We start from the raw sequence: 280,105 nt of genomic DNA on the forward strand, positions 1-280,105 counted from the left end.
GAGGCGGCTTTCTGGTGCTGGGTAATCTTCAAATCTCATCCCTAATGCTCGCTCACACCCAAACACCCGTCAGAAAAGCTCCGAAATACGCGTCTGGCCGGCCGCCTGCACGGCGGCCTAATTGACTGGGTGAGTGGAATCGATGTCGTGAACTGGATGCGCTTTTGACACCACACTGCAGTGGGAGTTCAGCGTCCCACACAGAATTTATGTGCGTCTCGACGGATGAGAGTCACAGAATCGCAGCCGTTCGCCGTGAATTCACCAGTAAGGTCGACTTAGTGACGCGTTACTCTACAAGCGCCTACAGCGTTCGTATCTGCAGCCGTGGACATATGTGCAGCGTGTATAGCTTGCCTTCCATTTATAAATTATTAATGATGCAAAGCAAATCCATTCCACCCATTTCAAGCCCAAACAGCCCATATATAAACATGTTATACCAGCAGCCCCCTGTGATTCAGCAGGTTTCTTTATTTGAAAACCGTATCGCGTTTCAGTGGGATTTTGTTTCTCTTCATATGCAACGCGCACACACACACACACACACACACACACACACACACACACACACACACACACACACACACACACACACACACACACACACACACACACACACACACACGCTACATTATGTTGCGTCCAGGGCACAAAGTTGAAATCAGTCCCCAGGAAAATTGGATCAATTCCACAGTTTAAATTCCATAAACTTTGAGGCCTGCAGTTGCTTAGCAACAGCCGAGCTGCATCCCTCCTCTCTGACATCCATTTTGGTTTAGTTTCTGCTTATTCCAGCTTTGACTCGGGCCTAACTTAGAGGTCTGAAACAATTCTACTCAGTGTAAATACACTTCAGAAGCATTAGACAAGATGTAGAAAATAAACAACCTCAAATTAAACAACTTCTACGTTGATTTGTCACGTTTTTTATTTATAAATACAATTTGGAAATATTTACACTAAATGCTTTAACGTGTAGATGAAAAGGAAGGGTCAACATCCCAACTTAGAGTTACTGCAGCAAAAAAGCAGCTTAAGTGTAAACAAATTATAACATTAAGATTGGGGAAATATTTATCTTTACAATTACACAAATGCCTCCAAACAGCATATTATGACATTTGTTTAAATCACTACACAAACAAATTAATCATCGGTTTGTGTGAACTGAGTCTTTGTGTTCATGTAACATTAAAGGTGTCTTTTGCTTCTTTGTGTGTGTGTGTGTGTGTGTGTGTGTGTGTGTGTGTGTGTGTGTGTGTGTGTGTGTGTGTGTGTGTGTGTGTGTGTGTGTGTGTGTGTTCCACCTCATCTCACTAATCTCACCATGTCTGCGTCTGCTCTTTAACTTTTAATGCTCCGGGTCTCAGAAGTCATTGACTTCAGGCTGTTGTTTACAACCAGCAGCACTAACACACGGCTTCACTTACTACATCAGTGTTTGTGTCTGGTACAAGTGCATTTCATCTACACAGGCTTGTCTGTTTTCTGTCTCTCCCTTTTTTCTCACCGCTGCCTCCAGGTTAGAAAACACCAGCTTCATGCGCCCATAAAAGCCGAGCCAGGCTTATTTGGATCATCTGTTCATCTTTCTGGTCCTGGTCAAGAAGCTCGTAGGACTGTACCGACGTACATGACGTTCAGAATACATGAATGCTAATAAATGTTTGTCAGTCTCCACTTAGAATCTGCACCTCTATTTGTGCTGAGAGACCGGCCTTGGTGACATTTGTTCTGACTTAATGTTTTGAAGACCTGTTTGCAGCAGAAGACGCGACAGATCGCGCTCAGCCAAAGGAAAACACTGTTTTCAAGGACAAGTGTGTTGTCAGGACGTTTTACTATTTCCTTCTTTCCCATGACTTGACTGAAGCTGCTTTAAAACAATACCCTGCGACTAAAGCTTTTCTGCTCAGTGGGGCCGCACCCACAGACTTCAGCCTCGGTCTTAGAAACCACTTGAAGTTATAGAAGTGTACAGTAACTTGGAACTATGTCTATGCCCATGATGTGCTCAGCCACAACTCAAACCTGAAACGTCTTTATTGCAGATTTCATACTATGGCTTCACACTTTTTTATGGCATTATTTGATACAGCCTGGCGGCTCAATAGGTGGAGCATAGGACTGGAAACAGAGGCTCCCCAGTTCCATCCCTGTCTCTGACCCCTGGACGCTCACATGTGGCTGCCTTAATCAACCAACTTTTAATTAATTAGGTATGTTTTGATATTTTTGATGACGATAACACTTTTTTCCATTACATACTACTCTCTTCAGTGAGACCATACTCACATCAGTCAGGCAGCAGTTCTAGACAGCTATATCTTTAGAGGATTTTTTAAATGACAATAACAATAATACATAACAATAACAATACAATAACTTAAAATTAAATACAATAAAATAAAAATAATAAATTATGGAATAAATTCCTTAAATACCCAGCAAAACACAAGCCTTGACTTTTCTCCATGTACCTGCAGCATGAAACTTTATTTACTACAGACAAAGTTTGTGCGTGTTACTGTTTCAGTTTTGTATTTTCTTAACTTCTTCTTCTTCTAATTCTTATCTTTTTTATCCAACAAACATCTTCTCTGTAACGCGAGATGAAAAACCCTTTCTCCGGCCCTTTGCAGACAAAGACCTACACATCATCGGGCGCAGAGAGCTTGTCAGCACGCTTCTCTCTCGTTCTGTGATTGTCCTCAATAACCCCGTTGGCCGTGATGAATGATGGCGGGTACTGGATGAAAGCCGGCATCTGCTTCACCTCAGCTGAAAGTCTCCGTGCGGCGCTTCATTCAGGACCATTCAATATCAGGCATCGCTGCACAAACCCGAGTGAGACGCGGAACAGAGGGAGAAACTGTTTAAGATGAAGGAGCACCTGGCTGATCATGAGCTCTATTACATGTGACAGAGTGGGATCTGGAGTGAGGTGTTTGTCTGAAAAACAGCATAAAAACAATTATTCAATTATTAATTCAAATTATTATTTCAATTAATGACGTGCGTGTTTTTCTAATGACATAACATATTTCTATTTCCAGTCTGTGGGCAGCGGGATCTTATCTTCCTCCGGCATCGTTCGCCTCCGTGGACATTGTTTCCCCGCTATCTTGGATTTCTTTGTGCCATCGCGTCTCCGCGTGTTTGTGCGGCGAGCGCCGTTTTGCCCCGGAGCGACGCGGAAGTACGTCAGCGCCGCTGGCTCCCGCTTAGAAAAAGGCCAACAGGAAAAGAGCACTCAGAGCGAGAGGAGACAGGAGGGGAGGAGAGCGGAGTCGCAGCAGAAGTGCAGACGGGAGGAGGTGAAGGACGCTGATAACCACTTACTCATCACTGTCTCACCGGGCCCATGCATCCAATTTGCAGGAAATCTGCATTAGCCTGAATTTGACATGTCTTTTGTTTATAAAGATTCTTTCTGGATGTGCGTTAAGTGTTGGGGACGCAGTGTGAGTGTGTGAGCGCGGCCCCGTCGCAGGAAGCCCCAATGCCAAAGCAATCAGCTCTTCCTGTTTTATTTAAACCTCGGGCGGTAAACAGACTCTGTTTCAGCTTCCGCTGGAATCACGACGCTCAAAACAGCCTCCTGTCTGTTTGTTGCTGAACTTTCCCAGAGCGTATTTACTTTCGCCCGCCGCGGAGCCGGCCCGCGTCTGCGGCGCTCCGCAGGGGGGCTCCCTGTTGCACGTCCTGCTTTTCTCTACAATGGAGAGCCCGCAGACTCTATGGGAGTGTTTCCAACCAAATTCATATCGAGCGAGGCCTGTGGATCGTCTGGGACTCGGGTTCTGGAAGGAATCTGGCCTTTGAAGTACCTTAAAACCTTAAAACGTTAATCGCCATGGCTGTGAAATCCACAGGAGAAAATCCATTTGACTCCATGGCAGCATAATGGATGTGGAGGCCTGAAAACCAAGACTCCCTCCATCCTGGCAAAGCATAAAAGTAAACTGGTATTTTTGGTTGATCCCAGGCTGATTGATGAGCAGAATTTATCCGTACTCTCAGTCAAGAGTGTTAAAGAGGAGCAGACAGCGGCGTCTCTGCTTCCTGGGTTCTTCTGCTACTGAGACAGGAAGCAATTAGAATAAAAGCGGAAGTTGCACTTGTCTCTAAATTCGTCCCAGGATGTTCATTCTTTATCTTTCTGTGACTCTTTTCCTCCTAACTACTGGATTAGCACCACTGCTTTGATCTGACTCCGCGTGCACGTGTGTGCTCATACTCCAAATACATGTCGATCGTCTTCCTGCTTGTGTCAGACACTCACCCCCGTGGTTCCGCCTTCATTAGTCGAGTCTATTAGTGATGCCGCCTGTTTTTTTTTCTAGCTCCAGTCTCTGGATTCTAATTTGTATGAAAGTGGGATCTGCATATTAATATTATATTAATAAATGTAATCATTAAACTAGGACACAACCGGCAATAAATGTGCTTTTTAATGCAACATAGAAAACTATTAAGCTAAAGTTGATCTTTCATATGTCATCATATGTCAAATTTTATAAAATCCCAATTTGTTGTTTAAACAAAAACTGTGTGAGGTAAGTCTCCTCCTAACATCAGTGCAACCACATATGATTTGAAGGCTGCTGTAGTGAGGGTGGGAGTGTGGACACACTAAAGGGGGGTGGAGGTCCCAGCCAAAGCGTCTCCTGCAGGAGGTGGCGTGTCGGCGTGGAGGGATTCCCGCTCCTCTGAAGTCTGGCAGACAGTATCTGGTTACTCCTGTAGGTCTGCCATGATTACCCTCCACTCACATTCCACAGCCCTCATTTACTCCAGTCCACACAGGAATCCAACCAAGTCAGCAGCACGGGCAGCGCAAGCAGGGCCAGACACACATAAACACAGGCCCCAACAAACCCAGAAGGGCTCCAGTCAGAGAGGCTCTAACAGGCCTTAACTCCAAGCATCCATCTCAGTGACCACAGTCATCGCCCCGGATTTTTGCAAACGTCTCCCTTCCTCCTCTGTGTCAGTAGCGAGTGGAGACGTGGACGTTGAGTGTGTCAGGGGTTCGCGTTTGCCGCTGTGGTGCTAACCGGTTGTAAAATGCCAGAAATGCTGTAATCCACGTGGAGACGTTTGTCGTCTCACACCAAACTGTGAGGGGCAGCGGCGGTAACGTGTGTGTGTGTGTGTGTGTGTGTGCGTGTGTGTGTGTGTGTGTGTGTGTGTGTGTGTGTGTGTGTGTGTGTGTGTGCGTGTGTGTGTGTGTGTGTGTGTGTGTGTGTGTGTCAAGCCAGCGCTCTGTCGCCTCGATGAGTCTCCTCCAGCTTGTCTCATATTCCTTCAGGTGCGATTATTGTGCTGTGTTCTGTTTGGTTGTGAGGGTTGAGTATCGGAAACAAATATCAGTTTCTCTCCACACAACTTTAATTAAAACACAGATTTATTCCCTTTCATCTGTGCAAGGCATATTTACTCAAAGTTGAGAAGAAATTGCAGAGTCGCGGGAGATTGTTTACTTACTGATGCTTCGGTAAAAACACGATTTCAGCGGCTCCACACTTCAAAGTCAATATTGTAAAGAGCGATTGGGGCCAGAGAGATGTTGCTTAAGTAACAATGAAATGTTAAAATTGACGTCTCGTCCTGAGGTGGTTGTGATAAACATTTAACATTTGATGAAGGCAGAGAGAGAGAGAGAGAGAGAGAGAGACTTGTTTCTTTCAGAAGAGAAATGAGTTTTAGCAGCCAGAATATGAGCCAGCAGTGATTATATGCACTGATTAGGTAGCTGATTAACGTGCTCATCTACATGTTTTCTCCCCTCCTCTAACTGGCATCTACATCGACTACATCGAGTTTAGAAAGTTGCCGTAGAAACGTCACAAAGCTCATCCGTCCGCTCAGACGTGGCGCTACCCGCCGTTGGCATGGAGATGAATGAGTCCCGGCGTCTGAACTCCAAGACTGGAGCTGCGACTGCAATCAGCGAACACAGAGGCGGCGTGCGTGCGTGCGTGCGTGCGTGCGTGCGTGCGTGCGTGCGTGCGTCTTCCCAGCAACCGATCGATACTGGCTCCCGATCTATCACGCAGAAAGGGCGCAGAATGTTTCTAATGACGCTCAACAAGCTGAATTCCCAGTCAGCTGATCTTGGGTTCGGTGGAGGCTGCAGTGCCGCGGTGCAGCCACATAAGCATGAGGACGGCAGAAGTGGGCGCTCCCTTCTCCAGACGACGCGTCGGGCTATTAGATATGGCTAGACGTCTCCCCACACCAGCACCAGCATCACCCCCCACCCCCACCAGCAGCTCCCACCCCCCGCTGGGAGCAGGCACGTAGACAGACCGTCTTATCCGCCTCAGGGGAGAAGGATGGGGGGGGGGGGGGGGGTGCTGGCTTTATGTCTAGGCAAGGCTGATACAGGTCCTTTCATATTGTAGAGCGCATGAATCACGTTACACCCAAAGAGCATTATTCAGTTGATCGCCACTCAAGAGGACGCTCACTTCAGGTGACCGTCGCCAAAGGTCAACTTACATTCACACTCAACACGAAGCGGCTCCTGTCTGTCTGTCGGGCTCTGGAGGCTCCGCCCCCTCAGGCCGCGACCCCGTCCTTCGACCCGTCCTCCAGGTCTGAAGATGTCAGGTTGTTCATTGGAAAAACTGTAAATAAGCAGCCACTATTCACTGACAGTGAGCAGACACCTGAGGAGCCAACGAATGCACACTGCATGGAATCTGACCGTGTGCCACGCTCTTTAACCAACGGCCGCCATCTTTACCTGTCTTCAGCGGCCACGACCTGTGCCCGGCCTTTTGGGGTGTCATACCCTTTTTCACCACACTGGTCGTCTAACACGCATCAGCCGCTGCGACCCAGAGGGGCGCTGTTTCACCAACATCACCAAGGACAAGAACAATTTAAAAAGATCATCAAAAAAGTAATTAGTAAAGGACATATTATAAATGTAAGAAATACAATGAAAATATTAATTTAAAGAATAACTAAAAATTAAGATTGTATTATTCATGTGTTCATTGTACAATGTGTTTTTTGCTGGTGTAGGTGAATCTAATTTAAGCCACTTGATTAACACTAACAATTTTATCTTCTTGATTTTCCATCATAAAAGTATAACAAGGGTCTCAAAGGGTCTTGATTTCCTTTTCCATCATATCTTGAGGATACTGGAACCATCCTATTTCTTCGAAGCCGCTCATATGAACAGCTTACATGTGTAACAGGCCGCACATGAACATGCTGCTGAAGTCTGTAATAGTTTTAATGGCATTACTGCTGTGCAGAATCGGGGTCACCCTGTCTGAGGGAAGTCATGAATAGAAGGCCATTCCTCTCTCTCACGCACACACAAAGCTCCGATTAACAGACTCGGGATTATTGTTGAGGGCACACGTACAGACACAGGCTTGAAGCGCAATGTGTCAAAGAGCAGATTGCAAACATAATTGAAATAACAAAAATTGGCCCTATAATTAATATGATAGAGGGTATGAAATATTATGGTGAAAGTAAACTGTGGCTGTTCCAAAAGTTTAATTCCTCTCTGGGTAAACTCAGGGAAACAGGGAGGAAAACGGAGTGTGACACGCTCCGCTTTCATCCCTGAGTCACTGAACATGTTGTTTTGTTCTGAATCAAATCGGAGCGTTAACAGAGACGGGAATGGGGGCTGGAAAGCGTGAAAAGTGGGTCTTGTGAATGTAGGTCTTTGAGACAGTGTGTGTGGGTAAAGCAGGCTTACAGTAGTAATCCTCTTCACAGACATCCATCTGACTAGCAACAGGACGAGGCCCAGACAGACACACGCAAACACAGGCACACACGCAGGGAATGGGTTTGTTAGAAGGAAATCCATTTCGCTTTGCCTTGTTTTCGGAAATACAATAGGTCGTAAATAGGCCATCGTCCCTAATCACATATTTCAGTCCAATCCTCTCATATCTAAGATGTCTACGTGAAGTCGTAATCTTCTAGTGTTCATTTCCCCAAAGCAGCGCCACAAATCCTTTATGCATTTGTCATTGCCTCATTAAAAACGAGGAACCACCTCCAGGAAGTCAGATCCTCTCTGGACGTATCGGTGCCTAAGACTTGTCACCGCTGCTTCCTGGCTGTGATGTCACGAGTCGGTTAATGACCGAAAGGAAGAAGAACATTTGTCCCGAAATACATCAGGAAAAGCGTTTTAAAAGGCGTAATGAGCCTGTAAGAACGGGCACGAGACAGTCTGACTCATGGGAAACGCTTTTATGATCCACATCAAGTCCTACCGTGACCCAGAGCCAGCGCTTAAACAACATTAAGAGGTTTTTAGGAATTGAGATGTTGATCCAGTTTGTATTATATACCGTAGAAGTTTAACTTGAATGAATATACCTGGATGAAAACATTATTTGTAATTTTTTTTTATTTTGGCATTTCTTTGTTTTGCATTTATATTAAGCAAAGTGCATCTTATTTTCTTTTTTCATCAACACATTGCACAATACATAAATAATGATGCATATAAAATGTCTTCATATTTACAATTAATAATATATTTATATATAACAAATACATTTTTCGCCTCTTATTTTAATTAAATCTTAGTCATTTATTAAACAAAGTCCATCAGAATCGTATAGTTTCTCCTTTTAAAACAGTCTTTTCTTTCCGCTGAACCTCTGGAACCGAAAGGGGGGAGGGTGGGCGTAGTCTGTGAGGGGAGGGTGAGGAGGGTGAGGAGGAGGAAGGCCGCTGCTATCGCGTGTTGAAGATGACTTCCAGCCAGCACGGGCAGCTACTGATGAACTGTCTGGTGTAGCACTGCCCCCAGCCCTTCACGAAGCTTATCTGCACCGTGAAGCCCGTGCGCGGCTGCTGCGTGAACTCGTGGTCGTTGGGCCTCTGCAGGGTGCCGGCCTTGTCATAGTCAAAGGCCTTGATGGAGAAGCCGGGGAACACCTTGTGCACCAGCAGCGTGCGCGAGTCCGGGTTGTCCAGTGTGGCCGACTTGATGAAGATGGGGTAGCAGCTGCGGTTGTAGACCCACACGCCGTCCGGCTCGCGCGTCAGCTGGATGCCGTAGCCGATCTTGGCCCGCACCATCTGCACCAGCTGGGACTTGTTGTCGGAGCAGAGCTGGCCCAGGCAGAAGCCGTTCCCCTGAGGTAGATCGTAGAAAATGTCCAGAGACGGCTCCTGGACCGAGTAGAGGCGCCCCACGCGTGTCTTCTCCTCCCAGTACGCCACCACGCACCAGTGGGCCCGTTCGCCAGACTCCTGCAGCGCCAGGGAATCTGGGGGAAAGGGGAGAAGGAGCTGGTCAGAGCCGAGCGAAGGGTTAACGAGCGTCGAAATGTAAAAAGAGACAGAGGAGAGGGAAGAGGTGAGTGAATGCGAATGAAGCCTGATGAGAAGAATCTAAAGCCACACCAAAGTACTCAAAGACTGCGCCTTGTGCCCCACTCCTTCCTTATTCCTGTTAAGGGAAATGGGGAATTTGCTTTAGTCCGGAGCCAAAACTACACTGTCATCCTTAATTTGTGCCACACAGGAAAACCACGCTGGAATTCCTGGACTTCGCACAAGAGGAGCAGCTCAGGCGCGGGCGGGCGGGCAAGCGTCCACACGCAGCGCGGCGTTTGTTTGAGCGTTAGATGCTTATCGTCAGTCTGTCTGTCTGTGTGCGGCGCTCTGACGTCAGCAGACTGTCCCCGTCTCCTCCCGGTAGGAACCTGCCGGTGGAACTCGCGGCCCGTCACCGTGGAAACGGATCGGGGACCGCTTGGAGTCCGGCCCGTTACCTCACAAACCTCCCCAGTCTAAGGTTTCCCCTGAGCGTGGAGCAAAAAACAGGCCTAGCGTTGGCCACGCTCCAGTTTCCAGACCCCCCCCCCCCTCTCCCCCCTCCCTCCCGCCACCTCTCCTGTCTCCCTTCAGTGTGCCTCCTGCGCCGGCTCGCTCCCACTTCATATCTCTATTCCACAGAAATCTGGCTCCAAGCTACTTCCAGCTAGAAAAGTGGGAGCCAGTCAGGCGCGAGGGAAATAGAGGGAGGCGAAGAGAGAGGGCGAGAGAGCGAGAGAGTGAGAGAGAGAGAGAAGAAGAAGAAGAAGACGAAAGAGGGGGCGGGGCCGAGGAATGCTTTCCACACATATTTCCACTGTTACTTTTGCGACTTTTCTTCCTGTCCTGATTTTTAAGTGTCTCCTGTGCCTTTAAGGTCATCATCTAATTGCCCCCCCCCCCCAACGATATGTCACAGTCACTCACACACACTCCAATCCAGGCCGGAGAAAGACACCTTTAAGAGTTAAAAAAGCTTAAAGACAGGAAATATATGTGAGGGGGGGTAAAATGAACAGAGCCCCCTCTCAGGGCCATTTCAATTGCCCCCGTCGGTTCCCATCTGACCCCGAGCCGCCCGCCCCCTCCCAGCCCCGTTTCATCCTGCGGTGGCCGCGAAGGCAACCAGTAATTTGGAAGGTCCCGTCTGAGACGCGCTGCAGCGTTAATGTGGCAGGATCTCCGTCGGGCCGAGCGGACTCACCGCGGCCTGTCATTAGCCTTCATTAGACGCGGGGGGAGGAAAAAAAAAAGACAACGCTGGCAGGAGAGAGACAGGAGCGGGAGGGGTGAGGAGGGGGAGAAAAACTGAAAGCATGCCTTCCATAAAACAAGAGGGGTTGTGTTCTTTGAAGTTGGCCAGAGCCGGGCTTCGGGGAGTTTATCGTAAATCCGCGCTCACGGGGTGCGGGGGGGTGGGAGCGGGGGAAGGGGGGGGGGGGGGGGGGGGGGGGGGGGGGGGGGTAGCTATCTCCCACTAAACGAAGGAAAGCAGCATTTATCTCGGAGATAAAGAGGAAAAATGTGTCTTTTGTGTCTCCCGACGCTTGGCTCTCTCGTGCGCGTAGGTGCAGGAGGGGGTGCGCTGCAGCGGGTGATGGTGGGCCTGGTGGCGGAGCTCACCTGTGGGGCCTCGCGTGTGCGCGTGTGCACGTGCACGTGCGTGCGTTTGTTATTGCTGAGAGAGACAGCGCCTGGCGTCAGAGGTCATTAGAGCGGCTGCCTGTCTGAGCCTGTCATTGCAGCTTGAAAACACCCTGCTATTCAGGACTACACTAACTGCCCGGCCCTCCCCTCCCCTCGCCTCCCTCCCTCCCTCCCTCCCTCCCTCCCCCCACGAACTCAGAGTGGTAGTAAGTGAGAACCGCAGAGGGAAGGAGAGGCAGCGCGATGAGCAACAGTGAAGCAGTCGCGTTCTAGTCCCTTAATGGAAATAGAGACTAAACTATTTACATTAGATCGGTTTCAAACACACGTTCTGCTGTACTGTACCCGACGGGGCCGAGAACGTTACACAAGCGCCTTCAGCCTGAGGCCTCGCGTCTCCGACGGCGGCGTCTTAGCGTTAAGACGTTTAACCACGTCACCGTCGCAAAGGGAACAATGGCGCGACATTAAATATAGCTGCAGACGCCTGTCCGGCCCGAAGCGGCCCGGGGCTCAGCCCGGCCCGGCCCGTCCCTGTTCTGCTCCGACTCCTCCACCTGCGGGCCGTGTTCACAGCCTGTCCCGACAGCAGATGAGCTTACGCCTCATGAGCACGCACGCATCCACACACCTTGTTGCGAGTGCGAGGCTCGTTTAACTGAATTTAAATTTTTTAACACGCTGCTGTGTGTGTGTGTGTGTGTGTGTGTGTGTGTGTGTGTGTGTGTGTGTGTGTGTGTGTGTGTGTGCGCTCCTCGCGTTACAGCCTGACTATTTCTATTGCAGCTGCCTGATGATGTCGTTACAGCGTCTGTGGCCAGGCGCTCTGTCCTCAGAGAGTTTTTCCAGCACTGTCCCAGTCTGTCTGTCTGTCTGTCTGTCTGTCTGTCTGTCTGCCTGCCTGCCTGTCTGCCTGCCTGCCTGCCTGCCTGCCTGCCTGCCTGCTCTCCCCTCCAGCCCGGGCGTCTCGGGCCTCTCCTCGCTGCAGATAAGCCCGGGGCCATCTGTCACGCCGGCCCTTTCTGCATGTCTGCTTCTGCTCTCTCCTATTCTGGCTCATGCCCCTGTGGCTGACACATAACCTACACCTCCCCCCACCCCCCAAAAAAATTAATAAAAGGCAGACAGACAGGAGCGCAGCAGTCCCAGGTTTGTTTGTCGTACGATAACGGGCCTTGTTAAAGGAATCTTTACGATACAAGAAGCCGTAGAAGCAGCTGGTGCTAGTCGCATGGACGTCAGCCATTACCAGCGCTGTGCAAACAAAAACAGCATATTGCCACGTCCCCTATGCGTTTAATGGATGGATCAGCTGATGCACAAACAGGGACGCTCATCAGAGGCATACTGTGAATATTTACGGGCAAAATATTTTATCCATAGCATAAGGATTTGGCAGACACACACACATGCTGCGGGCTTCCCCATGGATTTTAATGGTCCATGATAGGACGCTACGCTAGCCGAGACAAATGGTAGAAGGGAGGAGGGACAGCCGGGATGGGGGTGGTGGAGGTGGTGGGGGTGGGGTGACGGCAACGCACTGGGTGTTTCTCTCAGGGGCCAGAAACACAGTCTGGAAAGGTTAATCATTACCTCTGCCTGACTCCACAGACACTGGGTCACTACTATTCTTAGTCAACACAGTCAGAATAACACACACACACACACACACACACACACACACACACACACACACACACACACACACACACACACACACACACACACACACACACACACGACTCTATCGCTATTGATAAATGGTGAGGAGATTGGAGACCTGCCTCGTATCGGCGCCTCAGAGCTCAGTCTCTGGTTTGAATGTGTGAGGACGGAGACGTCGCGGGGCTGAACGGAGGAACGGGGGAGATGAAGGGAGCAAGTTGAGGGAGGGGAGGAAGGAAGGACTGTTCACAGGGCCGCATTTTCTAAGTCAACACCCGCTCTCTCGCCGGGAAAAGTCTATTCCAAAGGTCGAGGGTCACCGAAGGCATTCCTTTTGTTCCCTCTGCCCGCGTTAGCTGTAACATTTAGCCCGCTTGACTTTGCGAGTTAATCCAAGTTCGAGGAGCCGGCGGCCGACCTGTTGTCTGTAGCGCTTCCCCCCCCTGTATTCCTCAACAGCGAGAAAAGGCCTCGCGAGAAAGAGAAAGGTCAGAAGATCTGTGTCATTATGTGACTGATCAGCTGGACAGCCAAAGCTACAGCAGCCTATGGGTGTAGGCTAACAGCCTAGCTGCCAGCTACAGAGGCCAGTGAACTCCTGTTTATGATTCATAATGAACAGGGCTGTATTTTAGTAGCTGACACAGGAAGTGCCTCCTCAGGTGACAGGTTATAAAAGAAGACGTGTCTTCGCCCCCCCCGAGCCAGGAAACGTAAATGAGCCCTGGTGGCAGGAAAACCACACAGGGGAGTGGCACCGTCTCGCTATCTAGCGATCTGACTCCTCTCAGAAGCACAGACACAGGGAACGAGCTGCAGACACGCTAACGCTAACATGAAGCATCCGGCCCGCGACCAGGAAGGAGATAAGGGGAAGAAACGCTGCGCGTTTGCCTAATGCCTCCATCTGCGGTGTAATTTTCTCTGAGTGGACGCTTCTGCTATAATTACACGACTCGTGTGTCTGCATGTTGTTTTTCTGAGCCCGAGATGAAATACAAGGTTTTCATCATTAAAAATGCATCTTTCCTTTTGGGTAATCACAGGACTCAACAAAGGACATTTTGTTCCCCTCTAGCACCTCTGTCCTTCTGCTTAGTTATTACTATGCTGACCCACACACACACACACACACACACACACACACACACACACACACACACACGGTGCCAGGCAGGCGGCGTGATGTCATCGTCTCACTGACCCGCGGGCTCGGTCTCCCGGAGCCGTTTACACACACACACGATCAGACGTGCGGCGCTATGGGCCGATGGACAGACAAGCCAAACAATCATCCGCATTGTCACGGCGGCGAAAATACCGTGGGAACTAAATAGAGACATCACAGACGGCGACAGACAACCAGCAGAGCCAGTTGTGTGTGTGGCCGGCGCTTTTGTTTAGTTGCTGCTTTGTTATTAATAATTACGCGCCGCTGTATGTGTGTGTGTGGGTGTGTGTGTGTTCATGTGGTCTGTTACAGAGATGTGACTGCGAACAGACAGAGTGAGACACACACACACACACACACACACACACACACCTGCAGTCTGAGTATGCAAGAGACGAGCTGCCTACATGAATGAGCAGGCACGAGGGTGGAGACACACACACACACACACACACACACACACACACACACAGGAATGTGTCTCCATTTATCCCCCTCTGCTCCTTCATCCTTCTAAACAGGGCTTCTCTCCCTCTCCCCCTCCCTCCCTCTCTCCCCTTCACACGCTCTCGTTCGTATCTTCATGCACTGAGCTAATGTCAAAATCCACTTCCACACGGCGACTGCAAAACCAAAACAATGTTTATCTTGTTCTGGGCGTCCCTCCAGCTCCGGTTCAGGCCTAACTCTGCGCAGCCGATCTTTCAATCAGGGGAACTACGCGACGGCGAGCTCACGTTTTTCACCAGAAACGCTATCTGGATGCTGCGCTACGACGGCGCGGCTCCACTTCCTCCGCCTGCTCTCGTCTTCTCGCCCCTCTCCACATCCTCCGCCGCCGCGCGCTGCTTTTTCGATTTGCGCAGCATAATGACACAGGGCGGGGAAGCGGAGGGGCGGCCAAAACCAAAATTAAATCCCTTGCCAAGTGGCGGCTTGGCTGCCGTGCAAGGAGAGGAAGTGGGGAGTAATGAGAGATCCTGGCCCGGCTCGGAGCGGCCCGGCTCCGCTCGCTGGCGAACACGCAACCTCCAAATTACAGAGAACAGGGCTGAGCTGCTGGCCGTCGCGCTTCCCCACCCAAAGCCGCCATCTTCTCTCCCTTTTCATTCCTCCCTCTTAATGTTTGAGCAGGCGACCATTAAAAAGAAGACTCACGCGATAAGGGAGGATTATTAGGCCTCTACATTTAAACCCATTCTTTCCTTCCTCCCTGTTTTCTTTCTGCTTGGTGGACTTCGGTGTTTGCTTTCCGTCAAGACGAGGCCTCGGCTGCCTCCCTGTCCGCTCGCCTTTTCCTCAAAGACATGAGGTCACATCCTGCGCAGCCCTTTCCTCTCCACGCTAACCCAAACAAGGCAGGAATGCCGGCAGCCGGCGCGGACTGAGGCCGCTCTGTTCCTCAGCGCCTCCGATCTCCGAGGACGCCGAAAAGGATCGCTTCCTCTGGGCCGACGGCGGCGCGGGTCCGCCCGGCCCGAAGCGCGCTTCCTGTAAACAACAAACAGCGCGCGGGGCCTATTCTGTCCCCCGGACCCAGAACGGGTTGGATTTAATGGGCCGGGATGCCGCGGCTAAATTTAATCCCTGTCACAGTGTGTGATGAAGGTTATAACTGCAGCCAATTCGCTGGATGACTAATTGACTGGGTGAAGGACTGGCCCGACTGTCTGTCCGGCGAGGGGACTGGCTGCTGGTATAAGAATACGACGCAGCCTAAATTTAACTGGCACTGGGAGGAAGCTCCTGTGTGACAGTCGGCCGTGCGCCAGGACTCGCACCAGGTCATTCTATCCGCGTGTGTGTGTGTGTGTGTGTGTGTGTGTGTGTGTGTGTGTGGACTGGATCCGTTTACACGTGGGCCCTCGGGGTCAGTCCCCCCTGGCACCAGCAGGCATGCCAGCGACACACACAGACCCAGCGCCAGGACCTCGTGCATCCACTAAAGCTCGGTTCTGACCCGGCGGGCCGGCACCACCACCACTCCACAAACCGCCAGTTCCCCAAAATCCCTCTGTTCGCTTCCTGGGCGACCCTTCACCCCCCCCCCCCCCCCCCCCCCCCCCCCCAGGCCCGGCCCTCGACCCGCGTCACCCCGAGATCAACACCCTGACACCCGGCTCCAGGCCTGCAGCCACGGGCCCCCTCCTCCCCCCTCCTCCCCCGCTCTGTTCCAGGCTGATGACGTGAGCCAGCACGAGAAGCTTTGGAGCTGGCAGCCTGGCAGGCAGCCTAGTTTGCATTTGCTCTTGTCGCTGTCGCAGCTCACTTAACTCCTTCCAGCCCGGTTGGCGGAGGAGAATGTGTACTTTTACCAGAGGAATTAGGGAAATGCCCATGTCTAATTCATAGCATAGACACAGCTCATTTACTAATCTACTATAGTTCCTTCCTAAAGCCAAAAAGCATCTAATTATTTTATTGCAATGCAGAGAAAGTGGAGCACAACTCTTCTCAGTCGTCTTCCCTTAAAGCCACACTCCTCTTTCTTTAGTCCTCCTCTCAGCAAATACGTCTGAGGACGTAAAAAGGCGAGGGTGAGTGAATTAGAAGGTCAGCGGCAGGCCTCTGGGAGAGCCATGTTTCTTTTGTCGGGGCCCCAGGGGGAGGGAGGAGAGGAGGGATGGAGCCAAAGAGGGCCTGTGTGGGGAGCGAAGGAGGAACGGAGCAGCCTGTTTGTCTGTTCTGGCCCGGCTTTGCCAGGGAAATCATGGGGGCAGAGCGCTTGGGCCATCGCGCCCTGGCCTTTTTACCCCGGCGGCGTTTTCTGAGGAGGCCCATTCAGCGGCCGCGCCGGCCACCGCTGCTATGTCATCCTCGCCAGGAAGAAAAACAGGGGAGGAGGACGGGGGAGGAGGGGGGCGGCGGCGTGCGCGCCTCGGCGAGGGGGGGAAGCGCAGGGGCGCCTGTAAAGACGCCAGTTCTTGGGTTTCACCGTTTGAACTGGGCCTGAAATGTGTCTTTAGTTAATGCACGGAGGGAGGGAGGGGGGGGAGGGAGGGAGGGGGGAGGAGAGGAGAGGAGACGCTGATTTGGTTCTGCTGCTCTTGTAAGCAACCTCCCCTAATCTCTCCCCCCATCTAGGGACACGCAGGCATATATATACGCGGGCAGCCCCCCCCCTCCTCCCCCCACCACCAAACAAAGGAGGGGGAAAATGGGCAGCGAACACCAACTGACATAAAACAGGCTTTAAAGGCCCGGTAATGAGAACCATCTGAGGCGGAGGGGAGCGGGGAACAGGACGGGCCGATCCGACGGCGGCCCGAGAACAAGCTCTCCCTCTCATGAGCGCCGCCTCGGCCCCGTAGCCTGCGGACAGGGCGCTGAGTAAGGAAAGCGCCGCTGCCAAGGGGGATTATGGGAGAAAAGCCGAGGAAGCCCGAAACACATACTGCATGCGAGCAGGGGGGAAGAAAGGCTCCCGTGTCTCGCTCTTCACCCACACACAGAGCCCGGAGGAGCGCGAGGCGTCCACAAAGCGTCCCCTGTGCGCACAAACACACCCAAACAAACAGTCGCATGTCGGTCGGAGCCCTGCTTTTACGGCCCTCGCCCCCCCCCTCGCCGCCGCCGCCGCACGCACACGGCGCATTCTTCTCCAAACAACGGCTTGTCGTGTTTGTCTTCCATTACAACGCGACACGGAACGGGGATGAGAGGGAGAGGAAGGGGAGAAGAAGAGAGGCGCGTTGTTCAAAGAGCCAGGAGGGAGGAATTCGTGGGGATGTGGGAGAAACACACCGAGCCTCTTTCACTGGCTTTTTATTACAGAGGGGAAGCAGGGGCCCCCACAATCACGGCCTCATCATCACAAGCACGGAGGGAGGCGCGCGTGTGTGTGTGTGTGTGTGTGTGTGTGTGTGTGTGTGATGGGAGGAATGCATGAGAGAAGGAAACGAAAGGGGTAGAACAGGAAAATGAAGGAAAACACTGGTGTTTACCTGAAAGCCCCACGGGGGCCGAGTACGTCGTTCCCCCAGTATCACTGGATGAAGGTCCAGAGTCTGGAGAATCTGAGGGAGAGAGAAAGAGAGACTTTGGATTAGTGAAGTGTGTGTGTGTGTGTGTGTGTGAATGGAGACGGCAAAGCAGCAGCTGTGAGGCCATCAATCACTCCAGTGAAATCAATGCCTAATGAAGACGCTGACGATGAAGCTCACATGCACGCGCGCACACACACACACACACACACATACACACACACACACACACACACACACACACACACACACACACACACACACACACACACACACACACACACGATAATCCCCCATAATCCACTGCTTCAGGAGGAACGCTAGCAACACAGCTCTTCGTAGACGCGCTGCTGATCTGGAAAGATGCTTCGGGATCGGGACTCTGATCCCTGCTCAATATTCAAACACGGATCCGATATTAGAAGACGCTTCGCGCTCGGGGCCTCCCATTTTAATTGAGATACTGCTCTGATAATTGAGCCTCCCGTTACTCAGCTTCCCTCAACCAAAAGTCAGAGCAGTTCCACCGACAGCGAAGTCGGCCATGTTTTTGTTTGCTCCCTCGTGTGTGTGTGTGTGTGTGTGTGTCCTTAAATCACACACGCATGAGGCCTTTGCGTCTGAACGCCCCTCAACTAGTTTCAACATGACGCAGAATTGGAGCTTGAACCAAAGGACGGCTGCCTTTAGCGTTCAGTACCCGTACATTCCTTTCCCTCAACGTCAACCCAGGGTCCATTCATGCGCGGCGCCAAGCGAGGGGTCGGCTCCGCTCGGACTCATCGAGCGTCGTCCACGTGGACGGCGGTGCTGGAGATCCTCTGGGCGGAGCGGCAGCAGCGATGAAGTAATAGAGAGAGAGGCCCGAGGCCCGGATCGGCCCGGCCCGTTACCTGGCCCGCTTTCATTGGCCGCCAGCAGCCTTGCCCCGGTCTCCCGGGCAACGCTTCACAGCCGACCACAGGACTGAAGGGGCATCAGAGAGAAAGCGCTGAACAGACTGTGATTCATGTCGGCCCGCAGCTGGAACAAGGCGGCGCTTCACGTCCAGGCCGCTTTTCATACTGACCGCTGCCGCCGGAGCGGAGCGGACCGGACCGGCACCCCGACGCGAACGACCCCGCTTCCTGCTCGCCGACATCATAAAACCATCATGAAATCCACCGCAGGCAGATGTACACAACATCTGAAGCCGCCTGAAATGCAACTATGCGTGTTTCTGAACACGGTGGCGCTTTAACGCAGCCTTATATAAAACACATACAAGCAATAGGGGAGAAAATTGTAATAGCCTACAGTAATGAGAAGCAGTTGATGACTGACAGCCCCCTGAGGCACTTGGGAAAAACCTGTCTTTCTGCATAATCTATCCAGTGTGTGTGTGTGTGTGTGTGTGTGCAGCCTGCTCCATTGTCCTATTAATATATGTTGTCTTTCACCCCCACCGTCTCCAATATTGAGACACACAGACAGACAGAGTCTCCTTTGATTAACCACAGCTGCAGCTGCATTGACTGAATGCAACTAAACAAGGAAATGGAGGAGCAGGTGAGGCGACGACTAAAGTTACGACAACACAAGGCTTTAAAGAAGTATTTTAAGACTCCACTCGGAGGAAGACAAGGGCCCCTGATGATATTTTCCTCGTGTGCCGCTGTCGTTGGCCGCGTTTATTTCCCACATCCAGTTCGAGCACGTTTTTTTTTTTTTTTTTCAGTTCACTCGAGGAGGGGAAACGGGGGGGTGGTGGTGACATGTGTTGTGTAATCACTTCCTTTGTCTGCATCCAGCGTGCATTTCCTATTTACCTTTGTTTCCCCCCCAACAGTGGAAAGTCTCCGAACGAGGCGCCCGCACCAGCGGCAGACATCAGATCGGCATAAAGCACGCGTCACTCAACGGTTTGGATCCATTCTGCCTCGTGTTTGAGGCTTCGGAGACGCTTTTCAGGTAAAACAATATCACTGACGCCTGGTAAATAAAGATGACAAAGGCGGAGGGAGAGGGGGGTTGGGGGGGGGGGGGGGGGTGAAGAGCCACAGCTGCAGCTGCTATGACTTCCTATTGTTTCCACTCACTGAAAGCCACTTTCTCCTTCTCCACTAACTGGCCGACTGGCCATTGTTTGACTGCGTGCTCTTCCTGCGCTGACAGACGACGTTTATACCCGACACGAAGCGGGGGCGCCTCTGATTATGGCCTGAAATGTGGCACGCTTTAAAGCGGACTTAACGGCGCGACCCGGCGGCGAAGTCGCACGCGAAAAACAACCGGGGGCGAAGCTTGTTATAAAAAAGACGGATGAGATCCCGGCCGCCTTCGACCGGTCCATAAAACAAACCCAAACAAGAGGCGCGCGGTGGTGAAGGCCTAATCTGATGATTAATTCAGCTGATAAAGACAGACTGGCACCACTGTCTGTCTGTCTGAGTCTTTCACAATAGATAGATGGACACACAAACAAACAGCCATGCAACTCCCCCACCCTCCCACACACACACACACACACACACACACACTGCCCCTGGTGACGTGCCAGTCAGTCAGTCAGTCAGTCTATAGCTGGTATCTCAACTTTGTGCTGCTTTGTCCTGGCTGCCAGCCATGCTAGAGCTGCCCAGCCAGCCAGGCGTGCCACTCCACCGCTATCATAAATCACAACACAACATTTCCTACACACACACACACACACACACACACACACACACACACACACACACACACACACACACGCACTCTCCAATGAACTGCAGGAGCCCCGGGTAAGACTATATGCATGTGTAATGTCAGACACATAAGACGGCACATGGATGTGTGTGTGTGCGTGTGTTTGCGCGTGTCTGTTTTGCGAATATAAGACAACACATGCATTGATGTTTTCCACGTAGGTCGAACTCACCTGGTGGTTTAAGGTAGTCCATGGGATAGCGCGAATACGGAGGAGGAGGGGACTCTGCCGAGAGAGAGAGAGAGAGAGAGAAGAGCATGAGAAAAAAAAGCAAGTGAGAGATCTGAACTTTATGATAAGTGTTGTCATTCTTCGGGGCGAAAAGGGGGGTTTGTGTCTGTCAGCTCAGCCCGGAGAGGCAGTGAGCGAGCGTGGCCGGGCGGCTATTGCCTTTCATTGGCAGGCAGATAAACAGGGGGCCGCCTGGCGCCAGGAGGGCCACTATCAGCGTCTAGGACAAACTGAGATACGGGCCCCGCTCGCTTTTTTTTGCCCAGGACGCCAAGTAAGCGCGCGCGCGCGCGCACGCACACGCGCGCGCACACACGCAAACACTCACAGAGCGTGGAAACTTCACCGCGGAAAGACCGTAAAGCCCTGCCCGGGTTGGAAATGCCTGCCGTGATCTCTGCTAAGAAATCACAACTCGGCGTCCGCTTTTTAACGCGACGCCATAATAAAAGTTTATGACGACGCGGTGACGGAAACACGAGGACGGCGCGTTTCCCACACAGGTCGAGCTCGACCCTACGGAAACTTAAGACACGTGTGCCAACAGAGGTGATGTCACTCGAATTAGTCTAATTAGAAGCGAGCAGTCCGATAAGAAACTGACACTGAACATGCACCAAACGCCGTTCAACAGCATCATTATCATTATCATTAGAACCCAGCTCACCTAGTTCACAAAGCCTGCTCATGTGGTGCGGGTTGCAGCAAACGAGCTCCGGGTTGATTTTCCCGTAGGATTCACAGCAAGACAGCCTCTTCAGCTCCGAGGAATGCCTGAGGTCCGGCCACCTGAACACTTTGTAGAGCAGCATGGGGAGAGAGTAAGACTGTTGACCCACTTTGGCGTCCACTTTGCTGGGCAGGAGCAAGCAGGGGCTCCTGGCGCCCCCCTTGGACTCCACCGCCTGCAAAAGCACCTCTAATTGTTTTTCTTTGATCTTTTTCAGGATCGAGTGGGTCAACGCTTTCAATTCAGCCTCGGACCCGGCGTTGGACTTGGCCACCTTTGTCGCTTTGCCCATGCAGCAGCCCTCCGAGCCATGCGTCCCTCTATCCACCTCCCCGTCGCCCTCCACGGGCGCACGGCTCCTCCAGAGTCGCCGGACGAGCCCCGATCGTTTGGTCCTAAACATGCGGGACGAAAAGAGGGTTTCCCGGCTAAAGAACGAGCATGGTGTCCGCAAATCATGAAGATTCCGGGATCTGAGTCCAGGCAAAGACAAGCAGCCTGAGAGAACGCGGCGGAGAAACGGGGAGCCGGACGCGCAGAGGGATTCTGTAGCATACGCCAGTCTCCGTTCCGTCTGCGGACCGGATGACCCAAATCAGTCGAGGTTCGCGGGACAGTCAGCGTTCGCTCCGGGGATAAAGAAGCATCACCTCCGGACGATCCTCCGGGAATGAGCCGAGCAGCGCGTCCACCTCTCCAGCGGCAGGGGGTCGGCTAAAACAGCGGCATGTGGACGGAACGTGCTGCAGCTACTCAGTGGGCGATGAGCCGCCTGGCGCCGCGGTCTGACCCCGTTAAACACACGCGGCGTCGATTTTCAGCACGGAGCGTCAAAGCGTGTTGCTGCCAGTGCGCATCGGCGGTGCTGGAAATCCGACGAACTGGGGCCTAATGAAGCCGAGAGCTACCACAGTTATCCCATGAAACGCGAAGCCCGTCGCCGCGTCTTCAAGAGCATTAATCCGGGAAAAAAAAACCCTTGATCCGACTGCACAAAGTGGGTTCTGTCCGCCGGGCTTCACGAGGCGTTTTATCCTTTAACGTCCGAATGTGCCACCGGTGCGCAGAGGATGCGGTCCGCCGCCTGTTAGAAGCCAGGGAGCGGATCCGGGAGCTCTAACCCGAGTCGAAAGCCAGAAAGGAGGGGGAAAAAAACGCCAGAACAGACCCTCGGGTTCCGTCCAGGCGCCGAGCCTCGTAGCCTATTTTACCAGCCGACGGCCGCCGAGCAGCGGAATAATCCAGCCTCGTATCGCACGCGAAGTTTCCGCGTCCTGTGTGGAAGAAAGCGAGCCGACGAGTGATCTCGAGGGGGGTGAACGGCTCCGAGTCTGCGAATGAGGCGGATGGTTTGGGTGCCCTTGCTCCGTCTCCAGTCTCCAGTGCGCATTGACGCGCCCGGTCACGTGTGCGTCTAGACACCCTGTCGCTTAAAAGAAATGTGATTGTGTTGCGCAAACAACAGATCAAGTGGAGCCCACAGAACGCGCGCACGGACGCACGCAGACGCGCGCGCGCGCGCGCGCACGGACACGGACGCACGCGCGCGCACACACACACAAAAGTTAAAACGATTTCTCAGAAAAAAAGTTGCCAAAGAATAAAGTTGAGAAAACGAGAATGAGGTCGGGAAACTATAGTAGTTAAGACAAATGGTAAAATCTATCTATTAAATGATTTGTGTAAAACACTTAAACATTAAATAAATTATAAAGCTGAGATGAGTGATTATTTCAAACACTGTGAGAAACATTTTGTACCTGTAATGAGGAAACCTGATGTGCCTGTGTTTTTTTATTCAAGACATTGTTTATATTAAAGCACATATATACGTAAAGACAAAGTCAGTACAACACTGCTCTTAATGTTTTGTTCTGTCGTCATTTTGACCCGCGTTACTCTCATTTGGTTCAATGCTGAGGTGTTTCCTCCTCAACTGAGCCCCTCGGCCCGTGAAGTTCTACTAATCAAATAAATGCTCATCTTTAATCCGCAGATGCACAAAATCGAGAGTTGGGGATTATAATTGGACCCTCCACGCCGGTGGAGTGGGTGCGATGCGGGGGGGGCGTTGGTGCCTGCCAGACTGAGCGTAGGGAGAGAAAGACCCACTTTCAAGCTGTCCGAAGCGCAGATGGAGCGCGCTGCTGCCGCCCTCTGGACGCCTGTTCTTTCCCGATTACAGCAGGACGCGCGTGTCCGCTGCGTTTGCCCGTCCGTTAACGGCACAACTGTTTCCACCTATTTGTCCATCAGCCGAGGACCAGTTTGCTCCCGCGTTGGTTGAAGGTGCGCGGAACCAAACTGAAATGAACACATGGGGAGACGGGAACGTACGGAGGAACCGCCGATACTTTCCGTCTTTCAAACTGCGCTTCATTGCAAAGTGCCGGACAAATGAACTTTCTCCCCAGTATGTATGAGAGTGCGTCTCCTCAGTAGTCCCAATTGTCCTCCCTAGACAGACAGTAGGAGGAGGGGAGCCGCAGCAGTATGTTAATGTGCCAGTAAGCCAGTATAGCTGCAGGGCAGGGGGGTGGGTGGCTGATAATGATGATAGGAGAGATGTGCGGGGGTTGGCGGTGTGTGTGTGTGCGTGCGTGCGTGCGTGCGCGTGGATGGGGGTAGTCAATAGCTCATCCCCGCATTGTCCCAGGATCCCCCATTGGCGCCGCGCAGGAGCGCAAAGGCCCAAAGGGCGCAGGCGACTGCGCCACCGCTTTTTAAGGTAGCCTGGAAGCAATCAGTCAAGGGAAAAGGTCTGTCAGAGGAACTGTGGAAGTGGCTGCAGACGTACATTATCCCCTCCCCTCTCTCTCTCACTCTGCATCTCTTTTGTGTGCGACTGCTCTCCAGGCTCCAGGAAGTAGTCAATTTTATCTAACCGTTTTCCATTCCAGTCTGGTTGGAGGAGTCTGCAGAAAGGTGCAGCGCAGGGTTTGAGTTAACCTCTTGCAGCCACGTTCGAGCGACTGCGTGTCCTATAATAACGAACAATACAGTTTTAATCTCTATCTAACGCAACGCCACCTTATTTATTCGTTTCTTACCCAGATCTTCTAATGTGCATCTCCAGTGTTTAAGCCTGGGCTGGAAAGGGCCAACTGTATGAAACACTGTACAAAAAAGTAAAAAAAACTGCGGTCTTCTGAGCATCTCTGCTTTTAAGTCTTGTGAGTAAATTATTATTATTATAATTTTTGATTTGAAAAAAGCTGAGGAGACCCTTTGACATTAGTATGGACTTATGGCATGCAGTGGGGTAAAACGGTATTATGGAGGAAGATGGATGATTAATATTCTGTATAGCAGTCCTGGCCTTTACTCTAATTTATTGACACAGTGACTGCTTCCAGACAAGGGGTCATACATATGCAATTAAAGAGATTTATACTGTCTGAAGCCGAGCAGCGAACGTGGCGAGGAAGATGCACGGGAAGCTCATCATCGCTGAGATAAGAATGATAAAAATAAGACAACTTTAATTAAAAAGAGAGGGGGAGACTTTTTTCCACCACTTACAAATCTGATATCTTCTGAGGAAATAGCAAGAAAAAAAAACAAAAAACGCCCACACTGGTAAATGTCATCGCGTAATTAAAGAAAGAATCCGGGGAGGAACACCGGAAGCTGGAGATGCTGCCAGCCAGTCTCTCAGCTTGTGGTTCCATAATCAACGTGTGAGACGGGGGAGGCTCCGCTGAGATGCGCTGTCCCCAGACACGCGTCCCAGCCGACCGGTGACTCAGGTGCTGTTCAGGAAACGGAAATCTCATCCAACTAGTTCCAGTCAACAAAAACTTAAATGAGCTGAATGTCAGTGGTTAATATTTGACAGATATCATAACTGTGGCCTCATAATAAAGATATAGTAGAATGATCACATTTCTGACAGCTTCAGCTTCTAAGCATGAAATTATTACATATATAGCAAATAAACCTCATAGAGGCTATATTTCATACTCTTACGTATTTGATAAAGAGTAATATGCAGGTAAATACCTCAGATTCTTCTACGGTGCAGAAAAGTGGCTGGTTTGAGAAAATATTCTACAATCGAAGAAATTCATGGCTCCCTTTTTACAAGGACATTTATTTTTCTAGTTTGTGTGTGATTTTTTTTCTCCTATAATAGGTTTTCTTTAAACCTCTTTTCAGCGAATTCACGTCCAAAAGCTGTTGATGGATAAAAGTTTCGCAGTCTTTACCCAGCGGAGGATGTTGTATGGAGAAGGTCACTTTGCATTCACATTCCTTCAGTCGGGTTTTGTTCAGGGATTCAATTTGTGACATTTTATCAAAGTAGCTGCCGGCCCGAGCGACCCACTTCCCTTTATAGGCCATTAGAGCGAGGCAGTTTGAATATATGTGAAAAAGCGCTGAGCGTACGGGAGGCCAAGGCCAAGCGGTGGAGGCACCGCAGGTGAGTCTGCTTTGTCCCGGACACACTGGATTAAACCCGGCAACGCAACTGTCGAGAAATGTGAACAGTTTGTAGGAAAATGCTAATCAGGCGTCTGTATTTTCATTTCACAACCAGCACGATGAAGCTACGGTGGAAGCAAATGTGTGACGAGACACTGAGAGCTGGTAAAGGTACAGGAGGAACCTGCAAATCAGAGCGGCAGAACTTAATACAAATACAATAGGAAACTAATACCACATTATTTCATCAGACATTTCTTGAACAGTGCCTCTGACCCTGGTGACCGGAGGTCGTCTGCTTCCTGTGACAGTGTCCTGCAGACAGTCCGTCTGTCTCCCGGTCACAGACGCTGCTGATGAAGCTCCAGCTGTTTGAAGATTTGGGAGCGAGGGCGGGCGAAGCCGACGAATCGTTCCACCGTCGGCGTGCTTTTATTTCTCACTACTGCCGTGACCCCGTCTTAAAAAGGGGTCTTCCATCGGTACCGCGGCAGTCGGTCACATTAATGACCTCAGTGTCACTAGGGGCAACCAGTACTTAGCACAGAGCATCTTCAGCAAACTGGTCTCCAGCGCTCCGCTTTCCCCATCAGGGTTTATGCTGATCTGGGTATAACCTCCGCATGTGAAATTAAACGGCAATGCAATCTCACCTAGACCTTGAAGAAAACATACCAGGCTCTGGAAAAACTAATAATAAACTACCCATCCCAGAATCCCCTGCTTCATCCATCTTCCTGCTGTCACCTGAAATGGGAGCCCATGGTAAGGTGACCTCCGCACCATAAAGGAACAAGGAGGCCATGTCACTTTGTGAAAACGTCCGCTCAACCATCTGGCACCGCGATAATAGAGCTGGAAGCAGGTGAGAGTCGGTGCGGAGAGACAGAGTGCTTCAGTCTCCTGGAGCGTGCAGCCTTACTGTAACCTAGCAGTGACCCCCGCGCTGCAAATGGGCCATTCTTTACATCAAATTGCATCCATTATATTGTCCTTGAGAATAAGACAATTTCAGGCATGAAAATCAATACAATGGAGACGAGAGGCATGAAATTCTCCCGGGGAAGTGGGAGCTGCGGCGACACTGGGCGCCATTGTGCTGTAAACTTTTCCCCCCTGAAGTGGTGTCATGCCTGCGTTGGTGCTGCCTCTGCAGCCGCGACCACGACAGGCAACGAGACGACGAGGGGCACATCCAGCGCTGCTTTATTAGGATTCTGGGACCTGAATATGACAGTTTGGAAAAATATTAAATGTTGTATGAACGATATATGAACAAAATCAATGTTGATCTGTGCTCCACTTTAAAGATAGTTTATTCTGAACCAACTGTGACTTCATTATGACTATCCAGATGAGTGGCATTGAGAAGATGCAGACATACGGTCAACAGAAACCCTTAGTTGCCAACAGTGTAAACTAATGGGATCCAGTGACTCCTGTACTAAAGAATGGAAATTACCTCAGTATTTCACATTGCTTAATAAACAAGTACGAGTGCTCGCTTCAACATTTTTATTCAAACGCCTACTTTCAAAGTAATATTTACCACAAAATGACAGCTGTTGTCATTTTATAAGAAATAATATAAAGCCCGTTTTCCACATGGGAAAAGTCCAAGTACCAGCAGTTTTCCTTTCATTAGTAGCAGTCATGTCAACACAGCACAGTTTACATTTAGGGGCTGAATATATATAAAAACAATATACATGAAAATAAATAATTTAATACAAAGTCTATTGAAACATGCAAATAAGGTCACAAATTAAGAAGACAACTGTAATTATGAACAATAGGACGGGGTCTAATGACTTGTCCTAATTTAAGTACTTGCCTTAGGTGAACATCAGGAAAAATGGAAACGACAAAGACGGGGTAAAGTCAAACAAATGGGCTGGAAGCAACGATGGCATCACATGAATCAGAGTAATGTGGCCCACTGATATTATACATGGAGTGAAATTAGGCATTAATTAATCTGTAATTCAATGTGAGTTAAAAGCTGAAAGGACCCTACACTCTACAACAACAGCACACGGTCTGTGGGAGATGATATCTGCCTCTGTGGCCTGGTCTATATGAATGCATGTATATATGGATGTATGGATGTATATATGGATGGATGCATTGAGTGACCTGTGCAAGGTCAGAATAAAACATTTATTTATGAGATAATCACATATTTAAAGGATGTCCCGAGACAAACGGCCTGTCTTGAGCATCAGGCCGTCCGTATTTATCACTCAGCAGTAAATGGTTGGGTTCAGTGTAACTCTGCATATGTTTGAATTGACCTTCTCTTAGTTAGCAGGAAAACAAACGCAGGATTATCCGCCGCCAGTGGCCCGAGCTCCTCAGGCTTTCCAGGGGAAGTAACCGGACGTGGGCTGTGGAACCACGGGAAGCTGCTCTGATGTTAAATAGGTTCTCACTGCATTGTGCACTAACTGTACATGAGTGGGTGCTACTGTGTGAACCGCTAACCTGCACGGATGAAGCTTCACAGTGTAGAAGCAGAGGAATTATTATGATACAAGGGGAAAAAAGTGGTTGAGCTGCATAAAAATGGGGGGGTGGGGGGTGAAACGAACAGCAACCACACCATTCTGCTCAAGGTCGAGGCACTTTCAAAGCAGCGTGCGCGTACTGTAAAGGGTAACGCGCACACAACCACGCCAAACGCACACACACACACACGCATGCCGTCAGTCTGTGTTTTCCAGAGAGAACAGACATGGGGAGAGGCTTCAGCCGGAGTCCATGCTGAAGAGCTCGATGCCGTGGGGGCTCCAGTGGAGGCCGACGCCCGAGTTGAAGACCAGGGACCAGACGTAGGGGATGAAGAAATCCTCCGGCTGGTCCTCCTCCACGTATTTGAACTTCAGCTCGGGAAACTTCTATTCACACACAAACGGGACGAGAAACACCAGAGGGAACGTGGGAATGACCGAACAGAAGCTCGACATCTGTTAAGAACAGAACAACAGTGTTTTGCTTTTCGCCCACCGACCAAACCCTTCGCGTGACGGCCCAGCTCACAGCCGGCAGGTAGCAAAGAGGAGCATTAATAATACAATGATGAGCCATTATGAGCGCCTGTCTACACGTGCATGTATGTGTGCAGTGAAAGACACATGCTGACGTCCTTTGTGCGCTGGCCCCGGTCTTGTCTATTGAGTCCTGGTTGGCTCCATTCACAGCCCACTATCAGTATCATAATGACAGACAGAGGGGCTGCGGGGTCACAGGCCATATGCCACACACACACACACACACACACACACACACACACACACACACACACACACACACACACACACACACACACACACACACACACACACACACACACACACACACCATTGTGAAGGCCAGACACAATGCAGGAGCTGTATTATCTGGCTGGTGTGTGTATGTGTATGTGTGTGTATGTGTGTGTGTGTGTATGTGTAGGTGAATAAACTCAGCAGGAGTTCATGTGATGCTGACGCTCACCGTTAATCAGCCCATGCTCACTTTTACTCATGGGCCTCATGGGCCAGATTTTCACCACATAGAGCTGCAAATGACTTTCACAACATTGCACTCGTTTCGTCCGGTTTTGCAAATTTGGACCTTGGACTTTGTCGGCTTGTGAGGATCTATTTTTTCATGTCCAGCCCCGTATTTCCAGCTGGATTTGTGTCTTCGCTCTGACTCAGCTACTCCACAACATTACCGCTGTTGTTTGGAGACGGCTTGTGCGCAGCTCCGGCTGTGGTGCTTGGGGTCATTGTCTCGCTGGAAAACAAATCTCACAGTCCTCTTACGAAACGCATCAGGTTTTCCTCCAGGATTTCCTTCTATATTGTTGCGTTTATTTTGCAGCAGAGCATCAAATCTAGTCGCAATTTCTGTTTCTATGCACGTTGGCTGCAACGGTGACGCTTGGATGTGTTGTGAACTTGACATTACAAAATTATGATTCTTCAACAGAAACTATAAAGGCTTCAAACCACAGTGGCTGGTGCACAAATATGTGTTCCGTTCAGTTCTCTAACAACTAATCAGATCATCTACATAAGGTCTAGCAGTGTCTGTGCTGTATTGTCTTTAAGTTATTGTTTTCATAAAATAGATATGAGCCATAGTGGCAATATTATGCTGCACATAAAGGGCTTACGCTATGAAAAGACATTAAAGCTTATGCTATAACTGGGTTGCAAGGAAATATGAGAAGCTCTACATCATGACCTCTGAACGCAGCGCTACCACAGGAACAAGTGAAACAAATCACAGACCCGCATATATTTGCATGCTTTACACTTAAAATACAAGTGTTATTGGAATAACATCAGCACTAAATACATAGCGTGGCTTTTACTTCATGCATTATTCAAGGGCTTCTCTTAAAATCATAGGTTACTTCCTTTTGCAGGTCTTCTTGGGGATTTGTGCTTTTACTGCAGGTAGAGACAAAGAACTGTTCTGTTATAATTAATCCAACTATTCACGCCAGTGAAGTCCCGCCTGCCTTTATGCATCCTGTCCAGCGTCGGAACGCGCAGGTTCACTCACAACCAAACATGAATGGCTGTGGGAGAGGAAATTACGACGCTCTTTAACGGAAACGAAGTCTCCAGTGCATATGAGACCAATTCACTGGATCCTGAACACGACCCCCCTCCCCTCCCTGTTTCTGCAGCGGGGACATAACCACCAAGGGATTTGGTGCTACGTGAAGTCTTGCATTTCAGCACATGCCTCAGAGCCATAATGTCCCTTCCAGGCTCCAGTGGTTTATGGGAAAAGAAAAATCGCTCCAGCATCTCCAGACTGCCACATCCCAGCACTAACGTTGTATCTGCTCCTTATTCTGTCTACATTGGAGCTTCCTCTCTCTCCCTCTCTCCCTCCACCCCTCCTCTGTTTTGTTCTCTGTCTGGCAGCTGTCTGGGTCCACTTGGCCTGAGCTCATATCAGTTAGTTATGGGTCCTGGCGGGTCAGGCCCTCGCCCCTGAACACAGACTGACTGGCTGGCTGGCTTCATATCTTTGCTCAGGACTCCGTGTTCCCTTCCCTCCTCTCGCAATATGCTGTGCCGTCGTAGCCAGACGGGGAAGAATGCGTCTAGGTAGGGGCGCGCGCACAAGCGCTGCACGGCTGCGTTTCAAAAGGCAACATGGTAATCGCGGTCACACTGGGCATTCTGTCATTTGAAATACTTTATTCTTGGAAATAAGTGGGTTGCAAGTGATACTAATAATAACTAGTGATTTCAGTAACGCATAAAAAATGTTTCCACGAATGTTGTCACACAGGTTCATTACAGTTCATTATCCTCGTTTCTCGTCTAGACGGTCACTGCAGCAAGACCATTTATTTATTAAGTAACAATTGTGGTTATTTAAGTCATTCATCCCATATATTACACTCCAGCCACGTACAGTTTTCTGATTTGTCCTAATGCAGATTTTTGGCATTTGTACCTTGTGCAGTGTTTGCTAGTGGTTAGATGGATGGGACACAGATTCATGGTGCCCACAGGATGAACCCTGATTACCTGGTGAATCCCTGGCCTTCCTCTAGCACCACCAGCAGGTCAACATGGTCAAAGTGAACTGATTAATACAATCCTTCCCCTCAGGGTAAATTCCTACAATTAACGTATATAGTACATATTACAAACATGTCCACTCTGTTGATCTGCTGTTGTACTAGTGAAATCTCCAACCTGTTGCCATCTTTTTCCCGACATCCAGGTTCTTTTAGAAGTTTTGAGCATCTTTGACACGTTCGTGGTCACTTCCTGATGCACGGTTATTATACACGGTACGGTACGTCACAGCTCTATCACTGCACTGCTGCACCGGCTTTATGTCAATAAAGCAGAGATGGTGCAGCTCAAGCGGTTGATTACTCAGCGGCTGTAAAGACTGTGGGCACCCTCCATCACGGACACTCTCAACATAATTTAAAAGTGAGGATAACAGATAGATGATGACATTGTTGCACTAAATTATTAAATTAAGTTATTAATAAGAAATGACACCAGACATTAAGCTGGCCAGTCGGATTGTGAACTGGGACAGCAGATTGTTGGTTCTGGAAAGTCCAAAGCACTCGGTAACCATGAATACACAGCTGCTAGTTGTAGTAGTACTGACCAGCCGACAGAGCTCCGGGCTATGGGGCTAGGTACTACCAGCGACCCCCCACCGCCCACCCCACCCCCTCCTCTCATGAGGAGCCAGAAAGTCTGTGGCCCATCGTGGCTCAATAAGGCAGATTTCGGCTGGCCGGGCTAAACAACACATTCCACAGGCACTGCCCATGAGAGCCACTCACGCCTCACACACCCTGAAACAACACACACACACACAAACAATGAGGGAGACGGTTGAGTGACGAGGCACTGAGGGTCGTCGCGAGGGTATTAGCCGCCTCCTTTTAACTCATGCTTTCAGCTGGGGCCTAATTTGCATGCTCTTGTCTTGTGTGAATGCTTTAAAGTTCCTTGAGTAAACAGACTTTTTTTTTTTTTTTTTTAGTCAGCATGCAACGTTTGCCTCACCTCGCACAACCTCCGTCTGTTTTGTCAGTTACAAAAAGGAAAAAAAAATATTTACTTTACAACTGTTAGTCGCCTCAACAAACCGATTTCGAGGGAGTAAATTTCCTGGTGGGTGACGCTAAAACTGCTTTGCATGGGTCAACACTCAACTCCAGGTACTTTTTCAAGGCGTTTCTGACACACTGAGATGTGGATGAAGAATCTATTGAAACGGTTCAATTTAAAAGCGGCCATAGGACAAAGTCATTTTACTAATGAATAACATGCTCAGAGTTGACGTCATTAGAGAGGAACGAGCAACCTGACATGTCTTTAACAACTTTTTCTGTGCACACTCAACAGATTGGGAAACTAATACTGCTAAAAGCTTTTACTGAATAATTACCAACTTAGCAATGATTCTTCATAACCTCCACCCAACCTATGGATTTTTGAGTTGTGGGCTAAATAGCGGGATGAGCTCATATGATGAAGGTTAGGCAGAGGTAGAGAGACAGCTGTTTGTTTGAGCGATGGCATCATCACACGGCTGGAACTCCTCCCCGAGGAGACATTGCCATCGCTTCGCGTCGCCCCGTGGAGCCGGGGAGCAGTCGCATGGTGGAGACTCGACGCGACTCCTGCACGGGAGCAACGGCCGGTGCACGTGTCTGAGTGCAGGTGTGTGCGCCACAGGTTCACCGCCCTCCCTGAAGGACGCGGCAGGGTTATCCATATGGCTCCGCGTATAATTCTATGGCTCTATGGTCGATAGCTACATTAAGGCGTCGAGGTTTCTGTCGAAGAGCGAGACAGAGGGAGCACATGGGCTCACGGCCATGCGCCATCCCTCTTCCGCGCCGGCTAGTGAGACAAATGCCTTGCAGCCAGCCGCCAAGTATAGAACATGAAACACATGATGAAACATGCAATTAGGAGCTTATGTGCCGGCGAGGAGCAGAGTGGGGGGACCGCTGGTTACATATTTCCTGACTGATTAATGGACGAGCAGCGGGCGGGGCGGGGGTTAGTGAACCCGCTAGAGTGTTGGGTAACGAGCCATGGTGGCAGATTTATGTCCCGGCCCACCCCCTCCTCGCAATCTTATGTGTCCATGACAAAGTGCCCCACAGGCCCCCAGCCCATCTCCTTGAAATGTCATTACATGTTCGCATGTATCAGGCCAGAAGAGATGGAATGAAGATGGCCATTAATGCTAATGAGAAGTGGGCTTTGGTCTTTTTTTCTCAGGTCCCCTTGGCTCTTTCCATCCTTTCCTTGCCCCACTGCATATCCCTAACCCATACCTCTGCCAGTGTCTCACCTGTCACCATCATCAAGTCAGCCATACCTCGCAGCCTGTATAACCCACTGCAGCCTCCATCGGAGTATCTTGGTGTCCAATATGTGCTCATATCATTACTCCTCACCTCTAGGCTCTCCTTTTCCACCCACCCTCCTGCTGTGTCTCTGATTTACCTTCAGTCTGTCCTTGGGCAGGGCCTGGGCTCCTTTCATGATGACCTCCTGGACCCTCTCAACTGACAGGTCAGTTCCAGCCTGCTCCAGGCGCTGACTGAAGAAGCCAATCACCTAAAGGCCAAGTAAGAGGTAACAGTCAATCACAACCTGAACCCAGAGATGCAGACAACAAGATGCACACGGTTTGCAATGGACTGAAGTGTAAACAAGACTCTGAAACCGTCTTGGGCTACGGCAGCAGTTTGACATGTTGGATTTCTCGCCAAGAGTAAGATAAGAAGACAGACATCAATCTGTCTGTTATATCAGACAGGTGACAAGGCAGTGTATCTTCCCAACATTTGGCTTTGCACAAATATCTAACAACATAACATGATGTTGGGAACAAACTAAGTCAGTAACCAAGTGAAGTTAAATTCATGCAGCCAACTTATTTTGATCAGTTTGATCCGAGACATCATCTTACCTGCATCAGCAGCAATTAAGTTTTCTCGTGCTCAGTTTCCTAGCAACAGTGAGATGCTGCATAAATCAATCTATACCATGCAAGCACACATATCCACATAGAGTCTAATTAATATGTCAGTTATATTGAACCACTAATAGAGGATTATAATTAATCTAAGTTTCTAAAACTTGACGAATTGTATGAATTCTGATTTAGAGAACTGAAAATATGCCGTGAACTCAGGCTCAGCTAATATGCCTATTAGCACATCAGCTAATTTTCATCAAAAAAAACAACTAGGTTCTGTATAACTGATTTTCCATAATGCTCTATTTTGAGGAACCAATTGTGAACATGGGTCTATAGGCGACGTTTTCTCCGCTCTGTGTTCATGAAACAAAACAAACCAGAGACCTAGCGCATGTGCATGTGTCTACATCTATCGGATACTAATCTTCTCATTTAGTCGGGGGACCTCTCATATGGGGTTGATTTAGAGAAGCAACACAGCCGGCCCCTGATCCTGCATCTCAGGCTCACACACAGATTTGCAGGGACAGGAAACCCTTCAGAGAAAAGCCTTAGGGAGACAGATTTAGCTGAGGGACTGTAGCTACCACGCTTCCCTCACGCTTAAGGATAGCACCAACCCAGCCTTCAAACATACATACTCTCAGACACTGAAGCTTTCCATCTTCTTCGTCATGACTAATGCAGTCATCGATGACAGCTTTCTTTTGCCCTGTCTCTAACTCCCCCCCTACGCTAAACATTATCAATAAATATTTGACATGCCGCCTCTTGACACAGGGGGACTGATGAAATCATCAATACTACTTAAGCTCACAAAGCCCAGAATGTCATATAGTCCCCTTGCACACTATGCTGTCGCTGTAAACCAAGAGGACATGCAGCTTGTGTATAGACATGATTTATGGAATAATGACTAAAGATCAGCAAACACCGTGAGCTAAAGTGCTTCCTCTGCCAAGGCAAAGCAGACTGACCATGTCCAAGTTCTGCATGATGTCCTGGAAGGATGGGTGCGTCCTGAACTGCTCAAAGAGCTCCCTCTTGTAGAGCAGCGCGTACACCAGGTTGGGGTTGTGGTGTAGGGAGTTGCACAGGCAGGAGTTGATGATCTCCAGCATCATGCGGATCACCTCCTCAATCACATTTAGGTCCTGGGCCTGAGGGAGAGGGAGGATGTAAAGGTTAATTGGTTTCCCACTACACTGGTTTCACTTATAATAGTGTTTTAAAAATGATTGCCTCCTGATAAATTGATCAGCAGGGGGTAACAGAAAGGTGGAGGCGATGGGGGGGGGGGGGGGGGGGGGGGGGGGGGGGTGGGGGGGGGGGGGGGGGGTGGGGGGTGGGTGGTGGGTGGGGGGGGTTGGAAAATGCTGGTGGAGGAATGAACAATGCTGGTGCATCGTCAGCCAAGGTCTTCGTGAGGGACAGAGAGACGACCTTGCTAGTCACAAATCAAGTCATGTCACAGTGCGTTTCACCAGTGCCACTATAGGAAGAGAGGTGTTGGAAGACTATATGCAAAGAATATGGAGTTTAGAGACTTGGTAAATCGAAGTATGAAAAGCTGTGAATTTGAATTCATTGTCATTCTGAACAAAAACAAAACAAAACAAGTGAACTGTGTTGATGTTGACCTTTAACCCACTAAGAAGTAACTATAGTGAGTTTCTGTGCGTCACCCTTATCATTAACACAGAAGATATTAAAGAAACCAACCAAAACAGATTGTATCATGCATTGTTCTTTAGTTGCTGTGTTCACGGACATTGTGTCAACACAGACAGACAGAGACACACCACTCTGAGGAGATAACGTTTCTCATGGTGGCAGCCGGAGTAGACTGTGGGAAAATGAATCATCTTCAAAAGGAGATAAAAAGAAACTAGGTGGCGAAGCAATGGCGAATACAGTCAAAAGATAAAGTCGGATGTTCTTGTGGTGTGACGTGCGCGGGCACGAATCCGTCATGTGGTCGTGACGGTATCGATAAGATCCCTGGGTGACGCCGTCCTTTTCCGAACCAATCTAAATATACAGAACAATGAATAGCAGCACATGAAAAACAAACATTGTGAGCACACACCAGTACCCAGACATCAGTGATAAGCTTATATTGGCTGCTCTGCTCTATGTAATGCACATAAGGAAAACAAACCGACCCATAAATCAGGGAATCGGACAACATTTCTTCTGTGCCCTTGCGCTGCATTGGTATTTTCTACATGAGTGTATAAGTGAAGTTGATGGTCGACACGTCTGCCTATCCACCGTTCATCAGCTGCACCACAATACACTCACAAATGGACTGAATACTAATGTGGGACACAACAATAGGTAAGTTCCTCCAGTGCGCAATTGACCAATTCAACCAGTTGATCCAAAAACTTTAATCATAGAGTTGTTGCTTGCTTATTTTGCAAAGTCGCTTAATGATAAAACCTCTACACCAAAACAACAGCCATAAAAGAAATATGAGAACGAATATTTGTTCCCCGTGGCCAGACGCCATCTTGATAATTCATTTTCATGACAAACATTATTCTGATGATGACCTGCTTCGATAAGAATATCCTAATAATAGATTAGACCCGTCTCCGAGCGGCAGCCCTGCAACACTGCAGCCGCAGGTGATCAGGAGCCGAGATACCCCTCCAATCTGGGCTAGCCATCTGGAAGGAAACTGCATGCGCTAGCATTTCTCATCCCATCTCCGCTGCCCTGCTTTGGAAACAACTACTTATCTAATAAATAACTTTGCTTTCTGTGTGGCCATCTTTTGTGCTGCAGCCACACAGAAGCTTGTGAACCCACACACACACATAATAAGCCCCTGAAAGCAGGCAGGGGGATTATGAAGACTGTAAAAAAATAAATGCATGAATAAAAGGCACTGTGTTGTGGGTTGACCACGACGCGGGTCTGACCAGATGCAATAACGCGCCGACTTCCACGCGCTGGCAGATAAAGGTGCGTGGAGCTTTAACAGGCACATGTGAAGGCTGTAATGAGGATTGATTGTGCGTCTGGAGGCAGAGGTGGCTCTCTGGGCTAGACTCCACTGCCTGGCTAGATCTACTCCGCTCCGCTCTGTTCTGCTGTGGCAGGCCATAATTAGACAGAAAGCAGCGACAGATATAGGAGACAAGTGAGTGGGAGGAAGAGGAGGCAGAGGAAAGAAGACGGGAACAAAAATGGAAGCAGAGGGAGGGGGAAAAAAAAAGGACGGGGGGAGTTTGACAAAGAAAGTGAACGATGAAGAGGAGACAAAAGGAGGCAGAGGAAGGCAGAGTAGGAGTGAGGGATGCCTGTCGTGTTTGTGCTCTAGCTCTTCACCCAGCCTAATGAGATTAGCCTGGCAGGAAAAAAAAATGCCACACTGGGGAATTCAGGTCACATGAAAATAGGCTAGCTAGACGTCTGCCTGGCCCTCTGTATTTGTTTGTCAAGTGGATGAGATTAAGAGGTCCACAGTCTACTTGAAACCCAGACAGGATTTAAATGTCTTGGCTCCTCCTCCTCCAGTTCTCCCCCCCCAAAACGATGGACGCACCTGAGATGTTTGTGTGACTGCGTGAAGACCATCACCGCCTTCCCCCCCCCCTCTCATTTTTTTTTTCCATTTCCTCCCCTCCTCATTTATGTCCCTTCTCCTCCTGTCATGTGCTATTTTCCACCCTCCTGCATTGTCATTTAGTCACCACCGCTCATGCTGCTATTTTATGTCTTGTCTCCGCCCAGGAAAATACAGGCCTCAGACATGAGATATATCATTAGTCTCCGTGATACTGCCCTGTTTTACTATTCGCTCAAACCTTGCAGGAAAACTGTGAATGTGTGTGTTTGGTAGCTTTTTCATCTGTCTGCTGCTGATTCACCGGCGCACAACTGCGTTAAATCTGCAGGTGTGTTTGGCCTTTGATTTCCGTCTGACAGGCTAAATTATAGAGTTCAGTTTTCAAAAGTAATATGTGGCTAGGACGGACGCTGCTGACATTACACAGACTCTCGGGTGTCGGGCTGTCCTATCATACCAATACATGTTTTTATGCAAGTGTTTTTGTGTGTAGACAGGGTGTTTAGAGACACAGACATGTAAATCCCCATAAAGTAGGAGCTGGCATCATTAAACCAATAGCTTAGTGATTCCCTGGCTGGCCCTGCTGCTCACTACAGGCTGTTGCAGGGCAGATAAACCAGACGTATTAAGAGACAGTACTGACAAAGACAAGGGCATTAAGATAAACACAGACAAGACACAGAGAGAGAAAAACAGGAGGAGCCAAACGCCCCACCTAAACAGGCCGCCTGAAATCTGTTTCACTGCATCAGAATGCGAACCATTCCACAGACAAACACTGGCATCCATGTCCCCACCAAATATAGAGACACTTACTGAGTAGCAGTTTCTAGTAAAATGCACTGAAGGAAAACTGTAATTTAAAAAAGATGGAGGGTTTGAAAAGGAAAATTAGACTAGGGAAGAAAAAAAAAGCTCTACGTGGACAGACTGAGGGTCAGACTGGCTGAGTAGCTGCAACCTGCTCTGTCTGTTGGGACTTTTTAAATGGGTCATTGTCTGACCTGCATTATGGTACCACAGCCATGTCATAATCGCGCCATTTTGTAGAGAATGGTGCCCAGGTCAGCTTCTTATTACCCCACAGACTCACAAAACGTCCTTTGTTGCACACATGAAATGAGGCAATTGCACCCCGACCGCAGGACAGTCTGGGTTTAAAATCGGTTTAGGAAAGACTGTGTTGGACAATCGCTGCATCACTGTCTGTGCGGACGGGGAAGTCCAGCATATTTGCAGACAGACAGCTTATTAGCCGTTTAAATAAGCGCACTGCCGCTCCGGAGTGAACAGTGGGAAGCCGGGGGCCTAAACAGCAGAGATGCAGGCGATGAGGCGAGTGATAATGACCAGAGAGATGAGGCCAACAGCTGCAACAGCGCCGTGGCGGATAGGTGGGCAGCGCTAATTGATCCGCTGCGAGCTGTGCTCGCCTTTGCCGCGTCTCAATCAGGAGAAGACCAGGACACAGCAGGGCCGCGCTAATTATCATTTGGAAGCAGACAATCGTCAGGACCCCAGAGCACCTGCTGTCTTGCAGGGGTGGCACTCCTACTGCCTGAGACAAATACACAGAGCGACGCAGCGAGAGGGGAGATGAGAGGCCCACAGGAAGAAAGAGATACGGGATAACGAGTACACAACACGGTCCGACGTCGTTTTCACTAGGCAGGTGAGGAGAGAACATGAGAAGCTGGTCTGGCCCGTCCTCACGGTTGGAGGCCGCCTTAATGACAGGAACACAAGGAGACAGCCCTTTGTTTGGGACCAGAAGATGACATAATGAGCCACATAAAACGGGGGACTAGATCTGAGAGGGTACTAATAATTACTAAAACGCCACCTCATTACACATCATTTTATTGAGTGTTGACTTTTCTAATCAAGACTACAGAGAATTGACCTTGAGTTGGGTTCGTTTGGTGCAGCGGTTTGATCAAACCCCATACAGTGACTAACAATGACAAAAAAACACAGCAGAATTTCACAAAAGAATCTGCTGTATGCTCCTGCACATCTCGGAGGTGGCCAACACATTCACACTGCACCACTCTGTAGAGGTCAAAAGCCTTTTGAATGCTTTAACCAGGCTAATAATCCCCACGCTGGTCTGGACCCTTTTATTATTTTAATAAAATAATATTTATTTTAGTATTAATTTCATAATCTCTGTTTGTTCGTATCATCTCTGTCCCTGAAAATGGAGGAGATTGTATGTTATGTATCAATCCTGCAAGAAGACTGGCAATACATCAAATCCTTAACACAGCCTGTATTATTCACACTTCAATTACCAACCGATAAATAGAAGATAGACAGAAGTGAACGCAACCTTTTAAAATGTAAAGTTAATTCACTTGACTGTTTTCCCCGGTGGAGAGAACATGTAGAAACAGTATGGCGTTTAAATAAATGGCTAATTACTGTTTGGAAAAATATAATACCACTATAAACATACAGTAGCTGAAATAAGCTTTAGTCAGCAAATATACTGGTAGAATTATTAGTTTGATTATTTGTATGTGGACATATTAGTTCGGAATGTGCATGAAAACGCTTTAATACTACAACAACCAAAACTGGTTGATTATAAAATGTCCATTAAATATAATTTATATAAAGTGTTTGAAATTTCAAATTTCAAGTCATCTCACGGCTGTAAATGTGTTGGGAAAACTGAATTTGGCAAATTCCTGGAAGATTCCAGAAAATAAACTGAAGGCATAATGTTTATTATCTGTTGATACATCCTCCGGCTCTGCTTTTACCCTAAACAAGAGGAAGGGTGCTGCAAAGTTAATGCATGTGTCTGCAGCGGCTATTAAAACAAGATCACAGATTGTGACTCAACCAGCACATATAAACACATAGACAGGGTGGTCCAACGTGCTCCTGGCTGTGTGTGTGTGTGTGTGTGTGTGTGTGTGTGTGTGTGTGTGTGTGTGTGTGCTTCCCAGAAATGTGCAACAGTAAACAGACTAAAAGGCAGAGAAGTAACATTACCACTGCCGCTGGCCGGGAGCATAAACAGTGACATACAACACAACACAGCACGTATCCACTTCGTTTTATGTTTGTTTGTATGTACGGGCACATAATGCATGTCATTGCACAAATCTCAAAGGGCAAAATGAAAAAAAAAAAAAAAGCAATCAGCAGTGCAGAAGCCATGGAGAGCAACCATACCACCCCCTCCCACCTCCATGGTTGGACTGGGAGCCCCTGGCAGTACCTGGGGGCTTAAGAGGCCCTAATCCTTCACTCTTTCTTCCCTGAGACTAAACAGACACAGCAGCACAAACACATTCTGGGATAGGGGCGGTGTATACATGAGAGAGACCGAGACCAAGAGGCACAGAGAGAGGAGGAGACAGTAAGAGAGACGTTAACACATAAGCAGGACGGGCCCAGATTTAACCCGCAGCTTAGAGCGTTTGACAGCATTTTTTTTCATATCCGCCTCCCAGTTTCTCCCTCGTAAAGAGAGCAATTACATGTCCAAGACAATCCCACATTAAACAAACATTAGTTCTCTCTCCAGAGCCAGACTCGGCCAAATTACATTGTTTCCAGATGCCTGTCACAAAAACACACTTAAGTGCCTCGGCCACATCCAGGAGAGGGTCAGAGATGGAGGAGAGGCACATTAGCCAGCGTGTGCGGCCATTAAAACTGGTCAGATAAGAAGTGCTCAGCACGGAGTTTTATGTAAACACCAGTCTGAAATTGATACCGACGTCCAAGAAGGTAGGAGCTCGCACCTACGCCCTTCAAAAAACGGATCGCCTACTCTAAAACGTCACCGCATGAGAGTCACTGCAGCAGAATCGGTCGGTTCCGCCTGGTGCCTTTTGGCCGCGACCCGCCGGGCTGACGGTCTGCCGCTCTAGTTTTTGTGGCGTGTCCTGCACCTTTGGCACCGGCCAGAACCCCGTCAGCAGCTTTTCAGCCCATTCAGCATGTTGAATTAATGGCAGACTCATCGGTGAGAGAGACCCGCTCCCGTTTTCTGTTCAGCCTGGCAAATCACAACGTGAGACCCGGCCCCAGTACCGCTTCTTATCAGACATATCAGCAGCCTGTGCAAGAAAATAGAGCACGAAGGGATGACTTGTTCATGTTTAATGTTCAGTATCTGCAGCCCAACCGCTGCCACTTGTTCATATAAAGTTTTCCACCTTTTAGCCCAGAATCAGGTAATTACAGGTAGGCCAATTTTATTAGCAACGCTGCTGATGCTGTGGTGAGATCAACATTTTAAGCCTTCGGGGTGTCACGCTTGATTTACAAAGGAAGATTTCACCCTGGGTGACAAGTTAGTCACAACCAGTGTGATCAAGGAAGGATTAAAAGCCTAATTCAAGGCCTGGCCGGAAAAACCCTTCACATCTGAATAGCACAACACAACTTATCAAAGCTGCCAAAAAAAAAACAACCTCTACCACAAAAGATGCTCACCACTTCTGTGTTTGTGCAACTCGACTAGAGTCGAGACAAAATTAACTGACTTCATATCTCTAGGTGGGTTTGTGTGTGTGCATACTCAAAAGGCAAACAACACAGTATGTTCCTTTCATTTAGCGATGCCAGTAAAGTTATATGCAGACCTTTAAATGCGGATAGTAAACAAGGGAACCATGGTAGACATGGGAACCAATGCCACAATGAGTTAGTATAGTCTAAGCTCAAGGATAACTGCAGTATCAGAAAAGTTGACCAACTCTGTCTTATAAGTCTATGACCCAGACTGGATGTCAGACACTGTTCTGAGAAAACAACCCTCATTGTAAGTTTCCCATGAAATAATCACTCTGGAAATCTGTCTTGTGCCCTTGAGCAACACACTGAATGTCTTGCAAAAGCATGAGATGAGAGTTGTTCACACTTTTGACCTCTCACCATGTTTTTGTGTTTGTCTTATTATATTTATCACTGCGACCATCTTCACTCTGACTGGAACAACGGAGTGATTTCATAAGGTTATCAAAGACGATGTAATCCTCATCATCCATCACATCAAGGGGATGTTTACGCATATATACACACACACTACATAAATAACAATATACATGTTTGTCAGAGGCCAACAGTCACAATATGGCTAAAGAGTTGATGCAGGCTGCCGTTTGACAGCAGGCTGCCACAGCACATTTTCAGATTTGATGTTTTCCAGCAACGGCTTCAAACTACGAGTTCCGTCCTCAGACAAACCCCAAACAAATGCATTTCTAAACCCATGATGGAAAAATGCTTCGAGGCAGACCACAAATTCAGTTTTCCTTGTTTACTTTAGTATAATAGGAATATTAACACTAAATAAGAAACAACTTCCATTGTGTTAGTTTATACAAGCATAAACACGGGAAAAGGGACAAACTGGTTTTGGACTTGGGGAACGAAAATGACCAGCACCTGTAAAGCTCACTGGTTATAAGGTATTCAGTGATTTGCTGTGTGTGTGTGCGTGCGTGCGTGTGTGTGTGTGTCACTTACATAGTCGGGCAGAGCTGTGTTATCCGGCTGCCTGCCTCTCAGACTCTGCGTTGCCTGCTCCAAAACCTTGTTGTGCTTTTTGGAAAGCAATGCAAACAAACTACAAGAGAAGCACAGACAGGGGCAAAAACAAGTGAGAGCAGCAAGTGGATGATTCACAGCGAAGAACAAATCAACATCAACATCAAAGTCTCAACATGCAGTAGTCACACAGCTGGCGTTGAATGGCGAATGAAGGCTGATGTGCTCAAATCACTTACACTCAGATTATTAAAGAATAATATGACATTTGTATGTTATATTATAAAAATAGACATATTTAAATGAGTTCTCATTTATGTAAGGTTTATAATACATTGTTGTAACAAGTGTTGGTATAATTAATAAAAATCAGCTAAACAATATTTGAATGTGCTCTTTATGCCAACACATTTCAATGAAAGCAAGGACTAGGGATCCTCATATGCACAAAACCAGTCAGAGCTCCACCTGTCCATCTGTCAGCACACATACAAAAGCTCTCAGCATTATTTATCCAGGCTAATCTGCCAAATTGCAGCTGGAGGGAGATATCTGAGAAGCTACAGTACGAGGTGGTTTAGGTCTTATCTACAGAAGTAATGTCAAAGATGTCATTACCTGTGACTACATAATGGGACCTGTTATAATATCTAGTCAGGTTTCGCCATTTCAAATAGGAGACCACCATGGAGGTTCCACCTGGGTCTGGTGGCCACAATAATGCACTGTGACTAGTCGCTCTGTCACGTCCCTCATTCATGCTGAGGCAATGATGGACACGACTCAGGAAACAGGGACACAGAAGCATTTCCACACTGCTGGCCTGATCCCAAAAATCAGTTAGAAGGCGGAGGTAATGACAGACAGGGTCCACCCCAGGCATTAATGATGTAAAGGTGCTCTGTCTTCGACAATCAAAAGGTTTCACTTATATCTGGACACACACGGTGCTCCGCTTGAAATATGCATTCAGACATTAGCCAGGGTTAAGATATGTTTGAAGCTTGAACCAGACCTTTCTTGCAAGTTGTCAAGTCTTTCTTGTAAAATTTATATTTGTAGAAAAGTCTTTTAAAATTACCATTCCTTTTGAATAGTTATTTGGCTTCTGGCCAGACACAGAAAGTCACTTTATGGCGTCACCATGGACTCTGGGAACATTACGATCATTCAAAAACCATTCATCAAAAATTCAAAAGGGGCGATTACAAGCTTTAAACAGTAACGAGTTGTTGCAGGCCTACAAACAAACACAGTCAAGTGTGCTGAAACCAGAAAAAGAAGCGTTAGCACATCATGTGTGCTGGCAGCTGACACTGCGGACATGGTCCGAGGGGAATCCTAGTAAAATGAAATGATGAACGTAACTATAAGTTATCGTCTATGAAGGCAAGTTCTCTGTGCTGAAGGCAAACCAACCCACCACTGCCTGGAAATAAACAACACCAGCTGCAAGTCAATTAAGATCTACCGTTTAACAGTGTCTGGATGACATTTGGAAATTCCTGCCAGGAAAGTCCCTTTATCTAACAGCCAGCCAGATCAGCCCAGCCCAGGACATCATAATCATCATCATTATCATTATTATCAGGCAGAGTCAGTCGCTCTGCATCAGCACAAGACAGACATGCAGACGTCCACAGACAGAGTTCCTCTCTGGCTTAAAACACCAGCGAGTCAAAGATATGGAGGCAGACACAGGCAGACAGATAAGCGGATCCTTGAATGAGCGTGAACGTGTGCAGGTCTCCGGGGGAAGGAAACATTCCTTCCCGTGTGCCGAGAGTTCACAAACATCTGCGTGGAAATATGCATAGTTTTATGTAGATGTTTGGACAAATGTTACTACAGTACAATTATTATGAGTTGCAGACTTGGCTCGTGTGTTTGTGTAGGTGTCGGTTTGTGAGGTTTTCAGCTCGTCCTCAGTCTCACGGATCCAACCAGTTTCCTCGACTCCCTCCTGCTGCATAATGCGCCCCTCTACACACCCTCTAAAGTGTTAAGTCTTCGTCTCCTCCTCTGCTGCCGCCACTGTCGAGTTACCAGAACATACCAGGATATTTTGCACTGATTCAGCGTGAGTCATTAAAATGAATGAGTGCGTTTGAATTTGTTTCCATTCCGGTCTCTGCCTGACTCACACAGGCTTGTATGCAAATCTGACGTGGATGACTCTTCCAAAAGCTCACAACTCATGTAAAGCAGCAATTAATAAATGTGTAACGGAAGTTGTTTTTAAATCATAACGCTAAAGACAAAAAAATGAAAAAGGTCAAGAATCGGCTTTTTATTAAAACTACAAATAATAACGCATTTAAATGTCAAACAGGAAACCTAGGAAAAAACCTGGTCCTAGCTTTTTAACAGTGTTTTAATAAATGCCAACATTTACATGTATTGGCATTAAAACAGCTGAATAGAAGACTAAAGACGAGAAGGCAGCTGGTTCTTACCTGATGATGCGCTGGGCAGCATACTGGTGCAGACATCGAAACTGAGCCGACATGTTGGCAAGCGCGGCCAGACAGTTAGTGTGAAGGTACTTATCCTAAAGAGATCAACAGTTTCAAAAGGTGATCATATTGGTCTAACATGTGTCTAAGAGCCAATAGGCTTGTGATTGCTCTTATTGCACGCAAGTGTGAAAAACGTGCCAGCGAGCGTTCATCTTACCCTTGTCCGGGTCATGTTGAACTGGATCGTGCGGATGACAACTAAGATGAGCAAACTACCAAGGGAAATCTCTGTCAAAGACCTCTCTGTGTACCAGGAGATGTTCTTTAACATCTGAAATAAGGAGAGGACGGAAAGCACGAGGAGGGATTTATGATTATCCAGTAATTGGAGGTAATGGGGTTCGCAGCGGTGGTACCCGAAAGGTGAACGATGCATGTAAAACGACTTACCACCTCATGGATGGAACGATTAAAGGCGTCGTCCTCTGTAAGGATGAGGAGAATGATGAGGGCCATGTAGACATGATGAGAATTTCTTTCCTCGACGTGGTAAAGGATCTCAAGAATAGGCAATACCTGAGGGAGAGAGTGGAGGAGTATGAGGTGGGCCTAAGCATCTGTGCAGGCGCTCATAAACGTCCATAATAAGAGTAATGTTAATAACGTGAATCCTGAACTGATGCCACTTCATAACTAAACAATAATAAAACGTATAACTTGTTATTCTAACTTCGCTGGTTGGCAAGGAGAACAGCAGAATTTCACAGCTAGGTGAGGACACCAGTATCTGGAACACATGGCACAAGTGTTGTGCGTGCAAAAGATTAAATTCTCACACTTAATCGTAATACCATAATGTGAGCAGCAGACACACAGAGCTGCAGCGTTTCATTGTTGCGCAGGAGAAAGTGACCCGAGTCGGTAGCAGCCCACCTACATAATAAGTTCAGCATACGCTGCACGGTGGATCTGCTGGTGTTGGGATTTTACCACGCTGTATCAGCCATAAATATGGAATAAGCCAGAAAGGTCAAACAGAAAACAAACAAAAAGGTATTTATCAGACCTACACGTTATAAATACGAACGAGGTCATTTCCTGCCAATGTTCGGTCAGAATTTTTTGTTCACTGGTTTTACTGTTTATCTACTGAAAGAAATACGAATAAAAACTCTGCATTTGAAGTCCTACTATAGAAAAAATGTCTCAGTCTCCGTGGCTTTACTCGCGCTATGCGACACCATCTGATATGTTGAGCCAAAGACTGCCTCGGAGCGCTCGCCCCGCTTTAAGGAAGAACTGGCACAGTCCCACATAAACAGAATAGCAGCAGCTGCAACGGCATACATCTGATCCTTTGCACTGGGGCTGGATAAATAACGTTTCCTCACCATGTGTGAGTGAGGCAGAACAGCATAATGATTTTTGTTGAGGATTATCCCAACCCACTTTGCATTATCCTAAACGCTCAGATTCAAATGGAGGCGAGGAATGCGCATGGATGTGTGAGCCACGTCGCCAAGGACCCACCAGATTGTCCATGTCAGTTCTGGAGAGCATGTACGTCCTCATGTTGGCGTTCTGGTGCAGCAGGGTGTACAGTAGTAGGGTGGCCTGGTCAGAGCGCTGCTGTTCACACAGAGCTGTGTACAGGCTGTTGAAATTGATCTGGAACGTGTGAGGCTGCTCCACAGGCAGCGATGATGTGTCTACAGGTGCAGGGGAAAAGAAAAGTCATGCTCGGCTCTTTCATTCAACCCTGCGACATTGTTACAGCAACAAGCGCCTGGAAATGGGCAGGGTTCGGCGTCCCGTCACCTTGTGTGTTTCTGAAACACGTAATAGCTTGCCGGTAGGGGTTGGGCCAGTCGGGGCCGTCTGTTAGATTGGCTAGAACCAGCAGTAACAGAAGGCTCTGATTAGATAAGGGCAAGGGGTTGTGTTCCTGGTCTAACCCGGCTTTGCTGGCAGCTCCGCCCAACGTAAAGACAGTCCACAGACCACCTGGGGACAAACACAGGTAACAAACACGTTAGAGCCATGACATCCGTCCTGATGTGTTTCTGCATGTTATCTGATCCCAAGTCTTCTACACTATGTTTTTTCTAAAGATAAATATTTTGTTTAATAACGGGCTTATTATATGCGCTTACACACATGGCGTGGTTGGATTTTAGCACAAGGCTGACCTGGCCTTGTAACGCATTTACACTACACGGAGAAGAGAAATGCAAAACAGCATGTGCATTCAGGCCATAAACACACAATAGAGTCAAGCAAACAGGTCGCGGCACCTGATATTTGAAACAACACGGACGGCGCCACGGAACAAAGAGAAACTGGAACTACTGGCCGGCCGGAGTGGGGTGCGCTTATCTCGCTGGGGGATGAGAGACAGAGCTGAATGTCTTCCAGGGAGAGTGAGGTGTCGGTGCTTTCAGGCGTCACCAGAAGCAGGAGGACCCCGGCACACAGACGATAGTCTGTGGCTCCGGCGCGTCTGGCCACAGAGAATACATGAAGCGAACTCTTGAGAGAGGCAGGGAGAGTGTGGTGGCTCCTCAATGATTAAGCTACTGGACGAGCAGTCAAGTAGCTTTGTTGCCATCTAGTGGCGGAGGTCGGAAGAGCAGCGACTCTTCTCAGGCTGGAGACGCTGGAGTAAACTAAACTTTATGTAGACAGACCTCCTACTATGTCACAGGATTAATTAAAGACCACAAGGCGGGACGCATGCAGGCGTCTCATCCTTGTACGGCTTGGAAAGAAAGAAGGCAGAACGTAGAAGCTTTGATGGAGGTAATGCTCGAAGCTGAAACCAGTAAAAGGTTTCAGATCCACATGCATGACAAAACACATGCTTTTCTTCTGGAACAACTTATAACTGTTTACGATATCAGTAATGTCGCCAGTTTATCTGTGCGATTGCCTCTAAAGTCACTAATGGCCAGTAAAGCGTTACTCAAACACTCAGCCTGTCTGTGTATAAACGTGTACTCCAGCGGAGCGGGATTGGAATTTGTTTATATCTGAGTGAGAGGACATCAACAAACTGAGCTGCCTTCCCAATAAAAAAAAAAAACCCAGGAGAGATATTACATCATTCGCACAGTCTGTTGCTCTTTCTCCACACACGATAGTCTCCGTTCTGTCTACTGGACGGAAAGCGAAGCGAGCGTGAGAGAAAACAAGATCCAGGGAGAGAGCGCCAAGTAGTGACGGAGCCATGTTCATCTCATCACTGGCACCACGGCGACTGGGCCGACAGTGTCAGAGCCCGGTCTGACGGCCACACTTCCTGCACGCACACACAGCTCTATTTTACCTTAGTGGGTGCTGTTTGTTATCTGCCTGGCTCGCTTCCCTCAGCCTGTCTGCCTGCCCACTACATAAACCCAATAATGCTACGCTGCTCAGCCGGCTCCGGCTCTGGCCAGCCGCCCAGTGGAAAAAGAGGAGGAGGAGGAGGAGGAGGAGGAGGAGGAAGGGGAAAGTGAGGAAAAGAGAAGGTCAGACGCAGACAGAAGCTGGCACGCCAAAGTCGGAATCTGGGCCTCGGAACTCGGGGGGGCACAGGAGACATGCAACACAAGTTCGCTCACAAAGTCTTACTTCACTCGCGTGAACATGAGCGTGCGTCCACTACGACCTTTGAAGTGGAATTTCTTTACTCTCCTTTGAAAACTCCTATATATACACACACACACAGCAGGCATTTATAATAATCCACGCAGCACGCTCAAAAAACAGAGGAACTAAATGTGAGCTTTTGATTATTAACCGAGCCTTGGCTTAAGAACTAAAGGCTGCGTTATCCAAATTGCAGCCGTTACATAAGGAACACCAGCCTGACTCGCATTGCTGGGGTTTTTAAGATGCAGAAGCTGAATACGACGCAGGCTGAAAGCCCATCACACATCTAGTTCCTGACATCTTCCTCAAGACCCTGACCTCTTATCAGTTCTGAATTTGCATCATGTATATTATCATAAACACACCATCAGCGGTGAAGCACTTAATGACACTGCTGCTAGTAGACTGTGGGAGTTAGGACGAATCCTCCGCGCCTTGAATCCGACAGCTAAATTTATCTGGCCTTATTTTCATATAGATGACCTCCAGAAGCACAGATGCATCTAGATGGATTTCATAAATATTAAACTGCTAGAACAGGAATAACATCAAATTATGAGTACAATATATTGCTGTCATTTTGCTTTGCCTACTAGGAGGAAGAACAGCAAAGCAAGTGATGCTCACCATCTTCATCATCAGCATCATACTGTAGCAAGTTGGCAGCTACAATTTGCTAATTAGCACTGAACAAGTCCAAATGAGGCAGAGGGGAAAGTCATTATTTCTTCAAGCACTCTGAAATTTTGGCCCAATGACAACACTATAAAAAATTAAGCAATAACCCTTGTTATTACAGCACATTATGAGAAATGAATGAATGAATGTGTCCAAACAATAGCTGTTGAAGTATTTCATCCACAGACGAAACCGAAACCCAACGCCATAGGAACAACCTCTGCACCTTTAATGGAAACCTCGCCATTAAAACCTGAACAATCTCTGCACAAATCAACAGCATTTCAAAGTGAGATGGTTCATGCATCATATGCCACCTGCGACATTCCTCCAGCGGCCTGTGGAGACACCAGGGGCGTGAGCTGGGGTGGGAAATTATTCCCCACGCAGTAGTTACAGCGGGCAACATATGCTGCAGCGTGGACGCTTGGAGCTGGCGGGCCGATACAGAATGTACTTTTCTGGAGGAACAGCAAATTAAATATGACATCACGGCTTCAGGCCACTCAAGATACACACAGACATGTCAAATTTGTGAGGACAATCCAAAAATGTTGTATAGAGAAAAAAAAAAGATATTGAAATATGTACTCAAAGCACTTCTAGCACATCTCATGAGAACAAATATGCCTAAAACAAACTATTCACTATTTCTGTCCACAATAAGGAAGATTTGAACATAGATAGCATTGATTGACATATTTGCATGTATAGTGCATCTTAAAATGGCTCTCTTATTATTCTAACATGCTAAACTACAATGATAAGTCTGATCCATAATATACTAGAAAACTCTTAATAGGCTCCTTTCAACTCTCTTGTTATGCTAGAAACAATTCAGGTGTGAAGTTAAAATTAACATCTAACCACCAAAGGAAGGCTGTGAGTGGAGACTCCTGTAGAGTCTTGTTTTCCCCTTTCAAGTTTAAGGTGCTAGAGGATGACACCTACATTAAAAAAAACACACACAGAAGAAAGAAGAGGAGAGGAGAGGAGCCAAAAAGTTCTGAGCTGCCAGTCTGGGTGATAATCCCTCTGCAGACGTTTGCTCAGACCCAGACAGCAGACTGTGCAAAAGAGACATCCTATCTCTCCAGACATTGAAATGGCGACAGAAATCAAAGGCCGATTTGCTTTGCCAATGACCAGTGTTTGGTTTCGGGGAAGAAAAAAAAATCCCGGCCCATCTGTGAATGTAAATGCAGAGGCATGTGACTTTACATGATATCACGACTACACATTTCACAATAAAACCGTGGGAGGATAAAAGGTCTATCTAGTCCAAATTGAGTTGGCAGGTTTGAAGATGCAATTTTCTGCATTAAATTCTATGCAACATAGGAACGATGAGAAAAAAAAAATCAGAGGTTGCAGTGGCTGGTACAGTATTTTCATAAAGGACCAAATAAAAATATAAGAGATTTAGTTCCTTTGCGAAACTCATCTCATATTGTCAGTGGCTACAGAACAACCCCCCCCCCCCTTCTTGCATACATCAACGCCTCCATTCAAATAAAACATACTAGTTTGTGTACTCTGTCGATCCCAAATGACTGTAAGCAAATGACTGTCCGAGACAGGGAGACAGAGAAAGAAAACAAGCGTTGTTTCTGAGCGGAGTATAAGAGAGCTTGTGTCTTTGTTGGTCTGTGCGTGTGTGTATAAGGGAGGCGGCTGCAGACAGACAGGCTCTAGGGGATTACGGAACAGGACAGGGCACCATAACTCATCAGGCTGATCACTGGCCACAGACAGACAGGCTGGGCCGAATGCTGATCGCTCCCTGATAGGAATCCGCCACCAAAAACCGACAAAGAGCATTCGTCTACGGGGGAAAACCAGCTCGATTCTCACACTCCAGCACACACACACTGTCATGACTTTCATCTGTGCCATCACATCTGGCATCGCGTCTTGCACCTTCGTGTCTCACATTAATCGTGTTTCTCACTCTACGATGCCAAGAACAATGGAAATACAGTAACTGACGATCTCAACTCGTGTTTTCACAGTCGAGCTGCAGCTTTATGTAATTTGTCTGTTCCACCAATTCTATCAGTTATGAGAACACTTTTTACACACAAGCTTTAAAGGTGATGTGTGGGTTGTGGCCACATCTCTATAACAAAGAGGTGAGCAAAACGAGTCATTGAATGATATCACCAAGTGCAAGCAATCCACCAGCACTCACCAGTACGCAGAAAGCCACAAGATGAAGGATATATGTTTATCACACATTAAAGTTAGGTTAGTTTTTTTACATTTCCTTTACGTTGCATACGTCCATTCAATAACAATATTCAATAACCTGTGTTAACATCTGTGTCATTTCACCATCGCTATCATACTGTATTTTGTGTCAAAACCATAAAAGCTTGTAAAACCAAAATCTAAAAAGTATAAATTGGGGAGAAAATACAAAGCAGCTGTGTCCGACATGCAAAATGATGCTCAGGCCAAAACCAAGCTACACATAATCTAAGACTTGACAGTCAAATAACCTTTTACAGACAGGAAATCTAAGTAAGCCCTTTGTTGTTGATGTGCTGTTTTAGTTGTGTGTACACCTACTTGCCACTCCTGACGCTAGGCCGTAAAGCAGGCCGCCTTCAGCTTTGGGCTCGAAGATGTGTGTCGCTGGAGGCGGACACTTCTCCTGCCTGATAAAGTTGTAGAGCAGGGTCTTCACTAGGCGACTGGTTAAGGGCAAACTGGGGGAAAAGGGGACAACAAAAACATGCATTACTATGCTTGAAACCTACAGACGTACAGAATAGTACAGTGTAAATGAACCTGAAGCAGTGCTCTGCTAGCTCGACACATCCTTACTTTCTTGACAGGTGAAATGGCAAAATTATTTCAGATCGACTTACAATCTGTTTCGCCAACATCAGCTACTTGAAAGCTTTTTTTTCAGCTCTGTGGCAATTAATCCAAATTGCTCTCATTTGACTCTTAGGCTTTGAGAACCCTAAAAGAAAATGACTTCCATTCTCTGCCCACCTCATTAAAATGCACTAGTAGACTTTAAAAAGCATTTTGTTTCACTACATTGATCAGCATATATTCATATTCAAGATAAGAATAAAGAATGTACATTAAAATGTAGAGTTGTTAAAATGGTGCTGAAGGGTTACATTTGTGTTTTTCATTTCTTTTGATATAAATTATAAAACAAGAAATGAATCCTTTGTGTGGAACATGAAGAGACTGTCCTGAAGTACAGGGAGAGATTCTAATCTAGTAATAGTGAGACTGGAGAGGAGAACAGAACAACAGAAGGCTGGAGCAGACAGTGTCACATTGGATTGGAGAGGGTCCAAAATGGTCTGGGCTTGCGTTCAAAAAGGCCGTCAACATATTGCGGATGACCCAGTAAGTAGGGCATGTGAGACGGTCCAACAGCAGTCCCATTAAGGTTGAGTGAATAGGTCTAAGGTGAAAGGTTAACGTTAGCTATATTAATGACAACTAGTGTTTGGTGCACTGCAGCAGGGTGGGACGTGACGGCGTAGTCTTTCCTCACCATCTCCCCTTCATGATGTGCTGGTAGATTATTCCATCCCGGAGGATGTCTTTGTGGAAGAGCTGATAGGAGAAGAGCACCAGCAGCGTGGTCACTGCTTCAAACAGGATGCTATAGGTGATGTCTCTGCAGAGACAGATGGGTTGAGATGAAGAGTTAATACATGATCATCTCGTTATCGCAACGATGTTGTAGATATGTTCACAATCACAGACGTATGTTCACTTTTTATTACACACTTCATTCTATATGGATATTTAATTCAACCATACACAAAAACATTTTCATCCTGTATAGAAATGTCTTTTTCCATTAACTTAACTTCTAAATTGAATTAGTACTAATTGTATTGAGTGTTGACAATATTAAGAACTATTGATTTTTATGTGAAATTAAACCACAGTTGGTGCAGAGGTCTGTGGCTGCTTTAGGAAAACCAAATCAAAAGGATCTAAACTAACAGCATGTACAGAGGAAATGGGCTGAAAGCCACAAAGTGGTGAAGGGAAGACAAACAGGGAGCGTCTTGGAAGCTAAGAACAATGAATAATGTTGGAAGGGTGAATACATTTACACGAGAGCCTCGGTTTGATGTCCAGGGACAACAGAGAAGAAGAAAGAGGAACTCAGATAAAGCAGATGAAGCTGCTAGACAGTGAGAGGAGGACGTCAAGAATAATACAACACGGACAAAAGGAAACAGGAAAGGTGGAAGATGCTGCCTTAAGGAAACACCTATTGTCAGTGTGTGAAGGCGTTGGGCTGAGTTTACGTTAGCGCACACATTAGCCAGCGAGAGCAAAGCTCGATACCATATAATCCGTTTACTGTATGTTGCTTCTGCTCCCACTCTATGGCAGAGATCCGAACCAACTTTCACCGTCCACTTTCAATGCTTTCTCCTTCTTCATATCTCACTAACTCGTGTCTCCTCTTTATTTTTTTTATTTCGTCTCACTGCTCATAATGTCGCCAGCTCAGAGTTTAATCCCACCAGTCTGGTATGTTACATAATGGACTACACCTTCTTTTGGTTAGTGAATCAAAGAGCAAATGAGCAAGTGTAGCACGCAAGCAGAGTTACACATACAGGCAAAAGTGCTTTTCCTTAACTTTTCAGTGACTCACATCCTTTATAATCAACAATGAATAACATGAACAAGGACAAGCGCTGTAAACTAAATCATGAACTGGTACTAAATCTGCCTACTACAAATTTCTTAGCATAATCATTTATTCTGGGTTAATAATGTAACATATGCCTTTGAATAAATGCAGCATGAACCCACTATGTTGCTCCAGTAATGACTGTTCAGATACTTACAGCAGGGGCACGTCAACGATCAGGTGAACTAGGTTGGTGAGCAGCTCCTCCAGGAGGTCCTCGCTGCCTGTTTCACATGGGACATATCAAATACTGAATACTGCATACGAGCCATTCAATCCTACTAGAGAGATGAGAGATTTGAGCTAATTGGAACTGCAAGGTTTCTAAAATTATACTCAGCACTAACACAATAAAATTTGATTATTTTCTACTTTCAAGAAATTGATATTAGCGGTGTGTCATTTTGCATTGAAAACTGACACAGCAACAACCATGGAAAATGATTAAATAGAGAATAAGCTGAAAATATATGCTTGTATTAAATTTTCGATTTCACTGTCTCACCGCACCAACCGGTTCAGACAGCTCACGTGCAGTTAGAGGCTTCTTAAGAACACGATTTCTCAGAAACAGCTGATCCGATTCAGTAGCCAGCTGTGTGTCTGCAAAATGTGATGTTAATGTCTGTGACTACATTATAATGACTCATATGATCTATTAAAGGAATAACACTCTCAAATATGTTATTTAACATTTCTGGAGCGTTTCATATGCAGGTTTTTTTTTATTATGCCTTCCTTTAACAATGTAACTAATGGTTAAAATGTATTAATTCAGAATCCACTGCTGAAGCTAAAACCTGTGCTCCACGGTCCACGCTGTGACTGAGCTCACCTCCATAGGAGCCTGGTGCCCTCTCTTGGTAGGAGAACTGCAGGTGCAGCTCCTCTTCGCTCAGCTCCCTGATGAACACCTTGAGCAGGCAACGAATCATGAACAGTGCATTGTGGGCCTGCCAGATAAACAGCTGACTGTGGAAGAGAAACAAAACAAGGCCATCGCGTTCAAGGTCAAAGAAAGAAGTGTGATTGAAGGCACATTCTGCAGAGATAGCATAACAAGCTATGTGCTGCTGGTTTTGTTTACCACAGCATATTTTTAGTATATACTGTAATTGCAAATACATGAATAATTTTTAGACCTCAGTGAACAAAGAAGAAATAAATTCATTTTCTTATGGTTCTTATGGTAATTTATGAAATGCATTTTGCTTTGTGTTCAGCATTCCTGAAAGAGGAGCTCCTCTAGTGCTTCAGAGTATGGTGCTACCCGTGACCATTGAACTTGGAGTAGAATCTTTTACCCTCTGTAAAATATCAACCAAAGCACAGGCTCGGGTTGGCTGTTAGGGTAATGGGTTACTGTTTTTTCCTTGTAAAATCTGCAACAGTTTGTGGCAACTGCACCTCAAGCTTCACTTTGACAAACAAGGGCGGTGCAAGCATAGCGACTGTCACCATAATTTTAAATGATACTGCACGAAGGACTAAGACGACGCTGGAAATAAACTGGTGAGAAGGAAAAATAGGAAATCAACAAAACCATTCAGCGCCAGCCACAGTTTCACAACCACCAACTCATAGATGTCTAATTAGTTCCTCAAATTAACACGTTGCATATGGCAAATGTGATACACCCAGAAAACGTAGGTTTGTTTTAGGGGCAAATGAAAAGTAGTAAAGAGTGGAGCAGTGCCTCCAGCCTCTAATAATGGTCGAAACAGAATAAATAGTTGCCACACAACAAAATGGTAAATAGTCAGGGTGAAGTCAGATGAAGTTGAGCAATGGGAACTGAATAATCACACATGTGTTGATGGTTTTACCCAGTACTTTTCTCATGGGAAACAACATTCACTTCACTGTTTTTCTACTTTAGGAAATGGGGATACCCTGTACGTTTGTGGTCAAACAATAACGCTCCTGCCGAGGATCTGTCATTACCAGCACAATTTGTTCTCACGGAACGTCTCATACTCACTCTTGGCATTCTGTAGAAATCTTCAGCTCTTTGGTTCTTCCCAGGAAAATTCTCACAAGAGCACCAAAGTTCCCCGTTCTGGGATTGTTTTCAACTTGGAAACAAATACAAAAAAGGAGGAGAAAAATTACACAAGCATTACACAAGCTCCAGAATTATCATCATTATTATGTCAACAGCAAGAAGAAGCACATTGGCATTGGCCTTAAATTCGAGAAAAGTTTATATTTACTGGGACATCTCATTCCCAGCTTAAATACAATAAATACACCCATCCACAAATAATATTTATATTGTAGTTAACTTACTGAGTGCTTTGGCCAGTGGGATGACAGCTTCTTCCAGTAACTTGGTGTCTCCACTGTTAAAAAAAAACAAAACAACAAGCGCAAGAATGAAAACATGTGAATGGTATAAAAGTGAAAACGGACGAAGAACCGAAGTGCTTGTACCATCTGCCCTCTGCTGTCATCTATTCATGTCTAACCATCGTGTGTTTTTAATTTAACCCATTTTGAAATCGAACAATCAGCTGGAGTTAGAGCATTTGCACTGCAACTCAGAATGGTTGCATTCATTCGTTTGTTTACCTGCTGGTGGGACTGATGAAAGTGAAGGAGATGAGCTGGTTCCAGAAAGGGTCATTCTCCGACATGGACTCTGAGCCCACCAGAGCCTTGAGGCTGCTGTTATCAGACAGGTCACTGACCTGGCTGGTGTTGGCTCCCATCTCTACTGGCTCTGCTAAGCCAGGTTCAGCACTCTTCACTGTGTTTCACCGTGCATATGCTGAATCCTAGGGAAAAGACAATGGATTTTGTCTTTGGTGAACAGAATGTGATGCTTCAATCTGCTGCGTGTCTTTACAGTCCTCCTGCTTAAAAAATGCATGAATCAACACTTAATTTGGAAGCCTAACTTGCTCTAATGCATAATGCTTCAATGTAAACATAACTCAGAATAAACATTAAATCTACATTTTACTAGTTCACTGCAGTGATGTATCACAGGTATGTGCATATATACCATATAAATAAATGTAAGCACCTGAACCTTCCACTGAAACTAATCAAGAGGATTTTCTCTCCTCCTAAGTTTAAATGAGAAAATATAAGTGGAGAATAAAGTGTCATCCTCACCAAGTGCAGTAAAGCCATTATGTGACTTCACAACAGGATGACACACAAAGAAACAGGACGGTGCCGTGTTTTTCGTACAGGACACACCTTTGGCATACGGGTGTAGCCGCACAGGCAACGTTTGTTTAAGTGAACTTGAGCACAGTATGCGCACACAATAGTGACAAACCACAGAGAGGGATAGTTTGTGCCTTCAATTTGTTGATTGCAACAACAGGAAAAAGTGCATGTTTGAGCTACTGCAAGCAAGAGTTATACTGTAAATGCATCTATGCTGTTTTCAAATAACGGAAATAATCTCTGCTCCAGCTCTAATACGACCCCAGTGGTACCTTAAGATTAGCATGACGTTAGCTAGCTTAACCTGATTGGACTGCAGGAAATAGTCCGCGCCGAGGTATTTCTGACACCATATACGGAAAGCAGCACATTAGCATCAAATGCTAGATAAATAAACTGCCGGGTCAATGGCATGTCCAGTCAAGCACCACTGGCAAGGATGCAGCTAAACGTTCAGTGTTTGCTTGCAATCAGCTGACCGCTAGGCTCACCTGTCAGAAACGCTTCTCCCAGTCTCCGTATCGCTTCCAGCTCCCTGTTCAGTCAACGTGTACCGGCGTTTGGCAAATAACTGTGTCCAGTTTGCTTATCACGTGTCGTTTACAAAGCGAAACGCCTGAAATATTGAGAAATGTGAGGCAGTTAAGTTTACTCTACACACTCCTTTTCCTCCATGTTTTCCACGTCGCCACCCCCTGCGTGGTGACGTCATGGCGGCGTCGAATCGCATATGACGATGCAGAAAGCTCCCTGCGCATCTGGTGTGGAAGCCTGTCCTACATCCCATAGACCAGGCTTAACCTACTCACACACAGTCTGAACAACTTAATACTAACGTCAGTTGAGATACTGGCAGCAAGTTGTAGCTCATCTCTAACTATATGCATTTATGTAAAATGAATGTTGCTTTTGTGCGCATGTCAGTTTATGGCAGTGTAAACTTGATACCAGATTGAAGAAACACATACTGTTTTATAATGATTTGCATAAATACAGTATATATATATTAATTATTTTCTAGTTATATGGGCATTCTATTTGATTTGATGATTGATTTTTTTATCATTATGAGCAAATATTTTGTTTTATATGCTACAAATTAATGTTTCATCTCAAATCACACATTACAACACATTACAATATGAAACAAAATAAACAGTTGAAGTAAAAGCAGAGTAACACAAATGTACAAAAAAAACGTATTCTGAAGGTATTCATTTATTAAACTACATGTTCAACATGACTTAGAAAAAATTTCAATTGAAACTAAATAATATAGAATATTAATCTATAAATTCATAATTAATGGCTAAAATATATTGACAACAATGTATTGTATACACATGAAAAAATAACAGGTTTCAGACAATTCTAAGGCTTACAAACCACTCCATCCAAACAAGCCAATAATTCATAATTTCTCTATTTTATATTACTGGTCTCTATACACAGTTATAAGAATTTAGTCTTGTCAGTCTGTCTTCTTATCTGCTTCTCCAGTAGATCCACTGGCAGTGACTTCGCCGTTGGCTTCAGGCTGAAACATGAAAAATTATTTTATTATGCTGCAATCTACAAGATCCAGTCAAAAAAAGAGACTGGAATATGCAAACACTAGCACACGGCACAATTAGTTAAACAATTGCTTAATCCAGACTAACTTTAAAACATAGATTTTCCCATTAAGTTACCTTGTAAGTCCCATTATTCTGAACTTTTTGGTCACTCGTGCTAGTGTCCTGGACTGGCTTTTTGGTCCAGAATGTATTAATTATAGGTGAAATGAAAGGGTAGAGGATAGGCTCCAGGAACCTTTTGTAGACCCACAACAGGACAGGAATCACAATACAGGGAATGCACACCATGGCTGGGCGAAACTGGCGTCCAAAACAAAAAAAAAAACCTGAAACAGAAAGATCCGTTATCTTTGGGAATCTTTCACAGTGTATTCACAAATATTTATATTTAACTGTCTACGAGGTGTGAAGTAGATAAGTCGTTTATCCTTAGCGTCCGATGGTCTGTGAACGTAGGTTTTCTATGAGTCTTGTTAATCAGCCATAGCGTCATGTTTTGGGGGCTGCTAGTGTAGCTAACGTTAGCTTGCTTCTGCCGTCAACGTACGAAGTGTAGGTACATTTGTTATCAACCTGTAAGATAAGCGGCATTTTACTAGTAACTATATTTAGTAAACATTTCTTACCTCTAATTACTGTTCGCCGGTGCTGTAAAGAACTGTCACACTGAAGCGACTAAGCAATTTCGCGTCGATTACGTTACTATGCAGTCTCTGGAATCTGGTTACACATGCGCAGAGGGTACTTCCGTATGAGGCGGAAGCGGAAGTAGCTGCACTATACTGGAGCGCCTTTCTTCAAAACATTCTGAACGAGTTGGTGAATTACACATTTGGTGTTATCTTAAGTGTTTTACATCTAATAAGCTGAATGGTACGAAGTTTATCTGTGACATTTGCCTTGGTGTTACGTTGTTAATAATCGATACGCTTATAACGTTAAGTACATGTGAGTTAACGGTCTTTAAAGTTGCAGCTGAAATGTGTGTCTGTATTTGTGCAACACCAACATTCTCTTGTTTGTATATGTCTCTGTTTCAGTGCCAGAATGCCTCTGTCCACCCAGTCTCAGGCGGATGATGAACAGTACGTTTTAGTGGCCAGTCTCGACAATGCTCGCAATCTCTCCAACATACTGAAAGCTATCACGTTCAAAGACCACGCCATCTTCAGCGCCACACCCAACGGCCTGAAGGTGACAGTGGAGGAGTCCAAATGTCTACAGGCCAACGCCTTCATCCAGGTGTGCTTACTATAAAACAAAAGAATTATAACAGTGATAATTATATTAGAATTATCACTATTGATTGCCATATTAAAACAGCAAATTTATTTTAATTGCAGGCTGAGATCTTTCAAGAGTACACAATTCAGGAAGATCTGGTGGGTTTTCAGGTCAATCTTACTGTTCTGTTGGACTGCCTCAATATCTTTGGAGGAAGCACAGTTCCAGGTAAATACAAAAAGACCAAATTATTTTTTAAGATATGCTGCTCTAGGTTATGTTTCATTGTCTTTCTCTTATTATGTTGCAGGAGTATCAACAGCTCTGCGGATGTGTTACAAGGGGTACGGTTACCCTCTCACTTTGTTTCTGGAGGAGGGTGGTGTTGTGACTGTTTGCAAGATCAACACACAAGAACCAGAAGAACCAATTGACTTTGAGTTCTGCAGCACCAATGTCACAAACAAGGTGAAGTCTGGCTATTATATATTATTATGCTGTAATAAATAGGTAAATTATAGGCTAATATAAAAAACAGATTCCTAGTGATAATACACATAAATAAAATAATAACAGTTTTTATTTCTTGTAATGGTCAATTTGATGTTAGAATGGTTAAGGAAATACACAGTTACTAGTACTTTACCCTAATTCTTTTTACAGGTGATTCTGCAGTCAGAGAGTCTAAAAGAAGCCTTCTCTGAACTGGATATGACCAGTGAGGTTCTACAGATTACCATGTCTCCTAACCAGCCATACTTTAGGTGTGTTGTTTAAAATTCACAATCTTGAATAAATATTTAGTCGGGCACTATTTTGTTTTGGAAAAAACACATTGATATTTAGTAGTTATATTTTTTTAAGCTAGAAACTGAAAGTACTTTTTCCTTTCTTGCATCTAAAGGACAGTGCAGCTATTACTTTCACCTGCTGGGGGTTCACATCATTCAAATGCTGGCTATGTTGTTCAGATAGTACCACCACTACTTAAATAAGCAAATATTCTGTTTTATAGTTTTGATTAACGTGTTTTTTTATTCTTCCATTCAGGTTGTCAACATTTGGAAACTCTGGAAATGCTCATTATGATTATCCCAAAGACTCGGATATGATGGAGCTCTTCAAATGTAACACTACACAAACCAACAGGTCATGAAAAGCCCACTGCAACTTCAATACAATGTCATATAAACACCCAGAGGTGGTGTACTATTAAAACACTCAGTGCTAATTGCTTCCACTTGATTTCTATTCAATCATTACTTATTCATTATGTAATCGCCTTTCCTTCTGTTCAACCTCTGACAGGTACAAGATGTCCCTGCTAAAGCCGTCAACCAAAGCCCTGGCTCTATCCTGTAAGGTTTCTGTGAGGACCGATAGTAGAGGCATCCTCTCTTTGCAGTACATGGTCAGGAATGACGACGGACAGATCTGCTTTGTGGAATATTACTGTTGTCCTGACCAGGAAGGGGAGGAGGAGTAACAGCGGCCCAGCATCTGAAACCCTTTTGTAAAAGCACTTTACTTTCCCATTGTTTGCTGCTAGGGAGATTTGTTTGTGTGGTTTAGTTTGTGTCCAAGTGGTTTAAATAACTATACCCGAGACGTGTGTACATACAGTGATGATCTTGTGGCAGAAACCAGTCAAATGAATGGATACATTTTTTTTACATGTGTTAAGTCTACTGTTGTCTAATTTCCTTCTGACTGTTTTAATAACCACTTAGCCACTGAACTGTCCATACTTATTCACACTTTTCAGTAAAAGTAGAAAGACTCATGAGTAACTGTTCAAACTCTTTATTTTCCACAACACAGACAGTATTTTTCAATCACACTGGTGGAATTTTACTTGTATCAAAAGAGAGGGACAAATTATTATACAAGAGTTGTTTGGCCACTTAGAATCCGTTTATCCACTGACACTTAGCGCAACCTTCGTATGCTAAAACGTTGTGATGTGACTATAAAGTGACACCATATCGAGTATTATTACAACCTGCAAAAGTTCAAATAATACTCGACTTTAGACTCAAATGCTGTGTTGCTGCCTCATTTTTGCCACTACAGCCTTGTGGGATCCAGTAAGTCATTCACTCCTTTATCCACTCAACCTAATTACCTGCGCGCCTTCTGCATCCTTTGTCTTTTGAAAGCTTTGTGCTTGTTCTTCTTGGCAACTTTTGGCTCAGGTGCCTCTGTCTCAATGTGAACTGGTTTCTCTTCTGCTGGTGTTAGGAAGACGTCAGCGGTAACATCCTTTGTCAAGTCCTCCTTCCCGTCGCTCTTCTTCATTTTATGCATTTCCTTCACCATTTGCTTTTCACGTACTTTGGCTGCTGCCGTCAGTCGTAGCTCTCGCCGGTGCTGGAGGAGTGGAAAGAGAAAAAGGTCAGTTTCTAAAACAGGACCACCTGACAAGACACAACTGCCTCATTTTACAGACGCTGGTTTACTGTTTGCAGAAAAGACTGGAATCATTTTCTAAGATGCGTTTACTGGACTGAGATGAATCATGTTTATAAACATGGACAGAAATAAAAGCTTGCATTAGACTTTACCAGGTTAGGAGAACGGAAGTGTGGGTTTTCATGCAACGTAACACCCCCAAAGCTCCCCCCAAAGATCTTGATTAGGTTGAGAACAAATCGAGGCCCGATCTCCACCAGAGAGGCATCCTCCTCAATTATCTGGAAATGAAAGAAAAAAAAAATAAGAAAAAAGTTGTTAACATTTTTAAAACACTAACCCACAATTAGCACATTTTAAGATCCACATTTTAAGCTGTCAAAATGCTGATGTAGGCTTAATGAGCCTCAGTGAGTATTTAAATCTTACCTGGTAGTTTCGAAACCATATTCTGTTGTCCACGATGGTGAATGTGAAGACGTGGTCCACAAAAGGTTGACTCTTTGGGTGGTAGTGTGGTGTGGCAAATGTCTACAACACAAAGATGTGATTCTTTGGGTTTAAAACAGTACAGACTTAAGGCATTCTTGAAATCTTCTGAAATCTATCCTGTCTACAAACCTGTATGAAAAGCTCCTTCAGTAAAGCATACTGTGGCTCTTTGTCAAATTTCTGTAGAGGAGATTAGAATCATTAGCAGATGCAGATTTTTGTATTTAATAAACATCTATGTATGTCAGGATCAAATGAATCAAACTCAATGTGCACATTAATGTAACGACTGCCTTTTATGTGTTTTCCTACTTTATTAAATTATTACTACAATTACTGACAGCATGTCTCCCAGAGCTACTCACAGGATCGAATGAGAGCAGTGGTCTGGATCCTTTGAGGCAATTTCCTGTCATTTTAAGTTCAGCCAGTGTGTGAACTGTGAAGGAAACAATCATTCATTAGTTATGTCCCAGCTCATGACATTTGTAGCATCCAGTGTGTACAGGTTACATCACAATAAGGTAAACTGTCACTCACTGTTCTCAACCAGAAACTTTGCAGAAGGTCCGTGTGGGGAATTTGAAATCCTGTCATTTAAGAAAATGTTAATTAACCATAAACTAGAGTTTTAGGCTTATATAATGTAATTAATACCAAATACATACCACATATAAAGGTCTTGCTTTTTCTTTGCCTCAAAAAAGAGGCATTTGTTGCAGTTTTTGATTTCACACACCTGTAAGACATCAATCTTTAGTTACTTTGCAACATATGAGATTGTGCGAGCGTGTCCAACATATGAACAAAATACTTACCTCATTAACAACAAACAGCTTGTCTTTCCTGTCCATTTTTGTATCTAAGAAGCACAATAACAAAGTAGTACAACTGTCATTACCCATGCTAAAGAAGAACAAGTGTAAAGCGTGGTAATAATATAATGGAATAACACAAACCTGCTTTTGAATGAGGCATTATATTCCTCAAGTCTTGCATTAAATGTCTTGTCCTGAAGTTGATGCCTCTGGAGGAGAAGATTAGAACTCGTTCCTTGTTGGTCCATTTACCCTGATGTAGAAAGATCATCACAGAACATAAAGCAAGAGTCTTCAAACGTTTTTTTTTTTTTTTTTTTTTGACTTGATCACAGTTTAACCTTAAATGAGCTTCTGGGGCATGAAATACCAGACTTGTGCTAGTGAACTGGACTAAACAATAGTTAGATTGTGCTTTTAGCGTCATCTATGTATATCATTAGATATTGAAGGCATTTAACACTATTTTGACTGAAGCTACAGGCCAATTGTAACTTCACTGTAAATGAAACATGTGCAGATATGATGCGTGAGCACAGCTAGCGTTAACTAGCGCACCCACTTTAAAGGCTAATAAGTGAGCTCAGTATTTACCTTTGAGACTGGGCCTATGACTACATCTTCGTTTTTCGTCTCCTCTTCGGTTTTAACCGGTGCTTCATTTTTGTCCGCAACAATTTTTGCCTTTTTTGCCTTCTTGTTAGCAGGACCCTGTCCTCCACGTTTTCTCTTGAATGCCGACATGTTTGGTGTGTATGCCGACACGAAGTCTCGCGAAGCAGGAGATTCAACTCAACCACACGTGTGATGTGTTTTCGCCCCTGGCGGAAGGGAGGTGGTACTTCATATACTTGCAGTAAATGTTGCTTTGGTGGTATTTTGAGTTTAGTAATATTTCAAGTTATATTATGTGCTACAAAAAGTCGCTCATCAACCCGTCACCACAAGAGAGCATTACTGGATCAACAAGTGGAGTAATATGTGATTTGAGGGTTACTTGTTTATAATCAGATGGCTGTATGTTCATCAGGAAAAAGCGCTAGAGGGCAGCAAGACGCCTTTCTAGCTCAAAATACCCGAAATTATGAAAGCCGAGGAAGAAGATATCGCGAGATTTAGAGGCACCGGTCGTGTCTGTGGATATAGTCCAGCCGTAAAGTAACCTCGTAAAAATGAGCTGCTTTTATCGATAATTAGCATTGATATTTGATTATGTACCTGTCAAATAATATAACATTGCTGCCATGATTGAATAAATCTGCGTTGTGTAAGCGAAGTAGTAGAGATGATCTCAGACGTTAGCATGCTGGGTTAGCTAAAGGCTAATGTTAGCATTCTTGGGAACAACGTGAACAGTTGATCTTGTGTGTTTATCCGAGTCGAGTCTTAACGTTTAGATGAAAATGAAGTGTCACTATGAAGTGCTGGGCGTTAAACGAGACGCAGGAGATGATGATTTGAAAAAAGCCTACAGAAAACTTGCGTTGAAATGGCACCCAGGTAAGTTGTTTGAAAAATCTCAAGAATAAGGGTCATACGTCATAAAGTGTCTTGTTGTAATAATTTTTAGATTACATACTGTTTGTTAGATGACATAGTGATTGCAGCCTTATTTGTCTGCCCCACGTATTAAGAAGCTTATTACTAAGAATGTTCTCATTTCAATCCTCTTCCTCTGCTGCATCAATGTGCCTTAGGAACTCACCTAGATAGTAATTATTAAGATATTCAATATATCTGTTAGCTTTCACAAAATGTAGGGTTTCTGTTCCATTTTCTTTCCAGACAAAAATCTAGACAATGCTGAGGAGGCAGCTGAGCAGTTCAAATTGATTCAGGCAGCTTATGATGTTCTGAGTGATCCCCAGGAGCGAGCTTGGTGTGTATTCTCAGGCACATTCTCATTTTGTTATGTTATTGTTTTTACAAGGTTCTCTGACTCACAGTGTTTTCATTCTGTTATGTACAAACCATGTGCGTATAGTGCTTCTTAGATCGATGTGTCTGTCTCCCCGTGTGTTTGGCAGGTATGACAATCACAGGGAGGCCTTGTTGAAAGGAGGACTGAGTGGAGATTATGAGGATGACAGCATTGACCTGCTGCAGTACTTCACAGTTACATGCTACTCAGGTTATGGAGACAATGAGAAGGTTTGTGTTTTTCACTGTCCTGTTGCACAGTCAACAGTATGCAATATCAACCAGGTCTCAAGACCACTAAACTCTATTGTAGTCTCTTATGCAGCATAAATCTGAGAGCACTGTTGCAGCACCAGCAGCTTGATTTCTATTTTAGAGTTAGGCTGGCTTCAGACATCTCTAATCACTACTGCTGCTGTACTACTGATGCTGGTAGTAACACCCTTTTTCCTTTGGTACTTTAGAGTTATTTATTGTGTCTTTGTTTTTATCCACTCTAGGGTTTTTATACAGTTTACAGGAGCCTCTTTGAGTCAATTGTTAAGGAGGAGATGGAACACAGCAGGGGGGAAGATGAGGAAGAGGAGCAGGAGTTTCCTACTTTTGGATGTTCTGAAAGCGACTACGATACGGTAGGTCAGCAACACATTAAAGGCACTTCTTGAGGTTTTCTAGCGTATTTACTATTTTTATATTGCAGGTCGTGCATGTGTTCTATGGCTACTGGCAGAGCTTCTGTACACGTAAAAACTTTGCCTGGAAGGAGGAGTATGATACACGACAAGCCTCCAACCGCTGGGAGAAAAGAGCCATGGAAAAGGAGAATAAGAAGACTAGAGAGAAAGCACGAAAGGAACGCAACGAGCTGGTGCGACAGCTAGTGGCGTTTGTTCGTAAGCGTGACCGCCGTGTTCAGGCCCACAGGAAGTTGGTGGAGGAGCAGAACGCTGAGAAGCTCAAAAAGGTGGAGGAGCTGAGAAGGCAGCAAAAGCTCAGCCAGGCCAAGTAAGTAATGTAAAATAGTGAATGAAAAAGGTTTTCTGTTTGTTTCTTAATTTGTATTACACTTTACTGTTTATGTATTTAAGACTGGCAGAGGAGTATAAGGAGCAGAGCTGGGCGGCAATGTCTGAACTTGAAAAAGAGCTGCAGCAGATAGAGGCTCAATATGGGAAGCAGTTTGGAGATGCATCAGAAAGTGAGGAAGAAGAGCAGATTATGGACACATCTGAAAAGAACAGTATGCAGAGAGAAGGTCAGTGACATAATTTGGGATTATTCAGTGTTTAAAGTCATTAACACAAGGAAGCTGCTAGCTGCTCAGTAATGCTAAAAACAAGTCCTTTCTCCAAAACCTTCTGTATGTCTGTGTACATTTTTATATCAATGCATGAATCTTTAACAGATGGAGATCAACCTGAGGGAGATGATATAACAGCTGACCTTTATGAAGATCTCTACTGTCCAGCATGTGACAAATCATTCAAATCAGATAAAGCGTGTGTATATTTTCCTTTTTTACTCTACAGTTGTTGCACTATTAAGAAAAATTGCATCATTTGAAATCATTCACTGTCTTCCAAATTTGTTATTTTTCATTGAGGAATTATTTTGTGATGATGATGCAGATCTTGCTCATCACTTCATTGTTTTCCCTTTCCAGAATGAAAAACCATGAGAAGTCCAAAAAGCACCGGGAGATGGTGGCGTTGCTACGGCAACAGCTACAGGAAGAAGAGGAATCACTTAGTTCGAACCTGGAGGAAAAGGAGGAATTAGAAGAGGAAATTGGACAAGAGGAGGTGGAGGTGGAGGAGGGGGAGGAGGAAGAAGAAGAAAGGCCAAGGCAGAAGTATGTAGCTCCTGCTTCATTTAAAATGATTGTCAGAAGAGTTATGTGGCTAATTTGTCTACATATCATATAATAAATGTTTTCGTTTTACTGATTCTTTCCACCTACACAGGCTGTCTAAAAAGCAAAAGAGGAAAAAGAAACAGCAGAAAGTTCCACAAGTGAGGATTCTTGTTTCTTCCTTTTAGTGACTGTGTTGGGTTCAATACCTCAGCGTCCATTAAGTTATTGTTTTTTTTCAACTCGTTTCTTCTCCTTCAATTGCAGGGTGCTCCAGAGGAGGTGGAGAAACCAACAGTGACCGCCCGTGAGGAGGATGCTCCTGAGACGGCAGCTGAACCCACAGAGCCTGAGGAGCAAAGTGATCTCCCTCCCCCAGAAATCAAGAGGTATATGAGAGATTAGGAATAGAAGATTTTGTCTTGTTTTTTATTGGTTTTATTCTTTTTTTCTTATTAATCTGTCATTTTAATGGTGCTTCAGCAGCTCTGTGAAGACTAAAGGAAAGAAAGGAGGGAAAGACAAACCGAAAAATGTCAAGTCGAACACAGGGGGAGAACAATTTGCTGAGGTTTGTACAATGACATCCAGAGTGTGTTGAAGTACAGTTAAATCAATCAAATGATCTGTACTTGTTTAATGAAATCTAATATCTCTGTTTGACCACCAGAAGGAAGCAAACCTGCGCTGTGTGACCTGTAACAATGAGTTCCCCACAAGAAACAAGCTGTTCGACCATCTAAAGACCAGCGGACACGCCACCGCGCTGTCCTCAAACGCTCCACAAAGCTCTGTGGCCAGGAGCAAAAAAGAAAAGAAGAAGAACAGATAACACATCCTCTTCTGGGGTCATGACTCAGCAGGGACTCTACTCCAAAACTACACTCTGAGAAGCCTCTTTCAATGGAAGGAGAACTAAAACAGTGGATTTTAATGGATGCCCCAGCATCTGTTGCCTTATAAAAGCTCAAGTCTTCCAGATTGGAATGAAACTTGCCGAGCTGTAATTTAGTTATTTAACAGGACATATTGCTGCCTCCATATCAAAGAAGCATTTCCCCTAGTTTGTTTCAGTATGTCTGTCACTACATCCTAACAATAAAGGTGATGCCACGTGTTGGTAAATGTCACCTGTCAAATAACTATGGGATTATGGTGTTGTGTGTGCTGTTTTAGTGAAGAGGTGCAAAAAATGAGACATTAAAGCAAATATAATACTTCCAGAAATTGTAACTTAACCTGACCTAAGGATGAAAAAGAAGAGATGAAGAGATGAGGCCGCATGCGCTGTAGTCACCTGCACACTCAAGTATCTAATAATATGGACATCTGCCTGTGTATGAGACACAAACCACTTAGTATTGGCAAGTTATTGGCTCCAGTTACACCTAGGAAAGAATGGGCAAAAAAGTAAATACCTGCTTAAAGTGTTTGCAAAAGAAAGATTCAGGCAAAAAAGAGTCAACGAGCAAAAGGCAAGCAGTTCGAACAAGTCATCAGAAAAGAGGATTCTTTTTCAGGGTTAATAAGTTACTCATGGTATTGATGAAAAATACATTTTTCAAATTGACATTGAATGATCACAGCATGTTCTGTCCGTATAAAGGTCATTTAAGCCTAAACTAATGCACGCAGTGTCTGTGCCTGCACTTTGACCTCGCTGGGGAGACCTTCTGTTCTCTGGCCCTGCTGAATGTCCAGGTCCAGCTAACGTGAAGGTACAGTGGTCAAAATAAAACCCGACCCCACACTCTGACACAGCAGGTGAACCAGGACACTTTCCCAACCTGCAACACCAAACGGAGGTTTGAAATGTGAAAACAGCAGCTAAACAGTGACTTTAGATCGCTGGTTCTTTGTCCAAAACGTTATCGGTCAGAATCAACAGAAGGAGCTTCAGTCAGATCAAACTACGCAGCTAAGATGTGTCCTCGACGGCTCCTGCTAATGGTTAACTGGAACACCGCTGAACCGTGAACCCCAGGAGGCACACGTGCACGTGATGAGGGGTGTCACGACCACCACAGCGTGTCTCCGCATGTTTCCAGATTGATCAACGAGCATTTTTAAGCTGCTCTATGGGAAAGGGAGCAAGAAGCATCGTCTAGTTTATTATATTATGTTATATTATTATATTATGCAACTACAGTGTAAAGTGTATCAGACTGAACATATGACGTTAGTTTGCTGTGGGAATATTGTAATGTTCTCTGCAGTGGCTTCCTCCCCACAGACCAACACTTCTGGGTGTATGTTATGTTTAGTGGGTCCCAGTAAACACAGCTTCCTCCCCATGGAGCTCTGGGCACACCTGGGTGCATGGCCTCTTTAGCAGTCTGTGTGCAACATACTGTACTGTATGTAATAGTACAAGAGGTCACGAGAGCAATGCCTGAGATTCTGCTGACCTCTGTTGACTCTGTCGGAGTGTTTAAAATGTTTACTGCTCAAACAAGACTTTAACATTCTGAGAAACATTATTATTGGGGTAATAAAATTATAATAAAGAATTCACAATAAATGTCAATTCTCTTAAGAATCAAAGTACATTTCCTGCACAAGTTCCTGGTATTTTATTTTCCCAGAAACTAAAGTCCAGGAACCTTCTCTGAGGGTAAAAGTCCTACGTGGTCGCTGTGATTTGCATTTCCACAGCAGGGAGATTAAGCATATTTGCTATTGTTGCAGCGTAACCATGGCAAACGTTGCAGGGATGCTGCAGCAAACCTGCGTCTTGTTTACACGGGAGAGGAGCTTTCAGCCACCTGCAGATTGGAATTACTGGTTAATGTTCTCCAGGCTCAAGATTCTTTGTTCCTGGATTTGATTAGTTTCATTACTGTCTGATATTCTTCCCACCACTTACAAAGGGAAGATACTGAGGAGAACTGTATCCTATTATGAAATAAACCATTAAAACGCTAATAGGTAGCGACAGCAATTAGCTATGCAGGTATTCAGCTTAACGCCAGCGCTACAGGTTTAAGGAATTTTAATACTATGTAAAGAGAACAAGGATTTGATTAATTCAGTTTTATTTATTTAGCACCAAAAATCATCGAATGCACTTACAAATCGGAGCTAGTCTGTCTCACAAGGTTGAAATGGTTAATCACATTCATAATTATGCTTTACTATTATGCTGCTTTAAAGCACTGAGCACCCGGGCCTCCATTTGACCTTTATCTTCTGTCCATGTAGTTGTGGATGGACCGGTCAAATACAGCCACGAAGAAATCTGCATCTTCCTTTGTTATGCACATGGGGGGTTTGATGCGGAAAGTCTATGAGAAAACAGAGAATAAAAAAACCTGATGGTAAATCAGACCTAAGAAAAGCTGTATTTAAATGTTGGTGAACATGAGTGAGCTGCTACCTGTCCGTACACTCCGCCTTTCCCTATCAGGACTCCCATGTCCTTGATGTCCTCAAAGATCTCATTCATTGCCTCGGGAGACAGCGGCTCCTTACTGACCTGCCGATAAAAAAAAAGTTAATCAGTAATTCAAGTCACGCACAGCAACAGCGGCCCGTACGCAATAATTGGAGGGTTGTAACTCAAGCACCCGACCGCTCATTCATAATCAGCGGGGCCACTTGTGCAAGCAGTTTCCACAATTAGTGGCTAATTACTGTGAGTCAAAGGAGTGAGCAGATCTTTCAGTGAACAGATGTGTACAAGATGCGTGGGTTTGTAATACAGGTGTTTTTTAGTATGGTAATAATCATATTCAGTATCAGGCACCGAGTCAAATGCACTATCTGTGACTGTGATCGGAATGAAACACAGCTAGTGGCTGAGACTGGTCTGATTACTCGTTAAGTGGGCTGCACACCCTGACCGTGGCCCCATGAGGCACAGCGCAGGTGAGCGTCATCACGTTACCTTGTCCTTGACCATTTCCACCCCGATCATCAGGCCTTTGCCGCGCACGTCCCCGACGACCTCGTACTTGTCCCTGAGTTGGGCCAGACGGGTCAGCAGATAGGTGCCGACCCGGAGGCTGATCTGCTGCGTGCCGTCCTCCCGGATGCTCTGTCAATTAGCAGGTGGCAGAGTGAAAGGAAGCGCGACCATCAAAAAGTGACTCGGTGATCACATGCATGTGTCTGAGAAGGATCCCCGCTCACGTCTAACACAGATGATCCGATCGCACAGGCCAAAGGATTCCCTCCGAAGGTGTTGAAGTGCACCCCTGTGGCAAAGGAGGCTGCGATTTCTGGAAAACATACACATAACAGCCTCAAGCCTCCAGTTTCCGTACTCAATTATCATTTACTTTCGTCTTTTAGCTTGATTTCTGGAACATTATTATTATTATTATTATTATTATTATTATTATTATTATTATTATTATTATTATTATTATTATTATTATTATTATTATTATTATTATTATTATTATTATTATTATTGCTGACGTCTCCTTCCTTTTCCTATCACACGCTCATTGATGTGTACATCTGCCCGGTGATTGACTGATTGAATGAACGGTCGGAACAGCGTTCCCACATGTTCCCACGAGCCACCAGCATCAGCGCCACCGTAATTACTCCATTCACCACGCACGACGTCTGAATGATGTAAAAATGTAAACGGCGCAGGAAGGGAGCGCGTCTGTAAGCTGATTACCAACAAATAGCTGTGGTAGCCGTCTCCTGCAGCAAATGACACATGAACAACACGGAGTCACACGCTCAGTCGGAAATAGATGCGAGCACAGGAGACGCTCTTCGTTCCTGTGATTTGCTGTATTATCGGAGCTTCGGCAGCAAATAAAATTATGGGACTCCCTAATTGTTTGCTTCCCACTTTGTGGAAGCCCAAGAACCCACAGGTGGTCATGAATGAGTTTGGTTTTATTGTTCATTCCTAAATATTTAATAAATTTCCCAGTTTTCCGTGAATGAAATAAAATTCAGTCCAGTCAGACCAGAAAACCCATCCTCATCACGACTTCTCGCCAGGAAACGAGACCGAAGTCTCATCTCCACCATTAACGACATACGCTTTGCTACAGCGACGTCTCACCTGGTGTCGTAACAACGGCTCCCATTGGGAATCCATTACCGATGCCCTTCGCCATCGTGACTATGTCGGGCATCACATCGTGGCCTTGGAAACCCCAGAAGTGGCTTCCTGTTCGGCCAAAGCCCGTCTGGACCTGAAACAGTTATTAATTGATAATAATAAACTCAATAATAAACTCTCCTTTATTTTTACACCTGTAAGACACACAGTCTGTCTAAAACAAATCAAATCTGACCTCATCAGCAATGCAGACGCCCCCTCGCTCTCTCACAAGCTGAAAAGCCTCCTTGAGGTAGTTGTTAGGATACTGCACGGCTCCTCCGACGCCCTGTGGAGACACGCAGGTTCACCTCCCTCAGTTCCAAAGCACACGGCGCCATCGGACCGGTACCACCTCGTTCTACCGGTACCTGAATAGGTTCTCCAAAGAAAGCCGCGATCCGTCTGGGGACACTGGTGTCAAATGTCTCTTTGAGCTGACCAATGTAGTGCTCATTCGCCACACAGTGACCTATGGGAGGAGAGCGTTACACATATCAGTATCTGAGAGCAAACAGGAAACGTATTAATCGCACTGATTCATCAAACATCTCTGAAACTGTCGAATAAAATAACCACAGTATAAATAAGACTAATGTTACATGTTATATCATGGTACCTATATGATGTATATGCTCGTAGAGCACCATGTCTGAGACACAGGCACGCAGTTAACATTCCTGCTAAAGTTTAACAGGTTGATCATCAACTGTGAGAGACTTTGAACTTTAGAAAGTCAGTTCAACACTTTCACCACGTTTAGCTCATGATTGAAGCTAGACGAGTATAAATCGCCCAACAGATTATTATTGACCAAAGCAAGACCCTAAAAAGTCGGGGATTGACTCTGTGTCCTATAATCTGTGCTGTACTTCAATTAAAAGCCATTTCAATCACGCGGATGGTGACGACTCATAACGCTGCTGAGAAGAGTGTGATTGTGGACCTGGGGCACAGCTACAGTCTCTGGTGGTCTGCACAGGAGAGTCCCTGCAGTGGCTTCCTCCCCATGGGCCCCTGAACACATCTGGACACATGGTCTGTTGTTGAGCACGGACCCAGTTAGTAGATTCAAGCTCAATTCAAACAGCAGACGTTCATTGACATAGACGTACGTTGGTGCAGCCGAAGCCGTTGGCGATGGGGTATTTATATGCTGCGTTGGATGTGAGGCCCAAAGTCTGCGGGCCGCCACCGTGATAGGATCCTCTGGGGGAGCGAGCGAGAACACATCACAGGAGCAATTAGACAGCGATGTGGCAGTGATGGAAGCCGGCGGCGCCGTGTGGTGACTGTCGTGCCTCAGAGTGATGACGTCAAAGTTGCCCGTGTGCAGCCGCGCCATGAGCATCGCCAGGTCGTTGGCCTCGGAGCCGCTGTTGGTCAGGTACACCGCCTGGAAGGCAGCGGAGTCACAACCAGCCGCAGGGCGGCGCTAACGCGGCGCGGGGGGCGTTACCTGCAGTGGCTCGGGCAGGTGCGACGCCAACTTCTCGCAGTACTCGTGGAGCGGCGCGTGCGGGTAGATGCTGGTCGTGTGCCACAGCCGCTTCGCCTGCTGCTCCGCGGCGGCCGCCACCTTCCTGAAAGACTGAGCGTCTCAGCACATGCGACGTTTAACCACCACTGAAGTGACTGAGTGAAGGCAAAGGCTTTACGGGTGGCAGTGGCCCACGCTGACCGTGGCGACGCCAGCGAACAGGTCCAGGTAGCGCCTCCCGTCCACGTCCCACAGCCACTGCATGTGCCCCTGGTGCACGAACACCGGCTTCTTGTAGTGGGTGACCTTCGTGGTCATGGGGTTGCAGGCGCGCGTGCGGATCGCGAGCATCTGCTCCTTGGACATGCCCTGGACAGAGACGCGGTCACACATGGGGAGTCAGCGTGAAGCCCACAGCCCCACCTGTGCACGTGACGCTGCTCTCACCCTGTACTCCTCCGGTGTGAAGCCGCACGGCGGCATCTGCGGCACATCTGGGCTCCTCTGGCTCAGAGCCCCTGTGAGATACGTGCGGGTAAGGGGGGGGGGGAAAGTCGGCGGTGCGTTCAGTGGGTCCGCGCCTTAACTCACCGCCGGCCGAGTGGAGTCCGGCCACGCCGGGCCCGTTGAAACGCGCAGCCAGTCGCGTCGCCGCTCGCATCATGGTGAGCAGCTCCAGGAGATCCGCGCCGCGCCGTCGCCTCCTGCTCCGCGCGCACACCCCTTAAAGCGGCGCCGGCGGAAGCGATCCCACTTGTTGCGTGACGCGTCGTCCCGGTGACTGTTTCCGGATCCAAAATCCGAGGGGCCCCGCGAGTGATCGCCCGCACGGCCAAAGTCCGGGCGGTCACGTCTGAGTGAAGACGAAGCGAAGCGAAGTGCAGCTGTTTACGCAGACCACGGATAACTGAAGTCCTCTATGGGCCAAGGAAAAATACTGACTTACTAAAGAGTAACCCAGGACAGAGCTGGTTTAAAATCCTCACCACCTGTTTGTTCAGTCAACGCAAACAAATTATATATTATTATATTGACTGAAAGGGACTTTATATATAAAGAAAACATTGCGCTCAAAAAGCTGAATTAATTAAATTGACGAGGGCTCATAGATTATAATCGTTTAATGACACACGCAAAAAGTGAGCACTTTGTAATGTACACCTGAGATTTCACGTTGACGGCCCTTTTTTAAGCCAACATACTTGAAGTCATTCCTTGTCTGGTAAAAGTTCTGTTATTCGCAAAATAATAATTTTACCAGCAGAGGCTTTTATTTTGAAAGTTTTACACAATGCAAACCAGATGTTTTTCCCGTAGGAGAAACTGTCTAATCTGAGGGATGACGATCACTGGAACAGAGGGTGAAACTGTTTGTGAGCTGCAAATGAGGATTTTATGATCCTTTTGGATTATTTCAGTTATTGGTAATACAAAGGCCTAGAATGTAAAATCAAAAATTATTGATTGTTTTTGAATGATGATAACTTGTTGTTAATTAACATGTTTGCTGCATTTCTGTGCAGCAAACAAACCCGCAGTTTGTTATTTGAACAAACCCGCAGTTTGTTATTTGAGAATTTCGTTTAACACACTAGAGAAACACGTGGCATTACAGCAGCCTGTAAATTTATTACAAGAGTGATAAGAGTGGCAAGTTGTCCAAAAAGATGTCGGTGCCGCCTCCAGGCGCACCGTGTGAATGAGTATACATAGATATATACAGTACATATATACACGCAGGAGAAAAGTGTTAGACAACAGACCTGGAGTCATTTAAGGTTAGTGTTGAAGCGTGGCCAACAGTTAAAGCATCGTCACACTGTTTTCCATCCAAAAAAGCTAAACGTCTTTATAGAAAGAACCTTTTTCCAAAACGTGTCACTTTTCTAATAAAGCATTGAAAGTTTACGTACACAAAATATTCTCTGAATGAAAAATAGAGCATTTATCAAAGCTACTGGTTCCAGCTCTCACTCATTATTATCCACAACAATGTGTCCATGCATCATTTAAACAATCAATCAAACGGTCCATACAGAAGAATGACAACTATTCAGATTGCTGTTGATTCTGCAGTTCAATCAGTGGAAAGACACATCTTTTTCGAAGAGCAGATGCCAAATAAATAGGAGTAACTATAGTGCTCGCTGCAAGAAGTCGCCCAGTGTTAGACCTTTTCCGTTCGTGGAGCCACTAGCAACTGGGGAGCACAAACATGGCGGTGTCCACGTAGCCGGAGGCCGCGGGCGCGGCCCGGCCCGGCGCTGGCAGGCCGCCGTGGCTGCAGGCCGTGGGTTTGTGGGCGGCGCCCTTCGTCTCCAGCTCCTCGCACGCGCGCCCGTCGGCCTCTTCTTCCGTCTGGAGCAGCAGCACGTTGTGGCCGCGCACGCCCTTCACCCTGCTATAGTCCTCCCCCGGGCGCGCCGGGGGGCCCGGGCCCGGGCCCACGGGCTGGAGGAGCACCATGTCCTCCTCGCTGACCCGCTGGACCTCCACGTACTCGGTGGGCCGGGGAGCGGGCGACTGCTGGCGAGCGGCCGCCCGCTCGGGGCCGATGTCTGAAACGTTGACGTCACTGCGGGTCTGGGTCAGATGGGGCTGCATGCTGCTGAAGCAGAACTCCCAGTAGTTTAGTCCGAGGTCCTGGGCGCTGCAGGGGGAGGTGGAGCCCGGGGGATAGACGCTGTCCGAGAGGCAGTGCTGCTTGGCGCCGGGTTGGTCCGTTGGACCTGAGCTGTACGGGGTCAATGGAGAAAAGACTGAAGGCCAGGTCTTCACCCTCCCGCTGGACATGTCAGGGCTGACGTCTTCACGGGCGTAGGTCAGCGCCTCCGCCCCCGGCCGACTCCTCTCCTGATCTGTCCGTCTGTCCGTCTCCTTGGCCTCGCCGCTGTTGTCCATCAGCAGGGTGTGGCTGTTGCAGCTGCCCAGGCCGGAGTCACTGTCAGACGCGAAGCCCTCCGATTTGAGGAAGCCGTCTTGGAGATGCTTGCTCTCCTCCCGCATCAGCTCCCGCTCCTCGGGAATGTACACCTCCAGGTACTCCACCAGCAGGTCCTCGCAGCGGGGGGGCGTGGTCGGAGGGAAGTCGGACGCCACCAGGGCGTTGAAGACGTCCCCGGACTTCCCACTCTGCACCCAGAGGAAGACATATGCTCAGCGACAAAAGCAGCTTAGTTTGTAACTGTTTAAATGTGGCTAAATTAAAAAAAACATATCCCAGATTCTAATGCAGTGATTATTGCTTTACCTTGAGAAGCTGCTTATCAAACCCTTTGATTTTAGGGCCGGGGACCGGTGGCAGAATACAGTGCTTCAAACTTCACATGTGCAAATAAAAGCAGGTAATCCATGTCAGAACATAGGCAGCAAATGCAAATAATAAATATGATATTACTTAAACTGCTGTATACTGAATAGCCAAAACCCTCTTGACTTTTTCTGAAGAGGTTTCTTTTACCTGTGCCTGTTCATATGTATCATCCACGAGACGATGAGGAAGATGAAAGCAGTGAAGGTCGTGATCAGGATCCACACCGAGTTTTCCCGATGGAAATCTGCAACGCACAAATGTTTATTGAGGATGCGAATGCGTCAGTGTTATGCATCTGCGGTCAGTGAGAAACCGTAGGAAACCCAATAAGGTCTTCTTTTGCATGCGGGAGTTTCCGATTCACAGGCTGCTGTGAGCACCCCCGACCACAAGGTCGCGCCAGAGCCAAAACATAGCAAAGGCTATGAAGGCTGGAACTCAAGGCAGGGCTGAGCTGTTTAACCCATTTAAACACATGAAATAGGAGACATGTTGACGGATGTCTTACAGTTGGGGACTTTGACGTAGGTCGAGGAACTCCATTCGCTCCAGAAGCCGTGGTCGGGCTTGCAGCGCACCTGGACAATGTATGTGCCCCCGGAGAGCAGGCTGAAGATGTTAAAGACCCTCTGCTGGCCTGCAAGGTGCACCTGGAGTTCAAGCACGGGGGAATTTATAGCACACAAATAAAGACTTTGCATTCATTACATTACATTCATTAGCAAATTAATTAGAAAGACCCCCCTACATGATCATATTCACAGAGGCTGAGGTTAACTGCTTTACAGGACGCTGGGTTTTCAGCGAATGGGCCGCTGACATTTGTGCTAGTTCACTGACACGAGGCTCGGGTTTCAATAGAAAGACATTTCACATACATTTCAGCCAGCGACTTGCAGCCACTCCCCCTGCACCAGCGGAGCTACACACCTCCCAGTCGTCCTTCTCCTCCAGCTTGATGCGGACCTCGTAGACGAGAGTGATCCACCCGGAGCGGGTGTCGGCCTTCTGCGGCGGTTCCCATGACACCCGCAGGAAGGGCCAGTCCTTGTCCTCCAGGACGCTAACCAGCACCTTCTCTGGAGGATGAGGCATGACTGGGAGGAGAGAGAGAGCGAGAGCAGTGTCACTGGAGGTCACTATTCAGGATGGAGATAAATCTTCATATTTGGGCTTTAAGTCAGCATCTTGGAGACAACTGGGATTTAGGATAATAAAATGGAAACAGATAAGCAGCTTCAAGGGCAAAGCAGACACTGGGGTAATTGAACTATGTCATACAAAAAACAAGTAACAAACAAGAACTCACCAATGTACATGACGTCTATATCCACGGGGTCGGACATGGTGCTGCCCAGCTCGTTGGTGGCCACCACCGTGATGTTGTAGTTGACCCAGATGGACGTGTTGTTCTTGCTGAAGAAGCAGGAGTTCTCGCCGGCCGTCAGGTAATCGGGACACTCGTACACGGTCTCGATGCTGCAGGGGAGAAGCAGGTTAACAGAAACTTCACGAGCGTGTGTGTGTGTGTGTGTGTGTGTGTGTGTGTGTGTGTGTGTGTGTGTGTGTGTGGGACAAGAGATGATAGACAGGAAGCTGTTAAACGATAAAACAGCTTCATGTATTTCTGAACGGCAGCCAGAAATAGGAGAAGCTCAGGAAAAAAAGCTATTAGCGATAACAAGACAGATAAATGGATGACGACTTAAAGGAAGTGACATTTTTCTATTTTCTTTCACTAATCATTTTATGCAGTCCTTGGGTTAGTATCTTCCTTTGCGTTCATTTAAACTCTGAGAGACAAGAAAACAAGACAATATGGAAATATGACAAGCTGATGTTAAAGTTTTTCAATAATACACAAAGAATGTCAGACATGTAATAATAAAAACAAGCCATAAGCTTGTGGTGAGGATGATTCATGCACAGCCCACACAGTTCAATACGCTGGAAACCAACATTTACTATACGCCACCTTTCCTCCCCCACGTTGTTGCTTGTTATCCAATCTTTGCTTTAAGTGTCAACTGAGCTTCATGTGATGGCGGTTACTTGATCTTTATGTAACGTCCCCGCTTCATCTTTTAAAGGAAAATACTCACACTCAACAACAGAGCCGTCTCATTTACACATTAGGTCCTGCCCTGTGGTTTTCAGCCTTAGTGCTGTCGTCACTCTAGCTTTCATTCGTGCTGAACGAGTCCTTGAATGAAAGGACCTCGTATGAAAATCATTAGGAAAACGCAGGAGAAGCCAGTTGCAAACAACAATTTAATATGATAATATACTGTATACCACAGCCAGGGATGTGATGTAACGAGCCCTGCGTTCACAGATGGGGAATATTAATAAGCAAAGACCTGTGACCTTTCATAAACACCAGGTTATGAGATGTGAGATACTGATGCTGAACCTCGTTTCATAGACACGTGTCCATCAAGTTTCCATCAGCCTCCTCGACTATGTGCAACCCAGGCCACTAACTGAACGCGTGCCTTCCTCCTCTTTCTAGTCTCCTTCTCAGCGTCTGTCATCCTTGCACGGGCGCGAGCGGAGCCTTTATCCTCTTACATTCGCCTGCTGCCCTCCACGCTTCGTGCCACGCGGTTAGGCCTCTGCGCTGCCCTTTGGATGAACTGTAAAGCCCACGGTGGCTGCTCCTTTCACCGCGATCAGCCTGTGACGTGCTCCTGAAACTGGGAGTGGCTTACTTTTCCTTGAGGTAGAACAGGCGGTACGTCGTGGGGAGCCCCCCGTCGGAGCCGGGTTCCCACCAGCAGGTGAAGGTCTCTTTTTCAGGCGAACGGCAGCTCGTCAGCGTGGGCTTCCCTGGTGGGCTGAAGCCTGACGACACAGACGCAATGCACCTTTAGGACGGGGCGTGTAAACCCGTTCGAACGAGCCCATTGGGCCCCACTGTCTCTCGCCTCTGAGGCGGGAGGATAAAAGCAGGCATCCCCGTCTGTGTGACGGCCACTTCCAGTAATTTGTTTAACCATCGGCTTTGACTTCACCCACAAACTGATGCATATCTAAACTCTTTGATGTCACTTTGTGAACCATTCCAGCTTCATGCAAATCAAGATTTCTCGATGTGCCGGTTTTTAAAAAGTCCAGTTAGCTGCTGCTGTTGTTGTTATTAGCCTAGAGCTTCAAAATCCCTTTCCATATCATACTGTGACTATCTAATAGATATATTATGAATTAGGAAAATGACATACATGCCTTTAAATCTTACTTCTTACCTTGTTACTGTGCAGCCCTGGCTCCTGTGTCAACTACCAGATACTTAACAAACTACTGAGACTCTTTAGACACTTACCGGCCCCGTTTGCATGCGGCATGAGGGATAACAGCAGCACCCCCACCACCACCATATTCTTCATCACGGCCAAAGGCTTCAGCTGTTGGAAGGAGAGCAAAACGAAGGCAGGTGAGAACAAGAGCCGATCCGATCTCAGTTGACACAAACCACAGTGTCTTATGTCCACGTTTGAGAGCGAGGTTGAATTTAACGCCAATAAATAAACAGTTTTAATATTATTAAGTTGTAAGTAGAAGTAAAACTTAAGTTGTATGAGAAGAACGCTGATTCCTGTTGTTTAACGTGGAAACCCATCCTGAACACATGACAAACACAACAGAATGCGACGGGTTCACTGAGGATTAAAAGACGTCCTCTGCTGCGTCTACTCCACCAGCTGGCACACGCAGCCGGTTGCATAACCTAAGTTGTGGTGTGAACATCAGCACATCAGGAGTCGGACCCGTGCAGATGTTCTGACTTCATCGCTAAGCCCAGTGTGGCGAATAGAAAGCGGTTCTTTTAGGGTTAAATGAAGGAGAAGCCAATGTTGCCACGGTCAAAAAAAGTCAAACGCTGCTGTTCGTCTCGTGACTGCGTCTATTGGTGGCTGTCAGTTCGGAATTTGACATGTTGAGCACAGAAACCAGTTGTTGCACAAAACACATATTTGACTGCTCAAATGCAAAATATTTATTTGATTATTTGAATAAAATCTAATGTTTTTTAAAGTAAAGTTAAAGTAGTATACAAACAGCCATCCGTGAAGGACTGAACACTGAAATATAAAAAGACATTTGACAGAATGTGTGTGTTTTGTGTTTATTATTACCATAACACACACCGCTTGTAGCAAAACTATGACTTGTGTATTAAACACAGCTATTTTTATTATTGTGCTCCACCTGAAGCGCTTCCTAATAGCACGCCATTGCGTGACACCGGCGCTGCTCTTTACGCAGGCACCTTGTTTCGAGCACCAACAGTGAGCCCGGGCGGAGACATGGGGGACGCTGGATTTCTAGGAATCTCCGCGCGGCACTTGACAAACACAGGTTTCGGCACGCAAGCCACGCTCGTTCACCAACTGCCTGTAAAAGGCTGCCAACGGCCGGCGGCGCGAGATCCATTTCGCAAAATGAATTGCGCCCGCAGGTGAAGTCTTCGTACAGTAAATAGAGCTGCTGCAGCTCTGGCGGGTGCGGCTGCGTGGACCAGGTGCTGCCATGACATGTTGGGCCCACTCACATGCTACAGTAACTCCACTTTGACTTACGCAACGGCCCCGTCACTGCGAGTCACGATTACATTACAGAGGCCTCTGCAGGTTTACCTAAAGCTGTCACACATCCTAAATATCATAAAGATCTGCAGGTCACTATGTTTAGCTCTTCTTTATGGCGTCTTCATTTCAATAACATCACCATGATCTGATAATTGGCATTAAGGTCAAGGTTCGGGATTAGCCTCCTGCTGCATATAGCGCTCTTATGTAACCGCTAGACCAAACTGAATAAGCTGCTAAGCTGGGAAAGTGCTGTCCAACCGCGCAAAGCTCCATCGCTGACAATGATGATTTGAACGTTACATTCACACGATGATGTGGATTCTCGGCGAGGCAGGTCCCGCTGTGAGTGCTTCTCCCTCGTTTTAACATCCACTGCCTTCACTTGTTAATTTTGCCGCGTAACTCTTTTCACGTCCAGCTGCTGGCCCAGCACCCCACAGCTGGAATCACGCTTACAAGAACATGCAACCAGCATTTAAGGTAATTATTTAAACATGACTCATGTCTTAGAGCTGAACTTTACAACAGGCGGATTATGACCATAGGTGCACCTGCGTGATCTATAAATAAGTAACTAAAGTCAGACTTTCCATTGAGTGAGAAACAGAGCATTATGGGAAAAAAAAGCAGCTACGAGTCATTTAGGTGGCGAAAACCTAAACTCACACAAGCGACTTTGTGCATGCGTGAATTTGTGCATCCTCGTGGAGGTCGATGTTCTGAGTTGCCCACCGTCGCCTGGGTTATTATAATATTATTATAAGGCCGGGCTCCTCCTCACGCAGGGTCACAGCATTGCCAGGAAGCCTGACCGACACAGCTGAGCGACACGGCGGCGGAGCCACAGATTCTCAGAAGCTCGCTTCTGGAAGACTGACGAGTACACAATGTACGCAACAATGATTTACGGCACGCCGCCTAGTTTAGGTTCATATTAACTTACTTTTTACGTGCAGGGCAAACAAAATAAGCCAATCGAGTGAGTTTGCATAATAAATCATAGGATCTTGAAAAGGTGCTAAGTACATTTTTATTATGTCTCCCATGGACTAGATTTTGCTATTCCTAGGCTTGGCCTGCTGACTTCCTAATTAACACTATAGAAAATACTATCATATATAAAATTATTGGATTTAAAGACAAGACAAAAAGAGAATACAGCTGTGTGATGCTAACATGGGTAATGGGTCAAAAGTAATAGGTTTTGGTCCACGAGCAGCAGATTCACCTCATCTCCATCGCCTCACCAAATGGAAACGCTGGGCAAAATTGTGGGCCGCGATTGTACAACGGGAGAGTGACTATGTTTGACGTTCAGCTGACAACATCAGCAAACGCATTAGCAGCTAATTGGCGCATAAAGTCAGCCGTGGTCAGAAGCTCGTGAGGAGAATTTATTGCTGTGAGTCACCACATTTTGGGCCGACGGGTGTCACAGCAACAGCTGCCGCCTGAGCCTCGGCCACAGCATTGGAAATGACAATACACTGTCAACACGGCCTTTGTCTAAAGCCAGCGCTACCTGTGATAAGGTATGGTCACATGGGCCGAGTCTCACAACCTGCACGTTTAGAGAAGCCTTGTATGCTTTTTGATATATTGAATGAGGTTCTTGTAAAACAGCAGGTGGAACAGAAGGCCGAAGCCACGGTGGCTCAAAAGTTATTATTGTTGATAGGGCAGCATTTCATAAAGGGACAAGAAACAAATACTTTCGAAAGACTGAACCAGAAATCATCTTTATGCTTGAATGGGATGTACTGTACTAAATGCTGCTGTAGGCCAGCACTGGCTATATAAAGCCCTAGCGCAGGGCTAACAGTGGAAAGAGTCCATAAGCTGCAGGCTGTGTAATCTAGTATTGAGTTGATCAGCTTGGTGCTATAATGGCCAGTAACCTCTTCCACCCCTTGCCTCTCAGACTCCCAGCAAACAGGCGTGCGGAGGTGGAACAGATCATGACCATGGAAATCCCATTAAACGTCCGACACCAGAACATCATCATCCTCCCGCGCCCAGGGAAATAACCCTCCAATGACAGAACGGCATCCCATGGAAAACAAAAGACAATTACTGGACTGGCACTAAGCTGTGGGAGTGATTGAAGCGCTCATGTGTGCTGTCACTCACCATGAGCAAGGCATTAATACAAGTAGATGTGTGCTTCATCATGGGTAACTTTTCCTGAATAGTTCCAAAAACAGGTACCAAATCAAAGCCTGAATCACTTTACTGGCGTAGCCTGAAATAATAATTGATCAGCTGTTCTCACTGCATGGATCTTTGTCTGAGTCGCGCACGCACGCACGCACGCACGCACAGCATGTTTACGCACAGGAGCAGTGGGAATTAAACCATAAAGCCACCGTTCTTGCCTTCAGAACTTGTTTGCAGGTATAATTAACAGATTTGTGTTTTGTATGACCGAATGTGTGTATCCGAATGCTTTAAAGTGTTTTTTCTGACTCTCTAAAGCCAGTTTTCGTGAATGGACCAAAGACATCCTCAACTCTACGTGAACCCGGACCCAGGGCTCACTCAGCCCGGTCCTGATGACACCGCCGGTACCGAGAGCTGAACTGGAGACTCACCGGCAGCTGGCAGGAGTCGTGGGTCTCTCCCTCTGCGCCTCGGCCGCGGCGACTGCACCGACGGCTCCAGGAACCGCGCAGCGACTGGTCCGACCGGTTTACGAGCGGATGACGGCGAAGGCGCGCGTGCCTCACACACAGCTCGGCCGCACGGACGGCGAAGGAATCGCATCATCCGCCGAGTTCGCCCCTGCCTTGCTCATAAGTGACGAGGGTTGGGCACGGGAGCCCAGCCTCCGCGTTGACTCCGCCCACGGTTGAACCCGCCGCACACTGCTTTGATTCCCGGCGGGGACGCGAGTTGCCGGACGGGTTTGACATCCTGTAGTAGTCAGCTCAAGAGCCCAACAATAGAGAGCAAAGTGGAGGATTGCTGGTGTCATTAGACTGTCTGGATTTACGCCTCCTAGATTGTTTTAAATAAACCAAACCTAAGCCTCGGGTCCTCCTCCTTGAGTGTGTGCGCGTGAAAGTGGTTTTCAGTGGTTTTGAGATCAGCACTGCAGAAAATCAATTACAGTCAATGCAAAATTAATATTATTATTATTACTAAGTTACTGTATGTAAGTGTGTATGTATGACAGAGATGTTAGAAAACGTCAGCTAATACAGTGGAGACACACTGTGCCCTCATATTCATGCTGAGTAGAAAAAGACACAATGTGGGATCCTGGTTCCTGCAAAACAATAAACGTCTCATCTCCACCTGTTTGCTGCTGCCAGTGACTTTGCCTCACTCAGCGTAAGAACAAATATTGTAAAAGTTATTGTGACAATCAGAAAGCTGCTCCCTGCTAAACAGTGTTTGTCGTGGCACTGGTTCCTCTTACTGGGAGCTGTAAACATAGTAAGGTCTCCAAGTTGACGTCCCTGTTTCCCCAGTCCCCTCCACTATCTGGTTGTTCTGTCTCTGACTCACTGGCCTGCTTTGATATCCGTGAATACGTCTCCTTAAACTGACAGATAAATGTATATCTCAATCAAACCACAGAAAATGGGTCATATCACGGTGACATTATGATACAAAAAAACACAATGTCCCTTAAGGTAAAGATGTATTTGATAACAAAATGTTACAGTGCCCGTGACATTTCCACTGGGTCTCTAAATGGCAAAAAGGAACGTCAGCTTTGAAGAAATGCAATTTGCATATACTGCAGATTAAGATCTACACAAATCTGTAAATTATGAAGTGCATGTTAATATCAATAAAACTCAGACAGGGAACACAGAGGTCATCTAACAGGCTTAAATGTAAAAACATGCTTTAAAGACAGTGTTGGTATTTTCAGAACTGATTCAGCAATATGTCTGATAGATATTTCCATAATGCCTGTAATAAATGTAGATATTTAGGAGTGCACTTCTCTGTAAAAAAAGCTTTAGGTTGAAGTAGATGATGCCCTGGTCACAAGTGAGGCTTGGGAAATATCTGTCCCTCCCCTTTTCAGTTCTGCTTAGAAGCAATAATGTTATATAATATGGCCATCTGCTCTTAACATTGATTTAAAAGAGTCATTGTGAATGCCAGTGAACAACTGCAATGAGGACTGGTTTGATAGATGCCCTCAATAGATACCTTCACAAGTACAAGATTTACGATCTTTTAAATTATGATGCATCTGTTGTTCACGGTAGACATTCTCGCGGTGGGGCTGGGATGCCGGGGTGAGCTGCAGATGTTTGTGCAGTTTGTCAGCGTGCATGCCTCTGCTTGTTCGGTTGTGCTGAAGATGATGCAAAAGACGAGGGGAGAGGGAGAGATAAGGACGGAAGTCCACCTGTTTCTCAGTGGAAGCAGTCCCCCGCGTGTCACGTGGACGCGCGTCCGTCTGACCTTTGCTCTCTCTTAATCACTGGATTTATGGAGTCATAGCCAACAGAGACGCAGATGTGGGATTTCACGACTATTTAGTGACATCTAGCGGCGGTTTTGTGAACTATAAAACATTTTAATGATACTAACAGGTCTCTTCCTCCGCGTTTTCTGTTAAAGGTTTTTCTTTAGTTGTATGAGTGTTCACAGTCAAAGACAAAGTGTGTTGTTGTTGGACGTGATGTAAGTTTTGGATCAATTAAATATATGGTAGTGCTTTGCATTTCACAAGTGTGGCATATGTCCAGGCAGCTGTGGTGTTTGTGTTTGTGGCATGGACAGTAAATGAAAAACTGTTTCTGCATCGACAATTTGTGACTGCAAGCTTTTGAATCTTTTTGGTCAAATAGCTGAGAAATGGTTTACTGATAAATGAAGACTTTATATCCTATGCACAGACTAAACTGTGGAAATATTGTTCTTCATGGCTCCTTATTTCCTGGGAGCACATTAGTGGTAACTGCAAATAGTTGTTTGTGATGAGGAAACAAGCCATGTGGGGGTTTGGCATTACGAAGTGAATGACCCATCAAAAAACATAAACTTCATAGGTATTATTTAGAAATGGAAATGACAGTAATAGGAACATCTAAACTGATGGAACTTTAGAACATTTTTATTTATTATATGTACAATTTTATTTTTAAATAAATAATAATTAGGTATTTTTCACTATTTTTTTCACTATTTAACATAATTAAATATTATTATGCTTGTTTCACCCAAATAGCGGTACAGGCGATTTATTTTCCCACGCTGAGTCCTGTAGCTGCATCGACCTAAATCGGTGATGCGGATCAGTAATCTGGTTTTTCTATATGTACCCTGTGATTGGCTACCTGTCACAAGCCCCGCCCCTGCCTCGTATGCTACAAAACAGAGTCAGAAATCTGCTTCATCAGACTCGTTAGTTAGTTATGTTTTAAATACTGGGTGGATAGCTTAACATCTTGACATCGTTAAACTTCACTGCTAACGAGTCGCGGCCTCACACGCCACGAGTATTGGGGGACAGACACACACGAACTTACACTCACACATACACACACACACGCTCCACGCCCTCTGTACGTTTCATTGACCATTTGATTGGTTGATGTTCAGCGCAATCACGCCTCGTCGCCACGTGATTGGCTGAGCTCTTAGGAGGAAGTCAAGTGTCAGCGCTGCGAGGGATAAACTCGGAGTTGACAAAAGCGATTTGTCTCAGTCGAAACATTTTGGATACTGTTTACTGCATTCTCAAGTTGTGTCCCTAACGGACCACGCTGGCGGAGATTACGTTATCCGGCCGTGAACCTACCCCGCGGAGCCGTGGCAAGGATTTGGTCTTACCGTGGACTTGACCACCACCACACGGCAGACAGTGGAAAGTGGGACTTTATTGTTCAGGGCTAGTTAGCTAGCTTTGCCAGGCGGCTTGTTTTTTGTGTGTATAGCGACCGCAGGCTATATGGCTGCGAATTACGAGCCAATATATGGGCTTTCAGAAGACGAGGTAAGAGTCTATCCCAACTACGCTCCGTTGGGGCAGTCGTGCATCGGTGCCTAAAGGGAGGTTCAACCGGAGACAGCTAACACTATCGTTAGCAGGAGCTAGCAAGCCCTCACCCATGGTTTCATCCCATAGTAATGTCCAGGCAGCTGTCAGTATCCTCCTCCTCACTGTCCGCCTGTCCGGTTGTTTGCTCGCCTTAGTTTCAACCTCATCCTCAGTGTTTAATTGTTCAAGAGGCATCTTATTTTTAATTGCAAATAAGACAGACTTGTAGATCGACTTGCACCTCACAGTGTTGCGTTAAAGCCCAGATGTGGATACTCGGGATGGCATTACAGGCTAATCATGCCGCCTGACCGAGACACCATCACTTGTGAGTAATCAAAACATCTGATCGGAGCTGACCACTTAACGCGCTGGACACTAATGCTTGTACATCTTGTTTACGGATATTGATATCCACTTATGTGGTGAACTGTGCCACCGGTGGCGTTTACGCTTAGGTCGAATTGAAGCTTGCAGCGATACCAAAACAGCACTTTACGTGGCAGCGGGATAATCATACATGAGGACATTCCTCGGTGACAAATTAATCTGCTAACTGAGGAGTTGTCATGGCAGCCAGAGACCTATTACACATTACCAGAGCCATCGGCGCAGGGGACGCTCCAGGTGTTTTGGATGATACGGGTCGTTGACTAAAATAGTTTTCCTATATTTATTTACGGAGGAGAACAGAGGCTTAGTGTGGTAGCATTTGGCGCAGACTACATCAGTCACTGTGTTAACCCGATGTGGGAGATTTGCATGGCGCTTTTTCCTATTAATACTGAACATACTGTAGGTCTTGGCAGGCGCACTGTACGCTGACACAGTCAGTATCTGACTAGACATTCTCAAACTCTTCAAATCTGTGATGTTTTTGATTCACTAAGGTGACAAAAGGTAATGATGAACTTTATTACACAGTCTCTTGTGGCCTGCTTCTTTCACTGTGTGTCTCTAGCACTTGTCATATTATACTTGCTATCACTTTTTCAGGCCTGATGTAAATGTTGGTCTACTGGGACAATACGACTAGCCAGTTGTTTTCTCAGCAACATTTTGCTGTAATTAACATTGTCTTGTCAGCTTTAAATGATTGAGTGAAACAGAACCCGAAAGCACTTCTTATTCATCTCATTTAATTTATAGGTCTGGGCTATTGACTTTTAAAGGAAAGATTGAATTGGATTGACTAAGAGGTTATGAGGTCATTTCCCACCAGTTTGATTGATTGCTTAATTGACTGATTTATTCTTTCTTTCTTCTGTAGCATGAAACGAGAGTGCTGCGAGTTAAGGTCATTGCAGGAATTGATCTGGCCAAGAAGGATATCATTGGAGCCAGGTAAGCGTCATGGAGTAGTTGCATTGTGGGTAGCAGGCCTCATTTTTCACTCTAAAGGATCTCCTTTAGTTTGTCTTTTTCACTTAGGAGCAACTGTGTCATTCACCTTAACTACTTTTTTTTTTTATACAAAGACCTTGAGTCCCTGGTGTTAATCAAAGACTCACCTATCCTACGAATAACCTGCGTTCTATTACAACTTTCCCTGATAATAGCTTTTGATTATTAATTATACATAGCACGTTTTCTCCCTGTGGGAAGAAAGACATAGATCTAAGCTTTTTGAAGCTTCCTATTCATGAAGTGGCCTTTGATTTATTGCTCCTGACCTTCCTGTAGTGAAGTATAACACACGCTTATCTCACCCATTATGTAACATTGCGTTGCAATGCCCATTGACATCTTGACTCTCACCCTGAATTTAAATTACCTAAATTATTGCACTTTAAAGAATGCAATGATCAATTAAAAAAGAAACACTAATAATATACAGACTAATCGCAAGTCACTGCACAACCTTGTTTTGGCTACAGCAGATCGTAGGTTATTGTTTTCATATTAAACTGCCTACCCATTATACTAGGCTGATGACGAAGGTGGCATGGGTTTCATATTCAAGCAGATAGATCAAATTTCAGGTACATACAGTTGTTTGTAATTAGTCACATATCCTTTTCTGCAGCAGTGTTGCTTTTCATTTCGATTGTCATGTCATTGGATGTAAGTACCTGATTGTGTCTGTACACGCCGTCTTCGATCACCACCCTTAAGGAAGGGCTGATCAGGAAATGATCAGGCTACTTCACTGAATGGTTCAGACGTATCACCATCCATTTAGAGCAAGGCTTCACAGAGGGATATACTGTATGAGTTATTGTTGTCTGACTGAAAGCACAGTGGGACTATGGTAAACCTCATCTAAATTTGAAAACCACCACTTATGCTGCTGTTTGAATCTGATCTGTGAGGAAGCAGCCATGGTCTCAGAAAATGCCTGGCATGTTCAGCACTGTGTGATTGCTATGCACATGCCAGAGTGCATGTGTTAGCATCTTGATGCCCTGTTGGCAGCACTGCTCGCTCCGGCTCAGAAGAAAACTGAACTGTAATGAAGAAACGCTGAATGAGGTCTCGATGTGTGGCTAGCTACCACAGGAGACAGTGCTGACTTGGCAGTCTGTCACCTCATAAGATGCTCAAACAGTGCTGGCTTGTTCTTTCGCCCTTTTTGCTCCAAAAGTGTTTCTGTTGCTGCTTTGTCCTGTTGTGTTCAGCTCTCCCGAAGGTTTTGTTTTTGGCTGTGTAGTTTTGAGGTGTTGATAGAAACTCGAGGAGCTCGACACAACAAGTGAACTGAAGTAACGTTAGAATCCGGCATCCTATGTTCGCTTTCATCTCCCCGTGATGCCCTGAAGTAGCCCGTCTGGCTCCCGCAGCAGGAGAGTGGTTGATAAAGGGAGCGAGACAAGAAGAAGTCTCAGTCAGTCGAGACACAGTAGGCCCATTGTTGTTGTTTAGTCCCAGCACATCATCGACTCACACAAACATACAATTAGAGGCTGTGGGGCTCTTGGAGACATTAATTAGCAATCAAGCAACAGTAGTTTTTCTCTGGGTGTTTTTGCAGTTCATTTTTAAATACTTTTTAATCTTTCTGCCCTTTTTCCTTCCTATATTTGAGACTGCTGTCCAACCAGCAGGCTGAATCTCAATTGAGATATTTCCATGCAAGCGATTGCTCATATCAACTTGGAATTGATTAGGGCAAATCATCATATAGATGTCCTAAAATCAGTATTAAATTGATTATTTGGCCCTGTGTGCAAAGTCTAGCCTCTGAAATCAAAAGGCTATTCATGTAGCACATAACACTTTTTCACCCAAAGCATGAGGAACAGACATATTTTCACTTTCTTAGTTTCATTTGCCTGAATTCACTGTACCACAACTACAACACATGCAAGATGCAGCCTGAAGATTTTTATTTTACATCCACATTGGAGGAACACACCATCTGTTGTATTGTGTGTGTGTGTTTATGCAGAGCAGTGGAGGAAATAAGCAGAGAGATGAGCAGAGAAGGACAGAGGAATTAGGCTTCATAGCCAAACTCTGACCTCTTTGAAGTGGATGACTGATTATTCAATTAATTCAAGTTATTCTGAATGAAAAAGCTTTTACGCCGACGTTGTACATCATGTTGCCTGTTGGGACTGAGATCAGCGGACTAATTGGCCTGCCGGGTGAACGTCTCAACCCAGAACTACCTGGAGATTTCCACCCTGTCAGCATCTTCAAATAAACCAGAGGGTTATTTTTAAAAAGCATAGTCACCAGCATTCTGCTTACTACTGTATTTACGCTGCTCACCACCAAAATGTTGTGCAGGGTCTATTTTTAGAGCTCTGCTCTGTCAATAAGACATTATAGCCTTATCTCCCAATCCCTGAAAGCAGGCAGTTTTTCAGCACTGGCCTGTTCCTGTCAGACTCAGGTTTCATGTCTAGAAACAGTGTCAGAATGCAGCCTGGCAATCTGGGCACTGAAACCTGTGATCGCGATTAATATGATGCTGGCTGAAAGACTGACTCGACTTAAACACGTTGTACAACTGGTTTGAAAATGAATTTTTGTCTGGTTTGTTTCTGCAGCGACCCCTACGTCAAGCTTTCCCTCTACGTCGCGGATGAAAACAAAGAGCTCGCCTTAGTGCAAACAAAGACCATTAAAAAGGTAAGTCCCAAGGTACAAATTAGTTTTATTACTGTAACATACTCTCTTCCTGCATTCTGGACATTGCCTTCAGCTCTGACGTACTGACCTTTTCATTGTATAACAGTCCTTTCCTTTACATAATCAGATGAAGCTTTAATTGCTCCTCCTTTGAAAGTCACTGATTGAGGTCTCAAGATCATCCCAGTCACCTCCCAACCTCTACCATCACCTTTTCTTCAGATCAAGGGAATAGTATCATCTAGAAAAAGGGTAAACACAGGAAGCTTTCCTTCCTGTTCCGTGGAGAGTTCACTATTAGACATAAATGGAAGTTTCTTTCGTTCTTCCCCTGTTAGCTTGTTTGGGGGAGTAAACCTATTCACAGCAGGGGGAGCTATTACTTCCTATTTTAGTGTGGTCTTGATTTAAATAAAATGTCCACATGCAATGTAAACAATGTAAAATATTCTAAATTGAAGTTCAGAGTTCTATACTGGATGAACAGTGGACAAAACAATTTCTGCTTGCAGCGTTCATGTAGCCCGACTCTGCTGGTGGCTTCTTATTCCTCTGTAAATTTCGTTAGCTGCTCGTGGCTGCCAGACAACCCTCTGCTTGAGTCAGGCAGCTCAGGCTTCCATGCAGGCAGACATATGCTGCCAGTGGCCATGCTTGCCTTATAGGATATAAATAGCTGACAATGCACTGCTATGTGGAGCAGAAAAAGAAGCATCGCTGCTCGGCTCTTCTGTGAGCTCTATCTGTCTTTAAGTGGGACACCTTTGATGCCATTTTTGTTAGCTATGAGTTGGGCTTGTGGCAAGATGACAGGAACAAGAGGCGACCGGGGAGAAGCATCACCGATGTTACCCTGAGCGTTTACTGAAAGTTGATGTTTAACATGCTGTTGCATATATATGAAGTTAGTCCAAGGAAAATTTGAGAAATATTTTGTCACTGTGTTCATCAGTAGTTTTGGTATCTCAACAGCTGTTTAACGCAGATGTTTAGTTCATTGCTGTCGTAAAGTGTTTATTAATCAGTCACTTTTGAAATGAAGGTTTCATTGACATTCAGGTGTTTAAGCTATTTCAATTACCAAAGGAATTTTAAGGAGAAGCGTCACATACTTCTCAGTCCAATAAAATATCAAATGTGTGAGGCAAAAAGAAGGAGTCAGTGCCTCCACACACTGAGCTGATCCATCCAGAAAGTGGGTGAAAATCCACATGGCTGTTAATCTAGGGCCTAATGCCAGTCACTAGGACATGCTGTTAGCTACAAACTTCTTCTAACAACATAAGAGGATCATTGACGCACAAGAGTGAGCCTAATTTCTCACTTTGGCTCTCTTCACACTTTGAGTTGGAAAGGTTTCATACATCTGTTCTATTTTCTGTGTAAATCAGTGATGATGTTCTCTGTGTCTTTGTGCATATACACTGTTTTTAATTTGTAATCTAACCACATGTGTTTCAGACCCTAAACCCCAAATGGAACGAGGAATTTTACTTTAGGGTGAGTTCACATTTTCAAACTCATGTTTCAAACCTCTGCTTTCTTCCCAGCATCATTAATGGTGGTGTCTGTTATTGCATTTGTTTATTCTAGTGCAGTTACGTTAGAGCTGTTAATCTTTGGTTGCAGTTTAACTCTGAGCCGAGTCTCACTTCCTCCACCACTGTTTTCAAACAGACCGTACTGGAATTTACAAGCTTAGATGCATTTTATTGGTTGCTTATCATTGGTAATTTATAGTTCAGTCCGACAATGTACAATATGACTGTAACTAACGATTATGCTGGCAATTAATTGATAAATAGGATATAAAATAAAATTCATTCGTTCATAAAATATGAACAATTCTGTTAAATGTTTTTGCTTATTATAATTGTATTAAGCCTCTCCTAATTCTAAAATTCTAGTAAAATTCTAGTAACTATCTTTAATTTAAACTCTTAAATAAATACGCAACTTTGTTCAGTTTATGACCAATAAAACATCTTGCAATATACCAAATGAACATATTAACTGGATTTTTGCCATAACAGAATTTTGTTTCTGACACAGGTGTGTCCCCAGAATCACAGGCTACTGTTTGAGGTGTTTGATGAAAATAGACTGGTAAGATTCACGCTTACACAAGATTCGTCTGTTACCACAGACATTATTTTTATTTCTCTCCATCACCAGCTGATTTGTTGACTCGCACCCCCTGTGGTACTCATCAATCTTTCAATCTACATTGTGATTTATTTCAATTTATTTAGTTTGATTTCAACAAATGTTGAACAAATGTTTATACATTTCATTATCTCGATACCACATAATACTGTTTTATGTTCTGATAATAATAATAACAGTAACTACCCGTTTGTGCTTTTGCTAATGATGTAGTCTAAATTATGCTAATATAACAGCATGTGCCACCATGGAAATTTTGACGAACGTAAGACTGATGTTGCTGTATGTTATCGTCGGTCAATTACTGGGAATAGTTTTGCTTTTATTTCACCACAGGGACCACCAGCATCCTGGAGCTTTGTCTGCACTCTTGTACTGTATCATCGCAATGTTTTGTGAACTCTTGAGTACATTGCCCGACTTTTATATCGCAGCATTTCAGCTGTAGGCTCCATCAGGAGAGTTCAAGAAAGCACCCCGCTGCGGTGCACAGAGGTGGTGGGCAGCTTGTTTATCAGAAAGTTCAAATGTTCAGCTTTTAAAACCGTAGTTCACTAACAACTTCTACATTCCTTTGATGTCAGTTTTCTCCAATTTTCCCCACAGATGAGTTTACTTGACTTGTGAAATCGTTCCTCTGGTAGGCCCTCTGTTGCCATGGCGACTAGATGTAATATCTGCACAGTGTCAAGTATTGCAGCAATTAAAAACAGCACAAGCATGTCTTGATAATGAATTCATTAATTTACACTTGCATACATCTTCACCTTGGCAAACTGTCTCACAGCAGAATTGGTTGTGGACATATTGAAGACCTTGTTCTGCAATAACCACAAAGTTGGAACTGTTTGGTATTTGTTTGTTATTTCTTCATCATAACTCTTGGATGTGGACCTGGAGTTTAATGTTTGATAAAACAAACAGTGGATGAAGCCCAATATAGTGTGAGTGTTCTGGCCGCATAAGGCACATTCCGTCTGGGCAGCGTCTCAGGGTTGCTTCCTTTTGTGATGGAGGATCTGCGTAGGAGTCTGACAGATTGGTAATGGCCTCGTCTGTAGGTTTCCTTGTCTTTTGATCAAGAGAGAGGTAGAATTTATGATTGAATCTCACCGATTACCTTTTATGACCAATGAAATGCACTAATGTGCATCTTGAGTGCGCATATACTGTAGCACGTGCTGCTGCTGTGGGGAAGAGCTCGTCCTGTTAAGAAAAGGGCAGCTCTGATTTTTCCTTCAGTATAGTTTGAGCTCTCTGTCGTAAGGCAGGGGAAGAAGACACAAGACAGCCTCAGGCCCAGTCCTCTCCTTATAAGTCTTAAGAGGGGCTTTTCTGTCTGTGTAGGTGCATGCCAAGGCAGCTCCTCCACCGCAGACCAGTTATTCTTTGAAAGGAGCTGCTTGTTCTTTTGTATCTGGTAATTTATTCTTTATTTGTCAGACGAGTTACTAACTAGTGAGGAAGCTTGTAGCGTGTGTTACAGATAGTAGGTTCCACACCTGACCTTTCAGAAACAATAATGCTTTAGGTGCATTTCATGTCAGCGCCTACAGAATATAGCAGAACGAGATATGACACGGTTCACATGAAATGTAAAGCAAGGCGTTGAATCGCTGTACAGCACAGTGTTGCGCTTTGTTTGAAGCAGGCATGTTATGTCATTTGGCAGGCTGGGCTCGCTGCCATTAGACCACACACTGGCATTTTGTTTCTTTTGTGCAGAACATTCTCTGTAATGTTTCATACACACATTTATTGACTGTGCCCAACACTGTAGGCAGTGTATCATCGCAGTGTACCCGGTTGCCAAGCCACGACTATATCTTGCATTGAAGTCTCTTTCCTTTTGGGTTTTTTTCCGTCTCCGGTCACTATCGCTTGCCTCATTCACGTCCCCATGTCAACATTGAGAGTCTTTTATCATTTTTTTTCTGTTATTGTGTTTGTTCTTGCCCTTTCCTTACTGTGGTACACCATCAGTAGCTTTGCTTTGTCATCTCGGGTTTTGATACAGATTAGGTGACACTCTGTGGGAAAAACCGAGGGTTGAACTAGTCTTAGAAGTTGGAACAAGCTGTTCAGGCAGGCAGGCGAATCCTCCGCTTACTGTGGCCTCAGGGCAAAGTAACCTAAAACTCTGCCTTTCACATGCTGATACACATTGGTGAGTCACTTTCCTGTTTTTCTGATGGGTGTAATGAAATGTCTGTCTGAATTTTACCCTTTACTGTAGCCAAAGTGAGATGAAGTGCTGAAGCGTCACCACGTCAGCGCTGCAGACTAGAATCAGAGAGGAGTCGTATTCTGGGTGTTTTTCTTAACAGTGGCCTATAAAACCACCGGACAGTTAAATCTTTGCTAGTGAAAGAGAGCTAGAGCACATGTCTATTCTGTTTGAAGAAGACTTAGATATCTTTCCCAAGAGAGGGCTATGCTGTTTGTCTTATCAAAGCTGTGGTCTGTCAGATATTCTGCTCTTCACTCGACTGCTGCCTTTCACAGCTCCATTTTTAGAAACAACTTCCTCAGTCTTTCAAAGGGGCTGAATTTGTCCTTTTATTCCTAAAAACCTATAACAGCAAATCATAGAGACCTAATAATATTTACCAGGTGGTATCATTATGTGAATGATGTTGATTGTTTTTAATTATAAGGACATAGATTGCAGCCATTTAATGTCAGTTACTTGGATAGTAGTTTTAGAATAAACTAAGAAGCTTCAGATAATGTTAACAATAATGTTGCACTGTGTCAATCAAATGAGGTTGACATCAATGTAAAGTGTGTGTAGGTGTTGGAAGATGTATGGATGGAGAGGCTGTTTGTGGGGACCAGTCGGCACTTGAGGGCAGCATGGTCTTGTATCAGTAAGTTGTGGGGCCATGCGTTAGTAGTATTAGTGACAGGCAACCCACTGTCACCTCGGAAACCAGGAGCGCTGGCCGCTCTTATCCAATCATGTTAGGAATGCTGGCCGTCACTTGGCCCAGGCTATTTCTGCTGTCTGTCGCTAGTGCTTGGTTGTGCTAAAAGTACATGGATCCTTAGTTCCCCCCCACACCCTCTATTTAAGCCTTCACCCTGCCACTCCTTTGAGAGCGTAGTGTAAAGTTGTTAGCACGTTTGCCGAGGCTATTTAGTTTTTGTGGTGTGACTACTTTCCTCCGAGTACTTTACTGTGGGAAGGAAAGTTGTGGAAGAGACTTGGAAGGGGTGGGAGTGGGGGGAGTGGAAGAAAAAGGGGATCAGTCATCTAGCCAGCGAGCGAGAAGTGGGCGACACTAAGAGACAGGAGCCAGAGGAGAGAACCAGTCAGAGAGGAAGACGGAGGGAACGGGAGCTGTGGGACGTGAGGTGGAAATGGCACAACGTTTGCGTTTGTACTTTGGCTCAGGCCGCAGTAACACAGCTCCGGAGATACTAGAGGGAGACTCAGAGGAGCAGCAGGCAGACAGTGGCGTGGTCGCGGGAATACATATGCAGCCACTTTTGTTATCTGGGCCTTCTGAGGAGCCGGCTGCGTCACACGTCCCTCCAAGGCCTTCGGGGTTGCGTTCGGAGCCTTCGCTCAAACGTAGCTCCTCCATGTTTATACCCCAGCTCGCCGCTTATGCTGATCCGCGGCCCACCAAGAGCTCCTCCATGCGCATCTCTCTACAGCGTGCCAATGGATCAAGTAATGGAGATTTCAGTGGCCTCGCTGACGATGTCCCGCCACCCTGTTATACTCCCCCGGGACCTGCGCCTGCCTACTCTGAACCACTGATTCAAGCAGACGTTCCCAGATATTCGCCTCCTCCATCCTATAACCCTGATTTTTTAAACTCTCAGACTTTTCTGCTTGAGCCAAACATGCCCAAGCGAAGGGTCTTCAGTATTGGATCTAATGGACATATTTTGTATAGCACAGGCCAACCTGGCATCAGTGTTGGTGGTATTTGTGTGCAGAGGAGGTCTCCTGATGGCTCAGACGTCCAGCATTTCAGAATTCTACCCCATGGCGGTGGCGGCTGGTCTGTCCAGCAGCAAAACTTGGACCAGCGCTCTCGTGTGAACGGTGGAACACAGAGACTAGTGTTTCAGCTGCAGCAAAATCAGAACCAGGATCAGAACCAGGGAAGGCAACAGGCAGCTGCACCCCAGGAAGAATGCACAGAAGTTGACTTTTCCACTTCAAGGGGTGGCCGTATAGTTCGCTACCCCAAAATTCACTTGGGGAGAAGTATGTCCCATCAGAGGCTTTTGTTGGAGAATCAGACCCAAAATGCTGGCGCAGCAAACGAAGTTGCAGAGGACACCGAAACCAACACGGAGACCCAGAGAATGGATGCAAGAAACAGATCTAATGGTTGCACTTTTAAAATTAGTGGGGACAGTCCTGGACGACAGCCTCGTTTCAAGATATATTTTACTCCGGGTGGAGCTGAAGATAAGGATGTAAGCCTAGGCAATGACTTAATGAGGACTAATCCCAAGGTAAAGACTATTAAGAAGTTCATAATACTAGTGTATGTTGAGAAATAGGTTGGTTATATTTGAGTTTGTGATATGCGTGGCAGCGTAATGAAAGGCAAACGGAATGGAATCGAGTAACATTCAGATTGCGTAACCGTTCCGTCTGCATTTCTGTTGCTAGCTGCTACTGTTTTCACATATTTCTCCCACTGAATCTGGTCCAGATGAGGAGAGATCCATGTGGTGCAGGAAGAGGGTGGTGATATTCTGGGAAGGGAAAAGCGCAGACGTGGTTTCACATGCACTGGCTTCCTCTCACTGCGTGGCCACTGGCATTCGACAGCGCACAGGCATCAGCCAGTTCAGTCCAAGGAGCAAAGCAGAAACAGGCTTTCGATGAATGAATAATTTCTCCCTGTGCACTTGTTGCCTTCCCTTTAACAGAAATGTGACACTTAGGTTTGGTAATACCCCTAACTGGCAGCGGTGCTCTTTGAGTTGGCTGTTTCTATCTATAGACGCTTCGAGCGTGGTTGTTGAGCGGACAGGCGGCATGTCATGTTCAGCTCTAGGCTGGTATGGATCAGTATCCCCGCAGCTGCTCTGCAAGTGATTAAGAACTAAGACATCATAACGGCTCAAATGGTAATCGAGGCTTTACACAAACAGAATTAATTACTTTTTACATGTGATTACTGTGGATTTTTAAATTATGTAGTCACTGACAATTGTATTGGTATTTTATTCCGCCAGGAGTCTTTAGACTCTCAAGAAAAAAAAAACTCAAGGTATGATTAGATGTATGATTTGACAGCTCTAGTCTATTAGAGCCTTTACTATCCTCTCATAGTTTTATTCTTGGTATTTTTTGGCTTCACTTAGGTCATACTCTCCTTTCACTTCTATTATCCCATCACATTGTGTGGCGTTATCCCGGGGCATCCTGTTTCTCATGCAACAAGGGGATCCTCATTTAGACAACAATGTCAGGTCTTTCCCGGCTCATAGCCTGCAGTTGGATTGGATTGCCCCCTTTTTAAAGCCCCGCATGGTAAAACACGTGTGTCTCTCTGTATGTGTGTGCCAGCTAGACCTGCTGCAGACGAGGATGCCACAGCGTCATGCCATTGTTACGGGCTTGCCTCAACGCCCTGCCATTCCCAAAGAACTCTTCCAGGCCACTGGGTTGGCTATATTTACCTGAAACACAGTTGTGCATGGATGGAGTGGGGAGCTGCCTTTTCATGTCGGTCCGGTAGAATGTGAGAGGGATTCAAATTGCTCTTCTGTCAGGTCGCATCCCTGAGGTACACGGCATTGTAATACAGTTGTCAGCATGAAGACTGTCGAGTTGGTGAGACAACCTTTTCACACCTCAGTGGCAGCCTGGACTTGTTCCAGGTTATCCTACATCTCTGTACTAACGGTTTCATAGCGGTCTTTTTATTTTTTTGTGGAAGACGCCAGTGCTTCATGAGTTGCTTTACCTGACCTTTGAGTGCCTTTTGCTCTGTTTTTGAGCGAGCTAGACAATATGCCCAGTTTGCCTCACAGCCTTTCACTCTTTACTCAGGGTTAAAGGCTGTTCCTTCCTCTCCCAGTGTAACCTTGCCTTTGGGGGCAGCTGCAGGCTCAACAGTGGCCCTTTGATGACTCCGCAATCAAATCTCTCTGCAGTCACACAATCACAGCCTAAAATTCTTGTTATGGCGACGGCCAAAACGAAGCGGCCACGTGTCAGAGGAGTCGATGTGTCCCTCTGTAGGCACGGTCAGTTTCAGATAATCTCTGTTTTATAGCTGTTAAGCTGTGGTTCCTAATGAGAGTAAAGGCTCGTAGTGACCCATCAGTGCCTTCTCCTAGTGAATTGTAATCCTTTTTTCACTTTCATATATGAATTATTTTTGAAAACAAAGTGGCAGCATATGCTCATTCACATTACAGGATAGTGTTGTGAATAAACACATATGAGAGTGTAACATTATGCTCCTGTACTCGTGTTACTCTCCGTTACTGTTTTGGGAGTTATGCAAGCGGTAAATGATTCCTCTGTTTGGTTTGGGAAATGGAAGCAGTTACGGTGGGTAGTGCACACAGCAATGACTCGGGCTTTCCAGGAAGAAATACGGTAGTTTAAACTATGTAAATGTAGGTGAGTACACGAATGTACAGTGTATGAGTGTCTGTTTATTTGCCTGTGTATTAATAATTCACAGTTTGTAAACTTTCACCTCTGAATTCCAGGTTTCGTAAATGGTGCGAATCCTCCCCCCACAGTTAGAACTAACCAGTGTGACCTCTGCATGCTTTGACCTTGTAGGAGTGTGAATTACTCTATTACCAGCTTAACTAAGTGCCAACAATATTAAAGTAAACTATATTAAATAAGTTTTTGAAGCCCCAGCCAATAATGCAGTAGTTTTTAGCAGTGGTATTCTTCAAATTCATTCATATTTCAATTGGAATTTGTTCCATAATTTCCAAATTATTTTTGTTGCTCTTGGGTAGGTCCTTATTTGAGAACAGTACTTTATTGTTGTTATTATTAAGAAGTGAGGCCCAGAGTGTCAGAACGCAGGCCCAGAGACCCTGGAGTAATCAAAATATAGCACATTGTTTCAACTTACCACTTCCTGTCAAAGCAAAATATACAAATAGATTCTTTTTAGTCTATGCCTTCTATCTAAATAAGTTGTGTCCCACACACAGGCTATCTCCAAGAATGGGCTTTTCCATCTCGGACAGGTAATCACAGCTCCCAGTGGGATCTGCTGCAGTGAAGTGATCATCTCTGAATCTCCCTCTTTTCCTTTTGCTCTTCATTTATTATGGCAGAAGGATGGAGAAATCCACAGGCGCCCTAAATTGAAGCACAAGCCTTCCCTGGTTCTTCCCTGTTGTCACATCCATCCCTCACCCACTCTGTCTAGCTTATCTGGCTTCAAATGGTGGCAGTTGATGTTATTTTTCCTTGCTGGGTTCACGGGTTCTTCTCCTGTGAATTGCTACCAGAGGCCTGTCCATAAATAAAACCGTTCACTGAGCCTTTTGCTTAGACACCTGTGTGAATCTGTGCTATCGCCTTATTAATCAAAGCAAACTAAAACAAGTACATATTCTCACATTTCACATTAATTGGTAAACCTTTGTGGCACCATACGGGTTTGGAACCATTTGGGTTCTCCACAGGTGTTCAGAAATAAGGCTAGACGTTATTTCTGGATAGTGCTCAATGAACAGCCATCATTTTGACTGTGTGTGATAATCACAAATCTATACAGTAAATTCTGATTTGTTTGGTAAGTCATCTCAGCGTTGTGTTTCCCGATCTCCCCCCTTTCTGAAATATTTGGTGTGTCTCAGACAGAAGCTCAGGAAGCTGTTATTTCCTAAAATAAACCCCCTGAATGTGACTTTCTTTCTTGTTTTTTTTTCTCCTAGACTAGAGATGATTTCCTGGGTCAAGTCGATGTTCCTCTCAGTCATTTGCCGGTAAGTATTTTGTGTGTACAAACGGCCATTGTAACCCGTGTTTTGAGTACTCATCTGTTTCTTATCTGCAGTTGTATGTTGCCTGAACAACCTTTAGAAAGGTCAGGCCCGCTCTGTTGTTGTGTGGGTCTTTCACAAGTGTGTGAAAGTGATAGCTGCACGAGCAGCATTTTGTTGTGATCAAACCGCACATGGCTGGAAACCAGGCCGTCTGGAATGTAAACAGAGGTGTTTGTCCTAAGGGTAGGAGCAGTGGAAAAAGCTACACTCAGATACTCACCCTCACATGACTTGCCCTGGAAACTGGGGAGTGCTGAGAGATAACAGCTTTGAAAAATAATCACATGTGGTTTCCGAGTTTTCGCAGTTTGCATGTAGGCTTGATGTAAATAAACATGACCCAAAACTTAAGTCATTCTGAAACAGCGCCTCCTGTTAGGCTGAGGACGCTCTTGTCAGTGTGGCTCTCTGAAGTTGCAAGTCTTAAAAGCATATCAGTAAAAGGTGTTGGGGTTAATTATTAATGCCCTATTTGGCTCCCAGAGGCCCAGGGAATGAACAGCTTACAAAAGCTACAGCTGAGTCATGTTGCGAGGCGAACCCATTGGGCAGCACAGAAAACAGTGGGGAAATTCACATCTTATCCATCAAACAAATTGTCTGACTGTGAGCAAGGGACTGCTGTGCCTGGATAGATGCTGTGATTGACACGCTTTATGTGCTTGATTCCCATGCACGACTTTATGACTGTTTAGGAATTTACCGTAAGTCTTGTTCATACTTACTGGACACAACTTTAGTCACCAATGTTCTCTAGAATGACGTCTCCTGGATAAGTTTTACTTTTCATGAATCAGGCCAGCTGGACTGAGTCATCTGAAATAGTCTAGTATCTACATTTGCTAAGTGGCGTCAGGAGCCACTTAAGCTGTTTCCAAACACAGTATAATGCACCGTACAGCATAAACCCCTGTAACAACTCACTTAGTTAGTCCTAATTTGCACGAGTCACAGGTGGGATAGGACGCGTTGCTCTTGGCTTTAACCAGCAATGTTCTAATGATGCTGATATTTTGATAGTGTCTCAAGTTTTAGTATTTGTATGTATGTTGCAGACAGAGGACCCTGCTATGGAGCGCCCCTACACATTCAAAGACTTCCTCTTGCGGCCCAGAAGGTCAGTTTTTACTGGAGGTAACAAGGAATCGGATAAACTTAGAGTAGATTCTCGTAGAAAGTGTTACTAGCATAGTATGTTGTGTTGTTGTGTCTGGTTTGATCCTATAACACATGAACTAGACTGTGCAGTCTGGTCTCATATGTCCAGACAGCTGTAAGTTCATGTGATAGTCAGTTATCCTTCAATTACATTGAAAGAGAAAGATCTGATGGGCCGGTTGGAAATTCCCCAGAATTCCCAAGCATCAGCCCACTAGGGCCTCTGAGGGTGGACTCCCACCTGTTTTCAAGTGTGTCTGTTATTTCTGATTTCATCTTTCCAGCCACAAGTCCAGGGTGAAGGGTTACCTGCGTCTCAAGATGGCTTATCTTCCAAAACAAGGAGGACATGAGGAGGAGGCTGGAGAGATGAGGGAAGAGGCTGAGGTAAGGTGCTGGCCACTGTTGTCATGTAAATCTAGCCTTCGATGCTGGCTAAGCATTACCTGATGTGTTGTTTTTGACTTGTTTAAACCAGCTTCTAGTTTTATTCCCTCCTCCAACACAAAGAAAACACGTCTCTAAGCGTAATGACGAGAGTACGTGTGGACAAATAGAAATATGGGTGTTTTTTTTCCCAGAGACTGAGAACGAACGGTTCTTCCAGCAGCATCTTGCTGCCAGGATCTGGAGAAAGCCTTTTCCGTGTCAGGGTCTGGAAAACCCATTTAAAAGAAAATAGGAGCTGCTTCTTAAGCAGTTCTTGCCTGCTCTTCCATTTGTATGTGTTGATTTCTTAAGCATATTGAGAGAGTGCTGGAGAGCAACACACAGACGGCACAGACTGTGTTGTAAAACTTTACCAATGTGTAAATGCACCTCTCATAGCAACATTCTTTAACATATCCGGTTCTTGAAGAGTCAAAATGTGTCAACCCTGGCTGTAACACAGATGCACCATCATTAGCTCAGCGCTACGTCCTGTAGTATGAGACACCCCAGCCAGCTGCCATCTTATAAGATACTGAAACACCACATTTGCTTTGTGGCCATAAGCTAATAATCATATATTAAAAGTTAGTTACTGGCTTATCTCACATCAGAACTTCCTCCTACAGGGATGGGATGAATCTGCGGACTCGGGCTCCCAGCGGCCGCAACAGCTGCAGCCCCCATTGCCCCCAGGCTGGGAGGAGAAAGTGGATAACCTGGGACGCACTTACTATGTCAACCACAACAACCGCTCTACACAGTGGAAACGACCTTCCAACGTGTATGTCTAATCTCTCTGCTGAAGATAGATTATACAATATATACGTAGACCATAGTAATAAACTCGTAATGACCTTTGTACAGTTATTTATGTTTTTACAGATCAGTGCCATTGATGCAATGACACCAGAATAGGGAAAAACACCCTTATTTTTTGGTTTGTTTACACATTATCACAGGGTGTTTCACCTTGGAGCTCATCCTTAGGCCACGTCACTTTTAAATATATTTGTGATTTGTACCTGTGTGCTTTTACCTGAAACCAGACCCAAAACCACACCGACCACACAACAGCTGTGGTAACCTGACATTGAGAATCTTATGGCTTTTTCAAGTGACTGGGAAAAAAAAGCAAAAATTGAAATTCATACTAGCAGTGAAAGCTCGAGGTCCGTAGCTACAGTAATGTCTAACGTTAGCAGCAGTATGTGCCTGTTTTCCATGATTCCTTCGTAACCAGTTTATTATAATTGTGCTTCTCGTTCATTTGCTTGTGCCATCTTTTTTTTCAGGGATGTGATTTCAGAGACGGAGAGTGACAATCAGCAGCGGCAGATTCATCAAGAAGCACACCGTGTCTTCCGTTCGAGGCGCCATATAAGTGAAGACCTAGAGAATGAGCATCTGGAGCCCAGGGATATGGACAACGTGAGAGCGAGGAGCATAGGCGTACTGTATGCAGTGAACCAAAGTTGTCTTGTGTAAAATGTTCTAGTTCTGTCATTGTCTCCTTGTCGCAGTCCTGGGAGCTCATCACAGAGGAAGATCCCAATGACAGCATGGCCCAGTCTCTGCCTGGCCCTTCCTCTGTGTTAACGCCCCAACACCTGCCGCCACCCGCCACCCAGGAGATTTCACAGGATTTGAATTTGAGGCTGTCGCTCACTCCCGAGAGCAACGGCGAGGTGCCGGGGCCCAGCTCTGCTCTGGTGAGACGTGAACCCTTTTTTTCTGGTTTTCTGGAATCAGAACTCGAAATACTTCACATTAAATGGCTTTATAGTTCAAAGGTATGCGGGCACAGTGGTTACACTTTTTTATTTATTTTTTCCCAGACCCAGCTGTCAAACCGACTTCGATCTTCCAGTATGACGGATGGTGTCAGTGATCAGGCCCAGGCTCCTCCTCTTATGGTACCTAATACTGTTGGTCACATTTTCTTTTATCCTCAGTTTCTCTTTTGTTCCCTTCTTTGTTATTTTTAGTAACAATCCCATTGTTTGTCCTCTGAATGTCCAAAGCAGGTTTGTACAGTTCAGTGTGTTTCAGTGTGTTTTCAAGCTGTACTGTAGGTGCACCACACTTTAACATAACCTTGTTTTCTCTGGCTTAATTTAAAATCTTCACTTTCATGCATTCAGCAGATGTTTTCACTTTTCCTTCCCGCCCCCCTTGAATCCACAGTCTCACTGATTCTTGTGGTCTCGCTAAGATCACAACACATCTTCCTCCCAGTCTTCTTTCCATACCATACTCTTTGTGATTCATTCACTGCTTTATTTGATGTCTTTTAGAAGCATTGGCTCGATAGTTCTGTCTACACAATAACTGTATGAATGAAAACGAAGGAAGTAGGATTAAGGACGGCACCACATTCCCCAGAGATTCCTGAGTCATACATTTGTTGAGCTGAATCTCCACTGATGCCGAGCTCTGAATCACATGTTTGTCACAAAGCTGAGTCATAGGTTGTCATGTCACGGAACAATACAGGTGCTGATGTCAGTCCTTAACAAGTGGATAACAGGCTCATTAGGAAACCATCAGAGGAAAAAAAACTGTTTACTGGGTGTCATCTTGATGTTGTGTTAGAATATTCTATCAGTGTATTATTGAAGCTGTTCCATAATCATATCAAATGTGTAGACTGTCTTTTATAAAACAAACAGCTGGAATTTACCAATTAACTAAGTAATATGTTTTTACTAATGTTTAAACTAATTCTATGGATCTGACAGCTGCATTATTCACAACTAATTCCTGTGCTTACATTTGCCCCATTGATGTGACGCTGTTCTTTATCCAGCATGTCCAATATTGGTTGGCCTCAGCTGTGATAAATGTCAGTCGCAGGTAATAGAAAAGCAAAGTGTTTGATGTGGTTTGATCTGGAGAAATTAGGTCATTATGCTTAACGGAAGAGTCTTTCTGAAAGGGCACGGGTGGTAGGTTAACACTATGGAGACCACCTCGTGTGTGTGTGTGTGTGTGTGTGTGTGTGTGTGTGTGTGTGTGTGTGTGTGTGTGTGTGTGTGTGTGTGTGTGTGTGTGTGTGTGTGTGTGTGTGTGTGTGTGTGTGTGTGTGTGTGTGTGTGTGTGTGTGTGTGTGTGTGTGTGTGTGTGTGTGTGTGTGTGTGTGTGTCAGTTGCAGCTAAATGCAGACCTGAACTCATGTTTTCCTACATGGCTTTTTCTAATGCTTTAACCTTCAGTAATATTAATTGAAGTCATGCTTTACTCCAGCTAAACTTATAGGTTGTAGTGGTATCAGATTGCTAAGTGTCTTCCAGGATGTAGTAGTGAACAGAACAACTTCTTTGGATGATAGGACATAGGTAGGATAATTTATATTTATTTGTACAACTAGTGTGTTGTTCATAGACTGATATTTGAATTTGCAGCGTTTCCACTTTGGTTGACGAGGTGTTTTTTTTTTTTTGACTGGGAAAATCATCTGTCTTCTATCCATCTGGGAAATTTAAAACTAATCATATCTGCAGGTCAGACCTTTGCCTTCTTGTCGCTCTAATCAAAATCTGTCTTGAGGTACTATGCAAATCTACCTTTATGGGCCAGCCAATCAGAATCCTGCTAGGGATGTCGTCCTCCTTCCTGCTGCACCTGAGTCTTACAGCCAGCACGCTTTCCCCACTCATTCGTCACACCTCCTTTACCTTTGAAATCAAGTTTCCTACCAAATTCCCTGTTGTCCATGCAGTTTCAGTTCACTAAACCTCCACTCTCCCCTGCCTCGTGTCTTTCACTCAAAGAAAGCACAAAGTAGTGTGAACTAAAGTGTCTTCCCCTGTTGTCTACCACCAGCAGAGATCCCAGACCAGAAGAACGAGAGCTCAAACAGTCTCAGGTGGTGAGGAGCCCATGGTAATATCTCAGTTTATACACAGTCAAATCCCTCACTTGTGTGCCTCGAGTTCCCAGACGCCACTTAGTCTGAACTAAATGTGACCCCAATTAGTTTTGTGACTCACTTTCATTAGAGGTGCTGTGATGGATTGCTTTAGTTTGTAATGTGGTCCCTGAAGTGGCAATGCAAACACATTCTACTTACTATTCTCCTCCTCTAGTTTCACATATTGACTTATTTCTTTATGCTGGAGTTAGTGGCACTGGTGTCTGTGTGTATTTTGTGTGTCCTCTCTTGGCCGTGTGGTAAAATGCTCTGTTCAAGATATGTCGATGGCGCTGTCTTTGGAGAAAAACACTTACTGTAATAGTAAAAATGTGTTAATAGATCATTCATTACCTTTCCCATGTTGTGCTTGGTCTGGTATTTAATTTCCCTTAAGGATAAAACTTCTTTTCTCAAATGTTATTTTTTTCTACAGCTTGAAACGAGAAAATAGTCAAAAGCCTTTTGAGGAAAAGACACTTGCTTTGTTTAAGTAGCTTAACTTTCTAAAAAATCCCCCCTTGTATAGATTTGTGGCCTAAATTGTCTTCCCCTTATTTATGCGTTGAAACATTTCCTCCAATCATGTCCTCACACCCGTCGCGCTGTACTGATGAGGTGTCTTTGCTTTGCTCTCTCTTCACTCGGCCAGTCCCCCTCGGCAACTGCTTACGCCTTGACCACCCCTGGCCTGCCCCCTGGATGGGAGGAGAGGAAGGATGCCAAGGGAAGGACTTATTACGTCAACCATAACAACCGCACCACAACCTGGACTAGGCCAATAGTGCAGGTACAGCAGGCTGGCTGGACTCTCCCTGTGCATGAGACGTGGACCTTTCCTTGGCCCCTGTCATGGCCGCGCCTCCTCCTCCTTTGTTCACGAAGTCTCCTCTTCTGTCTTTCTCTGTGTCCGGCTTCATTGTGTCCAGCTTTGTTGTGTGTCTCTTCTCTTGGATCTGCATGGGTAACATCTTTTCAAACCACCCTATGGAACTACAACCACAACTCTTTCCCTCCCTTTTCCTATCTACCCTGTTTTTCCACTTGGCTCTCGCTGTCTGTCTGCGCACGAGGCAGCTACGTGTAGTCTGAGTCGGAGGAGACACATCTTACTGGGACTGTGTGTACACTGTAAAGCTCCCATCGCCTTTAAAAACCACCCTTTCATTTCTGCTTTTACTAGAGCACAGCCATTTATAATATACCTGTTTGTCTGTGGTCGTCATCACATAGTCCTCCCAATCTTGGATTTTCATCTGTTTTTGTACTTACGAAGAGGAAAATGCCAAACGGTTTAGATGACATCATCATACCAGTGCATTCATAGCACATGAATGTGTGTTTACTGATGCTAGGTTTGAAAAAGCACTCACTGTCCTGTTTTATAGTCAAAAGCAATAGTCCTTGATGTTGTTAGTAACATAAACTTATAGGAGGTGAAAGAGAAGCTTGCTTTTGCAGTCGCCATCCCTTGCCTCATTCCGAACCTCCTTTAACCTCAAAAGTGCTCTTCTCACTGACAGCTGACTGAAGATGGAGCCAGCACCTCAACAGCAGCAGCCTCAGGAGGAGCCTCGGCCCTGCTACCCGCATCCACCCCTTCTTCCTCTTCCAATGTCTCCAACAACCACCTCCATGAGCCCCAAGTCCGACGACCTCGTAGCCTCAGCTCCCCTACTGTCACCCTTTCCACCCCCTTGGAGGTGAGAATTAGCCCCCTGCTCCTTCCTGCTCCACCATACCCATCTTTTCCTCTTTCATTGCCTGAATAGTGCTCGCTGTCTTTTTTCACTCCTTCTCATGAAAGTCTTCACATCATAGTTGTGTTCTCATCTTTTAGAAGATGACCAATCAGAATACTCAGCCATCTGCACTAGTTGAAGCTCCATTCCCTTCTTTAATCCTGCTTCATGTTATATCTCCTCCTTTCAGGTTACCGCTATCTTCTCATTTTTGCTATAAGGACATTTTTAATCTCATCATTTAATCAGTCTTTTCTCCTCATATGTTCCACCCTTCATCAGCGATTTCCTTCCTTCGTGTTGCTCTGTCCTTTTTATATTCAGCCTTTTAATGAGCTGATGATTGTGTTAAAGTGTTAAACAATGGTCCAAACTTTGTTTACCATTATGATGAACTTGTTTTATTGTTGTAGCACAACAGTACTGTTGTTTAAATCCATTTCAGGTTTAAAATGACAATACAGCCACCACAAATCCCACAAATTCCTCCAGTTCTTAATTAATTAATTAATTGTGTCATTATAAGTGATCTACATTGATGATGATAGTAGTGTAGAATCTGTAGCTCAACAACTTTAACAGAGTCGAGTCTCTTTGTCAGTCCAGTGCGTTAGTGTCTGTCACCTCCATGTATGTAGCTGCCCCAGCAATGTTGTACAGTTTCGTTGTAAACTAACACAACCTCCACCTCCAGTGTTTAGAGAAAGGAGTCCACTGCCACGGATTCCTTCCTCCAACAAGTCTATGTGAAACTAGTCATTGAACTAAGTAGTAAAAATGCTATTACTGCATTGAAACTAAGGGTCTAAATTTAATTACTAATCTTTTCATGGGACATTAGCATTTATGTCCTATTGGCTGTGTTTTCACAACATGTGTCCCTTACACATTTACTAGTTTAATCATCACACAAGCCGGAGGGTTTATGTTTAGTTTCTGAAGTCTACAGGTCATACGTTCAACAGTTGGTGTTTGTTTTTACTAGACACAGAAGATTCTTTTTATAACTGTAAGTTACTGGTGCTACAGAGTTTTGACTTGGACTCCATTCAATCCAGATTGCTTGTTCTCATAGCTTCATGCATAATGTGCACTTGAACCTGAGACTCCACCTGAAAGCAGTTCAGCGTCTGTCATTTTAGAAAACCTGCGAAATGTTATTGTCCTGTGCTCATGTATGATGTATGCAAAACTAATCCTGCCTCACATTCTGCAATGTAGCTACACTTTAAGGGCACAACACACCTTTGTCCTAGTAAGAGCCACTCACCGTTTCTAAAAATAGGATGTTTTTGACATTCCAGTGCTTTTAATGGAGATGAAGATCCTTTGTTAGCACCAAGGGAACAGACCTGGAGGAGACTTAATTAAAGTGTGTGTGTGGGCTTGTGTCTATGTGTTAACAAGGTCCTGGTGAAGTAGAGGGAAGGGAAAACTCACAGCAGATTTTGTAATTACAAGTTTTAGTAAAGGTGGGGGGTCTGAGGCTTAATTAGTGTTGGCGTGTTCCGAGTTGTCTTTGATAATTACTGCTAAAAGAACAATCTAACGCAGGGAAATCTATCGTGCTCAGCATTTTGTCATTTCAGAATATTTACAGAGACAACAAAACATTTAATTACACATTATTCTGTAATGAAATGAATAGATTACTAGAAAATGGAAAAAAAAAACAATGAGTTAGTTTTTATATCTCCTATTCTTAATATCATCCAGGGAATCACTGCAGAGCGAACATAAAAAAAACAATTATTATATCATTAAACCTCCAAAGGCTTATCAAGAGAATTTGTAAAAGCGGAATTCTATGAAGCGTGTGAAGCACTGAGTCACTTTTCTGTTGACATTTTGACTGACAACTTGACAGACTGGTGGAGTACACAGTATGGGTGTTGATTAATTCACTCCTCTTTTTCATGGGAATGAACAAAATGTTCCCCCCGGAATCACACGTATTGTGAAGACAAGCCATTGTTTCTTCTCTGTATTTATTAACCTTCTTTCAATTGGTTTTAATTGCTATTGTGTTTCAGAGGATCAGGTACTCTCATGCTGTCAGCCATGCATGTTCTTTTTCAGTATTATTCATTTTGTAGTGTAATAAGACTTCTGATGGTACTGTACAGTCTTTTTGTTTGTTTTTTTTTTAAGCTTGCTTTTCTGTTTCTAGGGAGCCAACAACATCCAGGTGCGGAGAGCCGTAAAGGACACCTTCTCCAACCCGCAGTCTCCCCAGCCTTCCCCGTACAGCTCCCCCAAGTCACAGCACAAGACACAGCAGAGCTTCCTGCCCCCCGGCTGGGAGATGAGGATAGCCCCCAATGGGCGGCCCTTCTTCATCGACCACAACAGCAGAACAACCACCTGGGTGAGCGAGCGTGATGCCAGATGTTCGGTTATAAGTGAAATCATTGACATTATGGTTTCATAACAGTTTGCCTCAACGAATACGTTACAAAACCATGGCAGTGTTTTGAGTTGATCTCACTGGAGCTGATAGTGACACCTAGTGGTGTGAAATACGCTACAGCAGCTTCCATTAATTTGGGCTTTTCTCCTCTCTGACAACCAGGAGGATCCCAGGTTGAAATATCCAGTTCACATGAGGAATAAAAACTCAATGGAGCCTGGTGAACTCGGGCCTCTTCCTGTAAGTACAGCCACAATTAGACCAACTACGTTTGTAACCTTTGCCTCACAAAACACAATAATAACAACTTCACAGAGTCCATAGTTTTTAGACGTGATGATTTGATTTCTTACATTTAACCAGGTTGTTAAGGTATTTATTCAACTTTTTACACTATCTGATCTTATGTCCTGATTTTTGTCGGCTTGATTAACCTGATTTAGTGTTTGGCTTATGCTCTGATACAACGTTTGTGATTGAAGTAAGCTAAGCAGGAAAAGATGACTCTGTATGGGGCATTTCCTCACTAGTCCTGTTAAAAACATAGTAAGTGGGAGAATGTACCTGGTGAGAACGAGAAGCATCTGGGGGCTAATCTCTAATTAGGTGTCTCTTATCTGAACTATTATCGCTGTGACAAACTTTCAACTGAGACTAACCTGCTGAACAATCAAAGCGTCATGGGTTTGCACAGCTCACGGGCTGGTGTGTGCTATGTGCATGTGTGTGTGTGTTTTCTCTCTCTCCCTCTTTCTCCTTTCTCTCCATTCTGGTGGATCTAATCTATGCTACTTCTTCTACACCTGACCATGTCTGTTTGGCAGAACCTACCAGAGGAGGTTGGTTGGTGCCTCCCTCCCTCTGCCTGCCTACTTTACCTGTCTGGTCCGGTCCGGTCTGGTGGAATGCCTGCAGACAGCCTTGTGCTATTTGTTTTTTTTTTGGTTTTCCTCTCTCTTTCTCTCTTTTCTCTTTCTCTCTCACGACCGGCATGAATGGACTCTACTGCTCCCTCTCTCTTCATCAGTATTTTTTACCCCACTTCCTCTCTGTGCGCGCCCTCCCTGCACCACCACCACCCACTTCTCTTGAAGATTAACATTCGAAGCTCCCTGTCATTCTCCTGGGATCCCTCAGACTGTGTACATTTTAATTTCTGTCTGAGACACAGACGACTTGGGGAAAGTGGAACGAGGTGAGATGCAACCGACATTTGGTGGAGAGAGAGAAAGAGAACGAACGAGGACAGATCGAAAGAGGAAAATGGGGCGAATTAGGGGCAGAGGGAGGGTTGGAGGTTCTTAGGAGAAACCAAAGCAGCTGTGTGTTGGAGGAAGGGAACTGGCTGCGAGCTGCATGTGTCATTGGCTGTTCAATCGGGTCTCTACTCCTGCAGTTGCAGCATACTTGGTAACACAAACCACACATACTGTATGCCCTGACAGATCGTCAGACTCGATCCCTTTCCCTACCCCTTTACTCTGGAACTGTCATTTTTTTGAATGGCCTGATTGCTGGTGCCGTACGAGTGTCTGTGGCCTGTGACACTGTCCTGGGCAGTCACGGTGTCAGTGGTGGTGTACTGGTTTGAACTGGTAGTGGTGATTAACCTTTTATGTTGTGGTAGTTTCCCTGCCTGATGTCCCAGACCTGACTCAAATCGGAGGCAAAATCCTTTCAGTTCCTTTGTGGTGTTTGATTGAGCTTGCCTTGCAGTGCTGCGCTGTCAGTGTTTGGACCATGTACGGGTCGGCCAAGTGCAATCAAACATAAACTGAAAAAGGACCAAAGTGGATGGATTGACATGACTATTTGAGCATGGCCTGTTAATTAGATGAGAGGTGCTAGCGTGCTCGTCTTCATTCAGTGTCTCTTTTGGCTCTTTTTCAGCCTGGATGGGAAGAACGGATTCACACAGACGGACGCACCTTTTACATTGACCACAGTAAGACCACTTTCTGTATTTATCCTCTTCATATTTCCTGAAATACATTTCTTATCGGCTCTTGTTTGTATTTTTTATGTCCTCCAAGTCACTTTTACAGTATAGACTGTAGCAATTGCAGGTCAGGGACAGCATTTACTGAGCTCAGACGGTAGTGCAACAGTGTCATTAACTGAAGAAGCAGAAGAGTAGGACCAGTAATAAGAGATTCAAGAGATTCAGATACGGGAGCATCAACATGAACATGCTTTTGAGTCCTCTGTCTTCTGTATTTGACATGTTGAAAGCTGCCTAATAAATGGCAAACTGACATTGTGTTTGCATTAGGTTTTCTATTAGATTGGCATGTTGTGTTGTTTGTGTGTTTCATCCAGATACAAAGAACACTCAGTGGGAGGACCCTCGTCTGCAGAGCCCGGCTATCACCGGACCCGTGAGTAGTTTCCACTTGCTGCCCTTTAGTTCTAGCACTGCTGTGACAGTGTTGTACACTACAGTATGTTCTCTTTGCCCAGAGATGAATCGCTTTGTCATTGTAGTGGCCACTTTACATGAGACCATGTACAGCTACAGTACATATATTCTTGTATAGAGTCTCCTGTCACCAGGCCATGCTTATTACTGACAAACACTGATAGGTTTGCAACTGCTCCCTGATTCCGATGTGTTGTTTTTCCAGGCTGTTCCATACTCAAGAGAGTTTAAGCAGAAGTATGATTACTTCAGGAAGAAGTTGAAGAAGCCGGTAAGCAGCTGTTTTTCAGATGCAGCACTAAGCTGAATGTGTTGCTCGTTGATGACGTGCTCAGGCGCTCGCACCAGAGCAAAGCTAAATGTGGGAATCTACTGTTTTGATTGTATTTGATTGCAGTGCTTGGTTTGACATGTTTATTGCACATTGAATATTCATTGCAATCATTTAATTCTTTTTTCTTTTGTACACGTATGGCTCATATTTTTATGCCTAGAAGCTATAAACTGAGTTGATAAATTATGAAGTGTGATTGGTGCATTTGCACTGTTCCAATTGTGATTGTTTGTAGGAGTCTTTATGTTTTGATTTAAATGGCACAACTCCGTCCTCAGAACCATCATAGCTCATGCCATAAAGCAATTTATATTAATACTGTCTATTTGTGAGACGTTCCAGGGTGACATCCCCAACCGGTTCGAGATGAAACTGCACAGGAACAACATCTTTGAAGAGTCGTACCGTCGAATCATGTCCCTGAAGAGGCCGGATGTTCTGAAGGCGCGACTGTGGATCGAGTTTGAATCGGAGAAAGGGCTGGACTACGGTGGTGTGGCCAGAGAGTGGTTCTTCCTTTTATCCAAGGAGATGTTTAATCCTTACTACGGCCTGTTTGAATACTCTGCCACGTAAGACTCTATGACTTACAAGCTGTGTAGAGGGGACCTAAACTTTGTGCTGATCACCACTGTAACAAGCTTTGTTGTCTGCTGTGTCTGTTCAGGGACAACTACACATTGCAAATCAATCCCAACTCGGGCCTTTGCAACGAGGACCACCTCTCCTATTTCAAGTTCATCGGACGTGTGGCAGGAATGGCTGTGTTTCACGGAAAGCTGCTAGATGGTAAACTGCTGGATATTGTCTATTGTCCTGTCTGTCACACATGTTTACACACACACACACACACACACACACTTACTGTATAGCAACATTGTCCTCTTTTCTCAGGTTTTTTCATCCGGCCCTTCTACAAGATGATGCTGGGAAAACAAATCTCTCTTAAGGACATGGAGTCTGTGGTAAGATTATGTTTCTACAAAAATAATAGCTAATTAATTATTTAAGGTTTCTAGACTTGTATAATAAGTGTGGAACTGTGATGCAAATAGAAATAATGCATCAGTAAATATGCTTTAAGTTTCATGGCTAAGCAAATGTTTTTACTCATGTTTTCTTTAACAATTGTAGAATGAATCAATCCATTGAGCTCAGGGTTGGTTGTTTGAGTTGCTTAGTTAAGGGTGATTTTAATCACAAATAATAAAAGTGTTCTCTGCCCTGCAGGACAGTGAATACTACAACTCTCTGAAGTGGATCCTGGAAAACGACCCTACTGAGCTGGACCTCAGGTTTTGTATTGATGAGGACAACTTTGGGCAGGTGCGCATGTCTGAGAAGTTAAAATCCTCATGTTAAGTTGAAATGTAGGAATCAAAGTTAACTAACAGGAGTCGTTATCTCTTTCTGTATCAGACGTACCAGGTCGACCTTAAGCCCAGTGGTTCAGACATGGTGGTGACCAATGAGAACAAGAAGGAATACATAGAGTAATATACAGAAATATATTTTTACCCATCTTCTTTTTGTGCAGTCTAAACACTAATATATTAACTATTTAAGTTAATTTTAATAAACGTCTCTTGTCTCAGCCTGGTCATCCAGTGGAGGTTTGTCAACCGGGTCCAGAAACAGATGAACGCCTTCTTGGAGGTATTTATACACAAACTCTCCACTAGAGGGCGGTGGGGTGACCTGATGTTTACTGCTGGACTTGTAGCTTTGTTTGTTTTTTATTTGCAGGGCTTCACAGAGCTCATTCTCATTGACCTGATCAAAATCTTTGACGAAAACGAACTGGAGGTACCCACAGCTTACTAGTAATTGACCATTCATGTCACCGAATACGATAAACCAATTCCTCATCTCTCTTCTCCCTTGTCCCCGTGCAGCTGCTCATGTGTGGCTTGGGCGACGTCGACGTCAACGACTGGAGACAGCACACTGTTTACAAGAACGGCTACTGCCCCAACCATCCTGTTATACAGTGGTTCTGGAAGGTTGGTCCATGCAGTTGAATTTGGCGAGCACGTAACCTGGAGATCATGGAGAGAGCCTGGCTTTGCTTCTCGGGCTTTGCTTTTGAAGATCAAAGTCTTTTTGGGAGAACGGCCTTGTTTGCGCTGATGAAAGAGCCTGAAGTAGTACCTGCCCGTGTTATCTCATTGACTGGATCTGAGCTTCAACACACACACACACACACACACACACACACACACACACACACACACACACACACACACACACACACCACACACACACATAAATATTCAGACTGCAAGCTTCACACGCGCCTTAATTTATACATGTATTCTTAATTGCACACTTAGGCTAGATTGATTATTATGCTAAATCATTTCAATATCCCTTAAGTGATGCAGCTGTAGCAACGATTTGAGTTTTACAATCAGTTATGTGATAAATCAACGGTATTTATATTTCCTTGCTTGGCAGGTCGTCCTGTTGATGGATGCTGAAAAGAGGATTCGGCTCCTCCAGTTTGTTACGGGAACATCCAGGGTGCCAATGAACGGCTTTGCCGAGCTTTATGGTAGGTGTTCTCTCCCTTAAGAACCCGCCATTATCTGTTATGACTACAGGGCCCGAACCATGCAACCGCTAGTGATGTGAGAATTGTGACCACCCTTTTTATATTAATAATACTGTTTATACAACAGAATTAGTTTAAGCATGTTACTTCATGTCCATGTTGTTGTCATTTTTCTGCCAGGTTCTAATGGACCTCAGCTGTTCACCATTGAGCAGTGGGGGACACCAGATAAGTTGCCAAGAGCTCACACATGGTATGTCACCACACACACACACACACACACACACACACACACACACACACACACACACACACACACACACACACACACACACACACACACACACACACACTAATGCTAGCAGCTTTGTGGCTAAACTCATTCACAGCTGCACTAAATCCAGACTTTACAGCAAAGTGACTTCACACATCCCACTGACAATGCTAATATGCTAATTCTAAGCAGCTGTAATGGTGGTTATAATCACCATCTTAGTTCATAGTTTTGGCTTTCTGACATTTGTGTCTTGTATTTTTGCACTCATTGTGCCTATTTAACGTGGTCCTTGTATGTTTTCCCTCAGTTTTAACCGTTTGGATCTTCCCACCTACGAATCATTTGAGGACCTGAGAGAGAAACTCCTCATGGCTGTGGAGAACGCGCAGGGCTTCGAGGGGGTCGACTAAAGACGGCGTCGCCTGACTGCATCCAACTAACAAGAAGAAAAAAAAATAACCATGAAAACAAAAAAGCCACAGTTCTGTGCAAGCATGTTGTACTGTAATGCCTGACTGCGAGCCACCAACACAGCACGGTGGTTTGAGACTGTACAGAGACTTGTCGAGCCAATATGCCTACGTCTTTATATCTTATCAGTATGGGTAGGTTACCCCTTCAAAGGTGCTGGGGAAAGAAAGGGGAGTGTTGAATGGTGAAGTCTATCATCCACAGGCATGAGCAGTGAATGACTAAAGCCGGCCCCGATCTGCTGTTTTGTTCCCCTCTCCCCCTCTGTCCTGTGAAAATCTACAGTGCTGGAAAACACTTAATACATTTCAATAGCTCCTTCACACACAAACACACTATACCACAGTTTTCAAGCACCCTTCAGTGGAAGGGGGTTAGCATGGCCTTAGTCTGGCTCCTACATGCACTATTTCTCGACGAACCCACAATGGCACTATGAGCACTAGAAGTCTTTCAAACCCTTAGACCAACACCAGATTACCTTAGGAATGCTAGCCAATCACACGTCAGGAAATTGGCCACACCCCTCCGTAGAGCCTTGTCTATGTCGTGTGATCCGACGTCGCACTTCAGCCTTTTTGTAGTAATAACGTTGTTTTTGTTAGTTTTTTTTTTAAACCACTGGTAAAGATTCGACGATGGGGGGTGACACAACCCCCAGTTTTGTTTTATAATTTTGACATCACTAATATTTTTTAATAATTGCTACAATTCTTGCAGGAAAACACACCCAACATGTTTGTACTGATGAACAATGTTGTTTACTCTTTTGACAGTTCTATATGACGCCGTGTATGAAGTGTAAATCTGGCTAATCTGGGAAATTAATAGTCCATATCATTTGTTAAGGTGATAGCAAATGTGGTTTTACTGTAGTGCTATGAAAGCAGCATGAACCTGTATGTTGTGTTTGCTTTGACTACATAGTAATTTGGACGTCTGGGGGGGAAAAACTAAAACTGGCGTTATTTTCTCTCCGACACATCTTAATTCTATTAATATTGTCATGCCTGTTGCTGTTCATAATGCTGTAAATTGTTCTGAAAACAATTTAAGTTCTTTCATGATATATAAATATATGTATGTATTACATTTAACAGAAGTATTACTGATCATGACTAAAATGAAGCTGTGTGTGTGCGGGTGTTTGAGAGAAAAGCTGTGATTGGGACTGAATATAAAGCAGCACGTTTCTTACAAAGACAAAGATTTATTTGTTTTTCTTTTTATGTTTTTCCTTTTTTTTTGTTTCTCTCACCTTTTCTAACACCTTTTAACCTAAAGGGCACTTTATAGATCACTCTGAGGTCATGTCGCCTATTGTCTGTGTATTTGTTCCATCATTAACTCGAATGTGATTCTGTTTTCTTCCATTCAAAGCACTCACCTGGTGCAATATAAATAGTCTGTAAATCTGGGCTGCTGCTAAGGTAGAACAAGTGAATAAAAGTGAAGCTGAGGCTTCGCATCCTTTAATGTTTCCACCTTTTCCACCTTTACCTCTTCTTTTGTCCCTTCTCTCCTCCTTTACCTCCCTTGTGTCCCCTCCTGTGATTTTGCCACTCAAACTGACTCTGTGAAGTTTAAAAATATTATTTTTTTTTTAGAGGGTTTTCCTTTTTTTTAATGAATGACAGGAAATATCAATTTTGTTGCAGATTCCACCACTCTCTGCAACTCTTTGTGGTTTAACTTCAGTCGAATAAAAACAGAAACTTCTTAGTGTGTTGTTTGAGTTCCCTGGTTCTGGATCTTTTTCCCTTTTTTATGTGGTTTGGAAGAATAAAGAAATATTTCAAAGTAGTATTAGTAGTAGTACTGAAGAAGTACTAAAGCCTTCAGTGAACTTCCATATACTTGAATTTAATTGAATTAGTGTTTTTAAACCATCAGAGCTTAGTAGTAGTAACTTCCAGGGCAAACTGCATGTTTAGCAACTGTTTATGTTTTAATGAGCTTTTGAACCATGTGATTCACTTTTGCTGGTGCTTCCTTGTGTCTTCGTGCGTGTGTTCGAACGTGGCGTGGTGAAGGGACCCCAGTTCATTCACACGGGCGGTCTCCAGTTATCAGGTCCAAGGACAAGCAAATAGAGGCCACCCCGCCGGGCCGGGGACATTTTATCAAGCCCTCCTAACCTCCATCTGGTCACAAACAAAGTGAGCGCCCGTTCTTCTCTAGATCCACCGTCTGAAGCACTCCAGCATCAGAGTGGGTGTGCAGCGATCTTCAGCTCCTGTTGAGCTCAAGGCGAGGCCTCGCAGTTTGACCTTTGGCGTGACCTCCCAGGCCTGTTTCTGTGTTTGGTCACAGCCCCTTCTCACAAGAAGTTTAGCATTGAGCTGATACAAAGCGGATGACACATTAAACAAGGTTAAATTCCTGTGTAAATAGTTTTTAGCTGACCGCAGGTTGTAATTTAAAATCAAATGAAACAAGTCGAAATAAAGTGTGAAACGCTGACATCGGTTTCGGAGCTTCTTACTGAGTGTACACACGGCGGAATCGATATGTGTGCAACACTTTCTGCTTATTTTAGTGACATTGAGCAACGTCGGAACATAATCGCTAACTTACATCTTAATAAACTTTGCCCTCCGATGTAAACACACAGTTCAACTTCAAATCAGATCAGGTTTCAACCAAATGATGACCATTTTCATATAATAATAATAAATGAATAAAGGTGATAAAACACCTCCCTGGTGGTTGTGGTGGGGGTGAAGCTGGGTCAGCGTGTGGAGGCTATGATCACACACGTGTCTGCGGTCACGGTGTCCACGCTGACCTCTGAGCAGCACTGGCTAAACACCATGTGTTTAATCTGTGATGCTGGAGATTATAACTCGTATGAGACAAAGTGTGAACATGTGGAGTCAACACTCAACACGTTAGACTTTCTGCATCTTAATAGTTCGACCCCCGCTGCTCTTCTTCTTTGCTCCATATGTGTCAGTCATTCTCTTCTGTCTTTCATTGTGACCCATCACAGACTTGCTGGGACCTTGGTGTTCGGTCCCTCTTGCTTCACCACCGCAGCTTTTGGTCGTCCCCCCCCCCCCCCCCCCCCCCCAACCCCCCACCTCTGGTCAGGGTCGATCAATACTTCCGCTGTAGCTTATCACTAATGTGGAACCGGGCTGTTTGTCCAAACCTTGCTCTGTCTACATAAAGACTTGGACGGGACGGCACCAAAGGGATCACGGCATCAACGCGCAGCTGAAACCCAGCGTTCGGAGACGCCGCTCCGAGACGAATGTGAAAGGGAGTGAGTGAGAACACGGAGGAGCTCGGAGCGGCAGGACGCTGAGCGTTGGGTAAGTACGGATCCGTCCAGGAAAAGGATTCACTTTATGAACCTGACGTTTGTAAAATCGATCAGTTATGGAACTCTTTATGCGTTTTTGGCTTTTTACACACGCCCAACTTTATTTGATGTAATGCAAGGAAAATGCTTGAAACACAGAAAAGGTTATCGCACAGGTGCTGCTCTCTCACACATGTGCACACAGCTGCTCTCATCCCCACAGTCAGTAGAAAACCTGGACTGAACCTTGGACATTTTGGATAAACTGTGTGTGTTTGTTCTTGTTTTTAACCCATCCTTTGAATTGAATGCAACCCCACCACAAAGCGAGCCTAATCCATTTCTCTTTGCTGATTCCAGATGTGCGTTTTCCTCCAGATGCCGCTTTGTGACCACAGGCGCTCCGTCCACGCTTCTGCAGCGAGCGTTGTCCTCCAGAGCTGTGGAGTGTGACAATGGTGTTTGTGTCCTCCGTATCAAACGCCATTATCACACTAAATAGCTACAGTGTGAAAAGGACCTCATGTGTTCATCTGTGCTCATATTGGAAAGGGTTTGCTTCTCTACACGTTGCAGCTGTTGAGTCTTTCCGGCTGTGAGGCACTTTTCAGTCTGATGCTTCATCCACAAACATTCATATAAATAAAAAGTTATATATTTTTTTTGTTGCCCGCGTGTGAGCCTCTGTCTCCATCTTGACCTTTACTACTAAGTACAGTATCTTGCTAGTAGCTCCTTGTGAGCAGACATTTGCTCATAGACACAGGTTAAGGTCATACTGTATTGAAGCAAAGGTAAAATGACCAAAGAGAAAGCATCAAATCAGTTTAATAGCGTCGATGTGCAGTTTGTTTATACACACTGGTTGTAGCTCCGGCCCGAGAGCCAAAGATTCTGAGTCAAACTTGTGAGCTTAACATGACTGAACCAGTGCAGCACAGTCTACAGTATGTAGTATGTCCCAGATAAATCTAAAATACTTCCTCTGAGTACATTTAAACAGATACTTTACATCATATTTATGTGTAAATCAGTAGCTTCATTAAATACAAACATTCTAATGACATTAAATAAATATAATCACCTCACAATCAAACTCAAATGACCCATTCACACTGTCCGAGCCGAGTCGCTGCAACCTCTCACACAACCTACTTTAGACATTTTCTCCAATCAATTAACAAGTTCGTTAATTTAACGAACTAATAGTTTGAAAACATCACAGTAGAAAAAACAAGTATTTGATCAAAACTAATCATGATTCAGTAACAAAGTGAGCTAAGACATCACAGTTCGATGGTGTAGACAAACTCAAGTGTTCATTGCGTCTCTCACAGCAGCTCCCTCTCCTACTTTCACCATCTCACATCACATCTCATCAAGCTTGGTTGTCTCCACTCTCCCAGCTGGGCTCCTTCAGTCCCAGACCCCCTGCTGTTATGTCTTGCCTCTGACCGTGGGCCCAGGCACTTTCTTCTTGGGGGCAGCACACGCTTGGACTTTGGGTTTCGGCGCTGACGCGGGCTTTTTGGCTTTGGGCTGCAGGGACGTGAGCTCCAGGATCTCACAGTAGCGGTTGCACTGGTGCAAGGCTTTGAATTGGTCAATGAAGGAAGTGGCACAGTTTCCTTTAAACCCCTTGTACCTGAGAAGGAAACAGGCATTAATGCTTTGGTCTACAGTTTGCATTGGGCTCAACGCAGACAAACAAACGTACCCTTTCTTACAGGTGGCTATTCCCACGTCAGTGAGCCTCATCCCCACCCCTGAAACACACAGCGGAGCCAATGAATACCCGCGCACAGCGCTGGTAATGGAGGCATGCAGCTCCTCCACCAACCCTGCATATCAGTGACCAGCAGGTTCCCTTCCGTCGTCTCGTAGACCCAGTGCTGAAAGGCGCAACACTTCTGCCCGGCCTCGGAGTCGCGCCGCATCAGGTTGATCTCTTTGCCGTCCTTGACCGAGTACTTGACGAAGTCGCCGATGAGCTCCTCCTCCAGCGTGGCGTACGGGATGTCGTTGGCCGGGCGGTGGACCAGGTAGATGGGGATGATCCTGGAGGAAGACGCGCCGTTAGACGCCAGACGATTGTGCGTCGCGTGTTGCGTGTTCGCCGCTCACTCACTCTGGGACGTCTCCGAAGGCGCCGGTGGACTGGGCCACAGCATTGTAGGCCCGGATGTACTCCCTCGCCGTGTTCTGCACCTGACACTCCTGCATTATGCGGGAGAGTCGCACGGTCACCGACCTCATCAAGCCACTGCAGCCGCTCATTGGCGCCGCTCTCACCTCCACAGCCAGGGAGAAGTTCTTCCGGACGAGCTCGTCGTTGTTCTTGGTCCCGTAGCTGATGGAGTTGTGCACTTTGAGCACGCACGAGTGCCCCGGCACCAGCCGCGGGATCCGACCCGCCCGCAGCGTGGTCCGGAACGCGCGCCGGTGCATGCCTTCGCCGAAGTGGGCCTTCTCCGTGACGATGCTGACCGGGCGGTTCTCGCCGAAGTACTGGTCGGACAGGAAGTCGTTGTTGAACATCAGGCTGGAGCAGTGGACGTCCTCCTCCTCGCTCCCCGCCGGCGCCAGAGTGGCTGAAAACAGAGGAGATGCTTTTTAACAGCGCGCGTGCAAAGACGCGGACGTGCTTCGGAGACAGGGACTCACATGTGATGGTTTTGGGAGACGGAGGAACGACAATTTCACTGAGCACTGTAAAAAAGAACAAGGATTTCTCATTAGTAAGCTGCGTTTTGGTCCTGGTGCTGTTGCCTTTTGCAGCTGTGGGGGGTTGTACCTTCATACGTCAGCAGGAAGTCCAGGCTGGTGGACCCACGCGGGCTGCTGAGGCTGCAGTGGTACCTGCCCAGGTCCTTGTGAGAGGCGTTGGAGATGGTGAGCGACGCCCGGCTCTCGTCCCCTGCACTTCAGCGACAGGAACCGCGTCACAACCACCCCTCGACCCCACCTCCCCCGCCGCCCCCCCATCTCATGCACGGTGGAGCCCCAGTACCTTCTCCGGACCTCCGCCAGGACGGCGCCCTCCCGGCTCCAGGTCACAGTGTGGTCGCAGGAGGCGCGGGCGAACTGGCACCACAGGCGCAGGCTCTGGGCGTCGCCGCTCACGGCCGCGGCCTGGATCGGCTGCACGACCGTGGGCTCTGGAACGAGACTGTTAATATGAGGGGAATGGTGGATACGACAGAGTCCTGGCCCAGGAGTCGGGCGCGTACCTTCCGGAGGCGGGGCTTTCTGTTTCACCACGTCGCTGTAGGCTTTCCTACGAGTGGCTCCGGCCTCCGGCTCGGCTTCGTCTCCCTCCGCCTTCACACAAACCCCCGTCTCCGGCGCCTTCGGCTCCAGGACGCTGACGATCTTCCCGAACTTGTCCCCGGACAAGCGGCGCCTCTTGACCACGTCGTCCTGCAGGGCGGCGCCGCAGCTCTTGGGCGGCGCGTCTTTCGGATCCCTGCAGTCGGGAGGGGGCTGTCCCCGCGCAGCCTTGTCCTCTGTCTGCTGGGACTTCCTCCCAGTACCGTCTGCTCGATCGCGCTCCTTCCCAGCTCTCCCAGCGGCCGCTCCCAGCTTGGCTTCAAACATCTCAATCCGTCCTTTGGCGCTCTTGGGTGTCTCCACGTCGGCCGGCGCCGGACTCCGCGCTGCCGCGCTCTGGCCTTGTTTCTTTTTCTTTTTGGCCTGTGGTTTGCTTGGAGCCGCCTCAGCGGCCGCGTGCGGCTCGGGCGCCTCATTCTCCCTGTCTTCGGGCCCTGGAGGCGCGTGATCGTCCCTGGCGTGAGGACGGGCGTCCTGCTTGTTGCTGGAGTGTTGGGCAGAACCGTGCGGAGCCTCGGGCTTCTTTGACACCTGAGGCCCATGGTGATGTCCGCCCGCTTTGTCCTTTTTGGAGCGGGCTTTGCTCTCCGCGCTCTTGTGGGTTTTGTGAGGCATCTCTTCTACCGTTTCCCGATCAACCTCAAATTGGAGATCTGTCCTTCGAGGTTTAGGCGTCCAGAAGAAAAATGGATCATTTAACTCTAAAGTAATAAAGGCAACATGGTTCTCCTCTGAGATGATAAAATGATCTGCAGGCACTGGTGCCAGGTTTGACAGCTCTCTGCTCAGTTCGTGAATATCCTCGATTGCTATTTTTTGCTCAGTGGGGAGAAACAAAGACGCGTCCGCTCTGCGTTTGCATTGTCCCTCTGGCGAGGACTCGACTGCGTTTTCCTTTTTGTGAATAAGCTCCTCGTCACCTTCCGCAGATGCTCTGTCAGTAATTCCATCTGAGGCTGGCCACGGAGCGGAGGGTTGTACGTGATCACAACCGAGGTCCCCGTTGTCAGTGCGAAGCCTCTCGGGCCGAGGTCGGTCTCCTTCCGAGTCGTCGGCTGCCTGACGGATGAGAGAAGAGCCGAAACTCAGAGGACCTAAGGGTGTAATAAACCCAGGACCCCCGCTTTGTGGCTCCAGCTGACGTGCTCCGTCAAGGTTGGCTAACGTGTCAGCCGTCGCATGGATATGCAGGGAGGCTTGTAGGTCCACGCACGGCAGAGTCAGAGCGTCTGCGGTGAGGAAAAGAAGCTCCGGTGAGGATTGGGCTCCAGCTTCAACCTGCTCGGCACCAGAACCCTGCTGACAGACACTGTGCCCATGTGTTACTTCACAACGTCCATCTTCAAGCAGCTGATAATAAAAATAGAAAAATAGGTATTTTAGATTTTGCAGCCCAATCCTGCATTAATTAAAACATTTAGCTTTAACAGACAGTAAACCTTAAGAATAACATGCTGTTTTAGAGCTTTTTATTCGTCAACATACCTCTTTGTAGATCCGCTAATCAATCGTTTATGAAATCCCACATCCCATACCTTGTTGTCGTTTGTACCTCCCAACATGCAATGGAAATCTGCAGCATTGCTGTCATGGACCAGTGACCCGTCTGCGCTCGGATCCTGGCTTTTTAAAGGAGATGTGGAGGGAATGGGTGTGTGCAACAAGAGTGTGAGAGCAAAGAAGGCTCGGGTTTCGCTCCTCAGCTGCGCTCTCCTCTCACCCCTCCATCCTGACATGCCACGGCTGCATGCTATTATCATCGGACCCTCCGTCTATTATTAGATGCCATTTCTGGCCGTCCAAAGTTCTCCTCTCATGCACCCTCGCTTCCTTCGGCACACGCAGCTGCCGGTTTGTGCGGCGGGAGCCAAAGGACTAATCCAATCATCTCTACGTCCTGCGCGGCTGCCGGTGCAGTAAGTATGGAAACAGTGACAAGGGCAAGAGCGAGAATGTCTCTTAATGTTCTGGCTGCCATTTCAAAACACATGACTGACGGACCTGTTCGCCAGCGCGGCCGATGTGAAGGCGGCTGCTGGGATTCATCATGAAGGAAGACTTGGCCCTCTAAATGAACGTACATGCAGAATTATGTAAAATCTTACCTCTCTGTTTGGTGCATTTTGTGCCTCCAAATCTGTATCTTCTACAATGTTCAAAATTACTGCACCTGCACCATTGCTGAGGAAAATGTCTGTGTCCAAGTATTCAACATATCCATCAAACGGAGGAATGCTCTGATTTACGGGGGACGTAGATCCAGGGCTCAGTGTAGGAGTCACATCTGCACCATAACTTTCAGAACCTTCAGCCGGACCCATGCTTCTGCGCTGGTCCGTGGAGCGGTGAGAGGACGTCGGGCCGCTCTGGGTTTCCTCCAGCGTCTGCGACTGCGCCTTCACTGCTGCCTCTGCACCTGCGGGTGAGTCAGCCTCTGCTAGCGCCTGCGTTAGCGCCTCTATCTCCGCACCTATCTCCGTGCAGGCCGCCGTGACGTCCTCCGGCGCAGCGCTGATGATCTCGGCCCAGTCTGAGAGCGCGCTCGCCCAGCTGTCCACCGACGACCACCTCTCCACAGGGGGTCTTCTGGTCTTTTCGCTGGGCCAGCCAATCCAGTCGCCAGCTTCAGGGTTGTAAACTGACACTTGTGTCTTTCCCGGGTGAAACGTTAAGTCGCTGGTGGCGGAGAGTCCTCCTTGCGTCACAGCGAGAACCCTCTTGTCCAGAACGTCCTGATCCTTCACATCCTCTCCTGACAGATACTGGCACGCGTCCTGCCACACCTCAGACGGGCTGTCGCTTCTCCCGGGGTGCGGACTCAGACCTGTGACCTCTGCTTTTCTTTGACTCGCATCACTTCCCAACATCAAGCCCACGTCACAGGCACCCACAGCAGGTGGTCCAAGCCCCGTGTACTGACTCATGCCTGATTCATCACCGGGCTTTCTTTGCTTAACAGAGTCATGTCGATGCGGTGTCACCGCGTCAGGTGAATCACACGTTGAGGCATTTTTACTAGAGTGACCACCTGCTTCTTCCCCCGCTGTTTGTGAAACAGCTTGGTATTCGGGACATTTGATCTCCTGGGGAGCTACACTGGCCTTCGGGATAAAGCCTTGTGTGTCACTTTCAAAGATAATCAGTTCTGACACAGGCCCTGTAAGTGAGCCTTCTGACTGAAGTGATAATGGACATGTTAGCAAGGTGGGTGGACTGTGTTCAGAGCTGGAGCTGTGGTTGAAGAGAAGCTCAGTGATGGATGACTCCATCAAACCCTCAGAAATGAATGATGTCGCCCCAGGAGAGTGTGATGTATCAGTGCTTCCAGTGTAGGGCTCAGAGAAACATTCAGGTCTGAGGGAAACGAGGTTCTGGGTTAGATGAGGTAAAAGATGCAATGAGCCCAAACAACCACAGACCCGGAAATCATTCTCTAGTGTGGAAGGACACACAGACATATTACAGCTCATGGCTGAAGGCTTTAAACAGTCTGAGTCTGTGCTGTTGTGAGGTTTGGAGACATCATGAAACGCATCAGGAGCCTTTAAAACATTTGATAAGACTTTTGTTCCTGTCGTGTGAGCACAGAGCATGTCTTCATCAGGACTGTCCAACAGAGAAAGCCTTGAATCCCCAGTCCGGCTGTCCTCGGGGGCCGGGGACGTCTGGGTCTGGCTGTGTTTGGGGAGGAGTGAACGATCCATCGGGACGTCTTGCTGCACTGCTCAAACAGCAACTCCAGATATTGAGCTTCAGGATGACGATCAATGTCCAGTGACACTTTTCATTTCCCGTTTCATTTCCCCTCTGGCTCGAAACGTTCCCTCAAGTTTTGATGTTCGAAATCTGCAAAAAGTAGAAACTGATCAGAAAATAAACAAAGGCAGCTCGCATCTCCTCAGTCTAACATAAGCAGGTCCACTATCTCCTAGCTGCCAGGTTTGTGTGACATGCTTATCTTCTCCCTGGCTGTAAATGGCCTCATGTGTCTATTTTAGAAGCTTTAAAATCCCACTCGACCGACCTTAACCACAGAAATCCTTCCCTCCTCCCCTAATGAACCCACTGTTTATATTGTTACCTGCTGCAGCATCAGTGTTGATGTGAGATGAGTGCAAATGATGAAACTGGGAATAAAGGTATTGTCTATGATGGAAAAATACCAGCGCACGCTCAGTATTGTCAACAGTGGAAGCGCTGAAGGGTGAAAGGCTTCAAAACACACGCATGGATACACAAGACTGCAGCAGCAGAGCGTGTGGCACAGACGCTGGAAAAATACCATCTCTCCACCCATGACCTGCATTTGTCACATTCCTGCAGCAGCCAAGGACACTTGACATGTTTACTATGAAATGCAGACCCAGACTGTAGTGACCAACACACTGCAAAAAAATGCAAACAAAAACTCTCTGCAAAACATGTTTTCATTAACATCAAAGACATTTTTTCTATTAAAGGTAATAATAGTCAGTTCATTACATCCTGCACTTTGTGGTGAGTACACTGACTCAATATTTAGATCAAATGTTTGCACATTGCATCTGTCATCGTCCACTTTTAGGTCTACAAGGAGATTTAGTAATGGAAGATTAGTGCATTTGATATAGGACTTGATCTGCACTGACATTTAAATAAAAACAATAAAGCTGTCAGCACCAGGACAATTTCATCATGGCTGTCCCTGCCAAAACTGACTCCCAACACTCAAGGATCTGTGGAATCTTTAGATTTTCAATTACTAATGGTAAATCAATTAAAAAATGAATCACAACTAATATCATAATAGAATTACACGCTGCTTCACAACATCAACATTGACAGTCAACATCGTTCTGACAGCTGCAAATCAGCTGGAAGGTGAACAGACAGAACAGTGTTGTGTGTATCAGGCAACGCAGCGAGCAGTGTTGTGACAGAGGCGAAGTGTAATTAATGTTTAAAAAAAAGCCACAAGCAAAATATCTAATGAGCTAACTCAGTGCTCAGTAACGCGCTGTAACCTATTATTATTACTGGAGGCATTAAAACAGTTGTCTAGCCAGCGATGGGGACTTCCAGCCATGCAGTCGTACGTACCCTTTTCATCGTTGTAGGCTTGGGGATATAGAGCGATGATGTAGGACTTCAGTATGCACTCAGGCTGAGCTGAGTCTCGGGGTGAGTCTATTTTTAAGTGCTGTCGCCCACAAGTACAAAGTCAGGCAGCTACCTGATAGTGCAGACGTGCCAATCACTTATCACTTGATACCTATATTCACAGTGATGACCCACTTTACGCGGACTCACTTCAGCTGGTATTTTTCAGTCAATAATAAGTTTGAAATTTTCATATATCATAATTAATAGTTAGTAATAACTTTCATTTCATTCCAATATGACAAACATTAATCAACAAGATAATAGAAGGAAGTATTCATCTCTACAGTCATTACCACACCTGGTTGTTACGGCGACCATGGGTGGCTGATGGAAAAGATGCAGGGGTTTTTTTTGGCTGGTACACACACACACACACACACACACACACACACACACACACACACACACACACACACACACACACACACACACACACACACACACACACACAGGGTTGCATGTAAACACTCAAAGTGATGTCATGTCTTTCTAGTCTTTGTGTCATAACGTGACACTTGTGTCTGCACAGCTGTTCCTCTGCTGCCTTGTAAACCTACCAAGCAACAGAGGGAATATTACTGCAGTAATATTTGACAGTAAGGAGAAGGCTTTGACATTTTTGAGATGTTGAAAAACTGAAACATTGGGCAACAAACCTGTAGTGAAAAATAACATATCTCATATATAAATGTGACATTACGCAATATAAAGCAAGCACAGCAGGAATATTGCTTGTATCTGACTTAATGTTTACTGCAAATATCCTAAATGGAATGTCTAAACAGCTTGTACAATGAAAAATGGCTGCTGGAAAATGCTCTGATGTGTTACACAATCTGCAGCTCATCGTAGGTTTTTTGGACTGAGACATGGACCCGCGGACTTGTGTAGTCATGGAGAGTTAGGTATCATCTTTCTGAAGCCATATATATTTGTACACCGTGTTGTTACACGCTCTCACCCAGCCTAGTGACTGGCCCCTCGTCCTTAAAGTCTCCAGACAGGTGGAGAATGGTGTTGCGCATGGAAGAAACGTGCGTCACGGACACAGTTTGTTTGTACTTGTGTGTCGACTAAAGGATGCTTAAAATGTTATGTAGAACATAGTAAAGCACAAAACGACCAGAGTGGCAAAGATAAACAGCAGTAAAGGGTTCGAGGTATTTCTTTGAGGTGGTTGATTGAGCTTTACGTGGTTTGATACAACACACAACAGAGCACATGTGCTGAATAACTTAAGTGCTGCATGGAAACATAGCTGTGTGTTGTTGCGTCAGAAGAAACTTAAAAACCTGTGTTAACATTTGACTCACTGTCAAGAAAAGAGCAGGGGAAAAATAATTTGTGTTGTGTTATACCGGAACCATTTGAAAAATTCAAGGAGAAAAGAAAACAGATAATAATTTTTTTTTAATTTATTTGTCCCAAAGTACTGTAGGTTTCTTAGTGCTGGAGCGGTTTCTAATGTGGTGACACAAATATGGGAAAATATTTAATTTTAAAAAGTAATTAATAAATACGCTTTAAACTATTAACCAAGTCTCACTCAATAAAAATATTTTAATGAACTTTTACATTTGCAAAAAAACAAAAATACTGAATAATAATTAAACTAGAAGCAATAAATTTATGTTGACCTTTATAACATCACAAAAGGACTGTCGTCATCATTAAATTTGCAGAGGATAAAAGTTACGAATTGAGCAGAAATGTTACTGTAGCTTTAAGAGAATTAGGTAAAAAGGGGCGGGGCCTAGAGCAGGTGCCGAACATAACGTTTGTTAGTGCGGCCAGGTTCATGGAGTGTCGCAAGGTAAGTTAGTGGGTGTGTTTTATGAAATGAGGCAACTGATACTGGACTAGAGGCTGCTAGCATTAGCCAGCATGAGCTAGCATAACCCTGTGTAGCATAAGCACAGGTGGTGCTGAGCATGCACGTGCTGATACCCTATATATGCAGGCTGCTTCAGCGATGACCTACTTTACACACGGGCTCTCTTTAAACCAGCGGCTATTTTCAGTGGTTGTTACAAAACGTTTCATGTTCAGATAACATCCTACAAAGCTGTTGTTTGATAACACGAGGGTTTGTTGGCTTACAGTATGTTCTACAGAGGTCTCTAGGAAGATGTGTTGCTTGTTTGATGTCAGAGCATCTGATGTGGTGGTGCTTATAACTTATTCTAACTCATTCACGTTTGCAACTTGAACTACAAAACTGTTGTAGTTTTATGTAGGACATTTTGTACATTTTGTAGGTTTAAACTGCTCATTATACAGTGGAGTCATAATAATTTGAACTCTCCCATTCTGAATTGCGTCTATGGACTGGTGCATTTTAACAGAAGATAGGGCTTCTCAATCAGAACAGTCAACACGTAGCCCATCAACAGAGTCAACACCAGGTGACCGAGGAACATGTACATCTAAAGAAGAGACAAGAGACAGGAAGGCATTATAATAGGTTACAACTGTGGTGGTGAATGTGAAATGCCTCTGTAGAGGCTTTGATGTAAGTTTTTCTTAAATCACTTACATAGTTGAGGTCTGTGTAGTGGATTGGGGTCTCTTGCAAACCAATATAGAGGATGATGATGATGGGATGTATCAGATAGCAAGCAAAGCTAATGTTGGAAAGTGGAACCCAGACCGCCAATGATAAGAAGCTCTTAATAAAACCTGGACAAGAGGAAAAATCCAAGTAAACAAACAAAAGCATCACTAAATACAGTTTAACACTCTATATTAAACTGAATATTGCATCCGCGTCCTTGTTGCTGACTTGCCTCCATATCCCTCCTCACAGGCGACTATGATCCAGGTCAAAGCCAGAGCCCACAGCGATCGGTGCATTCCCTGGTAGAGAGCATGCGGCACTGATGGGTAGGCCGGAGTCTCCTTGAGAACGTAGGCCAGTCCAACCACCGCAGCCATGAGTGAAAGACAGCAAAACCAACCAAGTGCTGCCTGCCACTGAAACAGTAGCAAGACACAAGAAGAACACGGTAGTAGTAAGTAGAATATATATGTGCTTGATAACATCATAATCACACTAAAGAAGTGTGTATTAAGTCTAACAAAGATTCTTTTACCTTATTCTTTAAGAGCTGATTGCTCCTTGTTGTCAAGTAAATTCCAGTCAATATCCCAATTAAGAATGGGCCATATCTTGTGTGAGGTTTTACATAATAAAATAAACTGTAATTTTCAGAAAGCCTGCAAAAAGCAAAGCAAATTTAAACATTTTCAGAAGTAGTGCATAGTTAGGCATTGGTGTTTTAAATGTCTCTTACATTGTGTACGGCTGAAAGACTGGCAGCTGCAGGAGTGCAGTCGTAACAGTGCCAGCAGCAATGGTCAGCAGGAGCAGGGCTGCTGCCACAACTGCAAACACAGCTTTCCTTCTAGAGAATGAAATGTAGAACTGATGGGGTTACATACTGGTTTCATCAATTCTAATGTAATTTAGAAAAAAGCATCATGCGAATGGAAAGTAGACATACAATCTGTAGAAATACAGCAAAAGGGGAGTAGTGGCGTAGCACTGGAAGTCTAGAGACAAGTACCACGTCCAAGGCAAACACTGGAGGGAGATCAATAAACTGACTGTTAACGAATGCTGCAGATCTGCTGGGGCAGAAAAGATTCATGTCATATCTAAAATCAGTGTGACTTACTATCTCATTTACTGGAATCAGATTACTGATCAATAACACGTTAGCCCACCAGTACCTCTTGCAGTCAGTAAACGCCTCTAGAAATGGGAACCAGTAGGGTCCCCACTGGACCACAGAGACGATGCTAATGGTTAGACACACCACGAAAAGATGGAGGGGCTGAATCCTGTGGTGGAGGGAGAGGAAAAGCAGAATCAGACCCTTATAACAAAGGGCTTCTACTGTGAGTTTAAATGCTTTGCTTAAGGAACCTTTTAATTCTCCTGAACAGGTAATTGGCCACCACACTGGGGCTCAGTCTGCCCTCAGCTCTGTTGATGGAGCCCAGCAGAGACCTTGCACTGAGCAGGCCCCTAAAATGCGTTCATGTAAAAAAAAAAGTATGTTAATGTTAAATCTACTCTTCGTGTGGTTTTACCTGGTTTTCACAGTCTCACCCCAGCAGTAAAAAGGTGTCTACAGCCAGAAAGGCAGGTCCACCAATGGTAAACACATGCAGAGGGCTGCTTGCTGCTGCTTGCCGGAAGTCTTTGCCGTTATCTACAATAGAGTATATTCAGCTTTCATTTCATTACACCTTGAAGCATTAAACAGCACAGAACATAAACTTTTTTTATCAGATGACCTTAAAGGAAACCTTCACAGATTTTTAATGGGGGCTGACCCAAATTATGGCGGGTAGTATTTAAGAATGACGGGACACTCTGATTCCTCCATATTTTCTATGCAGATTTTCGCAATTTTCATTTATTCCTCTGCAAAAGTCCCCTAAGACATCTCAGAGTCAGAGTGCAATGCATTCCGGGTGTTGTAGGATCTGACCATCTTTTGGACATCATCATCATTTCAGCTGTGAAGTATCACTTTATTGTTGTTTTAAAGGTCCCAATAAATATAACAATACATTTTAGTTATAGCTTTCATAGTACTTAAGGCCACAGCACAGATAAAAGCAAAATATAGAAATTACAAAAAAAGACCATAGTTAAACTAATGAAACTTGATAGACTGATATGAATAAAACATGTCATACCCAAGTTGGTTATTGCAGGGAACTGTGCAGAGTGGCCACTTATGATCCATAACAGGCTAAGGGCGCGGATGCCATTCAGGGAGGAATAGCCTCTGCCTGGGATGAATGAGGAGGAGCTCAGGACACCTTGGCTGGTTGTTTGTAGAGAGAACGCCTGCAGGCATTGATATGAACAGCTCCAGGGAAAACGCCTGGCACCGTCTGAAAGACAATTATTTACCCATTGCAGCAGTTAAATTCTTACAGTAATATTTTTTAGTAATTTTTTTAGTATTAGAGTTTTTGGTGACCTAACAATGGCTTCTAATGTTTGCTTTGTTGATGATCAGGGTAAAGCTTGATAACTGTGGATCATTCTTGGGCAACAGGCACAAATGCATATTGTACTGTACTCACTGTTTTCCTCTGAAGAACTTTCACTGCTGAAGGAAACGCTGGTCTTCACAGTCCCATAAAGGCTGAGACCAGTGTTTAAACCAGAATCTACCTCGCTGCTCCTCTTCCATTTTAGTATAGCTGTCAACAAGGTAGCTGCAAGAGGAACTGCTACCATCAAGCTACATGCAAACCTGCAGAGGAAAGGGAAATTCTGCACATTTTAATTTTATTGAAAAGTTACTGTAGAAGTGCACATACATTAAGGAAAAGGGAAAAATAATGAGGATTTACTGACATGCAGGTGACATCTGATGCATCGGGAGCAAAGTTGTTGTCCAAACAGTTAGCCAGGCACACCTCCTGAGTGGACTGATTGACCAGGATGGCAGGTAGAGGTGGAATGAGGGATGTTTGACCAAAGTTAAGTCTCCCTTTGGCAAAAGTCACAATAAAACAAAATACAGTAAGTCTAAACCAATTATACTTCAGCGACTCCAGAAGGAAGATATTTTATAATCTCTTACCAGACAGTGCTAGCGTTTCCACATCCTGTTCATCACAGGAGTCGGGAACACAAAGGCCGACGAAGTATTGGACGGTTCCCTATGAAAACGAAAATACTTTACGGTCATCCTTTACAGGATGATGTTATTGCATGTTAATACAGCCGTTCTTTTTACCTGCCTGATGAACACCTGGCAGTACTTTCCAGAAAAGCTGGAGCCGCGGGCAGAGCGACACTGCTGTAGCAAGCCAGGCTGGTTAACGTTACCTCCTTCAACGTTGCTGCCCATCTTCCCAAAGGCATCATACACTGGGAACACATACACACATTGATGGAGTTTAGTAAGAAAAGGAAAATCACCCATTTTGGGCCAAATTGACAAGAGACCCTTCAAATGTGCCTTTACAGTATGTGATACGCTTTCAAAGGTCTGAAGCACTTACTGGAAACTGCGTATTCCTTTGGGCTGTTCTGGTTAATGTCCCCGAGGAAAGTGTTGGTGTCCTCTTCACATCTTTGAGATGTAGTTAGGGCTTGTGTGTTTTCCATAGCTACGCTACACTCGACAAACAGAAAGACCAACATACAGCAAAGGGCCATTTCAAAAAAATTAAATTGGGGTGAGATTTTTCCTTCACGTATGCAATGCACAAATGTGAGAAATAGTTTATGAGCACTAATGCAAGGCACCCTGGGCTCCCAAGGTGGGAAAGGTAAATGTTGGTTCCACACTGGGAGCTTTTTATGGATACGCCTCCAACTCCCCACCCCCTCCTCTTTTGCTTTCTCTGTGTTTGAGGGCAGATCCACATCAGCAATGGGAAAGGAGAATGAGATGAAAGATGTTTCATATTGCTTTAAAACTGCAGCCAGAGCTTAAAGTGAAATAATAATAATAATAATAATAATAATAATAATAATAATAATTATTATTATTATTTAAATAAATAAATAAATAAATAAATAAGTTGCAGCCAAAGCTACCCCTAATGATACATAAAATGTAGGTATAGTAAAACATTTTTCAGATATTACTGTTGATGACCATGAAGGACTTATTTGTATATATTTTTTAAAACTGAAAATGCAACAAGAATTAAATAATTTGTGCAATTTGAATAAAAATACTAAACTCCCTTTTGCATAATTAGTTTTTGAAACCCATTCGTGGCACCAACACGTCAGCATGAAAAGCTGCTTTCACCACCGTGTCCAGTTTTTCCATATTAGGTGTGATTAGGGTTTGGTTACATGAAAGCTTCAGGCTTTGTTACTACGTCCCCGTACCAAATCCATGTAAAGGTGCAGGTGGAGCTATGATGGCTACAAGTATAGAGTCAGTACTATATCAGTGTGCTGCCTCTGAAATTTAAATATAGAATTAATATAAAGTTATGGAATTAAATTTAAATATAGCAACAGTAAAACCAGTTCATGACCTGTAATAAACTAACTGGCCACTAGATGGAGCCCCTGTTCTGTACTTTACAGGCAAAGAACCTAAACAAATCTCTATCACAACCATTAAAGTAATTGTAGTTTATTAAGCTTAAGATTGGAATATATACAGAGGTTTGGTTCAAAATGTTCTGACCACTTATATTTCTCACTTTATCATAAATTAATTAGTCGTTTTACTCCAGTGTCTCTGCAATTGTAAAATAGCTTTTTCACTGCTGGAACATTTTAATGTGCCTAATAAAGCTCTGAAAACGACATTGTGTTCTACCTCAGGTCAAATACTGACATTTTCAGTATTTGATTAAACACAGTTAGTTTTTACCTTAGATGACTTACCAGAATAAAATATGCTGTTTTTCTGCTACATTTCTGTTTGTGGCAACTCAGTGTAAGAGGACATTTCTTTCAAATCTGTCTTCCAAATCAATGTTTTTATTGATTAAGTCTTGATTGTGACATTTAAAATCACAAAACTCTGTTATTAACCACTGCAGGACAATTCAATTCCCAATAGCTTGTCTGCATATCTGATAGTAAAGACACAAACAGCACTAAGCAGGATTCAAAAGGTGCATTCGACATCAGCCCTTGCCTCTCACAGGTTTCATAATTTATTGACAGTGAAGAAGAGACAAGCAGCAGGACAACAACAACAGCAGCAGCAGCAGCAGGACACATCCTAATTAATAAACTATTCACAGACTGATTCTTACATGCAGTTACTGTCAGAGTAGAAACTGAGCAAGGGCGAATTGTTGAAAAACTGTTGAGATGGAGATGCTGTTCTCACAAGTCATTTAATCAAACATGTTATACTGTAGATATTGTCGTTTCACAGCCACAGTTACATAAACAGAGGTTTTTCTTTAGATAGTTTTATCATTTCACTTCAGTACACATTCATTATGATTTCACAGTAAGGAGGGAAAGAAGTATTTAATTTGAAATTCCTAGTTCGTCTGATATTACAGCTAATATCAGATAAACTAGGCAGTTGAAAGAGAACATTGAGTCTTTTATGCAAATGAATCAGTTAAAAATAAGTAACCTGTAATCACAGAACTGCTACAGTATTTATAGGATCTAAATGGGAAGTTTCCTAATCTTACAAAATGTTTCTCAAAAGCTAATTCAAATGTAGTAATTGATAAGTTGTACAACATGATTAAATAGGTTGTAAACATGAAACTGAGCTTGCTTTCATACAGTGGCCTAGCATGGTATGAAGATAGCTGAAATTAGAGTTAACTGACTGATTGTCCTAAATTCTTTTCATGTTTGTTTCAGGTTGTATTAAAAGCAGTTTTATTGTTTGAGTGGGGTCAGGTTCAGGTCACCGATTAAAGCAAAGAAGTTCTGATGCAACTTCCACTAAGCTCTTGTGTTAAAACTGCAGACAGAATGAACTAAAAACGAGAGAAACCTGAAGCTACGTTTAATATGCTATCTAGCAGACATTCATTGGACATTAGCAGCACTGAAAATTCTGAATACTGCTAAATGTACAGTATGAGGATAAATACAATAATATATCCATACATTGTCAAGTTCTAATGAGAACACAATGTAACCAGTTTAAAATAAAATACTCTTCTATAAAAAGATCTATTTAAGGACTATAGAAACATCTATGTGTACAAAAAGCTATCTTCTTCCTTTTACTTAAAGACCTACTGTAAAGTGACATGTATTACATAGCTTAGTGTGTATGGTAGTATGTACATTGGGTATCTACAGCTTAACTGCAGCTACTGTAAGTTGTCTACAACAGTTTAGCAAACTGTATAGGCTTGGTATCAAAAAGTCTTCACTTCTCTACTGCGTTCAGTCGCTTTGACTTTATAAATGCCATCCCATGCGTCCTCATGTGAGTGTTTAGATGTCCCTCTGTTTCAAACATCTTCCCGCATACTTTGCACTTGGTGCTTGGTGTCCCGTCGTCGTTTTCATCCGTGATGTCCATCTGGTTCTCTCTTTGACTCTCGTCATCATCCTTCCCCCGTCCCCCGTTATATCGGGCGAGGCCTTGTGGTTCCTTGAGTCTGTGGACAATAAAGAGGTGTCTGGCCAGCGAGCGGTGGGATGTGTAGCAGAGGCCACACTCTTGACACTGGTAGGATGAGCCGTCAGTCCTGTGTTGGGGAATGTGTTTGTGGAAGGCAGTGATATCCTCAGTGGTGAAGCCGCAGACAGCACACTTGTGAACTTTGAGGATGTTCACTTTGAGCCTCTTCAAAGGCTGTGCGTCTGAGCCCCTGGGGTTCAGGGTGGGAGACCCCTCCTCCTCCTCAGCCTTTCTTTTCAGTCTTGGATTCTGGAGGGGAGATTGAGGGTGATTAAGGTAAACTGACAAAGTTCAAGTAGATTCAGAAGGAGTTACGAGAATTGCTGCCACTGTACCGTTTCCTTGTCAGGTTCATCCTCTGTTTGATCACCGTGGCCAGTCACTTCTGGGTGTGTGACTCCATGCATCAGCTCAATGTGCTGATCCAGCAGCACTCGTTTAGTGAATGGCTGACTGAGAGGTGGACAGTGCCTGCCATAGTGTAATAACAGAACAACTGTAACTTTGTAATTGCTTGCATGCCTTTTTCATTCATCATTAGTAGGACTGCACTGTGTACTCACGGGCAGGTGTAGACCTTGCGCAGCCCCTTGTGTTTGAGACGGTTGTGTCGACAAAGACTGTGGGTAGAACTGAAGGACTTGTCACACTGTCGACATGGGTGCCTCTTCAGTATCTGCAGCATGAGAAGGGAGAAGTGCGACGGAATAGCGTGAGTAAAGTCTTTCTGTGGCAGGTTTAAAATGAATTTTAAGACCCCTTGGGACAAAGTGGGAGTATCTATGTCGGTGGTTTAAAATCTTTACCTTGCCGTGTTCGCGCCGCACGTGTGCCACGTAGGTCTCCCTGGAGCTGAAGAGGCCGTTGCAGTCTCCACATGTATAACCTGAGCTGGGAGCATTCTTAAGATCCTCTGAGCTGCTACTGCTGCTTTTCTTTAGCAGTGATGGCGGAGGCTTCTTTTCTATGTTGTCTTGACTGTTTGCATTTCCTCTGTCTTTGATGTTATTGCCGGTGCTGATGCTGTTACTATTGTTAGAGTTGGTGGGCTTGGTGCTGAGAGGAAGGTTACTCCCCACGTTGGGTGGACCCACAGTGGACTTCAGGGTTCCATGCATTGACTAGAATCAGATTGAATTAATAAGACTATGTCAGTCATATTGATACACCAAGGCACAGCATAAGGTTTGATTTCAGTGTTAGTGGGACAGCCTTTGATGCCTACCTTGATATGGTCCAGCATTAGCTGTTTCTGTGCGTAGTGCATGGAGCAGTCAGGACATTTGAACATTGAAACATTATGATTGGTGACATGTTGGTCGAAGTGTGTGTAGAGCAGGGACTGCAGAGTGAACACAGTGTCACACATGGAGCATTTGTAGATCATCCTGAAAAAAAAGTATTTTATAAACTTAGTTTTAGTTTTACATACCTAATACTCACTATCACTATGAATTAAAAAAAACATACCAAAAGTGGTTCAGTACATTGATTTTGTTTGAAATCAGACATTTATTCAGCTTCAGGTGATGTTACCACTACTCCAAACACCTGCTCCTAAACGCATGCTGAGGATAGGCATAAAGTCGGTGCAAGGTTGCCATGCAGAAAACATAAGTCACATTAAGCCACCAAGTCTAATGGCATTAAATCCTGCTAATCATTTTCCTCAGAAAATTGGACATGGGCATTCGGTTACAATGTGGGTGTTGTGTTGTGAAAGCAACGGTGTGGCGATGATTGTGTGTTAGTAGTTTTGAAGGAAAATGCATTTGCGTATATATTAACCTAATCATTTATTGTCAGTTTGACTCTTTATGCAAGTCACATGTGTCCATGTTGTTTTCATTTGCAGGTACAGTATTCAAAGACCTACTTGGGCTCTCCCGCTTTCATTCCTGGATGCTGAGTGTACACATGAGAGTGCATTCCAGGCGCTGACTTGAAGGCCATAGGACAGAGAGGACATTTATAGAAGACCTCACAGTGAGTACTTTGGATGTGCGATTTCAGAGTTGCAAGGTCTGCGAAGATCACGCTACAGTGGATACAGCTGGGGGAGGAATAGAAGTAAATTAAAGCATCGTGAATCTTAAAAACAACATACTGTCTCATACATGTATGAGAAATGCAAAGTTCAACTTCATTAGGTTTAAGTGCACTTGTTAGATTTTCTAATTTGTTTTTTGTCATTATTGAATTGATGTGTAATTGCTTGTGTCCTTGGTGACTTCACATGAAATTGTCACAATCTTATTTTGTCACAAATGACTAATTTCCTCTCTATATTTGATTGTGAATAATATCACTTTCCACGATGTGACATTGTTAAACTGTCGATGATGTAATAAGTGTAATTAGCAACGACAACAAAAGTGGCACTTTCAAAAGAAATAGACATCTAAGTCAGAACATGACTAATTATCAAAGAAGAACATTGCATGTTTTTGTTTTTTTATTTGACTATAGGTTATGGTCTTTATATGGATAATACTTGAGACAAGTCAAGACATACCGATACCCAACTCTGCGAGTGTAATGCAGGCAGTTCTTGGTGACATGTGATTGGAAATGGACAGATCGGCAGCTAGCGCCACATTCTGGGCAGATGTAAGGAGACTTGTGCTGGTGGATTCGCTGGTGTGACAGAAAACTGCACTGGTTTGGGAGGAGCATTTGGCAAATAGTGCACGTTTTCTATAGACATAGAAGAGACAGAGGAAGAACTTATAAAATGTAAGTCCAGACAGGTTCACCTATCTTACGTACGTAAAAGGTCGTATGTTCATAAACGAATGAATCAAACTGAAGTATGTCATGTAACAGATCAGACCACATACCTGCCCGCTGGACTCTAGTGCCTCTTGGTAGTGCATGGCTAGTGAGCTGTCATCCTGGAACATTTCATCACACTCAGAGCATTTTGGGCAATGCCTGGAGAGCTTTGAGCCATCATCCTCTAAAGGCATGGCTGCCACAAGAGGGGCACTGCATGGAGCGGAAGTCACTGCAGCTTGGGAACTGCCACCAACCACCTTTCCTGTAATTTGACTTGTGGGTGCCTGGGTTTGAGAGGCGGTGGTGGCATTGGTGAGGCTAGGTGGACCTGATAACAGCGATGCGCTTATCATCTGATCTGCAGGAATGGGTTTTAGGATTAGATGTGAGCACTGCATCACCACCCCCTTGTCCTTGTGGCCCCTGGCATGAGACAACAGGCTGCATTTGTTGTAGAACACTAGACCTTTGGAACAGTGGTTGCAAGTAACCTCAATTCTCACACTTCGACGGTCGTAGTGCTGCGTCAGACTCTTCTCAAGAGCAAATGAATCTCCACACTCCAGGCACTTGTAGCCACGTGATGGTAGAGAGATACAGGCTGAGGTTGGAGGAGAGAGGTTAGGGATGTAAAGAGGGACAGGATTTATGCTACTCAGAACTTTATTGAAGGCATCCACCACAGAACTTTGCGAGCTAGTGAACACTTGAACCTTTGAGACTTTCTTTGAGGCCTGGCCAGTGACAATTGTCTGTTGTTTTACTTGACGCCGTGATTGTTGGAGCTGTTTTGCGGAACACAGGGCCTGTTGGAGGTCACAGGCAGCAGAGGTGGCCGTCTGAGGCAGAAGATTGATGTTACTCAGATGGACTGTCTTTGGCACAAGTTTGGCATTTGTCAAGCTGCAAGCAGGTACCACCACAGCCTGTTGCTGGATGGCATTAGCAGCTTTCAAGATGGCGCTGCTGGCACTTTGCACTGATGCAGCAGGGATGACTGTTGCTTTGACTGTGGTATTGTTGGCCAGCTTAAGGTTGATGACTTGAGAACCAGCTGTTTTGACGGCGGAGATTGGCAGGAAAGCAGTTGCCACAGGTTTAATTGTCATTTGCTTTGTTATTTCAATTGAAGGGCCTCCAGTAGTGGCTACCACAGTGGTTGGCAAAGACATCCTTGCAGGAGATGAGAAAATTGCACTGCCGGACAAGCTACTGTCTCCTTTTTGTAGACTCTCCAGATCAAACTCCGGGAGGACACGGGTGACTGTACGCTTGATCTGCCCAGATGACGTCTTGATTGTTTTGATCCTGACCTTTGGGATGACATGGTCTGTGCTTGAGGCAGAGGTTTTGCTGCTACCCTCACTGGTGACGCTTGAGGGGCTCTCTGGTGGTCTTGTTGACAGCCTTTTTGCAGACTCTGGGCCTGACCCCTGCTCCTGTGTTTTCTCTGCAGTGCTGTGATTTTCACTTGTATGGATGGATTCTTTCTGCGTTGCCAGTTGATCCAAAATCCCCATGTCTGCAGTGCTGGTCTTTTTGGCACTCAGAGCTGCTATGGCAGCTATACAAGAAGACAGTTTGGCAGAGGGCTTTGCTTTTACCCTGACCTTGTTTTCCTCCTCACCTTGAGTCCTGAGGACAGTTGCCTTGAGTTCCTCAACTAGTAACTTTGACCGAGGACTTTTTTTAGACTTGGAAACACCAGTGCCATTGTTGTTGTTTTGATCAGGTTTTTGGTCTCTGTTTACCTTAGACTTTGATATTTTTTCCACTGATACTATTGATTTACAAATTTGGTCTTTCCTCTTAACAATGGACCTAAACAATGGACCAGCGTCTTTGTCCATGAGGTCCTCTACCTCATTTTTATCATCGTCATCAAACTCTTCAGCGCTGGAGATGGGGCTGAACTGATTGCAGGTAGACGATGTTTTGCTAGTAGGCAGTGCTTGCTCTTGTGCAGCTTTTCGTCCAGTCTTGGTGGAACGAGTAGGTGGTATGCTGGGCAAGAGTCCATTATGGGGTTTTCTGTTGGTGGGCACAGAATGTGTTTGATGGTTCAGATGGAAATTCTCATCCCTCTCTGATATGGTTCCGCCAGGCTCTCTGGGGTCTGTATTTCTAATGTTTTTGACAATGACACTAACGCCCACATCTTGTCCCAGTGAGATGTTGTGGGTCTCCTCATCATTTAAAGTCCCTCCACCACTGGGTTGTTTGAGTTGTCCATCATGGTGGTGGTCAGATCCAATGGTGACTTTAGGATCCATCATGTCTGGGATGTCAAAGGCAGCCAGCAGATCATCAAAATCTGGAGTCTTCATATCTCCCATGGTTCTGCTCCTATACTGATGACGAGTTTACCTGGTGAATAGAAAAAGGGGGGGGAGGTAATTGTGTCAGTAACTGGGTAAGCTACAATTACAATTACTTGTGTCTCCACTGTAGGAGATATCCTGGTCAAGACTTCATACAGTATCTTTTGATATGAAGTCAGACTCTTTATTATCTTAATATGTGTTTTACAGTATGTGCTTTTATTTTGTTCTTGATTTGAGGACAAGAAAACATGTTAACACTGTGCATCAAAATGAAGCAAAGTTCTCATGAAAAAGTGGGACCACCCTATACACAGTAAATTATACACAGCTGGCACCATTTATTGACCTTAGATTAAGAAGAATCTCTGTTAACCCCGTGTTTATAATTGTTAAAACATAGGCCTTCAATGTTATTATCAGATTTAGAAACAGACCAACCTTTATTATTTAACAGTGAGCACTGGAAATAAGAGCTGATGGAACATGCATTTGTGTGTGTGTGTGTGTGTGTGTGTGTGTGTGTGTGTGTGTGTGTGTGTGTGTGTGTGTGTGTGTGTGTGTGTGTGTGTGTGTGTGTGTGTGTGTGTGTGTGTGTGTGTGTGTGCGTGTGTGTGCGTGTGTGTGTGTGCGTGTGTGTGTGTGTGTGTGCGTTGGGGGCAGGAAGCTTAGCTGGAAGCTGCTTTGCTTCCTAAATCAGTTCTTCTCTTTGAACCTTTTTTTGTCTGTACAAACCTCAACTCAACTTGTTTAAAAAAAGCAGCTCTTCCTAATCCGCAAGATGGGGAATGTATTGTGATCAAGTAATGATACGAATGTGACAGAGAGGATAGAAATGTTATGGCAAGAAAGGCAGTGAAGGGAAATGGCAGCTGAGCCGTGTGACGCTGCAGCAGAGAGAGAGGCTTGGTGGAGAAAGAGCTAGTCTGACGTGGAGCATACGAGAGACGTAAATATAGTCAAATATTAATAAACTCACGACACACAAGTCCTCCCAGCAACAGTAGTTTAATACACATGCATTGTTAACACATACACTGTGTAGAAGACCACTACAATCTCACAGTCACAGGAAAAATAACAATGGTGGAAACATGCAAGTGAATCCGCCACTCCTCACCCTCTCGCCTCGTCCCTGTCCAGCCACTAGCCAAGCCTTCATTCCTTCCTTCCTTCCATCCTGCAACAAACACAGTCACAACACTACTAACCCACAGAAATCCATTCACCCCACCCTTCCGGGGGGGGGGGGGGTCCTGTTCTTTCCCAACCAGGCAAAGGCCCAGAATACAGGGTCAGGTTACATCCAGGGATCTGGTGAGTGGTGATGGTCGTGGTGAGGATCCTCTAGGGTTACTCTGCACCACTAGCAGCACGGAGACATGAAACCAGACAGATCATATGTTCATCTGTGTGTGTGTGTGTGTGTAGCAGGACGTGTAGGCTGCAGATACAGACCCCCAGGCAGCCATGTCCCCCTGCCCTCTTCCCTTCCCATATCCCCCTGCTCCCTTTGCCGCGGAGCTCAGCGCACAGCCCCCGACATCCAGCCAGCAGCAGCAGCGTTTGTGCCTCTTGTCGCTGGGCTGAGGTGCTGCCATGGAGTAGCCCCGGCTAGCTCTAGCGTAGCACAGAGGCGGCATTGTTCCCGTCAGCCCTTCGTCTGCCTCAAACCGGTTTTAACTGGTTCTGGTCACCCGACATAAAGCTCTGCGCTGCAGCACGGCCTCAGAAACACACAGGAAGCAGCAGCGTGCCCACCTCGGAGGAATCACTGCAATACGTCTCAGCAAACTGCACCATGCTGGGGTTTATATTTAGCTAAATAAAATGTTGAAAGGCAGATGTGGACATTAAGAGGAGCTCCTTTAGAGTTTGAGCACAAAAACCTTGACAATAGCAACAACACCCTGATGTCTGGTACCCTGGCCTGTTCTTCAAGCACCTATACACACTAGTGGTGGGTCTCACGTGCTGGCAGCATCGCGCTCAAAATCCAACTGTGACAATCGGACGTAGGCAAACACAGGCCGTTCATGCACATCCCTCCCCAGGCTGCCATCACACACATGCCCTCCTGTATGGTGCCACATAGACACACAGAAACATGCACATCCATGCATATATAGAAGGAAATGTGGCATACCCTTGTGAGTTTATTTTCCCACTCTGAGATAATCAGGAAAAAAGGGTCTTCCTGTAGAGGCCTCAGCACCTGCCTTCACTCAGTAACCATTCCAGCCCCCATCCTCATCCTCATCCTCCCCTCCCCCTCTCTCTCTCCTCGCTCTCCTTCACTGGGTCAGTCCTAGATGTTAGTCCTAGTCCAGGCCTCGTTTTCTCCTGGAAAAAAAACCCCGCCGCCACCACGGCAGTGCATGAAGGGACGGATGGAGAGAGGGGGCAGTGTTCAGCAGACGAATCAGGCCTTTTGTCTCTGTCTGTGCAGGGGGGTGAGGGGACTCTCCACTCTGGATCCGGAGCAGCAGTAGCAGCAGCTGGTGCAGAGAAAGGAGAGAGAGGGAGAAAGAGAGAGAGAGAGGAGGATAGAGGCAAAGGAAGGTGGGGGAGATGGAGAGGAAGAAAAGGAAACAAAGAGGATAGAAGCCTTATGAAGGCTTGAATTTGCAGTAGTAACCAAAATCAAAATTTAAGTGTAATCGTTCATGTTCAACCCAATTCTGCTGACGAACTAGTGTGTCTTGATCTTGCATCTTGCATCTTTCATCAGAGCTATTTAAAAATCACGGGATTTACATTTGTCTAAGGCCCCTGGGTAGGCCCGGCTGTCACCTGCATTACAATCCAGCACAAAAGTCATGCAACAGAAGATGGCTCTGATAGAAGTAAATCATCCTGCAGCTTTACAACTGTTTCATTATTCAGGGCGTTACATATATGCAGTCGGAGCAGTGTACAGAGAGATTACACTATAATAATAAGGTCCACAAACATCACTTTACAGTATATGACATAGATGATTTGATAAGCAGAACATGATTAAAACTGGCATTTTATAACCTACCTGAGAAAGGCTTTCAGCAGAATAAGGCTGTCTGTCTTTGGCCTGATACCAGTCCTTGATACCTCTTACAGACCTTTCAAAGGCAGACATGAATGCCGCAGGACACACTAATTAGCCGTAATTATGTCAAGAACGTTTATTCATCAGACAGCACAAACAGACTTCAGACACTGCGAGGCAGATGGATCTGTGCATGTATGTGACGAAAGGCCCTCGTGGTGACTCCTGCCTCTCTCCAGTGTGACAGATTCAGTGCAGGGAAGCAGGCTGAGGTTGCCGTTCAGCCCTCCCCTGGCAGACTCGCCGTCACGTGACGTCACACTGCCTCCATTCATCTGGGCTTCGAGCCGCAAAGCTTGGCATCCTGTTATCCAGACAAGCATGTTTGGTTGCATCACTTCAAAATGTAAGCCTAGCACTCAGCGCTCTGGATTTCTTATATTGTCCACTTAATTGTATTGCCATAGTCTTTAACCTTACAAGGGGCCTTTCTTGGTTCATTTTAAGAAAATTAGTATATTTTATGCAACCATAACCCGGTTGTCTATAGGGTTAAAATATTTAACTAACAGAGCTTTGATTAAGAACCATGACAGATAGTTCATCTATTTTAGGGGTTGCACCTTTTAAATATGCTTAAAACACACACTAGGTTGTTTTATCTGGCTAATAAAAACACCAAAGCATTAATGAATAAAAAGAGCCCAGTTATAATGATAATTAATGTTAGATACACAAAACTTTCTTATCTTCTTGTTATGCAACGTTGTGGCACCAGGATTGTCTCATGGCCTGCGAATGGGTAGCTGCCAGGTCAAAACTGTGACATGAGAAGACCTCGTAATGGTAAAGTGATCATTTTAATGGACACTTTGTACTGAAAGCCCTCCCTTAAATGGCTCATTTGTACTTTTCATAATGTCACTGTTATTACATTCATGACACCACCATCAGTTAATGTCTCACGTGACATTTGAAGGGAGTAATTGGTATGAATAGAAAATAGGCAGAACATTATGTTCACCGCTGAAATATTAGGGATTTTCATCATGAGATTTTGTCCACTCATAACATATCTAGAAGAAGCCATAACCTGAAAAATGTTTTTTGCAGTAATACATTTTATTAGTGATTTTATGCACCAATAAAGGTAGCAGTCGTTTTATATTTATGAATATATATATATTATATGTATAGCCTCTTTTTACAAAACATGTCTCGTCATGAAATGAAACGGAGTGCTCCCAAATGTCACCCCACAGCGCCACCTGCTGTCTGTAACCTAAAACTATGCCCTAACTCATAAGTGTCATGCACCACTTTTCCTTTTATTCTTATCCTAGATCTTCCTGTTAATGACTGATGACAAACAGGCCTTGAGCTAATCCAGAAAACACAGTCTGCACCCAGAGATCATTCTACTGTCTGAGAAACAGACTATAGAATTTTTTTTTCTATAGGTTATAAAAGCTCACTTTATTCTGACATTTAATTGTAATATATATAATTTCATTCCTGGGATTAAACTACCACCTCAATATCTGAAATCATACTCATAGGAACGTTTATATTAATTAGGTTTAATTGCTTGGCCAGAAATGATTTCATTGTTCACTAATGCTGGTGATAATAAGATAATAATAAGAGCAGGCACATGTGTCATGTATGAGACATGAGTGGGTGAACGATTAAAAGCTACTGGCCTCTCAGTCAGCTCAAATATTCATTCTGTAACTTTTTTTAAATGATAAAATGTCACAGGAGACCTTGCTGTAAATATGACACAATATAAATGAAAGTAATAAATGTGTTTATTAGGACTTTTATCATTTATTTTATAAGGAACAACTCAACAATAATCTCATGTGGTGCATTTATATGCTAGGAGTTTAGAGAGTTTTCAAGGTATTTTCTTGGTAAACTATCCTAAGCTGGATCCTGTTCCCTCCCATAAAAGTAAAGCAACAAATATTACAGGTGACACTTCTCTGCGTCCATTCAACCATATGTGACTCATCCTCTATTGTTAAGGTCAAGCTTGGACGGAGAAATGATGCGTTATGAGCCGGAGAAACGGGCTAATATCCTGCTCTGATGTGCGTGGGGTTGTGACCTGGAAACTTTCAACCTTTTCAACAGAAAATGTTACTTAGCTGCAAACACACACGGACTAATACATTGTCTTCTTATCTATACTTACTGACTCTCTTCCTCCTATAATCTGTGTGTCAATACCGTCATGAAAGGGATCAGTCAGGTATGAGTCTTTCACACATTAGCATGCGCGGACACTTGTATTGGTTTGGGGACCAAAGATATAAACACATTTATAATAACCTGCAACAGTAAATGATGTTGATTGTCCACAGTAAATTGACACATGCTGCATTGTTGAGTTCCAGTAACTGAGCTGGTTCACTGACGTTCGTCTCATTAAGTTTGACCTGTGTTTTTATTGCAATGCACTTTTCAAACAAGGCAACAACCTCTGTTTTGAAATCAAGACACAACTTCAAAACCATCTATTGTTTAACGTGGACCTATGACTACAAGTTAGGTTAACAACCTAATGTGTGCTTTGATTCTGGCAATTTTTTAACATTAAATCTTTTTAATGTTCTCTCTCTTAATGATCTCTTAAGAAATGTGCTTGTGTTAAATTAAACGTTAAACGTGATTGTAGACTTAATGCTGCTACTTGCTTGACATGCTTTAATCTTCGCCATGTGCATTGTGGGAAATGTAGTCAACATGGTATATTTTTGACAGGGACTGCGTTTGAGGATGACAGACTTTGTTTAGTAGCTTAACTTTTGTACAGACTTCTTCCTCTTCAACTCAACTTCACTGCATCTCAGGCTTCAACTGTGGATGAACATTTCACTACAAACAGTTCAAATGGGGCCAATTCAACCACCAAAATGCTGCTTACGTGTTACAGCCACAAAAACACTAACACCAAAGTAGCATATGGCGTATGGCTCTGTAATGAGCACTTATGACATCGTTTACTGACTTCACACCGCCCGAAATAAAAGACTTGTCAAACTTGAGGATTGAGGCGTTTTTCATCACTGGCTGTTGACGTTTCCCTCCACATGTTTGTTAACTGGACATCGGTGACTCAGGCGACCTGTCCATCATCGTTTAATGACGTTCACACCTCCCGCAGTCCCTGTGCAATGTCTGCATGACAAACATTGGCGAGCTGTGATAATTAGATATAGATGATAATTATCATGATGGTTTTTTTTATCCCGGCACCGGCGCCGCGTACTTTGAAAAGCGCCGCTGACGCACAGCTGGATCAGGAGGAGCTTTTAACTTCGCGCACTGGCCGCTTCCACCCAGTCAAACTCCAGCCGTTCCGCATCTGGACGTCGTTTCCCCGCCGCGACTTTGTCTCCCTGGAAATCGACTATGGTGGAGATTTTCTAATTTAAAGTCCAGCTGAATAACTCCGTCCACGGATTAACATTGTGCTCTTTAGCGCCGATACTTGCTGATAACATGGGCGGAGTGTGCGTGCGTTACCCACGGACTTGCAGACCAGTGTGGCCACTTGTTATGTTACTGGCTACTTTCCCTTTGATGTTGCACTGCCTGGAGACTCCGGCAGCGGTTGTTGGGAAAATGTATCCACGCGGAAACCACTGGGCAGTGGGTAAGACGGAACTCAAGCGTTTTATGTAGAGTCTGATTAAAATAGCTTTAACCTTTTATGTGGAATAATAACGACAGAGACAGTTTATTCTGTATGATATCCAGCCCTGAATATTGAACCATATTGTTAGTGTTTTGCGCAAATTTGTGCGCAATAATTGTGCAAAATTGTTAAAGGTTATTATTATTATTGTGTTTATTATTATTATTATTATTATTATTATTATTATTATTATTATTATTATTATCATTATTATTATTATTATTATTATTATCATCAGGACATTTGATGGGAAAGAAGAGCATCGAGAGCCTGCCTGAAGCGCAGCAGACAGATCGTGCCAGTGTCGACCTCACTCCCCCAGAAACAGCCGGTGTCACAGAGCTGGACCTCTACCAGCGGCTGGTGCAGCACAATAACCCAAGACAGTTGAAGCCACAAACTGCACAGAGGCTGGCTGGTCTGGGCAGCAGCTGGAGAGAGGAGACCAGAGACAAATACCTGAGAGAGGTCAGTCAGGATTAATGTCTTGTTTCTCAGCGGTACCTCAGTGATTTTGTAGGTTTTTGTTTTATTTTGGTTTCACCACTGTTTTGTAGATGTCAGACCTGCTGCTTCTGGCCACCGAACTGCAAGACAGTGACTCCACCTGAAAGCATCAGTGTCGACTTACCACGTGTCCAGTAAAAAGACATCCACACGCCACAGTTTTCCTCGCTGAAGAAAAACAGCTGCTAAGTAATTTGGAAATATTCAACGTTATTCTAATATATGTAATGACTTCACAGACTGAGCTGATGGCACTGTGTTACACCAGATGAAAAATCCATGAATAAATAAATTTACCAAGGTGCTAACTGCGTCGTAGATGTCTAATCATTCTTTATTTTAAATATCACTACACCCAGCGGTGTGTTATGGTAATCATATTTACGCCCATTCACATGCAGTAACCACTTTAGACCACCAGATGGTGCAAAACTAATAATTTTAGGAACTCTTGCATTTTAAGAAATTCATCAGTCATAGCAACATGTAAAATTACAGTGTCAAAGCAGTTAATAGTTAATGTAAGGAGTGTTGAAAGAAAAAGATCTGCTACACTCAGACACATACACACCCCAGTAATAATGGCATCTATTATCAGCTGACAGGAGCAGTTGTTGATATAACAGATCACAGTCTGACACCGTTTACACTCGTTTCTCTTTTAGCCAAAGGGAAGTTCGCTGTGCTGTTCGCTTAACACGTTTGCCACGGATGATCGGTGAACAAAAGAGGTACAAGCCACTTTCACCTCGTCATTATGAGTCTAATGCCAGCAGTGAATGGGATAAAGTCTAGCAGAGTTAATGAGGGGGAAATAAGTGGGTTGACAAACACAGAACAACAGGAGGAGGAAGTGGAGGACGACAACTCTGTGTCCTGTGACGCCAGCAGAGCGTTTGTGACATCGCAAATGCTGCACACAGTCAATAAAAATAAGTCATTATTAATGCTGGATTTTACAGTTTATTGTATAGAGAAAATAGTCACATTTGATAAATCTTTGATGCAAACGAGGGAAGAAGGAACTAAAAAGAGGAGCCACCCCATTTACAACTACAACAGGAGAAAATAATACTGATACGGGTTCTTTTTTTGTCACAACAGTAACACAACACTGGATCAGACTTCACAGTATAAACAAGTAGCAGAGAAGAACACTGTGTATCAGTACTTCCGTGTTTTACAGTGGTTTCACAGCTTCCGTCACAGATCAGCGATGTCTCTAGTCCTGAATGTCAGATTTCATCCTTTATCAAAATCTTTGAAAATGTTGCAGTCCATCAGCCTGAAGCACAGCGTTCACTCGTTAGTCCAACTCTCCGCATCACCACGTCTTCCCAATAGACTGAATGTGTTCCTTGGCTCTCATCCGCAGTGAGGCAATACTGGAGTTCCTTGGATCAGCTGAGCACTGGTACGCAGTGGGCGGGGGGCACATAGAGCCAATGTGGGGCAGGTGAGGGCTGGGTCCCAGGGCCGGGGAGCTCAGGAAGGAGGCCGGCAGAGACGACGGCATGGAGGGGGGGGGGGAGGGCGCGTAAGCGCCCGAGAGGCCCTGCGAGCCGCCGATGAAGCCGGGCAGCGACTGCAGGGAGGTGGAGGCGGCGAGCGGCGTGGAGAGCCAGGAGTCCAGCTGCAGGCCGGGGGCCAGGCCGCTGGTGGGGGAGCGGCTGAAGGAGAGCAGGGAGGAGGAGGTGTCCTGGAGCTTGATGGAGCTCACCTCCAGCTTCTCCTGCCGACGCCACTTCGCTCGTCTGTTTTGAAACCACACCTGGCGGGGAAAAAGAGAGGGAACTCGGCTCAGTTTTAATCGTCGTGTGCAAAGGGAAACAGGGTTTAGCAGGTCAGCCAGTGCTAAAAGCTAAAGACAGTCAGAGGTGGTGGCCTGTTACAATGAAAGTCTCCAAACAGTGACACTATGACACAATTCTGCTCATTTCTGCTTCACAACTGTACATTATTTCAATTAAGGAGTAGATCTTTAAAAAGATATTTTCTGTGAAGTACAACGCTGTTCAAACACTCCAAACATTCCTGTGTTAAATCTGCAAAGGAACGATTTCAAAAAATGTAAAAATATTTTTTTAATTATATGTGAATAAAAAAAACTCTATGAAAGGTAGTTTTAGGAAACATTGACAAAAGTAAATATTTACACAAATTAATGAAATTATTTAAATATGTTGCTAAATATATTTTATTACCCTTCCTTACCTCTTCCCCTGTCTTATTTTAAGTTTAACGATTTTTTTTTAATATTACGTAATGTTTTATTTATTGCTGATACCAGCAGATATTTGTGTCACAAGGCCGGAGTTGCAGATCTATTGGCCTGATATCTGGAGCCCTGCTCTTACTGTACCTGCACTCGGACCTCGGGCAGGTTGACCTTCAGCGCCAGCTCCTCTCTGCTGTACACGTCCGGATAATGGGACTTCTCGAAAGCTCTTTCCAGTTCGTGTAACTGGAAGGTGGTGAACGTGGTGCGGTTCCGGCGGTGTTTCTTTTTGGGGTTTTCGTCGTCGGACAGTTTCCCGTCCGCGTCCGGCGAGTCCGGGCACAGCGACGCTTCAGCGACACCTGCAAAGAAACCATTGAGCTTCTTATAATAAAGTTGTTTCGTTCAGATACATTTAAAATATTAAAAACTATTTTTTTTAATAATTAATATTATTGATAAATGCTGACAAATACGAATTTTAAAATATGATTGGTTGATTTTCTGTAGAAAAAAATAAAAACCTGAAACTTTATAAACTCAGGAATTAAATTATGTTCTTATCTACTTACTGTCAAAACTTTCTGAGTAGTGACTTTTCTTCGCCGGCGTTACAATTACATTCCCGTTGCGTTCAGGGTCTTTGACTTTTTCCGTCATGCTGTAAGCGGCTGATTTGTGGAAGATGGTGTCCTCCTTAAATCCCAGTATCGCGTCTATGCTGTGGACTGTGGACGGGTTGTTTCCCGGACTCTGCACAGAGCGCGTGGAGGGAGACAGGCGCTCGTCCATCATCATCACTTGGGAGGGTGATCCAAGAAGCCACATTGGTCGATGAAGTTAAAAAAAAAACAGTTCAAATCAAACACACGCACTCCCGAGTTCTTTTCAGAATTTCCTGCAAAGTTTATATTACAGCCCGGTGTCTGGGAAAGTTGCGCGCAATGGTCACGCACCAGTTGCGCCCGTGTTGCGCTCAGTGGTCGTGGAGCGTCCTCAGTGGGGGCTTTTAAAGCAGCGCCGGCCAGAAGTCCCCCCCTGCTCCTGCGGCACCCCCCGCCTCACGTCAGAGAGGGGACGTCCTGCTGGATTCAGGGGTAACTAACTGGTCGCCCACGCGGACACAAGCGCAACACGGCTCGTGACTCCGCCCCATCTCAAGTGCATCGGTCAGTGCTGGCTCTAAACCTACTTACATAAATCTTAAAACCATCTTTCCACTCCTCCAGATGTCATGTTCATGTTAGTCTGTGAAAAAAAGAGGAAGATTAGTCCCACAGATTAAGTTACAGCAAAATCATAATTGCGGGATTTCTGCTGAGGACATGGATTGCAAGATGACAGCTTAATATTTAATCAAAGCGTCAATATATTGTTGCCACAAATGAATAGATCTTTTATTAGAATAACTTGTTTTATTAAATAAACCGAGATGACCAAAATAAAAAAAATGTTGCACCTACATGGTGAATTAAAGCAATTATAGACATTAATGGGCTTATTATGATTTATGAACCATTCACACTTTCTCCAGCCTGTTTCTTACAGGCGCTGAGCCAAAGAAGGCGACAAAGCCCAAACAATAACAATTTTGGAACATAACCACTTAACAGCAAACAAAGATTGACAACAGTGTGGTAATCCTGCTTAAGGGGATTACATTATTTTACTCAAAAGAGTTAAAACCCCTAAAACTATTTAGCTTTTCCTAATTACAGAAGGTGACCTTATCCTTTGTTTGGCTAAGAGGAGAGAGGGCACAGGGAGAGAAAGAGAGATGCTAACTGAGCACTGTCTTCATCTGCGCCCAAAAGCCACTGAAGTGTTATTTATACAACACAACTTTTCTAACTTCCTGTCGCTTTACAAAGCTGGGGGTGCCGACATCTGTTCTGCGCTGGGCTTCATTCAGCCGGTGTGTTTTATGAGAGCAGGGGATCATGAGGACGGCGTCTCTGCAGACAGACGCTAAAGGCCTCTGACTTCAGGCCCTCCAGGTTAAAAGACTCAGGAAATCCTATTATTGTTATTTTTCTTTACTCTGTTTCAGTTGTTGAACTGATTTAAAACCACGCCAATTAACTGTATTTTGAGGTTGTTAACAATACACGGACTCTGACCATATCAATAACTACGAGTGAACAGCATTTCCTTCATTTATCCTGTCCTTTACTTTTGGCTAACCATCCCCATCTGCTCTGCTCATACAGAGAGAACCAGGCCTGGCAAACTTGGCTCTACTGATCCTATTAGTCTGTAATCTCCAGACTTTACAAATCCACGGCCATTTAAACTTGGGTTGCTGTGAAACTCCAAATGTAGAGGATTCGTTCCTCCCTCCGCTCTGTTTTGCTTAATCGTCCCCAACAAGTGTTTGGATAATGCCCAATTAAATTAAGACCCATTTCGTTATTCGCTGCATCAACACTGACTGTAAATGGGATTAATCAGATGATTAAGCTTTATATGTTTAATGGTTTTAACAGAGTATCGACCACTTTATAACGCACAAGGATTTGATATTAAACATAAGGAAACATTTAATAATATCAAGATAATTACATAACAGTGTAATTTTACATAAATTAACATTTATTCGGTATTTTTTGTTTATTTGAGACATATATTTATTTATCACTTTAAAGTACAATTACATAACAGTGTTTATGTACAATGATTTTATTTTATGGAATAAGCAATCAGTATTTTAAAGTCATGATTTGTGCAAATGTGCAAATGTTCGGACAGGCCGGACAGTTTCTATGATAAATAAAGTCTGGATGAGGACAAGTCAGCAGGTCAAAATATTAAAGGTTACTTGTCTGGTAACAACATCAAAAGAAAAGCTAAATGTTATAATTAACCCAAACACACATACAAAAAAGAAAAGAAATCTAGATAATCCGACACTTTAAACAGAGGATTGGTTCTTAACTTGGTTAAGGTGGAACTCTTGGTGGATTATGTAAGTGCATCAGAGACAAAACTATCTCAGATTAGAGCACAAATAATCAGCAGTTTAATGTTTACTGTGGCTCGGGACCACGTGAAAAAGGTGTAAATATGAACACTGGAGTTTTCAGGGAAAATTACTTTTCTACATCATTAGTTTGAACAGTTATTAGGGGACACAGGTTCCTGGACATCATTTTAAACCGTTTCTGGTCATTGTGTGAGCAGCTGTATATTTTTTACCAACAAGCTGTTGGGTAACATTTTACAATACTGTTTTCCCTTCAGTAGGTTTTTTATGATAAGTCATTTTTATTTAAAAATTTGTAATATAATGGACTTCGTGGTGTGTAGATTCTCAGAAGGTGTTGAAATGCTGTTCTTTCCGTTCTCCCTTTGTCTCCTTCTCCATCATTCAAAGCGTTCACATGACGGAGCACTTCTCCTCCGCTTTGCTCTTCAGCTCGGTGACGGTGGCCGAGGCCTTCTCCTTCAGCTGGTCCATGTCCATGTTCTGCAAGTTTTGAATCTGGCCCATGATGGAGTCCTTGCCCTCCTCCTCCGTGGCGTCCTCGTCCACCATCTTCAGCAGCTCCTCCGGCACGTCCACGTCGTCGCCGGCTATCTCGATCATGTTCTCATCCTGCTCGCTCTGCGGACGGCGACATCGCGACAGAAACCAGGTCAGAATCCTGAACTTTCTCAAAGCTTAGTCTTAAAAAGTCACACGTTCGTCTGTTTTAGATAGTTTCATGTAAATACACAGTTTGTTGAACGACAATAAAGCATTATTTGCTGAAGTAAACAACTTAAAAGCTCACAGGAGAGCTTTTTGTGGGATTAGCATGCTGTTTCTCTGCCCAGGTTTCCAAAACATACTGTACACGTGTCTTCTCACGAATGTGCTTCTATTGTAATGTAAGACAACTGTCCAAACAACACAGACTAATGAATATGTCCTAATCCAACTAAGACATTCCAGGATATACAAATATCTGCATAGCCTACAATTTCTTTTTGTGGCATAATCTACAGTATCATAGAAAAATCTAAAATGGTTTTCCAACCAGTTACACTAAATATCTAGGGTAGTTGTGCCATATACGGCCACCGTCTTCTGCCAATCTGGGGGATTATCTCAAACCTGCCGTGGCCTTTGCTCTCTGACTCCCAACGTCCGTCTACTCACATCTTCTCACACATTCTATGACCTGAAAAGCACCGACTTCCTGTCTCTACCCAAACTGGAATTCTAAATCTCACTTTAAATCATGTACGTGTGCCAGAGGACATCTTGTAGAATAGAATTAATAATTAAATACTTGAATTCAGCAAAGTCCCAACGTTCCGTTTTTGCTCCCTCCATTACAGATCTTTCTCTAAGTGTGTTCTCGTGCACTTGCTTAGTTTACATCCACAGAAGAAGCTCTTTCTTAAAGCCTTGTCCTCCCTAATGAGCCTGGGACACCTGCTCGCTGGCATGTGGCTTTGTAAGACTCTAGGTGCAATATGGCACACAGAGGCCAGTGTCTCGAGGACGTCGGTTGAATGTCGTCCTCCGCTAATCCGCTGGCACCGATTCTGTTGTCTGCAGCTGCCAAGTGCTGCCGTCAGATGTGGAGCACCTCAGCTAAGCGTGAAGCAGCGTTTTGACGGTCTACCTGGGTGCATGAGACACTTTGTCCTGCTTTGTCCAGTGAAGCGTAAAGTCTAAAATATAACACATAAGTGTACGTGGATGCATGCATTGAGGATAGTGACTTTAATCCCTATTGTTTAGCATTTGAAAGCAAACATGTAATAAATGGTTCATCTTCTTCCTGACCTGCAGCACTAATGGACCCAGCTGGTGCTTAACGGCTACATAAAACTCATCATTGTATCATAGGGGATGTAGTCAGTGTTGACAAACATGTCATCTTACAACTATAAACCTCTTACCGTCAATATATATCTCTCTCTCTATATATATATTAATATAAATGGAGTCAAAGTATTGCACCCGAATGACTGTTTGAAATGGGATTGACACTGATTCGTGTTTGTTTACCTTTGGCAGCCTGTATTTCTCTCTGAGGCACACCCTGAGGGTTGCCCTCTCCGCCTTCTTATGCAAGAAATCTGCATCTCTCGCCATCCTGTAATAGAAAAAACAATAAGCCTCAATACATACAATACAAACAAAAGCCTCAATACAGCCAACCTACTGTAGGTTAAAGTAAAATCTTTGTCTAGCGATAACAATGGGAAAAATAGTTTAGTTAAATTCTTTAACCTTTCATTTATATATATATTTGTAAGCTTTTGTGTCATTGTTGCATTGGAGCAGTGTTTATAAATTATTTTAATAAGCATAATCCTCATACTTTTGTAATGAGTCTTTCCTCCTTGCTTTTTCTTCATCAGAAGGTTTACAATAAAATGACATTTACTGCATGATAACATGACCCACAAATACTGTGTTGTTCACCTGAATTGTCATTTGCACCAACGTATAACTTTAGTGTTAAACATTACAGTTGAATTATAGTGATTTTGTATAAGCCAGATAAAATATTTGCAACTTTTGGAAGTTTTATTTTGCAGCATACAACATTGCAGGATATGCAAATCTACTTAATGCATAGTTCCTGGTCGTGTAATTATTGGTGCTTTCTTAGTTGGGGCTTTAATTACTCTACGTGTGACGACTCTCCTCCTCAGAACCACTCTCGAGTGAGAACCTGTGCTTCCTGAATTTTCAGGACTAGACTTACACCCTTCCCCTCAGCCAATTAAAGGTGGTATTATTAGGCCAGACTGAGGCAAGCAGATTTGAAATCAAGCCAAGAAGCCGCAACAACAAGACTGTGGGCAGTGCTTCTTATCAAGCCACTACTTCTGCCAGGCTGAATGTGTACAGTTTACTTTATGTGGTCACGGTCACTTTATGCTGCATGTTAAAACACAGGTTCATTCCCCTGAGAGAGAGCACAGATGATGGATTAATCTTCTTATGTAATACTGACTTGCTGGGTCTGTCTGAAGCTGAAACGTTGACTCTGGTTATCAAAAGCCCGAATAATAGAAACTATTGTTTACATTACAACATTTATTGGCTTTTTCTGGTTTAATTGCGAAATGTGCTTCCCCTTGAGTCCATAGTGTAGACCCACTGTTTTCAGTCACTCATTGGATGGTGGCTGAAACTATCTTTGAAGCAGAAGCAGATGACAGATCATGAGAGATTATTGATCCAGGTCCAGCGTGACCTTTAACCTCAGTGGATTATTATGTAGAAAATGCACTGAACTCTGCAGTCGCTGCTGCTTTGACCTTCAACATAAATCTGAAATAATGCAATGTATTGGCATGAAAATGGGAATAAGTTCAGTGCAGTCACATTGAGTCAGGTTTGCATATGAATGACACTGTAGCGTGGTCGTAAAAATGGACAAAGCAGATAGCTGTTTGTCAAGGTCACGTCATATTCAGCAGCCATGTTGTTTTCCTGGACCATTGGCATGTATTGACAGAAGAGCTCTATCTGAGTCGCTACTTACTTCTCCTCCACCAACTGCTTTTGGTACTCTTCATACTCCTCGCGTGTCATTCCTGCTGCCTTGGCTGGATCGGAGGGGGTGGCCTCCTCTTCTTTGTCACCTCCACCGCCAAGACCCATTCCTGACAGGGGGTTTCCAATCATGCTCTTGATCAAGAAAGCCATCTGGAGCTACGGGGCCGTGTGCTCTGCGACGAAGAGGTTCCTCTGCTCCCAGTTACGGCGTCCTCCGCTTTGTCTTCCTATAGCCGTCAAATCCAGTGGTTAACTCTCTAGCTAACCTGCTGCTTGTCTATGGAGCCAAGGACACACTGACGGCAAGCAACAGACACGTACGCGAGCATTTGCACACACACATGCACGCGTTTTTTGCCCCGGCCATAATCTGGATTTAATCCTCCCTGCTCCACTATACTAAGAGGCAGATGGCCTGTTTTCGCTCTATTTTTAAATCATGCAGACCTTTGTCGATGTTCGTTCCTTTTTAATTTGAATTGTTCTTTAGTAGAAGCAGGGCCATCGCTTATCGAACATGGGTTTTGATAGGGGTGTCCTCAGTTTGTTGCTGCACATATGCTACTTGTGTCCACTGGTACTTAATCATATTAGTAAAGTATGGGCCGGCCCGTGTGCAGCTTATAGCCTACTGCAGAAATCAAGCAGAGCAGAGAGGGGCAGGATTACAGCCTTGTTTATCCCAACTGGAGCCTTCCTTCATGCCGTGCTATTGTTTAGTGGGAGGATGATTGACACGAGGACGAGGAGGGGTGGAGACGGCTCTGATTGATTTCTGATTTCCAGCCCATCGCTCCATCATCGAGTTTCTGATTCTGAATCAGTCAAAACAGACTTTTTCTTCTTGAGATTTTTAATTATCAGCATTATTTTATACAAAATTGCACAGTTCAAAACACAGGTTTGTTTTGTTTTCAGTTCAGTTTCATGTGGCAGATTGTAGCTTTTGAAAACAAAATCTGAGGATCTGACCAAACAAAAATACTGTAAAGATCATGATACATCATCAGATCCAGAGCAATACTATTTAATACATCATTCATACATACCAACTTACCAATCAAATTAATAAAAATCTGCAATTAATTAAAACAAACCTTTTCAACAAAACCAAATTTTTCAAGTACAATAACTTACAATCTGATCATAATCAAATAAAAAGTTGCCGAAAGGAACATTTACTCAAAAGAACCATCAAAAGAATTTCTTTGCAGCTGCTTCCTGTTGACTTCTGCAAGAAGAGGAGACGCTAAGCATTAGAGTCACTCCACAGGCACATATACACTAACTCAGGATTTTTCAGTTTTACAGTTATCCAATATTTTGTACAAATACCTTTTGAACTAAAAAACTACAACTCCCAAAACTCTACAGAAACCTAGCAGTTTTTCTAATTATTACTCTGGTTCTGACTATGTTTCTTGGACTGCTTTTATAATAATCAGTGGAATTAAAAAACAAACATTGATGTCTTACTTGTACATGACGTAGCAGAGAAACAGAACTGACTGTATGACAATGAAGACTGCAAAGTGAACAGTGGATAAGCATGAAGGCATAGGAGGCACCTCGGGGCACTTCACAGCCTTCTCACCAGGATTCTGGGACAACACACAGAGATAGAATTACATCCTGATCTGCTTTATAGGCGTCGCTCAGAGGGAAAACCCACTTGGATCAATACCTGAACATTTCGCTGCACCAGGTGCTCCACGTCTCTTCTGACTGTGTGCAGATGCTCCTTGATGTCATTGAAATGCTGAATGGTCTCATATGTCCCCATACCTCCTGGATTTCCCTGGTGCTGGACCGAACCAATCTGTTTCAGTGACTCGAAAAAGGAATTTCTGCAAAGACAAAGAGATGAGATGACACAGTCAGAGAGCGGTTCCAGGCCAGAGGGCCACCAGAGCCTGTAAGGCTTGTCCCATAAACATTAATAAAGCAACTGTTCCCCCAAAGGACTGTCATAAAGAAGTTCAACAGCCTTTTAATACCACATAAATATTGCAGCCAAATAGTCCAAATGTTTCTTTCTCACCGTGCGATACACGTATTGAGTGAATTCATGTTGGGGAAACATGACGTACAGTGAATATGCTTCATGGCATCGTATGTTTACACTAGTACAAATTGTTCAAAATTAATCTTTTAATCCCTATTCACCGGAGGCTACATATTCTCAAGTTTGAAAAACAGAAAATTACCATCTGATAAAAGAGGTCATGATTGCTAAATTAATCCCTTATAAAAACATGTTCTTACAACAGATTACAAGTCCTGTGGGTTAAGAAACGGATCACAGAGGAACAGGATCTGGCAAATGCAATCCTGAGTTCAGACATGATGCCAAAGATGAAATAAAAACTGTGATTGAAAACAAAAAAGCAAAACTGCTGGTGACTCTAAGGGTGAGGGACTGTGTGCGCAGCCTGTAGATTCAGTTCTACAGGCTGCGTGTAGAGGATTCTACACGATTCAGTTCTACAGGCTCATTCAGTACAGTTCAATATCTCAGTATCTCTCAAGCCATTAGAAAGGTGATAATGCTACTGTATGTTTATTATTGCTCCTTTCTGTTGGCTTCAGCTTATAAAGTCTATAAACAAGACATACAGGTGAACCCAACAGTGGCTATGAGGCTGAATGGATTCAAGAGAAGATGTTCCTCAATGTTGAATTATTCGTTTAAGTATGAGTAAGAGAACGGCAAAAACTGTGTAAAGGGATAAAAGCCATCACCAATATCTGCTAATGCGATACAGAAATCCAATTATATGTTTAGAGTAATACTGTCACACCAAGTCCGCGACACTTAGTCTAAGAAATAGATATGTTTATATCCTGGATTGTCATTTTCTATAGTTCCAGCTAAAGTTAGAAATTTACATTTCCCTAAAGTAAAGCAACAAAAAACTGGCTGTGAAAGTGAAGCGTCAATCCGCACTTTCAATTTCTCCAGTAAACCATGGCCAGAAGATAATAAAGACGTCTAAGCCTGGATCATATTTCTAAACAAAATGTAATTTTTTAAATTTGATTACTTCCAGCGAGGAAGCAATAAGTTTCTTTTATCGTCTTAAACACGTCTAAGACGATTATGAGGAAAGAAGGGACGGGACAAATGAAAGGAATTCCAGCAGCATTAGGGTAAAGGCTCTAAGGGGGGACTGTGACAAGAAATCAATTGGAGGGAAACCATGTTTTGCCCGTTTATATGGTCAAAACTGTGCTAAGACGTGGCCTTTTCTTGCTCAGCCACATGGCTGCGGTCACTTAGGACGGCCCAGATGAAATATAAACAAAATCTAATTTGTTTCGCCAAAAGGGAAAAAAATCTCCCTTGAGAAAGTAAATGAGCATTTATTAAAGCCTACGTCTAATCTTCATCTCCTCCAAGTGACCCATTTATGAGTAGAAACCCCTCTCTGGATATCCAGAGAGTCCCATCACAAACTCTGCGTTTAAAAGACGAGTCAAGATAAACGGAGCCCTTAATCTACATGTACAGAGTAATACAGATTAGCACATTAGTGGGGGCAGCTGCAGCCTTTTGCAAGCCTGAACTGATTTATGGTGTCAATCAGCTTATTCCTGCGTCACCTCATCTTAAACTTTCCTCTGTGCGATACGTTTTAATACAGTTTAATACAATTACAGCAACTTCTTTCCCTGCCATTTATTCACTTACTGACTGACCTCAGTAAAAAAGAAAAGTACATGACGCATTTAAAAGACTGAATAGGTCCAAGGGCAGTTATAGGTCAAGATTACAATGAAGAACATCATTTATGCAAAATCAATTGAGGATGAATGTCTTGTTGGATTTAGGGCATATCAACAGCTTGGTTCTTTTATGATACACGAGACTAAAAGATTAATGTTACCTACCGCAAAATCTTTAATATTCTGTTACTCTGATTAATTCTTCATACAGATGGTGTGTTGAAATTAAGACCGTCAGATATGTCAGCAGAACCAGTGACATTACTGAGAAATTAGACCCAGTTTCTTCAATTGCAACAAATAAGTAATGAAATAGGTTAACGTGAAGTAAATTCTGACAAATAATAACTTAAAGATTAAGTATAAATTAGCACAGTACCTGGATTTTTTATAACTAACTATTTGGGACAACACTTGGTGAAAAAACTTGGTAATCACTGACTCATTTAAAGGTTTTAAAGAAGAGTTAAAAATACAGCTTTAACCAAAAAGTCATGAGTCCTTTGAGCCACAGAGAACACACCATCCATTAACTCTCTGAGCTGCACCATGTTAGCATTAGCATCTTTATGCACTAATAAAGTAGATGCAACAAAGAACTGAAAAGCTAAGATGGGAGCAGTGTGACGATCATCCCGTGTGCATGCGCCTGCATATGCAGCTGGAAGCCGTAACTGCAGCTGGATTATCAGGATTGCAGACACCTGTGATGTTGCAGCCCCTGCATCCTGGGATTAAATCCGATTTCAGGGATTTGACCAACAGGATTTCCCTTGTTTTTCTGTCTTTGTACTTCTGCTTCAAAAACAAGAGCTAATTTCTAAGAGTGACCACAGTCAACCACTGGCACTAGCTTACCTCAGCTCATTCAGGTTCCTTAGGACTTCTTGCTGGGTGGCTATGACAGAGCCAATCTGATGCCCGGCAGAATCCAACTGAAAGAGGAACAATGCACAGTCATATCAAGGTTGATAAAGGTGTGAGGTTATTATTTATCTTTTTTTATCATTTTTAGCATCATTTCTTTCCCATGTTTCTCTGATCAATATTGTTTGGCTCCTTGCAATTTTGTTGATGTGAAATAGCAATTTCTAAATGACTCTAAGTGATTCAGCAGCTCGTGACCCGCCTACCTGTCCTGACTCAGCAACCGTCCCTTTCTTGGCAATCTCATCGGTAATAACAGACACATATCGGCGTTGCTCATCCAGGATCATGGCGAGCTGCCGGTGGAGCTGTTTGATCTCCATATGGATCCTGTTCTGGCCTTCGAACACCTGACGGATCTCCCTTTCGTTCACGCTCTCGTAAAAGTCTTCAACTGAAAAGATAAAAATCCAAGGTTATGAGCAGTAGCAAGAAAATCAGCTCTCTTTAAAGTCTCAGTGTGGGATCCATTTTTCTAAATAATTTAAACTCTGCAGTACAAAACACAAAACTATTTATTATTTCATTCATTTTTGTATTTTACACAATGAATTAGGTTTTAGCAAACTAACTTGGCTCTGCTTGGACGTCTGGGTGCTCTTTCTGAAACTCCTCTTTCTTTTTGTCAAGCTCTTGCTGGAAGTTCTGAAATTCCTCCTGGTACTTGTCCTTCTCTTCCTTAGGAATCTCAGATTCAGGTGGGGGCTTCAATGGAAAAGACAAAAAAAAAACCTCTCTGAGCTCAATAGAGGCCATGCTTCTACCGGGCACATGCATGCACGTGTGCACAGACACACACTGCTTCAGAGAGAGTATGGAGCGCACACACACGCACACACAGGACTGTGAACATATTAGAAGATGTAGGAAAATATAGTTACCGGTTGCTGGCCTGGTTCTGTGAGTCTGAATAACAAGAAGGACAAAACATCATGGTCATCTGATGGAGCAAAGAAAGTCTGAATTAGATAATGGTAGAGAGGCACTTTACAGTGGCACAAGAAATACCACCATCACTACAGAGCAATCACAATGAGAAAGTCCATTTTCTGTGATAGTATTAATAGGAATAACGTTAAATATTTATTGGTAAACTTAAATGATTTGTATACTTATCTTTCAGTAGTAACAAAAAAGCTACAAAACTTTGTTTTTCACCAGGATTTGGACTTAACTGTTTAGCTGAAACTAAGACGCCTACAGGGAGAAACTGTGTTTTTTTTAAAAGGGCACACAGTTCCTTAAACGGTAAATGAATACCTGCTAAACCACCAGTGGCAGCTGAAACTCCAAAGAAGCCCTCACTGGGAATGATCATATTGTCGACCTTTGTGCAGAACTCATAGTCCTCTTTGTCTGGAGTGAAACCGTTGTTAATCAAGACCTGGTGAGAAACCACAAATACAGCAGAAAATGTAAAGTGTTAAATGTCACTTCATATAAACCTGCACACATCATTTTTTGTTACACGTGTTGTTTATGCTCAGCTCTTGCGTTTGTATGTGAGCGTTCATGTTGCCTCCTACCGTTAACGTCTTCTTGTAGTAGGTTATTTTGGCTCGGACGGGATAGGGTTTGTTGCGAAAGTCTCGTAAACACGTGCCGAGGGCTTGTGTGCTGCCGTCGCTGGATGGAAACAACATTTGGAGAGAACAATACGACTTTGAAGAACTGAGCTACACAATGCATATGCACAGAAATGCCAAACATGATCACTAGAAAGGTGCCGACCGCTGATGCCCCTGTATGTTTTTGTAAACATTTTAATGGTATAGAAAAAACTATAAACTCTAAGATGACAGAGGAATGGCATTGAAAAAGTGATTTAAAGCTTTCACGGGCCCAGAGGAGATTAGAAAAGACAAAGGATTATTTACTTTCCAAGCAAATACAATCATATTTCCTAATCTTCTTTAAGTTGCTAAAATGTGAGTTGGTGATGACATCGCAGCAGCACAAAAGAACTGTTTACTTACTTTTGATGGTCATAAACAAGTTTGCCATTGTTTCCCACAACAATTATAGCTGGGTTATTTTTCTGGAATGAGGATGAGAAAAAAAAACAAAGAAGAAAACACATTAATCCGTGTTTTATCTGAAGACCTGAGGTGGCTTTGTGTTGAGGTAATCTTATATTTAGATATTAATACCATACCTGAGCACAAATAAAATATATTCAGTAGTGAATATTATGGGCTTGTTTTTCAATCCATAAACAGACAAAATATTTTTGCTTAAAAAAAAACAAATGATGTAATACAGTATAGAAAGAGATTACCACACAGTGATATTTGTTTTTTCACTACACTTCCTCCATTACTTCACCTGTGAAAAACAGCAAAACAGTAGCTGCTGGTTGTCTGTGTAGCAGATAATCCAGTTGTATGAGGGAGTAACACGGGAGTCTTTTTAACACGGCCCATTTTAAAACCTCCCAATATTTTAGGATCATACGTACTGTATTGTTTGTATTGTGAGGTAATTTTGGGAAAATGCCCATTTGACACCAACCTTTCCGTCATTGTCAAAAGAGTCAAAGAAGATTCCAATTCCGTTCCACTGGTCGGCCGCTCCGTACACGGGGCCGTCCAGGCCTTGTGCAGATGTGAACCACACGGCCTGTCAGACGATCAAAGCACAACTAATGGTTTATACAGACATGTGACAGACACTCTGTAAGAATTAGTGTGAGTATGAGAATCGTGTGGCTGGTGGCTTCCCAGCTCCTCACCAGACCATCAGCTCCCATCCTGCCTCTCCCAGACACTCTGAAGGTCACCTCCGCCTCCCAGTGCTCAAAGCGGACTTTATTTTTCGTCCACGCGGAGCCTCTCTGGCTCCTGAGGGAGGGCGTGATGCGTATCTGGTCTGCGCTGGGAATAGCATCTGATGTGGAGGAGAGAGCAGTCACACAAGATCATGTTCAGATTGATGTTCTCCGAAAATATAATACCCCAAATTGCCGCATGGCTAATTATGTTACAAGCTCCAGCAGCATATGTGGTCCTATAAGAAGCTCTTCATACAACTGTAATGCAGAGTGAGTGTGTTCCCTTCAGTGTTATCATGGTGTGTGTTCTCTCGTCTCTAAACTAGATTCTGAAACAGCAAAACTGCCACAGGTTGATGGTGAAATTACTTTATGAATGAAAACCAGTCATTGAGTTGAACTGGGTGTTTGATGGTGACACCCGAACTGTGATCAGCTGTGTAATTGATCCCGCCAGCGCTCCGAACAGTTTGCTGTGTAATCTCACGCAACACCCACCGACTGCCGGCAGTGATGCAAGACTCCAGAGGCCCGTTTCTGAAGGAGGAAAGTTCAAACACTTTTGCACACACTTGTGCAGCAGTCTGGACCTTCGCCTCACCGTTTCCCGGCTCATAACGAGCCGCCGACACTCATAAAGCGGAGATGCCGGCCCATTTTACTCCCTCGTGCGCTTCTGGATGCGCACACACAAAACTACTGCGGCCACGTCTGAGCGCTGGCGCAGAACGGAAACGCGCAGTCACCGGCGTCAGGCACGCGGACCCACGAGTGTCACGTTGAAACAAGCACGGAACCCGCCGCGGTGATGCTGATCGCCGGGTGCGAACTTACTGCCGCTGTGGACCCAGAAGGGGATACTGCCATCGGACTGAGCCAGGTGCGGTCCTTTGAAGCTGTACTTGTACTCGAACCGGCGGTGGGGAAGCGCCTGTGTCGTCGAGGCTCCCGCGGCGACGTCGGCCGCGCCGCCGTGAAACGTTAGCGCTGTGAGAAAAGTTAAAAGCAGCGCACGAGCCGCGGCAGCCCGACGCTGCGCTGTGGACACCGCCATGTTTCGGTATCACTGCTGACGTAGCGCTGACTCCACGAGCATGCCGGGATGTCTGTAGGGCCAACAGGGCGGTTTCTCATTGGACGAGTCTTCTGTACCCCCCCCCCCCCCCCACACACACGCACGCACGCACGCACACACACACACACCTCGCGCGCGCTCTCTCTCTCCTCTGTGTTTTTGCAGCTGAGACTGACAACTAGGGTCTGCAGCGCAGGGGCGTAGAAACGAGGGGGTACATGAACCGGGTGCCCAGGGCCCATAAAAGATTTATAGTTTCGATTTATAGGTGGAATGTTGTTTTATTTTTTAGTAGGTTTCAGATTTATTTAAATAATGTAACCCATATAGGATGACTCAACTTTTCAGACTACATCCTGTGTCGCTTGCACTCAAAGACCCCATGGAAGTATGTAACTTTGAATGAATTTGCTACAGTGGTAATAAATACTACTTGTTTTACTTTACTTTTTTATTTATTTTAAACACCTTGTGTTGTTCTGGTTTAACTCAGAGGCATAAGGTCAATGAGGTGGTGGAAGCATTAGCTGCAGGGGGGTTCACTGCTATATGAAAGCATCAGTGGGAGTTGGGAGATTACACAATGATGTGGCCCTCACTTTCAACCAGCTTCCTGCCAGTACTTCAGGAGGTGTAGCATCACTTTCTGTGAGGGTCTATGATTACAGGTTCAGGAATGAAGTCCAGTTCAAAACAGGCTATTGTGGTGACACTAATTTAGGGATTTTGACTACTTGGAAAAAGATCAGCGAATGGTAATCACTTATGTGCAGCTGATATATACAAATACATTGCCAAACAACAGTTTGTTTCGTAGTCATTTCACATGCAAAACGATACGTATTCTTTGGCATTGTATTAGAACAGTGATGGTTAGTTACTGTTTGAAAGTTTTGCTTTGTATGTTTTGACCACTAAATGTAATCTTCGCCTTAACAAATGCACAGTAGCAACTGCAGTAGGTTTTGTTTTTGCATATTTTATAGTTATTTTATTCAGAATTGTTGCCACAGACATTTCAGCCAAACTACAGTCTGCTGCCTTGTGCCTCTGTGTTTAATTATGTATATGGTTCAGATTTCTTGGCCTTATAGACTCACTGTGTCTTTTCAACTATGCAGCAATATTTAATGTATAAGCAATATAACTTTTCTGTGTTTAAATGAAGATAATGATAGCTGAAGCTGACTTTGGGGAACACAATAGTAAAAATATTATATAGCAGACGAGGATGCTGCTCCCCATCAGACAAATAGCACAGCACAGAAACACTTGAGCTGTTCATAAGTGGACAAGCTTCAACACTTCACATATACATCTATATCTACTGTATACACAGTAGATTTAGAGGATTTAGGAATTAATACTCATGTAACATTCAAAACTCAAGCAAACTAACAGGTTCTACTGGATTTAGGGAGCAGAGAAAATAGAGGCCTCCGTCCTTTGTCCGAGGGAGGCCTCATTAGAGAGTTAAACCACACTCTTTGTTAGGAAATACAGATTTAAATAACAACAGCAATGCTAATGGCTTCATTTAGAAGTGGACAATGGAAACCGGCAGGGTGTTAATGGGTCACTGAGACAGTGAATAGCCTATCACATGAGTCAGCACAAATATTTGGTCAGTGAATTACACGGTGTAGGAAATGCATTCTGTCTTCGAAGTGGCAGCAGGTCAACACGAGTTTGCAGTGTACAGTATTTACTAGATTCTAAATAAGTAGCACTTTACATGTGTTTAAATTACTACATTACCATGCTGTAGTGAGATGCTGTTGGGATATAGTCCATAGATTTTTGTTTATACTACAGCATGAGTCTGCAGAATACTAGTTAAGTCCTCAATTTCAAAGATTTGATCCTGATTTATATTTTATGAAATGCTTATATTATTATTTTCCACCTCAAACATCTGCTTTGCGTGCTATTAACCATTATTTGAACAAGTCAAGATTTAGGGGCCCTAATCTGGGCTTCTCAGATAAACAAATACTATTTGTGTTGTGCATGGGGCTACGTGTCCCCAGAGGATGTGGCCATCTAAAGATGTTTGTATTACCCATGTCACATGTAGGGAAAAGGGAGAGTGTCTTGTCACCTCCCGATGTGACACCATGGCTTAGTTAAATGAAGCCTGTTGCTTCAGCGTGTTTATTCATACCTGAAAAGCACAAAGCAGCCTATTATCATGTAAACTGAATGTCTGCTGTGATGACAGCATGCTAAGGAAATCTCCCATGGTTGAGCCAACTGTGCTCTTTAGTTTACGACTATGTTGCAAATCTCCCATTGGACAACTAGACAACGTGGTTTTTAAGTCAATAGACCAACTCATGACGTGGGATTTACTCTAACACAAATGTGATATTGAACAACAGACACACAAGCCTCATTTCTAAAGGCAAGGTCTAGATTTTGAAATGATTTCATGGCACTTTAAAACCACCATCTCCAAAGGATTTAGGATTTTGCAGTAATGTAAGGACTGGCTTGGCTGCTGTATTATTTGTTGGCTCATTTCTGCACATGGGCCACATACTCACGCTCAACAATAAAGAAGTTCTAAACCTTTATTTCAGATTGTTTCAACATGGCCCAGTGTGGTCCACAGAGGAGAGGGCACTTGTTGTCCGCTAAGGACTTTGCCACATTCATTTGAGGAGCAGCCCTTTCTCATTATTAACAGACACACTAAACGACGGGCCCCAAACAATACAGAACAGATCCCTTTATGCACACAAGTACCCAACGTTTCAGCAACCAATGTGTGCCCTCCACCACTCCCTCTTCTTTTCAGATACCTGCACATAAGTGAAAGATGTAGAGGACACAAAAGATATCCTCAACTTTCCTTTTCTCCCATTCTGTGAAACTGGCCCATTTTAAAGCTTTTATTTGTGCAAAGCCTCTCATTAACTCCACTCATGCTGCCTCCCTCAGCTTGCCATTGCTTAAGTACTGGGTGTTGTAAAAAAGCTACCAATTAGTCCCTCATCAGCTCCAATTAGGAGAGACAAAGCCTGAGTAAAGATAACTCAATAGGAGGGAGAGGTGGAAGGGTGAAGGCTGCATGTGTGTTTCTGTGTGTGCCCACACGTAGGTGTGTGCTAGTGTTTATGGACATGTGTGGAGCCTGAGCCGGCACAACATAGTTTGTAATCATTGAAGAAGTTGCGCCATTCAGGTTGACCCGCTGCGGCACAGGCCCATTCACTCTCCAGGCTCCTCAGCGGACCCCTTTCTCAGGGCCAAGTGTTGTTGTGCTGGGAAGACAGGCCCCCCAGGAGTCCCAGAAAGAGAGCTTTTCAGTCCCCTCTACCTGTTTGCAGCATATAAAGCACTTAAAGCCAAGCCAATCTCTCATTATTGTCTCCTTCACTTTCAATACTTCCTTAAACACAGGCCTTAGCAAGAGCAAGCCCTTTTAGAAGGGGAAATAGGGGATGTGTGTTAAGGGGGTGCCTTTCACCTCATTAGAATTGTGAATTTGCACTGTCTTGTAATTATGTTGGAGGGCAACAATGTATTTTTTCATCATAATCTTCACTCAATGGAGATTTCTGGGGCAGTTAATTCACTGCCCACACTAGTGCATTAATTAATGAATTGGGTAACACTAATTTTCTCTATGCTGCCTCTCTCTGTCTCCTCCATCTGTTTATAGCAGTTCTGGGCAGTTGTACTAATAAAATTACCTCATTAAGGTCTTCAGTGCAGCACAGTAACTCAGTCATTCATTTGCTATTAAACATTTTCTTTGCGAGGGGGCTGGGTGTGTGACAGCTACCATTCAGCGTTGCATCTTTTTGTGGCCAGTTCTAAATAATGAGGGGGACAAGCAGGGAGATATAATTAGGAACAAGGGGGCACTTCAGCAAATATTTGAAATCTTTTAAGACTGGCCCTTGCATGATGGTGATTAATTGCTTCCAGGAGGGAGTTTGGGGAAATGTATTGCCAAGTTTTTTCTTTTTCTGGATGCGACAACCTCGTTTAGACGATGTGCACAGGACTTTAACTTCGGCCCATCTTTGATCAAACACAACTCACGACATGGGCCGGTCTCTAAAAATGGGCTCATAATGAAACAAACACACAACATGTAAACAGTGATGTAGTGTTTAATGAAGGTGGCATCTGACTGCTTTGAAGGACACCATGTGTTATAAATGAACAACTCTCTTTTTGTTGTGGATGTTAATAGCAACTATAATTATCATGATGCTATGGTCAGTTTATTTTAGTTGACAACAAAGTCTGTAAATATAATTTGATTATTTCATGCAATTTTAAATATGAAGGGACAGGCCAGTGATTCAGACATCAAACTAAAAGGAAAGAAGACCCAAGCCTAACCATATTTATGAGTGCAATTTGATCATATTCATGTGCTTTTCAAGAAACTGAACTGTAAAGTTTAATGAGTTCATTGGACACCGAGTGTTGTGCATAGTTCCCAGTTGTGTGATTACACTTATTTCTGCCCCCTAGTGGACATTTAGGGACACAGAATGATTTATGGGACTCGTGTTTGGCAAAGTTATGATTTTCTTTATTAAAACATTGATTACATTTTCCAAAACCTTTCTTGAGGTACATGGTAGACATTTCCTAGGGGAATCGACCCCTGGTTAGCAGGAATAGTGGACATGGTTTGTTTATATGAAGCGTCCTAACAACCATAGAGGTAATTCTGGTGGCATGTTTCCTATATTCAGACTAACTGTCTTTTTGCTAAAATGCTGTAGAAGAATCTACACCACTATATATGTATAGTAATAAATATAAATAAATAAATTGTGGTTTAAGGACAGCGAAGGTTTATTGCAAGGGCATGAAATTGAATTATGTGGTCTTGTCATTAGTGAAAACAAAGATAACGTCAGCTTGTTTTGTTCAAGCTCCATTAAATATAAATCTATCTATGCAAGTGGTGAAAAAAGGCCCCAAAAAGTTTATGATTTCATAACATGTCCCAATCCCAGCATCAAAACCATTTAACAGCTATTTAAACTGTTAAGCTAGTTAAAGATATGACTTTACAGGCATATAATGTAATGTGGTATAGATGTAGCAGAGTATAAGAAGTGAATAGTGTCATAAAGATAATAATAAATCACAGAAGATGTTTGAATTGTTGGAAATTTTCTGCATTAAAGCGTGTTTATTATACCATCAGCAGTGTGTGATCAAAACCATGTTATCTTTGTGAGGGAATGGTTGTAAACTTTATACCTGTTTCTTTGTATCTTTGTCTTTGAGAAAGTCGCCCTCTAGTGGAAAACACAATCAACAGACTCACGGTCCACCGCAGTCTGACCCCCACAGACATCTCCTGCCGGCTATGAAATAGATAGTCAACGTTTTCTTCCCCAGATCCTAAAATAAATGTACACATGTTTCACATTTGTCTGTGTTAGTTCAGACAGCTCTCAGTTGGAAGCGGCACCACCCTGTACAATTATAAAATCCCTGAATGACTATTTCCTGGCAATAATTCCGCTCCTTACATATTGTCAACATTCCATATCTGCAAAATGAATTTGTTCAAACAAAGTGCATAATTGCACTTTTAATGGGGTCATTTGTTTGCACCTCTTTTTGATTTGTACTTTGTTGCCATAGCAACTGAACACTACATGATGATGCCCTACAGATAACATCTGGTGTTACAGTGCAGTGCTTTCAAAACATTCATGCAGCTTTAATCCCCCCTGCGAGTTTAAGCACAATTATACTGATCGATTTATAGTTTAGCGAATAAATCACTTTACATAAAGTAATGAGGGAAAAGTGCTTTGATGAGAGACTCATTTAATGTGCTGTGAAGGGACCATATGCGTCTGAAATATAGAACATAAACAGAGACATGCATTTGCACAGTCTACTCATTTAGTTAAAAAATAGTCACACACAATCTCATATATCATACAAAAATAAACATCTGTGTTCAGGGTGCGTATAGTACATTCTAATAAAAAGTTAAATAAAAAGCAATAACAATATGTACACCTGACATAAAGTTTATAACATCCACTCTTTAAATATTCCAGTCAAAGTCTGTTCTGTCTTGCACTGGTTTCCTCTTCTTGTTCCTCTTGGACCCCCCTCCCGTCCGAGGGGGAGCTTCCCTGTAGTCCTCCCCTGACCCTGTGTCCAGGCTCTCCCTGGACGTGTCCCTCCAGCTGTCCGGCACGGCAGGAAAGTCCTCGCCGGGAGAGAGTATCGCTCGCCCGTACACCTTGCTCTGTAGGTCGGCGATGTCGTTGCGGATGTCTGCCATCAGCAGGAGCAGGAAGTCGAAGGAGCCTGGAGGGCCCTGGTGGTCAGAACACCAGAAGGATTCATTAAGAACATCTTTTTATGAATTTACTGTTACATTTGGGTAAATAAACTACATTTACATCTAGGACACGTAAGTTGTTACTGAGATTTTCCCAGGATTTCTCAGTGTTTATCTAAGGCGATAATGATCACTCTGTAGCAAATGTTATTTACCTTAAGTTTCACGGTGTCATTAATTGTGTCATATAAAGCCAGTAGTCTGTTTTCCACGCAGGCTTTGGCGGAACTATAATGTTGTGGATAACAGTAACAGTAACACGTCGCAATAGTGTGGTATCAATATAGATAGAGTCTTACTGGTGGTCCGACGGGCCCAGGAGCTCCTCTATCCCCCTGGGGAATCAAAACAAATATTTAGCTTAGATGAATTACAGTGGGAAAAAAGCATGAGAATCCATAACACTCGCTGGTTAGGGCAATTTTCAAAGAGGAAGCGGAATTGAGGGAAAACTAAGATGAGGATGGGAGTAAATACCAAAAACATTTAGAGGAGGCATAAGTGAGTAAGTAATCATACAGTGTACAACAGTGATTGCATTACATGCATTTCAGTGGTTTTCATTTGTTGTTTTAGTGGTTTATGCAGAGGTTTAAGCCGCGACTTGTCACTCCATCCCTCTGTTCGTGCTCTTCCCTTTACACTGTAAAGGCGTGCGTCGCGGCAGCCTGTTGACTTACGGTAGCGTCCACGCGTTGACCTGACTACCGTGGTTGTTAGCCGGCCTCAGGGTCACACCGGGGCTGTCAGTGTTTTGGCAGATGGCTTGGATTTGTAACTCGGTGAGACAGATTACCATCGCCCTCCGATCTATCCACACAAACATCCCAGCTGTGCTCAAAGAACGCAGAGGTTCTGTGTCGATAAGTCAGATGCACCTTAAGTTGTTCCATACGTCTAAAATCTAAGCAAACAGTGTGATGGGTACATCCGATATTCAAGAGTCTGCCCAGCTGCTTCACCTCATGTTTCTCAGTCAGCGTGACGTTGGGCATTTTTATTAAAAAAGCACTAATCCTAAAATAAAACAACCATGGAAGAAGTTGGCTATAACAAGGCACAGGTTGCTAATCTCACTCCTAAAAGATACTCTCCAGTCTGACAACATCAGCTGACTCAACCACCCCCACTGGTTTCTTTCAGCCAGAATTGACTCTGACATGCAGCTGCATCCCAGAGTCAGCACGAGAACCCTCGCTCTCACTGAAGTACTATGTATACATCATCCCTCCCTTTTCAATACATGTGTGTTGTGTGGCTGATCTTTCATCAGTGATGATGATAATCCAGCGCGAGAGGATTCAAAATAGGACGCAATTGCACTAAAGACCTTTAAAGGCTAAAATCATCATTACGTGCAAACTCCAGAGACGATGTTACGTTTTCGTGACCTCAGCTTTTCTCTGTGAGCATCACATATGAAAGAGAGGATGTGGGAGAAACTGGCTCAATGCACAATAATTTTTGCGCCGAACCACCTGCGGGAGCTTCCTTTCGACCTTTGCTCAAGGCTTACAACAAAAGAAGAGCCAGGTTAGACATTCCAGTTGGGCTCATAACAAACGATTAGCCCTTCCTGTTAGCAAATATTGCAGACAACCACAAAAGCCAAGAGACAGGCGCCGGTGGTTACGGAGCTGCCACCTAAACACACTAGCCTCAGCTCCTTCACATGCAGGCGAGAGCATCGTGATCCGGAGTGAACTTATGGGAATGTGCAGTCCTAGCCTGGTCTTGCACCACTTTTGAACCCAAACATAGTGAGAGGAGACCAAGTAATAGTGTTCTTTCTCTGTTTATATTGGATATCAATTAAATATGGAATTGTGCAAGCTACTGTTTGGCCCACTGATTCTGCCTTTCCCAGCCTGTAGACACACGCTCTCAATTGATCCCGTGCCCCTCGAGGGGTAAACTCTGCCTGTGAGCGTTGAAGAGGATCCTGGCACCTGCCTTGTGCTTTTCACCATGAAGGAATCTGGAAAAGTTGGGAAACTGTTTGGCTGTTGGGAAATGTTTTCTGACCGACAGGTGTTGGCAGCTGAGCCAAATCTGTGCGGTCGGTACGTTTGCACTTCCTTTGAGATTTAAAATCGGGTTTGACTGTGCTGCCAGCAAGATTGAGTCCTCTGCCCGACGGTCAACACGCTGTGGCTGACAGGAAAGTCTCCCCTAGAATAGTTCCCTCCTACTGACCATTCATTTTGAAATAACCACATAAGTTTGTATGATGTCATGAGATAAAATAACCTTTGACCTCACCTTCAGGCCGTCTTTTCCTGCTGCTCCTGGAGGCCCCTGTCAAATAAAGATGCAGCTCAGTTTAGTCTCATCATGTTCACACTGACAACCTGACTACTTCTCACCACCTTACACCCAAACTGAAAGTTTTGTTTTTGCCCAAAAAACATAGGTTATAAAATCATTTTTAACAGAAACCAGATTTTTTCATTATGCTCCACCAAACGAGATTATGTAAGATTAACTTAACTCTGTCTCCAGGCCATTTCTGTGTGACACAACGCTACAGAGAGCTTTGATCTGCTTTGAATCCTGGGATAATCATCATTAAAGGCGTTTAAATGGCCAATACTGAGCTCAGTGCCACAGCTGCGATTCTCACTCTATCCCCGAAACAAAATGCCAAGATGTATACGATAACTGGGTTCAGAATTCAATACAGGTTTTGTGAACTCCCTCTTATTCAGACTGAATGAATAAATGTATTAACAGCTCATATGATGTAAAGACAAGGTTATGAGACAGAATCACACGCACACTCCAAATGTTTTGCTTTGGCATCGAGCAGTCTGGGAAATGACGGCTCGCGTGTGATGACAGTTAGATTTATTAAGAAACAGATTGTACAAATACGAGGGCCTTAAAAGTAAAAATACACTAAGTGTCAATGGCCACATCCTGCACATTCTTGATCCCGATCCCACACTTCCACACAGCAGGTTTACACTCACAGACAAGACTAAGCACTGCACAAACGCACAGCGAGCCAAAGATAACAAGGGAAGCTTGAAACGGATTCGCTCTTCTGTTTTGTTATTACCATCACAATATTTCGTCTTTTTTCACCCCGTAAAAATCAGGACGCATGCTGGAAAAGTTTTAACTAGCAGATGTGATTCAAAGTATATATAATGATATAGTTATGTGCGCCTGTGAACGCACCACGGGTCCTCGCGGGCCACGTTTGATGTGGTACAGGTCAGGTGTAGGTCCAATTGGTCCCATCAAACCCCTGGGTCCAGGAGGCCCCGGAGGCCCCAGTAGTCCTGCAGATCCTGGAGGGCCCATCGGTCCTGGATCTCCTACAATAATAGACTGAATGAGTCAACTTTCATTATGGTTGTTATCCTTTTAATTTGTCTAGTGCCAGCTTCCTTACGCACATACTGACACTGTTTTACCTGAAGGTCCAGGGAGACCAGGAGGCCCTGGCAAAAATATGGGCGACGTCAAAATTTTCTCACTCGTCATTTGCTCAGGGACATCAGCAATGTTTGACAGCACGGCCATCTAAAAGAAGGATGCGAGAACCAATGAATGACTGGGTTATATATTTACTTGAATGTAGCATCAACATTCACAATGTAACTGCCTGTTTTTGTCATTTGGTTGTCTTTCCTAAAATCCTTTTACTTGACAATGAATCATAAATGTCAGGACTGTCACACGGGACGAGGAAATTACACACTGTAGCGCAGACTTCAAGTCAAATTGTGTTAAAATTATATACCCTGCGAAAGATGAAAGCTGATCCCCCATCTGCACCGCGATACAAGCTTTAACCCACACAGCTGCAGGGGCCAGTCCACCCCGCTGCATTATTCAGCATGACCAGGAGAGTTCCTGCTCTCTATGACATCCTGGGGAAAAGCCATCTTTGATCTCTGCAGAACGTCATGCGGGTTGGGGGGGGGGGGGGGGGGGGGGGGGGGGGGGGGGATCCCAGAGGGGAACGCGTGGAAAAAAGGAGCCCGCTACGCTGCAGGTGCCGGCGAATCAGAATTCACGCGCACGGACGCAGGAGCGCATGCGAGGGTGGGGTTCACCTGTCGAACCACAAGCTTTACAAAGCAGCTGCCTGTGGCCTAAGGCACAGGTGTTTGAAAGCAGCAGTGTCCATTTATAATATAAAATATATTAGATAGATAACAGCATGTAGTATTTTTACATTGATTTCTATACAGTGACTTTAAGCACCTAGACCACACAGCTGGAAGCAATAGATCATTTTCTACTGTAGGTGCCACTGCTGATAGTGATTCCAGGGAAACATTATACTGCTGTGTTACCACAAAGTGTCCATCAATTCAGACTTCACACCTTAACGATAAAGGAACTAATATAAGCAAATGTGCTAGAATGCATTTTATGATTTTTGATTCTAGTGTTTTGTTATTTACCCTTTACCTTTTGCTTGAGCTGCAGAACAGACATCTTGATTTGGTAGAAATCGTCACAGGTGGCGGAGCAGGTCCCAGCATTCATCACGTTGCCAGATTTCTCAAAGAGATGGACTGCTGGGAGAAGAAGAACGTGTTAGTTACAGAAGTGATCAGAAGAAAGAAATCCTTAATTTGACTCTAGTCAATCAGCTTAGGAACATATGTGATGTTTAAATGTGTGAGTGGAAGAAAATCGCAAGATGCACGGGTTTGTCTCTGTCTTGTTCTCCACACATGTACACAGTGGCTGCTTCAAAGGGTCTGGATAATGCAAGACTTCCTCAAGGAAACCATACATTAACAGGGGACGTGTCTGTACAGTATATACAGTAGATTCCCAGTCTCCTGAAATATTACAGGAAGAAGCGAAAGCCAGCAAACCCCAGCGAAGTCACGGGGCATCTGTGTATCTGAGAGACATGGACAAGGAGCTGGGCCGTCTAATGATTACCAGGTGTCCACACACACACACACACACACACACACACACACACACACACACACACACACACACACACAATCACACACACACACACACACACACACACACACACACACACACACACACACACACACACACACACACACACACAGAGTCAGATGTTCCCTCGCAGAAGGAGAAAATGTCAAAGTTAAAACAATATTCTCACCTCTCTCCCCCTTGGTGCACGTTCTTCCATCCTCTTCCAGGAAATAGCCTTTCTCACACTCACACCTGTAGCTCCCCGCGGAGTTGATGCAGATCTGAGAGCACGCAGTCGTGTTTTTGTTTGCACATTCGTCAATGTCTAATTGTTGTAGAGACGGCAGGAAAACAGAAGAAAAATATATAAAGGAAATAATAACTAATTAGAATTATTTCACTTCGCATATGGGATCAACCTACATTCAAGTCACAAGGACCTTAGAGAATTGAAAGCAGGTGTGTTCTCACCCAGACAGTAGGGCTTGTCTCGGTTTCTGTGGCGTTCGCGGTCGTAGCGGTAGCCGGCGTAACAGGTGCAGACCACTCGACCAAAATGGTCCGTGCACTGCTGCTCACAGGGGGCGCCAGCGCACACGTCATAGTCTGCAGCAATAAAGGAGGCATTCCATCAGCGTAAACACGGGGAAAGAACACATCCATCCGCGGGCTTTTCTCAGTTTATACACAGTCTGTGCCGTTCCAAGCGTCAGGCAGCCGGCCTGCCACAGCTCATTAGCGGCCGGTGAGCTGTAAACAGGGGAATGTTACATTAACCAAATCAAAGGCAGACAGTGTGGGACATGAGGGGAGAGAATCCAAAACAGCCACACACACACGGAGGAGGACGGAGCGCTTCCCTACCTTCAGGAATGCACTGACCCAGGACGAACTTGAACCCCCTGCAACATTTCTTTCTGTAAAAGAGCAAACAACAGAGCAAATAAGAAAAAAACAAGCGTTTACACATTATATATCACATGCGTAATGACTTCAGTAAGTGATTCTGGCTGTTTGGAAGTTGTGTTTGTCCATGTGGGAAACGTGGCGGAGCCGATCGGAGACTGCACACAAACAGGCAGCTCTGTGCAGGTCTCGCTGCAGTGACTGCCTGCTGCTGCATGTCTCCTAATAACTGATGACAACGGTGTCTGATGTCTGAATTACTGCTGAAATCACCTTCTCCAAACTCAGTATGTTTGTGAAATGCCTCATTCCTGGCAAAGTACACGTCCTGAACTATTTCTTTCTGATTGTGTTCCACATTATTCTCCATCCGATCCGTTCGACAATTGTATTTCAAAGCAGTAATTATTATGGGAACTGGGTTTTACCCCAAAGACTGAGCCTGTGTGTGTGTAGGTGACAGCTAGATGAGATAAAGTAGGAAACTAATGAGCTACATCTTCTCCGTTGCATCATTTGTTCCCACATCTGTGCTAGGTTTCACCAATGCCATCTTCATGATAACATACCGCCGCAATATTTTATTAGTGCGAGTCACGTCACCCTCAGGGAATATTCATGCCTCTCTTAGACTCGCCTCTAAGTGCTACCAGGTGTCGCTTTCAAACAAGAGGTGATAAAAACCCAATTACACCGTGAAATCGAGGCAATACAGTACAGTCGCGCTCACTTTCAAAGAGGTACTAAAAAATAAAAGTACTGCTTTAAAGCAGCAGAAAGCAGCGGTTGGGATTATAAAAGCCGATCATTTTATATAATCATAGCTCACCAGCATTTAATTTAATTTATGGAATACGGCTCATTTACACTTAAGAGGGCCATTCCTATGTAACAGGCCAGTGGGCCTGTGAGGCTGACGGTAACCACGACAACACGCCCATCATTTGCACATGCATTATGCACGCTAGAGTTTATGATGGCATCACATTTTTAATGCATATGCTACAAGTCTGGGTAAGAGATGCACGCAAGAAGATACATGAGGAGTGAATATTCTGTGAGAGTTAAACACGGTGTTATTTTAAGGCTTTAACACCGACAGGCTGCTGATTGATTTCTGAGATCTCTCTTTTGAATGGTCCATTAGTAACTTGGAACAGAATGAAGGCATATTCATTACATACGAATATATTTTAAACCCAGGATCTATTAGTTGCCGTTTTTCGACTTACATGTCATGATTTTTCCATCGCTTGTGTCCGGATTCATGTTGAAATGAAATGAGTCGTATAAAAGGTTGTGATTTTTGCAAAAACATCATTAGAGAAATATAATCCTGGTAAAACAATGTAAGTCAACAATGTAGTACTACTACCTTATTATACAATGATGTGATGGCTACAGGACATGCAGGACAGTCAAATACGTATTCTTTTATGCAAATTGGGCACTTTGTAGAATTGGTGACTCATATTCCAGGTCCAAGAGTTTTTGATCTTGACTCTGTCACTTCTTGACATCATCCAGACATATTGTGGACAAGTCTACTCAGACACCCCCCAGCAAGTGGATGTAAGGACGGCTTCCTCTGTGGAATAATAGTTTATGTCAGCGTCCCAGTGAGGACAGAGGGCACTTATAGAAAATAACCAGCTTAGCAAAACAACCAGGGTTCACTGAACAGTCTCGAGAAAATAAACAACTTCGTAAGATCGCGAAAGAGCGGAAACTAAATCCACATCCGTGTTAAAGTTCATTCGAGGATATGAATCGGATCAGAGTTAACAAAACTGATATTTGGTTCTACCGCAGATACTAAAACCCAAAGAAATTACAGTTTTTTTTCTAGTATTTTCCACCTGATTTAATTTGACATATCAGATTTGTGATCTTGTCCCTTTCTTAACCTTTTACTTATTGACACATGCTGGCAAAAAAGCTGGCAGACAGCGGGAGAAGTGAGATGGTAATGATACGAGCCGTCTGCAAGTCTAAACATCGCGATATGTATCCACACAGTGATGGATACGGAGATGAAGGTCAGTGCAACAAAGCAATAAAATTTGCTCGCACCAGCTCCGTGACTTGTGTCCTGGGAGCAGGAAATCTAGCTTAAGTCTAAACCAACATTCACCGAAACAGAGGCACTGTTGTCACATTATTGCCCACTTCAGAATAATTATGTTGTGGCAGTTGCTAAAGCTGTGAACCGTTGAAGTGAACCGTTGAGTCACCTCAGGTAAAATATTCATGTTTCCCATCGTGAGGGCCAAGGTAGTTGTAACTCTTTATTTAGAAACGCTGTCTTAGCGGAGATTTGGCGCTGATTGTCCAAAAGCTATTTAGCAGCCACCTCGGCTCCTGTTACGTGTGGAGCTCAGATCTAACCCACCATTCATAGTGACGCGTTAGTGGACGGGCCCAGAGCGCCATATGAATGTTCCTCTGTTGTTAATATATAATAATGACCCCCATAATGAGGGATGAAGCTCTTTGTTACGTCTGAACACAGAACAGGATCCTGCTGGGCCCACGCGTCTTCCATAACAACTAAGAACACAATCCTTTACAAGCTTGTTAGTTGCTCTTGTGCTTCATGCAAATCAGGCAGAAACTCAAAACACATGTGGATTGTCATTCATATTCATGAGCCAGAGAACAAGGAGAAGGAGGGGGGGGGGGGTCCACCACAAGCATTCACAAACGCTTTCCGTAAGAGCAGCGTTCCCATGCACGCGGAGCCGGCTTGACTGACGTTCAGCTGCACCCTGAACCCTGCACTTGTTTAGCGATGGGAGCATCACACATGTTTTGCCACCTGCGCCTTTTCTCACCTCGAGGTTATTTCATTTTGCCACTGATCCGTATCATTTTACTGGGCCCCCTTGAAACGGAGACATAGATTAGTCTGACCTCAGCTGCCCTGCTTGGACCGTAAGCGCTCTAATTACCTTATAAACAGAGGACCTCCCCTGGACCGGCCTTGTAAAGAAACACGCTAGTTTACACCGACAGCTGAGGTAAAGTCGGGAGAGAGGAAGACGCAGACACACGGGGGGGGGGGTCCTCTTCGTCGCATCCCAGCGTGCTCTGCTCCCACAACCAACTGCTATCGCACGCGTAAACACGCACAGCTGTGAGACAACACACGCAGTCTGCCCAGTGGAGGCGTTGCTATACAAAACATCTCTGCATTCCACACAAGGGAAGTTGTCGGGAAGGACACAGGACACGCTCACACTGATTGGCCTCAATGGAATGTGACATGAACGTATTCACCAGTTAGATTATTAGTTTTTAAAATTTCTAATCAAATTCCCTTTTTTCAAATTTATTTTTTGTAAATGTTTTTTGAGTTTTGGACCAATAAAATAACATGACAAGGAATTTGTGACCTTCATCTTTCAATAGTGAACATAACTGAAAACATCATTGAACATCATTGAATGAATATACTGAAATGGTCAGAAACCTCCACCCAAAGCTGCTGATCTGCTCCTCATTCTAATTACAATCAACTGACTTACATTTCTTAATAATCAGTGTCTCAGGCCTCTGATCATGTGCCCAGTACCTCTGTAATCCGTCCTCTGGACTCTGCTACAGCTCAGATGTTCAATCCAATTCAATTCAGTTCAATTCAATGGACCAATGGAACGTTGGTCCATTGAATTGGAGCAACATGTTTATTCTCTCACTTCGCATCACAGTTTGACCCTGATATTAAATTCCACAGCTTTATTCCAGTCACATTCAGCTTTTCTCTCCTGCTCTGAACTTGCATCATTTGTGCATCACACATCATTGTCATTAATACCTAAGAGGCTTTGTCATGAACACTGTAACCACTACAACATGTCTTCATTGACATCACCACGGTGGAGTGGACACAACTCTGACTGCCAACATTCTTCATGACTTTAGTGAACTGACTGTTGCAATGCAGCGAAGCCATTCATTACTTTTGCACAAAAACATCTGGTGAATCAGACGTTTCATCATCAGCGACGACTCTGCCTAAATTCTTTTACGAGCTCCGTCCTTGTCTGGACAACAGGCCTTATCTTCCAGCCAGGCTGCAGAGTTTTCAGCTTGTTTTTTAAACCGTTAAGGTCAATACTCGACTCTCCCTCAGCACCACGGAGCAGAAAAAGACCTCAGCCACAGATTTTTTTTTTACTTATCAGCAATTTTCCTCATATAGTGGCACAGTAGTTGAATGAATCCAGACCCAAAAACATAGTTATCAGTAAATTACAGTCTCTTATCTAGAGAAGATCATGACCTTGAGTTTGTTATTATGTAATTGTGCTAAAATAATCATCAGATTACAGATATAATTCAGCATCATGCTGGTTGACCCTTAACTTGCCGTCAGTTTCATATTACTATTAACAGAATGTACATCATTTTAGTGAAAATAGACTAGCTAAAGTCCACTTCTATAAAAATGTGAAACTATGCCAAAGTCAGTTTTTAACACAACTACACAACCATTAACAAAGAGATTCACAGGCTATTTAACATGTGTGTTATCAACAGCTGTATCTCAAATTTATATAAACCCTCTCAATCACACACACACACACACACACACACACACACACACACACACACACACACACACACACACACACACACACACACACACACACACACACACACACTAATATAACAAGTGGTCCACGGTGCACTGCTGTTCGTCAGGTCTGGATGTTTGCATAGATTCACATTAAGCCATTTAGAAGTAAAATTCCTGCGAGTCAAAGTGTGCACACACTGGCTGTCATCACATGCAGGGGATGAAGTTAAACACAATAGCCACTTTAGAGCGAGACAAAATTACATTTATTAGGAAGGACACTTATTTCTGCCAATGCTGCGTCCAAAGAGAGAAGAAAAACACCCTGAGGAGAACAGTTAATAGGAGCACGTTAAAACCCTGCACAATGAAGCAGAGAACGTCGTCAGAAAGCCTGCATGCCTTTGTGTTTTCCAGACCTCAGTCTGGAACTGAAACACTTACTAAGGTCACGCTTTTTGCTAAATACGTGAAAAGTGGGAAACATACACAGCATCGTTCCACTGTGGCAGGACTTCACTGGTGGCTCCTGACGTATTAACATTCCTCCATCAAACGTGTTAGGCTCTATTAGGCCCCATTACCGTGAGCAGTTACAGGCGATTGCTGAGAGATGCCATAAAAGGCCTGCCTGCCTGTCTGTCTGTCTGCCTGTCTGTCTGTCTGTCTGTCTGTCTGTCTGTCTGCCTGCCTGCCTGCCTGCCTGCCTGCCTGCCTGTCTGTCTGTCTGTCTGTCTGTCTGTCTGTCTGTCTGTCTGTCTGTAGCAGCAGCAGCAGCATTAAAGCATTTAGCATTTGATAGATCTACACATGACATGACAGAATTACAGTGATCAGACCACTAAACTTGGTACAATAACCTTTATTAAGGCCCCTCATTTAAAACAAAAATCTGTCACTACTTTTAACTTTGGCCCTTTTTATTTTTTCTAATGCGACACAGCAGTGATGGAAGGACTTGGCGAATACAAACGGAGCTGGAAAATGCCGTCAGAGCACTTAGCAATACAATATAGTCTGACACCGTCGTTATTAAAGTCTATTTAGTGAACGCATAAGTGTTTGCATCTGTGTAGAAAAGGACACGAAGAAGCCATCCATCATTCTCTTGTCTGGATGTTCAGAGATGAAACGTCATGAAGCATCACATGTGCTGCTGTGCGGATCTACATTAGACTAAATGTAATTTCGAGGCACCAAACGGTGCTGCTGCAGAGCATGTAGGTGCTTTGGCCGGTGGATGAGATGGAGCCTATTTCATTCCGACTCAAATAAATACAGTCACATGCAGCTGTTTCACTTTAACACTGAAATATGCAGAACCTGAGCCGCACGGGGCAGATGTGGTTATTCCTACACGAGTGGCCTGGATAAACAGTGCCTCCGAAGCTCACAGATCACAAACACAAACCCGTCAATGGCGCTAAGCAAAGCTAATCGTGCAGTGGCTGCGTCCGTGTACCAGCTCTGGTTCTGTTTGGGCCCGACCATCACAGAACAGCGATCCAGAACTCCGAGTCCCGCTCGTCTGAGCAGCCAGATGCAGAATGCATTATTTGGTGATACACACCAATGGAACAATGGCTGTTTTTTTAAAATGAATGATCAATCTTTGCAGCTGCATCGGCCGCATTGGCAACTCTGCTGTGCTGGCATCCAACAATCCCACAGCCCGTTAGTGTTTCCAGCATAACTCACGGCAGCAAAACCCGCTGCTCCGCTCGGGTTTGTTTTAGCTGTAGCTATAGTGAGACGACCGCAGGAGCGGGCCAAGCCTCCGCCTCGCTTTGCTTTTCATCGTTAGCGCTGCGGCTAATGAGGTTCGACTTTGGCCACATGAAACCAGATTTATGTCACCGTTTGAGTTGAGAAACGCGAATTTTCATTTATATTCACTTTCATTCAAAGAGCTGAGGACAAGTGCAGGGCTGTGTGTGCTGGCTACAGCTGTGCGAGTACTGACACCTCAGGAAATTATACAGTGCACCGCCGTCTGTGGTCTGTTACAATAAACCATCATCAGCCCTCCCATGTGCTTCTAACTCAAACCATTCTACTGGCCACAAGCCAGATATTACCAATCCCCTCCAACACGGAGGTCCTATGAAAGCGTGCAACTTCCACTCTCTTTCTTTGTTAATAATTAAATTCTTCTGCAATTACGCACAGATTTTACAGCTCATTTCAGCAATAAACAATAAACACTGCGATGTGAACATCTGTGCAATGCAAGTGATGCAAAGAATAAAACTGTATAGTCATGATAACTTTCAGCACTCGCTTATAATAGTTCTTTTGCCTTTAAAATGTGCTTCATCCTTTTCTAATGTGCATTAATTGCAACAGTAGTCCAACATTGGAGGCACATGCATGGTCCCCCTGGGATGAACCATTGGTCCTGCTGTGGAAATGCAAATCCCAGTTCCTCCGAGGCCCGTTCTCACAGGGGAGGGAGGACAGTTTGCTGAGCCACGGTGATGGTCTATGTCCACACGTTAGCGCTGTCATCGTGAGCCTGTGAGCTCAAAGCCCTGCGGCGCCTGGGCACAGCCTGACGGCCCCCTCTGTTTCTTTAGGCATCTGTTACCAGCTGTGCCTCCAGCGCAGGAAATGCGATAGCAATGTAGTTTTAGTTGGCTGCGCGTCTTGACGTCTGATGTCTAGATGTAAGGTACTTCCTGCCGTATAGTTCTGCTCTGGTGTCATGACAAACAGTGTGGGAAGCTTTTGTGGTTTTCATGTTATTCCACCGTTCGCCTCTAGTGAAACTGAATAGTCTGTCCATTGAATTCATTCACCATCGTCACAGAACCTAATTAATATGACCTTCATGGGTGGATGATATCGTTTTAATTCATGTAGAGCCTTGTTTGTCTCTACCTCGGTCATAGAGCAGCGTTGACAGGCGGCCAAAGGCAGCTACGGCGGTGGTGATCGGTTGTGCTTGGCTCACAAACATTTCAATCCTGCATCATGCAGGCAAGAAGTCTCACAGGAAGGGGCAACATCTGTGCTGCCAAAAACCACCTAACACAAGCCTTTTTTTTCCAGGATGTATTATTCCAGCAGCTGTTTACAATTTATAAATGCCTGGTATTCAGCGGCGTGTTCGCCGGTGCAGAGGAGCATTTGCTCCAGCGAGCTGCTGTCCTGCAGGACTGATAAATTAGCAGTTGCACCGGGACAATAAATGAATGCTTCAAGTGGCCCCGTAATGAACAAATGCACGCTGGGCCATAATGTAATGTAATACATCTTTAGCAAGTCGTACATGCAGAGCAGAGGCCTGTGGTTTCAGTTTAACCATTGAAAAATTGAAGCGTGACCAAGTGACCGGGGAGTAAGAAAAAAATTTAAATATCAGGGTGGAACAGAAACTTATGAATATGAATATATGTAAACCAGCCTATAAGGAGATGCCAGGTTCATCACATTAACTTTTAGATGTATTGAACTTCTATTTATGTAATTGTTCAGTGAGGCCAGGTTTCAGTAGCTTTAAATTTGATTTATTACTATTTATTTTCACCTTCATCCATTATTACCGTGTTGACATTGAGCTGAGGATGCAGAGGTGCCAAATGGCCTGTTTCAATAAACAACCTGTCCTCCATGCCAGGTGCTTTAAAACTACTGTTTGAGGTCCTGAAGTCTGGTCAATAGGTCAGAATCATCCAAACAAGCTTGTGGAGTTCTTCAATAGAAAATAAATCCAGACTCTAGGACAGATTATGAAGCATTTGAACGCTCAAAGTCAGGGTGTTTCCGGCGCAGGCATGTTCTGCGTTAGAGTCCTCTTTCTAGTGGAAACAGATGGTAAAATGCAAAGGAACTAAATGAAATCAGACTGTGTCCATTAACAGTGAAACGAACAGGCCAGATTAGAATCTGAAAAACTGGCGTTTCTAATTACTGAGAGACGGGGAAAATCGAAGGAAGCCTGGTGAGACGGGACGTTCGCTGCTGCTTGCGCTGAGGAATGCTCCTTAACACCAACACGTCCTCCCCTGCTCTCACTGTGACAGCTCACACTCCACTCTATCTGCCCCAGCGCTTTATAGGGATGAGACGGAGATTCGTCCTTTTATCGGGTCGGCCAATGACATGACTGTGGTTCACCCGTCCCGTCTCGATCACCGTCACAAAGACACGTGTGCGACGCAAAACATCACCCCCTGTGGGAGCGACGGCGAATGACGAATGCAAGTCAAACATGAAAAATCCTTCCTCCGACTCCCACACAGTTTAACTTACAACAGTGACACTCACATTTTACCAGCAGGACTTTCAGAGACTGCTCAGCCAGCTGGCTCCACTTCTATAACAATATTATTCAAAATACGGTTCAAAGAGCAGCGGCTTCACAGTGACACACACTAACGGCTCATTCTAAGGCATATGTGGTATGAATTATCAACATAATCAACATTAATAATGTTTGTATGAGACATAAACAGTCTCCGGTAATGGGTGTAATTATGAATAATCATAAATAAAGTTGAAGTACGAAAACAGTACTTTCCGCTTACGTAACCACAGCTTGGTTCTTTGGACAAATGCTCTTAAACCCCACTCATGCATTGTAAAGTACATGAAACAGTAGCATAAATCAAACCAAGGCCTTCAGTTACAGTACGTCGTTCTCTTTGAATCATCACAGACGAGCAGTTAATGTAACCACAGCAAACCTGAACCTCCACTCGGAGGAAGAAGCTGCTATGATGCTTCTCCATTGAGGCCTAGAGGCCCAGGACTGCACGCGCAGGTGCCAGCGCTCGCACCTGTGTGGCATGTTCAGGAAAGTGGGGCAAACTGCAAGCGAGCACAGGCAAAGAACTAACGGCGGCACACGGTAACCTGATTATGACCTGCTGGTTGCAGGTAGAGTGAGAGTCAAAGCCTCAGGTCCGCTCGTCCCTGTCAGGGTGCACTCGTTTGCACACCTCCGACGGCTGAGGTGAAGGAGAGGTGAGGGATAAAGAGCAATAAATACAGCGGATGTAATGTTGTTGGAAGATGAACGGCCGTAGCCCGTGACTCTGTGCCATCTTGGGTCAAATGCCAGGGTTCATTCAACCGATCGGACAAACTACGTGTAAATACGCTGAGCTCAGCAGATTTCATCCATTCATTCGCATCGCTGCCACGTTCTCCTGTGAGAAGTAACAAAGTGGCAGACGGATCGAACCCGAGTGCGCGCTCGTAAAAGTAGATCTGTTTTACAACAACAGTTTGTAACCGTGCTGGAAGACACCAGCGCCGTCCTGCCAATGAAGGCGCCGGATCGCCGTGCATCAATCTCCATGTGCAGCAACGAGCGACGCGCTGCGTTCTGAGCACTTTCTGGAAGAGATGACAGGAAAAAGTGAACACTCCGCCTCCTCTGACTTCCCATAATTTGTCATTCCTCGACTCGTTAGGGAGGATTCTTTCATATAAACAGACAGCAATGGCACCCCGCGGTGCCGCAGCGACGACGTCTCCGCCGGTTCCTCCAATAAATAAACGCCGTGTCAGCATTTCCCTGCTGAGCTTTGCTTAATGCGCGTCACGCAGGCCGCGCGATGATTAGCGGCCGACCTCCGACTGAAGCCTTTAAATCCCTCAGACTTTGAGCCGTGTGGGAGCTGTCGATAAAGAGCAACACCAAATGTTCACGGCGGCCTCTTAAAGCCGCGCCACACAGAGCAGCTCTGCAACGCAGCCGTCTACATCAGTTAACAGGCTTCATATCCGTTTTCTGAATATTGATAGAAAACAGATGTTGATGTCTTTCTCTGACAGGACGTTATGCATCATTTCAGGGATTTGGGCTATGATGACTTATGAGATTTATGTGACTGCAGTCTTGTGGTGGGGCCAGTTATTTAGCATATGTAACGTGTAATAATACTTTTTTTTATTTTAATAACAGAGATTTGTGTGTAATGTGCTGTAATGTGATATATTATACTGTACACTAGTTCATTTCTTACTGTGATGAGAATCAGCGCCAGGCACCGTAAATCGTTCGGGGGCCTTTTTTGATTGGCATGATTTCCCTGTTATCTCCTCGTTTATCTACTGGGGTTAATTCCGGTGAAGTGAGTCTCACTCTGAGGGCTGTTGAGAAACACCTTGGACTGGGTCCATGTTCCTTCCCGGGACAACTTATTTACTGTATCGTGATGGATTTCTGTCTTTTCCAAACGGCACAAGCTAAAAATAATTTGCAGGTCAAACCCATTTTTGCTAATAATTCCAATGTGGTTTTAATAAATCTGCACTGCTGAGCTCTGTGGTTCTGGACGTTCTTAAGAGAAGCCCCAAAGACCATTTTCTTTATGGCAGAGCAACAGCAAGTTTATTGGTTTGCTCTAATTCTTTAGTGCTATCTTCCAAAGACTCAAAAACTTTGCTCTATAAATAAGTGGACAGGACATGACAAGTGCTCATATGGAGCCTACTAACCGGCTCTGTGATGCACATCCAGCTGCATGCGGTGGCTGGTTACGTTAGTGAGTCCTAAAAACACATTCATACAACATGTCGGAGGTGAAGGGTAATCATTTTAAATTGCCCGATATTTTCCTGCTCCCTCACGTGCAGTCATCAACGAGTCATTGCTCTCTGAGGGCTTCACTGTACGCGTTTTTGTTATTTCACCTCCATCCTCAGCACGAGCAGATGAAAAAACGGCAAAAATGTAAAGGTCGACGCATATTTAAAGTCAAATAACTAGTGGAGAGGCGTGGATGCGTGACCTTGGAAGAGTTGGCGTTGGTTCTGTAACATTATGAGCCTTTGTTTTACTAAAAAAACACAGACCTAAGTGTGGTCTGCTGAACTCCTTAAGCCGTGCCACAATATATCCGTCATGGAGATACAATCACTGGAGGGATGACAATATGGCAACTAAGAAACCCCAAGTGTATTCCCGGTGTTGAAAGTTATTTGATTCGAGAAAGGGAACGGGAATCCAGCTGAGAGGAGTATTCCAAAGTGCAGAATTTAAATGTGATACGAAAAACAGATCTAAAAACCAAGGAAGCAAGGGAGACTTTGAGCGTCATGGCCAAGTTGAATCAGACCGGACTGATGGTCTCACTGGAACGGAGCGCTGTCCCACTGCGCTTGAACCTACGGCGAGGTATAAATCACTTAGTGTGCTGTACACGGATTCACTAGATTTCATGTATGAAAGTGACATTCCCAGATTAAAACAAGGCACCTCTTTGGAATTAGGCGATGAGGCCTGTTCCAGGACGTGGTCTGACTCCGTACTGAGGAGATTGGAATTTCAGTTAAATTCCAAAGCTGAAGAGGAGGGAGCGGGGGAGAAAAGGAGGGGGGGGGGGACAACAAAATGCCTCGTACCACCAGAATTATTTGGAAAAATAACAAAGCAGCAATTACACAAGCCGCACATCCATTAAGTGTAACTGTTACAGCTGCAGAGTGGAAGGGCTCGCTGGGCCTGTGTTCTGCTTCTCCTCCAGAGCAGCGTTTCCTTTGTAGAGCGGGTGAAGCCGACATCAACCACACAATGAATTAGGGCCGGTTAACCGCAGCGTCGTGTTCCGTCTTGTCAGCTGAGCAAAGCAAAGAAACCTTAATGTGTCTCTATCCGATAATGGTTAACATCATCTTGGCTCTCATCTTGGATTTTCAAACAATGTTGCTTTATCTGTGCCTGAGTAAACTTTACAAATCGTATAAACTAAAAAAAAAAAAAACGGGATAAAATATTCAGTCTTTCGTGCATAAGCAGTGTTTTTACAGTCTCAACTGAAAAATGATAAAGTGAGTGATGAAATGAGTTTTCCCCAGGGGTCTGTCCCACCGAGCAGGATTATGAAGTAAAACCAGCAAAACAATAGTTCAATAGACCTGAAACAAACATCAGAAAATAAATTACCTGGACACAGAAAGTTATGAGTTTATGTTTAGAGCAGTAGCAACTGTGGTTTGGAAAAACCCTGTGTTGGGCCAACAACGGTCCCCGAGCGAAGCAACGGTGGCGATCCAGCAACAAATAACTCTCGCTGACGTGCACAAGTGTTACAAACGGTCCTCTGGGAGCCACATCACACAGTAACAACTGCACCGACTGGGCTCTGAAGCTGCTGCGGAACGTCAACAAACTCATCAGCCGAGGCCTTTGTCCTTGTGAAGCTCGCGTGGGGCCCGGAGCCCGTCGTCGCTGTCGTTTGGGCGCGAGGCAGGGTCCGACCCGGACAGGCCCGGTCCGGCACCGGGCCGAGCTGAACCTGAACCAGCCGGAGAAGCAGAACCCGGCTGCGTTGAGGCCTTTCTACCTCTCCTGTGCCGTGACACACGCTCTGCGGGTCACTGCTAGCGGCCCCCGTGCTGTTTCACAATATGATAAATGCTCAGAGGGCGAGTGTCAAACTGCGCACGCGGTGCCGGGCCAAAGTTTCGGGGTCCTCTCCCACTCAGCATGGACGTAGATCTGAGGAAAGCAACCACGAAGCCCTGCTTCAGAGTACAGTTCCAGGGTTAGCGAAACAACAGGCTTGGAGCAAACCCAGCCAGCGGTGGATGAAGCCAGCCTAGACCTGCAGCCACGTCCACCTACACACACCTACACACACTCCAACTAACGCGTTAGGTCTTGTTTGTGTAATCTGAACTGTAATCGAAGCGCAAAACCTCAATGACTGATCGTGAGTGGGTTCTGTTCTATGTTCCTCCCATGACCGAGCGCTGTTCAGTTTTACTGATTGCTGTCCAGTACAAATGAGAGAAAACGCGGGGCCCCGGTTACGGCATCAGGCTACTGGAGCACAACCTGCAAGAACACACACACAACGTATTCGACACGCACGGCTTCTATGGCAGAGTTTTAGAAATGTTTATGACAGCAGCACAACCACACGTGGAGGCCGACTGATGCATAATGAGCCTTTCCTCTGGCACTCACTCGTGCCAAGGTGTAATTACACGCCTGCAATAATCTGTGATGGTAAAAAAAGAGAAGTCTACTATCATATCAGTTCCCGACTGTTAATGTGATGTCTTGGTGCTACGACAACACTCCTCCCCTGATCCGCTCACACTGTGCAGGTGAACCGCGTGCACCCGCGACGCATCGTCTTGGCTCTCGGCTCGTGCTTCTCTAAATAAACACCGTGGGAAACAAGCGTGGCTGCAGCCAATAACCATAAACCAACATGATTATGTTAAGAGCGTGTTTGAGATTTCAGGATCAAACAGGATGTCACTGTGTGCTTGGCCTGCAGCGTGTCACGTGATGAGAGGGGAGACCTTAAAAAGTCTGAGATGAGACATTCGACAATTTCGGATGCACTTTCCCAGAAAAGCACATAGAAATTTAGATATGCAGTAAATCGTGATCTTTGGCAACATTTTTAAATATTTCCAAGCATAAGCTGCGGGGTTTTTATCCAAATATCAACCTGATGCACAACAGTCTTAGAAAAAAAAACCCTACTACATCCACATTGTGAGGTTTTTGAATTTATCAGATGCCGGAGTTTAAGCGAAACAATTCCCATGAGTTTCTCTTCAAAGCGCAGCCTTAAGAGCAGTGGAGCGTCCCATCCATCTTTCTTGTTTTAATACAGCGCTTCCACTCTCTGCTAGAGTTAGTTGCATCCTTCAAAGTGATTGCAGACATCTGCTGCCGCCCAGAAGACACAGCACATCCGAGTATTTAAAGTTTCTGATTAAAATACATCCTAAAGCAACCAAACCAAATTCATAACTGTCATAATTGAAACGGACGATAGTGTTTAATCGCTGCGATGAAAATCTTTTCAATCTAGCACTAATAGCTTTCAAATGTATGTGGTGATGTGATCAATTTCTGTCTTCGAGGGAAGCAGACGTTTCACAACTCAACATTTCGCCAACATTAAAAAACCACATGCATGCTATAAATTAGGTGGTAAACAGCTTATTGATTTTTTGCTTCAAGTTGTCAGCAGCGACGTGATTTCATGTGGTTTTCACTTACATTTGTCTTATTGCCTCATAGGGCACAACTCTACTCAGTGTCAGGCTCCGAACTATTCTCCAATTTCACAAACGTTTCCAGATCACAGCCTGAACATTATTGCTCTGTTCAATAAATGACTTGTTATAAACGAGATTAACCAGCATCCCTCCACCTACAGTACGTCAGGCTACTGTACCTGTAACACGTGGTTACCTCTCCTGTGGACTTGACGCACGGGTACTTAGTTGTAGAAATATTATTTTCAGAGCACTCTTCACTGTGAACGACACACACACAAAAAAAAAAAATCAACGTCAGTCTCTCCTCTCATGTCACGTAACAGGTCCCACTGGGTTTCCCACGGCTTTACCCGCCACCGGCATCCTCTTCCTGGAAGGACCACAGCAAACCTCCGGAGAAGCACATGCAGGTGACGGTGAGCAGAAGCGGACTCCTGCTGCGTCTCGCGACCATCTCGCCGGCCGAGCCAGTCACCTGGGTCCCGCTCGGCAAACGCGCACGTGCGGCGATGAGCTCCTCGCGACAGCTCGGCGGAGGGAAGTGGAGCAGGAGCGGAGCCTCCCACTCAGCGGGAGGTCCCGCGCTGCTGGTGAGCGAGCGGACTTTAATCCACGCGTTGGCACCCGCGACCGCGGAGCTGCGTCCCTCCTCCGTCGGACAGGTAGCGTCGAGAAACCGAAGGGAAACACTTTAATCCCTAAATTATGAAGTTCACAGGTGCTTTTTGAAAGATTTGTCTTCGTTTAAACTTTGCCATGTGACATTGATAAAGTAATGCGTAACTTTGCGCGTTGGTCCGGCGCGCATTGGGCGACACATACTACATCTTTGCTACCACCTTGCGGACGTTAATGGAGACGCAATCAGTCAACGATGCAGCCCTGAACAGGCTTCAACATTAAGGGAAAGGGGTTTCTCCCGAAAGATCAGGGGAATGTGTAACGGTGAAGGGGGATTTTGTACAATCTGGCAACCCAGAAGCCTTTTCCGTTTATGGCTCATAATTATACATTTAGGTGGCGTCTTAAGATACATAGAATTTATACTTTTTATATATTTATTTAAATAGACGGGACACAGAAAATGACATTAGCAAATGACATAATAAATATAATAAATATATTAAATATAACAATAAGCAGTAGGAAGATATTAGGAGCCTGTGATTTGACTGAGCACATGTAAAGGAGACAGGCTATGATGATCTGTAGCCTGGGGCCCAGTGGCACCGCAGGCCTTCATTATATCATGGCTCCTTTCCGATTGTGTCTGAAACCAAATCAACAGCTGTAACTCATCTGAGTGGTGGCAGCTTCACTCCTTCCTTTATCGTATTAATTAGATACACCAGCTACACCAATATTCATTTAAACCCCTGTGGTTCACATCTGGGACGTACGTGTAAATTAATGGGATCCAACTTCCCTCTGATCCCTCTATTGAAATAGCCCCAAACTAGAAAAAACTGAAAATCTGTGAAATTACCCTTTAAGCAGGGATCTTATCAGTGCAATGAACACGGGCGGGAGCCGAGTTGTAATGTTCATGCTCTGTTAAGTCAGACTCACATCGCTATCTTGCTCATTCTTTGGGTCAAACGAGCAAAATGTGCTGATGAGAAATCACCCCCGAGTCCTCGACCGAGAACGAACGCCGTTCCCCCGCGGAACCCAGGAGGTCTTCAGTTTCCCTGGAATGCAGTGTGACTAAGAGTTGGTGGTGGATGCTGTAATACCTCAGTGACACCAGAGCAGCGCGGTGTCACCTAACACCCACATGAGGATGTTTAAGTATGATTTAACTTCATTCTGAATGTATAAAAAAACACTAATACATGAGCCATTATATCGTTTCTCTTTTATTGCACATTGTCCAGTATCATTTAGCAGAAAGTAACCTAGTACCTGCTTGAAAGGGCCCGTTCAAGCGTGACCCTGTGTGTTTCATGCTCTGCTTGCTTCATTACAGCCTCTACAGCTGTATTACGCTGCAGTTCACCTTCCGGCCACTTGATGGCCCTTTCAACCAAGAGATCCATCCCCCCCTCCTTCCTCTTCCTCTCCACCTCCCCACCTCCCCCTCCGCCGCCGTCGTCATCATTGCCCACAAAATGGATGACAGCTTTTAGAAATACCAGGGTGCGTCACGACTCTGAGGTGCGCATGCTGTGCCATTTATGTTCCACCTGTTTTGATGCCTCAGCAGCTCGAGAGGCAGAGAAGGATCACGGCCACAGCAGCACGAGAAGCCAATTAATGTTGCAGGCTGACACTTTATCAAACCCACAGGGCTAAAACCCTCATTCACAACTCATTATTCCCCAGAGAGGTAAAATAATGATCGTTTTTTTTTTTTTAGATGCCGTGTCATTGATTTCCAGAAAGCAACACAGAACAACAAACACAGTGTTTTACTCTGATTTACTTCACTTGGTTTAATCATGCGGCTTGTTAACAGGAGCTGCTGGCGCGCTCGTTTTAACCACAGCTCCCAGTTTGTGCGTATGTGTCCATCTCGCCGCCGCGCTCCAGACTGAAGGAGAAGCCGAGCCAAGGCACTGAGTGATCGCACCATCCATTTCCTGTTCCCACTGTTCAGCCAAATCACTATCGCTGCTGTGGATCCGAGCACACAGGGCTCTGCTCGGAGCACAGCTGGGCGCCTTTTGCCTTTTGCCTCTTGCCTCTTGCTTTTGCACTTGACGGTGCCGCAAGAAGCGAGACGTCATCTGCGCCGTCACGACGACCAAACGGACCCGAAGTGAGATCAGATGGAACAACAAGTGACGGACCTGAGAGTAATGGGCCCTGGCTGCTTGTCTTGATTAAAGGCTCGTCTCTGTGAGCAGCTGCCTAAGTTAAACTGGAGAGTGTATTAATTAAGCAGTATGGTGTCAATAGGGGCTGTATCACCCCTCCGCTTTATCATATGGTGTCATGGAAACTAATTACAGACATTCAGCGGCGTTTGGTGCTAAATTAGCGGTTCACGTTGCTGCAGCGCCGGTCTCAGCACAGACGCGGCCCTCGCTGCTCCACGCGTTCTCTCAGGGAGCGTCGCACCTCGCCGTCAGACTCGTGTCTCCCTCTCCCTCTCTTCAACGCGCGGCGCAGCACTGCAGTGCATCTCTGCACATGCCCAGACAGACCGGGGGAGAGAGAGGGAGAGCGAGAGAGAGAGAGAGAGAGAGAGAGACGGCAAGTTTGAGCTCCCCGTTCGCACTCTGCATCGCAGACATAGTCATTAACTCCCTGCAAAGCTGTGTTCACGTCACGGACCAAATTCTGATTCAAGGTGGGATGAAAAAAAAACAGACTTCCTCCATGATAGTTTTAAAGCTCAATGCACCAGAATCAAATCTGGGCCTTTTTTTTTCTGCGGGGCTTTTCTTTTCTCTCAAGGTCACTGCGCCTCCCACAACCTGTTCATTGAAGCATGAACACAGTCAGTGTAGCTTTGCAACACGGCATCACACCTGTCTTTGGTCCAAATTTTCACTTTTATTTATTAGAGCTTTTATTTTTATTTTTATCCAAACCTTAAACTCAGAATCCAGTTAGTATTACATACATTAAATATACTGTGATAAAAGAATATATGCTTAACTTCATTCTCCCTCTTTGCTGTGGTAGATTTAGTACATTTTGCTCTTTGCAAAGACGCAACACAATATGATTCATAACTCACCCAAAGGAATTAAAGTAGTGATGACATCAGCAGAGCTGAGATGATTAAAGGCTGAACTCTCAGAAGATGCACATCGGCGTGTGTTGGTAGCCATAAATAAAGAAACAAGCTAGTAACACAAGCCCCTCTGCTCATGCTGAGTGCAATACACCAAATGTGCATCACGACAATCACGACGCAACACAAGAAATGTTGTGTCTACAAATGCGTCACATTCAGATGGGTCCATTATTTGTTGGTTTCCTGACGTTTTTTCGGCAGCCGAGGGCAAACGAAGCCCAACCGTCAGCGCCTTGGCTCAGACGCCTCCACTGTTGTGGCAGCAGGTTAATAGAGTTTTTCTCTCTGTCATCTCGGTGAGAACGCCCCCCCTCACACACACACACACACACACACACACACACACACACACACACACACACACACACACACACACACGTCAGCTTGGCTTCTCCCTCGCTCGCCAGCTGTTCAGAGGTCCAAGCCGTGAGTCACGGCAGGTGGAAGGAGATGAATACGCGCCGTGTCCCCGGATGAACGAGCAGCCCTTTAGTATCATCTGAAGTCCCGCAGGTTCAATCACACATGACTCAGGAAGCAATCAAAAATCGGGATTTATCAGATTTAAAGCGTTTCCTCAGCTTTCATTATTACACACGGAAAGAAAAACGGTAACATTGACTCTGACGCAGGAATTCACTCTGAGCACATGTCACAGCTCGTGTCCCCTCAATGTTGCTGCGATCAATAAACATCATCTCAGTGCAGTGTCCTTGTGAAGGCCACATCGCAGCCCCTCCCTGATATTATGTCTCACCCCCATCCCCTTGATCTGCTGCCTCTTTTTTTTCCCATACACACATGCACGCACACATGTACAGTGCACTGCGTCGCCCTTGACTTCATCCCTCGTCTTTCATCCTCCTCTCAGAGGCTGAGACTCGTAGCCGCGTGTGACCGCGTGTGCGGCGGCGGTGGTGGATGGGAGAAGCGAGCAGCTTGTGGAATTGGAGCAAGTTATGAAATAAGTTACGAGTGAACTGCAACTCGCTCGTTAAGCTCTAGCTAAACGTCTGACGGGACGGTCGAGCAGCTCCTTCATCACACGGATGCTTTAATTCCTTTAGACGTGGAGAGTCTGCCGCGCGTTCCTTGATCTGGACGGAATGAAACGCAGCCAGCGAGCAGATGGTTGGACCGGGGCGACGCCCATGCGGGGGAAATGCGAGTAACCAGGCATATTTTGGCCATTCGCATAACGAGACATTTCCCAGGTCCTAATAGAGCTGCAGGATTTTACCAGCTACGCGAAACTTTGAAGAACTCCATCCACATTCGTCTGCAGTTAGCAGTTCTTCCGCTCTTTTCTGTTCTGGTTGTGCTCCTGGGAGCAGCGGGGTCTGCTAATATGGCTCATCATCATATTAGTTCTGAAGCATTAGACAGAAATGGGCCCGAGTATCAGTGTATTTATGACCAGGCTGTGGCCACATGCACCGATTGAACGCAGCTACTGCGTCACGGTGGATTGCGTGGGTTTCAGAGCAGGTACAGGTTGGGATTGTTCTGCAAACACTAAGGTGACGATACTGCCCTTCAGTCATTTTCCTGTGTGTGTTTATCTTTCACCAGACACATTCAAATCACCACATTTACTTCAGCTGGAGCTGTTTGCGTTGTTGTGTTATTCTAGGCTTATTTAGAGCTGTTTGCTTTGTTGCTGCCTTCCTCTAATGTTATTGTCCCATTTGTCTGTCAGCCCGCTTTACTTCACTCACTAATGGGTGTGTGAATGCTGGCCAACAACTTTGTGTTGCAGATTTAAGAACCACTTCCCATTCGTCTAAACTGTACGGACACTGACTCTGTGACATTAACTAAGCAACAACAACGTTTGTCTTGAAGGGTATAATTAATCGTAACCTCCCCTGTTCCATTGTTCCGCTTGTTTGTGAAGGTTCTACCTGCACACACACACACACACACACACACACACACACACACACACACACACACACACACACACACACACACACACACACGCACACACACACACACACACACACACACACACACACACACACACACACACGCACACACACACACACACACACACACACACACACACACACACACACACACACACACACACACACACAACCTCTCAGCCAGCTGCAGCCTCAGCTCTCTGGCTTCTGCCCCACAGAAGATTTCACCTGATATTTCAGAACTACTTCACCACAGCCCCGTCTTGATCAGTTGTGACACTCGGCCCCCGATGCCGCTTTACAACTCACTGTCATCCTAGCTGAGAAATTAAATGAAAACAAAAAGCCAAATTGCTTCCACCCACACTAATTTCTTTCATTAAAATCAATTAAAGTTATTTTCCGTTTGAGTGGTTCAATTCTTCATCATCGTTCTGTGGCAAGTTTTCAGGAAAATTGTTCTAACATGTGGAAGCAAATGGCTTTCTGAGAACAACAGTAGCTTTTAAAACTTGCTCTGAAATGCAAATGCAGCAAAAGATTGACTTTAAAACCAAAATCTCCCATATTCTCGCTTTTTTTTACAAGAGAGAGGTTTACCTTAAGGAAAGAGGCTTCGTGCCCTGAATGATAATGCCCATAATTAAATAACAGCGAGCGTAGTGCCGGAACATCAAAGGTTATCTGTTGGATTTCCCGTTGCAATGTCAGCGAGGTGCCCCGGCCCCAGAGCTTCACAGGGTCCTGCGTCAGAAGTGTTAGAAGCAAGCGCTTCATCCACTATTCTATTCAAATAGGTTGATACAGTAGGTTCTTTATTTGGTGAAATGAATTGTCCAGTCTCCTGTAGTTTGATGGCTCCACAAACACTCCGAATGAGCTCACATATCAGAAACGACATCGACACATGGAGTATATGCGGCCTTATGCAAAACACTAACGTCTACAACACGCAAACTAATTACAGTGGAGTCGAGCGCAGCTGTTTGAGCCTTAGGAACATTAGTATTTACTTTATGTGCACAGGCGAGGGTCTAAAAGCGTTTACAGCGTCTCGGTGCCATACGTGCTGTTACAGCTAAGTGCTCTCCCTCCCAGCATTCTGCCGCGCTGCTTAATGAGCACCTTCAGGAAGCGGCGGCGCTAACGAGACGGCGGCCGCGTGTTCAAACATATGCATTTACTGCCGCTGAAGCGTAAACATCAGACCCTCCCCGTTCTCTATATAACGTGGCGAACACTTGAGGCCCCTCCAGCCTGTTCAATAATACATTAAACAGTGGGTTTCAGGTCAGTGGTGGTTAATACGGCATCGGCGTGGATGGGTTTTGCACAGAATCGTCTAACGCGCTCCTCTTTTCACCCACATGGTCAACACACACACACACACACACACACACACACACGCACACACACACACACACACACACACACACACACATTGTACAGACAGAAACAAAACAGACACACATGCACACACCGGCAGGCCGTGATTGCATAACACTGACGCTCACAGCTGCTGGTTTATCATTTATTAACGCGTCTTGCACTGGTGTAATTTTCTGTGCTCTGTGGAGGACAGTAATAATTCAGGTGATACGCTGAAAAAGCGGCGCGGTCCAGGAAATGGACCCTGCTGAAGTCTGGAGCGGCTGTCTTTGCTCCGCTTCACAACAGAGAGTCGCTGAAAGTGCGGCTCTACAAACGCATGGGTCACGGTCACGTCCATGAGGTGCTGTTTACCTGCACTGACAGACCCTCCACCACATGCAGCCTCTGGTTAACGAACACCACCGATCGAACAGACGCTACCGTAACTTCTGTAATATATGAACTGGCTCAAGTACCTGCACATTTCATCCTGTTCATTTAATTACCAGAACTGAAGGGCAGACGATGGCGGTGACGAACTTGGAATTCAGAGCATGTAAGAAAGCAATGAATACAAGGGCACAACCGACATGTGAGCAACTTCACTATGGCAACGGTACAGACACAGTTTATGTGATGTGAATGAATGGTCATTTAGAGGTCAGCAAGAAACAAGTTAAATGTGATGCTTTATTCCTTAAACCACTGTGAGTTTGAAGCCGTCCCCAAAAAAATAACAGTAAAAGGACAAAATATAATAAAACAAAAAAAAACCCAACATTTTTACTGTAGACTTCTAGATGGACAGAGGGCCATTATGTACTCACAAGCTCGACACCAAGATTAAAGAAGGGACAAAGGAGATCATGAATTACTGTAAGTTTTTTGCGAAAGTAACTTTAAACCTTTTCGCCTCTGGGATTTTAACTGATTACTCACACAGAAAATCAGACATCATAACAAATGCAGAAAATAGTTTTTGCAAATTAGCTGCAAAACATGTTTTTATTTACCAGGCCTCAGAGATTAGCACTTTATTTAAGATTCACATTATTATGATGAGATGTAAATTTCTTCTTGACGTGCCTTTCTGTGTTGTTCATGCTCCGACGCAGCATAAAGAATTTTCTCGTGTGCGACAATAAGGATCTGGACTGATGTATAAATAGTGCAGGTGCCTTTTTCTAATAGAGCGAATGGACTGAGAGGCAGAATGAATCAGTGGGTGTCAGCGGTGAGTATGGTCCTGTTTGATAGGAGCAGTAGTCACACAATAACCATTGTGTCACAAATGAAACAGCTGTAACAACCAATAGGATCAAACCAGCAGCAAAATGAGGACGTCGTCCAAAGGTCGGGTCCCAGGATGACGCGCACAGCGACAACAACCACTAAAAGCCGGACCGGCGCGCTGCCTTAAGCTCGGCTGAATGAAAGAATAATAAAAACCGAGGCCTGTCCACCGGCGCATTCAAAACAGCCCCGTTGTTTCCTTCAAACCTCTGCGATGCTACATCAGAGGCCCCTCGTCCAAAAATAGCGCTGCTCCTCCAGTGACAGAACGACAAAGGGAAACTTTGTGGAGTAGCGCAGAACGCATGCATAAACGAGCTGAGCGAGCGAGCGAGAGAGAGAGAGAGAGAGAGTTCACCTGGCTCCTTTGTTATGTAAATGGATGAGTCAATATGAGTGTATAGGAACGGAACTACAAGGCTTTTCACCCTCGGCAGGATTCATCCTCGCTGCTCAAAAGCACAAGGGCAAATCCTCAGACCGGCCGCGGAGGGCGGCAGCACTTGGAAGCGCTGACTCGGGGTTTCGGGGCGCTTGAAGCGGTGAAACCAGAGGCGCCGCCACATGGCCGCCCGCTCTCGCTGCGGGCCGACCATCGGTGCCTCGCTGGCCGCTGCTCCATCACATCTGCACGCGGCCGCTCGCTCTGTGATGTAACAGCTCGTCCCGTGGAGGCGGGAAGTCGTCTCACTATCACCGAGCTTCTGTCGCAGCGACGCGGCCGGACGTCAGGCCGCGCAGATGGGCTTTTTTGGGGCGCGTTAATTCCCCCTGCCTGGAGACACAGGCCGTGCAATTCACATTTGTCACATTTCATTTGTTAGCATAGTGCGTTACTCTCTCTCTTTTTAATCTTTTATGGCAGTTTTTATTCGGTCGCTTCATAAACGACAAACGCACGACTTAATGAAACATAGGTAAACCTCTGTGAAGCGAGGTCACAAAGCTTCACTCATCCTCACAAACATGATTGTAGAGTTTCCCTAACAATAGTTCAACGTACGTAGCGGCTGGATTAGAGGTCACTTCAGGCCACCTGAGAAATTCGGACACAAATCTGCATCATAGCGTCCCATCTATGAATCTGGGGCTTGCATGCAAAAGACACAACAACTGTCCGCTTAAAGCGACGGCAACAGCACGGGATTGGGAGGCAGAAATAAAAAAAGTGAAGATTTTCCATTGTCTCCACTGAGCCAACCTTAATGCCAGATTATGGCAGGATTACATTGGGCATCTGTCACGCAAGGAGCTGAGTAAGCGACACAATATGACTCGTGAGTGTCGCAGATAAGAAAAATAATCCGTTGACCCAAGAAATGGGCAGAGAGGCCGATAGATGTTTAACATGGGCGCTGATGATGTTGATGGGGTAGTGAGCAGAATGGAACTGACAAATATTAAAACCCAAATGTCGCACTGACGAATTGCTACGTGCGTGTTGACGTTGGACATGAACAGCAGGCCTCAGCTGATCGTGCCCGACCTGCTTTTGTGCAAAGCGTGACGTGAACCTGCAGCAGCTGACCCGTCAGTTCCGTCGTACCTTTAGAGTTTTATTGCACATTTATGCCGATGAAATCGCGGTAAAAACCCCACAAGTGTTTGTGGCAGCTTCCAGCAGCAGCAGCAGCAGCGGCACCGTAATGCAATTACATCAGAGGCCCTTCATATTTTATTTGGGCTGAAAAGAGAAAAGCTTATGTCGCCGAGCAGATGGCGCAGCGCTCCACACCTTAGACTGGCTGCAGAGGTCATTGCCTCCATCCACTAAATTACATACGTGTTCTGTTCCAGGACATGTGAATGTGCCGTATCAGCCGGCGCGAGCTGCGGCCGCGGCGCCGCGGCGTGCGCCTCCGCCCGCATGCGCCGGACGCAACAGCTCCGCAATCTGTTCACAGCCTTGTCCTGATGATGCACAGAAGAGAAAAACCAGGGAGGGAGTAATAATATTATCATTAATGTGGTTATGGAAACTACAACAAAAGGTCAATTCATAAGGGATTTGCTTTAATCTGGGTGGGTTTAACGATGGCGGGATTATTTACTGTTACGCAGGAGGCTTTAGGTGTCACATGTTCATGGAATCTAGGAAAGGGATATGACTCTACATCAGAGGGAAGCCTCTGACATCCATTCGCCCTCCAACGGACCAGATTAAGGGCTACTTTAGTGATGAATGACCAGGTGTGCAGTCTACCTAACTCCATGCATAGCAGCCATGCACAGGCTGTATGCAGCTGTATGCAGCTGTATGCATGGAACCACATGTCTAACATAAGCAGTGGGATCTGAGGAAACGGGACGAGTTGTGTTTACTGTGAGAAAATGTGATTTGAGACACTGATTAAAACTCAGGAATATGGTCATTAAATTTGGTTTATACATAGTAAAAGATAAAAAAAATAAATTACAATATTTTTTTTTTACTAACTTAAAAAACCGTGGGACAGAGTGGGAGTGGGCGAGTAGACGCCTTTCACTCTTTGCCACGCCCACGTCTCAGGTGCAACCGACTTCTCTAATTACCAACACACGCGACACCGACGCGGGCAGAACTCAAGTGTGGTGGTGTTTCAGCAGAGACGGGAAATAAAAACGAACGCGCGTGATTTCCAGCAGAACGATGCCATTAAACGGGAGTATTGTCTAATGTTCGGGCCATTAAGCGCAGCTCCAACGGCTCTTTGCAGTAATTAGGCATCTAGCGCTCGGCGGCTGCTGCGCCGCTCACCTGGAAACGTCATCCCCGCACAGTAACCTCTCCTTTTGCTGCGTCGGCACGAGCTGCGCGCGTGAATGCTGTACGTTGGGACGCCAGCAGAGCCTGTGGACCTCGTCACGTCGGGCCTTCATCCCGCATCCTGGAGGTGAGACCGTTTAACTTCCGGTTGGTGCTGAGACCCCATGCTGTGTTGCTGCGTTGCGCTGATTCATGTGGATGGATGACGCGCTCGGACCTGTTGTTTGCGGCTGTTTGCGTAACGCTTCGTGGCTTCGCTGCTCTCGTGGATTGAGGACCTCCTTTCAGGAACGTGGCTCGTTTTCTTGCGCACTGTTATGTTTTGTTGCATCTGACGCGAGTGCATGTAAATCGGCTATCCATGATTAATCTTCACCCACAGTAATCATGCAGATGGATTCTGGTGCGATGGTGATTTTGTCACTTTGGCCAGCGTCAGTCTGGGATGTTTAAAGATGCCTGTTATGTCCCATCACTCCCTCAGAGGACATTTGCTGCACTCGAGCAGTTAAAGGAAACATAAAACAGATTGAGCAGGTCGATTCTTGCCCATTCGACGCTGATGTCGTCACAGTAAAGTAGTTTTCAATGTTGCTCGTGACATATCGTCTCACGTACGTTCCATTTGACATGTTCTCTTGCTGTGTGATTGTTCAGTAACTGAGACAGGAAATGATTAGATGCATGCAGTAATGGGCAAGTGGGCAAAAAAAATACATCTTGAGTTTGGAGTCATAGAGCGGTGGCATAATGATAATACTGGACCTCAGAAATATGATGAAGACTGATTAGTTTATATTGTTTCTATAATTTTATAATTATACTTCTGTCTGGCACCAGGAAGATTCAAACACAACAATACATGAAATTATTGCAGGGCAGGTTTACACGGTGTACACGAGTGCATTTACTTATTATTGTATTTGTAAACCCGACCAGTTAATCCACTCAGGATAAATTGATGTCCACCTCAGAAATCTAATCACGATGTGCATTAGTCTTTTTAAATTGTCAATGTCCCTCTGTGTGCGGAGCCCCATCATTATAATGGGGAGTCCAGAAATTAATTATTACACACAACCTCTCTCGAGTTAAGTGCAGTCTCGTTAAATAGCAACACAACTGATGTGTTGGAGGGTCTTCTGTATGAGTATTCTGTCACTTCACCACAAGCTTTTTTTCTTCCACCCAGCTTCAGGTCCGAGAATTGAACCTCTGCCCTTGCTCTATTTTTAGATTTATTTATTTATTTATTTTGTTTTGGACATTTCCGAATTAAATTGCAGCATTTTAAGTAATTTAGTGCCTTTAGTGTGTGGATGACCCAATTTTGTTATCTGTTTGAAATACTGTATTACTATCAACTTTATTCACTCTTTGCATTATTTTTGACTAATAAAAACAGTAGTCAGAAAAAATAAATGTGGTAAACTCCCCAGTAAACCAGTAAACGATTTAAATCCCGATAGCAGGATTTAAAATCCAATATCTGTAGCGTGTGAGGCCTTGACCTTTAAATAGATCAACAGCAGAAAGCTGCCGTCGCTTTCCTGTGTCCCCTTCTCTTGTCCATATTGTTGAGTGATGTTTGTAGCAACATAATACTGTAATCCTCAGCACAGATTCACGGTGGAGCGTGTACATGTACAGTAAGCGTGTGTCTGCTGAGGAGATATCGTGTCACTTTTGATGCAGTTTTAAGATAATCTCTGAATCGCGAACCCATGAAGTGATTCCTGCTGCATGTGTGTGAGCTCAGAGATTCAGATGAGAGACTGACAATATGGAACTTCTCAAGGGACGACATGTTCATCCCTTGTGTGTGTGATGCAAATCTATATTGTTTATAGCGCAGGGCATTATTTGTTGTGTTGCTCATATAAATGAGTCCTCGTTGAGATGGTTTGTGAATATCAATGTTGTAGTTGATGAAATGAAGATAAATGATTATTGCAATGGCTACAAACCAAACATTTTCATTTAAATTTAATAAGACTCGTGTCTTATGTGATGGTTATTATGTCTTAATTGTGAGACTCAAATGCATTGAGACAAGCCTGTGGTGCTCTGTGCCTTTCATCACCTCATGGATGTATAGTGACGCATGTAATTTCGAGGCGATGCAGTGGGAATTTTAATCTGTTTTTTTTTTATGTATAGGAATGTAAGATAATTAAAACCCATTCATTTAGTAAGTGTCATTGTATTATTATAGACGTGTCCTTTGTGGGTTTTTTTCTCTTTGGTGCTGTACAAAGGACACGAGGAGAATAAAAATGCAGGACTGGGCCTCAGCAGATATCCTCTAGGTGTAATTGATGGAAAGATGTGTTCCATGAAGGAGGTGACAAACACCATCTGCTGCCAGTTTGTCCATAGGTGTTAAGGTGGCGCAGTAAAGGAGCGGATAAAAAGCCAAGATGACTGATGATGTTACGTTTGATTGTTGTCCTCATGCAGCATGATTTATCTTTTGTCATCTTTTTTTCAGCCTTTGCTTTTTGTTACTTGTGTTTGTGAGTTGCATGAGAACAAGCTTGAGACTTGTCACTATTGCAAAAAGAGATTTTATATAGACATTACATGAGTTGTGAGATAAATTGATCCTCTAGTGTTTCTGTACTTCAGCTATTGTTGTTGTTGTTGTTGTTGTTGTATTTCTGAAGCTGCGCTGATTCATGTGGATGGATGACGCGCTCGAACCTGCAGCTGTGGAGAAACCGTTGAAGCATTTTTCAAAAACATTGCGTGTTAACTTCTGTATATTCAAGCGACGAGGAACTTGTGCTGCAGATGAGGTCAAAGGACTAATGGGCTTTGCGGGCAAATCATAAACAGTTTCTGTGTTGTTGTTCATATGTAGTCTAATTATGCAAATGAGTTAATGTTTAATCTAATTTTCCTCTTTCTGACATTTGTGCCAGAGAGCAAACAAACAGCAACAGTAAAACAAAACAGGGCGCTGAAACGGCCCAGCTGGGGCTGTTCGTGTATGGGTGGGCATGTGCAGACAAAGACGAAGGGGCCAAACAGCAGCTCCTGCATTCTAATCGTGGTCCCGGGAAGCTCCCACCAAACGGGTCAGAACATTGTGCATCTCATGAGCATCTGAGTAAACACACACACACACACACAGACTGAATAAAATGGGTCTGACTCAGGACAGCTGGGAAATACTGAATATAAAAGATTGCGTGCGTGCGTGCGCGCACGTGTGCTTTTCGATACTGGCCACTGACTGTAATCGTATACACATGCTTAACTATCAACCAACCTTTTGTGTTTTTGTAGTAGTTATTACCAATCTTGCTGCTGCTTCGATACTCAGCAGCTGGTTGGAGCATAATGAAAATGAAAATGTAAAATCATTTCCTTCTGAAACTAGTAAACACCAAATCCTGTAGCCGCGCGACAGTTGCTCTCCAACCCATTAGAGCTCTTGTGGCGTAATGAGTATTACAATAGCTCATAAAGCCCTTGATGAATGAAAAAGTGTTGTCAGATAAATCAGAGGTTATGAATACGTTCATTAAAATATCCTAATGGGAAAGTCATTACTTTTCAGAGTCATTACTTCGACACGATGTGTAATTGCAGGCAAGCTGGGCTACAACACACATGTATAACCGCAGGCTTCGGTTCTGTGATTCCTCTGAAACCGAACTCAAGACACTGCTGGTCCAGTGAGGCTGCAGCCTAAACCTGTAACCTCATTTTAGTGCTATTTGAAAGGAGATAACGCCCACTAATCCCAACCGCAGACATGCGCGTCTGGAAGAAACGGCAAATCCTGACTCAACAATGTGCGAGGACTAGTGACAGCTGAAGGAAAGGAAATGGGATGAGAGCGTTGACAGGTGCAACCTGCAAGTTCAACCTACTGCACGGCTTTATTCACAACCACCTGGTATATGCATCAAAGTACTATGAATGAATCTGTGAAAATAAAAGGTTTTGATTAAGAAATAATAACATCTTGTATTTGATTAGATTAGATGTTATGACTACATGTAAAGTGAAAGGTCATCAATAATCCTTTGTCTGCTTTGTATGAACTAGAGAGAAAGAGGAAGTTAGCTCTGACTGCTCTGCTTTATTAAAATAATAAGATGGACTGTAGTTCCATTAGCGGTGGATCAGCAGCTAATAAGGGTATTTATTCATCCTAATAATCTTGTCAGTAATTAAGCAGAAGTTGGATAATTTTACCAGTTTAGTGGAAGATGAATGGACGTCCTTTGTTCCCGCTGGAAAGGAGTGCATCACTGTACAGTATCCTGCAGTGAAAGACTTGCTGCTTCTGGTCGCACTTTGCAGGATCTCTCCCAAACTCTGTGTTGCTGTTAATTACAAACTCATACTGTACATGCATAGAAACTAGAATCTGGTCACTTAATGTAATGTCTGGGGTGAGAAAGGTATGTTTGAATTATGATTTTGTGACTTATGTGGAACTGAAGATATTTATTATGAATACCTGCCATCAGATAATCTCTCTGAGCCTCTGGATCGCTGCTTCATCTCTGAAATCATCTCCATTTGATCAAAATGTAAATGACTGCAGTGGCTGCCTCCAAACGCAGAACGACAGAAATGAGGAAAACAGAAAACAACACACTTTTTTTTTTAAATGACAATATGTCGTTTATTTTCTATATTTTAAAGGTTTATTATTTACAAACAAAATAAACAAAACAAATCAAAAAGATTTTTTGACAAACACTGTTTGTCTGCATATTGTTGTAAGAAAGTTTACATTTACCTTTCTTTCGTCTGTATCAAGTAACCAACTGGTTTTGTCTAAGCCTCGGATTACGTGAATGAGCGGATCTGTGAGTGTGGTTGGAGAGGACCGAGCGCCTCCCTCCACCTCGTAAACGTATGAAACCTGTGGTCATCAGAACCAAAAACAAGGTTTGGTCAGTCCTCTCTGGGCATTAGTCTCACTCCTTTTTGCATCTGTTGAGTTTTCCCCAAACCAACAAAACAAACAAAAATAAATAAATATACAAACACATGTGCTGGTTTGTTGAGAGTCTCTATACTGCTAATATGGATTCTTTATTAGTTTGTGTCATACATCACCGTTAATGCCCATTCCAGTATGTTAGTTGTGATTGGTATAGTGAAGAAAGCACATAGTTGGGAAGCTCTCCCTCCGAAGGCAAGTATCAAAAACAGCACAAACTAACAGTGCCGCTATCCATCTCCACTGTGCACTAGTTCCTATAGACTATGGCATATTCACGATTAAGCGCTCTCTGTTGTAAATGGAACACCACCTCCCCTCACATATAGCAGAACCTCGTTCAGGATCGGGGCAGCACGTTTTCACGGGGATATTGCTCACGTTCTACCTCATTCGACACCTAACGCAGCCAAAAAAAGGTTTTCGTTCAAAATCACTTGTAAATCAGAAAGTGCAGTTTAAAACAAAGACAATGACGTAAAATGTTTTGCTTTGGCCAGTTTTCTTCCACGCGCCGTTGCTCATCAGTGGCTAGCTCTAAAGAAAGGTATAAAGGTGCTCCCAGTTTGTACAATGTCTCAATGAGCGTGCTATTACTGCAAGTCTAAAGGTTACACTTTTTAAAACTGTACACCACCTCATTAAATACTCTATATAGCTCGACTGAGGATGTCGGAAAATAAAACCTGCCGCTAGGAGATCACGTTGTCAGTAAAGATACCAATTCAATGAACTGAGACATTTGGCCGTCGCCGCCGCTCGCTCCTCACTTAGTCCCGTCTAAAAACACTGAGACATAGAACACGTAGAGTATAGTTAAGCATGAACGCGCAGCTGTGTGCACAAGTGCTCCCCGAACGCACCGAGCTCGCACTCGTAACGAAAGGAAGGACCATGGCTATAGTTTAGGCACAAATACTTAAGAATGTCCATGTGAAGAGTCGATGCTTCTGTTCACACACGTACGTATAACGTCTAGGCCGACAGACAGCGAACAAAACAGAATCTAACAGTACATTTAAACGTCAACATTTGAGATAGTATCTTTTTAAGTATTTGTGACAGTGCATGCTTCCATGACATTGGTGGGTGGACTGTATCGGTACACTATGGACACAAGCTGTAGCAAAGACTTCTTTTAACATCTTAGTCAGGGCTTAGTCATTTTGAACCCATCCTGTCAATTACAAGTCTAGACTGAAACATTAATACACAACCCATACAGTATGTGAGTTCCTGTAGTTTTAGAATATTCTGCCTTGACTTCACTTTCTTGTTTCACATCAGTCCAGTCAGTTCATAGTGACTAAGCCCATGTGTTAGATCTACATGAGACTGAAACCTTAATGCAAACCAGCATTTTCGCACAATTACCTTCAGCAACGTCAAAACATCTAATGGTGAAAACGTGACTGGATACCTGATGGGTTTTTTTTTTCTTTTTTTGTTCTGTTCCTTTTTTTTTTTTTTCAAAGATGTTGAAAATCTCATTTTAGGCTTTTCAACTACAGTCATTGTGATATAACAGCGTACAGTACAGTTCGACTCAAGAAGCAGGTGCGCAGTGAGCTTAGATGTTTAGATTCTTTAAAAAAAAAAACGGTGCAATAATTAGGTAGAAAAACGTGAGCCTCATTTTTGGTCATTTTTTTAAAAAAAAGTAAACTTCTCACACAAGCCAAAGAATCTTTCTTAAAATCCTCAGCTGTTCTGGGAAATGAGGCGATAGAAAATACACACTTTTGTCTTAGAAACCAGGATGTCTTAGAAACCAGGCTGTGTGTCGATAAATATTGTGAATGTTCACCGGACGTGCAACATTCAAGGAGATCTATACAGAGAGGGTTTGTTAAATGTCGTCCAATCAGGCGTTTCTCAGCATCGAGTAGTGCTAGCTATTGCATTAAGGTTTGTTTATCTCTTATGAAACATGTTTTTTTGTCACTTAACCTCTGTCGTATAGATGATATCTAGGTTCCTGATAGAAGTAAGACATTGTTATGATAGAGAATGCACCACACAGTATCTGTAAATACTAGCTCTACAAAACTATTTACAGCACACATATAGGTAATCTTTATGTCACAGTCTATTGCATAATGGTGATAATCTTTAGTTTATAAATATTATAAATATACACAGAATTTTTAAGCAACATTACATAACATCTCAGCCATCTGAAATTAGAAGTAGAAAACAACAGCATCCATCCGTGTCTTTTTCCACACGCCACTGTCCTTGAAAATAAACAGAAAGCAGCATTTCTATTATCTATTCCCTTTGGACCCATAACACTGTCATGGTTTGTACGTGTGCCACTGTGGGGATCGAGTGGCTCTGCAGACTGGTTCCCGTTGCTCGGAGCAACATAACACTTAGCAGTATTCGTGTCGATTTCTGAATGAGTGTTCAGGACATTTGTGTGAGATCGGTGTGTGCTTTTTAAGGTTATTAGAGAGCTTGCATTTATTACTCCACAGTGATGCCTAAAGCTGCTTAACAGGTGAAGGGGATCGTTTTCCTCTCCCCCCCCCCCCTTCCCCCGTGGTACAAAACAAAGTAGTCATTGTCAGAATCATTGTATATATTTGTCTCTATCTCTCAGTAAGGAAGACTCATGTTTATACTACAGCTTTTTAAATTGCCACTGCCAAATATTGTAGTTGGATTTGAAACGCGCACACGCTCACTTACAAAGTCACATGCACACGCGCACCATCAGAAATCCATCCATATGGCATAAAAGAAAAGACATATCTATATAATATACATTCTTAAGTTTAGGGAGACAATGTGTCTAAAATATAATACAAGGGACTGTATGTACAGGATAGCTATGAGGTTATATTAGAAGAAATCTGAGAGAACCAAAAAACGCTGAAGTTCCTCCTTTTTATCTTTTTTTTGTTTTATATCATTTTAAAAAATGAATTCTAACATTGTTAAATGTAAAAAATCAAAAGGGTTAAAATGGGATCATAAATTTGATGCAAAGCGCATTTTGTCTTGCTCAGTCTCTGTACTACTCAGGACAGAATCTCTCCTAGATCCGGGGGATTCCCTGTGCTGGGTTGACGACGATGATGATGGCGATGGCGACGCCGCCGCCGCGGCAGCAGCAGCAGCGGCGGCGGCTGTGGCTGTGCGCACCGGGGGCAATGCTCCTGACGACATCTGGCGGAATAAATTAACCCGCTGGGGCACTGTGGTGCGGATGCCGCTCTGCAGATTCATTCCCTGGATCGTTGTCGGTGGCGCAATGGAGGCCAGAGAGTCTCCTGAGGCTGGGTGTGCTCTGGGCCCCAGAGATGTGTCATGTGGCAGTGATGGTTGGGAGGCCGATAAGTGTCGGACGTCTCGACTCAGACTGCCTGACTGAAGAGCTTGTGTGCTCTTATGGATGTCTGCCCTTTGAGGTGAAGGGACCTGCTGCTGAGGCGACGACTGCTGCTGCGACTGCTGCTGCGACTGCTGCGACTGCGGCTGCGCTGGAGCAGCTCCAGCTGACGACGCGGCAGGCTGCTGAGCGGTCTGCTGCTGCGTGGACAGAGACGCTTGGCCAATGGGCTGCTGTATGAGCGACAGCTGGGAGGCCGTGGGCGAGCCGTACTGGAAGCTCCGGCTGGCCAGCGGGGTCTGTATGGGTGGGCTACACATGGCAGCTGTGAAGGAGCAGGGCGACATCATCGCGCCCTGCTGCTGCGGGTTGGTGGAGGAATTGAGGTTGCCGTGTGAAACGCTGGGAGCGGGGTACACCCCCTGCGCCGCCGCAACGGCAGCAGCTGCAGCAGCTGGCATCATGCGGGCAGCGGACGCGTTGGCGATGGCTGAAGCACTGTAGGTCATGGGTACAGAGGACTGCTGGAGCTGATTGGTGCCAAAGGCAGTGGCGAAGGGCGGCTGGGCTGGCGAGTTAATGATCGAGTTTCCTGACATTGGCGTTGAGTTCATCCCGGTGACCGACTGCTTGCGGTCCACCATCATCACCATCTCCCGGTCCTGGCGAATAATCTGCTTCAATAACTCGTTCTCCTGTGTGTTGAAAACGCCGGCGTTCAGATCCTTCTGGAACTTCTGCAGCAGCAAGGAGTTCTTCTTCCCTGTGGGGATGCAGTCAGGAGAGATGAGCGAGTACAGCCATGGCAAAGTTTGGTTGCACTACACCACAGGAAAAGGGCAGGAATGAGGACGGCAGTAAAAGATGCAGCTTGTACACGTTGGACATTTTAGAGATTGGTGCTGAATCTATATATTTTATTGCAGTCATTTAAACCATTTTTTTAATCTTACAAGCTGCACATTTTCACGTCCGCTGAGACTTTCCATATTGAACATGAGCTTTTATAGACATTGAATGGTGATGACTATGGGAAATACATGAGCAAAGGACAAATGTGACATGATAGCGGAGACTGTGAAGGTGCCAATGTGGACGGTGAAACACAGGAATACTGATGAGTTGGACCCACACATCAAGTCACATTCTATTTAATCACAATAACCACTTGGCTCAAAGACATCACAAGGACCTCTATTCAAACAAAAAAGAAAGAAAACAAGCAAAACGATGCAGCTACAATTACTATCGCACTATTGTACTGTACCACACCAGGTAATAGACATGAGATAAAACTATTCATCTTACCACAAAATGCTTGTATACTGTATGCATCAAGCATTTTATTAAATCCAATGCACTGTTTATCATAATAAAATTAACCACTAATATCTCAATGGCATAAATAAACAGTTTTGTAATAGTGCTTCTCTTAAAGGGCACTTTAAGCCCACAGGCCTGGAAACCTTGCCCAGCCTGTCACAAGTCATGGACTGTGATAATAAAGACCTGACAGGGTTTTTTGTGGAGTTCAGAGTTTGGAAGCAGAACTGTGGTAAAATGCTAAACGACCCTACAATCAAGGATATTGTCCTGAAACTGCTGTTATATAACAATGAGACTATGACATTGGCCAAATTTTGGACGATGCATTTCCCTGCAATCGCCGTCGACCTTGTGCATCGACATGTTTTGTTATGTGTCTGTAAAGAAGACCGAGTGGACTTTTAGCGCCGAAGGCTTTTGCTACTCTCAATCAATCATTAGACTGTGTCCCCGAGGGTAAAGCCTTTCTCTTCAGAGTTCACCCTTCGCAGCGTTTACTTGGATGGCTTTCTCCTCTCAAGGCTGCCAGCAAGTCGTGCATTCAGCTATAAAACAGGGCTTTCACAGCTGTAGCAGTTGGAAATGGATTAATGATGTGTTCCGAAGCCAATTCCTCAAAATCAAGCTCTCCATTTGATGATGTTCGCTACTACAGGGTTGGCTAGAACCACACACGACAGCGGGACTGCATCTAGCTTACAACTAGAACCACACACTGATAGATTGTTGGTAACTTACAAGGCTAGTTTCATAGCATTTTTAAAGCTGATGGGGTTAAACACTGTAGATTGGGAAAAACAACACACAGTCATAATTGTTTTTTTTCTACTGCTGAAAGTTCTGAAAGTTGCGGTAACTGCAGAATCCATCATTGACGTAGCCCATGTCAAACATTCTAACCTTGGGCGTCAGTCATGTTAAACTTCACTGCGGTAAACGGAGAACAGATTTACAGTTTACGGTTACGGTTTACCTCGTTCTGTCGGTGGCTTCATCATTAGCATTGAAATCACATCTTCTGTCTCTAGCTCTTTTATCATAGGCTCTAAATGATCTTTGAGGTCTCTCTTCACTTGGCATCGACTACATGGAAGCTGATATTTTGACTACGGCAGCAGAAACTGCCATCAGAAAAAAATGTATTGAAAGAATAAAGGATATAGTAGAAGTGTATTGAATTGACTGTGCAGCATGTACTGTAGAAAAATCCAATTTAATCAATTATTGCTCTGACTGTAAAATGAAACTCATCTTGCACTTTTTTACGGTGAAACTATAGATAAAACAAATTTGAATTGAAAGCAAATGGACACACGACAAAATCGTATGCTTCCCCATCTGGTCATTTCTGAACTCACCGGCTAAATACAGTTACATTAGCTATAAAGACTGGAGGAAGTCTGAATAGTAAATTAAAATACCACTAAAAAGCTAAATGATGACTAAATAAAAAATTGCAAAAACCATAAAGATGTTCTTCTCTATAAAAGGAAAGATAAGATTTAAATTAGAAATAAGAAATCAGAAATGGGCCAATTTACCATTTGAAAATAATTTTCTTTCATAGTACAATAGAAGATTTCTGTAATTCTATATTTCTAATTTGAAATAAGACAAAAAGTAATTTGCCCATATCTGAATCTTTTAAAACATACTCAAAGCCAACAAACAAAAAGCAGAACACAAACACCAAAATGTTAACATCATATAAATAATGAAGGCTGTTTTAAAAAAACAAAAAAGACAAAAACAAAACAAAGACACCAATTTTGCGATGCATTCAAGGCTTCAAGGAAATTAGACTTTTCAATTTGGATATTTTTTGTTTTTGGTTATCACTTCATGATATTTTTTTTTTGACTGAAACAAATATGAGGAAATAAAATTTTGCCCTCCACACATGATTGTAGCTCTGCATTTGAATAAATAAACCAAAAACACGATTAGTGACGGTAAAGGCTAAATTTGTTCCCATAATATTTACAGACAATCAGAAACAAACATTTTTACACAGGTGGAAACATGACTAAATATAAATGAAATGGCGGTTGTGTGTACAACATAAACTTTGTGTGACATTGCATTAGTAAAGGTTTTACTAAATTGCAGACATGATCTGATTTGTGAATATGCTTTGAACATAGTTCAAAGACTAGATTAAAATGCCACACCTATAGAAGTGAATGTGTTCAGAATCCAGTTGATTATTCAACTGGGGGAAAATAATAATAACAAAAAACATGACATGTAAAACTGCGTGAGATTTCTTTGTTTCCTTGATTGTCTTAGCTGTGGACATTTTGAATGAGTCCATCAAAACATCTGCAGGACTAGAGTGAGTGACGTGAGTTACCGATGCAGGAATCAAACAGATGTAACTCTTGGAGGATAAGTTTGAGACCAAATCCATAATAAGACCAAATCTATAAGTCAATTAGTCCCTGGTGCAATATTGGAATTGGAATAAAGTGTTTACCTGATGCCTACTCGTCGGCCAGGACACTCTTGAAAACGAGATGTGCTCGTCTCAAGACGGACTCCTGGTCAAATAGTTTTTAGATAGATAAAAAATAATGTCAAATGTGCAACACGTTAGCAAAGTTATTTTTTTTTCTTTCCTTTTTTAGAGCAAGACAAGCATGTAACCAAATGCAGATCATATATAGAGACGATACAACCAGCACAGATCATGACAAGGTTTCTTCCCTCGTATGAGACACAACCCCCTTCATGGTTTTCTGAAAGGACGGGTTGAATCACTCTGTGAGGTGTCGGATTGTTTAACACATAGCTGTGGGGCTTATACTGGAGGTCTTTTATAAAAAAGGGCAAATGTACAGTAGGTTAGTAGTGGAGAGGTTAAAGGGCATAAAGTATGTAGGAGAGGGCACGGTGGGAACTTCAGACACATCACTACAGGGCAAACTATGTAAAATGCAACATTGTCTCCTGTGAATTACATTCATATGCAACTAATCCCCAGTTACTATTCCTTTTCTGTAAGTGTGTGTGTACAGTAGGTGCTGAGGGTTGTGTGGATGGAGGCTAGAAAGATAGTTTCTGTCCTGGATTATGCCTCGAATGACTTATGTGAATGCAGACAAACATTACAGACAAGACGGCGTCCTACGCTTAACTTGACAGGGAACAGCTGGACTGGTTAAGCTGTGAGTTGTGATATTATCCAGTTGTTCAGTAAATAGTTGCATCTGAGAGTAATCCTGAGGAGAACCGGTTGCAACAACAGCTTCACATGTGCTGCCGGACTCCGACTTGGTTCAAGTGTTCCTTGTCAGCTGTTGGTACTAACTCAATGTTGAGTCAACACTTGGGCTCGCAAAGCAATTCAATACTGACGTGCCTCTGTGTCGGCAAAATAATACACAAATACAAAGCCATGACAAAGAAAAGAACAATAACAGAAAAGTAGATGCACACTGGAAGCGTACCACTGATATGAGACAACATCGGCACACTTTAACTGCAGAATATTTGATTTGTGTGTTATGCTCTTATTCTGTCTGATAATAATGACGCCCTCGCACCTGTAAATGTAAAAGGTGGCATCATTAACTTGCTGTATAATCATTAGTAGTGTTCATTAGCATTTATCCAGATAATCCTTATAATATTCTAGAATTTGGAGATGTTGGACTAAGGATGTACAGTAGCTGCATTAGGTTCTAGGTCCAATACTGGGTTGTTGGACAGGTCATCTGATTTATAAATGCACTTAGGCACAAGAGTCAAGACACATGTGATCCTATGAGAGGGTGATGGTCCTTTAAAGGTTTGGAGCTGTGGCGATGCTGGATGTTGCAGAGTTGGAAATATAATCAGTTTATTCTATCACACAGTTGGAGCGATGACACCGTCACGTTCGCACGGAACGTTTTAAATGCCAGTGTCCTGCTGTTCTACATTAAAACCTAATCAGTCAGAAAGCAAACAAGGTCTCATTAAAGCAAAGTCTATCTGCAGAGGAATCTTTGGGAACAGCACAGTGTTTTAGCCAATCTCTGTTTAAAATACTGCTTTATATTTCATGGTTTTATCTAGTGGGAAGTCTGATTAAATGCGATTCATGTTCAGCCTGAGTGATCTCTCCACTTGACATAAGGACTGTAGTAGTACATGTGCAATTCAGACATGATCAGCACATAATTACAGGTGTCGTCATCCGCGTAAAGTCTCTCATCTTTGTTTCCATGTTAACAGTGATGTGCAAATGAAATCCAGTGTGCCTGCATTTATATTCTTGATTAAACACAGAATTATTTTGCCAAAACATTATCATTTGAAAACACAGAACATAGTTATGATGCAGCCAAACATAAGCAAAGACACAGGCTTACTGAAAACATATAATCATGTGTCTTTTTTCCATAAGTAGAGGGAGACCGTGCAGCATTAGGGTCAGAATAACCAATTAATGCCCTGTTTGTTACATACATGTGCCCCTTTTTTGAACTGTAGCAAATGAGGGTGTGAGCCGTCACTTATTCAGGTCCTAGTGTCAGTGAGGATAAGCAAGCATTGCTCGTAAGGAACATGTCCCTGCGTGGTGTGGAGCTCTACTGGACCTGGGGGGTGTCCTGCCCGTGCTCCGTGCTTTTTTTTTTTTTCCAGGGTTTGTGTCGGGTGGCTTTTGGAGAGCTCTGACATGGGGTGGGGTGCTGCTCATACCCAGGAGTTCAGATGAGTAGAAACGGGGCCAGACACATGCATGTAAGGTTAGCTTCCATCCACTCGCTGGCATCCAGTGGGGGGGTCAAGGGCAAACCAACAAGGGGGCGACCTGACTCCCTCCCGGACAGCGGCATGCACTGCCTTCCAGTTAATCCAACCACAAAACATCAGATTGGGTTCTTTAGAAGGATTAATGCTGGCTATAACAAATTCTCTTTGATGTTATTTAGGGGAAAGAAATTAATAAATTAAACGGAAGCATACAAGTTCATGCAGCACAAGATGGCAGACACAATGCTTTTATGAAGAAAGGAGGCAAACAAATACTGATATAGACAAGACAAGGCACGATGACAGGCAAGAGGTTCGACCAGTCTGACAGGACAGATAGATGAGGGCGGGTCTTACCGATGCGGTCCAGTCGGTCGATGGCGACGGTTTCGAACGCGCGCCGCATCATGGGGTACTCCTCCAGGACCTCGTTGAAGTGGTCGACGGACAGCGAGAAGAGGCGGCAGTAGGTGTCGGCGCGCACGCTGGCCGTCCGCCGCCCCTTGGTGAGCAGGCAGATCTCTGCGACGGGGGGGGAGACAGAGGGCGGCGGCGTCAGAACAACAGCGTACGACGAGTAGCGGAGAGCGACACTAAGGGAAGCATGCCGCTCATTAGGGATTAGCATAGAGATTAGCCTTGAGTGGTAAAAGGTGCAGCAGGTAATATGAACGTAAGGGAAGTAAGAGCCCATCAGCAGCACAGTCACAGTGATCCTAGTTCCTCATGCTGGTCATGATTGACAGGTGTCAGTAGCACAGAAGAAACAGAAGCTAGTAACACATGTCATGTGAGTGAATGTATTCAGACTTTTTCTCTCCAGTGGTTGATAATTCCAATAAATCTTATCTATAAATCTAACTCTCGATGATGAATCTCCTGTCACATAGCGGTGGAAAAGACACATTCGAACCCTGACTCAGCCCAAGTCGGAGCGTGTGACTCATGTTCGTAAGTGTCCGCTTCACGGGGGGTTCGTTCTTATTTGAGGTTGCATATGACTCTGCATGTAAATCTGGCCCTTAGCGTGGCCTTTTTTCTGCTCAGCCGCTTCCAAGCGTTGCCAACGCGGCTCCGCTTCTGCCCACATTTGCACTTCTGTCCAGTCTACATCACAACATCCGTCGTCATTAAGTCGTTAAATGTTAACCGGTCGTGCTGTGATCTTTCTTGGTTCGGCGATGAGCTGTCATGGAAATAGGGCCCGGAGTGTGCAAGATGTGAGCGCAGCGCACTCAAGCTGTGAGTGTGAATAAGGTGTGAGTAGTGTTATGATGGAAAAGCTGCATTTAAGTGCTACCTCTGCTCACAAAGAAGACAAAAGGGAAAGCCACAAGTCCTATTAGATGTAATTTCACAAAGGGGGGAGGAGGAGACGGTGACTGGCGTGACTGTGCAGGAAACGGCTCGGGGTCAAGGAAAGGTAACATGAGTCCATGGCTCTGCCTGCACCAAACCCGACGCGTACATAGATGCCGCATAGATTTTGGAACCTCACAATTAAAATGAACATATTCTCCCTTAAGCACTGCAGCATTTTTTAATTAGAATTTTTCAATCTTGGAACGAGCGCCTACTGCAAATGCAGCCAGTGAAGTCACACTAGGTCAGAACCGATGTACCCGGGTAAGAAAGCCACAGTTGTTTACTACTCGAAGCATTATATCTTATAGCTTCTGTTGCAGAATCCATTCAGAATCCAAAATTAAGAAATGAAAGTCTCTGCCGGTTGCCTGGCAACATGAAGATGTCAGCAAAAGTCCGTACATAAGCGTGATTTGTCACTTTTATTACCTTGGACTACAGAGCAAAGTGTAATTGAGCCTTATTGATGCTGTGAGGCAGAGCGATTTGTCTTTTGGACAGACGGCACGTTTGGGCCTTCTTTTAAAGACCTGCTCTCTCCTCATCCGGCGGTGTAAGACACAGCGGCGTTCTCATGCTCAACGCGCGTGACGCCGAGGCGGCCGGAATTCATCACTGTCCGGTGAGACCTGCGATGAAAGGCCGGGATCGCGTGCTATTGTTTCGCGTGCGCGACGCGTCCAGGCTGCGGCCCGCGGCGTCCTGAAGGACAGGCTGCAGCCTCTTCACCCTTCAGCCATCTGGCAGAAGGTACCAGGCTTTGAAGACATCGCTGTTCTTAAGCTGCACGGATGCTTAGCAGCTTGGGCGCCATATGGTCGACGAGAAGTCACACTTTGCTTCCACAAAATATTGAGCTTGAACCGTTTTCCCCTGCTTCCAGTTTTTAATGCAATTTGCCACTGAAGCTGGATGTTGAAGCCACCTGACAAATAAAAGCCACGGGGCCATTTACAGCGGCAGCCTACCTGACGGGCCTCATGGTTTTTTAATGTGCAGCTCTTTCATAGCGTACGGCGGTGCGGTGGTGCTGGCAGCTCGTGGGGTCAAAGCTGCCAAGCAGTGGTACAGTGTGGTGCTCCTGTGCCTGTGTGGTGAATGCTTGTCTGTCTCCATTTGTCAGCCCTGTGGCAGGTTGGGGACCTGTTCAGGGTCATCGGTTCATCCCACCTCTGGCTGGGACCGGCTCCACTGCCATCACGAGCATCACAGCTGATTGATATTTGTTTGAGGTTCTCCCTCTGTTGTTATTGCCTCCCTCTGTTTGAATATCACTTTCCGAGTATGATTCTCTGTCAAACTGCGCTGACCTCTTGTTTTGATCACTGACAAGCAGGAGGGTGTATGTTTTCATGTTGCCCTTACATCCACTGTAGAGGAAGAGGGATGTTTCATACACTCATTCAAGGATGTGAAAAGAAGCTCACCTGATAAAACATAGCCATTAAGTCCTTCCAGCACTTTTCGTGCAGGTTATGATTTTCCACTTTAAGTAGATACTTAGAAACTAGCTGGGAAACTCAGCGGCGTCACCGGAAGACCAAAGTGTGTTTGTGCATGTGCTTGTGTGTAAGGCTGGTCTTTGTTAACACTTCCCATGATGTGGTTTGACACGTGTCTGTTCCCTTGTCACAAGGCATCAGCGTTGACCCCCGGAGAATCGGGGATAAATTGCTGTCACTCGGTGTGTCGTGTGCCGTCATGGCAACCGCCTCTCCTACCCATGCTGTCCTCCACGACAGGATGGGTAGAAGAGAGAAGGAATTATGTTTGAGTAGGACATTGAAGCTCTCGTTGTCCTTCATAGCATAATATTATACTCTATTAGTCCCTCGGCCTTAGCCCGGCTTCACTGCGGAGCTGCTCTACCAGTATGTGATTCCATTCAGAGGCTCAGGCGTGATTACTATGACACCTTTTTAGCATGCAGATGTAGCTCTGACCATTGTTGTAGGTGCTTTGTGACCCACTGTCCTCATAGATGTCCTGTTCATTACTATGCTAATAGTTTCCTGTGGCCCAGCTCGTCTTTGTTACCCGCTCTCCGGTCTTCTGTCCCCCCCACCACCCCCCACCACCACCTCAACGATCTCTCATTCTGCCTGCAGTTTGGCCTGGTTGTAAGGAGAACGTGAATCACTGGAGAACAGGGGGGGAAGAGTGAGGTGCCTGGCACAACCAGCTGCTCCCGACTCAGGGCTCATCTACAAATGCCACACGCAAATGAATAAAAATACCAGATGGGCAGAAGGCAGCAGCAGGTGGCCGGGCATCAGCGCAGCAAAACGAACTGGGCACATTTTTAAATTTTTGGATGGATATAACGCACATCTTTTGATTTAAAAGATTAAACGGTTGATTAAAAGGGACCTCTTCTTTATGTTCTCCATGTTCTTTGCATGAATATTCACAGAACGTTAAAAGAAACAAAACTCTAAACTACTGGAACACTTTACTTGGATTAATAAATTTGTTTTTTAAATTTGGTACGCTTTAACTCTATGAAAGGTTTTATTGTATTTGTGCTGTAGTTCCCGGTGCTGTAGTGGTTTTAATTATTTACAGTATTATTATTTTAAACATAGCATAGCTGTAAAGTGGCCACATGCTTCATTACGCAGTAAGTCTGTAATATGGCATGTGCTGCTGGAAGCTTTCTGCAGCCGGGTGGCTACGCTGCTGTGGTCCACCATGGGAATCAAGGATGAAGAATGTGAGCACGGACAGTTTGCTGGAATAGACCTGTGACCTAGCGCCAGTGAAATTGTGAAGCCAGAGGTCTAGAGGCTAAAGGGGCATTTTCTCAAGGCACAGCACCTGAGAAGACATTTAAAGATTTGGCTGAACTGCTTCTTTAGGTTCTGGTTCTGGGTTGTTCAGGCAAAATGTGGCCAACTCATAGTTTACTATACGTTAGGTTAACATCAACAAGACCCATGTGTCCTGTCTCTCCTTGTGCTTTTTCGGTACAACTGCTTGGCTTAGACGCTCTGCTGCACAAACTGCATTTCCTTATTTCAAGCAAGCAGATTTGCATGAGACGGAAATCCCGTAGTTCCAACGAGCCCGACGACTCTTTCCTTTGTGGATCCAGTGCTGCCTTAGTTTGCTTGTGAAACATGAACTCTCTGCTGCAGACGCACCAAAGAGGAGGTATTCTTAGACTCCTCAGCCTTCTTCCATAGTGGGGATGAACTCCCAAGATAAAATATGCAAGAAGCTCCACAGTAAAACAGGCGACTTCGCTGCGCTTTCTCCTGCGTGTAGCTTTTGTCAGAGGAAGCAAAATGCAACAAATGACTTAATGGTATGGAAAAATGTTAAGAGAATGATGCAAAGGCCAGAACCAGAGAACAAAGTCAATATCTACACTAGCCGCTGTTTAGTGGTATAAGCATAAGCACACGGGCAGTGTTCATGTGTGTGCATGGCAGGGTGGGGGAGGAACCTCTGTGTGTCCTAAGGGATGCCTGATCCATGCCTTGGCCTACTCCAACAGCCAGATGAGCAGTTATATAACTGCAGAGGCTGACTAACGTCCAACGCTGGTTAATGAGAATCGCCATCTACAATAACATTGTAGACTTCTAACTTCAAACAGCATCAGAAATACCCCAGGCTCTGTATAGACTTGACTGTGACTGTAGTCGACACCTTTGTAATTCATGTTTGCATTTGATTGAAGTGGTTGTGCATTACCTCCAAAGTAGGATCCGTCCGTCAGCTTCATCTCCTTGTTGAACTTGGTGATGACGCTGGCCACGCCGTGCTGGATGAAGTACATCTTCTTCCCGACGGTTCCTTCCCGGATGATGTAGTCGTTGGGCTGAAACACCTCGAACTTCAACTTGCTCAGCATCCCCGTCACAAAGTTGGGGTCTGCGTTCGCGAACAGCGGCATCGTGGCCACAAGTTTCCGGCAATTGAAGTTGACAATTTCCTGGTGAAGGAGGAGGGAAAAATATGTTGATCACTGATAAGTCACTGACATTCTACTAATAATGAAGCATGGTATGACACAGAGGAGCACTACAAATCCTCTGCGAGCGTAAATGAATTGGATGCATATTGCTGCCTTATCCCTAATACTCCTAAAGCGCTTCCCATCACTCCTGAGAAGAAACTTTCTGGCACACGAGTCAGATCCTGATGAGTTTGCCCTCTGGTGTCGGCTGCAGGCCATCTCTCCGGTCTCATCCTGTCCCCTCAGACCCAGCGGGAGATTAGGAGCTTGTTGTCTGTTTACCCACACATCTCTGTTGCTGTGCAGATGGAAAGCCGGAGCGCTTGGCATCTGCGGCGGTATGTTGTTGACCCCCCCCTCATGAGGGATAACTCTTGTCCAGTGACAACGGGACAATAACAAAAAAAAAACAATCTCTGGGACGCTCACCAGCTTCGCGTCGATGAGGACGAGCAGAGACGCTGGTGTCGGCTAATGCCACAGGGCTCCAACCTCAATCACGCACCACCACTAATGAATTAGAAAATAAGTAGTTTTCATGGCCGGCCAGGAGTTCTCTTGGGGAAACAATCTTTGGCTATGCCTATTTAGGGATTTGTCTTAGAGTGGAAAATAAAGAAAAATAAAAAAACGTGACTAATACGTTCTCTGTGGTCGACGGAGTGTTTAACCAACCACCTGATTAACCATAGACGTCCTTTAGATAAAGTAATTCTTGACACGCTTGTTGTTCGCCCATGTCTCTACAACCGCGGTGATTATTAAGACTGAACGCTACTCATTGACTTCCTGGTTTCCGAGGTGAAAATCCTGCGTGGTTGCAGCTGCTCCGGGCAAAAGCATCTAAAGCGAAGCGTAGCACACAATGTCCCAATCAAGCAGGAGATCCGTGGGCTGATTTCATTCCCCTCCCTCGCCCCAAAAGTGACCTTGAGTGCTACCACAGTGCGTGATGCAGAGTCTGGGCCCAAACTGACCTGGAGCTGCAATCAACCCAACCCCCTCTAGTCTCCAAACACCGCAAACAATGCCCGGCAATCATTCCCTTGGCCTTAGTTCCAGAGTTTTATGTGAGTCACCACCCAAACTCGTTGAAATAACTGTTCATATCCTGCTTCGTTTGCCCTGGTGCGACTCTTTGGTTTTTTTTTTATGTGTTTACCCCAGAGGCGTAATCCGTGCAGACTGTGACGCTAGCAGCAAACTAAACCTGTGGGTCGTTCTGCATTGTAACTTGCACCCCTAAATCCCCTCACCTCCCCCCGAGCGACTGTGGAAGGCGACTTAATGGGGCTACATGAGAGGCGGTCACGATTCCTGCGATCGCCTCACCTTTTTAATTTGTCTCCTCCAGGATAATTACCCGTGTAATGTGCTGATATGAGGAGGTCAGCCAAGTATGCAGAAGCTGGTTACGGCCTCCGCAATAAAGTTCAGCGCCCCTTCTCTTTGGCTTTGTGAACGACTTAGAGAGAACTCTGCATCCTGCACCTGCGTGGCTGACTTCATAAAAGTGCCTTTTGTGCTGTTTTAACTGAGGATTAGGTCACACTTGAGCAGAGAACATCTTCATATTTTTCCCTCGTTGACGGGTGCTCTGTGGGTCCACCCAGCGTTCGGAGGAGAATCTCTTTGTTGTTTTTCTCCGTGACCTTCCTCTACGGTGCGGTGACGGGCATCTTCACGTGCCGGAGCGCTTTAAACTCATTCATGTCGAGCGTCCAAAACCTCAGAGTGACAGCTTAACCTGTCAGCGACGCTTTGTTTTTAAGGCGTGTGTATTTTTCACCCACTCCGAAAATAAAACTTCAAACAAGCACGGAGTCTCTGAAGGATCACGAGTGGGGGGAAAAAAGCCTTTGATGGAACCAGCGCTTAAATCTGCTTGGGTTTTTAAGGGAGCGCTTGTCTCACCTCTTTGAGCGGGTCGTTGAGTTCACTCAGGATGTTGTCCTCGTCAAATATCTTCCCCTGGTAGCGATGCTCGTAGTAGTCGTGGATCTTCTGTCGCATGTCTGCTGGAAGCTTGTGGAAGGACATGTATTGCTCCACTTGCTTATACTGCAACCACAAAGAAAGCACAAAAGGCATCGTGATGCGGCGCCGGCGTGTAAAACACCACCTTGTCCAGCGACCGTGTTAAAACCGAGCAGATGTTTTCAAAGTACACAGACAACGAAGCCGCACAAAAATGTGATCTCCGCCCGGTGTGTATTTGTGTCTCGGTATTGAGGACAAGCTGTGCTCTCACATAGTCACGGCGCTATGTCCTGGTTCTGCGTGCGGGGAGGGACGAGGGAGGCAGGTGGTGGAAGGGAAGCAGGAACAAGTACAGGCCCACAGCTATGTCAGAGCAAGGTAGCGGCTGTGATTATGTGAGGAAGCCCAGGCCCGTCGGCACCCAAGCTATGATCTAATGCGAACTAGCAAGCTCAACCTGATATCCCCAAGAGATCGGAGACCTGCGTGAAATAGCAGATGGTGGGGCTTGCATGACTGATGAAGTGAGAATTATTTGCACGATTTCCCTGGAATATTTTAGCTGTGTTTGCATCAGTTTTGAGAACGAGTATTAAGGAACAGTACTTTTATTTTTCCCATCTGCCAAAAGTCGGAAAACGACGCTCAAGGCGTTCCTCTGATTGTCTTTTTCACTATGCATGCTAGCAAGGTCGATAGCAGCAAACTGCTTTAGCTCATGGCTATTTCTGCTGATTTTACTAGAGTTGAGTGCAATCTTAGCAATATACTGACATTCGTAGCAAAATATGTTTTAATTCTTACTTCAAAGAATTAGTGGCACATATGGTTGAACCCAAAGAGGTGGAGAGAATTTGGAACATAATGTGCATAATAATGTTAAAGTCAGTGCCTGTATGACTGTTACTCACACTACATATGGCAGAGAGGGTTGCTGGGAGGATTATTTTGTGGCCTCGGCATCGGAGAGCCAGATGGTCTGTGACTCCACTTTTTTTTTTTTTTTTTTGCTGCACATGCATGGCTGGACACAGGACTTGTTCCATTTGTGTGCTTCAGCCAGCGACAAAGACAAAGAGACCCGGGTTTCTGGGAACTACTGGAAGTTTAGTGGGAGGATGAATTCTGGCCACATGAACCTGAAGGCAACTACTGACCGAACTGCAGCTCGGCTATTTCGATCGGCCTGTTCTGCCTCACAGTTTTGGAGGTGGGGAAACATGATCTTCCTAGTGTGTCCAAGGTCCCAACACCTGGAAATAAATCTCTCACTGCTGCTGGTAATCACAGCAGCTCCGAGGTTGCCCAGTCTGGCACTGTCCCCAATATGCCAGTGAAGGAGAAGACGCTTGAGTCCCACCACCACCGATTCCTCTCCCAGGTGCAGAAGGGTGATAAGCGGCCTTGGCTTTGTTTGCAGGGAATTCATTAGTGTTTGGAGAGCATCTGCAGTGGCTCAATGAGGCCACTGACTGGGAGGCCGTAGGGCAACCATGAGAATGACATAGTCTCTGATGCATGGCTTCCACCTGTACAGTAGGACAGGAGGTCGTGTCAAGCTTTCATGATATTGACACTACAGTTTTTGATACACAAATCCTTTTCTCTCTAGAAATACTCAGGACCCCTCGGTTCTGCAGCTGGCAGCAACAAAAGTGATCAAATATCATTATTGCCTATAATCCACACCTGTTGCTTTTACCCTGTCGTTCCACAATTCTTATTAAACGGCATAATGCTCCAATGAAACGAGGAGTTAAGTCAGATTGACATTAGACCCTAAATCCTGCATATGAAATGAGTCACCGCTTGGACGCATCCTAAAGAATAACTCTTCTGCTGCTGAATGACGCACGGCTGAATGCTGGCTTACAGTGATTCAGCACCAAGGGGGCAGCACAGCAGGCAGGCTAAGGTCATACAGGCTTTACAGCCTCATTTCCTTCCACTTCCTCTCACTAGTCCTTTGGTTCCCCGCTTCCTCTATGTCCTTCTCTTGGAGCGTTTCCTCCCAATAATGCGCTTGCTTTCTTTCCCATTTTTTTCTCTGGGGTCAAATTCGAAACAGGACAATAAATAACGATAAAACCATCATTTGAGGAGAAGTGCTTTGTCATTCTACAGTACAGTACAGTGTATCCTCCTTCTATGTATTCATAAATATCTGTCCTTGGCTAACTTCTAATCTCACCCCCCGTCCATTTTTCCTCCCATCCTTGTTTCCCACTCCCCAGCTGTGGCAGTGATGGATGTAATGACTAGAGGCTGAGCACCCTGAACCCATCCCTGCTGCTCCTCAGCCTGCTCCACTCACATGCACAGCCATGCAGCAAATCGGCCTGAGCCGAATCTGGCTCCACACACTGCAGCTCTGTTACCACGAGCATGGCGCTCACCGCCTCAGAGCTGTCACTTCAATGCCTGGGGGGTGGTGCTGGTGGTGGTGGGGGGGACGTTGAAAGGATAAATTCGGATGTAGATTAAGCAGATTTGCTGTGAAGCAGATGTACATCACGTCCCAAGCAAGAGATATGTCACTAATTTAAACAGTGGCTTCCAACGACTGACTCGTTGGCTGTGGGCGACCTGCTGTCGTTGAATTCTGGTGGAATGCGGCGTGACAGTTGTCTGTGTTTCTGTTCGTGGTCGACCATGAAGCGGTGTCTCGTATTGCGTTTAAAAACCTCTGTACCGTGCACCGACCAAAGTCTTCCCACAGACTGCTGTGTTCCACCACATCAGCAACTTTCTGGCCTGATTTTTCTTCATCTGCTGCAGCTCTTTGTAAGTGAACACCTGTGCTGTGGAGCAGACTGTTAATGATCAGTATAAAGATGGAATATGGTCTATCTTTACCCCTTTAGGTAGTTGATTAGATTAATATTCACTTTACATAGGGATTTTGCCATTTATATAATCTAGGCTCACTTAAATTGTGACTTGTGGATGACTTTGTATTATAATAACACCCTAGTAGTCGCAGTAGTAGTACTTTAGGCAGCTGATTGTCTTCAGTGATGAGCCTTAAGTGCTGTGTAGATGGCCACAATAACACAGAGGGATGGTTTCTCCTGATTGCACTCACCATGAGAGGCTGACAAGGTCAGGAATGAAACCATAGCCGCTAAATCACTGTGCAAATGAATGATGTGGTATTTAGCCAAGGTGACTCTGCTGAATTATGGCACCCACCCACAGAATAATTCATGTGTAATTCATGTTCACTGGGCATCGGTCCAGTTTTGCCTCTGTGCATATAAACAGTAACATGGACAGTAAGTTAAAAAATGGGCTTTTAGATTGTTGCTCAAATATACTTTATAATTATAACTTATTAATTATAAATTCTAACAAAGTATTTGAGAAAATTGTCTAATAATGGTTGTAGAGATTTCTACAGTAAGTCTTGTGTTCAGGGAATTGTCTAGAACCCTCAGAGGATTCACAGATGGTGGCTGGGCTTAAATAACGGATAACCCTCCATGCATAAAATAATAATAAAAATAAACTAAAAAAGTCAAATGAAAAAAAACTGGCAGCGTATAGACAATGAGAGGCTGTGGCCAGTCCCGTCAGCCCTGCTGGCCATATGTGATCTGCTTGGGGGCAGGAAATCCTCTTTCCCAGTCATCACCCCGGATGTTGTGATCTGCAAACACTCCACCCATTGGTCCATGGGGCCACTGAGGGAAGATCTAATTTATGTAAGTCTAGCTGAAATGAGCAGGGATGAGCAGTCGGACAGAGCAAAACCCTCAGACGAAGGCTTAAAGATGGTCCCGCTGCTAATTAGCGTGACTTACCTTACATTATAACAAATTATTAGCAGATTTGTCGGCCACACCGGGCATTCGCCTGCTTTACAGGATTACTTTAAAGTTGCTGACAAGCATTATGATGTACAGTAAATCATATAAATCAGCTCTTTTCCTTCAGTCTGCATTTAATATTACGTCCGCGTGCCTCTGCTTCTTACCTTCTCTTGGTATTGCCTGCGTGAAGAGTCCAGTGACTGGATCAGAGCCGTGGCGTGGCCCACAAACATGGCGTAGCACGTGGCGCCTACAATCATACTCAGCATGGTGATCCACAGGTCAGACATGCTGACGGGCGCCCGGGCGCCGTACCCGATGCACAGCATGTGGCTCATGGCTTTGAAGAGGGCATAAGAATACTGCTTACCCCAGGAGACGTTCTGCAAGGAGAGAGAGAGAGAGAGAGAGAGAGAGAGAGAGAGAGAGAGAGAGAGACGTGCAGGGAGTTACTGCCAGGCAAAACACGAAGGAAAGGGCTCTCCAGCGGGCAGGATGGAGAGACAGGCTTTCCTCTGATGGATCACTGAACCTCTTCCAAACATTCTGTCAGCATACTCCTCATGCCTCAGAGCCTAATGCCCTCACTGAGTGACTGAACTTTGTACCTTTTTCTATTTCACTCTCCCCTCCATCACTCAGTCCTCAGCCTCTCAACACTTCATGTTATTTTTTTTTTCCCCCCTGTGCCTCCACGTACCTGGCCTTACTGGCGTTACCATTTGCTAAAGGGCTGTTTGCAAGTGCTCGAGAAAAAAGGGGAAAAGAACATACAGACTTTGCATTATTTACGGGCGTCTGAAGCATCCTTCCCCTTAAAGCCCAGGGCCTCCACACAGCGAGAGGCGCACAGAGGGGAGGGGAGAGCTGGCTGCATTGTGTGCTTTCTCTCTCAGGTTGGCTTTTCGCACATGTTGAAATGGGATTCAGTGTTGGAGGCAGGAGGCTGACATGCTTAGCTGGGAGGATGAGAACCGCGGCTCCCCTCGCATGCACGGCATTCAGAGCACAGTCGTGCTACACATCAGCTTGAGGGTAGAGTCTTCCTGGAGGGAAACTTAGTGAGTCGGCTGCGAATGAGTCTTTATTGTAGTAGCGAAGGGACGTGACTTCTGATTGGGAAGCCATTCATTTTGCCCTTTGCCGACGGCTCACTGCCATCACGAGCTGAGCTCACAAAGTCCGTACTGGGCCATAATGCAATTAGCCGGGTTTGGGAGAAGCCATTCTTATTGTTACTCACTGTACGTTTGAACAACCGGAGCAGTTGCAGCAAACTGGGAAAACGAGCAGAAAAGCAGCCACATTAAGACAAGCATTTCTCATTTCTGAATCACATCTGGATGTCCTCATATTATTACGTCAGACAGGTACAGTGTTTGGCTGATATTTATATTTAGTAAATGCACTAATCAGACACCACTGCTCCTCAAAACCAACATCTTCATCCCAGAGTTTGATGTGCAGCATGCTTGTCACATAATGAGACAGTGTCAGAAAACAAGCTTTGTACTGTTCAGTGGTGGCATTGTGGTCTTAGCCAGGGTGCAACAGTATGAATGCCTGAGAGGCAGCTTTTTCTCATTAAAATCATTACTGGATCGTGTGCTGACTTCTGTAATATTGGCATTGGAATTCCTCCCTCAGCTTTGAGTGAGGCATGTGTCAGGGTTTGACTATGCCGTGACCTATGAGCAATACCATAAAAACAGCCTGAACCCTATAGAATCACAATGGTCTGTCTGCATCACTTGCATTTCAGAATCCCCCCAGATTTTTTTTTTAAATTTTAATTCTTTTAATCCACCGCTTTAGCCTCCGGAAGCATAATAGAAAGATTTGGATCTGCGCTCATTATTACAGTACATGTCAAATGTGGAAATGTGCCTTTTCCCCAGGGGGCGTGCAAATTCGCCAGTGAGCATCTGCACGCGCCCATTGAGGCTACATCTGTGAAACCCGGCAAGTTCCTATCTGCAGACAACTGTGACAGCTCTCTGGTTACGAGCCTCGTAGCCACGGCCAAGTTGCTGACTGCCCCAGTAGTTTCACCTACTGCGAACAAGGATTGCTGAGGAAGCGCTTCTCGCTGGATCGGATCTCACTCCACACAGAAAATCTAAGAAAAGAAATAAAAACTAGAAAACATAGCTAATGTTCTTCACTTGCTGACATAGTTTTCTGTGCATCACGTCCACGCGCTGGCGTCTGCTCCTGTCACGCCATCCCGCATTCTGCTCAACCACACACTGTTCATCAACTGGGATTTAGCAAATAAATTTACTGCTAATCATCTGACCCGGATGACTCACCAATTCTCATCTCCGTGTTGATTAGATGTTTCCAGACTGACTAGAAAATCTGTGATAATTATACTTGCCAGCTTTAATAACAAGCGGTCCAGTTTGCCTTGGCAGTTAATTTTCCTTCTACGAGTCACCAAAACACTGCTTGTGCCACAAATCTTACATAAACGACATTTGTGTCATACAAAATACATTAAAGTCTATATATATTCTCACAGACATGCAGAACAAATGCACCCAACCGTGCAAGTGGAACAAATGCCGTTTATGAGGTCATGGGCCTTTGGTGTCCTTCCACATCTGTACATGGAGCACGTGTGGCTGCGATGGGTCACTGTTTATTTAGCATCACGGCAGCAACGCTGTGTTGACTGTTGATAACGGACGAGTTGCAGGGACTCGCTGCACCTTTTTCCCTTTGGTGCACACAAAAATGGATGCAACAGAGACTGTCTGCAATGCTTTTTGGAATGTTTAGCTCTGAATAATTAGCTTGTCTTATACTATAAGCGTATTGTCATGTACAGTAGGAGGTGACGTCACGTCATTGGAACGCTTGTCATATTTCTGAATTTGTTTATGGCAGAGGATGAGATGCAAAAACCTTTGGAGCATTCTAGTATAAATTGCTGAATGATGGAAAGTGAAAGAAGTGATGGTTGAGATAAACTGACAGGTGCAGGTTGAGGAACTGCCTGCAGCAACATCAACCTTTCTAGACAATATGAAAGTTCCCGTGAGAGTAAATGATGGGAATCAGGACCTGTTTGTACTGTATTAGACTGAGCAGCTCCTTATTAACCGAGCTCGACAGATGAGAGACGTTTAAGCATGCTTAATAAAAGTGATGAACAGCCCTGATAAGCAGCGCCCCCCATGTGGGTGAGCGCCGTCTGTTAAACATTTTCCCCAGCAGTTCACAGCACTTCCACACTTTAGGACTATAACATAGAAAGTGACTGATGTATCAAAGCAAATGAGTCAGACAGCGTTTGCACAAAGTTTGGAAATGTCATTGAAGCAGCTCTGCTAATAATAATAATAATAATTCAGTTTCTCCTCCTTTCTTATGCTCAACAATTCCTTTGATTATAGTAAATGTGACCACGCATCAGATCTATTCAGCTCCTCCTGAGTTTTTCTAAATACTGTATAATTAAGGGCTGTATTTTACAAATCCAGTGACATCAGACCCTCGTATTCAATTTACTATGCAGTTTTTGATTGGACTGAGACGTCTGCAAGTTGAGCAGCTTTTTATTTAAGTGCCACAACTTTTAACTGGCCATGTGATGCGACCACTGATTATTCAGCACCCCGGTGGTGACTGTGGCCCAGAGGCGTTACAGTACTTGTTGTTGGTTCTGACAGATATTTATGAGACGTCATTTATTGCGTGAGTGCAGAGGACAGGATTTGACCCTCAACACCACCAGAACTCATAAAGCAACAAACAGAAATCACAGCGAGTTCTCGTCTCTACGCCCACATACGCATACTAACACAAAGCTGACTCAGCAGTTCACAGTAAGTGCAGCATAGTTTTATTATTAAGCTTAGGAACATGCATTTAGTAAAAAAACTTATGGAAAAAAAGTCCAGAGTGAAAGAACATGTGCCCTTTTTTTCCTTGTGCATTACTATCTTTAAAATACAGCTATAAAATTAAGTAACTAAATAAAAAAGCGTGCTGTTCATATGCAGCAGTATTTATTTTCCATTCGGGTGAAACCAGCAGATCTTGTTGTTCAAGAGCAGAGTAAAAAGGTTTGATTAATTCATAACTGGGCACTGAGACCAGCTGTTGGACATGACTCATTCAGGAGTTTGGGAAGAAGAAAGAGATGGTGAAGTACTGTAGTTTGTGTGGTCTGTGGATGAAAGAGGCCTGGACGAGTGACGGATGCTGTAGGGCAGTGGTGCGTGCGTGTGTGCGTGCGTGTGTGCGTGCGTGTGTGTGTGTGTGTGTGTGTGTGTGCGCGTGTGTGTGTGCGCGTGTGTGTGTGTGTGTCCATCTCTCAGCCCTGCACCCTCTCTGAGACATGAATCCTCAGTAGACCACTGCTCAGCTGTCTGTCGCTTTAATATGCGCCTGGGCAGAAATGGTTAAACACACAGGCTGCTGCACAAGCGGACAAAAGCAACAGCCCACCGGCCTCCTTCCTGAGCCAAAACAGCGACAGTGGCATTATCTTGTCTGGTGATTAAGTAAATGCTGCCTCTAAAGAGTAAGAATCCACTCTCAGGCCATTAGTCAGGAAGATAACAGCCCTATACCATGTTCTGCACCACTCAGCAGTATCTGCAGTCCTTGTTGGCCCCTCGCGTCTTCTCAGGATGGAGACAGAGAGCAACGGGAGGAAAAATATGACGCAATCCCAATTTAACATAGTCACTCTGGACCAGACGCGGCCCGTGAGGCCGACGCTGGCTCTGCTGCCAGGCCAGAGCACCACATTATGTTTTTCTACCTGCAGCCAACAAAGGGGGGGGGGGGGGTGCACATCGAGACCCGGCCGTTCAGCTCATGAGCGCTAATGCGTTGTGATGGTGTGAGAAGAGGAATCCCACGTGCGATCCGGGCTTTTCACTTTGGATTTGCGAGGCCCCGTTCGGCACGCACGGCCTCCGTTTCAGCCAGGCTCCACGGGGAACCTCTGCAAATTGCTCATTCTACCACATCACAGTCAGAAGCACTGTGGGCGCGAATCGGGAACCGACGTCCCACAGTAGCGCTCGCGTGCACGGCGTAGTCGACTCCACAATGCCTCGTTCAGGGCCGCGGCTAATGATCGTCTCACTCAATTATTTTTTGGATTGAGGATCTCTGAAGGAAGGTTCTGCAGAAGTACAGTAGAGCTAATGACAGTAATTTAATCATCACGAGAACAGAGGTAAAATTACTAATAAAGCAAATTAATTCCAAACAGAATTCAATTAAAATGTGGTTATTGTCATTTGAATTACTCTCTGTATGATTCATCCTCATTTTAGTGATGTAATACATCTTCTCACTTTCTTCTATTTGAACTGGAAATACAAGTGAGGGACTCAACTGTCTTGTGTACTTTTAAAAATATAATTGAAGTACAATAATTAAAAGAGCTGTTAAATTCTCTGTTGTACAGTGTTTGCTGCCTTTCACTGTGTAACTGTAACTGAGGAGTGGCTTTGATTTTCTACAGATTTCAGTTATCATCCAACCCACTTCCTGCACTACTACATAACTTGAGTCCATGCTTTCTGACCACTGATGGTGTCAGTGCTCTCAAAACATGCATTATCTTATCCAAACACATGGTAACACGCTAGATTACAGATTCAGACTACTGATTCATAAAATTTATGCTAATCCTGCTTCACTGGTCGAGTTGTTGTGTTTTTGACCTTTTCAACTCCAGAGTGTTTACGTGCTGTAGGTGCGTTTGCTAGTCTGCAAACAAATGGCTGCAGTCAGATGATGTCACTAGATTATTTCTGTGCACAAGTTGTTCTTCATTTTCACCTTGGAGTGTGAATCTGGCGTCGTGTTCGTCAGAGGAACGTTGTGCGTTGTCAAAGCGTGTGTGCGTAATAAGCTGTGTGACGCGGTTCATGTCTGAGACACTCAGCAAGGATGAATCATGGCGGTTATGTGGAAAATGATATCACTGCAAATTCACTTTGGTGCAAACGGAGATGGATAATGTCTGTTTGGATGAATAACACATGCTACTTGGTATTGGACTGACTCGGGCAACTTATTGCCTCCAAGTAAAAAAACAAGAGCGGGACACGGAGGACGCTGAGGAGAGCTGACATTCCAACCTCCAGTCCGATGCCCCTGAGCAGTCCGTGTGCATGTGAAGTACAGAAATGTTTGTCAGGGAGAAGGAGATGAGAAGGCAGACGAGTTTCCCGGGCGAGCATTTACAATCAGCGTTGCCCAGGAGGCCTGTACGCACTTCTACACTATCACATCGCTCTGAGAGGAACAACCACGGTCCGTTTGACCCCATCTCCCAGGAAGACAAGGAGATGGAGAGACTAAATGATGCACGCAGAGATCTAAGTCATTGGCTGTATAGACAAGGAGCATGAAGAAAACCTAGGCAGCTGCTGCAGGTTACTCCAGTACTGTACGTGTAGACCAATAAACACTGAGAAGCAAAATAAGAAACGAAAGAGAAGAGAGCAATACTTACAACCATACCGTTTAGGGACACCCAGCAGTCAGGGGGGAAGTCTTGGAGGAGAGGCACCAGATACTGGAGACAGCCATCCCAGTGACACAGTAGCAGCATCATCCCTATCAAATTAAATATTCTTACCACCGCACTAGCCAGGTCATAGGTCATATGGAAGATCTGTCAATGAGAAAGAACAGAGAGACACAGATTAATTAGGTTTAAAATGGGTCCACAGGCGTGTACGGTGACAAAGTCCATTAAATAAAAAGAAAGAGGTACAGCACAAAGTCACTGTTTGGCCACATGACCGGTACGTGGCCTTTTTGTGTGTGTGTGTGTGTGTGTGTGTGTGTGTGTGTGTGTGTGTGTGTGTGTGTGTGTGTGTGTGTGTGTGTGTGTGTGTGTGTGTGTGTGTGTGTGTGTGTGTGTGTGTGTGTGTGTGTGTGTGTGTGTGTGTGTGTGTGTGTGTGTGTGTGTGTGTGTGGGGGGGAGAGCACAGTTTATCACGGCTGCTTTACAAAGCAAACCGACCCGAGTGAGATGACAAAACGCCGAAAAATCAGGCGGCAAACGTGGATAAATGCCACGAGCCGGGGCTCCTGCTGGTGTGGCCGTTTTAATCAGAGCGGGAGGTTTCAGAATAGAAAGTCATCAGAGGGGTTAGCAAGCGTGTCTGCACTGAGAAGCTGTTTCACTTACACTGAACCTGAGCACAGAGAATTGACTCACGCCTGGTTGGCCGGGGCAGTAATTCAGAGTTTCTCATTAACATGGAAAAGCCATTACCTCTTTCCAGGTTGGTTATTTCATCATCACCTCACACCGACGCTCCATCCCCAGCATTGGAAAAGGTAAATTGGTCGAATGTGGGCAGAATATGGAGGCTGACACGTTAGTTTTGCACAATAAATTAGCTAATTTATTGATTAATTGGGCTTCTCGTGATAAATAGCTATTTTTATGCTTCAAATTCTCCATTATACATCACATACAGTAATGAACCTCTTTTAATGAAGTAATGAACCTTTTTTTTTCATTTTAACTGCATATTAGTCCAGTTTAATCTTTACTTTTATTAATTTTGTCATTTTAAGTTTAAAGTCACACCTTCTGTCTTGCACAATGGGGAAAAAAACATCAGTTTTGATGATGACAGTGAAAATTATACTTCATCTTCTCACAAAAACCAAAGTAGAGAAAAAGTGTGTGCGTGTGTGTTCCTGGCTTCATTCTGAGCCTGTGTTGCTTTCAGTATCTCCCCATCACAACTCTCCCTGAACCCCAGGTGTTTTAAAAGCTCTTTGAATCCACATCTCTCCTCCCCAGTGCATTGTGACTGTCCCATCACCTTTCTGCACAAAGGACAGTGGCCACACACAAAACAGAGCAGAGAACAAGCGGCTGAGCTGATGCTCAGATCCCTCTATGGTTCAACTATTCCACAGAGAGATACAATGCACTGCCCTGAAAGGCTAAAATTAGCTGCTAGCTTTACAGGATGACTGTCTCCGTGCACCCAGTATCTCCACAGCTGCCTGTGACTTTATTCTTAATTTAGCAGAACTCCATCATCACAGTTTGATGACATAATGGGAAGGAACAGCAGACGAAGGGAGAATGGGAGAGGCGACAGCAAAGACGGCAGGAAATAAAGGTGATTGTTAAAGGTACATATTCCTGGAGGGATGCAAAATGGTTGTAAAACAGGAAGTATGGTTCATTTGAGCATAGCAAAAGATTTAGACCAGACAGAAATAGAAAAGGGTTGAATGCCTCCTTGTACCTTCCTTTTCAAAGCAGATATTTGAAGAACACAACAAAAGAGAAAAATAAGGGTGTGCAATTTGGGGGGGGGGGCAAATGGTGAGATGGAGCATGCGTTTGTGTGAAGGTTGCAGAGAGGTGTTTTTAGAAAATTTCCCAGGGATGGTTTCGCTTTGCTGGCAAACCTTAGTGACTCAGCTCCACCCCAAGGACACAGAGGCCACGGGGGAAAGATGGAGGAAAGCGTTAACAGCGCTGGGTTTGTTTGGGTTTGCGTATCGGGGGCACCGGTCAGAAAAGTTTGCTAGTGGCAGCAGGTAGCTGTGAGGTAGAGGTCTATTATTAGAGCTCTTAATAATAGAGGCTCTTGGTGTAGATGACTGGTCAGGTCAGGGGATTATACAGAATAACCTTCATTGTGACGTAGGGATGCATTAGGATGATTTTTAACAGCTGGAAACGCTGAATATCCGTTCTGTCTTTTGGTAATAGGTACATTAATTACAAGATTAGAGCTGTAGGAATGAAAAAGAACCGAAGGAGCGAGTTTATAGGTTCACACTCAGAGAGGGCACAGAGGTCTGCTGTGGAAATGAAGGATTTTCAAGATTTAACATTCAGGGGACTTTATTAATCCCAGTGGGAAACTGCTTTGCCTCAATCAGAGCTCCGTTCTGCACGGAATGGAGGGAACCGGGCAGCATCACTCCACTAACTCCATTATTAGGGGAGAAATCCAAACATGGCCTGTGTTTCCACTCCAGAGAGCCAGCACCATGTTCCGCTTATCAGCTCTTGGGTTCCACAACTTTTTAAATATGCTCGCGCTGGATCGTCACTCCGCAGCTTTGTGGCTGAGTGTTTACGAGATTATGATATGCGGCGAGGACTCGGCGAGGAAAAGGGGAAGTGTGCGTGCGGCACACTTAACGTTGATGCAGGCGCGCACCCGCAGTGAGGGAAGTTGAACCAGATCTCAAAGTAAAAGCCCCACAGTGCTGACTAAGCCCTTATGTTCAGGTAAAATAAACTTATTTCATTATATTCAAATAGCACAGCACTCCTGTACACACAGAGACTCCTTAACACTCGGATCAGGACACCAGACTTGACATGAATGTGCCAATGAGCGAAGGGGGCGTCAGCTGGAACAGGCTCCCGTCGACCCTGCGACCCCAAGCAGGATAAGCTGCGTCGATAATGAGGGGATGTTCCTAATGTTAGACACAACAAAGCAGAACTGGAAAAGGCTTGCGTTCGCGAGCCCAGACCGCGCTGCTCAAATATAGGCTTAGACTTGAGTGCGTGGAGCTGAAATTTGACGGCGGACAGGGGCGTAGTTCAGCGTAATCCTCTAATACAGTGGAGACAAAAAGCCAAGATGTGAAGTGATCGCGACGCAAGGTCACGCGGCGGTCGCGTGCACCCGGCGCGGCACCCGTGCACGTTGGGCCCGTCCCCATCCATCCAACCACACATCCCCGTAGAGCAGATGAGAATACAGACTCTGACCGCAGGTAAAAGCCAATATGTCTATTAGTAGTTGTTTGAATGCCGTAGAGGTGGTGCAGCCTATGAGAAGTGCCCTTCGTCAAAACACAATTACAAAGTGTTCTTTATGCATCTTCTTTTTGGACATGGGTGACCTCTGTCTGAGGTTAGTGAGGATTAGCAAGGGACTAATTTGAGGGGATTAAATCCACCACTGGCTATTACGTTGAATGATGACAAAACTGCTTCCAGGAAAATCTGGAATTCTCCCGCTTAGCATCGTCTTGTAAATCTCCTCTTGGAACCCTTTGGGGTTTTTGCTTAATCACAAAGCTACAGTTGAACTTGGACTTGAAAAATCATATTATCATGTAGTGGGAATTGACTGGGACTTGGCTCGTCTCGTGTTTTCTTCTCAGCCGCCGGACTTTTCGGTTTGTCTTGGACTTGATTTCTGTATATTTCCAGCGCCATTCGCTCTCTTCGAAGATGCCGCTGCTTAGGACAAGTAATTATAACTCACATGACTGTATTGTGCTGCGGATGAGTGTGTTGATTCATGTGTTGTTCAGCAACAAATGCATATAAATAGAGTTGGCACTACTGTATCTCAGATGCTCTGACCTACACAAGAAGACACATCTTATTCTGTGTCATATAAAAAACCGACTGTTAATGGTTTCCCTCCAAAATAAAAGCTGTGGATCTCTGACGTAGAGTTAGAACATTTAGGTAACGAGGTCCAACAGTAATTTGTAGCCACCGACTTAATTAAAAGACAAATGGAGATCGATTGGATCTTTACACAGGCTGAAAAACAAGCAGTGATCTATTAATGTAACAGAGGAGGCTTTAAAGAGGCCGTCATTGTTTCTTTACTGCACCGACTGCATGACAGGCCGCGTCTAAGCCCTTCCAGCAAAAGTAACAGTGTTTTACTGGATTACAGCCGCTCAAGTATTAGGGTGGAATGCAGTAGATGGTCAAGTCGTCGGCCGTGTCCGTGTTCTCCCTTGGAGCTCATTGCACTGTATCGCGAGCCCAAGCGGCCTTGGCCGCCGTCTCACCCGCTCCGCGTCTATTTTGGTCGTGTGAGCGTGATAACCCCAACACTTCTGTTCCGCCTTAATCTGTGCTCTACTGTTCGGAGCTGCATTGGCAGGGGCAGCATCCCCCCCGGGAGTGGAACTCGCACAGCCACGGGGGGTGGGGGGTGGGGGGTGGGGGCGTCTCTGATGCTCTGCATGGACATCGTCTGTGAGGGAGGCGTTACGGCTGCAGAACCTTAAACGCTGACGTTAAACCATCCAGAACAGGCTCAAGGCTTAAAGCCTGACCTATGTGGGAAAAGCTCAGTGCATCAGGGGAGCAAGGAAATGTATTTATGGACGAGGAGGAGCATGAACGCGCTATTGATTTGTACCTGTAACACGAGCCGCGGTAACAAATCAACACATCAGCTCAGCTCCAAGAAAACATGCATACGCGACATCTCCGAACTCAAACAGCAACACTGCACCTATGCACCGATCCGGCGCCGAGGGGAAATACTGTACGCCCAGAGGCCAATTTAATGCAGTGGGTGTGGACGCATTGTTTAGAATCGTGCCAATGGTTTCAAGAACAACTGTTTTCCCAAATGACCCCTTTTTCCCTCTAATTGTCTGGTTACGTAAGTCTGATTCAGTTTGACAGCATCATTTCAGGAAAGTCCAAGTCCTCAGTTAGTCAGTGTGTGACAGACCTGATGGAGAGACAGACAGGGAGGTAATGGAGAAGCAACACGCGCCCAAGGCTGCTGTGAGCAAGTATGAGCAAACACCAACATGCAGAGAGCAGGATCTATGTGATGAGTGGTAATTATTTAAGATTGAGACTTGCTTCGTTTGTGAACGTGCACATGCAGTAGTGCAAGGCGGCAGGTTGACAGTTGCGAACAAGGGTGAGGACGAGGAGCGATGAAGAGGAGGGCTGAGCGCCGTGGCCCCGAGTCCGTGTTGTGTTAAGAAGGCAGTCAGGGAAGATTAGCGCCCATGTGAGAGCAGGAGGGATTTGACTGGATCGCACAGTGTGACCTGCTGTGCTCGTGTAAACATCAGCGAGATGAACCTTTGCTAACACCGTTTATATCAAGGACACACTCGCTTTGAATAATAATAATCCCCCAACTTCCCGCTATCGGTTCGTCATTAAGGCCAAAACGCCACGTACCGGTCATGAACGCAGCTGTGTCCCGTTTCATGGTCCCAACCAGCCGCCCCGACCTCCTACCTGCAAATATAGCTATTGTGCGCCACTTAAAACCTCTTAGAACATGTGGCGCTGCACTTCCATCGGACGGCGTTGTGCTCAGACCTGAATTGAAAAGCACAGCTGTTGTCATGGCAGATTGACAGATTGCGTCGCCAAATCCACCCGATGCAGCGTTAACTCTTGGGACGTGAAAGCAGAGGAAGACGTCTAATTAATGGATGCACACATCATTACAGGATGTCTGCCATGATTGGGGGTGGCCCCATCTGAATACCCACTGATGGGAGAAGATACTGTAGAGTGCCAGGATGACTGCTGCATCTGTTTCCCTTGATGTAAGCTCCAATAACCCACCAGCAACGCACGGGCAGTGGCCACTAACAACAACCCGCAGAACAGAAATAACAAAGATTAGCCTAATCTTCGCTCTTATCACTTTAGCCCCGCCCACATACTACAGTATATCTGTCATCTGTCTGCTTACTGTACTGGGCACATCGTGGGGGGTAGGGGGGATATCCCATAGGAAAGGGTGGAAGATCACAGCGGCTTTGGCTGTTTTCATGCGCTGAACTCCGCGGGGGCTTACTGCATAAAAAAAAGAATAATGCTGCAAAAAATAATGAGCAGATGTTGGACAAGGCTGCAAATGTTGATTGTGTTTGACTTGTGCGGGCCAGTTCCACCGCCAGTTCCACCTCGGGCTCGACAGCGGAAGACGCCAGTGGTTGGAAGCCACTGCATCTCCCATCTCACTGCGTTCACTCGGCAAGAGTCAAAAATAGCCTTGGACGAATTCTAATTATAAGACAGTAGCGCGTGAGACTTTACATTATACACACACAGTGGTGAGGACAATGAATATGACCCAGCGTACCTCAGTTGATACAAGGACTGAGAAAATGACAATGCTGTAAATGTAGATGTATAAACTGTGCTCTTCTAATTTGATCAACACTGGTTTGACATGAACTCTGGCTTCTCCACCATATGGTGAAGCTATTAACACTCGGCTGCAGTGAACAAGACCAACTACTGTAGCAACAGAAGCAGTGATAAGTGGTTTGGCAAGAGGGGGGGCGGCTGAAAGCTACACGAGGGGGGAAGAAAGACTCAGCGAGCTGAGCGAGGACACGATTCGAGGCACGTTATGTTCATCGTCAGAGAGCTGTGTTTTTAAACTCGGAGGACACGACCGCGCAGGAGGAGGGGGCGAATGCGTCGTCTTGCCTTTTTGGTTGAGAGTCCATTAGATTGGTTTTTATTGTTTTTTTGTCTAGTTTGAACGTCTGGCAGGGGGAGAAGCACGGGACTCATTCAGACAATTCCAGCCGCGTTGTTTCTCATTCGTCGAGGGCAGTGCTGGTTAAATAAGAGCCGTCAAACGCGTGACAGGCAGACTGTCGCACACAACGGCACGTGACGGAGCCGTTCAGCCCCCCGCGGGCAGCGACTCCCGCTCATCGCAGCCCGACAAACGCCTGCCCGGCCGCGTTGTGCAGTCAACAGGGAGGGGCTCCGTCCACGGCCCACGGCCGCGTGCAGCGTCCGTCGGTCCATCCGCAGCGGAGGATTTATGCGACGGGGACCTCCAGCCTGCATAGAAATGCTAATTTGTTAGCTCCCTTCATAAACATGTTTTAAGACGCGCCGGACCGAGAGCGACCAAGCGTGCACAAGCGGCGCCGATGAAATATGCAGCGAGCGAAGGAGAGGAAGCATAAATCCACTGTTCCGTGGCCAAGTGCCTCGTAGCATTGGACGGCAAATTTGCTTTCGCACATGCTTCGGTGACAAATGCCATGTGTTTCTCCAGAAATGCATAATAGTGGGTTTGCACAGCGCTTCTCGCTAGGTAGCATGTTCACTGCGTTGGGATGATTCGATTGGGAGTTCACTAGGTGCAACACTGACCTATTTTTATCCACTGAACAGGAATGTATCACCCACCTGCACAGAGATAACGTCCATTTACCTGAACCCGCTGTGCATCCTGCCGCTGATCGTGTCTGCTCCGGAGCAAAGTTGCTGTTGCTCAGTTTTCTCAGAGCAGCTTTGATGAAAACCAGACTTATATTTGACATGAATAAAACACCAAATCTTGGCTCACTAACATTTACAGTAGACTGTGCATATTATTTTACCACAACTACTTTATTTGTGTGTTTCAGTCAAAACCTTTTAAGTTGAATTTGCTTGCATGAAACTTCGCTGTTTTAATGTGTTTTATCGTTTTTGCTGCAGTGAAGCTTCCACAGTTTTGAGTTAATGGCTACGAAGAAAAAGAAAAAGCCCATCAGGCCACATCTATCCTGGAGGTTGTGACATATTCAAAGCATCAGCCCTGCAGATCGGGTCAGACCGACAGGAAGCAGTCGTTTACAGACACCCGCTAAAGGCTCTGTTGTCTTTTAGGTAGTGGGGTGAACAGCGGAGGTTGATGTCTTTGGTTTAATGACCTGTAATTATACACAACACAATAGGAAATCTATCGTCACACCGGAAACACTGTTACTCGCCTTTCTGTTCCCATCAGGCCTTTCTCTCCTTCAGCCTCACGAGCACTTCATGACTCAGCACAACGTCTGAGCGCGTGCGTGATTCTGCACCTGTGTCTCTGCCTGAGACCAGGGCGCTCGCCTTAAGGCGCCCGGCGCTTGGCACGGCCTATTCTGAGACAGGTGAGCCGGGGCCGCGGGCTCCGCGGCGCAAAGCCGACTAATCTCCTCTGTCACCAAAGTCTCTGCTGCTGAGGCGGCAAATTACAGCGTGCAGCGGCTTGGTCGCGATCGCTCCTCGCCTCACGAGTCCCGCACGGTGCTCTGTGCTGAACCAGCGCCGCGATGGAGGCTTTTACTGCTGTGTCTTCGTTGTCAAAACAGTTTTGATAAAGAGAAAACTATAAAAACACATCTGCTGACATTCTGTTGACTTGGTGCCGTCACCGTGTCTGATTAGAAGGGGGGGTATTTCTGCACAGAGCAGATTCAGCCAGTAATGTAGTTAGCTGCCACTACTACCTAGATCTAGATACCCAGGTCCACACATTTTCCCCATTTCGGATCAATTTACCAGGCGAGCGGCGAATCATCCGTGCGCCTCTGCTCCACACGGACACTCTAATTAAACTGATAACTTACATTGGGCTGAGCATTATCTTAAAAAAACACCCAGCTGAAGGGATGGAACGGCCTCACATTCAGAACCTTGGTATTTAAGGAGCATGAGGTGCTGTGACAGTACGTGGCCGCCGTGATCGGAGAATGAGCTCAGGCTGTGATGCTGCTGTCGACTGAACCGGGTTGTGCGACTGCTGGAGCTCTGTGGTCGTGATGCACGTGGCACCATCGAGGGGAGACCTCGCTCCTGTCCCGCTCGCGTGCGTGCGTGCCAACAGCGGCGAGTGAAACCTGTCTCTACTGTTTCCACTGACGATCACTGTGGGAATGATTGTGTAGCTCCCAGCGTGAGACGGGATCAGACTACGTTTAACTGTTATGTTGCCCAAGACGTCGCGCGCTGTGAAAGAGGAAACCAGCTGCTAAATCGGGAGGCAGATATCTCACAATGCTTAAAATTATTACATTATCTTTAACACATGATGCACTATTGTGTTCAAAAGGAAATCATCGACTTTCGTATACACTGCATAACAGGATTAGTCCTAAATTGCGAGTTACAGTGTTTAGCTACTGTATATTAAAATATATTTTCATGCTGATATCACAGTCCCCTCAGGCAACCTCTGACTGTAACACACAGTCCATACTAGTGTCAGCTTGGCTGACAAACCTGTCAATGAGCACTTACGGTCAATAAACCGTTGCCCGTGACTTAAGCTCAGTTTCTGGGGAGTTTGAGCCCGTAAAAAACCAACAGACTTCGCCCCGGGGCTTTAGAAAGGGTAGATGCATCCCATGGGCCCGATATGGTGCCACAAGCTCAACCTGAGCCCCCCTGCCCCCCTGTCTGAGCTGGGATCTGGCTACAGACCTGGTGGCTGTGATAAGCCAGATGTGGCACCGGGAGCTCTAGGGATTCTCTGCAACAAAACGTTTCCCCCTCGTCTCCTGCAGCTCTTACCCCTAGTTATTAGCTACAGCCAACCAAAAGCACTTTATGGGGGATATCAACACCTATTATTGGCTCATAAGTTATAGCATCAATGCAGTTGGGCAACAATTGTCGTCGGTGACTATAATGGGGATAATTATCTGTGCAGCGGAGAGGGCATGGAATATTAAGAGCAGCATGAGGGAGCTGGGCTTGGAGATGACCGTAGCAGGGGGTAAACCACCCTTGAACGGTCTAAAGATGTTCCTTAAGATGAAAAGGGTAAAAAATGCCCCTGACGACTCTTCTCATTATTCCATTTAATCGTTAAACACTTTGCCATTAAAAACGAGTCCTCTGGCAGCCGGTACAGTCGAGCAGAGGAAACCGGTGACTAAGAGATTTCTTTTTTTTAATTTTTTTCCCTTTGGGACGGAAAATGTTAAGCTTCCGTGTTTGTACATGGACTGTTTAAGCTCCCGCCATGTTTGCCGCCCTGCATGACCTTCATATATAATAATTATATCTATATAAACAAACGTGTGACAGCTTGATTTGCATTGCTTCCATTGTGTTGCACAAATAGTGTAGAAGACGTTGACGCTTTGGACGGAGACATAAACTAATAGTGAATTATTATAATTAGAAACGGGACAAACCTTCCCGTAAGAGCCCCTTGGTACAGACAAATGCAGAGGAAGACGCGCTGAGCATGAGGCCGAGCAGGAGCAGCGGGCTGTTTCCAGGCAGTATGACACATCCTCACGCACGGCGCTGCTCCGCAGGCTCACTGTACATTCATTAACCTTGCAGCTCTATTTGTGCTTCTAACCTGCTCCATACTGTCGCATCCTCCCACCGCGCGCAGCCACAGCATATAATGTCCTGCTCCGTCAAAACTTCATAAGCAAATCCCCACACGGCGCCAGCGCCAACGTAATAACACAGAGCTGTGTGTGTGTGTGGGGGGGGGATCCTGCTCTAACGCTAAAACCGTATTTGGCAAAGCCTGAATAATGTTTTGCTCAGGCGTGAATAACGCTTTTGTTTTTCAAATGTCACATTTACGCTGTGACGCTAATAAAAAGCGCTTTAAACGTGAGGCGACAGGAACCCACGAGCTGCACCGCGTGACGCTTCGTTGGTACGTGAGCGCGTAGATGAGCGTTTCCCTGCACTGTAAATGTTCTCTGATCCATAGCACGGGGGCTGGGGGTTGGACGCTGAGTTCTGGCTGGGTTCTAAACATGACTAATGAATGTATTGGGTGATCTTATAACTGCTTATTCTTCACAAGTTAATAGCATTTGTAGGTTTTATAAATGCATCTACAGTGAAATTACTATTCTTGTATAGTAGAAGTGTGGAGGATCAGGTTGAGCCCCGACAACGACAGTTTGCTTCAAACACCCAGCTCGGATAACAACAAGGGAGGAAGATGGACAGGGAGCGAGGGGGCAAGGACGAGCTGCGGTGTAATGCTGGCGCTGGGGTGTTGGATGGTGTCTGCAATGTGTCCATCTGCCAGAATGGCTAGTTTAACGAGCGACACCGAGGAGAGGCGCAAGCGTCGGATCAGTCCGCGCGAATGAAATCGTTACCGGGAGAAGGAGAACATTAGAGCTTGGTTAAATAGTCTGAGTCAGGGAGCGCAATGACTCGGCAGAGGGTAATAATGTATCACTCTCCGTTATGTCCAGTGGGGTTTAACCTTGTGGATGCTCACACAAGATCCGCCGGAGTCATGCAAGACGACCGCACCAGCAAAGTACACGAGCTATCCGCATTACACGATGCCCCGAGTCCAAATAAAACCACTCCACAGCTCCAGCTGAATCACTGCTCTGAAAAGCAGAGGTAATTACTTTAGATTTCTGATTCTGAATTAATTTCACCCATCGGTGGACTCGGACCGGCCTTTTCCGCTTGTTATCCGCGGATAGGCCCTACGTAGCAGTGATTGACAGCACCCATTATTTTTACATGTGCACAATTATACCCGTGCGTTAACCTTTCAAGGTTGATTCCGTGCTGCTGGGAAAAACCGCCCACCAAGAGCAGGGACCACTGCACGACGCACACGCGCAGGTATGACACTTTTCCAACAATATCTGCTTCCCCCCCCCCCCCCACTTACTGACGAAGACGCCAAACGTACTGTATACGCACCTCCTCCCACTGATGAATGTATCTGATGAGTCGTGACAGTCTCAGCAGACGCAGGAGACTGAGGATCTTAGTGAAGCGGACGATTCGCAGGGCGCGGGCTGTTTTATAAACTTCCGAGTCAAAGCCTTTCTCCACTATTAAAAAGATATAATCCACCGGAATGGACGAGAGGAAGTCCACGACGAACCAGCTCTTCAGGTAATTCATCTTGATGACTTTGGGATCGAGGATGATTTCCGAGCTCTCCTCGTTGACGATCCCCGTCCTGAAGTTCATGACCAGGTCCACCAGGAAGATGGTGTCCGAGGCCACATTGAAGACCAGCCAGGTGGTGGTAGTCTGCTCTGAGAAGAAGGTTATTCCCACAGGAATGATGATTAGATTCCCCATCATCATGATGAGCATTATCAAGTCCCAGTAGAACCTGTGGAGCAAAGCACACGAATCAGTGATGCAGAACACGCTTTGTTTCTATAACGAGGAATGACTGAGCATTTCCTCCACCTTCTTCTACTGGAACAAAAATCACATTCATCTAACGGGTATTATTGAAGTTGCCTGCGTGTCCTTAACGCCCTTGCCCCCCTCCTCCTCAGGACGAACAGAAGCAAAGCGATCCATCGCTTCACGATGCGGCCCGAGCCGAGCAGCCGTGAATGTCAATAGGAGCTTTCAGGAATCTGTGTGTCTCGTGCTAAAAACTGGGCTCTGCTCGGCCGTACGTCCCGCGCGCTGCTGTTGCTGAAGATGGATATGATGTGACCGGCGGCTTGGCAGGCTGCCTGGCTGCTGGCGGGCCGGCCGTCCGGTAATGGATCTGTTTGAATAAATTACGCGGGGCCCTTGGCTTTATAAATACCCCCAGATCATGTGTCCGATAATTGTGTTCACTTCAACTGAACAGCGCTCTGCCGGGCGCTCGGGAATATTACTTTTTTACGCCAGCGAGCTTTAAACCAGGCTCCGAGGAGTCGCGCTCTCACACGGGGATCCTTGACCTGGTCGTGCGCTCTAGTGTGGTGGTGAATATCACGCTTTAAGAGTAGAAACAAGGCTTTAACAAGTCGAGCAAGTTCATGAGCTAAAGCAGAAGTATTTGTATGACTTTAATCCAAAACGATGATAGGAAACAGCCCACATTTCTGAGCTTCTTCTGTATTTCTCTTGACTCGGGTGGGTGGTATTTATACTGTGCGTGACCTCTAATCCACCCACTTCTCCAATGAATAATCCAATGCAATAATTCAATGTTGCTGAAGTAGAAGCACAAAGAAGGCGACGTCTAAACCGGTTGCTTGGTTCATTCCTCATCTCAAGGCAACTCGGCCGCTGCTTTAGGTTTAACAACAGCTCCGACGCTGCATTCAGCTCTTAAAGCACCATCGTTTATGCTTCTGCTCCACTGCACCAATACTCATTATGTGCCCAGCCCCAGTCAAACCAGTAACCGAGTGCCGAGCACGCAACTGCAACTGCGGCTTGAGCAGCGGCGGCGCGTTCAGCCTCCACCTCGGCTATAGCTTCACGTCGTCAGGCCCAGCGGGGCGCGCGGAGAGGTCCGTTATTCACGAGGCCACAGTAACGGGCTCTGCTGTGGCACCACAGAGGCAGCATTCACTCCTCTGATTCATGCAGCCTGTATGAAATGGAAGGAATCAATGTCTTGGACCTACTAAGTGCAGGAGCTGTGGAGGGAAAAAAATGATAAGCGGAGCCATGAAACACTGACATATTACGCTGATATTTGTATTCCAGCTGCCACCCGGGTTGAAGCAGCTGCATCGGAGGCACAAGTATTGATGCGCAGACTATTCTGCAGGAAGTCGCGCCGGCTCGTTTCTGAGCGTCATCATAATCAATGCCAAACGTCAGAGGGAACCCCACACAAGCCGGTGCTACAGTATATCGTTCCAAGCTGACTTCACATCAGCTTTAAATCTTTAAATGGAAGTCCTTCTTTTTGCATGTTAATATTCTATATTTATAGTCAGAATGAATGCATGTAATTATCATTGGCCTCAAGCAGGAAATTGACCGCAATCGCTCCTGATTTCCTGCAGAATAACAACTTTGCACCTAAGATAATGGTGTGCAGGAGCAGCAGCATACTGTCGGGTTTCACCTGCCAGCAAACGTGACTTAGTAAAAGCTAAAGCAAATGTACTTGTCCTGCAACTGGAAACTCACTTTAAAACACTCTAATGGAAAACAACACTGAGAGTCTGTTGAGACAATGACAATGATGACAAAGGCCTCTGCTCAGCATAAACAGGGGCGCATGAGGCCTTGCATGAAAATCTATGAATAATGAATATTACTAACCTGCCATTAATCTTTAAGCGGCCACTGTGTACAAAGAATATGTTGGAGATGGAGTTTCAAACACTCCTACAAAGCCTGTGTAGATAGTGGTGTCATTCAACTACTGCACTCACATTGGACAATGTTTTCCTGTTTGGTTACACTATAGTCACAATATATTATATAGGATGTTTTGATATTATATAACACAACAATAGTTTGACACATGCAAGATAACTAAGCTTTTGATTTACATAGTGTGCTTGCATCACACCAGCATGATGCTGCAGGGTAACTGGATGCAGCTTTTAAGCTAGGAAGCAACGACTCGAGCTACAGTAAGACAGGTTGTGTATTTACACTGGATGGAGGACAAGGACTGAGCACCTGCCCTTTGGAAAATGTCACAAGAGGCAACAGTTGAGGGCCTTCGCCCGCTCTACTGGGAGCAATGTGTCCCGATACAGCATTAATCAAACAGCCAATCTTTGTTTTTTTTCCCCAGTATTCTTCAAATCCACCCTCACAATACATCTAAGAAGCAAATTAATTATGGGCTGCATTTTACTGAACGGTTCAGGCCCTAGCCTTTAGCCATCTTTTAGAGAGGTCAATCTTCTTACATAATTGTTTTCAGATATTGCTAAGCTCATTGACTGTTGTGTTGTGTTACTAATCCTTGCCCACCGCTGTTGTACGTCTGTGTGTGAGCATAGGCTTGTGCATATGTCTGTGTCTTTGAGTGGGTGTCTCCAGGATATCATAGTTAGCATTATGTTATTTGGAAAAAGTGCAGGAGCAAAACAAAAAGGCCCCGGGGCATTCGTGCCGTTTAAAGCTATCATGCACACTGTGTATTATGTCACTGCTGCACTCAAATCTATCAATACAATCGATCAGCGCGCGGCAAGGCTGCACAGCCCAGTGGAAGAGCAATTGTAACTTTCAGTGCATCAGTTCCATTGGTTAGAATGCAGCTCGCAGACGCCAGCATGTCTGAGTCAGCAGCAGCACAAAAAAGCTGAAGGAAACAGACTGAGGCCTGCTTCGGGTTCAGGACCACGGACAGCTCCGCGCTGAAGCCTGGCAACAGGCTGGGCCCCGTAGTTGCGACGGAACACGGGGATGAGTGTCGCCATAAAGCGGTGCCAGGGGACACTGGTGCGGAGCCCGAGCCATATGTAACGCCTAATTGGTTAAGTGGTGAACTGTAAACACGCAGCATGTGGAGAACCAGTCCTGCCCTGAACCCGGTCTCGTTCACTGGAGCCGAATGCTCTCGTTTGCTGCACCACGCGCGTCTTTCCCCCCTCTGTGGGACGGCGGCACGCGCCCCGGCGACGGCGCCGAGGACGGCGACGAGCCAGGGAGAACGAGCATCACGTCACTGAATGACACCGATCGTCCTGCAGCTCCCGCGGAACAGGCATTCCATCATATTTCCTCAGCAGTGCAGCCGCACAAACACGCCGCAATTCATCGGAGCTGTGAAGCGCTCGTGCCGCCGTGATGGGAGCGTTTTAACTCTTTTTTGCAACAATCCGGCCATTTTTGTGGCGTCTGTGCGCGGTTTTACCGCATTCTGTGCGCTCGTCGGACGCGGGGCCGTCGCCTCGGCGCCGAAATGTTTACAACCGACATGGTGCAATGCTATTGTCACGTTGTGCTCAGGTGCTGTCACCCCCCTCACCAGCGCAGTATGTCGCAATGAGGAGCCCGACGCCGCGCCGCGCGAGGCGATCCGAAAGCGACGCCCGCGTGTGCGCGTGTGGGGTGTTTTCAAATCATGACATTCACCGTCCCGCTTCCAAGGACATTTCACAGATACACCTTCGGGGCCGGGACGCGTCCCTCTCCGGTGTCTTGGAAATGCCGCAATGAAACGCACACGGCCGCCGAGCGCGTCGCTGGCGGCGGCGGCGCGATCGCCTGAAAACAGACGTAGATTAGCGCGTGCGCTTCGGGGCAGGCGGCGCGTGTGCGTGCCGATGACGGAGCGTTATGTGTGGAAGTGAATGGCTTGCGGACCCCGGGGTGGCGGTGAAAAGCGAGCGAGGCAGGGGAAGGGAAGGGGGGGTGCCCAGGTGTCTTTTCCAGCCCTTACCTAAAATCGCTATATGGATGAATGATCCAGTATCCGGCCGTTTGAACCCTCTCCTGTTCTTTCTCCACGGCTTTCTGACTGCCGAACATACGCAAGGAGAACTTATTGACTCCGGGCTGCATCATGGCCCCAAATTGCCTCTGCATAAAACCATATTGCCTGGACGCCCCCTCCAGATCGTCAAAGCCCACCATGGCCTCCTCCCGCTCCCCCTTGAAGCCCACCGAGTTGCCATGGTCCTTCATGTTCTGGCTCCCCGTGTTATTTTTCTGTATCGAGTCCTGTCTCTGAAAAACATTATTCCCATCCGTCTTCTCCTCCTTGTTGCTGGAGAACGAATTGGATTTGTCTTCCATGGTGTCGGCGGAATTCCCGGTTTTTTCGTCTGCGACGACGCGTTCCGGAGGGCTGCGCGCGGAACTCGGAGGAGGGGACCCGATGCGAGCGCTCCGGCGTCTCTTTTGATGTCCTTCAAACTGTGCTCGGCTCCTCTGCCTTCAACGCGAGTGCTGCAAACTGAGACCGAGCGCCCGAGAACCCGGCGGATCAGGTTTCTTGGGTTACCGCCATCTACCGACGGCCCCGGCTGCTGCCGTCCGACTGCTCAGCCGCGTCTCGCTTCGCACGGCACTGCGGTTTAACTGGCGCACGCTCGCGCACCTTATTTACATAATGTGGCGCCTCCGTCTCTCCTCCTCTGTCATCAATTTCACACATGGCAGGAGGAAGCCAATATTACACGAGCACGGCCAATTCAACTCATTGTTATATGAAGTTAATGATGACGCGTGTGTTTTTTTTTTCTTTTTTTAATCAATTGATGCAGCGCGTGCGTTTCCTGTGGCTCGGCTGGCAGCGGGTCTGCGTCCTGCTGAGGAGTGATAATAGAAGGAAACGCGGTGAAACAGATTGTGATGCCGGTGTGATCCTAGTTTGTGCCACTGGTCATGTGAGAAAACTGGTGGAACATCTTGTGGATATCACACGTCTTAAGGTGTTGCAGATAATACGATCCAACGTTTAGAGTGAGCACGCACTGACTGTATGGTATAGCCTTCATTTACATTGGCATTTACATCGACTCGTTTGTCAGGTGCTTCATCCAAAGCAGCAGGTGTGGTGCTAACGTCAGAGACAGAAGTAAAGTGAGGAAGCAGCCAGCGCCATTAATGTGTATAAATGTCCAGGTAACTGAATAATGGTTTTTGTTTTTGATCAATCACCTGTATGTGATTCTAAAATAACAATAAAATGCTTTACAAGTAGTCATGCTTCCAAAACTATAAAATACAGTAAGACTATTAGGACTGTCATGAGATTAATGAGGAAAAACTCAGAAGCCAAACTGAATTCTTAATAGATATATACAGTAATAGATAATCAGGATACATTATTATGTTCCAGTCCTATTGCAGCTCAGTTTAGCTGCTCTTTGACTTATTCTGTGTATGTTTGCAGGATGTTGGAATATACAGTGTTCCTTTAAATGCAGATGTATGCATTCGTTTCATACAACAGTATCTAAAATCATAAATTAAGATTTTGTTAAACGTAAGTGTGAGGTGGAATATTTCCCTCAGAATAGTGTGACAGTGATGATCACAGTATGTCTGTACTGCACTTGCACAGTGATAATACGTACCTGAGTAGTTGTATGTTTTCACCCCAAAGGTTCTTATTTATGAAGCTTAATTTTTGTCTGAATAAAGTCACATTTCATGACTTCCAGCAGGAGTGCGCCACTGTGGCACGTTGTACCGCAGCAACGCTGAACCCGCCTCCTCCGTCTTTTCAAGGCTGCACAGACCACAGCTGCCTCTGTGCAGCGCTAGGAGAGGACATTAGCTCAGATATGTTGCATGTTTAGTTGTGGATTATTATGTAATGATCCAAATGTTGTCGTAATTGAAACAGACATCCCTTGATTTTGCGGTGTGCTCGCTCGCCCGCCCGCTCTCTCTCTCTCTCTCAGCTGGGTTTGTGTGTGGTTGGATTAGTTGACATGCCAACTGTTTTCCCTACACGACGCTTGTGTAACTTCAGCCGCGCAGTCAACGGGGCCGGGAGTGAAAATCGTTGCGTAAGGTTTATGGCTTAAAGTTGTGCTGATATTGAAGTGAACGGTAGCGGAGGTTCATTCGCACGTCGGGGAATAAACCCAGAAGTGACTCGGCAGAAAAGTCTGAGTGCAAACTTTGATTTAACCTTTTAGGAGTTACAGCAGCGATATGGAGCGTGGATATGTGAAGAAACGTAGTGATCCTAGTTTTTATTGAATTTTATACTAAACCTTGTGTAAAACATGTGTTGTATATCATGTGATGATGCCAAACATCCAGGCCAGTCCTGCTCTACAAGGGAAAAAGTGTTCCTGATTATTCTAATGGTCTCAGTGGCCCTGCTATAATTACATTGTCCCTAAGATTACATCCAGCGATCTCTGCTTACAGTCAATACCCAACCTGGACATGAGACATTACATCGCCCCGTGCTGCCAGTCATTACTTACAGTAAGCCACAAATAGCATTGAGCAACTACAGGATGGCAGTATTGTGTTACAAACCCCCTCAATGTATAGTTTCCCCCTCAAAAGGACATTTTCTGCTCAGGCCAGTGTTAAAGTAGCAACAACAAACAGGGGTCTTCCAACATTGTCTTTACTTTCAAATGTCTGGTTGTAGAGTATATATCAGAGACCCAGCTCATTAAAGTGCCAAATTAAATGCAGAAATCATCCACGGCCTCGGTCAGACGCGCCCACTAATTCGCTTGCCCTCTTTGGACTCTTGTCCCAGGACTGACTACTTTAATTAAAGCGTGCTCGGGGCTGGGAGGTGGGTAGTGTTGTAATAGGATTGCAAGGTTTGGTGCGTGTCCAGCTGAGACTATCATGGTATCGTGCACCTCGGCGGTCGGGCGTTGGTCGGCTGAGGCCAAGGTTGACTTAACCAGCGCAGCCATTAGGAGGCTCTGTCAAGACGCTGAGTGTGATGAAATCATGGGCTATTGCTGTGCAAACGTTTGCAAATGAGCTGGCTCATGGACACACAGCTGTTCTCCTACTGTACTGTATGACGCGAAATCCCTTCAAATAATCCTTAGTTGATAGCGTCCACATCTGTGAGCCAATAATAAAGCACGGAATGAAAATAAAAAGCTCTCGGCGTGTCTCGCCTCATACTGCAGCAAGATTCCCAAGGTCAGCGCTTCCCTCCGTCCAAACACATGCAGTCAGGTTAATTGGAGACTCCAAACTCCCCCTAGGTGTGAGTGTGTGTGTGTGTGTGTGGGTCTGTGACGGACAGGCGACCTGTCCAGGACGAAGCCCGCCTCTCATCCACCAACAGCTGGGACAGGCTCCAGGTCCTCCTGCGGATCAGCATTACTGTATGATCACAAGTAGCTCTTAATGCGACGCTGGGCATGTTCCCTGCCCGCGTGCCGCCCACAGTCTCCGCCTCGGCTTCAAATAAGCCCCCGTGCGCATGCGGCTGCTTCGGATCGAACCTTTTGCAGAAAAAGCCCCCGAGCGTCGACGCTCATCATGAAAGAGCCTGGAAAAGACAACCCCAGCGCGACATATGGAGCCGGTCGGCCAAAGTGACACAGTTCCAGGCACCTCTGCCCCGGGGCCACACATGCCTAGACAGTGGATCAGGTGCTGGTGCACCACCGACAGCCGCTCGCTGCCTAATTCCAGATTTGCGGCATGCACAGTGTCCACTTGCTGAGCGTAGTAATCCCAGAGCGTTGGCAAGTATTTTTAGTAATGGATTTACTGACGTCCGTTGATCCCTTGATGGGTGGCGTCTATGGAGCAGCCGCGGAGGAGAGAGAGAGAGAGAGAGAGCCACTCCGGCCGCGGCGCCGACGCCAGCACGTGTGCGAACTCTGATAATTACTGTACACGTACAAAGCATAGTTTCTGCATTAGTGGTCAAGGGCAACCAGTTGTTATAAATGATATTAAATTAGGTCTGAATCTTTGTTTGTGAGCTCATCTGAAGCTACGCCTGTGTTTGTTTCCTCTTCCTGAGCCTCTAAATCTCCTCTGTAGAAGCCGTGGGGGGTCAAAGACAACATGAAGTGGGGCAGCAGATAAAAATGCACGGAATTAGAGCATAATGAATCAGAATAAGCACAACAAACGCAATTAAACAGAAGAAAGCTGCATAATGAAGGAAATTAGCAGAATGGTGTTTTATTTTATGATAGTGAAAAGCTGCCACTGATCCTAGGAACCACAGACACAGAATAATACTGTAATTTAACGTCTGATTTAACAAGTCTGAACTGCTCCTTGCTCAATAATTGGACTACAGTATTCAGAATCCCTGGCTTTTTCAAGTGTTAGGATGTTCATACAGTCAACAGTAAAATAAAGTTTTGTGGGTTGAGGTAAACCTTCATGTAGATTCTCTTAGTTGCTCCATCTGCTAATATGCAGCAAAGCTTGTTTGCTTGTTCGTACTTGCAGCATCTGTTCAGCGTGATGCAGGCGACCAGCAGTAGCGGCAGGGTCAGTGGGAGCACAGGCATGAAGGGGTCTCTGGAGATCAGGGCTGGTGACTCCTGCCACAGAGCTCCATCATTAGCTCCATCCTTTGGTGTTTGTGTCAGTGTGGTCCTTTCAGGGTGGAGGAGGAAAGGCTCCATTTTCCCATTCTCACTATTATGTGACCAGCTTTTGCTCAGTGTGTGAGAACTGAAGGAGCCTCTTCCATCGAGATTTCTGCCCTGCCACCGTGTCAGTCTGCCTCATCAGGATTTGTCATTTTACTACAGCCTTTTTTTTTTTTTTTTTTTTTGGTTTTGAAAATAACCCGTATGTCTGTTTGAAGCTGCGTCAGAATGAGCAAACTAAAAGCCCACGATGACAATGGCCACGTCACTAAGAGAGGAATCTAAATGTTAATTATGACTCCGAAAAGTCAAATCGCCTGAACGTTGAAAGCCAGAGATTTTAGAGGCTGTTGGGAAAATCCCATCGTAATCCACGGTGATCTGAAGTGCTCGAGCTCCCACCGCCAGCCGCAGACAGACAAGTGTGCGTCTGTGTGTGTGTGTGCGCGCGCATGCACGCTCGCATGTGTGCGTCTGACAGGAGGGAATTACTTTAGATGAATTCCCAGCGTTTTAGGGTAAGAGGATACGATGTGCTCCCGGTCCAGGGCCGGGGGAACGGAGGGAAGCGTCACCGTGCAGAACCGGGCCGACGCGTAACCCGTGACGCGGCCGTCTCCCTCGCCTGCCTTTCTTTCCTTCCTTTTGCCATCCTTTTGAGTCCCTGCAGCCTCAGCAGCAGCAAGGTGACGTCCCCCTGAAGCAACGGCCCCCTGCTGCTCCGCCCATTACCACACGCAGAGCGTCACCTTGGACCTTGATTACATATCGAACACAGGCTGTACAGGAACAGTGGAGACAGAACCAGCGTCCACCACGAGTCAGTGCAGCGTTTCACACAAACCCCTGTGAGAGTCAAAGTCTTGACCTTGAACACATTCCTTCGCGACGTCTGTATGTTTTTATGATCGCGCCGCACAACCCTCAGCATTTCTCTCCCACCGGACCAAACGACGACATCAGCACCGACCGCGTCAAACGTCGAGCGCCAACAGTGAGCTGGTAATTAAAGACTCCCTTCAGAATCACCAGGCTGAGCGTCTTACTGTATGTCACCTCATCATGTTCACTTTAATTGCTTTCCTCTGTACCTCCTTGTGTTGAGCAGTATTAACAAGACGGGGGCGTGTAAGCGCTAACAGCCGCGTGACGTCTGGACGTAATTAACGCCTGAATACGTGTCATGTACTGGACCGTTACAAATACACGATCACTTCAATCCGGGCTGTATAATTATATAGGATGAGGCAATAAATAGACCTAATACATAATGAGCCTTTGTTGACACTTGGCTCGTGTGAGGAACTGGGTCAGTCGCTGTCAGTTGTTGCACCTGGCGCACAGGCTGCTGCAGCATCGGACCAGGATTCCTCTCGTATACGTTGTGTTTCGCTCGCGGAGCCGCTGTCGGCTCCAGGCGCCTTTTTCTCCGTTCGTTTCGCTTTTTCACATGATACCGAGCCCGTCACTGACGCGTGTCACTGAGTGGGGTTCCTGCAGCCGCCTAAAGCGATGCAATATTCATCGCGCTCTCCGTTTACAGGATCTAAAAGTGAGATAAGAACCTTAAGTCACCGCACTGTCGGGCCGCGTTAATGTTTCATCGAGCGTCGGGAATCAATTGTTTAAAGTGCAGTGTCCATTTAAAGAGCTGACTGATTAAACATGTAACTTCTTTCTGAGGGAGCCGTCTGACTGGATAAAAGCCTGTTTGTGATGATCCGTGGTTGAGCGGAGGTTGGAGAGGCCGGACTGGGAGACGAAAGGTTGCCGGTTCTGTAATAAGCGATGAACCCACTGCTCACACATTAAAGCTATGGCCAAAAGAATTATGCAAATTAGACACAGTCGCTTTAATATGAATGTAAGCATGACATGAAGTGAGTGGGTTATTGTGTTTTACCTGTTTAACATATAAAAGATGCCCAAGACAGAAGTCGAAATCCAGGTTTAAGCCCTTTGAGCTCATCCGTGTGAATAATTAAGCGGACGGTGGCAAGGTGCCCCGCTTCGATCCTGAGCTAATGAATCTATCACTAATGACCCACTTAGCTCATCAGGCTTGACATTAGAAAAGCTAACGTTTAACCAGCACCGCTGTGGCAGGACGCTGGGAGCTGCTCGCGTTGGTGTCAGGGCTTCGTCTCGTCTGGAGCAAATCCCATTTCTAAAAAAAAAAAAAAAGTAATATAACGAGAACTAAAAAATAATTGTGCGTCTCTCATCGTCCTACTTTGCTCATTTCTCCATATTACGGAGGGTTTAACAGACTACAGGTCAGATTGACTCCCCTAATCTTGTTTTTTAGTGCATTTTAATCCATGTTCTCTTTGGGTGGATTTATTTAGTCTGATACAAGCTTCATTAATACTTTAGTTAAATGTGCTGGTGCCTGGTTCCTTTTGGGCTGTGGTGTTGTGCAACAGCAGTCCGTTTTTTTTTTAACTATGCACTTATTTATCTGAACAATGCCTTCAAATCAACACAGTTCATCTGGATCTTAGGAAAAGGTCACGGAAGCAGCCAAACCTTTATCAAATTAAAAATCCACAAAGACATTGACGATACATTTTTAACAGCAAAATATATAATGCAGTCAATCCGTTTGAATAGTATGTGACGTTAAAGGTTGTTTAACATACTGTAAAGCTAGAACTCAGTTGTGAGTAAAGTCAATTTTGTGTTTGTGTAGAGTTTAATAATATCTTATGAGCCATAATTCACAAGTCTGTTGGATGCGGTAGTTTCATAAAGACACATTACTTGCCGCCTTGAGGCCTCCAGGGAGTGTGTGGTGTTCCTCTAAAGTACTAAGTGTGTAGTACTTATGCAGCTGACTGTGTTGCCATTAATGATCCCCTCCTGTGCTGATGATGTAGAGTAACATGACCCTGCTCCGCACATAATGTGAGCCATCCATCACTGCAGCGCGCAGCCACGCCGCGCTCGCGGCCGAAACTCATCCGTCCCAGCTGTTTCTGGAGACGCCGCCGCCCGACTGAGAGGTCGCGGTGCAAAGAGTGGATTCTGGCATCGCAAGACCGTTTTCATGGGAGCGTGGGAAGCACCTTTCGTGTCTCAAGCATCTGCCAGCTGATTATAAACTACAGTACCTGGACAACAGAAGATGGCCGAGAGCCACGCAGTAGTAAACAAAGAGCTTCAAGTATCCAACAAGGAAAGACATTCAAACTGACAGAGTCAATTTGATAATTTGTCATTTATTTTCAATTCAACTATAAATTCAGGATATTAAGTGCACACACACACACACACACACAGAGTGGATCATTGTGTGTTGTCACAATCTGATGAGTGTGGGATGGAAAGCGCTCTAATCTTTTCACTGGTATAAAGCAATTGCCATTTTGATAATTAATCTGCCTGGCATTAGTTGGGGAGTCCAGGCCCAAACTCACCAACCAAAACCTGTTATGTGGAGATCCAATTTTGACAGATGTCGGAGTATCTGTTTAGGGACGGTCACGCACGAGTCTGCAGGGCTTGGGCCGAATCTGCAGTCATTAAGAATTAATTAGAAATGTGATTTGAGTCTCTCCTGAAGGTGAAACTTATTCAGACGCTTTCGCAGCCGCGAGAGGAGGGAGCGCTCGCTCGCTGGTGGACGGAGGCCTCACCCTCGTGCACGCGCTGGGAAATGGGTTCCTTGCTGCCCTCCGTGCCCTTTGGTTGGTTCAGTGGAAGGTCAGCGTCAACTTACACAAGGAGCATCTGCCTCCCGCTATGTACCAGGCCTGCGCCTGCGTTTCCAGTGTTTACAGCCATACATCTGGATCCTAAGTCCAAATTCTGTGTTCAAAAGGGATAAAAAAAAAAAAAAAAAACTCGGCACAACTCCAGCACCGTGTTCTGCCCAGTGGCAGCGGCGGCGGTAAACAGCATCTGTGTGCGCCATGTGACTGTCGCGCAGGGAATGAGCTGTATCATGACGGACAAGGGCGCTGCTGTAATCGACCGCCGCCCTACGTTTGAGAGTGGAGCCAAACGCACGTGCACGTGCTGCTACTGGGCCCACGTGCACGCTGGCGTCCCGTCGACCACGCACTTCTCACCCATGTCCCCGGCCCCTTTGGTGAACGGCGGAGGTGAGCAGCTGTTGCGCATCCGCCGCGGCTCCAATCACGCAGCCAGTGCGACGCGCGGGGAACAGCTGGTGCGGCTACCGGTACCCGTGTAGCGCTCCATCCCCCCTCCCCCTGCCAGCATCCTTACCCCAGGAGCTCAGCCGTGTGCCAGCACCCTTGTTTCATCTCATTATGCAATTCTGGGTTTGCTTAGAAATGTTTTTATCTATAAATAAGCTTCGCAGTGTTTCCTTGTTTTTCAGAGAGTCGTAGATTAACTACTCATTTAATTCCCATAATGACCAATGGTCAAACACATTGGCCAGGATAATATGTTGCCATGCATTCATATTAATTACTATTAAATAAATAAATTATATACTCAAATTTTTATATCACTATACTGTACCACTTTTAAGGAGATGACCATTTGTTGATTTTAATTAGTAATGCCACTATGGGGACTTTTATAAAGTACCCAGACATGATCTTTACCGCACTGCACATTAAATCTACATTTTAATGATGGATAAGGGAGACTTCACAGCCAGTGGGAGCAAATCTTGCCTAGTCTGCACTCTCTCTCTCGCTCGCTCGCTCGCTCTCTGTCTGCAGCCACTGCTGTACATCAGTGTCACAGTGGGTTTCAGCACATTCCTCTGTGTTCCACAGCCTTTGTGTCGGTACCATCCAGCATCATTGTGCCGTGACTCGTTTCCAGCGTCGTGTGCACGTGCCTTTGTTTAAAGCGGGGCTTGTGTCGCTGTGGAACCGATTCTTCATGATTCTTCTGGAGAGGTGGAAGCGCTCGAGTTGAGCGCCGCCACTTCTGTCTGCAGACTGGGATGTGTTTACACGTGCACCCGGGGCACCCGACACCTCATGTGTAACAGTAGAGCGGTGTCCACGGCGCTCACATCAGCGCCGCGTGATCACAGACACCTCAAGTGCAACAAAAGCAGAGCCTGCAGCATAAAGACTTTTCTGCAGGAGCAACGTTCCCTTTAAAGGCATCAAACAGTGTGTTGTATATTCTCTTCCTGCTAAATATAAGCTATGGCGTCACTGTGTTGTATGTGCAGGTTTTACATTCTACACCAGGCACAGTTCAGCAGCGCATGATTAATATTACAGTTAACGGAGTGGCTGAAGATAAATCACAGCACCCGCTTCAAATATAGTTTTCACAGCTCTGATGTCAGCACAAATGTATGCAAGGAGTTTTATGTAGGTTAGGTTAATAAAGTATTTCCTCTAACATACAGTATGAGATTGCATCAAGTGGAAATGTTGACCTGCGCTGGTGGGAACTGGACGTCACACATGCAGTAGCTGGACATTTGGGTGTGTGTGTGTGTGTGTGTGTGTGTCTGCGTGTGTGTATCAGCTACATGTTCGTGCATTAAGAGTTTATGCTCAATGATGCAGGCCTACTTTGTTTGGTATTTTAAGCTCTCCGGGAGCTTAACTAGGTCCCTCACCAACGTCCGGCCCTTCCCCTTTCCCCCGCGTCATCATCTTTCGCTGCCGTCCCTACAGCGTGCACACATCGGGTTTGTAATTTGTAAATGCTTATGGTGGAGATGCATGTGCTCGCGTTGTCCCAGAAACCGCATCTCTCAGGGTCTGGCGCCAGCAGCAGATGATATTATAGCACAGATCAAAGCGCTGGCTCGTTTATTTCTGCTGGCGAAATATATTTTTTTGTTAAACGTCCAAACAACAAGAAAAGTATTAATTTATATCACATTCATCCTGTGCTTGGAAATATTTGTACATTGCTAATCTTGCAAAAGATAAACCAGCATGCACATCTTTCTTTTTTTTAAATAGTAATCATGGTCAATCCCATTAGACAATAACACGATCAGATGGCAAGGCAAACACCAGATGTTCATGACTGCTGAGAATACGAAGTGCTTCCCAATTTCAGCATCATTAGCAAATAGAATAGGGAGAAAAGGCCGAGGCGGGTGAAAGAAATCCCCCTTTCTGGCTTTGAATCAGCAAAGTCAACAGGAATGCCCTTCGCGTTTTGATCCCGTGGAAGCTGATGCTGATGTAACCACCGCTGCTTTAGCAACGGGAGAGGCTGTTCTTGCAAGGTGCCTTGCCCAGAAACCCTTGCGTAACAGCCGATTGGAAAATAAAAGCTCTGTTGTTGGGTGTTGGACTGCATCCTCTGCTTCCGGCAGAGACGGGGCTGTGAAGCTCCATTGACCGTGCTACATACTGTCGGGTCTCGTGCTGTAAAACCATTCTAGACGTGTTGAAGCAAGCTGACACTCATCTGTGCTGACTTTGCTGTTGCCTGTGTGTTACTGTGTTAGCATCACTCCTCAGATGGGAGTACTGTATTTGTCTGACGCCCCAAATGGTGAAATGTGATCACAGCAGAAGTAGAGTAATGGCATTGAGTGGGGAAAGATTGAGTAATACAGTAGAAGCAGGATGGACGGTTTTATGCCAGTCTTCTCTGGGGCTCATTCAAAACACTTAAGATGCTTGTTGTGAGATCATTGAGGTTATTTTGTATCTAATGTATGAGCCACTATGTTGCTTAGGTGACATATATTGCGCAGAACGCGCAACTTGAATGGATTAGAGGCCTCTCGGGTAAATGACTTCACACCCTACGTTCCTGAGGGTTCATTCATAGTCTGAATGATGGCAGCAGTTAAAGTCAGATTCTGATGATGTTTAGCATCATGTCTCCGGGGTCCGTAGACGGCTGCTTCTCATAGTAAGTTGGGGCACTTAGATGATCCTTGTGTCCTCAGTGATCTTCTCATTCTTTGCAGAAAGGTCTGTTAGTATCAGAAGATTGTGTTGCCCCCTTCAGACACCGTTGCATTATTAATCAGAGCAGTTCCCACCTACTGCCACCTAAATCCGCCTCAGCCCTTCACTCCACAGGCCTTTGGAGGAGTAACTATGCTTTAATAAGTCATTTGATGGTCCAGTGGTGACTTCCAGGCATTTTTTGCAAACGTGTGGTAGTTTGTTCCGCCTCTTTAAACTCCCGTCACAGACCTTTCACTGCGTCAGCGTCCGCCTGCCACTCGACGGCCTCCGTGTCGACTGACGGGCGAGCGAGCACGTCCCTGTGACATCACGGACTGAAACCGTACCGGAGTCTTAAGTGTCCCTGAAGTGCACGGGTCGCACTCGGCTGTAAGCGGAGCCGAGCGGGCGGCAGAACAGCGGGACAGCGGAACGGGCCGCGGACGCACGCACGCACGCACGCACGCACGCACGCACGCCGACGCCCAGCCTCGGTGGAGCTCAGCGACCCGTGCACAAGCGTCACCGCTTTCACGGGACGACGCACCCGTGCATCTTCACGAAATGAGCTCCACTGATTTTAGAGGGGTCTGCGAGGATCAGGTAACCAGTCACATGAATGAGATTGTCTAGGTCGCATCAGGTCGCTAGTTAAAGATTCAGAATGGAGAGACCTGCTTCATTCTCTGCAGGAAGGAGACTTTTTTTACTCCAAAAAATGTTGCGTAGTGTAAGTGGTTATAGTCCCAGGGACATGATTATCTGAATAGAAAACGAAGACACACTTATGACCTGCATGATCGCTGATTGTAATTATTTTTAATATATGCAAGTGTAACTAATCCAGGACTGTACTATGCTGAAACGGTCCCATGCGGCGTTAAATGATTATTCCAGTGATTCATCTCAGGTCTTGGCAGCAAACAAGCCTCCATAAAAGAGCTCTCGCTGTGCAGGACATGAATAATCGAAAAGTCCTGCCGTCTTTTGTAATGAATAAAAGTTAAGTATACAGCACTTTTAGGAGACACTCGTGTAAAAGTGAGCAATGATGCATTTAGTATCCACAGAAACAGAAGCCTGGGTTTGAAATGATCATTATTGTAGTGTTTTGACCACATATTGTTGTTGTCTATTTCAAATGAGCTGATTCAGGATAAATATCATCAGCGTCATCAGCTACTGTATGAAGGATCTGAATGTGGCCGTGTGCAGTGCCTCTGCTTATCCTCAGTGTTGGCTTGAACTCGTGCACTGGAGCTGCACGTCTCAGTAACAAGGCTGCCCTCCTGTGGGAACGGGAAGGAGGACATCATCAGAACCAGACGGCTGAAAAAGAAAGATGGCGCTTCAATAAGTCAGTAAGAGATCTCGCAGCTGCAGAAATAGTGAAATCTGAATCAAGGGACCTTGGCTTGTACAGCGTGACGAGTGCTGACTTTCTCTGAGCTCATAGCAAATCCTGCGATGTGATTTGTTTAAATAGAAAACTGAAGGCATTGGTTATTTTTTTTGCAAATATTAAATCTATTTTCTTTTAAAAGAAATTCTTGCTTACAGTTGTTTTCCACATGGGAGGGTCTGCAATGCTTCCGCTTCCCTAAATGACCCTTGATCATTCTTATTTAAAGAGACATCCTCAGGCAGCCCCGTTCAGCTGGACCAGATACCAGACAAATATTGAAACAAACCCTTGACATGATTTGCTTTGCCACTTGGCTTTTTCCAAAGCCGTGCAGGCTCCTGGTCCTGCAGATGGAGGTTATATTTATACCAAGGGCTCTTGTGAAAAGCGTCCCTCTCTCAGCTGCAGGGCTGCTGACTGCAGGTTGAATTCTGCCTTACTGGCCACACCGCGCACACGGGAACAGATGGGTAATAAGGTCACGGCAGACGTACCGCTCACCAGCACAGACAAATTGCAGACTCACCAGCTGTGCTGACTCAGGACAACATTAAACTCAGGGGAATTGAATTAAGCTCTGTTTTTGAAAGAGGGAAGTTGTTGCTTCGTTTGTGGGTTGGGAAGCGTTGTGCTGAATGGAACAATGAAGCAGCTTTCTTGACAAGTCAGATGAGTGGTTGCAGATACAAAAACAGTCTTATCACAATCCTAATTTAAACACTCTTATTTATTTTACACTCTTTACGTATGTGACAGGTCAATAAATTATATTTTCAAACAGGCACATTAACTTCTTTACTGTGGCTTATTTTTAAAAATCTTGTTCTGAATCCCTGTAGATTTGATTCATAGTAACCACTGTAATAGTTCCAACAGATAGAAAATAAAAACTACACATCTTTAAATCAACCACCGTATAATACGTACACTACCTTATAGGTTTGGCGAATAAAAATCTGTGTTCAGTGCATAATGTGCATGGCATTAGGAGTTACATTCATCTCCCTGTTGACTGCAGGCTCCTGCTTCACTCCTCGGTGTCGGAGCTGTCTGCTGGCTCGGTGTTGTGGGTCAGCATGTAGTTGTCCATGTCGATGGAGGGACAGTTGTGGATGGAGTAGCGGAGGCGCTCGGCGAGGATGGCCTGGCTCGTGTACGGGGGCAGACGAAGCAGGAAGAAGCAGGTCTGAGCAGTAGGGAGACCGTTGACGGGCTGAAGAGCAGCAGAGAGCGAAGGGTTGCATTTGGACTGTTAATATGAATATTATGATTACCTTTGTAATAACCTTACCCTATCAACCTTGATGATTTGGAACTTCTGTGTTATATCAGCTGGGTTGGAAGGCAGTCTGGACCTGCCAGAGACGAAGCGGAGGAAAAGCACCCGCTCCTCATTGGTGAACTCCTCCAAGCTCTGCCAAAACCAGCCAATGAGCTGGTGGCTCTCTGTGATGTCACGGTAGCGCACCAGCTTCTTCAGCATCTCAACAGAGACCTCTGGCAGGCCACAGACCAGCTGCTCCAGCTGTTTTGCTGTCAGCAGGGAGAGGAGGGGCACCGGGATGATGGTGGACATGCCCTCTCTGACTGCCGCCACCTGGACACAACAGAACAACATCAGCTTTGTTGTTCTTGTTCCCTTTATCTCATCTTCAGAAATATCAAACAGGATGTTCACTAAACACTCCTGGAAGGTGGGTAGACGTTTGAAATGGATCACTCAAATACGGTACTCACATGGTTTTTGATATGTACTATATGACATTTGACTCCCCCCCCCCCCCCCCCCCCCATCACATACGATGTACTCACCACATACTATAAAACAATACTACTACAGTAATAGGTTACACAATGTCTCTGACCAGGTGAAGTGCCCAGCTAACTAATCCCTGTTAACAAAGGTCTCTATTTTTGTTAACATTTTTTTAAACGCATTTTTCAACGTAATTTGATTAAATTATAACATGCTAAACATGTAAACAAACCTGTGACTCCATCTCATGGAGTCTGTAGTCCAGTGCTCTCTCTACATATTCAGTGCGGTTTGCAAAGGTCAGGGAAATGTTTTGACCTCCAGGGACCACAGGCACCAGTCTTCCATCTGCACTGTGGGCCACGAACGAGTCTAATGGAATCATCTGAAGATGGAGGTGTTGCAGGAAAAATTATTTTAGAATGCGAGAGGCAGAAAAACTAAAAATGCACAGGAATAACATCAGTCTCAGTAAATATCTCACCACATGGAAATTATCTTCTGTGATTCCACTGTTTTCTAGGTGAAGGATGCCTTGGAGGGTGCGGTATGTGAGAACATCAACCTCCTCCAGGTCAGGACCTCCCAGTGGCATTGAGCAGAGCTGTTTCCACACCCAGGGAGCCAGATGCAAGTCCAGAGGCTTTTTGGTGCGGATGGCCACAGCCATCAGGATGCCCAGGAAGCGAAACTGTACAATGTGATCGTCTGTCAGTGCCGCTGGGTTAAACAGGAACCTGTCAGCGAAACCCAGCAGACAGCACAGGTGAGATTAGTTCATTATAAAATATTTATATAAGTTGATTGATGACTATAAAATGAGGACCTGTCAGTGTTACTGCCCACATCTGCAAAGCTGTTAGGAGTGTGAATCAAAAGATCCACAACACCAGACTGCAACTCCTGGTAAAAACACTCCAAGTTTATATTCAGCATGTATTAATCTAGGCTGCGTAACAGAGGTCTGTGTGTGTTTGACGTCCTACCTGGCACATCTCCGTGATTGTGTCATCAAACACTCCTCCGGCATCGTCCGCTCCCTCTCCAACAAGTTTGACCTTCCAAGCTCGAGAAGGCAGTCGCAGCTCGAGTGGATTCAGGCTCACCACCTGCTTTGCGATCTGCACAAAAATGGGCTTGCTGGAGCGGCCTCTGTGACAGGGCGACAGTCAAGGTCAGGGTCAAGAAACAAAAGCCGAGCCAGTTAGAAACAGGGTAAGGTGTTCCTTAAGCTCATCCACCAGTCGTATAGACTAAATCATGGCCACATCATGGCCATTCTTACCTTGTGGAAATGCGCTTCACAGTAATCTGAGGCCCATATGTTTTGCCCTGGGTCATTGTTCTGCCAATGGAGCGCACCAGAGGCAGCGTGTTGACCTTGGGTGATAGAAGGCCTCTAAGCTCACCGCGAATGATGGCTGTTGTCCCTGAACTGTAGCGTGAGGTGGACACCTGAATGGAGGGAAAGGATGTAAAATCACAGGGAAACGAATGAGGCAGTCAGTCGGCTTCCAAGCTGCAGGTGCATGATTACCAAAGGACTAATGAGTACCGGATTCTTGGCGTCCAGGTTCAGTAGCCTCCAGGATTTGTACATGAGATCAGAGAAGTGATATAGTACCCGGAGGCGCATGCTGAGAACATCAGGGCTGCAATCTTTCAAGGTGTTGTACTGTGGAGGGACTGACTGGGGGAGGCCTAGTTTCAAATTTCCAGAACCACCTGGAGATCGACAGTGACAAATTGAGTCTCAGGTGTATTCATTTGCATGAGTAGAATGCTGTCTGTGTGCTGGTGTGGGTACCTGAGTTTTTTATCGAGGTAGACGGCGTGGTCCATGCAGAGCTGTGGCAGCGGCCAGCAGAGATCTGTCTGATGTTTTTACCCTGGAGGGCAGTTACGAGTGTGGGCTCCTTTACTGGGTTGGAGTGTCCAAGGCCAAGCTGGAAATACAACAGTGCAGCGGTTAAACGGCTACTGATGTGCCATTAAAACAAGCCTTGACTGGCAGGGTCTGTGATGTTATAATACTGCGTCTTCATTACTGTACCTGTCCCTCACTGTTGCAGCCCCAGGCATAGACGTCCCCAGTGGAAGACAGGGCGAGCACATGTTCACAGCCCACAGCAACGTCTTCTATGAACAGCCCCTCCAGCGCCGGCACCACTTGAGGGCAGGATTTATTCTTCAGCATGGAGTCTGGCAGGCCGATGAGGCGTTCTAAAGGAAAAACACAGGAGAAGCCAAATAACAGCACGTGCAGGTGTGGTAACAATAATACCAATACTTATAAAATACTTTATTACTACATGCAGTTCTAAAGTTCTATAATTCACAATTAATGAGTATTTCTACAGTAGATTAGTTCGGTAAGTCATTATTGTATTTATGAGATTACCTTGTCCAAATGTGTAAACATGTCCATCACAGGCCAGAGCCACAGAGAACTGAGTTCCACAACTGACCTTCTTAATTCCCTTGTTGCACAGCTGCTCTACTCTCTGAAAATAGCAACAATCAAAAGTAGATTTATAAATGGCTACAAGTACATAATGCTCACACCAGGGGAGGAACAGTACAGGGTCAGATAAACAGTCTTTGTTTCCGCGAGCTTACAGTACCTGAGGGTAGTATTTCGCTGTAGAGGAACCGGTTCCTAATTTGCCATAGTCCCCATCTCCAAATGCCCAAACAACCATGCCGTCAAGGGATAGCACCAAAGTGTGGTTGAGACCACATGACACCTAAGGAAAGCCATTTGAGCTTTATTCTACTTTTTCCCAAACATTTGATTTTTTTTTTAACCATCAGTCCACTTCTTACCTGCCCTACATGATATCCCTCTAGTGCTGCCACTCTTTCAGGCAGCATCTTATTGGATGTTGACCTTTGACCCAGACGGCCAGATTCACCGCTGCCAAAGGTGAACAATTTCCCATCTGCTGTTACCACAGCTGAATGTCTGAAGCCACACGCAAGCTGATAAGAGACAAAAAAAAAATCATGGATACTGTACCTCCAAAAACATTTTGACTATAAAGTTGTGTACTGTATGTCAAATTAGCTTCTGCATTACTTGAAGTGTCAGGTAGCTGCTTTAATACTAAAGAGCAAAGTACCTGTATGACCTCTTCACCCTGTAAGGCCTCCACCTGTTTTGGTCTCCTCTGCCTTTCACTGTTGCCATGGCCTAGTTTTCCAAAATCTCCATCTCCCCAACTGAACACTTCTCCGGTTTCAGTCAGGGCCATGGAGTGTCCGTCTGATCCGCATGACGTCACCAGCTGAGTTACCACATATCCTGTCCATAGTTCGAAAGGGTCAGTAAACATGATTCAGAAGGAAAAGTATTAGGCCTAAATAGAAGCTACCAAAGCATATTACAATACTTTAATCCCAAATGGTTTTGTCTCTTCTTCCGTTACAGTACCTAAAGCAGAACAGTTGAGATCAGGGTTCTTGGTACCTTGAAAAGCAGAGATAACAGTGGGGACGTAAAGGTCATCAGAATTCCCCTGACCCAGTCTCCCATACTGTCCCTCTCCTATAGCCAGTACGATCCCGTTGGACTGGACGAGGAAAGTACAGTTCTGTCCACACACAACCTGAAGGACGATGTAAAAATCCAAACGAGAAAATGTTACAAAACAGCAGCATCAAAGCTACATTTTCAAGTAGACCTGGAATTTGCCCACCTGCTGAGTCTGTAATAGAGATGGTGCAAGTGTAGGTGCCATGAGGTTGGTCCCCGTTCCTGCCAACTGTCCATAACGTCCATTTCCCCACAGGTACACCTCACTCTTTCCACCCTGTTGCCAGTCCTTGAAGACAACAAACAGAATGGAATTTATCTTCAACAGACACAGAACTTGTTTTCGTACTGATGGTTTTCCTTTTACCTCTGGTTTAGTGGTGGCCCAACACATCAGCTGTTCATCCATCCTGAAGCTCCATTTGCTGTTGTCCTAGAAGACGCAGAGGTGTGAGGTAACATTGTCTTTGCACTACTGTATAATTACAGAAGGGCCTCAGTATTTGCCACTGCTCACCAGTGCCTTGATGATTTCACAGTCTTCCACCTCCTGAGAGTCAGAAACAATGAAGGATTCTGGGAAGGTAGTGCCACTGGCAATAGCCTCGGCGCTGCGGACCATAGTGGCATAGGTGGAAAGCCAGCTCCACTCAGGCGGGCAGGAAAGGGCATCGAGGGTGTCGTGGTGCGGAGGACAGGGAAACCGGCACAGGTGTTTCTCTAAAGACAAACCAACAGCCAAGGAGGCCAGACTCTGCATGAAGGCACTGTGGACGAGTTGATCACCAGCTGCCACGTGCGTCTGCATGAGAGAGAAACAAACAGGGATTTACAGTACATGAACAATGACATGTTTATATTGTGCTCGATGGGCTTAGCGAAACAGAAAATGAACTGTGTCTAATTAGAACAACAGTAAACGTTAGCTTCTGTAATGACCCGTTCGTAGCTGTACTGCTCCTGTAGCAGCAAAGGCAGCCTCTCCAAGAACACGGCCAAGCAAGGCGCCCGATTTAGGCCCAGGATGTTCTGGCTTCTGAGAACCATACGACAGGAGGGGAGGACGTGATTTTGACTGATCCAGTCAGGTGTGCAGCAGATCAACAAGACATCCTGGAAAAACAAGCACAGAACAGATGACTCATGGAGCGACAATACAAAATCTGTTACCAGTGGCTTTAATTACTGTACTGCTTACAAATTAGCACAGGCCAGTATCTACTGTAGTACAGTATGTTTTATCTGTACAGTACATAACCAGATGTGTAAGTGTACAAAAAATGTTGTGACTCTGACTGCATATTTGAATAAACTTCTAAAATATTCTTTCAAGTTTGAATACAAATACATTTGTAATGCAAATTACCTTCGACCTTCCAAAGCAGGCAGCTACGCCCAGGTTAGGTATCCAGGTGGTGCTGATGACTGAACCCAATCCTGTGACAGTCTGTAACACTGAACCGTCCTGGAAGATGCATGAAGAGCATTCAAATCCCGAATCCATTCACAAATTCCCATGTTAGCAGTGTTTAATCTTCGAGCAATATTTCTGACCTGTAAAGACCAGATGTTGAGCAGGCCCCCAATCCCCCCAGAAACCAGAGCGAGTCCACTGGAGCAGAAGGAAAGGGACTTCACTGCTGTGATGTGGCCATTAAGCACAAACACACATTTTGCAGTGTCCTGCAGAAACAGAAATAAAACCTTGATTTAATAGATCCATTATTTATAACTGTAGACCCAGGACTACAAAAGGACTCAAAATACAAAAAAAACAAACTGACCTTGACATCACTGTTTTTATGTTGACTGGAGGAGTTGTTTAGGATGTTGGGCAAAGATACAATCATACCCCCTTGTGGCAGAGTCCAGATGTGCACAGACCCATTCTGACATCCTCTATAAACAGAGCAGTATTAAGTTAAATTCAGTAGTTTACAGTGGAAGAATAGTGATGAGAGGAATTAAATGAACTCACACAGATACCATGAGCCGAGGATCAGGTGCTCTGCCAGGAAGTGGGCACCACTCGGCAGCGGTAACACTGCTGCTGTGAATGAGGGAGTGTACGGTCACCCAGGTGCCCCCAGAGCGTCCCAGTATTTTCACCACCTCTGACCTGCTCAGACAGAGCAGCAAGTGGCCTGTGGGGTCCCATTTTAGGGAGGTTACGCTGTCCTGTAGCGTAAAGAAGCACAGAAATGGGTGAGGCAGAATTCAGCGTTCCAAAAGTCAGATACCGTACAAAGAGCGTGGAGTACAAAACATACCTGAAAGACAGACAGCATTACTGGCTGCTCGTTCTCATAGCTCTCAGTTGTGGCCAATAGGATCTTTCCATCAGGATAGCCCACAGCAAAAGGTTTATCCTCACTTTGCCAGGCCAAACACTGAGGGGCTACAGGAGAAAAGAGGAGAGGATCATTTTTATTGGGGTAAGTAAGTAGCGTGTGTGGTATAAGTTAGAAAAGACGCCCCACCCTCTTTCCTGTGGCAGTGGATCAGTTCAGTGCCCTTCACAAGCAGATCCAGTTCCTGCATCGTGACTTGCAGCCAGCAGAGGGAGCCATCCAGCCGGCCCACCAACAGGCTTTCAGTGGGTCTGTTCTTACAGGCAGACGGCTGCTCAAGAGCCCACAAGCTGAAGGACTGAGCCCAGCAGAGAGCTGTGATCCGAGACACCTGAGCCTCCACGTGGCAGTGAGACCCTGACAAAACAGAAACGCTTACTGTAGATACTGTTCAAATTACTCATAGATTACATTGCTAAGGTTATACAAACTGGTGTAAGAGACTATTAGAAATAAAAAAGACACCTACCCCTGATGTTCATGATGTTTACATGTTTGTTCTCAGGCGCAGCCAAGAAGTCACCCCCTGTGCTCCAGTACACGGGAGCCATGTGGTGACATCTACTGATCCTCTCGCTGCTGGATCTGTCTGTCTTACTGAGGAGAGTCAGAAAATGCAGGCTTACAAAGAGAGTCCTTCAATGGGAAGTGTCAAAATAAAAGTACTGTAGCTTGTTTTTTGGACAATACACAATCCAGTGGACACAACCTGGTAATGCAGGAGAAGGTGTTCTGTAATTCCACTGTGTTCTGGCTGATGCTCCAAAGCTGAACCACCTTGTCCTGGGAGCACGTAGCCAGCAAAGCCTGGTCACTGCTCCAAAAACAGCTCGCAACCTTAACGAAGCACAAGTAATGCTAAGCTTACTTTGACCTGGCCTGGCAAACTACTGAAATCTCCTACTGGCCAAATGAGCATGTAGAAGCCCCTCACCTTGTTATAGTGGCCTTCGAGCCGCTTCAGAGGACACTTGCGTAAATCGCCAGCTAGGTCGCTGTATGTTTGGGAGCGACTGGGACTGTCCCTTCCCGTGGCAGCCAAGGCCTGAACCAGCTGCTGCGCTGCCCACTGGCGGTGTTTACTGGTCAGCCTGGCAGACAGGACGCATGCTGCCAGCGCGTTGGCCAACTCCAGAGGGCCCACTCTGGCGCTCAGTTGGGATAACGGGGAATGAGGCATGGATGAAGAAGGCACCCCGTGGTTTCCTGCATCTAGGTTGCAGAAAAGCTGCTATGAGTCAAATAATGACAAGATTTCAAACACAATGATTTAAGAGAACCACTCACCATTAGCCTCATGGTCAACCCTATCCAAGCTGTAACTGGGAACACCCTTTTCAGTGAGCAAGGACACCAGACTCTGTGTGACCAGGAATGTTGGGGGAGTGTGGTCAGTGTGAGCTCTCTGCTGCTGTGCACCCTGGGCGGCAGCTGGTGCACTAGAACCAAGACACCCTCTCTGCTGCGAGTCACCGACGTTGTTCACCCCTGTAGCTGCTGCCATAAGGTCCTAGGTGCAGTAATAAAAAGATTAAAAACATTTTATTGTATTCATTTCCATCAAGTATGACATCTGTTAGCAGGTTAATAAAGCCATAATGCTTTCTTTAATACTAAATCATCATTTTACATTATACATTTACACGATGTACAGTACTGGTCAGATAGTAGTATAATAAATCACTGGGATGCAAGTAAGATCCAATCATCCAGCCCAAATAGCTAAATAGAAAACTGACCTGAGTGCATATCTCCACTAGCTGCCTGTACGCAGTCGGACTATGGGAGACCACGCTGCCGATGGCTGAGGTAAGGAAGCTGAGGCAGGTGGCGTTGCTGCGTTCTGTGGCTGCCCCCTTTACTCCCGAACGCCTGTCCATGCAGGTGGGAACTCTGCCCCCGGCTGCTAAAGTCATCAAGCGCACCAGGATGCGGATGTCTGCCAGACCCAAGGACTCCAGTCCGTTAGAATGGCTGCACACTGTTACACTGTACAAAGACAACAAGAAAAAAACTTAAATACTGTAATAATTAAATAAAGCCTACTGTACACCAGCAAGGTTTTATTCTGGTGAAACGTACCTGGAGGCAGTCTGAGACAAGGCTCTCATCACCATGCTATAAGCCAGCAGAATCTGAGCCGTGGATGTGACTCTTCTCAAAGCTTTCAGTCTATCATGCGAGTCCCTGAGTGATACCGCCTGCTGTCCCAGACTCAGAGAGGTCTTCTGCTCAGCACAGGCACTGCCTGTTGTAGGTCAGAACACACAATCACCATAATAATTAAAGAACAAATCGATTCTAGCAATGCCTAAAAAAAAAATAAAAAAAAAATCAGTAAGTAAAGTAAGGGCTTATTGTGGTAAAATGCCCAGTTGAAATAAATGGAAATACTGTAATTACTTCAGTAATGTCTGTGGATGAACTATGAATGGTGCCAAAAAGCACAGAAGGAATGTGGGTGTGTGTTACAAGTGAGCTAAATGTGATTAAAGAAAAATCAAAAACATCTAATGCAGGAGGAAGAGATCAGATAACCACTGACCAACAAATACTGTCATTTAAGATTGTAGCTTTGCAAATGGAGTATCGTCCGCTTAATATACAGCCCATGCAAAGTCAACTAACCATTCTAACAAACACAGTACCTTTAGAGACTGCTGCTTTCACAGGGTCAGAAGAGCTGTACAGAAGCGATCCCAGTGGATCTGGCTCAGCAAAGGCAATAGGGTCTGGTACCAACTTCTTTTCTGTCAGACCCAGGGGTCTGAGCAAGAGCCCAAAGTCCTCCAGTCCTGTGAGCTTGTCTGTGTCACACTCATGTTGGTAGGTGGTTTCCCAATCATCTGACCAAACACAAGAGCCATATAGAGCTGTCAAGAGATCATTTACTGACCATTAAGTAGCTCTAGATTTAAAAATGACGTGAAGCTGCCAGCCTACCATCTGAAGTACTGTCCAAATGGCCAATCAAATCCGAGGTCAGACCTTTAATCCTTTCATATTTAGAGTTAGTGTCACTCAGGTTCGCAGCCAGATACTTTTCTCTGCAGGCGCTGCAGAGGAGGTAGAATGGAAAGTTGGAGCCACACTCGCCTTTGAACCACACGTCCACATAGGACCCGGTGCTGTCGTAACCCTTCCGTGCAGCACTCTGTCCACAGCCTGGGTGACGCCGCTTTATGTGATTGTTAAATTGCAGAGTAAGCGTGTTGCACAGCTCACACTTGACCATCTGAGTGCGTTCTTCTCCCGACTAAGAGGGGTTAAAAAAAAAAAAAAGAAAAAATGTAAATCATCATCAGTGTAGATCTGCTCTACTGCTCTTAAACTGAAGGTGGGATTTTAACATTTATCGTTTTGTTGCTTTAATCCTGATAGATATTCACTACAATAATCAAAATCATTTTTAAATTTGTCCATCTCACAACGACAAGATTGTGTGTGTCACCTCCACTATCTGGAGTGTGTCTCTCTCCAAACTGAAGAATGAGGGCGTGAGGAGGTCCTCGTAGGTTTCCTCATGGTACGGGTCGTCCATGTAGCCCAACTCTGACTCGTCCTCAGCGGCGTAGGGGTGGAACTCCACCTGCTCTGGCCAGTCACTGACTACGGGGTGCTGTTGGTACAGCTGCGGTAGGGGGCTGGGTGACGGCAAGTCTGAAATGATGATGGAAGAAATAAATTCAAATATAGATAAATGAATTTCAAAAAAACAAAATAAAAACACTGATTTATTCCCGGTCGTAGCTACTGCTTTGCTCTGACCTGCCCTTCGGAAGGATGTTCTCTGGGTGGGACCGGAGCGTCGACGCCGTGCTGGAGGAGGCCTGTTTCTGGTCAGGTGCACATCCAGGAAGTTCTCCCTCTCTATCCAGTCAAGCCCTGGTAACAGGCTATAAAATGCAAAAACCTGCAGTCATTTTACCTACAACAATAAAGCCACACCAGTTTCTTCTCCTGACATCCCTGACCTTTCGCTGGGTTGGCTGGTGGGCCGCTCGGGGCATTGCACCGTCTCTGGCCCATCTGGGGACGGCGTGTCTGGAGCGCCCTCCGGTCTTGGTGACTCGGCTGCCTGCTGCTCCTCGGTCAGGGGGTGCTCTAGCATCCAGCTGGCCAGCACCTCAATGGTCTGAGAATCCAAGTCACCTGCTACATCTGGGAGGGACCACAGGGAAGGTGAACTGTCAGAGTTCAAAAAGAAAAGATGGATCACGGAGTGTTTCACAGCTAATTTACTGTATGTTGGACATCACCACCAGATGATCATGCATCTGTGAATTAAGGTCAGGCCAGCACATCTGCTCTGATG

At 45.3% G+C, this 280,105-nt stretch overlaps 19 protein-coding genes and 2 long non-coding RNA genes across 50 annotated transcripts in view; 6 read left to right on the forward strand and 15 right to left on the reverse strand.

Moving 5' to 3' along the window:
- The first annotated feature begins 1,982 nt into the window (after positions 1–1,982).
- Positions 1,983–4,599, forward strand: LOC114867444 (uncharacterized). Its single transcript, XR_003787855.3, has 3 exons — positions 1,983–2,222; positions 2,646–2,947; positions 3,060–4,599. It is a non-coding gene; the product is annotated as an uncharacterized LOC114867444 (long non-coding RNA).
- Positions 4,600–8,220: 3,621 nt separating this feature from the next.
- Positions 8,221–22,923, reverse strand: smad7 (SMAD family member 7). Its single transcript, XM_029169399.3, has 4 exons — positions 21,420–22,923; positions 20,693–20,746; positions 17,755–17,826; positions 8,221–9,275 (listed from the first exon to the last, which is right to left on the reverse strand). Exons 1-4 carry the CDS (start codon positions 21,883–21,885, stop codon positions 8,737–8,739), a joined length of 1,131 nt encoding a protein of 376 aa, XP_029025232.1. The 5' UTR covers positions 21,886–22,923; the 3' UTR covers positions 8,221–8,736.
- A 4,485-nt stretch (positions 22,924–27,408) lies between these two features.
- Positions 27,409–58,853, reverse strand: dym (dymeclin). Its single transcript, XM_029169086.3, has 17 exons — positions 58,632–58,853; positions 57,532–57,737; positions 57,250–57,302; positions 56,942–57,035; positions 55,796–55,932; positions 55,118–55,184; positions 53,794–53,919; positions 52,839–52,978; positions 47,775–47,960; positions 47,487–47,665; positions 46,407–46,532; positions 46,174–46,287; positions 45,954–46,048; positions 43,477–43,576; positions 35,378–35,560; positions 33,920–34,033; positions 27,409–28,804 (listed from the first exon to the last, which is right to left on the reverse strand). The coding sequence occupies exons 2-17, from the start codon at positions 57,669–57,671 to the stop codon at positions 28,655–28,657; spliced, it is 2,004 nt and encodes a 667-aa protein (XP_029024919.1). The 5' UTR covers positions 57,672–57,737; positions 58,632–58,853; the 3' UTR covers positions 27,409–28,654.
- Positions 58,854–59,340: 487 nt separating this feature from the next.
- On the reverse strand, positions 59,341–60,468 carry LOC114867212 (UPF0729 protein C18orf32 homolog). Of its 2 annotated transcripts, none has more exons than XM_029169701.2 (3): positions 60,344–60,468; positions 59,832–60,043; positions 59,341–59,677 (listed from the first exon to the last, which is right to left on the reverse strand). In XM_029169701.2, the coding sequence occupies exons 2-3, from the start codon at positions 60,003–60,005 to the stop codon at positions 59,612–59,614; spliced, it is 240 nt and encodes a 79-aa protein (XP_029025534.1). In that variant the 5' UTR covers positions 60,006–60,043; positions 60,344–60,468; the 3' UTR covers positions 59,341–59,611. The 2 variants fall into 2 exon arrangements, with proteins under 2 accessions (XP_029025534.1, XP_055369129.1); XM_055513154.1 differs by having other exon boundaries at positions 59,832–60,039; positions 60,342–60,447.
- Positions 60,446–62,727, forward strand: rad1 (RAD1 homolog (S. pombe)). 4 transcript variants are annotated; one of them, XM_055513153.1, is made up of 7 exons: positions 60,446–60,536; positions 60,758–60,959; positions 61,061–61,169; positions 61,252–61,409; positions 61,605–61,705; positions 61,992–62,090; positions 62,250–62,727. In XM_055513153.1, exons 2-7 carry the CDS (start codon positions 60,765–60,767, stop codon positions 62,425–62,427), a joined length of 840 nt encoding a protein of 279 aa, XP_055369128.1. In that variant the 5' UTR covers positions 60,446–60,536; positions 60,758–60,764; the 3' UTR covers positions 62,428–62,727. The 4 variants fall into 4 exon arrangements, with proteins under 4 accessions (XP_055369128.1, XP_040929017.1, XP_029025531.1 ...); XM_041073083.2 differs by having other exon boundaries at positions 60,455–60,532; XM_029169698.3 differs by having other exon boundaries at positions 60,456–60,590.
- Position 62,728: 1 nt separating this feature from the next.
- On the reverse strand, positions 62,729–65,455 carry bxdc2 (brix domain containing 2). Its single transcript, XM_029169697.3, has 10 exons — positions 65,258–65,455; positions 64,805–64,916; positions 64,664–64,707; positions 64,514–64,584; positions 64,386–64,435; positions 64,211–64,284; positions 63,975–64,025; positions 63,783–63,884; positions 63,506–63,634; positions 62,729–63,311 (listed from the first exon to the last, which is right to left on the reverse strand). The coding sequence occupies exons 1-10, from the start codon at positions 65,405–65,407 to the stop codon at positions 63,063–63,065; spliced, it is 1,032 nt and encodes a 343-aa protein (XP_029025530.1). The 5' UTR covers positions 65,408–65,455; the 3' UTR covers positions 62,729–63,062.
- Positions 65,456–65,759: 304 nt separating this feature from the next.
- dnajc21 (DnaJ heat shock protein family (Hsp40) member C21) lies at positions 65,760–69,585 on the forward strand. Of its 4 annotated transcripts, none has more exons than XM_029169834.3 (12): positions 65,760–66,163; positions 66,449–66,542; positions 66,691–66,814; positions 67,084–67,215; positions 67,284–67,588; positions 67,672–67,838; positions 67,989–68,082; positions 68,247–68,435; positions 68,548–68,596; positions 68,703–68,824; positions 68,919–69,006; positions 69,109–69,585. In XM_029169834.3, the coding sequence occupies exons 1-12, from the start codon at positions 66,061–66,063 to the stop codon at positions 69,265–69,267; spliced, it is 1,626 nt and encodes a 541-aa protein (XP_029025667.1). In that variant the 5' UTR covers positions 65,760–66,060; the 3' UTR covers positions 69,268–69,585. The 4 variants fall into 4 exon arrangements, with proteins under 4 accessions (XP_029025667.1, XP_029025668.1, XP_029025665.1 ...); XM_029169835.3 differs by having other exon boundaries at positions 68,922–69,006; XM_029169832.3 differs by having other exon boundaries at positions 65,761–66,163; positions 69,106–69,585.
- Positions 69,586–71,453: 1,868 nt separating this feature from the next.
- Positions 71,454–75,772, reverse strand: agxt2 (alanine--glyoxylate aminotransferase 2). Its single transcript, XM_029170040.2, has 14 exons — positions 75,578–75,772; positions 75,434–75,504; positions 75,165–75,355; positions 74,966–75,089; positions 74,808–74,902; positions 74,622–74,715; positions 74,453–74,546; positions 73,878–73,978; positions 73,703–73,795; positions 73,468–73,600; positions 72,567–72,655; positions 72,322–72,471; positions 71,812–71,910; positions 71,454–71,719 (listed from the first exon to the last, which is right to left on the reverse strand). The coding sequence occupies exons 1-14, from the start codon at positions 75,648–75,650 to the stop codon at positions 71,618–71,620; spliced, it is 1,509 nt and encodes a 502-aa protein (XP_029025873.1). The 5' UTR covers positions 75,651–75,772; the 3' UTR covers positions 71,454–71,617.
- An 823-nt stretch (positions 75,773–76,595) lies between these two features.
- On the reverse strand, positions 76,596–85,679 carry prlra (prolactin receptor a). The gene is made up of 9 exons (XM_029169827.3): positions 85,483–85,679; positions 81,622–81,703; positions 81,011–81,143; positions 79,609–79,778; positions 79,230–79,396; positions 78,808–78,949; positions 78,447–78,543; positions 78,237–78,306; positions 76,596–78,118 (listed from the first exon to the last, which is right to left on the reverse strand). Exons 2-9 carry the CDS (start codon positions 81,683–81,685, stop codon positions 77,180–77,182), a joined length of 1,782 nt encoding a protein of 593 aa, XP_029025660.1. The 5' UTR covers positions 81,686–81,703; positions 85,483–85,679; the 3' UTR covers positions 76,596–77,179.
- A 2,830-nt stretch (positions 85,680–88,509) lies between these two features.
- Positions 88,510–120,583, forward strand: nedd4l (NEDD4 like E3 ubiquitin protein ligase). Of its 13 annotated transcripts, XM_029168572.2 has the most exons (33): positions 88,510–88,856; positions 90,172–90,245; positions 92,897–92,978; positions 94,440–94,478; positions 95,031–95,084; positions 102,312–102,347; positions 103,044–103,094; positions 104,210–104,271; positions 104,597–104,699; positions 105,371–105,525; positions 106,037–106,172; positions 106,265–106,453; positions 106,580–106,657; positions 108,567–108,626; positions 109,307–109,444; positions 110,178–110,357; positions 112,567–112,764; positions 112,969–113,046; positions 113,631–113,645; positions 114,697–114,751; positions 115,126–115,184; positions 115,431–115,496; positions 115,893–116,131; positions 116,227–116,348; positions 116,454–116,524; positions 116,790–116,885; positions 116,979–117,052; positions 117,155–117,215; positions 117,306–117,365; positions 117,455–117,562; positions 118,017–118,113; positions 118,294–118,366; positions 118,698–120,583. In XM_029168572.2, the coding sequence occupies exons 1-33, from the start codon at positions 88,812–88,814 to the stop codon at positions 118,798–118,800; spliced, it is 3,057 nt and encodes a 1,018-aa protein (XP_029024405.1). In that variant the 5' UTR covers positions 88,510–88,811; the 3' UTR covers positions 118,801–120,583. The 13 variants fall into 13 exon arrangements, with proteins under 13 accessions (XP_029024405.1, XP_029024407.1, XP_029024408.1 ...); XM_029168574.2 differs by lacking the exon at positions 113,631–113,645 and having other exon boundaries at positions 115,902–116,131; XM_029168575.2 differs by lacking the exon at positions 102,312–102,347.
- A 1,432-nt stretch (positions 120,584–122,015) lies between these two features.
- Positions 122,016–122,830, forward strand: LOC114867278 (uncharacterized). Its single transcript, XR_003787842.3, has 2 exons — positions 122,016–122,178; positions 122,529–122,830. It is a non-coding gene; the product is annotated as an uncharacterized LOC114867278 (long non-coding RNA).
- Positions 122,831–122,980: 150 nt separating this feature from the next.
- alpk2 (alpha-kinase 2) lies at positions 122,981–130,665 on the reverse strand. The gene is made up of 11 exons (XM_029169829.3): positions 130,578–130,665; positions 127,604–129,344; positions 125,399–126,848; positions 125,179–125,326; positions 124,963–125,090; positions 124,833–124,877; positions 124,461–124,759; positions 124,297–124,385; positions 124,009–124,226; positions 123,886–123,934; positions 122,981–123,813 (listed from the first exon to the last, which is right to left on the reverse strand). The coding sequence occupies exons 2-11, from the start codon at positions 129,200–129,202 to the stop codon at positions 123,606–123,608; spliced, it is 4,233 nt and encodes a 1,410-aa protein (XP_029025662.1). The 5' UTR covers positions 129,203–129,344; positions 130,578–130,665; the 3' UTR covers positions 122,981–123,605.
- A 1,365-nt stretch (positions 130,666–132,030) lies between these two features.
- Positions 132,031–136,952, reverse strand: oacyl (O-acyltransferase like). The gene is made up of 15 exons (XM_029168656.3): positions 136,677–136,952; positions 136,409–136,542; positions 136,253–136,331; positions 136,024–136,159; positions 135,747–135,919; positions 135,351–135,551; positions 134,755–134,857; positions 134,569–134,670; positions 134,318–134,483; positions 134,144–134,223; positions 133,934–134,044; positions 133,733–133,856; positions 133,427–133,613; positions 133,177–133,319; positions 132,031–133,066 (listed from the first exon to the last, which is right to left on the reverse strand). The coding sequence occupies exons 1-15, from the start codon at positions 136,831–136,833 to the stop codon at positions 132,962–132,964; spliced, it is 2,001 nt and encodes a 666-aa protein (XP_029024489.1). The 5' UTR covers positions 136,834–136,952; the 3' UTR covers positions 132,031–132,961.
- Positions 132,315–152,402, forward strand: grp (gastrin-releasing peptide). Of its 3 annotated transcripts, XR_008696320.1 has the most exons (5): positions 132,315–132,453; positions 133,447–133,651; positions 141,615–141,745; positions 148,123–148,289; positions 151,828–151,968. XR_008696320.1 is itself a non-coding variant. In XM_029168662.3 (3 exons), exons 1-3 carry the CDS (start codon positions 151,394–151,396, stop codon positions 152,198–152,200), a joined length of 438 nt encoding a protein of 145 aa, XP_029024495.1. In that variant the 5' UTR covers positions 149,111–151,393; the 3' UTR covers positions 152,201–152,402. The 3 variants fall into 3 exon arrangements, 1 of the variants encoding a protein (XP_029024495.1); XR_003787741.3 differs by lacking the exon at positions 148,123–148,289 and having other exon boundaries at positions 132,322–132,453; XM_029168662.3 differs by lacking the exons at positions 132,315–132,453; positions 133,447–133,651; positions 141,615–141,745; positions 148,123–148,289 and adding exons at positions 149,111–151,547; positions 152,147–152,402 and having other exon boundaries at positions 151,828–152,057.
- znf532 (zinc finger protein 532) lies at positions 138,293–148,122 on the reverse strand. Of its 3 annotated transcripts, XM_029168655.3 has the most exons (11): positions 147,884–148,122; positions 147,005–147,356; positions 145,979–146,038; positions 142,600–144,904; positions 142,275–142,456; positions 141,636–141,812; positions 140,985–141,147; positions 140,566–140,880; positions 140,323–140,435; positions 140,095–140,230; positions 138,293–140,008 (listed from the first exon to the last, which is right to left on the reverse strand). In XM_029168655.3, exons 4-11 carry the CDS (start codon positions 144,871–144,873, stop codon positions 139,502–139,504), a joined length of 3,867 nt encoding a protein of 1,288 aa, XP_029024488.1. In that variant the 5' UTR covers positions 144,874–144,904; positions 145,979–146,038; positions 147,005–147,356; positions 147,884–148,122; the 3' UTR covers positions 138,293–139,501. The 3 variants fall into 3 exon arrangements, with proteins under 3 accessions (XP_029024488.1, XP_029024487.1, XP_040929121.1); XM_029168654.3 differs by lacking the exon at positions 145,979–146,038; XM_041073187.2 differs by lacking the exons at positions 147,005–147,356; positions 147,884–148,122 and having other exon boundaries at positions 145,979–146,988.
- Positions 152,403–152,490: 88 nt separating the features above from the next.
- rx3 (retinal homeobox gene 3) lies at positions 152,491–155,325 on the reverse strand. Its single transcript, XM_029168660.3, has 3 exons — positions 154,887–155,325; positions 154,459–154,676; positions 152,491–153,867 (listed from the first exon to the last, which is right to left on the reverse strand). Exons 1-3 carry the CDS (start codon positions 155,140–155,142, stop codon positions 153,421–153,423), a joined length of 921 nt encoding a protein of 306 aa, XP_029024493.1. The 5' UTR covers positions 155,143–155,325; the 3' UTR covers positions 152,491–153,420.
- Positions 155,326–155,763: 438 nt separating this feature from the next.
- On the reverse strand, positions 155,764–161,172 carry cplx4a (complexin 4a). The gene is made up of 3 exons (XM_029168661.3): positions 160,809–161,172; positions 159,317–159,404; positions 155,764–157,918 (listed from the first exon to the last, which is right to left on the reverse strand). Exons 1-3 carry the CDS (start codon positions 160,970–160,972, stop codon positions 157,691–157,693), a joined length of 480 nt encoding a protein of 159 aa, XP_029024494.1. The 5' UTR covers positions 160,973–161,172; the 3' UTR covers positions 155,764–157,690.
- Positions 161,173–161,657: 485 nt separating this feature from the next.
- Positions 161,658–169,354, reverse strand: lman1 (lectin, mannose-binding, 1). Its single transcript, XM_029168657.3, has 13 exons — positions 169,080–169,354; positions 168,207–168,361; positions 167,987–168,094; positions 167,452–167,513; positions 167,002–167,101; positions 166,736–166,859; positions 166,357–166,415; positions 166,048–166,180; positions 165,682–165,869; positions 165,407–165,483; positions 162,507–162,669; positions 162,299–162,423; positions 161,658–162,053 (listed from the first exon to the last, which is right to left on the reverse strand). Exons 1-13 carry the CDS (start codon positions 169,297–169,299, stop codon positions 162,017–162,019), a joined length of 1,551 nt encoding a protein of 516 aa, XP_029024490.1. The 5' UTR covers positions 169,300–169,354; the 3' UTR covers positions 161,658–162,016.
- A 4,226-nt stretch (positions 169,355–173,580) lies between these two features.
- ccbe1 (collagen and calcium binding EGF domains 1) lies at positions 173,581–196,876 on the reverse strand. Of its 2 annotated transcripts, none has more exons than XM_055513496.1 (11): positions 196,412–196,876; positions 196,238–196,318; positions 181,457–181,509; positions 181,064–181,198; positions 180,780–180,917; positions 180,095–180,201; positions 179,089–179,197; positions 178,850–178,989; positions 177,929–177,964; positions 175,966–176,001; positions 173,581–175,642 (listed from the first exon to the last, which is right to left on the reverse strand). In XM_055513496.1, the coding sequence occupies exons 1-11, from the start codon at positions 196,513–196,515 to the stop codon at positions 175,364–175,366; spliced, it is 1,218 nt and encodes a 405-aa protein (XP_055369471.1). In that variant the 5' UTR covers positions 196,516–196,876; the 3' UTR covers positions 173,581–175,363. The 2 variants fall into 2 exon arrangements, with proteins under 2 accessions (XP_055369471.1, XP_029024491.1); XM_029168658.3 differs by having other exon boundaries at positions 173,582–175,642; positions 180,095–180,204.
- A 16,831-nt stretch (positions 196,877–213,707) lies between these two features.
- Positions 213,708–255,874, reverse strand: LOC114866514 (potassium/sodium hyperpolarization-activated cyclic nucleotide-gated channel 1). Its single transcript, XM_029168361.3, has 8 exons — positions 255,251–255,874; positions 250,846–251,269; positions 239,131–239,292; positions 232,805–233,023; positions 228,763–228,909; positions 226,584–226,824; positions 221,877–222,041; positions 213,708–216,216 (listed from the first exon to the last, which is right to left on the reverse strand). The coding sequence occupies exons 1-8, from the start codon at positions 255,604–255,606 to the stop codon at positions 215,093–215,095; spliced, it is 2,838 nt and encodes a 945-aa protein (XP_029024194.1). The 5' UTR covers positions 255,607–255,874; the 3' UTR covers positions 213,708–215,092.
- A 12,982-nt stretch (positions 255,875–268,856) lies between these two features.
- Positions 268,857–280,105, reverse strand: part of LOC114866632 (probable E3 ubiquitin-protein ligase HERC1) — a 29,521-nt gene continuing 18,272 nt past the window's right edge. For 4 of the 6 annotated variants that reach the window (XM_029168622.3, XM_029168623.3, XM_029168626.3 and 1 more), the window contains 36 exons: positions 279,765–279,951; positions 279,559–279,686; positions 279,242–279,450; positions 278,734–279,046; positions 278,439–278,636; positions 277,873–278,038; positions 277,530–277,779; positions 277,078–277,300; positions 276,725–277,002; positions 276,500–276,627; positions 276,260–276,387; positions 275,920–276,147; positions 275,710–275,837; positions 275,418–275,617; positions 275,224–275,338; positions 274,994–275,122; positions 274,806–274,904; positions 274,379–274,552; positions 273,957–274,241; positions 273,807–273,872; positions 273,603–273,728; positions 273,374–273,512; positions 273,027–273,208; positions 272,731–272,886; positions 272,529–272,651; positions 272,306–272,408; positions 271,958–272,127; positions 271,712–271,850; positions 271,442–271,629; positions 271,190–271,359; positions 270,891–271,056; positions 270,731–270,807; positions 270,389–270,641; positions 270,137–270,289; positions 269,440–269,745; positions 268,857–269,361 (listed from right to left, as the gene is read on the reverse strand). In XM_029168622.3, coding sequence (XP_029024455.1) covers positions 269,176–269,361; positions 269,440–269,745; positions 270,137–270,289; positions 270,389–270,641; positions 270,731–270,807; positions 270,891–271,056; positions 271,190–271,359; positions 271,442–271,629; positions 271,712–271,850; positions 271,958–272,127; positions 272,306–272,408; positions 272,529–272,651; positions 272,731–272,886; positions 273,027–273,208; positions 273,374–273,512; positions 273,603–273,728; positions 273,807–273,872; positions 273,957–274,241; positions 274,379–274,552; positions 274,806–274,904; positions 274,994–275,122; positions 275,224–275,338; positions 275,418–275,617; positions 275,710–275,837; positions 275,920–276,147; positions 276,260–276,387; positions 276,500–276,627; positions 276,725–277,002; positions 277,078–277,300; positions 277,530–277,779; positions 277,873–278,038; positions 278,439–278,636; positions 278,734–279,046; positions 279,242–279,450; positions 279,559–279,686; positions 279,765–279,951 — 6,269 coding nt within the window. In that variant the 3' untranslated portion in view covers positions 268,857–269,175. The remainder of the gene's footprint in view (positions 269,362–269,439; positions 269,746–270,136; positions 270,290–270,388; positions 270,642–270,730; positions 270,808–270,890; positions 271,057–271,189; positions 271,360–271,441; positions 271,630–271,711; positions 271,851–271,957; positions 272,128–272,305; positions 272,409–272,528; positions 272,652–272,730; positions 272,887–273,026; positions 273,209–273,373; positions 273,513–273,602; positions 273,729–273,806; positions 273,873–273,956; positions 274,242–274,378; positions 274,553–274,805; positions 274,905–274,993; positions 275,123–275,223; positions 275,339–275,417; positions 275,618–275,709; positions 275,838–275,919; positions 276,148–276,259; positions 276,388–276,499; positions 276,628–276,724; positions 277,003–277,077; positions 277,301–277,529; positions 277,780–277,872; positions 278,039–278,438; positions 278,637–278,733; positions 279,047–279,241; positions 279,451–279,558; positions 279,687–279,764; positions 279,952–280,105) is intronic. The other 2 variants (XM_029168629.3, XM_029168625.3) reach the window with 1 other exon arrangement.

Source organism: Betta splendens, chromosome 12, assembly GCF_900634795.4.
Source record: "Betta splendens chromosome 12, fBetSpl5.4, whole genome shotgun sequence".
Lineage (NCBI taxonomy): Eukaryota > Metazoa > Chordata > Actinopteri > Anabantiformes > Osphronemidae > Betta > Betta splendens.

Bases quoted from the DNA above. Each gene is read 5' to 3' on its own strand.
- smad7 (XM_029169399.3), bottom strand. From the start codon at position 21,885: ATGTTTAGGACCAAACGATCGGGGCTCGTCCGGCGACTCTGGAGGAGC. The intron at 20,747-21,419 runs GTGAGCTGGGTT...CTCTCTCGGCAG, and splicing joins GAGCAGGCTTTGTGAACTAG to AGTCCCCTCCTCCTCCGTAT. The intron at 17,827-20,692 runs GTGAGTTCGACC...TCTCTCCCTCAG, and splicing joins GGACTACCTTAAACCACCAG to ATTCTCCAGACTCTGGACCT.
- dym (XM_029169086.3), bottom strand. From the start codon at position 57,671: ATGGGAGCCAACACCAGCCAGGTCAGTGACCTGTCTGATAACAGCAGC. The intron at 46,533-47,486 runs GTGGGTCCTTGG...TCTCTCCCTCAG, and splicing joins GAACTGACATGGACAATCTG to GTATTGCCTATTCTTGAGAT. The intron at 46,288-46,406 runs GTAAGTCGTTTT...TCCTTATTTCAG, and splicing joins ATCGTTCCATCCATGAGGTG to ATGTTAAAGAACATCTCCTG.
- LOC114867212 (XM_029169701.2), bottom strand. From the start codon at position 60,005: ATGGTGTGCATTCCCTGTATTGTGATTCCTGTCCTGTTGTGGGTCTAC. The intron at 59,678-59,831 runs GTAACTTAATGG...TTCATGTTTCAG, and splicing joins AGAATAATGGGACTTACAAG to CCTGAAGCCAACGGCGAAGT.
- rad1 (XM_055513153.1), top strand. From the start codon at position 60,765: ATGCCTCTGTCCACCCAGTCTCAGGCGGATGATGAACAGTACGTTTTA. The intron at 60,960-61,060 runs GTGTGCTTACTA...TTTTAATTGCAG, and splicing joins AGGCCAACGCCTTCATCCAG to GCTGAGATCTTTCAAGAGTA. The intron at 61,410-61,604 runs GTGAAGTCTGGC...TTCTTTTTACAG, and splicing joins GCACCAATGTCACAAACAAG to GTGATTCTGCAGTCAGAGAG.
- bxdc2 (XM_029169697.3), bottom strand. From the start codon at position 65,407: ATGTCGGCATTCAAGAGAAAACGTGGAGGACAGGGTCCTGCTAACAAG. The intron at 64,285-64,385 runs GTGAGTGACAGT...TTTCCTTCACAG, and splicing joins AAAGTTTCTGGTTGAGAACA to TTCACACACTGGCTGAACTT. The intron at 63,885-63,974 runs GTTTGTAGACAG...TTTGTGTTGTAG, and splicing joins TGAAGGAGCTTTTCATACAG to ACATTTGCCACACCACACTA.
- dnajc21 (XM_029169832.3), top strand. From the start codon at position 66,061: ATGAAAATGAAGTGTCACTATGAAGTGCTGGGCGTTAAACGAGACGCA. The intron at 66,815-67,083 runs GTTTGTGTTTTT...TATCCACTCTAG, and splicing joins GTTATGGAGACAATGAGAAG to GGTTTTTATACAGTTTACAG. The intron at 68,083-68,246 runs GTGTGTATATTT...TTCCCTTTCCAG, and splicing joins TCATTCAAATCAGATAAAGC to AATGAAAAACCATGAGAAGT.
- agxt2 (XM_029170040.2), bottom strand. From the start codon at position 75,650: ATGATGCGAGCGGCGACGCGACTGGCTGCGCGTTTCAACGGGCCCGGC. The intron at 74,547-74,621 runs GTACGTCTATGT...GCTCAACAACAG, and splicing joins ACGGCTTCGGCTGCACCAAC to ACCATGTGTCCAGATGTGTT. The intron at 73,796-73,877 runs GTACCGGTAGAA...GTGTCTCCACAG, and splicing joins TCTTTGGAGAACCTATTCAG to GGCGTCGGAGGAGCCGTGCA.
- prlra (XM_029169827.3), bottom strand. From the start codon at position 81,685: ATGAAGAATATGGTGGTGGTGGGGGTGCTGCTGTTATCCCTCATGCCG. The intron at 79,779-81,010 runs GTAAGCCACTCC...TCTCCCCTGCAG, and splicing joins CTGTTCTACCTCAAGGAAAA to CATCGAGACCGTGTACGAGT. The intron at 78,307-78,446 runs GTAAAAGAAACC...GCACATGTGAAG, and splicing joins ATACATATGAACAGGCACAG to TTTGAAGCACTGTATTCTGC.
- nedd4l (XM_029168566.3), top strand. From the start codon at position 98,508: ATGGCACAACGTTTGCGTTTGTACTTTGGCTCAGGCCGCAGTAACACA. The intron at 103,095-104,209 runs GTAAGTATTTTG...TGTATGTTGCAG, and splicing joins TTCCTCTCAGTCATTTGCCG to ACAGAGGACCCTGCTATGGA. The intron at 117,053-117,154 runs GTAATATACAGA...CTCTTGTCTCAG, and splicing joins AACAAGAAGGAATACATAGA to CCTGGTCATCCAGTGGAGGT.
- alpk2 (XM_029169829.3), bottom strand. From the start codon at position 129,202: ATGGATCGTTCACTCCTCCCCAAACACAGCCAGACCCAGACGTCCCCG. The intron at 124,760-124,832 runs GTGAGTCCCTGT...CTCTGTTTTCAG, and splicing joins GTCTCCCAAAACCATCACAT to CCACTCTGGCGCCGGCGGGG. The intron at 123,935-124,008 runs GTTGGTGGAGGA...TGTGTGTTTCAG, and splicing joins GCTGGTCACTGATATGCAGG to GGGTGGGGATGAGGCTCACT.
- oacyl (XM_029168656.3), bottom strand. From the start codon at position 136,833: ATGGCCCTTTGCTGTATGTTGGTCTTTCTGTTTGTCGAGTGTAGCGTA. The intron at 134,671-134,754 runs GTGAGACTGTGA...AACGCATTTTAG, and splicing joins GACACCTTTTTACTGCTGGG to GGGCCTGCTCAGTGCAAGGT. The intron at 134,045-134,143 runs GTATGTCTACTT...TTCATTCTCTAG, and splicing joins TTGCTGTATTTCTACAGATT to AAGGAAAGCTGTGTTTGCAG.
- znf532 (XM_029168654.3), bottom strand. From the start codon at position 144,873: ATGGGAGATATGAAGACTCCAGATTTTGATGATCTGCTGGCTGCCTTT. The intron at 140,436-140,565 runs GTAAAGATTTTA...CTCATGCTGCAG, and splicing joins TGCGGCGCGAACACGGCAAG to ATACTGAAGAGGCACCCATG. The intron at 140,009-140,094 runs GTACAGTGGCAG...TCTCCCCTCCAG, and splicing joins ATGAACCTGACAAGGAAACG to AATCCAAGACTGAAAAGAAA.
- grp (XM_029168662.3), top strand. From the start codon at position 151,394: ATGGGCGGAGTGTGCGTGCGTTACCCACGGACTTGCAGACCAGTGTGG. The intron at 151,548-151,827 runs GTAAGACGGAAC...TATTATCATCAG, and splicing joins CGGAAACCACTGGGCAGTGG to GACATTTGATGGGAAAGAAG. The intron at 152,058-152,146 runs GTCAGTCAGGAT...ACTGTTTTGTAG, and splicing joins GAGACAAATACCTGAGAGAG to ATGTCAGACCTGCTGCTTCT.
- rx3 (XM_029168660.3), bottom strand. From the start codon at position 155,142: ATGTGGCTTCTTGGATCACCCTCCCAAGTGATGATGATGGACGAGCGC. The intron at 154,677-154,886 runs GTAAGTAGATAA...GTTTCTTTGCAG, and splicing joins CTACTCAGAAAGTTTTGACA to GTGTCGCTGAAGCGTCGCTG. The intron at 153,868-154,458 runs GTACAGTAAGAG...TTTCCCCGCCAG, and splicing joins TGCCCGAGGTCCGAGTGCAG to GTGTGGTTTCAAAACAGACG.
- cplx4a (XM_029168661.3), bottom strand. From the start codon at position 160,972: ATGGCTTTCTTGATCAAGAGCATGATTGGAAACCCCCTGTCAGGAATG. The intron at 159,405-160,808 runs GTAAGTAGCGAC...TTTCTATTACAG, and splicing joins AAGCAGTTGGTGGAGGAGAA to GATGGCGAGAGATGCAGATT. The intron at 157,919-159,316 runs GTAAACAAACAC...CGCCGTCCGCAG, and splicing joins AGAAATACAGGCTGCCAAAG to AGCGAGCAGGATGAGAACAT.
- lman1 (XM_029168657.3), bottom strand. From the start codon at position 169,299: ATGGCGGTGTCCACAGCGCAGCGTCGGGCTGCCGCGGCTCGTGCGCTG. The intron at 167,102-167,451 runs GTAAGTAAACAG...GTTTCCATCCAG, and splicing joins CTTGTTTATGACCATCAAAA to CGACGGCAGCACACAAGCCC. The intron at 165,870-166,047 runs GTTAGTTTGCTA...TTATCTTTTCAG, and splicing joins AGACGTCCAAGCAGAGCCAA to TTGAAGACTTTTACGAGAGC.
- ccbe1 (XM_029168658.3), bottom strand. From the start codon at position 196,515: ATGGTCGCGAGACGCAGCAGGAGTCCGCTTCTGCTCACCGTCACCTGC. The intron at 181,510-196,237 runs GTACAGTAGCCT...GCTCTTTTACAG, and splicing joins GAGGTAACCACGTGTTACAG to AAAGAAATGTTGCAGGGGGT. The intron at 178,990-179,088 runs GTAAAACAGTGT...CTATTATTGTAG, and splicing joins TGGTCTCCCTGGACCTTCAG to GAGATCCAGGACCGATGGGC.
- LOC114866514 (XM_029168361.3), bottom strand. From the start codon at position 255,606: ATGGAAGACAAATCCAATTCGTTCTCCAGCAACAAGGAGGAGAAGACG. The intron at 251,270-255,250 runs GTAAGGGCTGGA...TTTGCTCCACAG, and splicing joins CATCCATATAGCGATTTTAG to GTTCTACTGGGACTTGATAA. The intron at 226,825-228,762 runs GTGAGACAAGCG...CTCCTTCACCAG, and splicing joins TCAACGACCCGCTCAAAGAG to GAAATTGTCAACTTCAATTG.